At 39.3% G+C, this 288,358-nt stretch overlaps 2 protein-coding genes and 1 long non-coding RNA gene across 8 annotated transcripts; 1 reads left to right on the forward strand and 2 right to left on the reverse strand.

The window, feature by feature from the left end:
- Positions 1-14,218: 14,218 nt before the first annotated feature.
- LOC119540881 lies at positions 14,219-18,636 on the reverse strand. The gene is made up of 3 exons (XR_005218110.1): positions 18,505-18,636; positions 15,784-15,900; positions 14,219-15,044 (listed from the first exon to the last, which is right to left on the reverse strand). It is a non-coding gene; the product is annotated as an uncharacterized LOC119540881 (long non-coding RNA).
- A 3,914-nt stretch (positions 18,637-22,550) lies between these two features.
- On the forward strand, positions 22,551-96,208 carry SAMD3 (sterile alpha motif domain containing 3). Of its 3 annotated transcripts, XM_037844538.1 has the most exons (11): positions 22,551-22,651; positions 22,902-23,001; positions 23,655-23,844; positions 26,731-26,838; positions 54,979-55,164; positions 56,076-56,160; positions 62,891-63,058; positions 87,062-87,262; positions 93,700-93,871; positions 94,369-94,451; positions 94,679-96,208. In XM_037844538.1, the coding sequence occupies exons 2-11, from the start codon at positions 22,923-22,925 to the stop codon at positions 94,961-94,963; spliced, it is 1,557 nt and encodes a 518-aa protein (XP_037700466.1). In that variant the 5' UTR covers positions 22,551-22,651; positions 22,902-22,922; the 3' UTR covers positions 94,964-96,208. The 3 variants fall into 3 exon arrangements, with proteins under 3 accessions (XP_037700466.1, XP_037700468.1, XP_037700467.1); XM_037844540.1 differs by lacking the exon at positions 26,731-26,838; XM_037844539.1 differs by lacking the exon at positions 22,551-22,651 and having other exon boundaries at positions 22,663-23,001.
- A 4,110-nt stretch (positions 96,209-100,318) lies between these two features.
- On the reverse strand, positions 100,319-235,875 carry L3MBTL3 (L3MBTL histone methyl-lysine binding protein 3). 4 transcript variants are annotated; one of them, XM_037844218.1, is made up of 23 exons: positions 235,812-235,875; positions 232,221-232,297; positions 213,150-213,270; positions 206,479-206,590; positions 206,045-206,119; positions 204,462-204,621; positions 203,227-203,359; positions 201,115-201,199; positions 198,900-198,991; positions 196,927-197,031; positions 192,216-192,351; positions 190,610-190,701; positions 187,915-188,066; positions 166,247-166,323; positions 162,137-162,222; positions 159,428-159,538; positions 147,671-147,785; positions 146,147-146,249; positions 137,669-137,818; positions 127,070-127,155; positions 106,084-106,253; positions 105,811-105,873; positions 100,319-100,726 (listed from the first exon to the last, which is right to left on the reverse strand). In XM_037844218.1, the coding sequence occupies exons 3-23, from the start codon at positions 213,249-213,251 to the stop codon at positions 100,583-100,585; spliced, it is 2,349 nt and encodes a 782-aa protein (XP_037700146.1). In that variant the 5' UTR covers positions 213,252-213,270; positions 232,221-232,297; positions 235,812-235,875; the 3' UTR covers positions 100,319-100,582. The 4 variants fall into 4 exon arrangements, with proteins under 4 accessions (XP_037700146.1, XP_037700148.1, XP_037700147.1 ...); XM_037844220.1 differs by lacking the exon at positions 235,812-235,875 and adding an exon at positions 235,732-235,750; XM_037844219.1 differs by lacking the exon at positions 235,812-235,875 and adding an exon at positions 233,830-234,003.
- Between the last annotated feature and the right edge of the window lie 52,483 nt (positions 235,876-288,358).

Raw genomic sequence — 288,358 nt, forward strand, 5'->3', positions numbered from 1 at the left:
TGGCAGCAGAAATGCCTTTCAACCACCATTCAAATCATTTTAGCACATTATGCATAAACTTAGATTTTATAGAAGCATGCTAAGTCTTAGACTGTAATTCATAATGTTCTGTGGAACATTTTCTTGGGGATATTCATAGACATACATGCAAAGTATTCAAAATTCAAATGAATTTGGGAACTGCTACAGAGAGGTCAATCTTTTTGGGAATTCATATAGCCCATGAGCATGTCAGAGCATTTCAGCCAACAATCCTAGTTTCCAAGCATCTATCTTAATATGCTTCTTATTAGTATTACCCAAGCACATTGCTTGGAAGTCAAAATAGCTGACATATACTGAGGACTTCCTCCTTGCCAGGCACAGTTCTAGAGCCTTGTAATCACCACCTCAGTTAATCACCACAATCCTATAAACAATCCTATAAAATTGGCGCTAAAATTGTGCTATTTTACAGGTGAAAAAAATGAAGGCAAAGAGACATTAGATTCCATAGCTAGTAGGCAAAGGAGCCAGGAATCAAATCCAATCACTGACTTTTGAGTCAATTCTTTACCATTACGCTTGCTGCCTTCCCATGGGAAAATGCTGCTAGAGAACCATCTCATTCATTTATATGCTTTTCTGACACATCTTATAAGGTTAGTGAGTCTACACATTGTCTGTTATACAGAAGTTTTATTTGTCTTTGTCAAAGGCATGAAATAGTCTCCTCTGAATCAAATCATCCAATAAAATTAAATTATGCAGCCCAATTAAAATATGCTTCCAGCTTCCAAGGAACAAATTGAACAGTCCCATAATATTGAAGAAGAGCCATTATTTGAAATCTATCTTCTGCTTCATATTTGCAAACTGATTAAAATTTTGTTTGCAAAATTTGCTGGTATCTGATAAGAATTCAGTGGTTGCCACTTTTTTTTTTAATTCAGTTCTATTGAGATATATTCACATACTGTACAATCATCCATGGTGTACAATCAGTTGTTCACAGTACCATCATATAGTTGTGCATTCATCACCCCAATCTATGTTTGAACATTTTCCTTATACCAGAAAGAATCAGAATAAGAATAAAAAAGAAAAAGAAAAAAGAACACCCAAATCATCTCCCCCATCCCACCCTATTTTCCAATTAGGTTTTGTCCCCATTTATCTACTCATCCATCCATACACTGGATAAAGGGAGTGTGATCCACAAGGTTTTCACAATCATACTGTCACCCCCTGTAATCTACATTGTTATACAATTGTCTCCAAGAGTCAAGGCTACTGGGTTGGAGTTTGGTAGTTTCAGGTATTTCCTTCTAGCTATTCCAATACAATAAAACCTAAAAAGTGATATCTGTATAGTGCGTAAGAATGTCCACCACAGTGACCTCTTGACTCCATTTGAAATCTCTCAGCCACTGAAGCTTTATTTCATTTCATTTTGCATCCCCCTTTTGGCCAAGAAGATGTTCTCAATCCCCTGATGCTGGGTCCAGATTTATCCCTGGGAGTTATATCCTGTGTTGCCAGGGAGATTTACACCCCTGGGAGCCGGGTCCCACATAGGGGGGAGGGCAGTGAGATCACCTGCCAAGGTGGTGCCACTTTTTTTAATGAATTAATTTTTGACTTAAATCAGAAGCTGAAGTGCTTTTGTTTTTTTAACCTCCTAAGTTTGGAATTGAACCTTTACTGAGTAAATATTTTAAACACATAATTTGTGCATTCCTCTGAATGAGCACTTTCACAAACATTAAATTATTTAATCCTCACAACTAATAAACTAATATGAAATATCACCTGAATCAATGCTTTTGTGGTTGCATTTACTGTTTTGAGACAGCGCCTTATTGGGATCAGATAGACTTGGAATCAAATCTTAGTTAAGACATTCATTAGTTGTTTGAGTTGGGTGGTCTACCTTGGAGCCTCACTTCCCTTGTCTACACCATTTATTTCAATGGATAGGGGTGCAGTGTCAATGCATGGATGTATGAAGTGTCTGGAAGTCAATAATGACCACTGTTATTGTTTAGCTATTAATCATTTTTAAAGCCATAAAAATGCCTGACCCTTATCAAAATACTTTGGTATCATTTCTAGATCTTGTACTGTCATTGGGATGCAGCTTTGAGTAAAAGTAAACAATTCAAGACAGTTCAAAAGTTGAGATCAATTCAGAATTTACCATGTACTAAAAGCCAAGTTTTTTTGCAAAACATTAGCATCACTGGAAAGAGAAAGTGCTAGGAAAGAACTCTACACAGGGGTTTATGAAAGGCAGAGACCAGAGAAGCACTCTAAAACTTACATGAACAGATATATCCAAAAGTAATTTCAATAAGAATACAAGCTAACATTAATTGAGACATAATTTGTGTCAGACTGAGTAGTAGACCCTTTGCATTATTTTATTTTAGAACGACCACCCAGATCTCTTGACCTTCAGTCTTCAACAAACCATAACACAACAGGTCACTGCTGAGCTGCTGGGGAGAGAAACATTTCTTAAGAAATCATTACAAAAAGAATCAATACAACTTTTTTTTTATTTAATAGTGTATATGTTAGTCATTGATTATGATAAAGAGAAATCATTATGCCATTGATTTCATTATTATATCAATAATAGTAAAATTAAGAATGATGAATTGTTTTTTAATTTTAAATGTGAGCTTATTTGCTTTCCCTTATTAGCAGGATTGGATAAAATCAGACAATATTTTATTGATTGCAGTGTAAATCAAATGGCTGAATCGTCTCTTAGTTTCTTGTTTGTGAATTATCAAATTAACACAAGGGAAAAATTTTTCAAAATATTAAGCCTACAACCAAAATAAAAGTTATCAATCTAAACAAAAAATATGTTAAAAGTAACAGGCTAAAATGATTGATTATACAAATGATACAATGCCAATATTTTCATCTAATGAAAGACTGATTTCGTTTGGTAAACTAGCCATCATCGTAACCTGGGCAATTTTTAAAGTCAATCATTTTCCTGTTTTCATCTTAAATGTAATTTCTTCGGGTGTGGAAGAGACCTGGGGTCTAACTTCTGCTTGTATAGCTTTTCAACAGATTCCCTGTCTTTGGCTCCATCCGCCACTTTTGCTTTCCAAGAGCAACTCCAGCTCCAGAGCCTTGCTGCATTCTGCAGGGTCCAGCTCTGGCCCCATGCTGCCCCCAAGCTTCAACAGGCAAAACCTGCAGACACTTGCTTTCCGATTTCTCCCCTTGCCAAAGTCAGTTAAGGTTAACGATTGGTTTCCATTCTTCAAAACTTGCAGACATCCTTTGTCCACTGCTGCCTGTTTTTCTGTTCTTTTTTTTCCCTCATGAGATTAAACCTTTTCCTTCATTTACTGTTATTTTTAGGGCTTTCAAAAAGAAGCAGAGTTTAACACAGTTGTGAAAGCCACCATATTTACATAATTGAAAGTTCCACAGCATGACTTTTAAACTAAACTGTTGAGTGTTTTGCTAGTAAGTAAAATTCATAAATATTTTGGGAAAGACTGGGAAAAGTAAAATCAGTGCATTCATTATGAAAATCTGTAATAAATATATCTAATCACTAGTTTTGTACATTTTGAAAGTATAATTAAAATCCAAAAATTGTAATCATTGTTTTAAGTTTTGGGTATTAGAGTTTGACCTAATACCCAAAACTAAAAACCAGCAACTTTACTTATTGGCTGTTAAGTTAAATGTGGTTGAATCTCTACACCTCAACTACAAATTGAACATAGTACTACTACTACCACAAAGATGATTAAATGAGATAATGCCTATAAATCACTTTGCACAGTTCCTGGAACACAGAAATTGCTCAGCAAATGTTGCCCTTGTTTCTGCTATCATTCTTAAATATAAACTGAAAAAATCAGCTTCTACTATATAATTTGAACTTTAACCAAATACTATATTTACTTGTGTTTCAGACATTCTCAAATACTAAGTTAATTATTTTATTCTTTAATTTTTAAAGAAGCAACTGACTTAGACTTAAATCAAATATCTTTTTCCTGTTTGGGAATCTAAAAGCATAGAGTTTTGGTAGTCTACTTTGCAAACCTCAAGCCATGCTCCAGGTGGAAAATCTTCCTTTTAATTGTTTTGACTGCTGATATTTTGTGTTCGATCTAACAATAACCTTATACTTAAAAGATCTAGATTTCAGATCGATAAATAGAAATTTAAGAGAAAAATTACATCATTTAAGAAGCCACTATTAAATTTAAAACTCACCACAGCGTTCAAGTGCAAAAGGAAATCAAATTATTGTTTTCAAACTCAGTTCAAAGACTCAGAATTGGTTTATAAAAAGCACTTGTATAACTAATAATCCTATATGAGGGCTGAGTGTTTAGAGCACTCCACAATATGATTTTGCTTGGCTGCTAGACAATATGATTACATGTAGGCAAACTATAGTGCTTGCCTAAAAATTGCATTTCATGGTATCATACATAATCTTGCTAGGAATAAATGTATATGCTTTTGACATCAGTAACTTTTTAAACTTATCAGAGAAAAACTTAGATGTTTTCATATTTATTCTACTAAAACCAGAATAGAAATTAAATTTGTTAATTTGAACAGCTACTATTTCTCCATTTCCTTTTGAAATTCATTGCTATTTCATATGGTTTAGAAAAATACATAAGGATTATAACTGAAAGAAAAATGTGCTTTTAATCTCTTACATGACAATTAGTGAATATTGATGCTTGAGCCACCGAATCACTGTCAGTAGGATGGGAGAACTTACAGCAGGGTAGACTCCAAGCAGTGTTTTCTGTGTGTTCTAGGCCAACCATCTTAAGCCAAGTTTGTTAGGCAGATTTGATACTAATTAGAGGATGCAAAACTTTTAGGGTGATGGAAATACTCATTAGCTTGATTATGGTGATGGTTTCATGGAGATTATGTGTATACAAATATATGTGTCAAAACTTACCAAATTGTGTCCTTTAAATATGTGCAGTTTATTGTACATCAATTATACCTTAATCAAGCTGTTTAAAAAGGAACCAAAAACATTTTTGATGTTTGGAAGAAATAGTCAAACAACTTAAGGAAATATAAACTTCACATAAAAATAAATGCAGAGACTGGTGAGCTGTATGTTTTAGTTACTCCTCCAGGAAAGTAGGTAAAAAGCCAGGAACTGCGTGGACTGGACACCACAGAGCAATCTGTCTTTGGGCATACTTCATACAACACTCATGAAAACGTGGAACTGCTGAGATCAGCGAAATCTATAGACTGAGGCCAGACACCAGAGACTCTGAGAGCAGCCAGCCCAGCAGAGAGGAGACGGGCATAGAAGGAAAACAACACGAGAAGCTCCAAAGTAAAAGCAGAGGATTTTTGGAGTTCTGGTGAACACAGAAAGGGGAAGGGCGGAGATCAGGCCTTGAGGCGCATATGCAAATCCCGAAGCAAGGCTGATCTCTCTGCCCTGGGCACCTTTCCTTAATGGCCCTGGTTGCTTTGTCTATTAGCATTTCAATAACCCATTAGATCTCTGAGGAGGGCCGTTTTTTTTTTTTTTTTTTTTTTTTTTTTTTTAAATCCTTTTTGCTTTTTCTAAAACAATTACTCTAAGAAGCTCAATACAGAAAGCTTCAAAGAATTGAAATTTGGGCACGTCAAGTCAAGAGCAGAACTAAGAGAGCTCTGAGACAAAAGGCAATAATCCAGTGGCTGAGAAAATTCACTAAACAACACAACTTCCCAAGAAAAGGGGGGTGTCCGCTCACAGCCACCATCCTGGTGGACAGGAAACACTCCTGCCCATCGCCAGCCCCATAGCCCAGAGCTGCCCCAGACAACCCAGTGTGACGGAAGTGCTTCAAATAACAGGCACACACCACAAAACTGGGCGTGGACATTAGCCTTCCCTGCAACCTCAGCTGAATGTCCCAGAGCTGGGAAGGGGGAGCAGTGTGAATTAACAGAGCCCCATTCAGCCATCATTTGAGCAGACTGGGAGCCTCCCAACACAGCCCAGCAGCCCAGAACTGCCCTGGGGGGACGGCACTCACCTGTGACATAGCACAGTCATCCCTCAACAGAGGACCCGGGGTGCACAGCCTGGAAGAGGGGCCCACTTGCAAGTCTCAGGAGCCATACGCCAATACCAAAGACTTGTGGGTCAGTGGCAGAGACAAACTGTGGCAGGACTGAACTGAAGGATTAGACTATTGCAGTAGCTTTAAAACTCTAGGATCATCAGGGAGATTTGATTGTTAGGGCCACCCCCCCTCCCCGACTGCCCAGAAACACGCCCCACATACAGGGCAGGCAACACCAACTACACACGCAAGCTTGGGACACCAATTGGGCCCCACAAGACTCACTCCCCCACTCACCAAAAAGGCTAAGCAGGGGAGATCTGGCTTGTGGAGAACAGGTGGCTCGTGGACGCCACCTGCTGGTTAGTTAGAGAAAGTGTACTCCACGAAGCTGTAGATCTGATAAATTAGAGATAAGGACTTCAACTGGTCTACAAACCCTAAAAGAACCCTATCAAGGTCAGCAAATGCCACGAGGCCAAAAACAACAGAAAATTATAAAGCATATGAAAAAACCAGACGATATGGATAACCCAAGCCCAAGCACCCAAATCAAAAGACCAGAAGAGACACACCTAGAGCAGCTACTCAAAGAACTAAAGATGAACAATGAGACCCTAGTACGGGATATGAAGGAAATCAAGAAGACCCTAGAAGAGCATAAAGAAGACATTGCAAGACTAAATAAAAAAATGGATGATCTTATGGAAATTAAAGAAACTGTTGACCAAATTAAAAAGATTCTGGACACTCATAGTACAAGACTAGAGGAAGTTGAACAACGAATCAGTGACCTGGAAGATGACGAATGGAAAATGAAAGCATAAAAGAAAGAATGGGGAAAAAAATTGAAAAACTCGAAATGGACCTCAGGGATATGATAGATAATATGAAACGTCCGAATATAAGACTCATTGGTGTCCCAGAAGGGGAAGAAAAGGGTAAAGGTCTAGGAAGAGTATTCAAAGAAATTGTTGGGGAAAACTTCCCAAATCTTCTAAACAACATAAATACACAAATCATAAATGCTCAGCGAACTCCAAATAGAATAAATCCAAAAAAACCCACTCCGAGACATATACTGATCACACTGTCAAACATAGAAGAGAAGGAGCAAGTTCTGAAAGCAGCAAGAGAAAAGCAATTCACCACATACAAAGGAAACAGCATAAGACTAAGTAGTGACTACTCAGCAGCCACCATGGAGGCGAGAAGGCAGTGGCACGATATATTTAAAATTCTGAGAGAGAGGAATTTCCAGCCAAGAATACTTTATCCAGCAAAGCTCTCCTTCAAATTTGAGGGAGAGCTTAAATTTTTCACAGACAAAGAAATGCTGAGAGAATTTGCTAACAAGAGACCTGCCCTACTGGAGATACTAAAGGGAGCCCTACAGACAGAGAAACAAAGACAGGACAGAGAGACTTGGAGAAAGGTTCAGTACTAAAGAGATTCGGTATGGGTACAATAAAGGATATTAATAGAGAGAGGGAAAAATATGGCAAACATAATCCAAAGGATAAGATGGCCGATTCAAGAAATGCCTTCACGGTTTTAACGTTGAATGTAAATGGATTAAACTCCCCAATTAAAAGATATAGATTCGCAGAATGGATCAAAAAAAATGAACCATCAATATGTTGCATACAAGAGACTCATCTTAGACACAGGGACACAAAGAAATTGAAAGTGAAAGGATGGAAAAAAATATTTCATGCAAGCTACAGCCAAAAGAAAGCAGGTGTAGCAATATTAATCTCAGATAAAATAGACTTCAAATGCAGGGATGTTTTGAGAGACAAAGAAGGCCACTACATACTAATAAAAGGGGCAATTCAGCAAGAAGAAATAACAATCGTAAATGTCTATGCACCCAATCAAGGTGCCACAAAATACATGAGAGAAACATTGGCAAAACTAAAGGAAGCAATTGATGTTTCCACAATAATTGTGGGAGACTTCAACACATCACTCTCTCCTATAGATAGATCAACCAGACAGAAGACCAATAAGGAAATTGAAAACCTAAACAATCTGATAAATGAATTAGATTTAACAGACATCTACAGGACATTACATCCCAAATCACCAGGATACACATACTTTTCTAGTGCTCACGGAACTTTCTCCAGAATAGATCATATGCTGGGACATAAAACAAGCCTCAATAAATTTAAAAAGATTGAAATTATTCAAAGCACATTCTCTGACCACAATGGAATACAATTAGAAGTCAATAACCATCAGAGACTTAGAAAATTCACAAATACCTGGAGGTTAAACAACACACTCCTAAACAATCAGTGGGTTAAAGAAGAAATAGCAAGAGAAATTGCTAAATATATAGAGACGAATGAAAATGAGAACACAACATACCAAAACCTATGGGATGCAGCAAAAGCAGTGCTAAGGGGGAAATTTATAGCACTAAACGCATATATTAAAAAGGAAGAAAGAGCCAAAATCAAAGAACTAATGGATCAACTGAAGAAGCTAGAAAATGAACAGCAAACCAATCCTAAACCAAGTAGAAGAAAAGAAATCACAAGGATTAAAGCAGAAATAAATGACATAGAGAACAAAAAAACAATAGAAAGGATAAATATCACCAAAAGTTGGTTCTTTGAGAAGATCAACAAGATTGACAAGCCCCTAGCTAGACTGACAAAATCAAAAAGAGAGAAGACCCATATAAACAAAATAATGAATGAAAAAGGTGACATAACTGCAGATCCTGAAGAAATTAAAAAAATTATAAGAGGATATTATGAACAACTGTATGGCAACAAACTGGATAATGTAGAAGAAATGGACAATTTCCTGGAAACATATGAACAACCTAGACTGACCAGAGAAGAAATAGAAGACCTCAACCAACCCATCACAAGCAAAGAGATCCAATCAGTCATCAAAAATCTTCCCACAAATAAATGCCCAGGGCCAGATGGCTTCACAGGGGAATTCTACCAAACTTTCCAGAAAGAACTGACACCAATCTTACTCAAACTCTTTCAAAACATTGAAAAAAATGGAACACTACCTAACTCATTTTATGAAGCTAACATCAATCTAATACCAAAACCAGGCAAAGATGCTACAAAAAAGGAAAACTACCGGCCAATCTCCCTAATGAATATAGATGCAAAAATCCTCAACAAAATACTTGCAAATCGAATCCAAAGACACATTAAAAAAATCATACACCATGACCAAGTGGGGTTCATTCCAGGCATGCAAGGATGGTTCAACATAAGAAAAACAATCAATGTATTACAACACATTAAAAACTCGAAAGGGAAAAATCAATTGATCATCTCAATAGATGCTGAAAAAGCATTTGACAAATCCAACATCCCTTTTTGATAAAAACACTTCAAAAGGTAGGAATTGAAGGAAACTTCCTCAGCATGATAAAGAGCATATATGAAAAACCCACAGCCAGCATAGTACTCAATGGTGAGAGACTGAAAGCCTTCCCTCTAAGATCAGGAACAAGACAAGGATGCCCGCTGTCACCACTGTTATTCAACATTGTGCTGGAAGTGCTAGCCAGGGCAATCCGGCAAGACAAAGAAATAAAAGGCATCCAAATTGGAAAAGAAGAAGTAAAACTGTCATTGTTTGCAGATGATATGATCTTATATCTAGAAAACCCTGAGAAATCGACGATACACCTACTAGAGCTAATAAACAAATTTAGCAAAGTAGCGGGATACAAGATTAATGCACATAAGTCAGTAATGTTTCTATATGCTAGAAATGAACAAACTGAAGAGACACTCAAGAAAAAGATACCATTTTCAATAGCAACTAAAAAAATCAAGTACCTAGGAATCAACTTAACCAAAGATGTAAAAGACCTATACAAAGAAAACTACATAACTCTACTAAAAGAAATAGAAGGGGACCTTAAAAGATGGAAAAATATTCCATGTTCATGGATAGGAAGGCTAAATGTCATTAAGATGTCAATTCTACCCAAACTCATCTACAGATTCAATGCAATCCCAATCAAAATTCCAACAACCTACTTTGCAGACTTGGAAAAGCTAGTTATCAAATTTATTTGGAAAGGGAAGATGCCTCGAATTGCTAAAGACACTCTAAAAAAGAAAAACGAAGTGGGAGGACTTACACTCCCTGACTTTGAAGCTTATTATAAAGCCACAGTTGCCAAAACAGCATGGTACTGGCACAAAGATAGACATATAGATCAATGGAATCGAATTGAGAATTCAGAGATAGACCCTCAGATCTATGGCCGACTGATCTTTGATAAGGCCCCCAAAGTCACCGAACTGAGCCATAATGGTCTTTTCAACAAATGGGGCTGGGAGAGTTGGATATCCATATCCAAAAGAATGAAAGAGGACCCCTACCTCACCCCCTACACAAAAATTAACTCAAAATGGACCAAAGATCTCAATATAAAAGAAAGTACCATAAAACTCCTAGAAGATAATGTAGGAAAACATCTTCAAGACCTTGTATTAGGAGGCCACTTCCTAGACTTTACACCCAAAGCACAAGCAACAAAAGAGAAAATAGATAAATGGGAACTCCTCAAGCTTAGAAGTTTCTGCACCTCAAAGGAATTTCTCAAAAAGGTAAAGAGGCAGCCAACTCAATGGGAAAAATTTTTGGAAACCATGTATCTGACAAAAGACTGATATCTTGCATATACAAAGAAATCCTACAACTCAATGACAATAGTACAGACAGCCCAATTATAAAATGGGCAAAAGATATGAAAAGACAGTTCTCTGAAGAGGAAATACAAATGGCCAAGAAACACATGAAAAAATGTTCAGCTTCACTAGCTATTAGAGAGATGCAAATTAAGACCACAATGAGATACCATCTAACACCGGTTAGAATGGCTGCCATTAAACAAACAGGAAACTACAAATGCTGGAGGGGATGTGGAGAAATTGGAACTCTTATTCATTGTTGGTGGGACTGTATAATGGTTCAGCCACTCTGGAAGTCAGTCTGGCAGTTCCTTAGAAAACTAGATATAGAGCTACCATTCGATCCAGCGATTGCACTCCTCGGTATATACCCGGAAGATCGGAAAGCAGTGACACGAACAGATATCTGCACGTCAATGTTCATAGCAGCATTATTCACAATTGCCAAGAGATGGAAACAACCCAAATGTCCTTCAACAGATGAGTGGATAAATAAAATGTGGTATATACACACGATGGAATACTACGCGGCAGTAAGAAGGAACGATCTGGTGAAACATATGACAACATAGATGAACCTTGAAGACATAATGCTGAGCGAAATAAGCCAGGCACAAAAAGAGAAATATTATATGCTACCACTAATGTGAACTTTGAAAAATGTAAAACAAATGGTTTATAATGTAGAATGTAGGGGAACTAGCAGTAGAGAGCAATTAAGGAAGGGGGAACAATAATCCAAGAAGAACAGATAAGCTATTTAACGTTCTGGGGATGCCCAGAAATGACTATGGTCTGTTAATTTCTGATGGTTGTAGTAGGAACAAGTTCACTGAAATGTTGCTATATTATGTAACTTTCTTGGGGTAAAGTAGGAACATGTTGGAAGTTAAGCAGTTATCTTAGGTTAGTTGTCTTTTTCTTACTCCCTTGCTATGGTCTCTTTGAAATGCTCTTTTATTGTATGTTTGTTTTCTTTTTAACTTTTTTTTTCATACAGGTGATTTGAAAAAAGAAGGGAAATTTAAAAAAAAAAAAAAAGAAAAGAAAAAAGACAAGGGGAAAAAAAAAAAAAAAAGATGTAGTGCCCCCTTGAGGAGCCTGTGGAGAATGCAGGGGTATTCACCTACCCCACCTCCATGGTTGCTAACATGACCACAGACATAGGGGACTGGTGGTTTGATGGGTTGAGCCCTCTACCATAAGTTTTACCCTTGGGAAGACGGTTGCTGCAAAGGAGAGGCTAGGCCTCCCTGTATTTGTGCCTAAGAGTCTCCTCCTGAATGCCTCTTTGTTGCTCAGATGTGGCCCTCTCTCTCTGGCTAAGCCAACTTGAAAGGTGAAATCACTGCCCTCCCCCCTACGTGGGATCAGACACCCAGGGAAGTGAATCTCCCTGGCAACGTGGAATATGACTCCCAGGGAGGAATGTAGACCTGGCACCGTGGGACGGAGAACATCTTCTTGACCAAAAGGGGGATGTGAAAGGAAATGAAATAAGCTTCAGTGGCAGAGAGATTCCAAAAGGAGCCGAGAGGTCACTCTGGTGGGCACTCTTATGCACACTTTAGACAACCCTTTTTAGGTTCTAAAGAATTGGGGTAGCTGGTGGTGGATACCTGAAACTATCAAACTACAACCCAGAACCCATGAATCTCGAAGACAGTTGTATAAAAATGTAGCTTATGAGGGGTGACAATGGGATTGGGAAAGCCATAAGGACCAAACACCACTTTGTCTAGTTTATGGATGGATGTGTAGAAAAGTAGGGGAAGGAAACAAACAGACAAAGGTACCCAGTGTTCTTTTTTACTTCAATTGCTCTTTTTCACTCTAATTATTATTCTTGTTATTTTTGTGTGTGTGCTAATGAAGGTGTCAGGGATTGATTTAGGTGATGAATGTACAACTATGTAATAGTACTGTAAACAATCGAAAGTACAATTTGTTTTGTATGACTGCGTGGTATGTGAATATATCTCAATAAAATGATGATTAAAAAAAAAAATAAATGCAAATAGTTCTTGAACTTATGAAGGGATGATTAACTTTACACATAAGAGAAATGAAAATTAATCCTCAACTAACTACATAAGAGTGTCAAAAATCCCCTAGTTTGGCAACACATGATGACATCAAGGTGGAGTGGGAGCAGAAAACCACTCATGCATTGTTAGTAAGAATGAAAAAAAATAGTAAATTTCCTTTGGTGGTAGATTTGGCAATTGCTATTAAAGTTCTGCCAAAATGTCAAATGCATTCAACTTTTGATCCCGCAGTAATTCTCTGGGGAATATATTACACTGATTCCTGGACTTGCAGTAAATTATGTATACATACATAGTAAATGACCCTATGTAGCATTGTTTCTATTAGTAAAAGATTGGAAACAAGCTATGTAGGTTACTAGAAGGCTGGCAAGTGAAGGAACAATTCAAATTTCATGTAATTGCAATGGCTGTTTAAAGTTTTCTTTCTAAGGATACCCTAGGAATTTGAGTAGTTTGAGGAGTGTACCTGTAATAATATCCACATGCAATTAAACAACAAAAGTTAGTGCCCAAAAAATCCTATAGAACAATACAAGGTTGACCTAATAAATACATGGAACCCCATGTAGAGGTGCATGAAAAGACTACCCACAAACTCTGCTCTTTAAAAGGAAATGATTTGGTCTTAACTGCAGAAGCAATTAGCTGATATTAGAGAGTAATATGCCATAAAATTATTTTTAAAATAAAGTTGATTTTTACATCTCAAGTACTAAATTAATCTTAAATTCAGCAATTTTGCTTCCATGATGATAGAAATCAAGTGATTCCACTTCTGGCCTTGTATGTACAATATGGATTTCATTTCCTTCAGGGCATATTCATGCAGTAATTGTACATACTTCTATGTGTTGGAATATTTACTCAATAACCTTTGAGGATCTACTACATGCTGCACAGCTGCACGTGGGGAATACAAAAAAGAAAGACAGTCTTTTTATCATGAAATAGCTTCTGCTTTATATTAGGATGAAAGTGACCCATAGGCTGGTATCGCTATGTACAAATCATTTTATTTACTTCCCTGGGCCTAGTAAAAACCCCACTCAACTAGCTGTGTGTCCTTGGGCAGTCACTTTGCATTTCTGAAATTCTTTCCCCATCTAGGAAACCAGAGAATTTTGTCAGATATGGAAGATCCATTTAAGTCTTGGTGTAGTAGAAAAATCAGTGTGCTGAGTGCTCCTCTGACTTTATAACCATTCAAAATCAGATTACTATGTTTGTCTGGTGTTCTTCATTTTGTGAAAATCCTTGGAAATATAATATGACTTAAATTCTATTGACATATACATAATTATTTTTATAAAGTGCTATGAAAATTTTTCAATGGTATAATTCATGCATAATGACATTTTGGAGATGGTTTGAGAATTTTGATCTTTTAGACCCTATAAATTGGAAATAAATCTTAATGAATCTTTCAATTGTTTCTCAAGCTTTGCTGATCCTAAGAATCATTGGAAATGATTTAAAAATATTTATTTGGGGACGTACCCCAAGCCTCCTGAATCCAAATTTTCTGGGAAAGGAGTTGGGAATCCACATTTTCATGCAGTAGCCCCAGGTCTAAGTTTGCCTGGCTGCTATGACAAATACATGCAGTGGATTGGCTTAAACAACTGCAACAGCTTCAGAGGCTTGAAGGTTTGCTTCCTCTGGGGTTGGTAGCATTCGGGTGCTGGATTGCAGCAATTCTTGGCTTGAATCTCTTCTCTCCTTTCCAGTCCAGTTCCCACTGATTCCCTGCTTCAGGCTCCTCCCTGTGGCTTTCTCCTTCTAAGGCCTCCAAAAATCCAGAGTAAAGCCCACCTGGTTCAGTTGGGCTGCAACTTAACTAAAAATAACACCTTCAAGAAGTCCTATTTACAGTGGGTTCACACCCACAGGAATGTGGATTAAGTTGAAAATGTGTAAATTGGAGTACATAATTCAAGCTACCACATACCAGATGATTCTTTTCATTTGGTAAATTGGGAAATATCCTTTTCAATCAAATTCTGAGTTCTGAGTTCATCCAAGTGAGAAGAAAGGAATCAGCAGCGCTGCTGATGACCTGACACTTCAACACCTCTTATCTCTCCCAACCTTGGTCTGCCCACCAGACCCCATCAGCAACTGTAGGATGACAGCCTCCACTACGGCCTGTTCCTGGAAAGCTGACGCTGTCCCACATTACTGCAAATATTGATGCAACAGTGGGTGGAAAACCGTACCAGGAAGAGAGCCTGATGGGGATAAAAAGAGAAATGTGATTAGTGCCCAAGGAAGTCAGGATGAGGTCAAGGGCAAGCTGACCACTTAATTCTCTTAAGTGCCCCTCCGCTTAGCATTTCACCAGGAACACATGCCCAGACAAGCATTTTCCATGCTGTGCTGGATATGCTGAAGAGCTTGAAATGACAAGGTAGTTGTAGGCCTGGTTGCGGAAATACTATATTTTTTCCTCTTCTTCCAAACTACTTTCACCTTTTCCTTGAAGGCTACTTTGTTCCTAAATGTAATCGAAGAATGGTTAGGATAAGAGTTACAACTGAAATGTAGAGATCTTATAAAATTTGTTCACTATGAAACATGTTAAAAGGAAAGATGTATTTCATTACTTCCTTAGAGACTTTCTTTCCAAATATTTATCTTAAAATTTGTCACCTTTCATGATAACCTTTTTCTCTCCTTCCTCTCTTCCCCATGGGTTCTCTCCCTCTCTCTCTCTCTCTCTCTCTCTCTCTCTCTCTCTCTCTCTCTCACACACACACACACACACACACACACACAAATTCAAAAACACACACACTTAGACTTAACAATCGGTTATATACTACTAACTGGTACTAATTTTACTTTTTTGGCCAATTATAAAAATAGTAGTCAGTATCGATACAAAGTTTGAAGACCATGGCCTGTGGTCAAAGGAACCAGGGGGACTCCGTCTGGGCTGACAGACAAGTGTGAGCAGCTGTCACTCACCCTGTCCCATTCTGTAGCAAAACTACAGGATCTCATGACTTTTTCATCCCATACCTCCTATCTGTGGGACAAGTAACAGTGTGTTGAGAAAGTCCACCACCTCACATCCTCTTCTTCCTGGAAGTAGACACGCAAATTCAGACCAACACTTGTAACCAATTCAGCTTGGAGAGCTGAGCACTACAGGAGTGTGCAGAAACCAGCTGTCGTTCATTCTAACTGATGAGTGTCTCCAAAGAAACAGTCTAATAACTGTAATATTTTAATAACCTAAGTTCTTGCCACCATTCCAAGCTACAAAATAAGCAATTCTCACTCGCACAGTCACGTGCACATTGATGCACAGGAAAGGCACTAAGCCAGTGCCTATGCTAAATAAATCGTCATGAAGGGCCATGCATTTTCATTCAAAGATGTGGTTGCCAAGGCCACGAATGCCCAGCACACTCACTCCTGAGACACAAAGCTTTGAGTCGCGGACGTTTTATTCAACACCCACATTCAAATACACTTATTATCATCTCTGCCTTTAGGTTGCTATGGCAAATGTTTTTCTGGTGGTATTATTTTCTCTGAGAGTTAAAAAAAAAGTAATAAAGAAATAAGTGTATTCAAAAATCTATTATTAGGCATATACACATATGGACATCCATTGGTATATATCATACCTCTCAAAACCTTCTCCCTTCAGGAGGTGACAAATGTCAGCCCAACCTGCTTCAAGCTGACTTCATGCTCTCTGTCATCCCCCAGGGTGCCCCCAAAAGAGAATCTTGCTCTTCGTTCAAGGGGCAGCTACTACTTACTTGGTTTGTTGCTATTCAGAAGGAAAAAAAATGCCAGTTCTCAAGCTGGCTGATCATAAGAAGCACTGGAATGATTTAAAATACTTATTATGGAGACTTATCCCAAGCCTAGAACTTCCAATTTTTCACGAGAAAACTAATTTCTTAAAGTTTAAATAGTCTGGAGATCTAACTCAAAACACATCCAGAGGCCAAATTGGGAATTTTAGGTTACCTTCTATTTTTAAAACTATTACTTCCCTGATAATAAAAGTAAAAATCTCTCATTGAGAAATTTTTGAGAGGAGTAAATTAGAAAACAAAGTGCATTAATTCCACCAGAGATAACCTCTATCACCTTGCAGTACGTGTTTTAACAGTCTTTGGGTTACACATGCATTTTGTTCTATTTTTACTTTATTATTTCCACAAAATTGAATCGTATTTTTTTAAAACCTATTTCCACTTAAGTATATTTCTTGAGTGTTTCTGCATATTGTTATTATTCTAAAGCACAAATTTTAGTAGCTGCGTAGCACTCTATTTTCTATATGAATCACCATAATTCATTAGCCTATTGCTACTGCTGAAATTTAGTCTCTTATCAATTTCTTTGCTATTCCAACTTTTGCTATCACACACGTTGATGTGCTTCTTTTCATTAATTTCTTTAGGATAAATTTTTAGAAATGTTATTTGGGGATGAAAGTGTAGGAATATTTTGATGGTTGTTGATTTATATTAGTAGCCTAATGTTGGATAATTGGGGTTCAAAATCCACTCTTCCCCTTATAGGATAAGAGTCCTTGGGCAAATTTCCTCTAGAAACTTCAGGGATTTCATCTATAAAATGGGGATAATATGACAAAAAAAAAGTTGTACCAATTATACTTCCTTTAGCAATGTGAGAGAGAACATGAGACTCCAGTCTCTTGCCAATCTGCTTTTTTCCCTTAATTTCCACCTTTTCCCCATAGAGTAAATGAAAATGGCATTTAATTTCACTCCTATTTTTATTACAAATAATGTATGTTTTCATTATTTCATATATTTCCTTATTGTTTACATTTTTGTGCATGAATTGCACATTCCTGTTTTTCTACTGGTATACTTTTCCTTTTATTGGTTTTAAGAAATATATTATTTCCAGTCAAACATACAAATCTTTTATTTTTATTTTATAATTTAATTTTATATGATTAAAAGGACAGCTTACCCCCAAACCACACAGATTATTTAAATTCTTTTCCATATCATTTTTCATATTTAATTCATCTGAGGAATTTTATTTTTAAGTGATTTTAAGTATTGTCCCAACAAAATTTGTTGAATAGAATTCCTTCTCTCGCTACCAATTTGAAATACATTTTAAATACTTCAATCTGTATATTTCTGTTCTAGGTTTCTATTCTCTTTCAATGAGCTGCTCTCTTTGGCTCCAGAATTTTATAAATTAATACTTTTCAACACCTGGGAGTACAAGTCTATTTCCTAAGCATTTCTAGCTTTTTTAGCCTATTTAGCCTTCCAGATGAACAATAAAACCACGGTAAGTAAAATATATAACCACATTTGAATATTAATTGGAGTTGTATTAATTGAGAGAATTGACATTTTCAAACTATCAAGCTTCCCAGTCACACATTCAAGCTTTTGATAAAATTTAGCAGCATATTTTACAGTTACCACCTCTGGCAAGAACCCAGAAGGCTGGAGTCTGTTCTGCTGACCCGTGAGCTTTGGCAGCAGGTAGGAGCAAGGATGAAGCACATTGACTCAAACACCCAAAGCCCTGGGCTACCGATGGGACTCTGGCTTATTGCTACTTTTTGCTATTAATTTAATTAAACCTCCCAGATATATTGCTCTCTAGTTGCTTTGTATGTAAAAATATAAAAGTTTATTTAATATTGTTATGCTCCCCACCTCTCCTTACCTTCAAATTTCTTGAGGATGATGTGATTATAGATAATTCTAAAACATTTTGCTGAAGAAAACTAACAGAACTTAGTAGTAGTCAAAATCAAGACTTTAATCAACAATTTCAACCAGATGAACTTCCTGATCGTAGGCTCACACATCACAAAAATGGCAATTTCATGATTCAGCTTAATGTGTACTGACAGCCCCTTCTGGTATTTTTCACTTGTTCAGTGTCAGCTAGCTTTGTAGATCTGTTCCTGTTTCTGTTTGCTAGAGCTGCTGTTATGCAAAATACAAGAAATGGATTGGCTATTAAAAACGGGATTTATTAAGTTACAAATTTACAGTTCTAAGACCATAAAAGTGTCCAAACTAAGGCATCAACAGGAAGATACCTTCCCAGAGGAATGGCCAATGGTGTTCAGAACACACCTGTCAGCTGGGAAGGCACATGGCTGGCGACTGCTGGTTCTTTGCTCCTGGGTTGTGTTTCCAAATGGCTTTCTCCAAAATGTCTCTGGGCTTCTGTCCACTTAGCATCTCCAAATGTCCTGCCAGCATCTCCAAACATCTCTAAGCATCTGGATTTTGGCTTAGCATATCCTGGGATGTTTTCTTCTCTCCACTCTCTGTGTGCACTCCCTTTTAAGGACTCCAGTAAACTAATTAAGACCTATCCTGGATGGGCGGGGTCAAATCTTCATGGACAAATTCAATCAAGAAGTCACACCCTAATCAAAAAGATTAATAAATCTGCCCCCACAAGATTGCATTAAAGAATATGGCTTTTGGGGGGGACATGATATATAAAAATCGGCACAGTTCCCTTTCTCATTATGATGTACGGAAAAAAATGAAAAGGTTTATTTCCATGAGTGTATAAGGAATTGCATAATTTCTAGACTCCAATCACTGAGGAGATTTTTAGAGATCTTGTTTAACTACATAATTTTATAGGCCACAAAACTGACACAAATACATGAAAATGAATAGCTGACACAGACATAAAATTGTGTAAAATTGTAAACATACAAGCAGAAAACAAGTGTTTAAGAGATGACTATAAACATCTATGTTTTCTAAAATGAAGGAAAATGGATGCATAATGAATGCTTAGTAAAGGCTAGACCCATGCTTCTCATATACATCTTACTTAAAGATAGAACTCTCTCCTGTAATTGACCTGACTCAGCTGCCTGAATAATCTTTTTAAAGCATCGAACATGCTTTCATTTCCACGACTCTCCCATGCCTTCCCCTTCAGGATATGTATAACCTCAGCCCAATTTCCCAAGCTCTCCACTGATCTTCCAGATTCTGCTCCCTATTATTCCATAGCACTTGTTTCCCTTTCCTGGCAGTGTGGTCCACTTTCGGTCCCAAAACATGACTCTTCATTTCTGACTTTTTACCTTTACTTTGTGATATCGATCCCACTTCTCCCAGTCCTTCACTCACTATCTACATGATACCTATCACTGAGAGCAACAGCCATTCCTTTCCAGGAGCCTGGGAAAACCCAGTCCCACTGTGCTTTCTGAAGCACCACATCCTATTTGGCTCTATATGGTCTTCTGCTTATCTGTGTGTCTTGTCTTCCATAAGGCTTCTAACTTCTTTAACATATTGCCATTCACCAGCTCTGGGCTTTGCAAGCAGTAACATTTTGACGATTAAAGCATGCCAGGCATTTTGGTGAGCTAGTCCAGTTTTCATTCCACCTGCCCTGGGGAGGTTGGAATGGAGTACCGAGATGCCATAGCATCCTGTCCTAGCAAGGCTGCTCCCCACATTGCCCAGACATTGCTGTGTGTGACAGCTATATCGTTACTTTTGGACCTCAATTTTCCTTCTTTTTCCCCAACAGAACTTGATTTTTACTAAATGGCTCACCCCTTCTGAAAGGAGACACTCCTTCCCGGGGCATGATAAGGCATTGATCCAGGACAGGGCGTATGCCGCCAGCAGAGCTTTTAGGAATTTTTTTTTTTGTCTTGGCTTTTGCTTTTATCTGGAAAATAAAAAAAAAAAAAAAAAATGCCAGTGGAAAGAAAACCAACAATAGTGTCTCCATATTTTATTTACAAGTGTCTATTTCTGATTGAGGACCACATTCATAGCCCAATCACAACAGTTTGTATTATTACCCTCCTTTAGAGTTTTAATAAAACTTGCCCATATTAGGTTGCTTTAGCTAAAGTCTTATTAGATAATACTCTTTAATATTTAACACCAATTTCTTTTATTGAAGTATACTTTAATCATATCACAAGAATGTCTCTGACTGGAGTAGTCATACAATGTTGTTAACTCTTCGTGTTTTATCTAAAAATACTTAGGGATAATACTTTCCCTCATATTTTGAAACCTCAGCTGTTTCTGACACTCAGGATAAAACTGCTGGATGCATTTTTTTCCTCATTTGATGCATTCTGTTTGTTCCTTTATGGAGTAGAAGATCCTAAATAATGTATCCATTATTTATCTGAGAGGAAGTTCTAAGGTTGCTCCTAGCTTTAAAGATATTGTGTTGTCTAGAGATGGGTCTTATTTTATTTTCTTAAATACTCAGAAAAACTAATGGGCAAATGCTCTCTCACTTTCTTATTTTATTATGTTTTTAAGAGGTTATTTTTCCTGGCTATAGAGTTGGGACAAAAATCTGGAAATTTAAAAATATGTGAGGATTTCCAAGTGCTCATTTTGTTTTCAAATTTCCCTTTACCCATTGCTGGCTGCTCTGCATACCTTTTAATCTTGGAGTTTAGAGAATTGTTTTCTTTCTTTTCTATTTTCTTCTATGTCCTACTCTTCACAAGGAAGCCAGAAGTGTGACAGGAAGGTGTGATTTTTAATTTACACCAGAGCCTTGCAAATAATGACTTTTCACACCCTGCTATTGCTGCTTAGCCTAGGGGAGGAGTTTTGTGGTTACTGTTGTGTAGCAAATTAAATCCACTGCTCTAATTCAGAAAAAAAAAACGGTCTTCTATATTTAACCCTTGTTTTCAATTTTTCAGCTTGGTGTTTGTGAATACTTATGAGAATGTGGGTTATTCTTTTGAACTGTACTTATTACTTTGAAGTGTACCTGTTAGAAGATTTCTAGGAAATGATTTTTTGAAGGCTGTTATCTTTTTGTATTGCCAAGTATGAAATGGTAAACATGTTTTCGTTTTCCATCATTCTAACCATGATGTTGGAAACTGAAACTTATTTAAAAATACAGAGATGAAAAATACATTAATATTGATTTTTAGAACGTCTAGCAATAAACTTTAAATAAATGCTCTAATAAGTATTTTTCTTTTTCCTATGAACTCACTTATCCAAGCGTAGATTTTTCCTCCATCTTTATAAAAGTAGTGTTTTGCTGTACAAGTGAACATCTATCATTTAGATCATGGGATGAAATTGAAAAGTAATGTTAAAAGATTTTAAAACTCTACATTTTTAGCTCCACCACCACCCCACCACCCCACCCCTGCTGAAGAAACCTTCTAAAAACAAGTGATGAGCTAGCTGCCTAGAGAACCAGAAAAAAATATTATTGAATTTGATATTATTGTTTGAAGTTTTCTAAGTGGATGCAGAATAGTGGAATGCAAAAATAACTGAACAGTTAAAGAATATACCTTGCAAATGCTGTATATACTGTTTTCATTTAGACAATCATTCCATTTTGACTCTCCCCAGCTGAATTAAAAAAAGTTTTCAATCAATGTGCTAGCTTTTCCTAGTTATCAATCATAATAATGTTCAATAAAAGTCTAGAACTGAGTGGAATATGGAAGAGAGGCAAGAAATATTCAGATACGCCTGAAAAAAAAATTACCTCCTATTTCCTCCTCTTGCTAAACTGAAGCCACGACTAGCAGGTACCAGCTTTTCTCCCAGCTGGGGGATACCAAGGGTTAATCAGCCTCGGTTTACTAAGTGTCTCCATCAGGCTTTTATCTGATCCTTCCTCCCTTCCTCCCCTGCCCACCCCTTTTGTAAATGTCAACCACTTCCTGATGAGCTTGGTAGTGGTGAATTTCACACCTTTCTTTCTTTCTGAAGAAACCTGGGTGTTAATGGTTGAGGATTGGATACCATTGTACATCCGTGGCTGTCTGTTAGTACAGCTGAGAGATGCCTTGGGAAAAAAGTAGGAGAAGGTGAAGAAACTTGAGAAATGAGAGGAGGAAATAGGCTAAAATTGGTCTTATTTTTTAAATGAGTATTTGTGTTATTAACTAGCAACTCTGTGTATTGTACAAATAGTCATTTTAAAGACAACTGCTGAGAGTCTGAAGGAATCTGGTAAAGGAGGGAACTGAGATTAGAGAGCTGATTGTTAGGGAAAATAAAAGAACAATAATCTGAAAGAACACCTGAACACTCCTTCTCTGACCTTTTGTTCCACAGGTGTACTTACAGGATATCACAATGGAAACTTGGTCAGTTGATCAAGTCTGCAGTTGGTTGGTGGAGAATAATTTAGGGGAGCTAGTTCATAGGTTTCAAGGTGAGTTATTTACACTTACAAAAAATTTTTTATTGAGCAGCCTGGATATTCTGAGTGTTCTCCGTTATTGAAAATTGTTTTCGTTGCCTCATGTCTGTATACTTGTGTATTTAGTTGTGGAGATGTTACAGTGGGACACTTCCATTTCTTTATTGACTGTAGCAGGAGTTTCAATTTGTCCTCACCTCCACAGGAGAATATAATCTTTCAAGAACTCAAATAAATTCTGAAGAGTTATATAAAATACACGTGGTAAATGCATTTTGTATTGCTTTTCTCCTTTCATAATGCAGCGCTTAATTTTTTTGTGCAATATTGGGTTTGCTGTTGGATTCATACTATTAAGAATAATTTCCCAAGATTTTCCTCAGGAAAAAAATAATGCCTGTTAAGAAGAATCAGAAGAAAGGAAGGCAGTTAAGTGGAAGTGAAGTTTTTATTGTGACTCTATGTTCTGGTACTTACTTAGCAGACATATATTTGAAAGTAAGCAATCAGAGTTTGATCTATAAATTATAACTGTAGAGGAGAAGTCCAGATGAGCTTTTTGAAACCGGAGATGATTTTGCCTGTTCAGAGTGCTTGTGTTTTGCTGTGCTTTACCCGGATGCCAGGTAGAAATAAATATGTTTTTTTTTTTCCCTTTTTCCCAGAGGAAGAAGTAAGCGGGGCTGCTCTGCTAGCCCTTAATGATCGGATGGTTCAGCAACTGGTAAAGAAAATTGGGCACCAGGCTGTTCTAATGGATCTAATTGATAAATATAAGCAGAACAGTCAAGGACTGAAGTGCCCCGGAAGCCCTGGAGAACCAGCGCGGATGATGCCAGCCCGAGCAGCCCCGGAGTAAGTGCACGCGTTGGGGTCGCATCCGGGGGCTGAGCTCTCCCAAGGGTGGCTGCCCCGAGCGATATGTTTGGGTTTAAACCCCTCGGACACCTGTGACCATTTGCAGCTGGATTGTGTGTACAGTATCTCTAATATTTATTAGCTTGAGCAATGTCTTATGAATAAGGTACAGTTTGTAGTTTGATTGATGAGGGATTTTTTTTTTTTTTTTTTAATTCATCACTCTTTCAAAACTGACTCCCACTTCTGTTGCCCCATAAATAGGCAGCTCTTATATACACTGCTGTAGAACAAGCAGTTGGAATATACATATAACTGAAGCAGAAGTGGCCCCTGCAGGATAGATTTTACAACCAGGGGTTGGAAAAGGCATTTTTGGCGGCTTCTTTGCTTTTCCCCAAACTATTTATTTATTTATTTAATAAATAATTTGTTGTTGGTTGCCAAGGATTCCTGATGGTAAGTTATTTATATTCTCCTCTAGAGACCTTCACAATGTAATTTGCTAAACCTTCTTGCCACAATGGGTTTTCAATTTCTTAACAGTATCCTTGGAATACTAAACACCATGACAGCATCCCCAAAAAATCATGTTGAAAAATTTGTAGCGGCAGATAAAAGCTTTGAGGTTTGGAGGTGTTTTTGTTTGTTGGCTTTCTTTCATTGATTTCTACAATGAAAAAGAGTGATAACAGGAAATATAAAAGAAAAAAAATTTGAACTTTACAAATTCTATGCCCCAAGATCATTTTAAGCATTCTGCAGGCATTCTAAGGTTTCATGATTGTTATAGACAACTACCTTAAAAATAATATTTGAGGTTTGATGAAATCCATTCTATGGTTTTCTTTTAAATTTTTAAGATTATATCTGTAGTAATGTATATTTTTTCTCTTTTTCTTTGGTAAGGAATACAATGTTGGAAACCTGGTTTAAGTAATTTGATTTCTAGAATACTTGGATATTGAGGATATGGAGGTGGACAGGTAGACTAGAAAGGTGGATTGGAAATGAGTGAATTTCTTTTTCTAGCATCTGATTCATTTGAAAGATTTCTCCTACACTCTGTTTTGGCATATCTACATATGCCAAACTCTTCAACATGAGGCTTTTGATGAAGTTCCTACTGCATGCTTTCACCCCTTTCCAGCAAAGGAAGGATGTGAGCTTCAAAGGGAACTCAGAGTAATTTCCCAGCATTCTTGGATGAGTAGGACTTTTGAGCTGGAAGTTCCCTTCAGCTGCCTGGAATCTTGATATTGCCCTAGGCACAGCTTGGAAGCAAACTGGCAGGCTTGCTTCCACTACAAATCAGTTTATAATGTTCCTTCCTAAATGAGAACTGCCCTGACTGCCAGGAAATCTGGGCTTCATTCCTGGTTCTACCACTGATGTGGATTGATTATATTAAATACCAGTAGTCCTGTTTCTTCATCTGCAGGTTGTGAAAAGTGATACAATAACTTTAGTAATACAACAATAACAAAAGCAATACAATAATTAACTCCAGGTTAATTCACACTGCTGCTAGGAGTATCACAATCTTTGAACAAATCTCTCCTTCCTCTCCCAGAACAAAATAGTCCTGTGTCAAATACTAAGCTTTGTTTACCTAGTTAAGAAAGCCTGTTTCAAACCTAGCCACAACTTGGAAAGCTGGTTGCCCAGGGATTTATGTGTAGGGGCTTTTATATCCTTCCCAGTGAGTAGATGAATCACTATAAGGATTATGTTGTCATGTGTTTAGATGAAATTATGATGGTGCAAATCCACAACTCATGTGGGATGAGAATGCTTATGGATTATATTTGGGTGTTAGAGTCTATCATTAAGTGGGAATCATGACCTTTAGAAAGAGGCAGGAGAATATGCTACTTAATTAAGCCCTTTCAGAAAACACTTAATATAGAGAGGAAAATTGGCATAGAAGAAAGAACCCTGGACCCAAGTATCAAAATGATTGACTTTAAATGTCTATTCTGCCATTAGCTACTTATGTACCCTTGGAGATTTTGCTTGACTTTTCATAACTTCTCAACTGTAAAATGAGGTAGGTAGACTAAATGATACATAAGGCCCCTTCTCCAGTCTATACTAGAATTCTAGATCAGAGATGGCAGATGGGTTTCAACTTGACTGCAAATTCCACTTAATGGCTAATGGTTGCCTGGTAAGTTATTTTGAAAAGGATTTGTTGGCAAATTCTGGGCAGGATATTTGGCTTCCTATTCAGACTTAGGCAAATGATAGGAATAGGCAATAGCTGGGAGTGTTTGCACTTGCTTTTTTCAGTTGCTCTTGTTGAAGCTTGTAGAAAAATCACTGGACAGGATGTTGGGAAAACTGAAGTCAGATCCTAGCACTGCTACCAAGCAACTTATGGCCTTGAGCATGTTGGTTTCCCTTCTAGGTCTCAGAAAATGAAGGCTTTAGTGGAGTGTGTTTCAAAGACCATGAGATTTCATAGATAATAAATTGTCCACAAACACAAAAATGGTAGGGAATGGAAGCAGGTCTGAGGTAGGGTTGACCGTTTTATTACATAACAATATTAACCCCCCCAAAGTTAATATTGTCTGTTCTATTGTCACCAACATTTCATAAAGGAAGGGATAATCTTCACACAACAAAAATAGGACAGACTGGGGATAACAGCATTCTAAACTGCCCCCTGATATATGGAGATCACTGAGTGAGATCACCCCAGAGGTCTCAGAATTGAGTCCAATGTCGAAGTGAACACAGATCTTATGGTTTGCTGTGGGCCCGCTGCTGCCCTCAGCTGCCATGATGGGTAGTTTTGGCCCCTGTTGAATAGTCCTTAACTTACCCCCCAGAGCTGAGAGGGCATGACTGACCAGGGTCCTTCTTTCTTGGCCACAGGGTTGAACAGTCCTCCAGTCCTGTCAGCCGTGGGGAGCAGATGCCATCTTTCTCTCCAGCTGAAAACCTTGATAATGGACTAATTGACCAAAGAGTCCTCAAACAGAGGTGGGGGTGCCAAATCTAAAATATTTTAAAGCCAAATGATAATACTCATCTTGATTTTCAATGAAATTTCTTGTCTTTAAAAGTATTTCTAGACGGAAACTTTTTGTTTTCCTGGAAGGCATTTTTTAAATCAAGTAATGAAGATAATGTGGTAATAAATGAAGGTTAAGCTTTCTGATCTTTGTGTTGGGAAAGCAAAGTTTTGAAATGATATTCCATATCATTCAATTATATGTTCTTAAGGAAAAGTTGGATTTCTCTGTCCAGGGTGATTGGCAATAGCCACAAACATTGAATTTATTCAGTCAAAGATGTCCTACAGAATTTGCCTTGGTGTCATCTTTGTTTTTGTTTGTGAATTTTGCAGTTATTGTTTTAACTTGACTCTTCCTGATAGAGACAACATGTTAGTAAACTTTTCCTTAATGTTCCTGCAGTGGATTTTACATGGTGCTGTACGTGGGTTGCATTGAAACAAAGGAAAACTATAGACTTGGAGACACAAACCTAGCAAGGTTGAGCTCAAAGTCCCCAGGCCCTTGTAGCTCTGAAGTGAGCCAGGAGCCTCTGCAACCTCCTGAGCATTTCCAGGTCACATACCTGTGCGCTCTCTGAATTCTGTGCTCACTGAATTGCTAGAACAGTGTACTGTCTTCAGTCCCTGCCCAGCAGATGCTATTCCTCAAAAGTACTATCCTTGAAAGGAGAGATGTCAGCAGGGGTGGGAGAGCCCTCTGGCAATAGCCAAGCAAGTGTGTTGTCCTGATCCTTTCCATTCACATCTGTCTCCCTGAGACCAAGGAGTTCAGGGTTTTTATGGATTTAAACAAGAAGAGATGGAGTTGCTGCCATTACAATATCAAGTGCACACAGGACTGAGGCTAGGCTAGAATAACCATCACAATAGTAAATATAAACAAGGGTGAGATTAGTTGAGTTTCAGTAAATTCAGGTATTAATTTCTGCCTATTCTACAATAGAGAAAGAAAAACCTCCATATAATGATTCAGTCATCATAATCATTTGTTAATTCTTAACTTCTCCTTTATAAGTAGGGCCCATCTGCCTTCATGCTGTTGGTTTCTATTTGGGAGGCAAGCAAGAAAGTGCAGTGGGGTATCTGTCCCTCTTCGTTCTTCATCTTAGGTGGAAAATCGGTCCCTATGGTCTGAACTCTGGTTCACTCTATTTTTTATGGCAGCTTCACTCCCCTCCTTTCTGTCTCCCAGTGCTTGTGGATTTCTAGTACTTCTCTTTGACGTGGCTCCAGGTGTTGGGGTGAGCCTCTACGTCTCCACCACCTCTTCCAATGCAGAGCTTCTGAGTGCAGCTCGTCCCTCTGTGACCACGACAGGGAGAAGGACGCCCTTGTGATCATTATAAATGGGCAATGCCTGCCCAGTGCTAAGCACAATGGGGGTCCCTGGAAGGCCCTTCCCACAGCATTCCTCCAGGCAGAAGGCCCACCTCCCTTTGCCCACCCAACTGCTGCCAGTGGGTGATGAGGACACATTCTTCTCTCTAGTCAGGTCTCTTTCTCTTCCAAGTCTTCAGATGACGTTAGAACCTCACAATTGTCCCGTGATATTGTTGGGGCAAGATTGTCATCCTCATTTTCTAGATCAGATTACTAAGGAGCTGATCAGAGGAGCAGCCTTGGGCTTCATGGACCTTCTCATTCTTCATGGGACTGAGCCAAGGAGGGAGAGAGAAGACAGGAATGGCTTTAGAAATGGAGAGAACTGGGAGGGTTGAGGAACCACAACCCTGAGGCAGTGGCCCGGAACTGTCTCGTGCCTTTCTGTCACATACTCTCTCCTAAGCCCTGGGCTGGGGGATTGGACCATCTGCTGCTCATTGCTGGGCATTAGATCTCAGAGTTAGCGTGTCTGCCCTAAACTCCTCTCCCTGCTTAGTACACACTTAGGTATAAGAAACTCAGACCCACTGGAACTAACATAAGACAATGGGAGTTTATTTTAAGAGAAGCATTTTACAACACCCAAGGGCAGAATCTGTAAGTTCCATGGGGCAGAAAGGAACCGGTGATGGAAAGACAGCAGGTGAAGATCTCCCTCCTTTGCTGGTGGACCCCATGGTTGTCATCTCTGCTTTCCTCTGTCTGCCTCACTCCCTTGCTTTCCCATGTGAGGATGAACTTATCCCACTACTCATGGCTTCTCTGCTCCCCTCGGACCAGCTGGCACATGACTGCCTTGTCATAGCACCGACTCCAAAGGAAATTCTCCGAGAAAACAGCTTGAGGCCTCCCAGCCAAGTGACTCAGTCTTGGTGTTGCTCAGTTCAGTTACACAGGAAAGAGAACCTCAGGCCCAGCATGGATCAGGAGTCCATCCCCTGGCAATCAAGCTGCATGTAAGAAAGAGCAGATTTGGGCAGGGGTACTTATTTCTGCCATTTCTCCACAGGCTGTGCCCTTTATCCAGGACTGAGGATTGGAGTGGGAAAGGAGAAGATTCTCTTTCCCCCAGTGTCCTATCTCAGATGTGGCTCTGTCTTCCAGCCATGTGAACTGAAATCTTTGGAGTGGCCCTTGATCCCTTGCTCCTGTCCCTCTGCCTAGAGCATGATTCGTTCAGTGATTGTTGATTAAAAGCCTGGCTTAATTAGGAGCATGGCTTTGGGGTCAGGCAGTGCTGCTCCCTTGCTTCACCTGCTGAAGTCTGCTCATCCTTTAAGATTCTGCTTAAAAAAAATCTCTAGAAAGCTTCCACTGGCTTTTCAGGCCAGGCTGGGGCCTTTCAATATGTAGTACCCTGTGCACATCTCTTGCTCTACCCAGAAACTAGCTGTTGGAATCAATCACTTTAAAGTCTGTGTCCCCCTTAGACTGTAAATACCTCAAGGACGGACACCGTGCCTTTGTTGTCATTTTAAACCCAGCATTTGGCACAGTCCCTTGCCCATAGAGGCTCCGTAGGGGGTTTTAAATTAAAATGAGGATTCATGAGCCAATAAAAGACAATATATTTTCATGGAGTAGAGTAAATATTTTGATGGTATCAATTTCCTTTCAGATATTCTGATACAATTGAACCTAAATATAACAATTTTTCAAATAGAGTCAAATTAAGGGCTTTTCAAACCACTCCACAGAGCAGGCTAGGACGCCAAAGGTGTTTGGCCACAGGACTTTCAAGAAGTCACCTGCTGTCAAGTACAGGAAGGGAGGGGTGCTGGAAGAAGCTCAGGTTTTGGGGATCCACACACCTGAGTTGATTTCCTGTTCCTCCACTTGCCAGCCAAGTGATCTCTGTACCATGGGGTGTGGGGATGCCCACCTTGATAGGCTGTCCATGAGGCCCAAATGAGATCACATGACAAAGTACTTGGTGGCTTTAACCACATTCAAATATATAATTTAGTGCTGTTAAATACATTCACAATGTTGTGTCACCATTGCCAACATCCATTTCCAAAACTTTTCCATCAACCCAAATAGAAACTCTGGGTAATTTAAGCTGTAACTCTCTATTCCTCAGCCTTCCCCAGCCCCTGGTAACCTGTATTCTTAGCTTCTGTCTCTTGTCAATTTGCTTATTCTAATTATTTCATACCAGTGAGTCATAAAATGTTTGTCCTTTTGTGTCTGACTTATTTCACTCAACATGATGTCCTCAAGGTTCATCCATGTTGGTGCATGTATGAGAACTTCATTTCTTTTTACAATTGAATAATACCCCATTGTATGTTTATACCACATTTGTTGATCCAGTCATCACTTTATGGACACTTGGGTTGCTTGACAGAGGGATCATTAAGTTCCATCCTCAAGGTGTGCTGGAGATCCCTAGGGAGGGCTTTTATTTGCTTGCAATTCTTTGTTTTCCATCTACACTACTTGAAACCGTTCACTTCTCATTTAGTACCTAATAAGGCATGAAATCAGATAAACAGGCAGAGGTTTCCTGAATGTTACTTTAAAAATACTTCACTAGAACTTTAAATCTACATATGCAGTTGTTTTGCTTCTGCCTTTGGATGTAATTATAAATTAGTCATGGTTGCATGCATATTTAAAAATTATCTTAATGATGAAAAATTTTTCTTCGTCTGGCTACCACTATGAAATGTTGCGGAACTATCTGACCCTTCTGCCTTTGCTCAGTAGACAAGGCAAATTTCAGTGGGTCAGTCTTCACCATACATGTGTTGTTTGCAAGCACTGTAACACGCATAACTCAGATAAGGTGACAATTGTGTCTTATCTTAGAACACAATAAAGGGAAGATTCTGTGAAGTGTGCCAATCTAGTTACAGGTCCATTAGTACAAGTTCCAGTAAAATGTGTGAATACCCTTCTCACTTCCTATATGTCTGAGTCCTCATAGTCTTAAGAGCTCTAGGGGGTGTTGGAGACCATCTTATCCACCTTAGAAGTGCCTGACACAGAATAGATGGTCAACAAGTGCTCATTAAATGAAAGAAAAGATGTATTAAGCATTTTCTGTGGTCTCATATCATAACCAAATCAAATATATGTGACCTTATTAGAGAATGAAAAACCCTTGTTGGATGCTGGGGTGACATGGAATATCTTGAGATCCATGCCATAACATGAGTGCTTAATCACAGCTATATAAGGCAGAGGGGTGGGAGAGGGGTAAGTAGAAATATTAGACCCGAAGCCCAGCCCTACTAATGGTCAGGGTTGGTGAGCCTTCAGTGACAGGATAAGCAAGGAGTTAAAATTAGTTTTAAACCCTAGCTCTTCGGTTTACCATCTGAGTGACCTTGGGTGAGTTACATGACCTCATTATCCTTAATTTTATCATCTGTAAAATAAATCAAAGAATGAATTACTACTTATACAATGCTTAGATCAGGGTGCGGCACATAGTAGAAGCTTAAAAATTTTAGCTTTTCTTTTTACTATCAGGCCAGTCACCAAGGCACAGGGTCCAAAGAGGCCTGGAAAGTTCTGGTCTCAGTTCCACTAAATGGCTCCAAATTGGTAGTCGCAGGGCTTACCCCAGGAAGCACAAGGAAGCCCGTGTTGTCCAGAAGCCTTCCCAGGGGCTCAAGGCTTCAGGCATGAGGAAATTACACAACAGTCCTCCCAGAAGTCCCAGGATGGCAGGGTGATGGCTGCCATAGACACCAAAGTGGAAATAAGTCCTGTTTTCAAGTTTGCTAATGCTGCCATTTTGCAAAACACCAGAAATGGATTGGCTTTTATAAAAGGGGTTTATTTGGTTACAAAGTTACAGTCTTAAGGCCATAAAGTGTCCAAGGTAACACATCAACAATCGGGTACCTTCACTGGAGGATGGTCAGTGGTGTCTGGAAAACCTCTGTTAGCTGGGAAGGCCTGTGGCTGGCGTCTGCTCCAGAGTTCTGGTTTCAAAATGGCTTTCTCCCAGGACGTTCGTCTCTAGGCAGCAGCTCCTCTTCAAAATGTCACTCTCAGTTGCTCTTTTGGTGTTTGTCCTCTTTTAGCTTCTCAGGAGCCAAAGACTGCTTTCAAAGGCCATCTCCAAAATGTCTCTGTAAGCTGCAGCTCCTCTCTCAGCTCCTGTGCATTCTTCAAAGTTTCCCTCTTGGCTGTAGCAAGCTTGTTCCTTCTGTCTGAGCTTATATATTGCTCCAGTAAACTAATCAAGGCCCATGCTGAATGGGTGGGGCCACACCTCCATGGAAATTATCTAATCAGAGTTATCACCTACAGTTGTGTGGGTTGCATCTCCATGGAAACACTCAATCAAAGAATTACAGTCTAATCAACACTGATACGTCTCCCCACACAAGACTGCATCAAAGATAATGCATTTTGGGGGACATAATACATTCAAACTGGCACAGGTACCTTCACTGAAGGATGGCCAGTGGTGTCTGGAAAACCTCTGTCATCTGGGAAGGCACACGGCTGGTGTCTGCATTGGGGTTCTGGTTAAAAATGTCCAAATCAAGACATCAACAATAGGGTACCTTCACTGAAGGAAAGGCAATGGCATCCAGAAACCCTCTGTTAGCTGGGAAGGCACATGTCTGGCGTCTGCTTGCTCCCTGGTTGCATTTTAAAATTGCATTCTCCAGATGTCAGCATCAGCTTTCAATGGCCATTTTCAGTGTTTCTCTCAGCTGCAGCTGCTATGTGGTCCCTCTGCTTGTGAGGTTTTATAGGGCTCTAGGAAACTAATTAAGATCCAGGTTGAATGGGCAGGGCCACACCTCCATGGAAATAATCTAATCAAAGGTATTACCCACAGTTGGGTGGGTCACATCTCCATGGAAACAACCTAATCCAAAGATTCCAACCTAATCAACACTAATACATCTGCCCCCACAAGATTGCATTAAAGAACATGGCGTTTTGGGGGCATAATGCATCCAAACTGGCACAGTACATATCAAGGTTAATAATGTGTTTTGAGGAGGTATAGAATTCAATCTACCACACACACTAACTCCATTCCCTGATGAGAGAGTCCCATGTGTGTACATGGGAAAGGCTATGAGGGGTCCTAAAATGAGAAAACCTGTTTAACCTTGTTTAACCCACAACTCTTTCTTTGGATAACATCTATTAACATTACTGGAAACACCTTAGAAATACTGACTTCAAGATTTCTTACCTAAATCAGGGTCTGTTCATTCACTCAATATGTAAATACTATTCAATATGTGGGGCTTACTCTGTAGGACCCGAGGGCCCAGCAATGAGCAGAACAGAAAGAGTCTCTGCCTCTCAGAACTCACATTCTAACAGGGAGAAAAGTAAAAAGTAAATGTGACATTACGTTATAAATTGGCTCAAGTGCTATGAAGACAAATAACACACAAAAAAGGGGGGCTGGAGAGTGAGTGGGGTGTGTGTGCCAATGTGCATTCTATATCAGATGGTGTTTGGGTTTGCTAAAGCTGCTAGAATGTAATATACCAGAAATAGGTTGGCTTTTACAGTGGGGATTTATTAGCTTACAAGTTTTCAGTCTGAGGCTGTGAAAAATGCCCAAATCAAGGCATCAACAGGATGATACCTTCTCTGAAGACGAGTTACTGGTGAGCTTGGACTCCTCTGTCAGGTAGCAAGGCACATAGTGACATCTGCTGGTCCTTCTTTCCTGCATTTCATTGCTCCCAGCTTCTGGCTTCAGAGGCTTCCTCTCTTCAGCTTCTCTGGGGCATTTTTCTGTGAGCTTCTCTTAATTTCATCTCTCGGCTTCCATATGTTTTATCTTCTTACAAAGGAATCCAGTAAGAGGATTAAGACCCACCTTGAATGAGGTGAGTCACATCTCAATTGAAGTAACCTAATCAGAAGGTCCCATCTACAATAGGGCTACACCCATAGGAATGGGTTAAAAGAACATGGTCTTTTCTGGGGTACAGAACAACTTCCAGCTACCACAGAGGTTTCAGGGAAGTCCTTCAACTTCAATTAGGTGGCATTTGAGCCAAGACCCAAATGCAGTGAGGAACATTGGCCACTGAACTAGAACTGAAACTTCTTTCAATGTAGGCTATCTGTGAAGCCAGACAAAGAAGCATTGGAGGATCAGGGGAAATTGGATTTATGCTGATGTGCCTGATAAAGAACTCTCTGACTCCTGGCTGTTCCCATTAGCTCTAATAGCTGAGTATCATTGGAGTCTTTAAAGAGGTCAGAAGTAGGCTTGATTTTCAACTTATGGTTCCCTTTCAGTCAGTCCAACAGTAACTGAATCTACACTCTGAGCCAGGGATTATATTAGATGCTGGGTGTGCCAGTTTGAATGTATTAGGTCCCCCCAAACGCCATTATCTTTGATGTAATCTTGTGTCAGCAGACCTATCAGTGTTAATTAGACTGTAATTCTTTGAGTGTTTCCGTGGCGATGCGCCCCACCCAACTGTGGGTGATGACTCTGATTGGATAATTTCCATGGAGGTGTTGGCCCGCCCATTCAGGGTGGGTCTAAATTAATCACTGGAGCCATATAAATGAGCTGACAAACAGAAGGAACTCAGTGCAGCTGAGAGTGACATTTTGAAGAGGAGCTACAGCCAAGAGGGACACTTTGTAGAAAGCACAGGAGCTGCAGATGAGAGACAGTTTGAAAATGGCCGTTGAAAGCAGACTCTTGCTCCGGAGAAGCTGAGAGAGGACAAATATCCCAAGTGCAACTAAGAGTGACATTTTTGAGGAACAGCAGCCTAGAGAGGAACGTCCTCGGAGAAAGCCATTTTGAAACCAGAACTTTGGAGCAGACGCCAGCCACATGCCTTCCCAGCTAACAGAGGTTTTCCAGACACCATTGGCCATCCTCCAGTGAAGGTACCCGATTGCTGATGTGTTACCTTGGACACTTTATGGCCTTAAGACTGTAACTTTGTAACCTTTTATAAAAGCCAATCCATCTCTGGTGTTTTGCATTCTGGCAGCATTAGCAAACTAGAACACTGGGCATGGGGAAGGACGGTTTAGTCCTTGCCTTGAGGAACTCACATTCTAGGAGATGAGACAGATATGTAAGGAAATAATTACAATATTGAGAAAAACACACAGAAATGGAAATGCATGGAGTACAGAGTTAGCCCAGAGGGAGGGAGAAATCAGACTTTCAGAGAAGTGAGAGTGGAGGTGGTATCTGGGGGAAGGCTTCACAGATACTGAGGGAGGATTTTGAAAGATGGTTAGAATTCATCTGAAGGAAGATTGCAGGGAGAGGAAATGGACATTCATAGCAGAGGAAATGGCATTTGCAAAGGTACAAATACCTGGAACAGCACGGGGGATTCAAGGAAGTGGGAGTAAGTAAGGTTTGGGGGAACAGGACAGACAGAGGCAGAGAGAATGGAGTTGCTGGAAACAGGGAGAGAATCAATAGAGAGGGGAGGAGGGAACTTCATGCTGTGCTCATGAGTTTAACCTGCATCCGCAAGGTAGCACCTCTTAAACCTGACTGAGCATTAGCTTTACCTGGGAGACTTAACCCAAAATACCAAAGCTGTAAACTTTGATGTACTTAAAATTCACCTGGGAGAAGCTGCCCCAGTTAAGATGGCAGAATAAGAAGCTTTAGGGCTCTGTCCCCCTCATAGAAACTTTGAACAACCAGCAAGAATTGGCTCCAGAAAACATTTTAAGGATTGCAGTAAGAGGGCAAGTGCTGAATCAATAAAAATGTCACTTAAAAGCCATAGGAGGGAGGCAGGGCAAGATGGCGGACTGGTGAGCTGTATGTTTTAGTTACTCCTCCAGCAAAGTAGGTAGAAAGCCAGGAACTGCGTGGACTGGACACCACAGAGGAATCTGACTTTGGGCATACTTCATACAACACTCATGAAAATGTGGAACTGCTGATATCAGCAAAATCTGTTTTTGTGGCCAGGGGACCCACACCCCTCCCTGCCAGGCTCAGTCCCATGGGAGGAGGGGCTGTCAGCTCGGGGAAGGAGAAGGGAGAACTGCAGTGGCAGCCCTTATCGGACACTCATTCTACTGATCCAAACTCCAACCATAGATAGACTGAGACCAGACACCAGAGAATCTGAGAGCAGTCAGTCCAGCAGAGAGGAGACAGGCATAGAAAAAAACAGCACGAAAAACTCCAAAATAAAAGCGGAGGGTGTTTGGAGTTCTGGTGAACATAGAAAGGGGAAGGGCAGAGCTCAGGCCCTGAGGCTCATATGCAAATCCCGAAGAAAAGCTGATCTCTCTGCCCTGTGGACCTTTCCTTAATGGCCCTAATTGCTTTGTCTCTTAGCATTTCAATAACCCATTAGATCTGTGAGGAGGGCCCTTTTTTTTTTTTTTTTAATCCTTTTTTCTTTTTCTAAAACAATTACTCTAAGAAGCCCAATACAGAAAGCTTCAAAGACTTGCAATTTGGGCAGGTCAAGACAAGAGCAGAACTAAGAGAGCTCTGAGACAAAAGGCAATAATCCATTGGCTGAGAAAATTCACTAAACACCACAACTTCCCAAGAAAAGGGGGGTGTCCACTCACAGCCATCATCCTGGTGGACAGGAAACACTCCTGCCCATCGCCAGCCCCATAGCCCAGAGCTGCCCCAGACAACCCAGTGTGACGGAAGTGCTTCAAATAACAGGCACACACCACAAAACTGGGCGTGGACATTAGCCTTCCCTGCAACCTCAGCTGATTGTCCCAGACTTGGGAAGGTGGAGCAGTGTGAATTAACAAAGCCCCATTCAGCCATCATTTCAGCAGACTGGGAGCCTCCCTACACAGCCCAGCAGCCCAGAACTGCCCTGGGGGGACGGCACTCACCTGTGACATAGCACAGTCATCCCTCAACAGAGGACCAGGGGGCGCACAGCCTGGAAGAGGGGCCCACTTGCAAGTCTCAGGAGCCATACGCCAATACCAAGGACTTGTGGATCAGTGGCAGAGACAAACTGTGGCAGGACTGAACTGAAGGATTAGACTATTGCAGCAGCTTTAAAACTCCAGGATCACCAGGGAGATTTGATTGTTAGAGCCACCCCCCATCCCTGACTGCCCAGAAACATGCCCCATATACAGGGCGGGCAACACCAACTACACACGCAAGCTTGGTACACCAATTGGACCCCACAAGACTCACTCCGCCACTCACCAAAAAGGCTAAGCAGGGGAGAACTGGCTTGTGGAGAAAAGGTGGCTTGTGGACGCCACCTGCTGGTTAGTTAGAGAAAGTGTACTCCACGAAGCTGTAGATCTGATAAATTAGAGATAAGGACTTCAATTGGTCTACAAATCCTAAAAGAACCCTATCAAGTTCAGCAAATGCCAAGAGGCCAAAAACAGCAGAAAATTATAAAGCATATGAAAAAACCAGACGATATGGATAACCCAAGCCCAAGCACCCAAATCAAAAGATCAGAAGAGACAGCACCTAGAGCAGCTACTCAAAGAACTAAAGATGAACAATGAGACAACAGTACGGGATACAAAGGATACCAAGAAGACCCTAGAAGAGCATAAAGAAGACATTGCAAGATTAAATAAAAAAATAGATGATCTTATGGAAATTAAAGAAACTGTTGACCAAATTAAAAAGATTCTGGACACTCATAGTACAAGACTAGAGGAAGTTGAACAATGAATCAGTGACCTGGAAGATGACAGAATGGAAAATGAAAGCATAAAAGAAAGAATGGGGAAAAAGATTGAAAAAATCGAAACGGACCTCAGGGATATGATAGATAATATAATACGTCCGAATATAAGACTCATTGGTGTTCCAGAAGGGGAAGAAAAGGGTAAAGGTCTAGGAAGAGTATTCAAAGAAATTGTTGGGAAAAACTTCCCAAATCTTCTAAACAACATAAATACACAAATCATAAATGCTCAGCGAACTCCAAATAGAATAAATCCAAATAACCCCACTCCGAGACATATTCTGATCACACTGTCAAACACGGAAGAGAAGGAGCAAGTTCTGAAAGCAGCAAGAGAAAAGCAATTTGCCACATAGAAAGGAAACAGCATAAGACTAAATAGTGACTACTCAGCAGCCACCATGGAGTCAAGAAGGCAGTGGAGTGGCATGATATATTTAAAATTCTGAGTGAGAAAAATTTCCAGCCAAGAATACTTTATCCAGCAAAGTTCTCCTTCAAATTTGAGGGAGAGCTTAAATTTTTCACAGACAAACAAATGCTGAGAAAATTTGCTAACAAGAGACCTGCCCTACTGGAGTTACTAAAGGGAGCCCTACAGACAGAGAAACAAAGAAAGGACAGAGAGACTTGGAGAAAGGTTCAGTACTAAAGAGATTCGGTATGGGTACAATAAAGGATATTAATAGAGAGAGGGGAAAAATATATATGACAAACATAAACCAAAGGATAAGATGGCTGATTCAAGAAATGCCTTCACGGTTATAGCGTTGAATGTAAATGGATTAAACTCCCCAATTAAAAGATATAGAGTCACAGAATGGATCAAAAAAAAATGAACCATCAGTATGTTGCATACAAGAGACTCATCTTAGACACAGGGACACAAAGAAATGGAAAGTGAAAGGATGGAAAAAAATATTTCATGCAAGCTACAGCCAAAAGAAAGCAGGTGTAGCAATATTAATCTTAGATAAAATAGACTTTAAATGCAGAGATGTTTTGAGAGACAAAGAAGGCCACTACATACTAATAAAAGGGGCAATTCAACAAGAAGAATTAACAATCGTAAATGTCTATGCACCCAATCAAGGTGCCACAAAATACATGAGAGAAACACTGGCAAAACTAAAGGAAGCAATTGATGTTTCCACAATAATTGTGGGAGACTTCAACACATCACTCTCTCCTATAGCTAGATCAACCAGACAGAGGACCAATAAGGAAACTGAAAACCTAAACAATCTGATAAATGAATTGGATTTAACAGACATATACAGAACATTACATCCCAAATCACCAGGATACACATACTTTTCTAGTGCTCACGGAACTTTCTCCAGAATAGATCATATGCTGGGACATAAAACAAGCCTCAATAAATTTAAAAAGACTGAAATTATTCAAAGCACATTCTCTGACCACAATGGAATACAATTAGAAGTCAATGAACATCAGAGACTTAGGAAATTCACAAATACCTGGAGGTTAAACAACACACTCCTAGACAATCAGTGGGTTAAAGAAGAAATAGCAAGAGAAATTGCTAAATGTATAGAGATGAATGAAAATGAGAACACAACATACCAAAACCTATGGGGTGCAGTAAAAGTATCTGAAAGCTTTCCACGTGGAACCTATGAAGAGATTTATACGTAGATTTTTCTAGAGGTTTACATTTTCCTTGGATTAACATGACATCCGTTATCACACGTCTTACGTCTAGGGAAGATCCGCACATCAAATGCAATAAAATCATTACAGGCTGGTTTTCTATGCTTAAAAAAAAAAATTAAGTTTCAGTGGCTAAGAGATTTCAAATGGAGTTGAGAGGTCACTCTGGAGGGTATTCTTATGTGATATATAGATATCCCTTTTTAGTTTTTAGTGTATTGTAATAGCTAGAAGGAAATACCTGAAACTGTCAAACTCCAACCCAGTAGCCTTGATTCTTGAAGACTGTATAACTATGTAGCTTACACAGTGTGGTGTGACCATGTGATTGTGAAAACCTTGTGGCTCACACTCCCTTTATCCAGGTATGGACAGATGGGTAGAAAAATGGGGACAAAAATTAAATGAAAAAATAGGGTGGGATGTGGGAGGATGGAATGTTTTAGGTGTTCTTTTTTACTTTTATTTTTATTGTTTTTATTCTTTTTATTTGGAGTAAGGAAAATATTCAAAAAGTGATTGTGGTGATGTATGCACAACTGTATGATGGTACTGTGAACAACTGATTGTATACTGTGGATGACTGTATGGAATGTGAATACATCTCAGTAAAAACTGAATTTTGAAAAAACATAAAAAAAAAAAAAAGCCATAGGATCTCCTGGCACTCTGACTGATCTCCTCCCCCCACCCCTCACCAGCTCAGCTTGGAGCCACTGTGTGCTCCTAAGACAGGGGCCTGGTTCAGGTTCCAGAGGGAGCAGGGTAACCTTTCATGCACATCCTGGGAGCATGTATGTCTGGCCCAATCTGCCTGAAGGTTGCGTGAGGGACTCACTGTCTCAGTCTCTCAGAACTTGCCCTCTGCTTAGAAGCAGTTTACAGAGCTCACCTTCAGAAAGAATGCTGTGGGAGAGCAGTAAAGTGGCTGCCTGGGCAATGGATTGCTGTCTGTGGGACATAGAATGTGGTGCCTGGGACCATGAGAAAACTCTTCTAGGGAAGAGGGGATATTTGTACCCATATGAACAGGGGAATTCCTAGGACCAAACACACATGCCCATGACAAGACTCATGTGCAGGAAGGATGTGGAAAGGATCAGGAAGGCCCCTACTCTGTGACCTGTTACTAGTGTCTAAACTCATTGTATGGATAAGCCCTGAAGGAGATCTCTCTCACAGGTCAGTCTGCATAGACTGGGAAAGGTGTTTCTTCTTTTTTTTTTGTTTGCACCTGGCATTTAAGGAAAGCTGTTATAATATACTAGCTGCATACAAACTTAAGGAACAGTTGCTTAGCAATAACACATTAAGATATCAAAATGTCCAAGTGTTCTAGTTTGCTAATGCTGCTGGAATGTAAAACACCAGAGATGGATTGGCTTTTATAAAGGGGGTTTATTTGGTTACAAACTTACAGTCTTAAGGCCATAAACTGTCCAAGGTAAGTCATCAACAATCAGGTACCTTCACTGGAGGATGGCCATTGGTGTCCAGAAAACCTCTGTTAGCTGGGAAGGCACATGGCTGGCAACTGCTCCAGAGTTCTGGTTTCAAAATGGCTTTCTCACAGGATGTTCCTCTCTAGGCTGGGGATTCTTCTCATGACTTTACAATCAAAAGTCTGCAACCCAATCAACACCAATACGTTTCCTGCCCATACAAGACTGCATCAAAGATAATGGCATTTTGGGGCATATAATACATCCAAACCAGCACATCAAGTTTCAACAAAAGACTACAAAACATACAAAGAAATGGGAAGTGATGACCCAGGAAAAGGAGAAGCATAAAGCATCAGAAACTGTCAGTGAGAAGGATCAGACCTGGACATTCCCAGACAGAGACTTATAAAAAATGGCCCTAAATATGCTCAAAGAGCTAAAGGAAAACATGATCAAGAAAAGTTAGTAGAAAAATAGATAAATGCAAGGAGAGTATCAACAGAAAGATTAAAATTATGAAAAGGAACAAACAGAGCTGAAGACCACAGTAACAGAAATTTAAAATTCCCAAGAAGGGTTCAACAGCAGATTGGAGCAGGCAGAAGAAAGAACTAGTGAACTTGAAGGTAAAACATTGAAATCATCTAGTCTGAGGGACAGAAAGAGGAAAGAATAAGGAAAAGTGAACAAAGCCTGAGGAACCTGTGGAACTCCATCACGCATACCAATATATACATGGTGGGAGTCCTAGAAAGAGAAGAAAGAAAGAAAGGGGCAGAGAGACTAGTCAAAGAAATAATGGCTGGAAACTTCCCAAATTTAATGAAGACATGAATGGACACAACCAAGATGTTCAATGAACTCCAAACAGGATAAACCCAAACAGAGGCACACCATGCCATGTTGTAATCAAACTGTCAAATGCCAACAAAAAAGAGAATTCTGAAAGCTGTGCAAGAGAGTTAACGTGCCATCTATAAGGAAACATCAATAAGATAAATCCCAGTTTCTCATTGGAAACCATGAGGCAAGAAGGCAGTGAGAAGACATATTTAAAGTGCTGAAAGCAAAAAATTAACAACCAGGAATTCTATAGCTGGCATAACTATCTTTCAAAAATGAAGGAGGAATTAAGACATTCCCAGTTATACAAAAGCTAAGGAGTTGGTCACCACTAGACTGGGCCTGTGCCAGTTTGAGACTGTTATGGACCCCAGAAGAACCATGATTATGTAACCCAATCTTGCTGGGTGGAAACATTTGGTTGAGTTTTCCCATGGAGATGTGACTCACCCAACGTGATTGATACCTCTGATTGAATTATTTCCATGAAAGTGTGGACCCGCCCATTCAGGGTTGGCCTTGATTAGTTCACTGAACTACTTAAGAGAGCTCCAAGCTGACCCTGCTGCTTGCTGACACTTAGAGATGCTTGGAGATGCGGACAGAAGGATGTCTGGAGATGCTAAGAGATGAAGCCCAGAGTTTGCCCTGGAGAAGCTTAAGAGAGGACCCCCAGATGCTTAGAGAGAAACTTCCTAGGAGAAAGAGGCAAGGATGCAGATGAGCTGAGAGAGAGGAGCTAAGAAAGACACCGAGAGATATTTTGGAGAAAGCCGTTTTGAAACACAACCTGGGAGTAAAGGACCAACAGATACCAGCCATGTGCCTTCCCAGCCAACAGGTGTTCTGGACTCCATCAGCTGTTCTTCAGCAAAGTTATCTTCTTGTCAGTGCCTTAGTTTGGACACTTTTAGGGCCTTAGGACTGTACATTTGAAATCCAAACAAACCTCCTTTATAAAACCCAATCCATTTCTGGTATTTTCATTCTGGTAGCATTAGCAAACCGTAACAAGTGCTATAGGAAATGTTAAAGGGAATTCTGCAGTTTGAAAGGAAAGGATGCTAGACAATAGACTGAGCCACATGAAGAAATAAAGAACTCCAGTAAAGGTAGTGACATGAGTAAATGTAAATACCAGTACTATTTTATTTTTTGATTTGTAGCTCCACTTTTTACTTCTTACAGGATCTAAAAGGCAAATGTATAAAATGTAATGATAAATCAATGGTTTGGGACTCACAATGTATATGTAATTTGTGAATAAGAACAACATAACTATGGGGTGATGAAAGGGTACAGGAACATAGTTCGTGTATGCTTTTGAAGTTGTTACGATGATGTTCCAGTTTACTAAAGCTGTCAGAATGCAAAATGCCAGAAATGGATTGGCTTTTATAAAGGGGCTTTATTAGGTTACAAATTTCCAGTTCTAAAGCCATAAAAGTGTCCAAACTAAGGCATCAGCAAGAAGATACCTTCACTGAAGAAAGGACAGTGGCATCTGGGGTTCCTCTGTCACATGGGAAGGCACATGGTAACATTAGCTGGTTCTTCTCTCCTGGACTCCGGTTTCAAAATCGCTTTCTCTAAAATGTCTCCGGGCATTTTTTCTCTAAGCGTCTTTCTGCTCTCTTTAAAATGTCTCTGCCTTTTTATCCTCTCATAGAGAACACCCGTAAACTAATTAAGACCCACCTTGAATGGGTGGGGCTACATCTCCATGGAAATAATCTAATCAAAAGGTCCCACCCTCAATTGGGTGGTTCATAGCTCCATAGAAACAACCTAATCAAAAGGTCCCATCCACAATAAGTCTGCCCCCACAAGATTGCATTAAAAGAATGTGGTTTTTCATGGGGAACATAACAGATTCAAACCAGCACAGACGGATGGTATCAAAGCAAGTGAGGTAAGTATAGCTTTAACATGTTAAATTTAAGCCCTATGGTAACCACAAAGAAAATATCAGAGAATATGTAAACTAACAGAGACAGAAAGTAGTGTACAGGCTATCAGGGGTGGGGGGGCAAGGGTAATGAGGAGTTAATGCAAAATGAGTGTAGGGTTTCTCTTTGGGGTGAAGGGAATGTTCTGGTAATGTATGGTGGTGATGGGGAATGCAATGTTGTGAATTGATTAACCCCACTAAATAATGTGCTTGGGAGGGGTTGGGATGGGAAGATTTCTGTTATATGTATGTATTTCCACAATTTAAAAAAAGAAAGATAAGCTAAAGAGATAGTAACAATTAAATACAATACATGATACTGGATGGGATCTAAGAATGAAGGAGAAAAGGCTCAAAAGACATTATTGGGACATAAGAAAAATTTGGAACTTGCAATGTAAGCTTTACATCAATGTTAAATTTCTTGAACTTGATAACTGCACTGAAGGATAAGTGACTATCCTTGTCCATGGGAAATGTACAGGGAAGCATTATGTGTTCAAGGAGAATGATGTCAGCAACCTTCTCTCAAATGTTCAGAAGATAGATAGATAGATAGATAGATAGATAGATAGATAGATAGATAGATAATAGAGTGATAGATATGGCAAAAGTGGCAAAATGTTAAAATTGATGGATCTGGGTATCTAGCAGTGTGTAAGGTTATGCTGGAATTCTCTGTATATGGTTTATATTATTTTTGCAACTATCCTATAAGTTTGAAATTATTTCAAAATAAAAAGTTAAGAAAAAGTCACCTAGTTATCTAGTTAAATTGAAGATTCTGGTATAGCAGGTCAGAAGTGGGGCCTGAGATTCTGCATTTCTCATAAGCCCCCAAGTAATGCCAGTGGTGTTTTAGGACCTCTCTTTGAGTTGGAAGGCACTAAACTAAGAAGATTCTCTGGGAGTAGGACCTAATGTATAATGAGAGCCATGAACAACTGCTGTAGGTTATGGGGAATAGTCAAAGAGTGTCAAGCAATGAAGTGATTTGATCAGATGTACATTTTTGTCTACAGATCACTGAGTGGTAGTGAGGTAGGGAATGGGTTGCATAAAAATAAGAGGAAGAAGACCCATCAGGATGCCATCGTAAAATTCAAGTGAGAGAGGATGAACCCCCAATTAGGGTAGACAGTGTTAATGGGCATGAAAAGGACATTTAAATATAAAACCAACAGGGCTTGGTGTTCAACTAATGAGGAAGGGGAGGGTCTTGCTGGATGGTAAGTTTCCTCTTGTATTCTGACTTAAGTGGCTGGGTGAGAACAGCAGGGTGCAATGAGTTGATGCTCAGCAACTTATTCAGTAGAACTGAGTCAAATGCGGGGAGTGGGGAAGAGTTTCTGATGAAGCTGGGGATTCTTCTCATCACTTTACATATTAACATTCTACATGCTTAAATGCCCAGCAGGAGGCAGCCTGAATGACAGTTAATAACACAGTCTCTCAAGGAGGGAGCCTCACCATCGTTGTTCAAAGACCCAGTTTTCTACATTTGTCAATGATCCACTGAATGTCCTTCCCATTGTCATAGTTGGTGGTAAATCAGTTTGCTTAAATACCTTCAAATGGAAGACTTTGGTTTTTATCAAATTACATTGTGAGGGCTGTCCAGCCACAGCCTCTGGTGATAAAGGGCTGGTAAAAGACCATGGCAAGGGCGGTTTTGCCCCACGAAGCACCAAAACCAATACTCTGGACCAGGCTTGAGAAGTCACTTTTTTACCCTAAAAAAAAGAATGAAAAACAAACAAACAAAAAAAACAAACGAAAAAGGGCTCTGTTTATGATGTACACTGTTCTCTGTGAAGTCAGGACCCAGAAGCCTGGACCATCAGAGTTTGATGCCTCTGAACTACAAAATAGTAGTAACTGAACCGTTTTGCACTGAGTAGGTGATTTCTCACTGCTTTTGCTGACTAATGTGAATGAAGTAGGAAAAAGGAGAAAGAAAGAGTTGCTCTCAGACAGGACAGCTCACTACCAACAAGACCTGTTTACAGGATTGTCATATGAGTGAGTGTAAATCTGGAAGGTAAAGACTGCATTTTTGTATCTTTGCATTTCTGTAACTATTAAGAGGATTGGGGAATGGGAGGATATGAATGACTTGTTTTTGATGATTTTTTTTTCTTGATTACTCGGGACCCCAAAAGTTCCTGGGTCCTTGCATCTTACCCTGGCAGCCAAGGGCACCGAGGGTTTGAGAAGCGTCTGTCTGTCTGTGCCAGAGCACAGTGTTTGATGCCCATACACAACTCTGGCCCTTCCCTGTGCTTGATGATGTGTTCACGCATGTTCCACACATGTTTTAGAAGCCAAAGTCCTCTGTGAGTCTCATAGATGCATTGGAAGATATGAAAGCTGGCATTTATGAAAAGCAAACATCAAAATGCTGCGATATGGAGCAAATATTTTGAGTTAGTGGTACGCACTAACAGTTGCAGCAATAAAACAACACTTTCTTCATTGTCCATGTGTGCCTGGTAATGAGATTGTCTAGTGCTTTCAGAGATGGCATCTCGCCTTGCTCATTGGCATGTGTCTCTATATTGGGCTTTTCAAGACTTCTTGTTTGCTTTGTTTCTTAGTGGGAACTCTTGCCAAGGTAAGGAAAAGCAGGTAGCTCTCCAGGTCACTGGAACAGTAAACACAGAAACAATGTTTCTGCCTGACTTGTAGTTTGGTGAAGTTTAGCCCACATTTTAAAGATATGTATCATAACATCCTTTCCAATCTTAAGGCAAGATGACAGCAAGGTCTTTAAGTAGATTTCTAAACCTCCTCTGGTTCTTCTTTTTCTATGTTTCTATGTTAGATGTTGCTTTTTCTATGTTCTATGTTAGATGTTTCTATGTTAGATGTTTATGTAGATAAAGCCATTTAGTTTCAGAGTTGTTAATATAAAACTGGACATCCTAATCTGTCTATTCTCAGCTTTGAAATCTGCAAGCCTAGATGTGGAGAAGAATAAAATGAAAATGTGACCACAAAATAGGGTAGCTTGTAGGACAGAATATCTTAGTTCCTTCCTGGAGAGCTTGGTATTTCTCATCCACTGGTGGGAGTACTGCCCCTGGTGGTACATCATCTGAAGACCAGGTTTTGTACTTAGAATAGTTGTCCCTCACAGCAAAGTGCTCCACTTGCCCCTTGCTATTCTCCCTGGAGGACCAGAAAGTGATACCATTTTATAAGACTAGAAAGATATCACAGTCCCACAAGGACTCTAAAAGATTACCCCTTGAGAAAGGTGTCATACATGCCCCAAAGTTCAGGAAGGCAGGGATGATTCATGAGCTGACTCTCACTCCAGAAGTCAACGAGGGTTCAGTTGAGTGTGGCTTGGACTCTCCTTGGTCCCATAAGGAAGACCAGTAAGGAAGACACACAGAATGCACCTGAAGCCAGTTGAGATGCTGAGAAGATGCCTTTGGGAGATTTTTTTCCTTGTGATGTTTCATCTTATTGTAATTCTTCAGCTACAGTCTTAATTCTTATATATCTTTTGTGTGCCCAGAATATCTCACTCCAGCCCCCCAGATCTGCCTTGCTAGCATTCATATCCCATTGGCTTTTGTATCTCAGACTTAAGGGCTTATTGATCTGGCTGTTCTTTATGTTGGTGTCTTGGTTGGGTGTCTTGCTAGCCAGTGGTTCCTTTGTCATGGGTAGGGTGTTAATATAATCCAACTCTCCTTTTTGAAAGGTGTCATTTCTGTGACTGAAAACACAGATTTATGGAACTAAAACTGTCTTTATTTACCGGCTAAGCACGTGACATTTGATATTTTATATCTTTCTCAAACATTCCTAAACCTTTGTACAATATTTTTGTCATAAACTGTTCCACTCGACAAGGACATAGAGAATCAAAACTGATAACAGCCAGCAAGTATTTATTTGAGTGCCCTTAGAGCCAGCATTGGACGAGGCAGTGTGGGGAATTCAGACAAAGAAGAAAACAAGAGGGCCAGGAGACTGGGGGAAGAATTCATGAAGAAGAGAGGGCTTAGGAGAGCCTGGGAGAGTGAGACATTCTGGGTGAGACAGAAACTGCTGACACACACATCTTATGTTTTAGGGATTTAGTAAAGCTTGTGTCTTGACCGGATCTGAGAAGTCACTGGTCATAAGATAGCACACAGGATTGGACCATAGTGTGAATTACCCTAATTATCAAATTCGAGGAGTTCAAATTTGGGATGTTAAGGGGTAACCCTCATTGGATTTTAATATTTTCGTAGAACCGAAAAATCCTGTTATCAGCTTTTTTGTGTGGTGATAAGTAAAGGGAGAATGAAAAAATTCCTTTGAATTTTATAGTCAACTAGATCTGAAACAACAGTTTTGCACTTTTAAGATTCCTCTGATCCATAAACAAACACTAACGCTTGTGGTTCAGAGTTTTACTAGTTTACTTTCTCCCTAGAGCAAGATCAACTACTTTCATGAGGATAAAATGATCTTCAACATTCAAAAGCTCCAAATGGGGTTGTAATACCGAGAATAGAGCCAGGTTTTTCCTTCAAAATGTGAATTTTACATTCAAGTATGTTAACAAAGCATACCTGAGCAGCTGGAATTAAAGGATGAGCCTGTCTCAGAGCTTTCTTTGGATATAGGACGTGGTTGCTCTGCTCTTAGGGAGACCAGATATAAAATATGCTTTTGGTCAAAGAGATGAACACAATGCAGTATCCCAAATGACTTGCCCACCATGTTCATTGCCCAGTGTCTGATTCCTGTGGATAAGAGAATTCTGAAACACCCAAAGTCACTCAATGTGTGAGCTCACATTGTTGGTAAACAGGAAGATGATAATGTCCATGACAATTGGAATAAGGATGAAATTGACATGAAAATACAAAAGGCAGAGGTCTTGTAATTTGTAATTTTGATCAAGTATTGAATAGGAAGTTGTAGCTCTCTCTTACCCTTGCTCTTTAAACTATGGGACTTTCAAATTTGAAGTTAAATATCCAAATTGGCTCCTGCATAATCCTAGCATTCTTCCTGCACCTGAGAAAACATTTGAAATTCTTTAACAGACTGGGAATCGTTGCCAAAATGCTGGATTCTTGGATATTTGAGTTGGAAATGGATCATACATGAGATACAGATGTGCGATCACCATAGCCTAGAGACAGCTCAGCTTCTCCGTAGATGCTAGTTACAGGAGCCAAGGCAGACACAGACTGGCAAACAGTGAGTGTGGCCTTTCCATAGAAACTGCTTCAAAAAGCCGCAGTTGAAGTGATAGTTCAGGTGTTCTTGCAATCAGGGAAAAGTTTATTACATTTTCAGGGTAAATGTAGGAGGCCAGCTCCATGGGATAGTCTGCCAGCTTGGTATGGCCTTTGTACTTCCTGCTTGTCTTTTTATTGGAGACAGTTATATGATGGGTATTTTTCCTGGGCAACCGTTGCCTAATCATCACAGCTTCACAGGCCCAGGAAGAGCTTCCTCCACAGGAATCTGAGAGGCTGGCAACTCACAGTAAGATTTTCCTTCCTGCTGAACAGCATTGTTGACAACTTTCTTAACCTGCCCCAACTTTATGATAAACAGCACTGAGCTGGCACAGTTTGCCATGGTCACTCCGTTGGACCAGGAGTTATGGGCCCAGCTCTTGAATTTGCTTCTTTCTCTTAGGCAAAGTGATGGTATAAAACGAGGTCATCCTCATGAACTGGGACCCTGGTTACGCCTTGGACCAAAGAGCCTGGGAAGCCATGGGCCACCTCCACCTGGCCCTTCAGCTGACTGACATGATGAAAACAGTTTTATGTGAAATAAAATCAAATAGGAGAAGGTTTCAGGGGCTTTAGAGGGAAATAAGGCATGAGAACCTGGAATTAGAAAAATTAACTATTACCCTATTTTTAAAATTCTCTTTTCTCTTAGTTTTAAAGTTTGGATCATTTCTTATTGATCTGTCTTCAAGTTCACTGGTCCTTTCCTCTTTCATATCCATTGTCTTGTTAATCCCATCCAGTACATTTTTAAATTTCATATTCTCTTATAAAATTTCTGCTTGGTTAACTTTAATAATTTCCATTTCTGAGATTTAGAAATGCTAAGATTTCCTAACATTTCAGTCATTCTGCGGTATTTTCTTTAAAGTCACTGAGCACTGTTATAGTAGCTGCTGTAAAATCTTTGCCTACTAATTCCAATAACTGGATAATTTCAATGTCAGCTCTGTTGATTTCTTTTCTCTTAAGACTGGGTCACATTTTCCTGTTTCTTTATATGCCAACTAACTTTCTGTTGTATACTGGACATTGTGGATGTTATAATGTGGAGACTTGATTCTGTTACAGTCATATGGAGAATGTTGATTGATTGTTTTAGTAAGTAACTAACTTGGTTGGACTCAAACTGTAAATGCTGTTTCTTTGATGTCAACTTAAATTTCAGTTCAGCTATTTTATCTTTAGTTGGTGTTTTGGTTTGCTAAAGCTTCCGGAATGCAATATACCGGAAATGGATTTTCTTTTACAATGGGGGTTTATTAGTTCACACATTTACAGTTCTAAGGCCATGAAAATGTCCCAATTAAAGCATCAACAGGACGATACCTTCTCTGAAGAAAGGCCGATATCATCCATGGTTCCTCTGTCACATGGGAAGGCACATGGCTGGCTCTGCTGATCCTTCTCTCCTGGGTTTTACTTCTGGTTTCTGTGGCTTTCTTCAAAATGTCTCAGCTTCTCTGTGGGACCTTCTTGCTTCCCCTGCGGTGTTTTCTTTCTAAGCATCTCTGAGCTCTCTTCAAAATGTCTCTGCCTTTTATCCTTTTATAGAGGACTCCAGCAAGGGGATTAAGACCCACCTTGCATGGGTGGGGTCACATCTCCTTGGAAACAACCTAATCAAAAGTTCTGCCTCCACAAGATTGGATTAAAAGAACATAGGCTTTTCTGGAGTACATAACAGGTTCAAATCAGCACAGTGGGGTTACTTATAGTCTTCTCTGCCCATGTGTGGTTCAGGTTCAGCTAGAGATTTAGACTATTTATACACAGAATTTGTAGTTCCTCTCCTTTCTGAGCTTCCCCTTTCACTTTTTGGTAGTTGTGGTTGCTTCAACATCTGTCCACTGTTTCTCTAGTCCAGAAAGATTGCAAGTTTTCTACTGGTGTTTTAACAGGACTGACCAAGGCCAAGGCCTTGGGCTAAAAACCATGAAAAGAGACAGTCACCCCATGTTGTTGTCTTCTTTGGAGTATAGACTCCTCTTCAGAATGCCTGCTTTTGTCTACTTCTGTATCTTCAGTTAATTTTTTTTGTATTTTGTCTGATGTTTATAGTTATTAACTATGGGATGGTTGGTCCAGTATGAGCTTAGTTGGCTATTTTAGAAGCAGAGCTCTGCTAGTAGACCATTGAGGTGGTCCATGTTTGAGTGGTGAATGCCTGGATTAGTGTAGTAGTGTGGACTGTGGGGAGAAAAATACAAGAAATAAGGTGTGAGGAAATTTTTGTGACTCTTGGGTGTGGGAAATGAAGTAAGATGGAGGAAAGTTGAGGTGCAAAGCCTGAGTTGCTAAGAGTATGCAGCAGAGTCAAAGAAACCAGGAAATTACAATGGGATCCCAGTTTTAAAAAACAAAAATTAAGAATTAGTTTGGACATTTGAGTATGAGATAAACAGTGTACACGTTATTGTTGGAGATCTTGGACAAGAGCATGGGAAAGAGATTATTGATGATGGATTTGTACTCCAACATACAGCTCAGAGCTGAGACCATGGGGTTTGATGAGTTCTCTGAGGGAGAAAGCATAGATCAATGCAGAGGATTAAGTGGGCAAGGACCTAGCCATGTGTAAACTCTCCCAGAAGGGGATAAAGGAATAAGTCAACAAAACAAACAAGTAGTCAGAGAGATACGGAAAGGCAGGAAAGTAAAATTTTTGTCAAGAAAGAAGTGGTCAGTAGTGCCAAATGCAATTAGAAAGTCATGGAAAAGGTCAGGACTTTGTAAATGAGGAAGTCATTATTGACTTTTAAGGAAGATATTTCAGGGCTGTATCAGGAAGAGATTCAGTGCAAGAATTTAAGGAAAAGCTGGAAGGGAGTGAAATGAGGGACATGTTTGCAGCATAAATAAAGAGTTGAATTTACCAGGGTAATGAATGCTCATGAACTGCTGAAATGTTTAAAACTTTGCCCAGAGCAAATTGAATTCAGCCTTGCTCAGATTACTACTCCTTCCAGCTGACTCTGTTCTTTTTTTTTTTTTTTGTCAACGAAAGTCATTGTGCATCAACTCTACTAAGCAATGTTCTATACACTGGGGATAAAACATAACCCCTGCCCTCATGTAGCATCTACTTCTCTTCTGGTCCCCACTAAGGCTCAACGTCTGTTCTTCTGCATGTTGAAGCTCTGCTTACAGAGCTAGAGTTCAGCTGGGCCTATTCTTGACAGGGTCATTTTCCTCACTCCAGGAGAGCCCCATCAGACCATACTAGGTGCTCTTTGGGAACAGGAGGAGAATTAGAGTATTTTCCACTCTTACTAAAGTTAGACAGAGTTACACAGTCAATGAGCCTTTCCATTAGAACCCCCGTCTCATAATTTTTAAAAACTAATGCATAGTGCAATCATGATATTGCTACTTATCAAATGAGTCACCTTAAGCCGCAGATTCTCATTCGGTTAGTCTGAGGTCAGTCTTAAGTAGTAACATATTTTAAAAGCTTTCCAGTTGATTATTCTGTGCCTCCAGAACTGGGATCCATTGAATTAGAGGTTTATTGTTTTGGGGGTGGTGGTTTTATTGAAGACTGTTGGCTCTGAAATGGGAACAGAAATGTTAGTGTCTTCTAAGTCTGTGAGTGCTTTCTGCTCCTTATATCTACGTTAGGGTGACTTCTGTTGGTTTTCTGCCCAACTCTAGTTTATTGAAGATATTATGAATAATCTCAACCTCACAGCAAAGATTTTTAAAATCCAATCCAATTTAATCCAATGCAAATACCATTTTATAGATGAGAAGTGGTTATGCCTGCATTTAACTTCATCCAAATTAGAATGTATTTGAAATTTCTGATGAGTAATTTTTCTTGCGTAGTATTACTTTTCATTTGTTTTAGTTGGCATAGCTTGGGTTCTAGTCACTTCCAGAATACCTTGCTGAATTTTTTTAATGCATATGATGGGAAATTGGATTCCTCTGATTTTTCCTAAAGACTCTATTAGGAGCAAGATGGGGCATTTCGCTCCGATAAAGCATGGATAGTTCTTCCAATATCTGGGGTATTTGGTAAAATAAAACCTGGATATATAGTCCCTACTCTGACATTGCTGGGAAGAGACTTATAGAAAAAATATCTTGTCAGGCACAGACAAGAAAGTAAAATTGTACCAAACCCTATTTTATAGCAATGGGATACTGACGTTACCTATTGGTGTAGGACCAAGTAAGAGAGGGCAAACTCAAAAGCCTAGGCTTACAGCTAATTTAACTACTTGAGACTCACAGGGAAAAGGAGATCAGTGCTAAGCTGTTGTACTGAAACCTCCCTCAGCACCTGCCCCATTATAGCACCTTTTACAACCCTCCACACCCCACACACAAACCCCCAACCCCCACCCCATCCCACCCCGCCACCCCGCCCGCCCCAGTCTGAGCAGATAAGGGAGCGCTAATTTGACCATGAATGACAGAAACAAGATAATAGAATATGGAGGGAGCTGGGGATTGTAGGAGGGTAACTGGCACACAGTAGAGCCCAATAAATAATGAATGAATGAATGAAGTGAAATGAGAGAAAAGCATACTGGAAAATGGTTTGGACTGAAGCAGAGATTTATGTCTAGGAAATGTCTGTTGCTGTATTGTATCAAGTATTAAATTATTTGTGTACTTATTTTTACCACTGATACATGACTGCCAAACTGGGGAAAATGGAGAGGGAGCTTATCATAAAAAAAGAAGAGAGTGTTTTCTCCTGCTTTCTTTGTTCTCTGTATTCATTATAGCTCATGAATTCTTACAAGTATGACCTAAAATTCTAAAAGAGGTTTGGCCTTTCAAAACTCCTGAATTTTATTTAGAACACTGTGAATTCCATGGTTGTACAGAGAATAAACCTACTGAGGCTAATTTAGGACATTTTTGTGTTCTTTGTCTTCTACTCTGGCTTGCCTCGATTCTGTAACTTACATTGCAATCTATTCTGTTAATGTAATGCGTTGACTGCTGCCCAGTGCCTCTGATTAACGGTTGCTTGGAAATTTAATTACAGAGTCTTCTTTTTACATACTGAATAATCAGTCACTAACTTGAAGGTCTTAAAGTGACTCATTCTTAATTTTTTAAACAGCCTTACTGAGGTATAATTTACAGAACATAAAATTCACTCATTTAATATATACAGCTCAATCAATTTTGGTGAATTTATACATTTGGCAGCCATCACCACAATCCTTTTGGAACACTTCCATACTCCAAAAGCGTTTTCTCTTGCTTCTTTATGTCAGTCTCCACTCTTATCCCAACCCCAGGCAACCACTGAGCTGCTTTTGTTAGCTACAGTTTACCATATCCTTTTCTAGAAATTTCATCTGAATAGCATCATGGAGTATCTGATACTTATTTTAAATTTAGAAACTACATTTACCTTACTAAAATAGCCAAAGATAAATTAGGTGGATCTCATATTTCATTATGAAGAGTAGCAGGATAAAGCATTTAAAAGAAGAATTTTCTTGACCAAGCGTAAGTCTTTATAATGTGCCTCATTTGTATTGCTGAATTGCAACTTTTTTTTTTTTTTTTTTTTTGGAAGATATCTTGTCCAATTGTGAGCTATGCATTATAAGTCACCTCTTCAAAGTCAGGCAAATTATTATTTTTTCCAACTTCAGGCTTTGTTCTAAAGTCTATATTATCCCACATTCCACACACACACCCCAGAATTAAATGTAATTATATGTGTGCAAAGGAAAAGCAAATGGACACATGATAGGCCCTCAAACATTTGTGGATAGATGAATGGATGGAAGATGGATTGATGATTCCAAGTATTTGAAGTCTCAAGGAAGTGGTTCATATCATAAGGTCTCAGAGTGTAGAGAAGTAATCAGTTGCTTACATTTGGAATAGAATTCACTCTTTGTGTGCTTTTATTTAACAGAAGGAATGCGAAACATGTTCTAGCAAGGGATAAAGCATTACAGTGGACCAGGTCCTATGTCCTACCAGAGTTTCCTTATGATGTCAAGTGCATGCTGGCAGAGCAGAAGTGTCCTGACCACAGCATGAGGATCAGAATCATTGAGTTCCTACAGGCTGACATGACCAAGTACCTCAATGGCTCATTGTGAGTATAGCAGGGCAGACTTTCTGCTTTGGGAGAGGGTTAGTTTGCAGAGTAGAGTAGTGTTCCAGTTTGCTAATGCTGCCATTTTGCCAAACACCAGATATGGATTGGCTTTTATACAGGGGGTTTATTTGGTTACAAAGTTACAGTCTTAAGGCCATAAAGTGTCCAATGTAAGGCATCAACAATAGGGTACCTTCAATGGAGAAAGGCCATTGGCATCCAGGAAACCCTTATTAGCTGGGAAGGCACATGGCTGGTGTCTTCTTCCTTGCTCCCTGATTGTGTTTCAAAATGGCTTTCTCCCAGGACATTTCTCTAGGCATCTGGGGATGTTCTCTCAGTTTCTCCCAGGAAAACTCTGGAGTAGCAAAAGTCTACTTTCAATGGCTGTCTTCAAAATGTTTCGCTTGGCTGCAGCCAACATCAGAGGTCCATACTCCAAGCATGTCTGAGCTAAGCCAGCAAGCATCTGGGCCTGTGTGGCTCTTTTTAAAGTACTCCAGTAAAACTAATCAAGACCCATGCTGAATGGGTGGGGCCACACCTCCATGGAAATAGTCTAATCAATGTTATTACCCACAGTGGGGTGGGTCACATCTCCATGGAAACGACCTAATTCAAAGATTCCAACCTAATCAACGCTAATACATCTGTCCCTACTAGACTGCATTAAAAAATATGGTTTTTTTCTGGGTGACATAATATATACAAACCAGCACAAGTTGATGCCCTTTGGAATGGGCTCTCTTCAGGGTTTGGATGACATATGTCTAGTAAGTCCCACATCGCCCACTATTGAATGTTATGGAGAAAGATTTGGAGAAAAGTGGGTGTAATTTGCACTCAACTGAAGGGAAGCAACGTGGGCCATTTGCAGTGAAATGCATCCTCCTCCTTGCGGTGAACAGGTACCCCAGCACCCAGCTGTACAACGACGTGGTCAACTCCCTGCTGCAGACGCACCCTTTCCTGGATGAGGACGGCTGTGGCTTTGTAAGTGACTGCAGGGCCCCATCCCACTCGCCTCAGCCCAGCTTGACATGATGGTCTTGGGTGGCCCAGCGATTTTATGCCTCATCCCTTTCTCTTTAGGTTTCCTATCTCTCCCTTTTTTGTTCTGTCTGTCCATCTGGTCTACCTGTTTCTCTGCCTTTTCCTCTGATTCTGCCTCGGATTCTCTTCCTGTGGCTCAGTGTCTTTCTGTTTCTGTATCAGCCTCTGCCTCTCTCTCTGCTTTAGTGTCTGACTCTCTCTGGCTCTGCTCTTTTGATCCCTTCTCTGTTTATCTCCGTCCCCCTGCCTGGTGTTTCCTTGTCTCTGATTTCTCTCTTTCTGCCGTCTTTGTCTTTCTGTCTCTCTCTCAAAGCTGTTTGGAAGCTCATGTATAATGATGGGTCTCTTGGAAGGGCTTTAGGAGATGTGATACAGAGAAACGAAAGGGTGTGACAGCTGCTGAATCGGTGCTGTCATTGGAGGAATGTCCATTGCCTTCCGATTAGACCCAGTGGAGATGTGTCTGGCTTGGAGACCTTGATCCCCAGACTCACCTGGCCTTCTCATGCCTACTCTGCTGTTCTGATTAAAACAAACAAAAAAAAAATGGCCCTGGGGATCTTCTGGGGCAGCAGTTTTCAACTCTATGTGTACATTAATATCTTCAGAGATCTGGTTTAATTGGCCTGAGGATGGGGATTAGTATTTTTAAAAGGTCCTAAGATGATCCAGTGTGAAACTAGGGTTGAGAACCAGTGCTCCAGAGGTTTCAAATCAAACTGCTTTGTCTGGAGCTGCCTGCCCCCTTGGATTAGAAGCCTGGAGTCCCCACATTGACAGGCAGGCTGATGTGGCCGAAAAAATGCTCCTCAGAATTCCTTTTACACTGAAGAGCTGATATCTGTCATCTAATTGGTGTTACCCATGTTTGTGGTTTTTAAAAAATAATTTAAATTTACTGTTTGAACATGTTACACATTCACATAGTTCAAAATTCAGAAATGACAAAAGTATCCCCTTTCGTGGAAAAATTTCTCTCCCACTCCTGCCCTCCAGCCACCAAATTATCCTCCCCAGAAGTAACCAATGTTATTATAGATTCCTTCCCAGGAGTCTTGGCTTAGGTAAGGAAATACGTGTCTATCCAATTACATTTTGACCTTTAGTTTCATGGTTTTCAAAGTGAGACAAACAGAAAATAACGAATACTGCTTGCCCTGGTCTCATGTGCATTTTGGCCACATCTATTCCCAGTGGCTTAAATTAAAGATGGTTAGTTAGCTGATAAAGTACAAAATTGCTTAGCAGATTATGGGCAACTTTTGTGCAAAAAGAGTGCAAGAGGGGCCGAGAGGTCACTCTGGTGGGCACTCTGACACACCATATAGACAACCCTTTTTAGGTTCTAATGAATTGGAATGGCTAGCAGTAAATGCCTGAAACTATTAAACTGCAACCCAGAACCCATGAATCTTGAAGATGATTGTATAAAGATGTAGCTTATGAGGGGTGACAATGTGATTGGGAAAGCCAAATGGACCACACTCCCCTTTTTCCAGTGTATGGAAGGATGAGTAGAAAAATGGGGGCAAAAAAAGAAAACAAAAAGGCACCCAGTGTTCTTTTTTACTTTAATTGTTCTTTTTCACTTTAATTTTTATTCTTATTATTTTTGTGTGTGGTAATGAAAACGTTTGAATGCACAACTATATAATGGTACTGTGAACAACTGAATGTATGCTTTGTATCACTGTATGGTATGTGAATATATCTCAATAAAATTGAACTAGAAAAAAAAAGAGTCCAAGAGAAAACTCCGGTGCACAGACACGTTTACCGAAATTCCCTTCCTCTCACTGTGTGTGTGAGGTTGTGTTTCTAATGTTATAGTGGAGGTTCATAGAAAGTTTCTGAGAACATTAATGTCCATGTCTAGGAGTTTTGTTGTTTTAATGCTGATTTTATTCTCAAGTTTTTATTTTGAAAAATTGCAAATCTACACAGAAGTTGAAAAAATGCTCACATGAATACCCATTTAGATCAGCTTTCTCATCTGGGGCAGTATCAGTATTTTGTCCAGAAAATTCTTTAATGTGAGGGGCAGTTCTGGGCAGTGTGGGCTATTGAGCAGAATCCCTGGGCTCTACCCATTAGATGCCAATTGCACTCCCCACAGAGCTGACAACCAAAAACATCTCCAGACATTGCTAAATGTCCCCAGAGGAGCAAAATCAACCCCCTGTTGAGAATCACTGATCTAGATTGACCAGATATTAACCTTTTGCCACAGTCATTTTCCTCTCTCATATATATTCATTTGTTCGTTTTGGCTGATCATCTGAAACAAGTTGCAGATGTCATCCCAAAATACCTCAGCATGTATCCTATAAGGATAAGGACCGTCTCCTACATAACCACAATACCATTTTTATATCTAAGAAAATTACTGTGATTCCATAATATCATATATGGCACATATTCACATTTCTCTAATTATTCAAAAAAGATTTTAAAAACTGATTTTTCGGCATAAAATTTCATCAAGGATCATGTGTTGAATGTGTTTGTTATATCCCTTTGGTCTGTCTTTTTTTTTTTTAAGTTTATATATTTTATTTGGGTTTCTGGTTAAAAAAAAAAAAAACCTCTATTACTTAAAAAAAACTGTATATAAGAATTTAATCTATGGATTTTCCAGAGTTGGCAAGCATTATGCTATTATTTTTGGTAGCAACAAAGAAGAACAAGGTCTCTGTCCTGACCTCAAAAAGCCAATCTTTCTTCTTCCAATCTTTTTTCATTGTTTAGCTGTCAGGGATTAAACTAAGCAGGAATCCTGGTCAGATACCTGTTCATGAGGCAAAAGAGACAAAACTAGAGATAGATCATGATCACCAAGGAAAGCAGATCACGTTCTCCTGCTGTGTTCCCAAGAGCAGGCAATAGAATTTTTTGTTGGGGCTTCACAGTGCTGCCCTTCATTTCCTAGCTGTGCCTGCTCTCTGTGTTCCCATAAAGCCTGAGCATAGATCCTGCAGGCGTGTGTGTGTGTGTGTGTGTGTGTGTGTGTGTGTGTGTGTATAATCTTCTGCAATAGGCTGAGCTTTGTGAAGTCAGGAGCAAGAGACCAAAAGGCTCACAAAAAAGCTCACTTTTTGTGAGCCTTTTGTCTCTTTTAATCTAGGAAGGTCTCCCTGCCCTTTTTTGATTTTCCTACTTACTGATGACTCTAGTCTGGTGCCTGGAAGGATGGTCTCCATTCTGGGTTTGTCTGAATGTTTCCTAATGATTTTGTTTAGCTTAAAAATGTTGGGCAAGGGTACCACTGGGGAGGCCATATGCTGCTTCCTACATCAGGAGTACCACTTTTGAGGGCTATTTTTTATTTCTGAGTGATAGGAGAAGAGCTGTATCCTTGTAGAACTTTCTACACTCCCTCCAGCAGAGGGAGTATGGAGAAGGGGGATTATTCTTTGATGCCACAAATGTTTTCTACAGAGCCTGCCTACCTGAGGGCTCGTGGTGCCAGGTCGACAGCAGAGGCTCGGTAAATACTTGTTGATTGAATACTCATGTGGAAGATTGCATTTGATTTGTCCTTTTTCTGTTCCTATCAGATGGTTCATAGAGAAGGGAAAGGCTGGAAAGAAGAAATTGGCAATTTAAAATTGTCCTAGCAGATGATTGCTATAATACCTCCCACCAGGTTCAATGGGTTTACAGGACTGTCAGAGCTGTAGAAAGCAAGAGGGAAAAAAGGGTGTTTGCACTAGTTCGTATTTTGGAGCCAAGAAAAATAGAAACCAGCCTTTATATCTGGGCTGTTGTAAAACAGCAATGGCGGACTCCAGGCCCACAGGCCGGTGGGAGGTGATGAAGCTTCTCTGACTCTTGCATCCCAGGAGCTTAATCAGTGCCCAAGCTCTCTATTCCCAAACTCAACCCACTGCACTCCTCACCGCCGGCCCTAGAGTTTCATGAATAGCATTTTCCTTTATATACATATCTTCCATGAATACCTACTCATTTGAATCTCTCCAAAACCCAGTGTGGTTGATAGGACAGATGTTATTATTCCATTTCATAGTTGGAGAAACTAAAGCTGAGGGGGCTACTTGTTTAAGTGAGTTGGCTAATGTAGAGCGAGTATCAGACCCTGAGTCTTCCCAACATAGGTGACTGTGCTCTGAAGGGAAGGAAACATCCTTACTGGGACTCAAGCCAGGTAACAAGAGTGGTGTAGTGGTCAAGGAGCAAAATCTAAGGGCCACACACTCGACACTTAGCAAATGTTCCCTCAGAGCCATTCTGAGCAGACAGGGCTCAGAAAATGTGCCCAAAGTCACCAGCTGCTTACCAACCTCTCGTGTGGTCAGAGCTGGGGGCAAACACTGTACCTGTTTGGTGGCAAAGACATTCTGTTCTGGCATTACCCTGCGGTCTATTCAAGCACAGGGCATTCCAGGCTGGAAGAAGTTTTGGGGTAAGACACACACACAGTCACTTGCCAAACAAGGCCTAAGACTCGGAGTCCAACTGCTAATTAGCTCCTTTCTATCTGTTATTTGGACCCTTAGTCCCTCTGCTTCATGGAGGATTGTCACGAGTCAGCAGATGTTTATAGTTTCACTGTGTATCAAACGCTGAGCTGGCTTGGTGAGCAAAGCTTGGAAGGAAGGAAGGAAGGAAGGCAGGAAGGAAGGAAGGGAGGGAGGGAGGAAGGGAAGGAGGGAGGAAGGAAGGAGGGAAAGAGGCAGGAAGGGAAGGCAGGGAGGGAGAAAGAGAAGACACATCCTATAGAGGAGGATAAATGCCAATGTGGTAAGTACCATGAAGGAAGGTGAGAACGGATGACCTCGGGAAATGAGCTGTCCAGGAGGCCACAGAGCTTCCAGGAGGGAGCTGTGGCTGAAGTCTGGGGCAGTGCAAGGGTTAATTGGATGAGATCAGGGTCAGAGATTCCCAGGCCAACAACCAGAGGCTCCTGAGGGAAGGAGACCCAGAGTGATGTCCTGTGGAGAAAAGAAGCCCAGGTGTGTCCCGGGGCTGTTGTCCACCTCTCTGGTCTCCCAAACACTCCACACACCAGACAGATTCTTCCAGAACACAAATCTAACCATTTTCTCTCCCAACTCACCATGGCCCAGCAGGGTCTCCTAACCTGGCTCTGCAGCCGATTATCTATAAAGTTTAAAAACAAAACAAAACAAAACAAAAAACCACACGGCACCTGGACTCCACGCAGACCTCCTGAATCAGAACCTTAGCCTCAGGACCTGCGGCTTCAGCATGAGCTGGGAACTTGCTACTAACAAAAACTCTCAGCTCCGCCCTGCATGGCAGAATCAGAGGCCCTGGGGGTGGGGCCCAGCTATCCGAGTTTTAACAAGCCCTCCAGGGATTGGGTTGCAGGCCCAAGTTTGAGACCGATCCTTTAGAGGAAGGACCAAGGGCCAAAGTTCTCTATGAGATTCCGATGTAGCCTGTCCCCAGAGAGGAGGTGGAGAAGATCTGACTGCGAATCACACTGAGGTGCCTTGAGGGGTGTCTTGGTGGCCTGGGGCTCCTGTAACAAAGCACCACAAATGTGATGATATAAAATAACAGAAATTTATGGTCTCACTGTTCTAGAGGCCAGAAGTCCAAATCAAGGAGGCAAACGCTGATTAGGGCCCACCTGCTCCTGTGTGCCCTCATCTGAACTAATAGCATCTGCAACAAACCTGTTTCCAAATAAGGACCCATTCTGAGGTACTAGAGGTTGGACATGAACCTGTCTTCATGGAGGACACAGTTTAACTCCTAACAGTAGGGTAGCAGTGGCCCTTTGGGTGTGGCTGACATCTCTCTCCAGCCTTATGGCTTACCTTCTCTGCTACCATTCTTGGATCTTCAGCTCTGAGCTCCAGGCATGCAGAACCTTGGCAGTCCCCCGATGGCACTGACACTGTTCCTCCATCGCCCATGTTCCTTCTGCTTGGAAACCTGTCCACCCACCCAGCATCCCCCAATCCTACCTCCACCCCCCAGAGTGACCTGACCCTAAGACGAGGCCTCAACTCAGATGCACCTCCTACAGGAAGGCTTCCGTGATCTAGCAAGACAAAAGATAGTGCACTCTCTTCCCTTCTTTGTTGAAATTCCTTGTCCTGCTAGACTGAAAGTGAGGCCTGCCTGTTCCCCTCCCTCCTGGAGCAGGAACCAGGCCTTTGTGTCTGAAGCAGTAGATGCTGTGCAATATTTGGGCAATGAATGCCAAAAGTATTCACCAAAGTGAGTTTCAAGGGATGACAGAAAAAAATTTTTTAAAGGAAATGCATTAATCCACATATCTAGTTCTTGCCCTCATGAATCAGTGTCAGTTTATTCTAGAGTCCACTGGAAGCATGGAATGTGCTGGGGCAGCAAGTGTGGTGGAAAGTAAACAGGCTTGGGAATTAGAAAATCAAGGTTCAAGAGCCAGCACATTTACTCCATGGCTTTGTGACATTGAGAAAATATTTTAATTTCTCTAATTCTTAATTTCCTCATCTATATTTAGGGATTATAATGCTTACAGCCATCTCACAAGATTGCCGTGAAGATAAATGAAAGGATACATATATTATTTCTGTTACTATGCTGTGAAAATAATTTCAAGCCCAAGGGTGATAGACAATGGTTTTATTGTTTATATAGGATTATTCCAATCTCCTTGAAGATTAACCAGCTGCTTGGTTATTTTATGCAGTTTTTATGGAAACGAGCCCTCAAAGATCGCTTTAAATATGTCCGAAGACCCATAGAAGATGATGAACAAGTGATGAGAAATAAGTGCAAATTTGGGCACCGAAGAGGCCAGAGAAGGAAATCTCTTACTGATTTGAGATGTGATGAAATTCAAATTGTCCAGATAAAAGTAAGTTTGCATCTTTAAATGTTCTGACAACTTATTGGTTGACTGATTAAGGGACAGTAAATAGTAGCATTTATTAAAACAAAATAGGATACCCTTTTCAAAATTTGAGGACTGGTAAGAAGTCAGTAAATCTGTGCTTTACATGGCTTATAATGTGGATGATAATGTATACAAATATGTTTTTTGGTGTTCTGTTTTTTAAAAACATTTAATGTGATCAAAAATATATAGCAAAGTTTGCCATTTTAACCATTTTTAAGTGTACAGTTCCGTGGCATTAATAATATTCCAAATGTTGAGTATCCATCACTACCTTCTATTTCCAAAATGTTTTCATCACTTTGAAGAGAAATGCTGCACCCATTAAGCAATAATTTCCCATCTCCCCCCATACCCATAACCACAAATTTACTTTCTTTTTCAATGAATTTGTCTATTATTTATATTTCAGGTAAATAGAATGATAAAATATTTGCCCCTTTATGTCTGCTCACTTCACTTAGCATAGTGTTTTCAGGGTTTATCTGTGTACCGGGATGTATCAGAACTTCATTCCTTTTTATGGCTGACTAATGTTCCATTGTTTATATACCACATTTTGTTTATCCATTCATCTGTCAATGGACATTTGGGTTTTTTCCACCTCTGGTGATCTTAAATGATGCTACAACTAACATTGGCGTACAAGTATCTGAGTCCTTGTCTTCAATTCTTTTAGGTATATGCCTAGCAGTAGAATTGCCTGATTATATGCTGATTGTTTAACTTCTTGAGGAAATGCCAAACTGTTTTCCAAGCTGCTGCTCCAGTTTGCATTCCCACCACCAGTGCACAAAGGTTCTAATTCTTCTGTATCCTCAAAAATGCTTGTTATAGTCTGTGCTTTCAATAGTAACCATCCAAGTGGGTGTGAAGTGGTATCTCACTGACTGACAGTATTTTAAGAGAGGTTTGCAAAAACTGTTTGAGCATTTCATGTTTATTTTTCTCAGTCTTTAAAAAACCTGGTGAAACCCATGAGTTCCAGGCCCTTGAATAATTCCTCTTCCTCTCATCCTAAAATGTGTCTTGAGCTCTTGCTGTTTCTATTGCTACAAAAGGTTTTTTTTTTTTTTTTTTTTTTTTGGGAAAACTAAGGCTTGCAGGACGAATCCATCCTGCTGCCTGTTTTTGTAAATATAGTTTTGTTGGAACACACACATGCCCATTGGTTTACACACAGTCTATAGCTGCTTTTGTTACAAAGACAAAGGTGAACATTACAAACAGATACTTAAGGCCCACAAAGTCTCTATTTACTATCTGGTCCCTTTACAAAACGTTTGCTAACCCCTGACTTAAGAGTGTTACTAGAATCAGTGGGCAAGATGATGGATTGGTGAGGTATATGTTTTAGTTACTCCTCCCGGGAAGTAGGTAGAAAGCCAGGAACTGTGTAGACTGGACACTGCAGAGCAATCTGACTTTGGGCATACTTCATACAACACTCATGAAAACATGGAACTGCTGATATCAGTGAAATCTGTAAGTTTCTGTGGCCAGGGGGCCCACTCCCCTCCCCGCCAGGCTCAGTCCCGTGGGAAGAGGGGCCGTCAGCGCTGGGAAGGAGAAGGGAGAACTGCAGTGGCAGCCCTTATCGGAAACTCATTCTACTGATCCAAACTCCAACCATAGATAGACTGAGACCGGACACCAGAGAATCTGAAAGCAGCCAGCCCAGCAGAGAGGAGATAGGCATAGCAAAAAGCAGCAAGAAAAACTCAAAAATAAAAGCGGAGGCTTTTTGGAATTCTGGTGAACATAGAAACGGGAAGGGAAGAGCTCAGGCCCTGAGGCTCATTTGCAAATCCCAAAGAAAAACTGATCTCTCTGCCCCCTGGATCTTTCCTTAATGGCCCTAATTGCTTTGTCCCTTAGCATTTCAATAACCCGTTAGATCTGCCAGGAGGGCCCCTTTTTCTTTTTTATATTTTTTTATTTTTCTAAAACAATTACTCTAAGAAGCCCAATACAGAAAGCCTCAAAGACTTGCAATTTGGGCAGGTCAAGGTAGGAGCAGAACTAAGAGAGCTCTGAGACAAAAGGCAATAATCCAGTGGCTGAGAAAATTCACTGAACACCACAACTTCCCAAGAAAAGGGGGGCATCCGCTCACAGCCATCATCCTGGTGGACAGGAAACACTCCTGCCCATCGTCAGCCCCATAGCCCAGAGCTGCCCCAGACAACCCAGTGTGACGGAAGTGCTTCAAATAACACACACACACCATAAAACTGGGTGTGGACATTAGCCTTCCCTGCACCCTCAGCTGGTTGTCCCAGAGTTGGGAAGGTGGAGCAGTGGAAATTAACAAGCCCCATTCAGACATTATTTCAGCAGACTGGGAGCCTCCCTACACAGACCGGCAGCTCAGAACTGCTCTGGGGGGACAGCACTCACCTGTGACATAGCACAGTCATCCCTCAACAGAGGACCAGGGGGTGCAAGGCCTGGAAGAGGGACCCAACCACAAGTCTCAGGGGCCACACTCCAATACCAGGGACTTGTGGGTCAGTGGCAGAGACAAACTGTGGCAGGACTGAACTTAAGGATTAGACTATTGCAGCAGCTTTAAAACTCCAGGAACACCAGGGAGATTTGACTGTTAGAGTTGCTCCCCCTCCCTGACAGCCCAGACACACGCCCCTTACACAGGGTGGGCAACACCAACTACACACACAAGCTTGGTACACAATTTGGACCCCACAAGACTTACTCCCTCACTCACAACAGAGGCAAAACAGGGGAGAACTGGCTTGAGGGGAACAGGTGGCTCATGGATACCACCTACTGGTTAGTCAGAGAAAGTGTACTCCATGAAGCTGTAGATCTGACAAATTAGAGATAAGGATTTCAATTGGTCTACAAATCCTAAAAGAAACCTATCAAGTTAAGCAAATGCCAAGAGGCAAAAAATAACAGAAAATTTTAAAGCATATGAAAAAACCAGACGATATGGATAACCCAAGCCTAAGCACCCAAATAAAAAAATCAGAAGAGACCCAGTACCTAGAGCAACTAATCAAAGAACTAAAGATGAACGATGAGACCATGGCATGGGATATAAAGGACATCAAGAAGAGCATGGAACAGGATATAAAGGACATCAAGAAGACCCTAGAAGAGCATAAAGAAGACATTGCAAGAGTAAATAAAAAAATAGATGATCTTATGGAAATTAAAGAAACTGTTGACCAAATTAAAAAGATTCTGGACACTCATAGTACAAGATTAGAGGAAGCTGAACAATGAATCAGTGACCTGGAAGATGACAGAATGGAAAATGAAAGCACAAAAGAAAGAATGGGGAAAAAAATCGAAAAAATTGAAATGGACCTCAGGGATATGATAGATAATATGAAACGTCCAAATATAAGACTCATTGGTGTCCCAGAAGGGGAAGAAAAGGGTAAATGTCTAGGAAGAGTATTCAAAGAAATTGTTGGAGAAATCTTCCCAAATCTTCTAAACACCATAAATACACAAATTATAAATGCCCAGCAAACTCCAAATAGAATAAATCCAAATAAACCCACTCCAAGACATATTCTGATCACACTGTCAAGTACGGAAGAGAAGAAGCAAGTTCTGAAAGCAGCAAGAGAAAAGCAATTCATCACATACAAAGGAAACAGTGTAAGACTAAGTAGTGACTACTCAGCAGCCACCATGGAGGTGAGAAGGCAGTGGCATGACATATTTAAAATTCTGAGTGAGAAAAATTTCCAACCAAGAATACTTTATCCAGCAAAACTCTCCTTCAAATTTGAGGGAGAGCTTAAATTTTTCACAGACAAACAAATGCTGAGAGAATTTGCTAACAAGAGACCTGCCCTACTGGAGATACTAAAGGGAGCCCTACAGACAGAGAAACAAAGAAAGGAGAGAGAGACATGGAGAAAGGATCAGTACTAAAGAGATTTGGTATGGGTACATTAAAGGATATTAATAGAGAGAGGGAAAAATATATACGACAAACATAAAAGGATAAGATGGCTGATTCAAGAAATGCCTTCACGATTATAACGTTGAATGTAAATGGATTAAACTCACCAATTAAAAGATATAGATTCGCAGAATGGATCAAAAAAAAAAGAACCATCAATATGCTGCATACAAGAGACTCATCTTAGACACAGGGACACAAAGAAATTGAAAGTGAAAGGATGGAAAAAAATATTTCATGCAAGCTACAGCCAAAAGAAAGCAGGTGTAGCAATGTTAATCTCAGATAAAATAGACTTTCAATGCAGGGATGTTTTGAGAGACAAAGGAGGCCACTACATCCTAATAAAAGGGGCAATTCAACAAGAAGAAATAACAATCATAAATGTCTATGCACCCAATCAAGGTGCCACAAAATACATGAGAGAAACACTGGCAAAACTAAAGGAAGCAATTGATGTTTCCACAATAATTGTGGGAGACTTCAACACATCACTCTCTCCTATAGCTAGATCAAACAGACAGAAGACCAATAAGGAAATTGAAAACCTAAACAATCTGATAAATGAATTAGATTTAATGGACATATATAGAACATTACATCCCAAATCACCAGGATACACATACTTTTCTAGTGCTCACGGAACTTTCTCCAGAATAGATCATATGCTGGGACATAAAACAAGCCTCAATAAATTTAAAAAGACTGAAATTATTCAAAGCACATTCTCTGACCACAGTGGAATACAATTAGAAGTCAATAACCATCAGAGACTTAGAAAATTCACAAATACCTGGAGATTAAACAACACACTCCTAAACAATCAGTGGGTTAAAGAAGAAACAGCAAGAGAAATTGCTAAATATATAGAGACAAATGAAAATGAGAACACAACATACCAAAACCTATGGGATGCAGCAAAAGTAGTACTGAGGGGGAAATTTATAGCACTAAAGGCATATATTAAAAAGGAAGAAAGAGCCAAAATCAAAGAACTAATGGATCAACTGAAGAAGCTAGAAAATGAATAGCAAACCAATCCTAAACCAAGTAGAAGAAAAGAAATAACAAGGATTAAAGGAGAAAGAAATGACATAGAGAACAAAAAAACAATAGAGAGGAAAATATCACCAAAAGTTGGTTCTTTGAGAAGATCAACAAGATAGACAATCCCCTAGCTAGAATGACAAAATCAAAAAGAAAGAAGACCCATATAAACAAAATAATGAATGAGAAATGTGACATTACTGCAGATGCTGAGGAAATTAAAAAAATATATAAGAGGATATTATGAACAACTGTATGGCAACAAACTGGATGATGTAGACGAAATGGACAATTTCCTGGAAACATATGAACAACCTAGATTGACCAGAGAAGAAACAGAAGACCTCAACCAACCCATCACAAGCAAAGAGATCCAATCAGTCATCAAAAATCTTCCCACAAATAAATGCCCAGGGCCAGATGGCTTCACAGGGGAATTCTACCAAACTTTCCAAAAAGAACTGACACCAATCTTACTTAAACTCTTTCAAAACATTGAGAAAATGGAACACCACCTAACTTACTTTATGAAGCTAACATCAATCTGATACCAAAACCAGGCAAAGATGCTACAAAAAAGGAAAACTACCGGCCAATCTCCCTAATGAATATAGATGCAAAAATCCTCAACAAAATACTTGCAAATTGAATCCAAAGACACATTAAAAAAATCATACACCATGACCAAATGGGGTTCATTCCAGGCATGCAAGGATGGTTCAACATAAGAAAATCAGTCAATGTATTACAACACATTAACAAATCAAAAGGGAAAAATCAAATGATCATCTCAATAGATGCTGAAAAAGCATTCGACAAAATTCAACATCCCTTTTTGATAAAAACACTTCAAAAGGTAGGAATTGAAGGAAACTTCCTCAATATGATAAAGAGTATATATGGAAAACCCACAGCTAGCATAGTACTCAATGGTGAGAGACTGAAAGGCTTCCCTCTAAGATCAGGAACAAGACAAGGATGCCCGCTATCACCACTGTTATTCAACATTGTGCTGGAAGTGCTAGCCAGGGCAATCCGTCAAGACAAAGAAATAAAAGGCATCCAAATTGGAAAAGAAGAAGTAAAACTGTCATTGTTTGCAGATGATATGATCTTATATCTGGAAAACTACAAGAAATCGACGATGCAGCTACTAGAGCTAAATAAACAAATTTAGCAAAGTAGTGGAATACAAGATTAATACACATAAGTCAGTAATGTTTCTATATGCTAGAAATGAACAAACTGAAGAGACACTCAAGAAAAAGATACCATTTTCAATAGCAACTAAAAAAATCAAGTACCTAGGAATAAACTTAACTAAATGTGTAAAAGACCTATACAAAGAAAACTACATAACTCTATTAAAAGAAATAGAAGGGGACCTTAAAAGATGGAAAAATATTCCATGATAAGGCCCCCAAAGTCACTGAACAGGGTCATAATGGTCTTTTCAACAAATGGGGCAGGGAGAGTTGGATATCCATGTCCAAAAGAATGAAGGAGGACCCCTACCTCACACCCTACACAAAAATTAACTCAAAATGGACCAAAGATCTCAATATAAAAGAAAGTACCATAAAACTCCTAGAAGATAATGTAAGGAAACATCTTCAAGACCTTGTATTAGGCGGCCACTTCCTAGACTTTACACCCAAAGCGCAAGCAACAAAAGAAAAAATAGATAAACAGGAACTCCTCAAGCTTAAGTTTCTGTACCTCAAAGGAATTTCTCAAAAAGGTAAAGAGGCAGCCAACTCAGTGGGAAAAAATTTTCAGAAACCATGTATCTGACAAAAGACTGATATCTTGCATATATAAAGAAATCCTACAACTCAATGACAATAGTACAGACAGCCCAATTATAAAATGGGCAAAAGATATGAAAAGACAGTTCTCTGAAGAGGAAATACAAATGGCCAAGAAATACATGAAAAAATGTTCAGCTTCACTAGCTATTTAGAGAGATGCAAATTAAGACCACAATGAGATACCATCTCACACCGATTAGAATAGCTACCATTTAACAAACAGGAAATTACAAATGCTGGAGGGGATGTGGAGAAATTGGAACTCTTATTCATTGTTGGTGGGACTGTATAATGGTTCAGCCACTCTGGAAGTCAGTCTGGCAGTTCCTTTGAAAACTAGGTATAGAGATACCCTTCAATCCAGAGATTGCACTTCTCAGTATATACCCGGAAGATCGGAAAGCAGTGACACGAACAGATATCTGCTCGCCAATGTTCATAGCAGCATTATTCACAATTGCCAAGAGATGGAAACAACCCAAATGTCCTTCAACAGATGAGTGGATAAATAAAATGTGGTATATACACACGATGGAATACTACACGGCAGTAAGAAGGAACGATGTCATGAAACACATGACAACATGGATGAACCTTGAAGACATAATGCTGAGCGAAATAAGCCAGGCACAAAAAGAGAAATATTGTATGCTACCACTAATGTGAACTTTGAAAAATGTAAAACAAATGGTTTATAACGTAGAATGTAGGGGAACTAGCAATAGAGAGCAATTAAGGAAGGGGGAACAATAATCCAAGAAGAACAGATAAGCTATCATGGGTAAATTTAACGTTCTGGGAATGCCCAGGGATGACTATAGTCTGTTAATTTCTGATGGGTATAGTGGTAACAAGTTCACAGAAATGTTGCTGTATTAGGTTACTTTCTTGAGGTAGAGTAGGAACATGTTGGAAGTAAAGTAGTTAGCTTAGGTTAGTTGTCTTTTTCTTACTCCCTTGTTATGGTCTCTCTGAAATGTTCTTTTATTGTATGTTGTTTTTTTTTTTTTTAATTTTTTTAGTTTTCATACAGTTGATTTAGAAAAAAAAAAAAGTTTTAAAAAAACAAGGAAAAAAATATGCAGAGCCCCCTTGAGGAGCTGGTGGAGAATCCAGGGGTATTGGCCTGCCCTACCTCAAGGGTTGCTAACATGACCACAGACATAGGGGACTGGTGGTTTGATGGATTGAGCCCTCTACCATGGGATTTACCCTTGGGAAGACTGTTGCTGCAAAGGAGAGGCTAGGCCTCCCTATAATTGTGCCTTAGAGCCTCCTCCCGAATGCCTCTTTGTTGCTCAGATGTGGCCCTCTCTCTCTAGCTAAGCCAACTTGAAAGGTGAAATCACTGCCCTCCCCCCTACGTGGGATCAGTCACCCAAGGTAGTTAATCTCCCTGGCAATGTGGAATATGACTCCTGGGGAGGAATGTAGACCCGGCATCGTGGGATGGAGAACATCTTCTTGACCAAAAGGGGGATGTGAAAGGCAATGAAATAAGCTTCAGTGGCAGAGAGATTCCAAAAGGAGCTGAGACGTCACTCTGGTGGGCACTTTTATGCACAATATAGACAACCCTTTTTAGGTTCTAATGAATTGGGGTAGCTGGTGGTGGATACCTGAAACTATCAAACTGCAACCCAGAACCCATGAATCTTGAAGACAGTTGTATAAAGATGTGGCTTATAAGGGGGGACAGTGGGATTGGGGGGGCCATGGGGATCACACTCCCCTTTGTCTAGTTTGTGGATGGATGAGTGGAAAGTGGGGGAAGGAAACAAACAAACAAACAAACAAGGGCGCTGTTTTAGTTTGCTAATGCTGCAGAATGCAAAACACCAGAGATGGATAGGCTTTTATAAAACGGGGGTTTATTTCGCTACACAGTTACAGTCTTAAGGCCACAAAGCGTCCAACGTAACACCTCAGCAGTCGGGTACCTTCACCAGAGGATGGCCAACAGCGTCTGGAAAACCTCTGTTAGCTAGGAAGGCAGCTGGCGTCTGCTCCAAAGTTCCAGCCTCAAAACGGCTTTCTCCCAGGACGTTCCTCTCTAGCAAGCTTGCTCCTCTTCAAAACATCACTCCCAGCTGCACTCAGTTTTCTCCCCTGGAGTTAGCTCATTTACATAGCCCCACCAATCAAGGCCCACCCCGAATGGGCGGGGCCACGCCTCCATGGGAACATCTCATCAGAGTCCTCACCCACAGCTGGGTGGGGCACATTCCAAGCAAATCCAACCAGCACCAAAAATGTCTGTCCCACAAGACTACAAAGATAATGGCATTTGGGGGACACAACACATTCAAACCGGCACAGGCGCCCAGTGTTCTTTTTTACTTTAGTTGCTCCTTTTCACTTTAATTATTATTCTGGTTATTTCTGTGTGTGTGGTAATGAGGGTGTCGGGGATTGATTTTGGTGATGAATGTACAACTATGTAATGGTACTGTGAACAAATGTACGCTTTGTTTTGTATGACTGCATGGTATGTGAATGTATCTCAATAAAATGAATATTAAAAAAAAAAGTGTTGCTAGACTCTTTGTGCCTTCAAAGAGCACTATTAATAAACTCTGGTATTAACTTACAGTGAATACAAGCTACAGAAGGTTTTTAATACATTGAGTACTTGCAGCCTCTAGCGTCAAGGTCTTGGGGAGGAAGGCAGTCCACACACATGGATTCAGAACTCCGCACTGCCCTTCCAGAAGGCTCCCCCTGCCAACCCAGGAGGGTTGTGATGCACTTGTGGCCCCGGGAACAGCCTGGAGATTCCTCCCTGAGCAGACCTGGGTTCCACCACCCATAAATGTCCGCCTGGGTCCTCCTTATCTCAGATCCTATAAATATTCTTTAGCCACTTCAGAGCCCAAATATATTTAGAAACAGGCCCCACCCCCCACCCCCACCCCTGCTAATAAAATATGTAGAACTGCTTAGGAAGGAGGAACAAACTACCAAGTATAGAAGCTTGGTGCTTGGTGTAAATATTCTATTTCCTTTTTCAGCAGGTATATTCATTTGATATTAATAGAGAAGCTTATGTGTTCCCTTCAATGTTATTAGTACTAGTTATAAGCTCTAGGGCACAGGAATATTTTTAACATATTTTGTAAGCCATTCACCCCGAGCAACATGCATAATACAAAATTTGGATATATTTTAAGTGCGTATTTAAGGTGTGTATTTTTAAATATCTTAGTGTAACATTTAATGAGATTTTCAATTCATGTCAGTTATTTTTTTAAAAAACTTTCAGAACACATGTGTATATAGCACATACAGTTACAATAATATAATTCTATGTCTGCTCTTTGACTAAAAAGTAGAAAGACAAATGAAGGCTGCCCTCAAATTTTAGTGGTACAGTGTTTTAGAAACTTTGACTATAAAATTCCAATTAAAAATTAAAATCATGATAAAGTAGAATTTTATTTATTTTTAAATCTTCTATGTTCTTAAAATTAAAAGCCATTTTTGTAAAGGAATATAGCTACATTATGCATAAATTGATTTTGTTTTCAAAATTTAATTTTTGGTATACTGAAAATGGAGTTCCTTTATAAAAGAATTGAAATTTTATGAATTCGGTTTCCCTTTTTTTTCCTGCGGTGTGTGTTCCACCAAAATTCATTGGAATTGATGAATGGTGTCTTAGTTTGCTGGAGCTGCTATGACAAATACCACTCAATGGTTTGGCTTGAACAACAGGAATTTATTGTCTCATAGGTTTGGAAGCTGTAAGTCCAAATCAGTGACCATGCTCTGTGTAGTCTGTAGCATTCTGGTGTTGGCTTGCTGTGATCTTTTGGGATTCTTTCTCCTGTAGGTTAATCTCTGCTTCTGTCACATGGAGATCTGTCTCCTTGGTCTCCTCCTGTGGCTTTCTCTGACTGACTGTGTCCAATTTTTCTTTGCCTTTCTAAGGACTCCAATTATGTGGATCAAGCCCCACCCTGATTCAATTTGGTCTCATCTAAATAAAATCTTTGCAGATGCTAATCATAAATGAGTCCACAGATTAACTAATAATAACATCTTCAAAGGTCCTCTTTACAAATGGGTTCACACCCACAGGACCTGGGGTTAGGACTCGAATGTAAGTCCTTTGTGGGTGACATGATTCAGTCCCCAATAAGTGGTAAAATTGGACAATTAACAATTGTCCCCAGCACTGGAACTCATTGGTAGGTCCAGGGATGGGAATCTGAGGAACGTAAGGCTAAATTGCAGCTCCTCTCTTGGGCTGATGCATCATCTTTGGGCCAGTTTGTGCTCTCCGAAGCCCCTCCATTCCTCGTGTGTCTCTGTCCTTTGGGGATCCTTTCCATTCACCCCCTAGACATTCCTAAATCATCTGGTAAATCTGGCTAAGGCCCATGCCAGGGGCTTCGGTACAAAAAAAAAACAAAAAACAAAAAACAAAAAAACCACACTCAGAAACAAAAACAGGGATTTGAATGTTCCAGGTCCTGAGATGAATTATGTAAATTGTAACAGAATTTAGTTTTGAACTTCCTGCCAGCTGGGACAAAAAAGGATTATCAAGTGGTCATTGTTCTCTTCTACAGAGACCACATTTTTCCTAGCATACAAATCTAATTGGTGAGGATTTACTTTCCTATCTCTTAAAAATGTAGCTGCACATTGCTGATCCTTTAAAGACTGTAGCACCCCCATTTGTGATCCAGTGTTCTGGAAGGCCAAGAGCATTAAAGGATCAGGACAACTTACACTAGAATATCTCAGAGACAATGTGTTTCTGTATTTTGTATCCTCCGTGGTAGTTGAGCAGACATAAAAACATTAAAAAGAGTGGGTGGACAGAATGCATTGAATATACTCCTTACGTCATGAATTTTATCCTATGGACTAATAAATTATTTCTAATCTCCTTTTTGAAGTTCTGAAAATTAAAGATATTTGTATTGAGGCACACTTTGGTACCTGAATCAGTCAGGGTTCTCCAGAAAACAGAACCAATAGAGTCTTTATATATAAAATCTCTTTATATATATTTATTTCGAGGAATTGGCTCACGTGACGGAGAGCTGGCAAGTATGAAACCTGTAGAGCAGGCCAGCAGGCTGGAAACTCAGGCAGGAGGTGATGCTGTAGTCTTGAGGCAGAATTTCTTCTTCTCTGGGAAGAGATTTTTCTCTTAAGGCCCTTCAACCGATTGAGTGACGCCCACCCACATTTTTGAGGGTAATCTCCTTTACTTCAAGTCAGCTGACTGTAGATGTTAACCACATCTACAAAACGTCTTCACGGCAACACATAGATCAGAGTTTGATTCAATAACTTGGAACTAAGCCTGGCCATGTGGACACATAATACAACCATCACCGTATCTCCCACAACTTTTAAAATTTTAGACATACTGTTTCCATAATATAGAAAATTAAGTCCCAGGCTTCAGAGATGGCCAGAAGCCAGGGTTGGCCCATTCCCTTGAAGGCACGTTGGTGGGTTTGGCTAACCGGAGGAAGAGCTTGGGGAGACACAAAGGAGGGAGAGAGATTTTCTTGTGGCCGTGGCTGTTTTCCTTTGGAGGTTGGAAAGACCTTACTAAAGACCTGATGGCAGATGCCTCAGCGAAGGAAGGGAGATTTCTTAGTCCCATCACGCGGCTTTCGCAGGTCACCCAGGCTTCTGCAGAACTTGTGGGGTCTAAGAGGAGGCTGCAGACCTTTGTCCTTTACCCTCCTCCCACCCACTCTCCTGTGCCAGCTTAGCAGCGTTTCAACTTTGCTTTCTTTGGCTATAAAACCAGCAGCAGCAGTAACGGACACCATCTACCTGGATGTTAACACACCTGGACTCCTTGTCGTCTGGGGCTAAAGAGACTTTTCAGGTTATACGGACAGCTATACTTAGCAGAAACCCAGACTACGTACCCAGATCAAGTCCCAGAAAATGCTAGATATTCTGCAATGTTTAAAAATGACTTTCCATCCTTGAGCCCTCAAGTTTCCACCTGTGGGGCCAACTCAGTCGCAGCAGCTGTGCTATTGCTTCTCGGGCATCTAAGTTTTGGGTTTAGGTCTAAATAATTTGTAACCCTTGAATTGATAAATCTGTTTTCTTTTCTTAATTGTTTTTATTATGCTTCTACTCCTCTTTATTAACAGACATTTGATTAGATTCTCAAACAGATTTAACCAATTTAGCAAATTGCTGACAACATTATACTATTTTAAATCAGACGCAGTGATTGACAAAAATACTGGCTTTAAAAGCTTATAGGAATTGTACAGAACTGCATGGTAGTGTGCTGGAATTATGTTAATGCTTTATCTTTTATTATTTTTATTATTATAGTTTATTATACTATTTATACTTTTTTATTAGACTATCTTTTTTTAAATCTTGGGTGCTAATAAAAGTTGAGCTGATCAAACTCTTCATTTCATGGCATATATTATAATTGCCTTATGCAAGGCCTTTCTCTCACTTTATTCCTTTCTTCTTATCCCCATTCCCTATTCTTAGTTCCCCTCCTCCTCACCTCTGCCCATGGGCCACCATATGCCCATGGGCTACCTCTGCCCATGGGCCACCATGTATCTTTTTGTTTCTAAAGAGTGTTCCAAAATGTGCACTGTCATTTTGGGTTAATAGGTATTTGACTGATTTGACTGATGTACATGGTTTGCCAAGTGTCTCATTCCTGTCTCACTTTGTCCACGGATACTGTTTTTAAGACCCATTCATGTTGCTATGTGACTACTGACTCTAATTACTGTGACCACCCCTTGTCTCCACAAACTGCACCGGGGAAGAACGCCACTACATCTGCATGGTATGGACCTGCAGACCTGTCTTGGGACCATGCACCCACGGGTGGATCCGCCAGTGCACAGGGTGTCAGGTACTTCATTTGACCAATTTCTCTCCAGATTCACTTAGCTTTTCTCACTCCCACAGAGGTGCACATCGCTGTGTTCCCACCAACCCCGGGCATTCTCCAGCCTGCTTTAAATTTTGCCAAGTCTAATAGGTATAAAGTGCCACCTCATTCTTGTGATTTGCATTTCTCTGAATAACTAATGAGTGTGAGCATCTCTTCACATGCTTGTTAGCCTTTTGGGTTTCTTCTTCCATAAAATTACTTTTTTACTGGAATGGCATGATTTTCCTGTTAATCTGTGGGAGGCAGTCCTTCTCATTCCCTAAAACACAAAAGTATTCTCCTGTGCTTTCTTCTATTAATTTTCTAGTTTTGGCTTTCAGACATACATCTTAAGTCATCTGGAGTCCATCTTTGTGTGTGAGTAAGCAGGGACCCAGTTTTATTTTTCTCCATATTGTGAGCCACTTTATCCACACCAACTACTAATCCACCCTTTTCTCATTGATTTAGTGGTGCTACTTTCTTTGTGTATTACGTTCCCAAATATACTTGGGTGAGTTCTGAGTACTCTCGTCTTCCTTTGGCCTATCAGTCTGTTCTGATGCCTTGACCACATTGTGTTTGATTACTTAGTGCTTATTACTTAATATCCTTGAGCACTTATTATAAAGTTTTTTACATTGGTAGATAATTTTTTTTTATTTTAAATTCAGTTTTATTGAGATATATTCACATACCATGCAATCATCCCTGGTGTACAATCAACTGTTCACAGTTGTGCATTCATATAGAGATATTTTTTGTTGCCAGTGTAGCGAGCTCTGGGTCAGGGAAGCCCCCAGAGGAGAGGATTTGAGGTTGGTTCATCTGTACCCCCAGAATAAGGGGAAGGACAAGGAGACCCTCTTCTCAAGAAATGGCCCCTGGATCCCTTTGTAACATCTGACCTCTGACAGGTGACTAGAGTCTGGGCCAGGGGGACTGGGTTCAGGTGGGAAAGTTGGGCCAATAGAAGGTCCTGAACAACTTCCAGTGCAAGGAACACCAGGACGAGCTCCGTCTGCCTCTTGTGGATAGAGTTGCCTGATGGGGGGGATCCTGCTCTGTCATCCTGACCCTGGTGAGGGTGGGGCATCTGGTCTACAAGGGGCTCCGGGCCCAGGATCCCCACACTTTCGCAGCCTGATGCTCTTCCTTCCTTGGAGCTCTGATCATTGGTGGGATTCCCTGGTGGTCTTGTTGGACCTCTGTGAAATGTCCAGATTTGTGCTATCAGGGCATAGGGATACTTTTCAAATGCTGAAATTTTTCCTTAATACTTTTTTGACTAATACTTTTTGACTAATTTTCTTTTCTAAAGTTATTGAGGTTTCTTTCAGCCAGTAGAGCTCTCAACCCATTATCATAAACTTTTCTCTCCTGGGAAATAGGCTGATTTTGGTAACAACCAGTGTTCTTTCAATGTTTTCTGAAAGAAGTTTAGCTTGTACATTCCTGCTGCCCAGCTCTTCACATGCCTGGCTGATCTTTTCATCTGCTTTGAAAAGATTCTTCTGTATTTTTATGAGGTAAAGACACACTAAATTGGATTATTTGGTGAAAATTTCTTCTATGTTCTTCGTACAGTACAGGAAGGAGTTGAAGTTTCTGCTGGGGCTTTTGCTTCTCTCCTTCTGTGTTTTTCTAACTACAGTGAAGTTTTCTCATTGTGGAGACTTTTCTTTGTGGTTACTTATCTGGAACTGTCTACTTTCTCCTTCATTTTTGAAGGATAGTCTTGCTGGCTATAGAATTCATTTAGGAAACTTTTCTGGTTTGGCAGTTGGATGTTCTGGTGTCTCAGTTAATATGTTTTTGGCAGTAGGTAATGGAAAATCCTGTCTTGGATTGGCTAATCCTATAGGAGAAGCTACGCTGCCACCTAACAAGCATACCAGTGGGTGGGCGAGTGTGGATATTTCTGCTGCTCACAAGTTAAACCGGTTCTTCTCTGGCCACCCAGCAGGGCTGCATTTCACTTCATGAGATGGGCTTTGACCAGGGAAATGTGAGCAGAAGTGACACGGGCACTGGTGATCATGTACGCAGGCCCCCATCAGCCCCTTCTCCTTGCATTGGTGCCCGAAGGTGTTCTAGATGGTGGGACCAGGTCCTCAATAAGGAGATGAGAAGCAGGGCTCCAGGTTAGACATGTCACAGGAGCAACAAATAAATTTCTGTTGATTTAGGCCTTGGAGCTTGGGGCTCATTGGGTACAGCAGCATAAATCTTGCTATCCCTAGAAACAGCCAGGACCTCCAAGCACAGTATGGCAGGCTCTGCAACTATTTCTCTTACTCTCCTGTCCCTGCATGGGCTTTGTTACCTGATGGAGGCATTGTTTGTCCTAGCTTATAAAAAAATTTCTTATATTTGTACAATTAACCACCATCATCATCCACTCTAGGTTTCGCTAAGTTACATAGTCCCAGTTTTTATCCTCTAGCTTTTCTTCTGGTGGCATACACAACCCTAGCCTGCTTCTTTCAACTGTCTCCGCACTCAGCTTAGTTCATTATACTTACAGTATTTTGCCACCATCACACAGTATTGTGCTACCTATTTCTGGTCCTTTACAATCAACCTGCTGTCCTCCCCAGGGATTTCAAAGTCTGCACTTACATTGTACCCAGGCTGGGGTTGCCATGAAAAGAGTTACCAAGAATTACCATATGTTGGAATAAAAAAGCTTGAAACAGGGAATTCATTTTGCTTTAGAATAAAATACCTAGTTTCCTTTTCTTTTTTTTTTTTTAAGGTGATTAATTTGGAGATTCTTTCCAGGTCCTCCATACTAGGAATAGATTATCTTCAGTGTGACCTTAGTTTTATTAATACTTCTTAGAGTTTGAACCATGCAGGAAATGAGACTAAAAGTTTGCCACACTCTGATGTGAAACAACATGTTAAACCTAGGCTGGGAATGCCATGGGAGTGTCTGTAGGGAGATTATCTTGTGCTTCCTTTGTAAACTCCATGGTGCCTAGGACGGTGACACGGGGATCTAATGAACACTTGTCAAGTGTCCTTGTGTCCCAAAACCTTTCAAATATTGCTGAATAAATAAATCAATTAACTACTGTGAGTTCAATTGCTAACACTCTTCTTATGATTCATTTCTTGCTTTTCAAACATTTTCTTTTCCTACTTCTTGGGTATACACATACACTATAGCTTTGAAATACCTGAAATTGTTTTGTCTGTTAGCTTTCTTTGGCTTAATAAAATGGAACTGAAAGTTAAGCAACAACTGCCTAGATGTCAAATGCTGAGACTATTTACTAAGTTCCTTTGGATTTCTCTTATGGCATTAACTGTTTGCTTCTCAGGGTACCCTATACATAATGCTTAATTTTATAAATACTAATCATTTTCATGGCCTTTCCCACAGATGTTTTTCTCATGGTGCAAAACTGAAGAAGACAGCAAGAACTGAAAAAAATGCTGACAGTTAATTGTGTTCTGGCTATAATGCAGTTACTACCATCAGCAGGCGGCAAATTTACTAAGACTGAGAAGTTTTACAAAGCAGCTGAGCACTTGGGGGCACATTGCACTCTTGCATGGGTGAAAACTTTCACTGCTGACTGAATGAAACGTGCCTGAATGCTAAGCTCAGAGGCTGCTTAGGTTACACGGGGGAAACATCATTTCCAAAATCTATTTGATGACAATAAAATTAAAAACAGAGATAGTAGTATTGTCCAACTGAAATATACTACAACCCATATATGTAATTTTAAATCTTCTGGTAGTCACATTAAAAGACAAAAGGTAAAAAGAAGAAGGCAGAATTAAAGTTAATAATGTATTTCATTTAACCCAGTATTTTCAAATATTATCATTTCAACCTATAATCATTGTAAAAAAATTAATGAGATGTTTTACATCTTTTTGTTGTAGTTGTTCAAATGAAATCTTTGATATCCCATGTGTATTTCATACTTCCAGTACATTTCAATTTGGACTAGCTTGGGTGCTCAGGAGCCAGGGTGGCTAGAGGCTTCCGAAGTGGGTGGCTCAAATAACACGCTCTTAGGGGATATTAGAAAGCAAGTGAGGTGGGTGACACTCCATGGAAAGCACCATGGTTAGCAGGGGACATGACCCACTGTTTGCAGTTGATGTGCCCTTGGGTGTGGGACCTTTACATAGTGCCTTTAAAGTAGATTTTCAACTTAGTGCTTAAAGAATTATTAGATTTTTATAGCAAGAGAAGTTTATTTGTAAATTTATTCAGATTGCACGATGTAGGTCAAAATTATGTTTTGAGAAAGTCAAGGTGAATTTTTATTTCTGGGGGAAAAAGTTGAATGGTACATTTCAAGCTGTGCTGTGTCTTACTACTTCAAAAGCAGTTTCAATTCTCTGTTAAAATCTAACATAGGAATAGTCTGCCTTGTTTCTGTTCCAGCTATGAGCATAGACTAAAAAGTTGGCTAGAACTGAGCTATCTGCTCTCCCACCCAAGTCTCAAGGAGCAGTGGGTCCCTTATGGTGTGGGAGTAGGGGGTCTGCTTTCTGCTACTCATACTGGCGTGGCAAAGGTTGCAGGGCATAAGCTCTTTATCCAGTTTGCTTGAATCCAACTCGAGTGAATGCTTCTGGCTAGTTTATGCTGATTCTTTTGAAGTCACAAATCCCTCTGGTGGCTCCCAGGCTTCCCTTCAATGTGTTCATTTCTTGGAATTCCTCAGCTAGCAGTGACCTCTTTCCTGCAATTGTGCCTGCTTCTATTGATTCCTCCTCCACCACTCTCCCCACTAGTTTTGCCTGCTGGGATGGACACTGAGCAGCCAGCTCGCAGCTCCTGATCTCTCCGATTCAGACCTTCCTCCTCCTCTGGTTTCCTCATCTCATTGTGCATTGCTAAGGAAACCAGCCTGTTGGAACAAGGCCATCCATCTCCTGGGAGGAGCGAAGGGCTAAGACAGGGATCCCCTCCTTAGCCTCAGCCTCCAACTTCCTCTGTCTCTGGGAAAGCCCTTTCCCCACTCTCATGTTCCCCTAGTAAATTTGACTATCCTGAATGAATACCCACTCTCCGTGTGTGTGTGTGTGTGTGTGTGTGTGTGTGTGTGTGTGTGTGTAAAGTAAGTCTTGATAAACCCCCATCACTGCCTCATGATTATTTTTTCAGAGTGCCCTGGTATTCTTAAGATTTTTAATCTTTTCCTGTGAATTTTAGAATCAGATCAAGTTCTTAAAAAAACAGTCTTGGAATTGGATAGAAACTTTATTGAAACTATAGCTCTATGTTGAGAGAGCTGACTTCTTTATGATATAGAAACTTTCTAATCATACACGTGGTAGACCTATCCATTTATTTAGGTCTTATTGATGTTTTCCATTAATTTTATAATTTTCTTCACAAAATTATTCCTTGGTACCTTATAGTTTTTTGTGGAATTGCATTATTGTTATTATTTTCAAAAGATATTAATAGTGTATTTTAACCCAACATACCAAAAAATAGAATTGCTTCAACATGTAATCAATACAAATTGCATTGCTTTAAAGCTTACATTTTCCTATATTAAGTTACTCTGCAAACTCTCTCCTTAATTCTAATAATTTTTGTTTACATAATTTTCAATTTTCCCTGTAAATAATCACATCATCTATGAACAATAACAGTCTGTTTATGCCTTTTCAATTTTTTTTTTTTTTTTTTACCTTTTATTTCATTTTCTCTTTTTAGTAATCTGGCTAGGATCACCAGTATAAGGCTGACTATAAGGTGTTTTAGTTTCCTTGGCAGTTCAAAGAAACACCATGCAATGGATTGGTGTAAACAATTGGAATTTATTAACTGACAGTTTTGAGGCTATGAAAAAGTCCAAATCAAATCATCATCAAGGTGATGCTTTCTTCCCCAAGACTGGCATTCTGGGGCTGGCTGCCGCTGATCCTTGGTCCTGGGCTTCTCTGTCACATGGCAATGCACCTGGCAGCCTCGTGGCCTCTCCCTTCTCTTCCAGATTCCATTGATTTCAGCTTCTGGCTTCCTATGGCTTTCTTTCCTCTGTCTGAATTTCATTCTGCTTATAAAGGACTCTAGTAGTAGGATTAAGACCCCTCCTGAATGAGGTGGGTCACACCTTAACTGGAGTAACCTCATCAAAAGGTCCTATTTACAATGGGTTCATACCCACAGGAAAGGATTAAGTTTAAGAGCATGTTTTTCTGGGCTACGTAGACCTCCAAACCACCACATAGGTGTATGTTAGAGGATTTGTGTCTTGTTTCTGATTTTAAAGAGAATTCTTCAAGGATTTCACCATTAAAAATGAGGTTAGCTCTAGGCTTTTGGTATTTTCTGTTGCTATTTTTTATCAGCTTTTTTTTTCTATTAGAGAAGTTGTAGGTTTATCCAAAAAGTCTTGCAGAAAATAGAGTTCTCATACCCTTCTCTCACACATATGCAGTTCTCTCTACCATTATTAACACTTTGCATTATTGTGGAAGCTTTGCTAAAATTAATGAAACAGCATTACAATTACAGTATTAAGGAGAGTTCACATTAGGGTTCATGTCTGTGCCATATAGTCCTACTTTTTAAAAAGCTTTACTCTAGTGACATTTATAAAAAACTTCCCCTTCTAACCGCATTCAAGTATACCACTCATTGGTGGCAATCACATTCAGAGCGCCAAACCACAGTCATTAGCTTCCACCACCCAAACCCCTCCATCACCCCAAACAGAAACTCTGCACCAGTAAGTGTCAGCTCCCCATTCCTCACCCCCATTCGAACCCCTGACAACCTCACTCCAGGCTCCAACTCTGTGAATTTGCTTATTCTAATTATTTCATACCCATGAGCTCATACATTATTGGACCTTTTGTGTCTGGCTTATTTCATTCAACGTTATACCTTCAAGGTTCATCCGTGTTGTCTCATGTATCGGGACTTTGTTACCTTTTACAGCTGAATAATATTCCATTGTAGGTATATACTTCATTTGGTTTAACCACTCATCTGTTGATAGAGACTTGGGTTGCTTCTGTTTTTTGGTGATTGTGAATAATGCCACTATGAACATCAATATGCAAATATCTGTTTGAGTCCCTGCTTTCAATTCTTTTGTGTATATGGCTGGAAGTGGGATTCTGGGTCATACGGTATTTCTATACTTAACTTTCTGAGGAACCACCAAGCTATTTTCCACAGTGGCTGCACCATTTTATATTCCCACCAACAATGAATGAATGTTCTCACATCCTCTCTAATCCTTATTTTCCAGTTTTTAAAATAGTAGCCTCTCTAGTGGGTGTGAAATGGTTTCTCATTATGATTTTGATTTGTAGTTCCCTAATGGCTGATGATGTTGAGCACTTTTTTCATGTGCCTATTGCCATTTGTATATCCTTTTTGGAGAAATGACTTTCAAGTCTTTTGTCCATTTTTTAATTGGGTTATTTGTCTTTTTGCTGTTGAGTTGTAGGATTTCTTTATATGTTCTGGGTATTAAATTTCATTGGATATGTGGTTTGCAAATATTTTCTCCCATTCTGTAGGTTGTCTTTTTACCTTTACAATGAAGTCCTTGGATGCACAAAAGTTTTCACTTTTGATGAAGTCCCATTTATCTATTTTTTTTTCTTTTGTTGCTCATGCTTTTGATACAAAGTCTAAGAGACCATTGCCTAACACAAGGTCCTGAATATATTTTCCTATGTTTCCTATATGTTTTCTTCTAAGAGTTTTATAATTTGGGTTCTTATATTTAGGTCTTTGATTCATTTTGAATTAATATTTTTATGTGTTGTAAGGTAGCGGTTTACCTTCATTCTTTTTTTTTTTAACATCAATACATTTTTAAATATAGATAACATGAAATGAATAAATTCTCAGAAAAATACAACTTGCCAAAAGTGGCTCATGCAGAAATAAAGAATCTGAATAATCCTGTGTATTAGTTAGGGTTCTCTAGGGAAACTGAATTAATGAGAGGTGTCTCTGATTATCAAATTGTAAAAGTGACTCACGCAACTGTGGGTATGCACAAGTCCAAATTCCGTAGAGCCGTCAACAAACTGTCAACTCCAAGGAAGATGTCCGATGACCTCCTCAGGAAACGAACTGGCAACTTCGACAAACTCCTCTGGAAATGAACTGGGATCTTCGACGAATACCTTCATTCTTTTACATACTGATATCCAGATTTCCCGGCACCCATTGTTGAAGAGACTATTCTTTCCTTGTTGAGTGGATCTGGTGCCTTTGTAAAAACTTGATTGGCCATTAGATGTGTGGGTCTATTCCTATTTTGACAACCAGTTTTTCTTTAATCACAAAGGAATGTTAAATTTTATCAAAGGTCTTTTTCTGCATTTTTTGAAACGATCATCTGTTTTTCTCCTGTAATTGTTAATTCAATATATGATATTTACATGTAGGTAGATAATCCAGGGAGATTAAAGAACCATTAATATGCCATGTTTCTCAAAACTACTTCTTTTCTGCTCCAAATATTTCCATAGCAGTGACTCAAAATTCAGATTCCAGTGTGAAAGTATATAAAATTTAATGAGTTTATCAATGATATTTCTCTTTAGTTTACAAAGTTCTCTTACTAATATCAAACCACATTTGCATTCTGAGATAAACCCAAGTTAATCATTCCTTGTCCCCAAAATTTGTGAATAATAAGTGGAATGGACCTACAATTTTCCTTCTTTCATATGTGGGGATCAATGTCATAGAGGTTTCATAGAATGGGTTGGAGAGTATTCCTTTGTTTTTCAATTCTCTGGAACAATTTGTATAAATTCAGAATGCTCTCTGTTGTGACTGTTTAGTAGATTTTGGTAGGGTCTTTGTAGAAAGATTTTGATCTTCTAATTACATTTATGTAAGATTACAGGACTTTATTTTTAGTTGTTTGGGATAAGTTATATATTTTTAGGGATTTGTTTTTGGTGTACATCTTGCCAGTCATCCTGTGTTCACAGAGGTGCATCTACTTGCAGCTTTCTTAATGTGCTTGTAAAAGCCTTGATGTGGGGGCATTTTCAATTTCTTCTCATCTTTTTCATCTTTTACAGGGAACATCTGTGCACATTCTGGTCAGCTAGACAGTTTGCCAACTCTTGTAGTTCAAGTGAAGTCCAGCTGAGTGCCCTCTCAACAGATTTTTCTAGAAAGATATTTTTCCATGTGTTCTCGAAGCTGAGCGTGTCTTTGATCATTAACTTTCTTTAACTAGAGTATGTAGAGTATTTCTTGGTTGTCCCCACTCCATGCAAATGTATCTGTCTTAATTTGCCAGGGCTGCTATGGCAAATGCAACCTAATGGGTTGGCTGACACAATGGGAATTTATTGGCTCACAGTTTTTGAGGCTAGAAACCCAACATTGAGGTACTGGTAGGATTTGCTTTCTCTGGGAGTCTGTAGCGTTCCAGCAGATCTCCACCACATGCCCATCTCTCTCTCCTTGCATCTGCTTCTCTAGCTTCCCCTGACTTCTGGCTTCTTCTCCCAAGCCCAATTGCCTTTGCTTATGAAGACTTCAACCACATTGGAGTAAGCTCCTGTCATTCAGTTTACCACAGTGGAGCTAAATAATATCTTCAAAGGTCTATTTACAAATGGGTTCCTGCCCACAGGAACGTGGATTAAGACTTGGACATGTCTTTTGTGGGGGACATGATTCAATTCCCAATAGTATCTGAATGTATAGTGATTCTGAGCAAGAGTTCGATGAGTTAGCATTGCAGAATGCCCACTTTTATTGTTTTGAATTTGAATTGTATGGCATAGTACTGCAGCTGTAAAAAGGCAATTTAAAAAAACAAAAATTCTAAGTCTGTGTTAGATCTTGGCTGTGCACTGGTACTTTGGGGAAAGAGACAAACAGTAACAACAACAAAATCTTAATTAAAAAACTTTTTATCTCTTCCTAACATTTGTCTTCTAAAATATAAACGCCTAGCATTAAACAATATTCCTGTTAAATTTGAACATTCTGGATAATCTAGGTTTCTGTGTAAAAGGGTGTGTATGCAATAAAGTAACTCTTTTAGATCTGACAGGAAAACTATATAATTCCATAGTAAGCGATTAACTATCTAGTTTGTTTGCAGCATTAAAGACTGCCCCTTTTTTTTCACCCTGCTCAAAGCCAAGTGTAATTACACATGGCAGTGTTTGCTTTATGAGTGCATTAATAACAGGCTGTGATTAAGGTTTTCATGAAATGTCAAACTGCCACTTAGAAACATGGTATATATTGATATTTTGAAAATATTTTTCAGGAAGAAGCTGTTTGTTTAGATGCTGAGATGGATGAACATATTAACTGGTTGCAGCAAGAATATGTGAAAACAGAAAAGAACTGGAGAGAAATTGACAACAGGATGAGCCAGACTTTGGAAATAAGAAGAAAGTTGATTGACAGCAGAACTCCTCGGAAGGACATTCTTAAAATGTTTCCCTTCTTAAAGTGCCCTTATCAGGTATCTTTATGCACGTACAATGCTCTCTGATTATATTGCCCAGTTGATTTTTCCCATTTTCCCCTTGGAGTGGTAATGGGGTAATGCAGGAAGACAGTGGGTTTGAATCTCAGAAGGGTGTGTGAGATCCAAGGGGCTATTACTAGGACTATTTGGTAGGGATTCCAGGAAATATATTCTGATAACATGCACTAAAGATGGATGTCTTCCTTCAGAATTAAAGGTGGAGGCTGTGGGACCACTATTTAGGGGGACTTTGAGAATGTGAAACATTTTCCCCTTGTGTGCATTTAGACAATCAAAGTAGTTTATGGAATTGTTAAGATGCTATGCTACTCCAAATCTATTTCCTTTACAATCCCAAATCTTTAAGAGTAGTCTTAAAAATACATGAATTGTAATGGGTAAAACAAATACTCTTCCATGTAATTTATTTACAGTGGCCATTAAAGGTTCTTATTGCAGTTTCAATGTAATTTCAGCTGTAGTATGTAGTATCTAATGAAAGATTAAAGTTTTACCTGAACATGCATGTCATGGAAGAATTCTATGGATCCAATCAACCAAATTGAAAATGAAAAGTTCTGCCTAGCTTTTTCTCAAAAATATTTGAAATAAGAATTCGCACCCATGTTTTATTTTAATAATAATGTCAGTAGCAAACACATGAGTGCTTGCTATGTGGCAGACTTGTTCTCAGTGCTTTACATGGATTAATTTATTTAATCCTCGAAGCAACCCTACCTTGGTTATCACTTCTTTTCTTTTAGTCATTGGGTTTTGTCAATTTCTGGACACAGTTATAGCTAGTAGCCTCTGGCTATTAGAAAAAGGATGTCAGAGGGATATACCTACAAGGTGGAGTTTTAAACAAATTGATAGTCTACCTCTTTATATTTAGGAATCATGTTTAAACATAGTAGTAGTTCCCAAAATGCCTTGCAGATTACCGTGGGTGAAACCAAGTGCAGTATTGAATTGTCGAGGGCTGAATTAGTTGGTGAATGGCTGGTAAGCTCCCCTGCTCACTGGTGATGTAGCCTTAGGGTCTTCATTGGGATGCAGCCTAAACAGTTTGAGACTTAAAACAGATGATTTATGGCTAAGTGACCTTTCAAAGAACAGTAGATGATAGTAACTCTGAGGTCCATTGTGGTCTGAGTGAGTAGAGAGGAAACCTCACATCTAAGACTGTATCTTTTGCATTTCCTGTGCTTTGACTCAGTCTCCCTGTGTAGCATCTGTAGGTCCTTCCCCCCATTCCTTTCAGTTATGTTGCCCTGGAGATCCAAAATATGAACTGGAGTATACTTACAGAAGTGAGTTGTGTGTTTGTTGTTTTAAACAAGAAAATTAATCATTTTCTATTTCTCTTGGAAGTATAACTCCCTATCTCTGCCCTTTGTAGCTGGGATTTACAATCTATAAACTCTTTTTGAGATTCCTAAAATAAAAGCAGGCTTGACCTTACTTAAAAATACCCAAAGAACAAACAATTCCTGTGGTAGAACAGCTGCCCCTGCTCCAAACCACCCACACCACTTATTGCAACCACCGTTGTGGAAAGCACCAGAGCCCTTAGGGAGCTGCTGCAGGAGAGAAGCGGCAGGTGTGGGAAACTGGAGCTGGCAGTCGACACGGCTCCTCCATCAACTCCTGCACTCGTTTACCCCTTTCCAGGAACCCCCAAAGCTTTCCTTCAACAAAGAATTTAAAAATTAAGAAAATTTTAAATCACTTTATGAAGATACATAAATTATCAATTAGGGATTCATCACTGGATCTGTTGGATGTGGTGTAAGGCAAGTAGGAGGGGGGGTGAAGAGAGACAAGGAGGAAAATGCCAAACACCAGTTCAAAAAACTTCAAAAGTTTTCCAATGAATCCTTGAGACACTATAATTTCCACCTTACTGAGAAACTCAACAGCCTTCTCTTAAAACTTAAGTGAAGTACATAAGAATCACCAGTTAGTACAGTCTTAAAAAAACATAAAAGAATCTGATTTCTGCTTTTGGCCATGATGGAGTAGCTGCTAGTGGACTTGACTTTGCATCATTAACATGCATAAAATTGGAAGACAAAAAGTAAGACACCTGCTCTCAGGCATTGGACAATAGGACTCTTATCCTTGAGAAAAGAAAAACACTTGAGTCTCACAATGGCCCCAGCTTTGGGGTTACTTTCTAGATCATGGCACAGAAAGATGGGAGCCAACCAAAATATGGCAGTCTCAATGAGCTGAATAGGCAGAAATTGGAATTTGAGGATAATGAGGCAGATGGTTTCTGCAGGGCCGAGTATTGGAGAAAACGGGGAGCATACTTTGTAAGGGTTCCCCAGGGGTCCTTGGAGGATAGCTGAAATGTGCAAACTGTGCATTTGCAGTCTAGACTCCTCAATGCCTTAAAGAAAGAGGGTCCTGCAGGACTGAGAGCTGATATCAGAGGTCACACAGCATTGAGGAGTTTTTGCCCAGCCAGAATGTCCACACTTTACGGGTGAGTAGGGTATGAGTCATACCCTAGGACTAAGGAAAAAAATATATATATCTTCCTTTAACAAATGATAGAATCAAGTCTAACAGGACCAGTGTTATGGAATGAATCACATCTACCCAAAGACATGTGTGAGTCCTAACTCCCGGTCCTATGGATGTGAACTCATTTGTAAACAGGAACTTCAAAGACCTTATTAAGATGAGCCAAACTGAATCAAGGTGGGCCTTAATCCAATATGAGTGAAGCCCTTACAAGCTGAGGGAGTTTGTACACTGTCAGGAGGAGACAGAAGGAGACAGATTGCCACAGATGGGGGCAGAGGTTAAGTGTTGGATTGTCAGCAAGCCACTGCCGGAACGCTACAGACTTCGGAGAAAACCTGGCCTACCAATCCCTTGATGTTAACTTCTAGCCTCCAAAATTGTGTGACAATAAATTCCTGTTTTTTGAGCCAACTAGTCTGCAGTTATTTGTTAAAACAGCTCTGGAAAACTAAGACAACAAGGATCCCAGTAATTTAGTTGCCTGCCAGGTCAAAATTTAACACCCTTGAGTGGAACACAATTTAATCCAGTCTCCTTACATCTATTATCACTATGGGGAATCTCATCAAAGAAATGGAAAATATGTGAAAAAAGAACCCAGTGAAAATTCAGAACTGAAGAGAATTAATTTAACTGACATGAAAATATCACTGGACAGGCTTAATAGCTGATTGGAAAATGCAGAAGAAAGTGTTAGTGAACTTGATGATAGATCAATAGAGATAATAGAATCTGAATAACACAGAGAAAAAGGATGAAAATTAATGACTGGTGGGACAATATTGAGCCATCTAATGTGTGTGTAATTGGAGTCCCAGAAGGAGGGGAAAGGAGAAAAGGGAAGAAAGAGAGGAGAGGAGAGAGAGAGAGAATGGGATAGAAAAAAATTGTGAAGATATAACTGGCTGAAAATTTCTGAAATTTTGTGTAAAATGCCAAACTCTGTATCACAAAAGCTCAGCAAACCTCTTGTAGAATAAACACCAAGAAAACCACACTTGAGCTCAACATGGTCAATGGGTGGAAAATCAAAGATAATGAGATTATCTGGAAAGCAGCCAGAGGAAAAGGGGAATATCAACATGATTTATCATCACAAACACAGAGGCCAGAAGGCAATGAAACCATATCTTTAAAGAGCTGAAAGAAAAAAAAGTTGTCAACCAAGTATTTTATGTCCATTGACATTATCCCTTAAAAATGAGGTTAAATAAAGCAAAATACATTTTTGGTAACAAAAGCTGAAAGAATCTGTTGCCAGCAGAACTCATCTACAGGAATGCTAAAGCAAGTTCTTCAGGCTCAAGGGAAATGGTAGCAGACAAAAGTGAGCACACACGTACTGGAAGTCATGAAGAAGACCAGAAGTGGTAAATGTTGTGGGTAAATAGGAAAGAGTAGCTTTTTCATCTCTTAGTTTCTTTAAAAAGACAACTAACTGTTGAAAGCCAAGTAGTAACATTATATAGTGGAGATTATAATGTGTGTTGAAAGAAAACATATGGCAATAAAACAAAGAACAAGTGGGAGAGGGCAGTGGGCCCAGGGCTATGCTTTTTCAATGGTCTTCTCTCCTTCCTTCCTCCTTTCTCTCTCTTGGGACCAAGCTTACAGCCAGTGCATCCAGTAGAGGGGAGGGGACGGGATGAAGGGTGGGCACGGGAATGCCCCAGGGTGGGGAGAGATGTGTCAGAGGCCCAGCATTGAGGGGGTTTGTCTCTGATTAACTTTTCACCACTGGGAGTTTGGCTACGTGGGCCTGGGGGAGGCCTGAGCAAATAAATAAGTACATTGAGGATCATGGGAGGTAAATTTCTCACTGTGGTAGGGAGTTAGAAATATGGAAAGGGGGATGGCTAGACCAAGCCTGTGGTGTTGGATTGAAATTGAAGGTCCCAGTGACCTTCAATTGAAAACTCATGGTTTTTACATTTATATAGAAATATACAGACACATATAAATGTCTGTATGTCTGAGTGTGCGTGTTTATGGATATACAGATACATATTTCCTAGTTTTGTTCTGTGAGAAAGCCTAGGGCAATAACACCCCGAAGGCTGAAACCTTAGTTTCCAGACACCTTTGTTCACTAAAAGGAAGCAGAGCTCTCTGGGAAATAGCTGCCTCCAAGGCTGGGGCAGAGCAAATACAAGATGAGCCTGAACTCTTGTGTAGCACCAGAAAGTAAAAAAGTCCTCAGTGATTGATGGAACATGTCAAGAGGACACGGGAGTCAGCTTGAAGTGGCTCCCAGTTGCCAAATCTGGACAATTTGAGCTTCGATATAAATAATGAAAGGATTACCCATTGAGTAACACAAGAATCTATTAGCCCACGTGTTGTAAATAGATGAAAAAGTAAATAAATGTGGGAGAAGAGAAAGTTCTACATTACAGTAAAATGCCAACCTAAATAAATTTAGAAGGGATGATGGCATTAGAAAATCACCATTTGGCACCTATTATAATAATTCTGGATTCAGGCAAGAATCACCAATGGCTGATAAATCTGTTGAAGGTGGGTTTGATGAGGTATAAGATATTTACATAGGCTCAAAGCATCTCCCCATAAAATACTTAGTAACTATACATTAATTAGTACAATATATGTATTAATCAGCTTGGCAGTGGTGAAAGCTGGCAGTCCATCTCCAGCAAGTGATAAACGTTAATTCCTCCATTAATGGAACAAACTCTGACCCTGGGCTCCCTATGCAGTAGAAAGTGCCAGCACTAATTCTGTAATTTCTTCCAAAAATGCATCAATCATGAGGAAACATTAGAGAAACACAGACTGAGGGTTGTCTACAGAGGAACTGGCATTTACACTTCAAACCTTCCTCAAGGAATATAAGAAGTCTGAAGGAGACCAAAGAGGTGTAATCTCTAAATCTCTCGTGGGATTCTGGATGAGATCCTGAATCTATAAAGGACGTTTTTGGAACAACTGACGAGTTAGGATGGAGTCTGTGGACTAGGTCTCCCTGATTTTGATGTTCAAGCTGTGGTAACATAGGTGAGAATCCTTCTGTCCAGGAAATACACAATCAAGGACTAGGAGGTAATGGGCATCGTGTCTGTTGCTTGTTTTCATACAGATCAGAAGTGGTAGCATTGGAGGGCGAGGCTTCATGAAGGCTATTTGAAAACTCTGTTGACTGTTCCTGCAATTTTAATGTAAAATTGAAATTAGTTCAAAATAAATATTAAAAAAAAATTCCTAAGCTATGCACCCAGGAAAGCAAAGTGGTGCTCACTTGCTCGATGCTTCACGTCTCCCTGCCAAGAGAAGCCCTTTTCTAAGGGCATCAGTCTGGATCAGTGGTTCACTGAGGCTGCCTGATAACAGAACCACCTTGCTTTTATGAGAACATGTATTCCAGCTTTCCAGTATCTTACCATTTGGACCTAATTTGGAGGCAATTTATGAGCTCCAAAAATGCTTAAAACCATGAGACTCAGTGGGTAGCATGTGCATGTCCTTTCCAGACAATTTTAAGGGAAAATCTCTGCTTGTTGGAGACTCCCAGAAAATAATGATGTCATTTACGTAAACTAATGTTCCCAGCTTATTTGCTTGGTAACCTCAATAGCCAAGTTGTGCATATATACTTTGGAACCCTCATTGAGTTGTCTACATCCAAAGTTTGAATTCCATGGGCTTAAAATTCCTCCATGTCCATTATTTATCTTTTCCCATTCATTTCAGGCTTTCATTCTTTTCTCCTCCCCCAGCCGAAATCTTTACTTCTCCACTAAAGTTACTAAAAGTATGTAGTAGATATTTTAAACTAATATTCAAGGCTTAATGTAAATAGTTATTTACTTCTTTACATAATATGTATTAGCTTGTTTCCTTGCAATCTGATTATATATTTTTTCATCTTTTATCAGATGTTCAAAGAATTCCAACTTCTTACAAGAACAGATATATATAAGAAAACAAGGCACATTTTGGAATCCTATTCAGAAAATATACTGACTTCTTTTTCAGTGGTGGATAACCCAATCAATATTGCTTTGAGAGAAAAAATGAATCAGTACACAGATGAAGACATGTTAAAATGTTAGTAAACCAGGGGTGGGGGGACCTGCTCTCAGCCACCTGTGTAATTCAGGGTCATTGGCGAGTCTGTGTGTCAGCATTCAGTAAAATTCAGTGAAAGAGCTGGTGGGTAAGAAAAAAATAATTTCTCAGATATGGGGAGGGGTATAGGTATAGATTGAGAAAGCATACTCGGTATTGCAAAATTATATTTAGGAAACAAGTAATCTGTTATTTCATAATGCAAATCTTAAGGTAAAGTGCTAAATCATCCTAGCTGATAGGACAGAATGCATACAACTCTTCTGTCAGTGATTTGGAGGCAGATTGTGGGTTTTCAACGTTTATTAGAAGGGGATGTTGGTTAAAGACGGTTGAGTAACACTGATCTAAGAAGGCTGGTTTGTTCTCTATAGAAGCTCACGATATAGTGAAAAAAAATGCAGTCATTTTAATACTGGCTTTACTTTGGTAAAAGCTTATTTTTACTTGAACTCTGAACATATTTGCTTTGACAGATATGAAGATGACGGCCACATGTCTGCTCCTACCAGACGTTTTTGGGGATGACCCTAGCCTTTTTGTTGTTATGAATGAGAAGGTATGCTGTGTGTATGTCATTGAACACTGGTTTGCTATCTCATTTTCATAGGACTATTTAAAAGCAGGATGTGGTCTGTTTTAAAATACGTTTTGCCATGATTATAAATAAGCTACTAGGTTGCAGCAAACTCATTTATTGTAACATCAGAGTTGAGTTTAAGTGTGTGTTAGTATGTGTCTATTTTACATATTACTGGGTGGTGACTTCATTATCTTTTATTTCAGGTGCAGGTGTCAACGCCCGTGTTAGAAGTTAAAAACCCTTTCAACATCAATGTCTGTGAATTTTCTTTGTATTTAGAAAAAGAAAGGCTCACCAAGGTGGATGATTGTGTCACGGCTTTGGCTGCTCTCATAGCTGCCTTTCATGTTTTTAGGATCAAATGTCCAAGAAGACTGTCCCAAACTCTCAATTTCCTAGAGACACTGATTTTTGATATGCATAATCCCTATTTTTCCTCTGTGAAAGAAAAGGAAAAGAAAGTAGGACTTCGACACCCAGTCATTTAATGGCATTCAAAATGTATCAGAATTATTTTTGGGACATTGGAAACATAAAAATTGCTTTGATTTAGGGTAGTGGCAGAGGTAGGTATTAGAAAATCATCTTGTATTGAAGATGCTAATGAATTTCAGTGCTTTTTATCTTTATATTTAGATCCTTAAGTTCTTTGTGAAATTCAGTAATAAAAATACCCCTTAAGAAAGAACTGCTTATTTTGCTTTGAGTTCTAAGAAATTCCATGGCCAAAATTATACTTTCAAGGATGCACTAGTTTTGAAAAGATCTACACTTCAGATTTACTCAAAGTTTTGGCAGTGGTATTTATTTCCATCTCTTCAACATGCCCATTCTTGAAAGATTTAATCCCAGGAATTGCAAACTTTTGGCTTCTTTGGGCTGCCTCTTTGGTCTGAACATTGCTTGGAAACATTTTGAGTTTGAACATTATAAGAAGGGGCACATTCTCCAGTTTGCCATTCTTCCCAAGTCCTGCCTGGCCCAGGCATTTTGGTTTTGTTCAATCAAGCTTGTTGACAACAAGGGCTGCTTCGTTCTGGAGGAGGCCTTGCTGCTGGCTGACCCTGCATGGCATGGGCTCTGGTCATCAGTGAGACTTGCCTCCTCGACTGATTCAGAAACTCACCTGGTTCTCGTCTCCCCCACCCAGTTTCTGGTTTCCACGCATGAAGACCTCCAGTGATCCTGTCTGCCCTGTTTGCTACTTGGGTATGGGCTAATGTGTGAAAGAAGGGAACCGACTCCGTCTCTCTGTTCCTGCAAGAAGTTCTTTATTGGCTTTTTAGCACAGGATTATATAGCATAAGCATTCTTTGGGCTATGTAATTGTTTTCCTGTTTCCCCAGACAACTACGTTTGTTCTAAAATCACAAGACTAGCATGTTTACAATCTTCGGGTGCAAGCTTGAGGACATAGTAACCTCAGGGAACGATCTCTTCTGAATCAGGTGGGAAAGCAGGGGTGCAGAAGGAGCCCAGCATCATTCTCTAACTTAATTGCCTGCCGTCAGGTGCACAAAGCCTCGGTGCCTGCATTCAGGCACACAATGCTTAGGAGGCGGCCTCCCTAACTTGCCAAGCCAGGGAAACTTCTGTGCCTCCACACTAATGGGCTTCTTTTTCTGTTGAAATTTTATTGTGGCCAAATATATGTAACATACAATTTGCCATTTTAACAATTTATATATATATACATTCAGTGGCATTAATCACATTTATAATGTTGCACAACCATCACCACCATCCATTTCCAAAACCTTTTCATCGAACAGAAGCTCTGTATCCATTAAGCAATAACTCCCTCTTGCCCCTCCATCTACTTTCTGTGTCTATGGATTTGCATATTCTAGGTATTTCACAAAAGTGGAATCATATGATATTCGTCCTTTGGTGTCTGCTCTATATTGCACAATATAATGTTTTCAGGGTTCATCCATGTTATAAGCATTTATCAGAATTTCATTCCTTTTTATTGCTGAGTAATATTCCATCACACCACATTTTGTTCATCCATTCATCTGATGATGACACTTGGGCTGTTCCCACCTTTGGGCTGTTGGTGGGCTTGTTTGGTCTGAAACACTGACCTGGCTCTTTGCTCCCACGGCCATTTGGGCACCAGCTTCTAGCTTTCTGTTGGGCCCTTTCTTTGCTCCCATGGCCATTTGGGCAACAGCGTCTAGCTTTCTGTTATGCCCTTTCCTGGACCTGACTGCAGCTCTCTCAGGGTCCCAGTCCCAGTGCCTCATCCAGCATGCACAGCTGGTCCTGCATGCACAGTTGGTGCTATGCCACCTGTTTTGCTCATAACAATGGCTGCATAGGTATTGTTTGTGTCTAACAAGACTCAGTGCACTTTTATTCTTCTCCAAGTATTTCCACATGGGAAAAACTACATTTTTAAGGTTTGCCTTGATGTCATCATCAGATATCAACTACTGTCAGTTTTGAAAGATAGAACAGGTTGGTTTGGGGACTGAAAAAAGATTTAAATGTGTTAATACCTGCCTCACAATGTGATGAGCATTTTCTGGGTTGCTTCAGCAACGTAAATTTAAAAGAAAGTTTAAGAAGAAAAGTGTTCATGTGATTTACTGAAGAAATATTTCTAGAGCATACATCTTTAGAAATAGCACAAAATGGCTTACTCTGCCATTGAGGTCACTACAGCCTACTAGAGAATACCTTTGCTCTCTGAAAGGATGGCTGAGTCATTAAAATGTTTAAGAGGGTGAGATAAAAATAAAAGGTCAGCTGCCCATCTCTACAATGATTATTCGTTAACTACTTACACCAAAATGAACAGGCAGAGTAAATAACAATTTGGCACGTGCCGTTTTTGCATGAACTAAACCTTATCCCAGTGTCTCCATTTCTGTGGAACGACCTCCTAGTTTCTTAGAAACTTTTTCTTATTTTCCCACATTATCTCTCTTTCTTCATTTAACTCCACAATCTTCTTGGACTTCTCCTCCCAAATGAATTTCCCAAGTTCTTAAGGATTCCTTTCCTTAGGGGGTACGTGGTCCCTCCCCATGTCTGAACTTGGACTGACAGTGATGGGGTGGGGCTCCGGGGACCTACAGAGGCTTCATTGTCTTTGGTAAATACTCAATAGGGCTTCACTATTTTCCCAAGAGGTTGAGTCCATCGAATCTAGAAGTTGCAAACTGGCAGCCTGGGGACATAGTTCCACCTGCCGACAGGTTGCATTTGGCTTGCATAGTGCTTACAATTTTTTTTTTTTTTTTTTTTTGAGTGCTTTAAGATGGGAGGGGCCTTGTCCAGTTCCACACTCCCTCCTCCCTTTGGTCCCACCCAAAGTCTGCTGCTCTCCTTTCAGAGACCTCTCTGCCATCATGGCTTCCCATTTCCTCTGTTAAAACTTAGCCTCTGTTCCGGGGATGGAGTAGTGAAAAGGTTTCCCCTTTCTGGAGGATCGTGAAATCCTCTGCCACTGTAAGGATGTGCAATGCCTTGTCTCTACCACATTATGACTTGCTGCTTAGAATGAGTGGATGTTTTGAAGATTTTAAAGTGGCTTTCTGCGGGACACTGATTACGTGCTTCAACTTGGCGGGCCTGGGCTGGGGGACCTGATCAGCCCCTGGGGAGGGTGGTGGGCACGGGCGACAGCGCCCTCCGCAGCCCCCCGGGCCTGGGAAAGTGAGGCCGGAGGCAGGCCCCATTTCCTCACCCAAAATAACACTGTTAGGGGAGGCTTGCCGGAGGGAACCGCCTTTTCCCCACCCCCTTATCTTGCCCGGACACTCCCCGTTGCCAGTGCAACTCCCATTACCACCAGTGCGCATACATTGTTGCCAGACACCGTTACCGGAGCAACTCTCGCCCCTTTTCAATCAACCTCCGCGCCCTCTCAGAACCAATCCAAGCCTTTAACCTCTACAGCTACCCCGCCCTCTAAACGCCCGATATAAGCTTGTACTCTCCCCTAATAAACTCTCTCTCTCTTGGTTTCTTCACCCTAAAAAGAAACGTGTCCCGCCTGTTCCTTTCTCGCCGCCCTCCATACTTTGCACGCCACCCTGCCGGGGACCTGGCCAAGTCCCCCGCCTCGCCCTCGCCTCCGGGAAAGAGCCCCCGCCGCCAGTACCCTCCAAGCAATCCTGAGAGCCTAGGATTTAGCAACCGGCCGCCACCCCCCCCCCCCCGACGAATCAACTGCGACCGCAGCTTTCATTTTAGCACATACTTTAAACTAAAAAAGTGTAATCCTCAATGGGGATGAATCCACTTCGACCTAACAATATACTTCTGGAACTTTTGTTCACTCTTCTCATCACCTGGAACACAGTTTAACAAACAATTCGGAATCCTACAGAGTCATGACATAGCCACGTAATAATACCCATTGGCTCTCTTTCCCCTCTTCTACTGACAATTTTACTTAAAAATCATACAGATGTGAAAAAGCATCTCCAATTAAGACTTTATTTCATTCATATCAGACATAACAAGTGCAACTTGAATGTACAAAGTCTGAACACATGTAAAAAAGGGGGGAAAAAAACAACGGAAAACTTTAAGCATTCATGCAAAGAAATGAATGGGACATTGCCGATGTCACTCACCCTGTTTTACCTTGATTTATGGCGAATGCAAAGGACACTAGTAGATTTCCAGTGGGAATCCAGACCGTGGGGATATCAGAAAAAGTAAGAGCAACCAAGGAGAGAGATGGAACTTGCCCCAGAATTCAGATAGCATGGTACAAACTTACTTTCTAGTTTTAAGATAGTCCTTGAATAAATTTCCAATCCTGGCATTAGAACCTACATCAAAGGCTGATAAAATAATTTTCCTTTTTCCTAGGAAATGCATTCCTACAAAATAAACACTCCCGGCTATCAGCTTCTAAGAAATCAAGGGTTTTCATTTAAAGTGCATCTGTACGCTTATATATAGAGGCAAAGTGTTCTACAGAAAAAGGAATCCTTCCACAATGGGGGTACTGGAATAACTGCTTTGGAAAACCGCCTCCCTGACCTGTGAGCACTCAGCATCTTTGTATCTACTGGTGTTGCACTTTGCCTTTTCAGTAAAATCTACACACACTCTCTTCAGCCAACCCTGAAGAAGCCCTTTGGGTCTGGAGGACACTGTACGATCTGAGACAGAGCTCTTTACAGAGGAGCTTTGCTATCAACAGAACAAGCCCTTTGTCTCTGTAAAGCACCACAGTTACTTCAATGACAATTAGAGAAAAGCTCAAGGTAATAAATAGTTCAAGATCCTTACAAACATTGCCCCCAAATGTAACTGTATATTCCTTTTGATACCATCTGACTCTCGTAAATACAGGGCACCACAATGTATGAGATGATGCCATTCATATACGTTACCTTATTTATGTTTATATATTTTATTTTTTCAATTTCATTCTTTTATATACATGTTTTTGGTAATTGTAGTAAAGATGCTGGTGAAAAAGGAATTTGCTTGACAATTCGTGCAAAAGTAAAAAACACTGATTTAAAAGAAAAGTAATTTTTACAACTATTCAGCCCCAACAAGTTATGACAAGCAGTTAGGCAATATCATGACTTGCAAAGTTATATATACTTAGCGTAATGTAGCAATTCAAAATATGGCACAAAATAAACAATACAGATAACAGTCTCAACTGGCTGACTTTAGCCAGGTTTTGACTAATTTGGTTTAAGTTAAACTTGGATTATATAAAAAGTTTCCTGCAAGTATTGAAAAAGAAACAGTGTACATGAAAGAGAATTCAACAATGTTTACAAAATGCCAAAAGTTCTTATTCTGCGCCTCCCCTTACCATAAATAATTAATGAAGTTCCCCCCCACCTCCCCCACCCCCAGCCTCAAAAAGATTTACAAAGATAAATTTAGCTCAGTGAACAGAACCAAAAGATGACTGTTGTTAAGACAGTGCCTGGTTAAAAGCTCAAGCGATTTCATAAGAATTCATATATATTGTCTCTTGAGGAATATAAATAATCCGATAGCATTGCTCTTTGAGTTTTGAAGACTTCTCACGTAAGAGTTACAATCGTCCTTGTGCTTTGAATAAAACATGAGCTTTAAAGCAGAAAGCTGATGGTACATGGAATTCACCATCTTCAGAGTTCATTGTGAGAGTTCTTCTCCGCAGCTTTGAACATCAGGATGGAATTGAAAATTTTGAGAGCAGGGCCCAGCTTAATGCTCATGATTTTAACAATGTCCGTCTGGGTCATAAGCAGAAATGCTTCTCCGTCAATTTGCTGAAATGCAGAGAAAAATAGAAGAATGTGAATTAACCTAATGTAGTGCTGTGGGAAATAAGGTTAAATTATCAGCTGTGTCTTACCTGGCAACATCAACACAGTGCACATCAGAGTTCAGGGGTTGCAACAATTTTTCCTGATAAGTGGACTTCCCTAATCTGTAACAGCACGATTGTACACACCCAAACATGGACTGGGAGCAACGTAAAACTCACTGGTCTGAAAAATCAGCCCACAGGGAAAAGCGAGGTGCCCACGCCTTCTTGTCATTACCATGACTTGGGTTCTAAGCAAGAAGAATACAGAAGAATATAGGGTGTCCCAAGTCCAGGTCATATCACAGTAAGTGTTTAAATTAGAGAAGACAGTAGGTACACAAATCTTTGTGGACATAAGCAAAAGAATTTAGGCAAACCTAGTCACATGCCAATCATTTTAAAAAAAAATTAGCCTTTTACCATAAAGAACAAAAAGTTAGTGGGAACACTTTTTAGAGAGGCAACAATCTATTTTCACAGGCAGAAGAAAAGCAGTTGTTAACAACAGCAATCCAAAGGGGAGCTGCAAGAGCTGAGATGTGTTAAATGTTCCAGTCTACAATGTTGGTTTTACTAATTTCTAAGAGAAAGACCCTTCCTCTCCCTCTTCTAAGACTGAAAGCTTATACTTCCTCTGAGTAGGGCATTTTGAGTTCCCCTATCAAGATGATGGCCGTTTGGTTTAGTGGGCAGAGCACAGCAGCAACGTTTTTATTTTTGGTTGGTTTTTTGTTTGGTATGACTTTCAGCTCTTGGAGAGTTGTACCACCTTAAAAAATTTAATTCACTTCTCTTTCAGTTTTCTCACTCTGAACCGAAAAGTAAAACACCCTCTTGCTCTCTGCCTCAGAGTACATCAGAAACCTTCACAGCAATGTGTTCTAAATTCTGCAAACAGTTCACTAAATAAAGGCTAATATAATTAAAAACAAAACAAAACCCTATAAATCTAAATTGCTGTGCACTTAAAGAGTAAATACCTAGAGTCATCTTATAAAACAGTTCTGTGAAATGAGTTTGCTAGTTTTCAGCAAGAAAAAACATTCTCTTGTCACAAACATAAAAGGAGACATTGCAGTATTAATCCCCGAGTCTAATGCCAGTTGAGTGGCAGGCATGAGAAGAAATGCTCTACTCTTTTTTTTTTTTTTTAAATTAAATTCAGTTTTATTGAGATATTCACATACAATACAATCATCTATGGTGTACAATCAACTGTTCACAATACCATCACCCCAATCTATTTTTGAACATTTTCCTTACACCAGAAAGAATGAGAATAAGAATAAAAAATAACAGTAAAAAAGAACACCCAAATCACCCCCACCCCCATCCCATCCACTCTATTCGGGAAATGTTTGCTCTTGCCTCGTTTGCTTGTGCTATTACAACCCAAGGCCAGCCAGAAAAGCACATCTATTAATTAACACTCCACTCAACTAAGGCAGAGCTTAGTAGAACGGACAGTCTGATCAAGATCTTCCAAGCCATTAATGAACTTGTCAACTGACACGCCAGCCCAAGGAGCTCACGACAAAGACTGATTAGGTTATTACAACCCTGACTACTGAAGCCTTCAACTGCCACCCAGTCGCCTCAAAGACTATGTCAGAGTTTAACGCGACAGATGACCTAGCAAAGGGGGTCTCCAGAGTGTGGAGAGGCTGGGATTTGAAAGTCAGGAGTGAGAGGAAAGGATAAGCTTTGGTAGATTATTATTTATAAGGCGACACTAGAAAGAAAAAAAACTTGAGGCTAGTGCCAAACTCAGCATGTGTGCAGGCTCCTCTGATGCATGGCCATGGGGAGAAGCCTCATGGTTAAGGAAGCTGAACTAAGAAAGTGCCTTCTAAGAACACTGGTGACCTCTGTATTGTATTGCTGAGTTTATCCTTTGTCTGTTATTGTAATGCGTAGAAACTAGTTAAACTCCTGGAGAAATTCAGAGCTCCAGAGCCTGTCTTGCTAATGGCCCCACACTAGGAAGCAGGGGCTCTAATCTAGCCTTACACCTCTTGTTCTTTCCACTATGCCCTTCTGGTTCCCTTCTGATCCTTTGATTCTGTGGATCACAGTGACATTCTGTTTGTCTGAATTAAGTCTTTCTCAGGTTATAAAGGTATGTGTATACACACTCAAAAAAATCTATTGTCTTTATACTCCAGATATTCTTTTAGGGCCTGGGCATTCAGCAGAACATAAAACAGGTAAAAAACCTAAAACAACCACAAAACCCCAGTTCCTTCTGGATATACATTCTAGTGGGGGGAGACAGACTGTAAACAATAAACATAATAAGTAAATTAATTAGTAGGTTAGAAGGTGATTAGTGCCATGAAAAAAACAGCTGGATGGGGAGATGGGGGGGCGGCAGGAGGGCACTTCAAGAGGATGCTCGGGGCAGGCCCTGGGGAGGCAGCATCTGGATAGAGGGCAGGAGCCAGGGGAACGTGGGGGGAGGACACACCAGGCAGAGAGAAGAGCCAAGGAGGACAGTCTGGCTGGAACAGTGTAAGCAAGGGGGCAAAGGGCAGAGCTGTGAAAGGTCAGGAGGCCAGAAAGGCCCTTGGAAGGAGACAAGAAGCTACCGGAAGGATCTGAGCAGAGGAAAGGCAAGGCTGTGTGGGGAACAGATTGTGGGGGAGCAAGAACAGAAGCAGGGACGCTGGTTAGAAGGCCGCTGCCTGAGTCCAGGGGTGTTGGTGTGGAACAGGTGGCAGCAGAGGAGGTAGAGAGAAGTAGTCACAGTCCCAATATATTTTCAAAATACAGGATTCCTACAGACTAGACCTGGGTGTGTAGGAGGAGATAAGTCAAGGATGGTTTCGGGTAATAGCCCATCCTCATCCTCATACTGTGCCTTTAGAAACGACTCACAAGGCTTTTGCTAGATCTGCGTTACAGTTCACCCCCTAGGTCTGAAAGCCAATGCCTGCCGAGGTTGTAAGCTGCTTAAGAGCAAGGGTCACATCCTCTTATCTCTGAATCATCCTTCTCTCCAGGGCACAGTGCAGAGTAACTCATGGTAGGAATCTATCACATGTTCACAGGATGAATGAACAAACGAACAAATGAGCACAGGAATGACACATATGGACAGGGAAAGCTCACTGTTTCACCCCTCAAAGGAAGGACCTAGCTTTGAGGATATTTGGTGTTTGAGAAGTATCTCCAAAAATAATAGGCCACGAATTAAAAAACATATATATATTCAAAGAAATAACATAATTTTGAATTTGAACTTGAATCTTATTTACTTAAACTAAATAACAGAGTGAAACTATATGGATTCTCTAAGTATTGACAAAACCAAAAATATAATTTATAGAATAGATGTGGTGGTTTGGAGCTGTATCCATCCCTGTGGATGTGAATCCATTGTGAGTAGGTCTTTTTGATGAGGTTATCTCAGTTAAGGATGGGTCTTAATCCTATTACTGGAGTCCTTTATAAGCAGAGTGAAATTCTGACAGTGAGCAAGAAAGCCATAGAAGGAGCAGCCAGAAGCTGAAATCAATGGAATCTGGAAGAGACCAGAGAGGCCAGGAGGCCGCCATGTGCATTGCCATGTGACAGAAAAGCAAAGGAACAAGGCTCACCAGCAGCCAGCCCCAGAAAGCCAGTCTTTAGGAAGAAAGCATCGCCTTGATGACCCCTTGATTTGGACTTTCTCTTAGCCTCAAAGCCATGAGCAAATAAATTCCCACTGTTTAAGCTGAACCACTGCATGGTACTCGCTTGAGCAGCCAAGGAAACTAAAACAGATGTAATGTTAATTTATTTTCAAAAATGTTTTATCATTTTACAAAGGTAATGATGACACATATTTCAAAGAAAAGAGCACCGGCACCCTTTGACTATCTAACAGCCTGTTCAGGGATAGAAAATTACCTGAGTGGTACACAAAGACACTCGAGATTTAGAAGTTAGGGCAAGAAAACTCAAAATCTGAATAATTGTCAAAGATCAACTAGAAAGAAGGTCAACATTTCTGAAATAAGAACTTAAATCAGAAAGAGGATGCTCGCAGAGTAAAGTGCATTTTCCCAGGCAGATGTCTAAGTGAAATCTAATAGCATGAGGATGCCAACTACCTGTGGCTGGACTCTTAGCTGACCCTATCCTCGTGCCGTGCTCATAATCGACAGTCTGCTGTTCTTAACAGTCACAGCTGGAACACAGGGCAGACAAGGCGCACATGTGCATCACTGTGGACAGCAGACGTTGGGAAAACCCTTCTGAGATGAGTCAACTTCTGCCTTCCAGCAGCATTCCACACGGCCAAGTTCACAGCCCTACCTGACTGCCCTGCGTGATGGTGGCAGGCAAGTGCCTTATTCTGAAGGCCTAGGGGAGCTTCTCCCACTGCCTCTTGATCCCATTATGTCTAGTGAGTTAGAACTCACATTCCTTTTTACTCTAATGCTCAACAGAGGGGACATCATTATTAACCATCCCTTATTTAGAAGCTCCGGAGAACTAGCTGAAAACAACCCATAAAATAATCTTCCAAAAGCAGACTGTAACAAATATCAGTTATTATGAACATTACTGAAAGATATGCAAGGTCTAAGGGACTGTTTTAGCAATCACAGTAATACTATTTATTATAAGTGCCAAATGGAGATTTTGGTGTTGCTAAAATGGTGGGTGAAAAAAAAGAAAACTATTTCACTTTATTAAAAAAAATAAAATGCTGCTTGTTTATTGCCTTGGTTTCTTTCTGTGCTATAAACTATATAAATGCATGCTGTTAAGTTTTTTCTTCGTTTTTTTTTTTTTAAATATAATGAGTTTAGTCCTGCTGCTGCAGAGCACCATAAAATGGTGCTTACAAGCATTTCCTTAGCTTCACTTCTTATTCAAAGACATTTTTATATAACTGATTCATGCTGCTTGTTAGACAGCTAAATATCAATTTGTCAATTTCCACATAACCCATCTCCTCCCACCTCTGCGAACACTTCAACACATTTCACTGTTCACTGCATTTTAAGGCTTTGATCCCATTAGGAACACGGTGCAATTTAACAGAACACTTACTTCATCTTTAAACACCTTTCCATGTTCTTCACACCCAGGGAGACTCTGTATGAATTCTGACACCTGCCAAAAACAATACCAAAATTCCCAGTTAAGAAGAAATCCAGTCTCTGAATGCCACAGGTTTAAAATATTTAACCCACATGTTTTAGCAGCTTCTCTCTGAATACTCTCGTCTATTTCAGGACAGAAGACCAAACTCAAAACACGTTCACGGTGTCCATTCCTTAACTCAGTATTCCCACATCTGCTCCCCGACAAAATAAAACATACCTCGTCAGTACTCCATTTGGAAACTTTACTGGCAGGGATTCCAGCTACAGTTGGGAGAAGTTTGCTCTGCTGCTCCCAGCGCAAGGGCAGACATGGAATCGGGGACTTGAAGGACAGAAAGACGGCCGACCGGCGCTGTGCCTGCTGGACGGCAGGTTCTTCCCGGGTACCTGGTCAATTGAAACAAATGGGCAATCACTCAATAAAGCCTCGAATGCCATGCTTCCTTCCAGATGAGGAGACTGGGGGTGGGGGTAAGTACAGCACGGACTCCTTTAGCATTATAGTCACTAACTACTCAGTCCTCTGGCTTTACTGAAGATGACTAGAAAAAACAGGCTGCAAATCCAACTCACATGTTTGCTACAGCAGCCAGTGTTGTAGGCCTGTTTCATGATGTCCTAATGCTTCAGAGAAGAAATTTGCATCAGAGTTTTAGTAGCGAGGAGAAAAACCTCTTGCCCTAAGAAAGTGGACTGGTTTCCATTTCCGCTTTGGAAATCAGAAAGCTCAGAGCCAGCTGTATACTCCAGTCCAGTAACTGTGTTTACCATTTTAGTCACTGTACTTGCTCTCTCCTTTCATCCCAGCCCCTGTTCTTTCAATTTCTATTCGCTAATTGTATTGACTTTTAATAGCAACTTAACCGTTTTTTTGAAAGAAGGGCATATGAAATTTTTTCACTGAAAATAAACTACCAGTAAGGCAAATGCTTTGGTCATTCTTCATTTATGCAGCTCAAAATGAAAACCACAGCTCTCTATTTGTTGGATCTACCAATCCAAGGCTAGTTGTATTGCTGCTCTCTTACAATAGCCATTCTCTAGCAAATGATTCATGTCCATAGGCTCTGGATTTAGGAGTCTGTCAGTAATTATCCTCTTATGACTTGCAGAACAGAAATCTTCTGTGGAAACTACTTCCTCAAAGCACCTCAGGAGAAAGGCACTAGACTTCATTTATTCTCCCCTCACACACCGGCCCGGCTACCATGTTACTTCAATTCCACCACAACCTCCTTGCCAAATAGTGACCTCGTTCAGGTTTTCAGACCTTTAAGGATTTTTTTCAAGTCAACTCCTTATAATTGAAGAAAAAGATTTACAGAAAAGTATACAAATCATACAAATCATTAAGTATACAGCTCAAAGAATTTACTCAAACTGGACACATCCACGTAACTAACACCCTGATCAGGAAACAGACCGTGGCCAGCACACCCAGAACTGCCCAGTTTGTGCCCAGTTCCAGGCACACCCAACCCATCAAGGGAAGACGGTTCCCTGACTTCTCACACCATAGATTTGTTTAACCTGCTTGTGAACTGTATTTAAATGGAATCTTTTGTGTCCAGATTCTTTTCTCTCATCATATTTATGAGGAAAACAAAACAACAACAACACAAACCTACAAAAAACACTGTGTTTGTGAGATTCATCCACACTGTTGTGTGTAGCTGTAGTTCACCTGTTCTTTGTTGTCTGGTGTTCCATATTGTGCCTAGCCCACCATTAATTCATTCATTTGATGCTGATGGACCTTTGAGTTGTTTTTAAGTTTTGGCTACTACCAACATGACTACTGCTATGTATTGCTATGATTATTCTTGTACACAATTTTAATGAACATATTCTGTATTTCTGTTGCATTTATACTTAAGAGTAAAACTTTAAGGTTATAGTTTAAAATAGATATTTGGCTTCAGCAAAATCTGCCAGTTTCCCAAAATGGTTGTACAATATATATACTACCCACCAACAGCCTATGAGAGTTACAACTGTTCCACACCCTCACCAACACTTAGTATTGTCTGTGTTGTTCATTTTAACCATACTCGCAGGTACACAGTAGGAGCACAGTGTGGTTTAATTGTCTCATAACAAATGAAGTTGAAAACCTTTTCCTATGTCTATTGGCCATATGGAATTTTATGAAATGTTTATTCATGTTTTATGGCCATTGTGTTAGTTTCCTAGGCTGCTCAAATGGTTCAGCTCGAACAACGGGAATTTATTTGGCTAACAGTTTTGAGGCTGAGAAAATCGAACTCAAGGCATCATCAAGATAATGCTTTCTTCCCATAGACTAGCGGCCGGCGATCCTTTGCTCCTCTGCCACATGGAAGGCACATGGTGTGTCTGCTGGCTTCTTCCTCCTCTCCCAGGTTCTGCTGCCTTCAGCTTCTTGCTTCCATGGCTTTCTCTCTCTCTCCCTCTCTGTATTCATGGCATTTAGAAAGAACTCCAGTCAGAGGATTAAGATCCACCCTGAATGAGGTGGGTCACACTTTAACTGAAGTAACCTCATCACAAGATCCTACTTACAATGGGTCCACACTCACAGGAATGGACTAAATTTAAGAACATTTTTTCTAGGGTAGAAACAGCTTTAACCCATTTTTTCATTGCATTGTCTTGCTGTCTTGTCTTTTCCTTACTGATTTGTAGAAGCTGTTTTGTACATATTCTGGGGAGGAATCCTTTGTTGGAAATATGTATTACAAACACCTGCTCCCACTCAGGGTCTTCTTTTTTACTCTCTTACTGTAAGAGTCTTTTTATAAACAGAAGTTCTTAATTGTAATAAAGTACAACTTACTAACTTTTCCCTTATGTATATGAGCCAGTTTGAATATATTATGTCCCCCAAAACGCCATTATCTTTGATGTAATCTTGTGTGGGCAGATGTGTCAGTGTTGATTAGATTGTAATTCTTTGAGTGTTTACATGGAGATGTGCCCCACCCAACTGTGGGTGATGCCTCTGACTGGATAGTTTCCGTGGAGGTGTGGCCCCACCCATTCAGCATGGGCCTTGATTAGTTTACTGGAGCACTATATAAGCTCAGATAGAAGGAGCGAACTTGCTACCGCCATGAGGGACACTTTAAAGAATGCACAGAAGCTGAGAGAGTAGCTGCAGATGAGAGTTTGAAGACAGTCTTGCTCTGGAGAAGCCAAGAGAGGACAAACACCCCAAGAACAATTAAGAGTGACATTTTTGAGGAACTGCAGCCTAGAGAGGAACATCCTGGGAGAAAGCCATTTTGAAACCAGGACTTGGAGCAGATGCCAGCCACGCGCCTTCCCAGCTAACAGAAGTTTTCCAGACACCACTGGCCATTCTCCAGTGAAGGTACCCTTTGTTGATGGACACTTTATGGCTTTAAGACTGTAAATGTGTAACCAAATAAACCCCCTTTATAAAAACCAATCCTTTTCTGGTGTTTTGCATTCCGGCAGCATTAGCAAACTGGAACAGTATATTTACTGAAGAAATCTTTGCTTACTCCAAGGTCTTGCTTTCCTCTACAATTTTCTACTGTACTGCAGTGAGAGCTTTATCATTAAACTGTATTTTTATAAAAATACAAATGTGATGTGTTCGCAGATTCTCTCTTCTGTTCCACTGGTCTGTTTGCACCGATGCACAGGCTTTAATTAGAGTTAGCTGTACAAGGGTACTGATTGTCTGTGACCTGGTACTCCAGCTTTGTTCTTCAAGACTGCCTTGACCATCCTCATCCTTTTGCATTTCCATATACATTTTAGAATCAGCTTATTTTAAAAAATGCTAGGACTCAGGCTGGGATTGCCACTGATTACAGATCAATTTGGTGAGAAAGGACATCTTTCCAATATTGAGTCTTCCAACCCGTGAACAAGGTATATCCTTCCATTTATGTGGGTCTTCTCTAATATTGCTCATTAATGTTTTGCAATTTTCATGTACAGGTCTTGCACATCTTTTAAAAAATTTATTTCTAAGTATCTGATGTTTTCTGATGCTATTATAAGTGGTATAGCTCTTTAAAATTTATTTCCCAGTGTTTAGTTGTGGTTCTCTAATAACTCGTCACAAACTCACCTAATCTACATTTTGAATTGCTCTGAATGTTAGAAAGTCACAATGCTGAGTCAAAATCTACCTTAACTGGAGCCCACACACACTGGTTTCAAAATAGTTTTACCCTACTGAGCTCATGCAGAAAAATGACAGTATCTGATCCATGAACTATTTCAATTCTTCACATATTTTTTAAAAAGCCACCATGGTTCCTCTTTCTACATTTCATTCAATCATTCTCACAAAACTGGCTTTAGGTTCTCATCATATTTTACTGAGTAACTATTACGTGCCAAGTAGTATTAACCAGTATCAATTTCTCTTCTTTTTAAGTTTCCCAGAGTTTCAGACATTTTTGTTTAACACAAATATGGGGTAACTTAAAAACATTCCCTTAATCTCAGATAATCCTAAGAGTTTAGCAATTATGTGAAATATGGTATTGGTAAATCTTTCATGAGATGGGCCTATATGAAATTTAAGATTTCTGATTCCACAATAGAGGAAAATTATAGGGCCCACTTTATAATTTGTACTCAGACTGCTCTTGTCCCACAACAGATGTCAGTTATCATATAACCATTTGTATTATATAATCGAACCGTTCACACCATCACTGTAGCTTCATTCTATTTTATTTTTTACCTGCTAAAGCTGTATTATCCACAGTATATTTTTAAAGCTTTACCTTATTCTTTAGAAAAATAATCAAGATATCCTAAAGAAATAACTAACAAAAAAATCCTATATTTGTGGTAGCTTTTGTGTGTCTTTGAACCTAATGTCATAAATAGACTTAAACACACATTACCGAATTCTAATGAATACCCAATTTTGTTCCCTTCATTTTAAGACTTTCCTCTCTTTTTCTGATCCTTCTGTGATGATTTCCTAGAACCTGGTATTATTTTTCTGACAAATGGGGCAACTGTAATGTTTAACAGCCACTGAAAATGCCAGCTCCTTGGAAACCTAATCATGGTATGTTTCCAATCCGAAATCATAAAGAAACAACTTCATTTAAGTGAATTTTGTATTTGCGTCCTTGAATTATAAAGAAAAACGACTCCAGGTTTTTTTTAAACATATGATGTGGACTGAAATAAATGCAAACAGACTGGCTCAAGTAGCTGGCTCAGTGCCAAGGGTAAGGAAGAGCAGGTGTGATGGACAATGTGCTATTTCAGGAAACACGGCCTTTGTTCTGGAAGACAGTTTGAGACCCTCCTCTCAAACTATCCACCTGCATGAAAAACTACTTTTGAAAGGAGTTTTCTCTATTTTTTGAAGTTCCCTGAAATCAAACTTTACCAGAGGTGTATCGTCCAACTGTTTTCTGGCCTGGCCTGCTGGGTTTCCAACTTTGTCCCTTCACGGCTATGATAGTTTGGATGTATTATGTCCCCCAAAATGCCATTGATGCAATCTTCCGTGGGCAGACGCATCAGTGTTGATTAGACTGTAATTCTTTGAGTGTCTCCATGGAGACGCAACCCACTCAACTGTAGGTGATAATTCTGACTGGAGAATTTCCATGGAGGTGTGGCCCCGCCCATTCAGCATGGGCCTTGACTAGTTTACTAGAGCACTATATAACCTCAGACAGAAGGAGTGAGCTTGCTACAGCCAAGAGGGACACTTTGAAAAATGTACAGGAGCTGAGAGAGGAGCTGCAGCTTACAGAAGCATTCTGGAGACGACCTTTGAAAGCAGACTTTTGCTGCGGAGAAGCTACGAGAGGACAAATGCCCCAGGATCGACTAAGAATGACATTTTTGAGAAGCTGCAGTCTAGAGAGGAACATCCTGGGAGAAAGCCATTTTGAAACCAGAACTCTGGAGCAGACGCCAGCCACGTGCCTTCCCAGCTAACACAGGTTTTCTGGACACCATTTGCCATCCTCCAGTGCAGGTACCCAATTGCTGATGTGTTATCTTGGACAACTTTATGGCCTTAAGACTGTAACCGTGTAACCAAATAAACCCCTTTTAAAAAAGTCAATCCATTTCTAGTGTTTTGCATTCCGGCAGCCTTAGCAAACCGGAACAACAGGACTTCCATTCTACTCAACTCCATTCAATTCTGTATTGCAGGATGCAGAACTGACCAGGGGTGATTTCTAGGTCTAGTTCTCACTAATCCTTGAAAAGGTCATACACTATCTTTTTTTTTTTTTTATTTTTTATTTTTTTAATCATCATTTTATTGAGATATAGTCACATACCACGCAGTCATACAAAACAAATCGTACTTTCGATTGTTTACAGTACCATTACATAGTTGCACATTCATCACCTAAATCAATCCCTGACACCTTCATTAGCACACACACAAAAATAACAAGAATAATAATTAGAGTGAAAAAGAGCAATTGAAGTAAAAAAGAACACTGGGTACCTTTGTCTGTTTGTTTCCTTCCCCTATTTTTCTACTCATCCATCCATAAACTAGACAAAGTGGAGTGTGGTCCTTATGGCTTTCCCAATCCCATTGTCACCCCTCATCAGCTACATTTTTATACAACTGTCTTCGAGATTCATGGGTTCTGGGTTGTAGTTTGATAGTTTCAGGTATCCACCACCAGCTACCCCAATTCTTTAGAACCTAAAAAGGGTTGTCTAAAGTGTGTGTAAGAGTGCCCTCCAGAGTGACCTCTCGGCTCCTTTTGGAATCTCTCTGCCACTGAAGCTTATTTCATTTCCTTTCACATCCCCCTTTTGGTCAAGAAGATGTTCTCCGTCCCACGATGCTGGGTCTACATTCCTCCCCGGGAGTCATATTCTACATTGCCAGGGAGATTCACTCCCCTGGGTGTCTGATCCCACATAGTGGGGAGGGCAGTGATTTCACCTTTCAAGTTGGCTTAGCCAGAGAGAGAGGGACACATCTGAGCAACAAAGAGGCATTCAGCAGGACACTCTTAGGCACAAATATAGGGAGGCCTAACCTCTCCTTTGCAGCAACCGTCTTCCCAAGGGTAAAACTTATGGTAGAGGGCTCAACCCATCAAACCACCAGTCCCCTATGTCTGTGGTCATGTTAGCAACCATGGAGGTGGGTTAGGCGAATACCCCTGCACTCTCCACAGGCTCCTCAAGGGGGCACTACATCTTTTTTTTTTCCCTTGTTTTTCTTTCCTTTTTTTTTTTTTTAACTTTCCCTTCTTTTTTAAATCAACTGTATGAAAAAAAAGTTAAAAAGAAAACAAGCATACAATAAAAGAACATTTCAAAGAGACCATAACAAGGGAGTAAGAAAAAGACAACTAACCTAAGATAACTGCTTAACTTCCAACATGTTCCTACTTTACCCCAAGAAAGTTACATAATATAGCAACATTTCTGTGAACTTGTTCCTACTATATCCATCAGAATTTAACAGACCATAGTCATTTCTGGGCATCCCCAGAACGTTAAATAGCTTATCTGTTCTTCTTGGATTATTGTTCCCCCTTCCTTAACTGCTCTCTACTGCTAGTTCCCCTACATTCTACGTTGTATACCATTTGTTTTACATTTTTCAAAGTTCACATTAGTGGTAGCATATAATATTTCTCTTTTTGTGCCTGGCTTATTTCGCTCAGCATTATGTCTTCAAGGTTCATCCATGTTGTCATATGTTTCACGAGATTGTTCCTTCTTACTGCCGTGTAGTATTCCATCGTGTGTATATACCACATTTTATTTATCCACTCATCTGTTGAAGGACATTTGGGTTGTTTCCATCTCTTGGCAACTGTGAATAATGCTGCTATGAACATTGGCGTGCAGATATCTGTTCGTGTCACTGCTTTCCGATCTTCCGGGTATATACCGAGAAGTGCAATCGCTGGATCGAATGGTAGCTCTATATCTAGTTTTCTAAGGAACTGCCAGACTGACTTCCAGAGTGGCTGAACCATTATACAGTCCCACAAACAATGAATAAGAGTTCCAATTTCTCCACATCCCCTCCAGCATTTGTAGTTTCCTGTTTGTTTAATGGCAGCCATTCTAACCGGTGTTAGATGGTATCTCATTGTGGTTTTAATTTGCATCTCTCTAATAGCTAGTGAAGCTGAACATTTTTTCATGTGTTTCTTGGCCATTTGTATTTCCTCTTCAGAGAACTGTCTTTTCATATCTTTTGCTCATTTTATAATTGGGCTGTCTGTACTATTGTCATTGAGTTGTAGGATTTCTTTGTATATGCAAGATATCAGTCTTTTGTCAGATACATGGTTTCCAAAAATTTTTCCCATTGAGTTGGCTGCCTCTTTACCTTTTTGAGAAATTCCTTTGAGGTGCAGAAACTTCTAAGCTTGAGGAGTTCCCATTTATCTATTTTCTCTTTTGTTGCTTGTGCTTTGGGTGTAAAGTCTAGGAAGTGGCCACCTAATACAAGGTCTAGAAGATGTTTTCCTACATTATCTTCTAGGAGTTTTATGGTACTTTCTTTTATATTGAGATCTTTGGTCCATTTTGAGTTAATTTTTGTGTAGGGTGTGAGGTAGGGGTCCTCTTTCATTCTTTTGGATATGGATATCCAACTCTCCCAGCCCCATTTGTTGAAAAGACCATTATGACTCAGTTCAGTGACTTTGGGGGCCTTATCAAAGATCAGTCGGCCATAGATCTGAGGGTCTATCTCTGAATTCTCAACTCGATTCCATTGATCTATATGTCTATCTTTGTGCCAGTACCATGCTGTTTTGGCAACTGTGGCTTTATAATAAGCTTCAAAGTCAGGGAGTGTAAGTCCTCCCACTTCGTTTTTCTTTTTTAGAGTGTCTTTAGCAATTCGAGGCATCTTCCCTTTCCAAATAAATTTGATAACTAGCTTTTCCAAGTCTGCAAAGTAGGTTGTTGGAATTTTGATTGGGATTGCATTGAATCTGTAGATGAGTTTGGGTAGAATTGACATCTTAATGACATTTAGCCTTCCTATCCATGAACATGGAATATTTTTCCATCTTTTAAGGTCCCCTTCTATTTCTTTTAGTAGAGTTATGTAGTTTTCTTTGTATAGGTCTTTTACATCTTTGGTTAAGTTTATTCCTAGGTACTTGATTTTTTTAGTTGCTATTGAAAATGGTATCTTTTTCTTGAGTGTCTCTTCAGTTTGTTCATTTCTAGCATATAGAAACATTACTGACTTATGTGCATTAATCTTGTATCCCGCTACTTTGCTAAATTTGTTTATTAGCTCTAGTAGCTGTATCGTCGATTTCTCAGGGTTTTCTAGATATAAGATCATATCATCTGCAAACAATGACAGTTTTACTTCTTCTTTTCCAATTTGGATGCCTTTTGTTTCTTTGTCTTGCCGGATTGCCCTGGCTAGCACTTCCAGCACAATGTTGAATAACAGTGGTGACAGCGGGCATCCTTGTCTTGTTCCTGATCTTAGAGGGAAGGCTTTCAGTCTCTCACCATTGAGTACTATGCTGGCTGTGGGTTTTTCATATATGCTCTTTATCATGTTGAGGAATTTTCCTTCAATTCCTACCTTTTGAAGTGTTTTTATCAAAAAGGGATGTTGGATTTTGTCAAATGCTTTTTCAGCATCTATTGAGATGATCAATTGATTTTTCCCTTTCGAGTTTTTAATGTGTTGTAATACATTGATTGTTTTTCTTATGTTGAACCATCCTTGCATGCCTGGAATGAACCCCACTTGGTCATGGTGTATGATTTTTTTAATGTGTCTTTGGATTCGATTTGCAAGTATTTTGTTGAGGATTTTTGCATCTATATTCATTAGGGAGATTGGCCGGTAGTTTTCCTTTTTTGTAGCATCTTTGCCTGGTTTTGGTATTAGATTGATGTTAGCTTCATAAAATGAGTTAGGTAGTGTTCCATTTTCTTCAATGTTTTGAAAGAGTTTGAGTAAGATTGGTGTCAGTTCTTTCCGGAAAGTTTGGTAGAATTCCCCTGTGAAGCCATCTGGCCCTGGGCATTTATTTGTGGGAAGATTTTTGATGACTGATTGGATCTCTTTGCTTGTGATGGGTTGGCTGAGGTCTTCTATTTCTTCTCTGGTCAGTCTAGGTTGTTCATATGTTTCCAGGAAATTGTCCATTTCTTCTACATTGTCCAGTTTGTTGCCATACAGTTGTTCATAATATCCTCTTATAATTTTTTTAATTTCTTCAGGATCTGCAGTTATGTCACCTTTTTCATTCATTATTTTGTTTATATGGGTCTTCTCTCTTTTTGATTTTGTCAGTCTAGCTAGGGGCTTGTCAATCTTGTTGATCTTCTGAAAGAACCAACTTTTGGTGATATTTATCCTCTCTACTGTTTTTTTGTTCTCTATGTCATTTATTTCTGCTTTAATCCTTGTTATTTCTTTTCTTCTACTTGGTTTAGGATTGGTTTGCTCTTCATTTTCTAGCTTCTTCAGTTGATCCATTAGTTCTTTGATTTTGGCTCTTTCTTCCTTTTTAATATATGCGTTTAGTGCTATAAATTTCCCCCTTAGCACTGCTTTTGCTCCATCCCATAGATTTTGGTATGTTGTGTTCTCATTTTCATTCGTCTCTATATATTTAGCAATTTCTCTTGCTATTTCTTCTTTAACCCACTGATTGTTTAGCAGTGTGTTGTTTAACCTCCAGGTATTTGTGAATTTTCTAAGTCTCTGATGGTTATTGACTTCTAATTGTATTCCATTGTGGTCAGAGAATGTGCTTTGAATAATTTCAATCTTTTTAAATTTATTGAGGCTTGTTTTATGTCCCAGCATATGATCTATTCTGGAGAAAGTTCCGTGAGCACTAGAAAAGTATGTGTATCCTGGTGATTTGGGATGTAATGTCCTGTATATGTCTGTTAAATCTAATTCATTTATCAGATTGTTTAGGTTTTCAGTTTCCTTATTGGTCTTCTGTCTGGTTGATCTATCTATAGGAGAGAGTGATGTGTTGAAGTCTCCCACAATTATTGTGGAAACATCAATTGCTTCCTTTAGTTTTGCCAGTGTTTCTCTCATGTATTTTGTGGCACCTTGATTGGGTGCATAGACATTTACGATTGTTATTTCTTCTTGTTGAATTGCCCCTTTTATTAGTATGTAGTGGCCTTCTTTGTCTCTCAAAACATCCCTGCATTTGAAGTCTATTTTATCTGAGATTAATATTGCTACACCTGCTTTCTTTTGGCTGTAGCTTGCATGAAATATTTTTTTCCATTCTTTCACTTTCAGTTTCTTTGTGTCCCTGTGTCTAAGATGAGTCTCTTGTATGCAACATATTGATGGTTCATTTTTTTTGATCCATTCTGCGAATCTATATCTTTTAATTGGGGAGTTTAATCCATTTACATTCAACGTTATAACCGTGAAGGCATTTCTTGAATCGGCCATCTTATCCTTTGGTTCATGTTTGCCATATTTTTCCCTCTATTAATATCCTTATTGTACCCATAACGAATCTCTTTAGTACTGAACCTTTCTCCAAGTCTCTCTGTCCTGTCTTTGTTTCTCTGTCTGTAGGGCTCCCTTTAGTATCTCCAGTAGGGCAGGTCTCTTGTTAGCAAATTCTCTCAGCATTTGTTTGTCTGTGAAAAATTTAAGCTCTCCCTCAAATTTGAAGGAGAGCTTTGCTGGATAAAGTATTCTTGGCTGGAAATTTTTCTCACTCAGAATTTTAAATATATCGTGCCACTGTTTTCTCGCCTCCATGGTGGCTGCTGAGTAGTCACTACTTAGTCTTATGCTGTTTCCTTTGTATGTGGTGAATTGCTTTTCTCTTGCTGCTTTCAGAACTTGCTCCTTCTCTTCTGTGTTTGACAGTGTGATCAGTATATGTCTCGGAGTGGGTTTATTTGGATTTATTCTATTTGGAGTTCGCTGAGCATTTATGATTTGTGTATTTATGTTGTTTAGAAGATTTGTGAAGTTTTCCCCAAGAATTTCTTTGAATACTCTTCCTAGACCTTTACCCTTTTCTTCCCCTTCTGGGACACCAATGAGTCTTATATTTGGACGTTTCATATTATCTATCATATCCCTGAGGTCCCTTTCGATTTTTTCAATTTTTTTTCCCCATTCTTTCTTTTATGCTTTCATTTTCCATTCTGTCATCTTCCAGGTCACTGATTCGTTGTTCAACTTCCTCTAGTCTTGTACTATGAGTGTCCAGAGTCTTTTTAATTTGGTCAACAGTTTCTTTAATTTCCATAAGATCATCCATTTTTTTATTTAGTCTTGCAATGTCTTCTTTATGGTCTTTTAGAGTCTTCTTGATTTCCTTTATATCCCGTACTATGGTCTCACTGTTCATCTTTAGTTCTTTGAGTAGCTGCTCTAGGTGCTGTGTCTCTTCTGGTGTTTTGATTTGGGTGCTTGGGCTTGGGTTATCCATATCGTCTGGTTTTTTCATATGCTTTATAATTTTCTGGTGTTTTTGGCCTCGTGGCATTTGCTGAACTTGATAGGGTTCTTTTAGGGTTTGTAGACCTATTGAAGTCCTTATCTCTAATTTATCAGATCTACAGCTTTGTGGAGTACACTTTCTCTAACTAACCAGCAGGTGGCGTCCACGAGCCACCTGTTCTCCACAAGCCAGTTCTCCCCTGCTTAGCCTTTTTGGTGACTGGGGGAATGAGTCTTGTGGGGCCCAATCGGTGTACCAAGCTTGCGTGTGTAGTTGGTGTTGCCTGCCCTGTATGTGGGGCGTGTTTCTGGGCAGTCGGGGAGGCGGGGTGGCCCTAACAATCAAATCTCCCTGGTGATCCTAGAGTTTTAAAGCTGCTGCAATAGTCTAATCCTTCAGTTCAGTCCTGCCACAGTTTGTCTCTGCCACTGACCCACAAGTCCTTGGTATTGGCGTATGGCTCCTGAGACTTGCAAGTGGGCCCCTCTTCCAGGCTGTGCACCCCGGGTCCTCTGTTGAGGGATGACTGTGCTATGTCACAGGTGAGTGCCGTCCCCCCAGGGCAGTTCTGGGCTGCTGGGCTGTGTAGGGAGGCTCCCAGTCTGCTCAAATGATGGCTGAGTGGGGCTTTGTTAATTCACACTGCTCCACCTTCCCAACTCTGGGACAATCAGCCGAGGTTGCAGGGAAGGCTAATGTCCACGCCCAGTTTTGTGGTGTGTGCCTGTTATTTGAAGCACTTCCGTCACATTGGGTTGTCTGGGGCAGCTCTGGGCTATGGGACTGGCGATGGGCAGGAGTGTTTCCTGTCCACCATGATGGTGGCTGTGAGCGGACACCCCCCTTTTCTTGGGAAGTTGTGGTGTTTAGTGAATTTTCTCAGCCACTGGATTATTGCCTTTTGTCTCAGAGCTCTCTTAGTTCTGCTCTTGACTTGACGTGCCCAAATTGAAAGTCTTTGAAGCTTTCTGTATTGGGCTTCTTAGAGTAATTGTTTTAGAAAAAGAAAAAAGGATTAAAAAAAAAAAAAAAAAAAAAAGGGCCCTCCTGAGAGATCTAATGGGTTATTGAAATGCTAAGAGACAAAGCAATTAGGGCCATTAAGGAAAGGTCCACAGGGCAGAGAGATCAGCTTTTCTTCGGGATTTGCATATGCGCCTCAAGGCCTGAGCTCCACGGTTCCCGTTTCTGTGTTCACCAGAACTCCGAAAATCCTCTGCTTTTATTTTGGAGTTTTTCGTGTTGGTTTTTTTTTTTTCTATGCCTGTCTCCTCTCTACTGGGCTGGCTGCTCTCAGATTCTCTGGTGTCTGGTCTCAGTCTATCTATGGTTGGAGTTTGGATCAGTAGAATGAGTTTCCGATAAGGGCTGCCACTGCAGTTATCCCTTCTCCTTCCCGGAGCTGACAGCCCCTCCTCCCACGGGACTGAGCCTGGCAGGGAGGGGCGCGGGTCCCCTGGCCGCAAAAACTTACAGATTTCACTGATCTCAGCAGTTCGACATTTTCATGAGTGTTGTATGAAGTATGCCCAAAGACAGATTGCTCTGTGGTGTCCAGTCCACGCAGTTCCTGGCTTTCTACCTACTTTCCTGGAGGAGTAACTAAAACATACAGCTCACCAGTCTGCCATCTTGCCCCCTACACTATCTTTTCAAAACAGATTATGTTGCCTAAAAATGTCTGAATGACTTTTAATGGTTGACAAATGTCAGAGATACATGATTCTGGGGTAATCTGAGGTATGTTCTACCTATAGATCAGACCAGGCCAGCTGAAAAATCACAGAACACAACCTCCTCAAAGATCCTGGGTCTATTAGCCAGGGAAGATACTGCAGAGAAGCCAGATGTATGGATCAGATCTTTTTTACATTCAAATTTTAAGCATTTGTTCCCCAGGAGACTACCAGCAGGGGTGACCAGAAGGCTCTCTGGATGGATCCAATGACAGCTCTGCCTAAGGAAAAGGATGTTTCCCCTGCACCGCTTCCTCACCTGCTGGTATGCTAAAGAAACCACAAAACCACTCAAACGAAGCAGCTGTGTGTAAAAGCCTTTTCTCAAACTTGGAACAGGTTCCCTAGGAGATGGCACCATGACCAAGAGTGGGGCAGACTGTTGCTAAATATACGGCATTCAATCCAATTTCAATAATGAAAACTCCCTTGGTAGGAACTACTCCTGATGTATCAAGGCTCACCTAAGAGAAATATTTATAGAAGACTACATGATGGATATGGTGTCCAGCCATTTCCTTCTTCTTTGGTTTTCTTCCCTACCTGGCCATCAAAAATCATGTGCACCCCAAACCCCCAACACTTTACCAAGCTCTGACATCATGACCTCCCACTCCCCCCACCACTTACCCCTGGGGTACAGTGAGGATACGGCTGAGTTACCTGCGTCCTTCTCTCTCCCACCCTCCCTGGAGGCCCTCGTGGTAACACTGATCACACATCCTCACTGAACGATGGAACGCTATGCCGGATGTGTACCCTCCTCCCTGGAGCCCCTCGTGGTAACACTGATCACACATCCCCACTGAACGATGGAACGCTATGCCGGATGTGTACCCTCCCTTTGCACATGTGCAGAAACTTGTGGACTACTTCTGTTTACTAACATTTCCTGGCTTCATGTGAATTTTCCTTACTTCTTATTTTCCTACTCAGCTTTATTAAATTAGAAGAAACACCCTGTGCATACGTAGGTCTTCAAAGCCGACAAAAATAATTTTAGAATAAATGAAGCAACAATAGGTTTTTGTAATATAAATTCTCATACGATGTCTCTTGAATGTCCTGTTATCTAATTAGGATGGAAAATATAATTGCTACATCTAATGAGCAGAAGACTCATTAGATACACAAAACTAGACACAGATTTCCTATTATTTAATTTTGAGTTGCTTTTTCCTCCATAACCAGAAGGGCATTGAGGAAGGGAGTACATCTGATCCCTCGCTCCACCTTACCTACTTAAATGACTCGGGAAGTCATTTTACCTCTTCTGACTGGGTTCTCTCTAAGAAAGAGAGAAAGAGAGGGAGAAGGAGAGGGAGAAAGAGAGGGAGAGAAAGGAAGAGAGAAGGAGAGAGAGGGAGAGGGAGAGGGAGAAGGAGAGAGAATGAGAGAAAGAAAGAGAGAATGAAAGAATGAAAGAAAATCATAAAGATCTCTTGGGGAACAATGAAGAGGAAGATGCTATGTAAATTAAAAAAAATGAAAGATAAGTGCTTACTAGTTATAAGCAAATTTGCAACTGACTAATAAATGTGTGCTTTCAGTAGAATCTTTAATCTATAATTTCTATAGTCTAGGAAAAACTCTGCCACAAACTTCAGAGACCAACGTCTGCAAAGCCACTCCTTTCAGGCTATGTCCACAGCAAATACGTTTCACTGTGGCATTAAGCATCTGAAGATGTTGTCATCTGATATCTGAAAAGGGGGCAGAGGAGAAGTCCTTACTACTATTGGCCATGGCACACAAGCTTCTAGAATATGCTGCACTGAAGCTTTATTGAAGGTTTATGGTCCTTGGCTAATTCAAACCAGGGTCTATAAAAATATAAATGACCATGTTCTAGGGGTAAGAAGCAACCTTGACTTTATTGAATCCTGAATAAAGAATCACAAGGCAAAAAATTAATAAGTAACGAATAAAAGGCTTGCTGACATTACTGAATAATACTTTTAATAAGCATTTGAAAATAAAACCATGCCAAGCCTTTTGGTATCACTTCATTAAAAATAGATCTAATGACTGACAAATAAGTACTAGAGCTTATTATTCTCCACCAGGATGAATCTAGCCAGGATCTTTTCAAATACTCTTATTTTTCAAATTAGTGCCAAAGAACATGCAAACTAAAACAGTGTACCATTTTGCTTCATTCGAAATCATAAAAATTAGATCAAGCCAACCACAGATAATACCCTATATACTGGTAATACTAAGGGAAAAATGGGTCTCCTAATTTTTAATAGGAATGCAAATTGGCCCCCAAATTCTGGAAAATTCCTTGGCAATGAATAACAAAATGGTTTTTAAAAAAGTTACTTTCTTTGACTCAGCAATTCCAAGTCTAGAAGTACATCTTAAAGAAATAAGTAAGCCTGCATGCTGACAATAATCTATGAGATAACTGGACTGTGGGTCTCTGCCAGGCACAAAAATCACACACAGAATGAAGATTACATTCTCTCTTGAAGTTAGCAGTGGCCACCTGACTACGTTCTGCTAATGGGAGATAAGCAGAAGTGTTCCTAAAGGGTGCTAGCATGCTCACCACCACTCCCCTGTCATCCCTGTTCCTGCTGTGGAGAACAGATTCTTAAGGGTTAAACTGCCAACAACCATCTCCAGCCATAATGTGGCTTTGGGTACAGAGTCTGCAAGGTGGAGCAGCAAGACTGGTGGAACCTGACTTCCTAATCCTACTGAGTACGATCTAAACCCTGGAACACCTATCTCTAAGCTTCCTTTATGTGAGAGAGAAATAAACGTTAAAACCTTACGTGTATGCATTTCATGTCACACATACCCAAATCTAATCCTAAGGACTACTAAAGTTTACTGCACTATTGTAATAGTGACAGATATAAAACAAGTAGCCTGGAAGCCCAACAATAGAGGATTAGTTACTTAAATGACCTTGCAGCCACCCATAGAGGGGAACATTTAATAATTATGTTGCAAGAAGTACACAGTATTTGTATAAGAAGTACAAGTACTGACATGAAAATGGTCACAATATTACTCAATTAAACAATCACAAGTTACAAAATAGTTTACAGAACATTTCAGATATAAAAATTCTAAAAATAGGTATCAAAATTCAGTAGCATGACAGGAATCATCAAAAAAAAAAAAAAAAAAAAAGCTCATAATTACACCCAGTGCATAAATTTAACTGGAAAAATGAGAAGGAAGATTTTTATTCTCTTTTTATTCAATCAAGTTGCTCCAAGACCCCAAACAAAAGGTTACAAGGGCCTACTGTGTCTTAAATCCTATTGGCGTCATAAAGAAATTTAGGACCACTTCTCAGTGCCTCCCTCAAGTCAAGTATCTCCCTCACTGCAAGGTGCCTCTTCTCCCACCCCCTGTGACAGCCCAGATGGGCTGGACTTGGGAGGGGCTGCTTCTGCCACTGGGGGAATGGAATTGGGGGTGAACACCCATTAGGCTCAAGAAAGTGAGCTCTGAGTGCAGCATACAGACCTGACCATCAGCCTCAGATTTGAGAGATGAATTTTGCCGGGGCCCAAATAAGAGCATTAGAGGGTGCCTGAATGTTCTTCACAAAAGACCTGCATCAAATTCATCTAGACTCCAAAACGACAAAATAAAAAACAGTTGCCCAGAGACCTCTGATAAAAAGTTCTGCAAAACAACAGAAGAGGAGCATTGATTTATCAATAAAAGAGTTTTATGATTTTTAGCAAGGCACAAGGGGACATGACCTCTGTAAAACAAAAACAGGCTAGGAAATTACAGAAAAATATAAAGCACTGCTGAGTTAAAACCCAGAGTAAATGGCAATAAATAGAAGACTTGACAGAGGAAGATGCTGAGTAAGATATTTCAACTAAAGAAACTTGTCTGGAACATCGAAAAATCAGTTGGTACTAGTCACCACCCAACCGCCCCCTCAGGGACTTTCTCATGACCCAACAACTAAGGTAAGTCCTGGTGGAGCAGGGGCCTTTGGGGTGCTGCCCCAGCACTCACGAGCAGTGTTTGTTCTAACTGTCCTGTTCTTGTCAGCTGCCAAGCCAGTTAAATACTTTTCATATCATCCCTAGATCTAGTCCAAGAATGTATTACCAGGAAAGAGAACAAACGGAACAGAAGTAATAATCAAAACTATAACTGAAGGAAGCTTTCTGGATCTAAGGAAGACCTGGGTCTTAAAATTCAAGGAGGCTCATGGCACTCCAGGCAAAAATAATGAAAGGAGACTGAACTCAGGAGTCAGGTCATGGCTCAAAACCAAAGGAATGGACTAACTGGGTGGCCTAATGCCACACATGTGAAAAGATTTTGTTTGTTTTTTTCTCATTTGTTTTCTTTTCTTTTTAAGGAAAATCAGAGAACAGCCAACTGGCTGGACGTACAGGTCAATATGGTATGCCACCCTAAATCGTCCTTCAGGACTGACGCATTCATTCTTCTTCCCCTGGCTGCTGATGGCTCAGAGCTGCCTCCCGCTTCACAAACTAAGCCAAAGAGAGCTTCCTTGACCAAGGATACACACCCCTCCCAGCCCACATCCAAGGGCTGGTCCATGGAGAGGTACAAAAGTCTAGACTCCTAGCCTCAATTCAGGACAACTTGAGCCATCAAACCCCTCATGAGACTGAGGTCTCTGCTGTAATGACCTCACAGGGCAACTTCTCTTTCTGTCCAATCCAGCTTCTTCCACTCCCCTATCGGTATTGGTCCTCAGAGCACCCCCTAACAAACTTCCCGCACACAACACTCTCCGAATCTGCTTCTAGCCAATCTAAGACACTTGGCCACAGCTCTAAGAGGGTGTGGGTGTAGAGAGGGAGGAGGAAGAGAGAGCTTAGCACAGCTACCCACTGACGAGGACCTGGGAGATCCCCAGGACCAGTGGGAAGGGGCCTGCAGAGCCCACCCTAAGACCTGGCTGCGGACCGACCATCTGTGAGGTCTAGGTGAATATAACAATAAACTACTAAATGGAAGTCAAGACGGTGAAATCCAAATCTCCATACAAAAATGAGTCTGAAAATGAAAATTTCAAAAAGCTAATGGAAATCTAAGGCTAAGAAAGATGTTAAATGAAATTCAACAATCATAATGTGATTTCACTACAGATAAAATTAATTTTATGAAAGCCTTATCCAAAATGTTTAAAAAAATCTACGAAAGAGGGAATGTTATCAAACTCATTTTAGGAATTGGATGAGATATTAAAGAAGAAAATTACAGGCCAATTGCATTTAGGAACATATGCAAAAATTCTCAGAAGAACTTATTTTATGAGGCTCTCTCTCATTAATAAAAAAATAAGTAAAAAAATGCATAGTCAACTACAGTTTTTACATGCAAGAAAAAAAAAATGACTTGGAAAACCACAAAACTAAGAGTTAAAAGTTAATCCAAGCAGTGTTTTTTTGGCAAGAATAATAAAACAGAAAATCTCAGGCAGTTCAAATCAAGAAAAATAGAAAAAGAAAACATACAAAATTAGAAAGGATGTAAAACTACCAACAACAACAACAAAAAAAGAATACTATTCACATCATATGGTAACAAACCTGAAACTCTCCATTAATGGGAATTAAAATTACCAATATTGGCTCAGCAAATAAAATGAAAAGTTAATAGACCACCAAATTAGGAAGAAACTGAAAATATCAAATTACTCCCTCAAACGTTTCAGAGCCCGGAAGATTTTATTATGAATCGAGCTGAACTTTCAATGATCAGTTAATTCCATGCAATCATACTACCACTAACTATTATGACTATGACAACTGGCTAAGACTTCAGCCACTAATTTATAGAATTCACGCAGTAACTGAATGATACAGCTACTACCACTATGTCCATTTTACACAGGGGAAACAAAGGCACAGAGAGGTTAAACACTTCGCCCAGAGCCAACCACACAGCTGGAAGGGGTGAAGCTGTGATATGAATGAAGGCTGTGGGTTTCACCTCCCCACCAAGAGAGGAGGAGAACCCAATATAACACTGATGACAAGGCCTTTCTCCGTTAAGTATTTTTCTTTCTTTGTAAATGACCAGAAAACTTTTAAATTATCAAAGACTTATAGAGCACTTCAGGCAAGCCACCAGCGTGGCCTCCTTTAGAACATCTACAACACTTTGAGGGTATCACCATCATCACCCTTCTGGGTAGAGAAGGAAAATGGAAACACTGAGAGGGGTGGAGTGATGTGACCCCGGCAGAGCTGGGATTCAAACCCAGGCTTCAGACCCTGTGCTCTTAACTACGACGGGATGCTACGCTAAACTCCGAGACAGTCAAGAATGTAACTTTTAAATGCATCATAAATCACTGCTTTACTAAAACCAGATACAGAAACCAAAACATCACTTATGAAATAGGCCATTACAGGCAAACAGCCATTAGGTACTATTCTTGAACTTTCTATAACAATGCACTGGAAAAGCAAAGTCCCCAGGGACAAGCATTTAAATCATAATCAGGCTAACATTTTCTTACAGCAAATAAATAATAATTATGTACTTATGTGTGAAAGATAAGAGCAATCTACACCATGGCTAATAACCATTAGGTCTTCCTGCTTAATTAAACCACTGTAATGTCTTTCTAACAAAGATGTAAGAAAAATCACTTTCTCCAATACAGCTTAAAACATTTGTTCAAGAGATTTTCTTTTCATTTTGCAGTATTAGATTAAGACCAAATTAATTCTATTTGGATTTCAACCCACAAGAAAATTCTGCTTGAGTTTTAAACATATGCAGCAAATGACCTCAAAAATATCAAAGAAAATGTGTGACAAGACCAAATAGAAAGTCTTCCTGAACTTTAGATGCACTATTATATGTGAAAGACACTACGGTATAGGCCACAGCTGAATCTATAGTTACGAATTTCATAAGGCATTTATCATGAACAATAAACTTCCATTGCCTGTTATAAGGGAGAAGCCAACCAAGTGCAATTTAACCTTAATATAAAAGTGCTCCAGTTAAGTTTTTGATTGTTGCACATTAACGGAAACATCCATCAATAACATGAGAATCTTATATCTACCTCTGGTTTCATGTGAGGTCCTCATTTCACTTTCTGTTCTCTCTTCAAACTCTTCTTTGACAGGGACATCATCAGCATGCTGATCTCTGAGAAAAACAGGTGTTTCAATATTTATTAAGGGTAGCATTTTAAAAGATGGTTCAGAACTGCATCTCAACAACTGATTCTCTTAATTTAAGAACAAACAGTACCTCTAAATCATTAGAAAGGATATGTAGTTACACTAAGAAGGCATATCATACTAGCATTTATAAATGCACATTTTCCTCAGTATCAATTTTTGTTTACTATGCATGAAGAAGATTTTAAAGCCTAGTATAATAAGAGTAAGATGAACTATTCTGGAAATGCAGTAGTGAATAATTTACCTAGAATTGGGACATATATTCATAAGGAATTTTACTCATACTGTTTGGTAAGACTTCAGCTTAAAGGAGGAAATGGTTCGAAAGGGTACAACATTTACCTAAGTCACTATACACTGTTCAGCTCTGGGTGTTTCACCCAGGGGAAATCCATCCCAAGTCTAGGAAGCTTCTCCTTGCTTATTCAAGCCAAACCCAAGGGTGAACTGATTCCACATCTTTCTGATCAGGGCTGACCTAATGCTAAATGAAACATGCAACTGATGCTCTAAAATGGAAAAGACCCATTATGGACTGAATTCCGAGCTTTACCCTTAAGCTAGGGACAGAAATGGCTTTAAAGAGAACTCAAGCACAGGCAACTTATATTTTCTTTAAATCCGGATTTCTGGGATTTACAATTTCATAACCTAATCTACAAAACATAAAAGAACTTCCATAGATTTAATTATAAAGGCATTAACTTATTCTCCACTCAAATGTAATAATCTAACACAGTGAGCATGCAATAAATAAAAGCTCACTGATTTCTTAGAAAGAGCATTTCCAAGGGCAAATGTGCAATTTCATTTGAACCTGAGCTTCTTGGCTTAGTTCACACTGAAAACAACTGTCCCAACGGGTAAAGAATACTTGCTTGTTTAAGAATGGGAAAGAACTATGATGTTATGTAAAAAATGTATTTTTCCAAGAGAAATCAATTAAATGGCTATGGAGGTTCTTATTTCACTGGAAATGGGGGAAACAAAACTATAGTAAAACAAATACAAGAAAATCACTGATAACTGGAGAAATGATATTAATTGAGGTGATGACAGAAAATGTCTTCACTGTAAAAAAAAAATGCTGAAGTTGTATTTGGTAATCATAAAATGTAAGAGCCAGCTTATTGTGCTAACATTAGCTTGTATCATCTTCCAAACTTGTTTTACATTAAATTGGAAATAATATTCGTTTAGATCACAAATTTTATCCCATTAAATACTGTTACTGATGGGAAAAAGTGGTCTGTAGCCAGCTACATTAATATTTATTAGAAATAATCCTGCATTACAGTGATATAACTTAAAATTGGCATTTCCCAGAGTCAAAGATAATAAATTTCTTAGTTATTGTGAATTTCCTAGCAGCCTTGATGAATGGTTGGTCAAAAAAACAAAACAAAAAAAACAAACCTAGACTAATGGCTAAAATTAAGCCTTAGAATTTTCTGTATATTTCAGTTTTCCTGATTAGAGTTACTGATCTCACCACTGATTGTCATGAGTTAGACTTCTATGGTTTTAGCAAAGCATAGTATTCCTTTCAATAAAGTAAGCTTTGTTATATAATAAAGGTATCAGACTTAACTATGAAACAAGTTCTCTATATTCTTCAGGCCCAAATACAATGCCAACTACCTAATTTCTGAAATGCAAGTTAAAGACCATTTTCTTTCTGGGAGGGAACAGACAGAAAAGGAAAAGAAAACCTTTGCCCTCAAAGGTTTATTCATGCCCAGATCTGTCAAACTCCATCACAAAAGAGAAGCAAGCAAAGGAGAGGCTAGGCCTCCTTATGGTTGTGCCTAAGAGCCTCCTCCCGAATGCCTCTTTGTTGCTCAGATGTGGCCCTCTCTCTCTGGCTAAGCCAACTTGAAAGGTGAAATCACTGCCCTCCCCCCTACGTGGGATCAGACACCCAGGGGAGTGAATCTCCCTGGCAACGTGGAATATGACTCCCGGGGAGGAATGCAGACCTGGCATCGTGGGACGGAGAACATCTTCTTGACCAAAAGGGGGATGTGAAAGGAAATGAAATAAGCTTCAGTGGCAGAGAGAATCCAAAAGGAGCCGAGAGGTCACTCTGGTGGGCACTCTTACGCACACTTTAGACAACCCTTTTTAGGTTCTAAAGAATTGGGGTAGCTGGTGGTGGATACCTGAAACTATCAAACTACAACCCAGAACCCATGAATCTCGAAGACAATTGTATAAAAATGTAGCTTATGAGCGGTGACAATGGGATTGGGAAAGCCATAAGGACCACACTCCACTTTGTCTAGTTTATGGATGGATGAGTAGAAAAATAGGGGAAGGAAACAAACAAACAGACAAAGGTACCCAGTGTTCTTTTTTACTTCAATTGCTCTTTTTCACTCTAATTATTATTCTTGTTATTTTTGTGTGTGTGCTAATGAAGGTGTCAGGGATTGATTTTGGTGATGAATGTACAACTATGTAATGGTACTGTGAACAATCGAAAGTACGACTTGTTTTGTATGACTGCGTGGTATATGAATATATCTCAATAAAATGAAGATAAAAAAAAAAAAGAGAAGCAAAATGGATGCTACTTGCTCTTATATTATTCACACTACTTCATCATAGAGGATGTTTAGTTTTCATTTTCCCTATTTTAACTCCTAATGTCTCATTAATTTGCACCCATATAAACTTGGGAATACATGAACATGGATTTTATCTTTATCAAACACAATTCAGATAAAGGATTCCACAAGAAGTGTTTGAAGGCTTTGTTTCCAATTAATGTACTGATTCTACTAATTCCTTAAAATTAAAAGTGACTAAGCCCAATAGTTCTGCAGGCTGTTCCCTTGAGCTGGAAAGTTGGGGGCAGGGGAGAAGTAGAGGAGCCATTCTGCACAGGCATTAGGAAACGGGTAAAAAGAACTCTGCAGTCAAAAGAATCCTACCCAAGCACATTCAGAAATGTGGAAATACTTAACATTTAATAAGAAAAGTTAACATTCTTAAAAACATACTACGAGCCAAACACTGGCTGAACTCTTTCCATGTCTTATATTTTCATAACAATCCTTGGGGGAAGGTGCTGTTATTATACCCACAGAAACTTAAAGAAGTAAGTAACTTGCTGAAGGTCACGGTAAGTTTAGCACCAGGTCTTCATGACACCAAAATCCATACTTAGACTGAATTACTCTATGGTTTTAACACTTGGTTGTTTTTTTTTTTTTTGCTTGTTTTTTGAGAACAAAGTACATATCCTTATTATATGAAGTTAAAGGGACCATGCCTTTTTACACCAAAATCTTATTTTCACATTGTCTTTTATTGATAAGGTCAGAAATGAAAAAAAATCTGATTTATCACATTCTTATTTGTTTTGTATTTTATTGAAAAGAAAAACTGTTTTCTCAACTGGGCAACCATGTTTCTCCCTCCTATAAGTTTAGGAATTTCATTATACTAATTCTGATTAAATAGGTACTGTAATAAATTTCTTTCACTGGGCAAAAATGAAATTCTTGTTGAAGAATTTTGACTTCATAGGCAGAAAGTTAGCCTACCTATATAGTCTTCCAATTACAGACAAAATGTGATTATATCAGAATGTCAAAACTGTGATAATATTACAATACACTTTGGAACACAGTACAACTTATGCTCCTTGATTTTTTTTTTAATGACAACTAGAAATGTTTTGTGCTATATTTTAATATTACAATTCTCTCAATAAAATCTCCTTCAAGTGCTCTCCCTGATCAAAAGTTTTCATTACCAACAATGTCATTTAGGAAGGAGCACAACCTAAACAGCACAGGATGAGCGAATCCTAACTTGGAGAAAGCAGCCCAGCACAGCACTTACACACATGGTCTTTGGAAGTGTACAGAGCTGGCTCAAATTTCAGCTCTGCTACTATAACTAGTTCTACATGACCTTCAGCAAGTTATTGAACTTCCCTAATTCTCAGCTGCATCATCTGTAAAACAGGGATAATAAATAGATTTTGTACCTCACAGGGCACTCTGAGGACTTATGAAAATAATTTACAGCAAGTACATAGCAGACCTTTAAGAAGCCTGTTACTGCAAAGAAGCTAGGCCTGATTATAATTGTGCCTAAGAGTCTCCCCTTGAGTCCCCCATTGTTGCTCAGATGTGGCCCTTTCTCTCTAGCTAAGCCACCAGGGCAGGTGAACTCACTGACCTCCCCACTACGTGGGACCTGGCTCCCAGGGGTGTAAATCTCCCTGGCAACACAGGATATGTCTCCTGGGGATGAACATGGACCCGCCTTCGTGGGATTGAGAAAATATTCTTGACCAAAAGGGAGATGTGAAATGAAATGAAATAAAGTTTCAGTGGCTGAAAGATTTCAAATGGAGTCGAGAGGTCACTCTGATGGACATTCTTATACACTAATTATATAGATAGCACCTCTTAGGTTTTAATGTATTGGAAGAGCTAGAGGTAAATACCTGAAACTATCAAACTCCAATCCACTGGACTTGATTCTCGAAGACAATTGTATGACAATGTAGCTTAGAAGGGGTGACAGTGTGATTTTGAAAACCTTGTGGATCGCACTCTCTTTATCCAGTATGGATGGATGAGTAGAAAAATGGGGGCAAAAAACTAAAGGAAAAATAGAGTGGGGGGGATGGTTTGGGTGTTCTTTTTTACTTTTTTTTTTTTTTTAATTCCTATTTTCACTTTTTCTGGTACAAGGAAAATGTTAAAAAAAATAGATCGGGGTGATGAATGAACAACTATATGATGGTAATGTGATCAACTTGACTGTATATTTTAGATGATTGTATGGTGTATGAATAAATCTTAATAAATAAATATATAACAACAACAACAAAAGTACATAGCAGAATGCCAGGCATGTAATATGTAAGAGTATGATCAATGGAAACTATTACTATTTAAGACTTGCTAATGTTTTAGAACAAATAATGACACCTATTTTTTTTTAAGTAAATTGTTTTCTTCAAGTATTAAAACAGCTTTTAGAGTAAAGAAGGGCACAGATGCTGCAGCTGCTACTCACCATCTGTGGGACCTGTCAGTGAGAGAGGCACCCATGTTTCCTTCTCTGCAGAATGGGAGTCACACAGGTAAAGCACCTACACCACGTAAGGTACTTGGGAAGGACCCACAAGGTAGTGGAGGTCAAAGCACCTAGGATAGTGCCTGGCACATGACAATTTCTCTTGGAATTTTAGAATTTTCAAGGACCAAGTTTACTTCAACATTTCTTTAGCCTGAATTGAAACAGAATCACAGCTAAGTCTTTTCCAAGAATACTCTTCAGGCATCTAAGATATAGTGGAATCCACTCCAATGGGAAAATGAGTCAGTGTTCTCTTTTTCTCTCTAATTATGTGCCACATGTGTTTTGGATGTCTTACTAACTTATGCTAATTATGCCCTTGGTAAATATTAGTGGAACATTAAAAGAGTAAACACACAGGAACATGATGGCATTTAAATGCATTCAGTTGTGTTTATTCAAGTTTGTTTCTTTTTTCATTTAAACAATGAGGTTTCACCCAGTCCCAGTCTGTCAAAAATAATGTTTTAGAACTATGAAACAATAAATTGTTTTTCCTCAAATCAGGGATATACTGATTTCATCCACCTAAGTCCAGCATGAAAGGAGGAAGTCGAATATGAACGGTAGGTAGAAATACGTCCCATACAGGGTAGGGAGTGTGGCTGATAATATTGTGGACCCAGCACCAGGATCTGGCTTTACTCACTGCAGCTTGAATATAAAAGGTAGTTTAGAATAACTGATTTCAGTCTCAGAGGGCGCTTGTCATGGCTGAAAAGCACCCGTACCTCCAGGAAAAGCTGAGGGGCACAGGAATGCTAATGAGAGTTACAAAACACAGAGATTTTACTCTTCTAAGCTAAACGTCAAAAGGATGTCCGTCTGCTGGCATGCCCCCAGCACTTTTTTTTTTCTTTTTAACACTTCTGGGTTGAGGTCACTACAGATAAGAGATTAGAGAATGGGGACCTCAGGGTTTAAACCTTAAAGGAACTTTAAAAGAGTACTTGAAGTTCTCAATGCCTCCTACAAAGTGAATAAGAGGCTGTGCTCAAAAAACTTTACAAAACACTTATAAGTGATTAACTTGTAATTTAGTATAAGAAACCTATGTCAGTGAAGAAACGGGATATAATGAATAAATACTGTGTTATCAAAATACCAAAGCAAACTCCTCCAAGCAAATAATGAATGAATCAATCCTGTTATGAAATGAAAGGCCCTATTCCATAAAGTGTGAGATTTGGGAAATAAAGATCATATAAAAGAAGAGTGAGACTGCCTCACTTTTGGGCTGTAGAAAAGAGAACCAGGCGTCTTTGCTCTTTCACTATGTAAAAAGGAGACCCCTGAGTTGGGAATCAGGGTTATTCGAGGAGATAAAATAAGATCTTGTTAGAATATTGTTCCAACAACTTCACAGGCATCTAACAATAACACAATCATCCTTTCCTTAAACTTTGAGTGGTTGCCTTGGTGTCACAGCAATTGGCATGAGAACTGTGTGTATTTTAACTAAAACTGAGATTCTCTCTGCTACACACAAACAACTGCACAGTTTTGACTCAGATTCCCAAGAGCTGGAATATTTAAAGACTTCCACAGCCCCTATTCATACCTGGCTTATCACTAGCAGGTGGCCTGTGAACTGGCTCTTAAAATGATGTTTCATGGTATGAAAAAGATGTACATGTTCCTTGCATTGTGAACTGATTCCTGCCCTTTGTAACAGCCATATTACATCAGGTCCTGGATCAAAGTAATGCCAGCAGGTCACACATGCTGGTGACTGTCCGGCATCCGAAGCAGGTGGGTGGGAGGGGGCAGCAGACTCTATCAGTGTGAGTCCCTGACCAGCCGACCAGAGACATCCACCTTCTACACCTGCTCTGCTTTCCTGCTACACCTGCCCTGCTTTCCTGCTACACCTGCTCTGCTTTCCTGCTACACCTGCCCTGCTTTCCTGCTACACCTGCCCTGCTTTCCTGCGGGAGTTCCCAGGGGTCCAGCAGCTCAGACTGCGGCACAGCAGGGCAGATGGGGTTTAGAAAGCTCTACTCCCTCAAGCTCCAGCTGGGATAACTCTGAGGTACGTGTTTTACAAGGTCACCCAGAGTCTTTCCAGCAGAGTCACACACTTGCTCTCCGTGGCAGTGACTGGCTGGAAACTCAGCTTTCACTGGCTCTTTCCTTCCCTGTTTCTCACTTCCTCGCTCCCCTACTGCTGCCTTTTTCGCCTCCTAGGTAAACTATGTGCAAAGGAATCCTTGCTCCAGGATCCACATCTGGGGGTGCAAACTGTCTCTTGCTGTGCCAAAGCACATTTTTAAAAAACAGTAAAACTGGGCAACCATATTTTGATAAATTATTAAAAACAAGGCAAGGGAAATTTTTTAAAACATGAGTGGGAAATTACATCCAGGTGAGCAGTGATTATGGAAAAAGACAAGAGAACATAATTTGATATTATGGGAATCATTTTGGCTAAACACCCAGTTCAAAGTTTACCCTGGACCTATCAAAGAAATGGGTTAGCCATTATTTTGCTCTTCAGGAATAAAAGAAATATGCATGAAACAATTAGGTACCCTTTTCTTCTTCAATAACAATAATAAAACAAGTATGTATTGAGGACTTATCATTTCCTAGCCACGGTTCTAAGATTCTAAAGTGAATCAGGATGGAAGACGAGAGCTTTTAGTATGGAGACAAAACGGCTGGGAAGTTCTGAGACCAGCCCTGCCTCACAGGTCAACAATAAGGAACCACGGACACCTTCACTACTCACAAGCTGATTCAGCTCTTTTCATTTCCTTCTGGTCTCCTGCACCAGGAAAGAGGGGAAGGAGCAGTGGAAGAGGCTCCACAGACAAAAGTACTGCTCTGTGTGCATTTGGTGAAACAGAGGAGAGGCATAAATTTCATTTTTACTTTAGACACTAGAATTGAAAGTTTGAATTGATCAATTCAGGACCTCAGCAGGTAAAGGTTTTGGCTGCACCCACACAGAGAGGATGGGTACTTTCAAACTCACCCACTCTAGCAGAAAACCTACAAAAAGTGAAAGAAAAATAAACCTATCACTGCCTAGCTCAAGATTTCACTAAGTGCAGATGAAGGAAAATCAGTATTCAGAGTAAGGTTATGTTTATTTTTTAAATGAAAAAATTGAAGTATTAAATATGCTTGTATGAAGTCATTTACAACTGAAAAGCCATGACTTATACCCAGTTGTCTCTCCCACAACTCAGTCAACCACGAGCCATAAGATATTTCTCTTTGTTAACAACTTTCCTTACATGTTTTAACATTTGCTAAGTTGCCACCCCATGCTCATTTATACCTAAAATACCATGTGTCATTTTGATTGTTGCAAGCACCACAAGCCTATTTTAAAAGAGTAAGTAAATCTGTTATTTTGGCTATTTTGGAAAATGTTATTTTTAAGGTAGGCATAATGAAATATTTAGGTTGGAATATCATGATGTCTATAATTATTTCTTAAAAATACTTGAGCATAAAAAAATAAAGTGAGAAAAAAATCTTGATCAAAAATGTTCGCCTTAAAATTTTAGGGTTCCTTTGGGTTGTCTCCCTTATGTTCCCTTTGACTGATGCAACTAATACAACCCCTCAGGTTACAAAAATAAATCATTAAGTAAACAAAAAAATAGATAAAATATTAAATCTGGAAAGATGAAGATGAGGAAATCTGAACAAAATCTTTAAAGCCATGAGTACTGTAACACTCAGTTACCAAATCTGGGTACCCCAAAATGAGGGCATATCACCTGAAATTTAATTTTAATACAAACAAATGTAATAATTCATATAGTAGTAATTACAAGTATAGAATTTATTATGCAATTATATGTATAACTTTAGAAGCTATTTAGATATGAAACATGCAATGGGACAGTACAGAGAACTTAAAATGACTAAGCTTGTCTCGTCAATGAAGGCTGCGAACCTGAAGAAGCACAGCTCACCCAGAAGAAGACAGGACCTTTGAAACTGTTAGATCCACTATAAAAATTACCCTGTTCCGACATGGATTTAGAGCTAAAAAGAACCCAAGAAGTCATCCCAACCTATCACCTTTTTCTGCTGTGAGGAGACTGACCCAGAAGCCCAGACACTTAACGAAGTCCTGTGAGATGGAGTATTCTGTTGATACTTTAAATGAAATCGTGGCTTTTGAAATGTAAACTCTAGGTCTTCTTACTACCTCTACCCTTGTCAATCAATGACTTCTGTACCTGTAATTACTACTATGTGAATTATTACTTACTTATATTTGTCTTAAAGTTAAATGTCTTCAAATGATACACCCTCATTTTAGGGTGCTGGAATTTGGTAAATGAGCTTATGTTAGTCATGTTTTTAATGGGGAAAAACATCAATGTTGTTATTAACTGTAAAGTTATTGTTTTTTCTTCTTACCCAATAAGGGAAAATTGCTTTTCTATAAGGATACTTGATACTTAAAAAGCCATTACTCCAATAACATTGCTGTGAACTTAGAATCATACTGATTAACTGAAATATCTGCTTGATTCACCCGAAATAATGGAAGTTACAAAATATGAAAATAAAAAAGAACTATACTTGAGGGAAAACTAACATAAAATAATGGCTGCTTGGGAGTAGAAAGCTGACTCCAGGTAATTGGAGTGTTGATAGTTATCATTTTTCATTGCATATGTCGGTGTACTTTTTCCCCCATAGATATTTAACAATTAGGAAAAAAACAAACAACAATGCTACTTTAGGTTTTAAAATACTCCAGAAAAGAACCTTCCACATCTAAAGATTAAGGAACATCTTTCTATTAATCTCATCTTTCTTTCAGTACTATCCTTGGCTAATGTAAGTGCACAGACCTATTTACTTAAACATATAGCAAACAAAACTCTGTTCTTTACTTAATCAACCACTAAAGTTAAAACAGTCCATCTCAACTCTACAAATGCAATCCAAACAAAATGGATGCTCTTATAGAGAAATTAACATTTTAATAGTTAAATGAAATAACGTATATGAAAGTACTTGGGATATAATGAGCACTAAAAAAATAATGCCCATTCTTCACAAAGAGTCTGCCATCTTTTTTTATAAAGCATAGCTCCCATTAAATATTGATCAATTCATTCAGAAATATGAACTGGCATGCAGTAAAATAACTGGAATTTCCCAATCTCTGATACGAAGCAAGTTCAAATAAAAGGAGAACAAGTAAGAGGAAATCCTGCTCTGTTGGACATGGTTTTATGTCCAAAGTGTTTTTAAAAACCCAAGTACTGATCCCCACAATAATGTTACATTAAATCTGGCATATTTTCAACAACTTATGAGAAAGCATTCCCACAGCACATAAAACCTCTTTCAGCCAGAATCCTACTAAACAACATGAACACTTCAATTACCTGATCTCAGGAGAGGAAGAACTTTCATTTGCGTCTGTCCTTTTACTCCTTGGAAATGATGGACTAGCTGGGGGCATCTCGCCACTTAAACGATCTGGGAAAACGCGGTCTTTATTCAAATTGATTTCTGAATAGGGACAGTTGGCAGCACTAAAAGATTAAAAGAAAGAGAAAAGAACATTCCTGTTAGAACAGATGTACTTCTCTCAATTAAAAACGACAGGCTAGAATATAAAATTCCCAAATTTAACTGAATATATACTATATATACACACATATATATATAATGAGCATATATGAGTAAATACAGTATGAAAAACCAAATCTTTAAAACACAATTGAAGTATATTCTGATAGAAAGTATGTCTTTACACTAGATTTTAAGGTGTAATCTGGTGCGGTCTTTGGAACTGAGCAAGTCACTGAAGTTTCCTTCTGTATTGTCTAAGAGCTTGTGCCTATGTCTGGGAACAACGGGCCCCAATTGAGAAATGCTTAAGGCATGGCGGGAGGCTGGTGATCCAGGTGGGGGCAGAGGAGAGAGAGGAGAAAGAGAGGGAGCTGATCTGCCCTCTCTGGTGACCCTCTGGGCTCAGGGCAGCCACAGGCATTTTCGTTTCCTTTATGCCAGGGGCTGCCTCCAAAGAAAAGAGGTTCCCCCACGGGACCAGATCCGGGCCAGATGTACACCCGATATCCTGGGAAAGTCGTGCATCAATCTGTAGTCAACCCTGTTCCCTAATATGTGAGGAGACCAGAGGCCAACTTGGGTAACAGCCCATTGAACTCACTTCCCTTCATCTCTGCCCATGACGGTCTCTCATGTCCCATCTGGTGATCATTCCTGGATCGAGGTAGAGGAAATCTGGGTCACTAACGGTCAGTGCAGCATTCAAGGGGCTCCCTCCTGTGGCCTGGCCTCTGGCATTCTGGGCTCCCGCTGTGTACACATCAGACCCTCCAACTGATGGCCTATCTTGCCTCTCCCTCTTTACGAAGCCCCCTTAAGTTTGGAAATAGCTTGGTCCTGAAGTAAATTATATGAATGTCTTACGGGCTCTTCCTCAATGAAGGGAAAAATGGGAATGCTGAAAATCACACAGGGAAATTTTTTAAACAGTGCGTGTCTACTCTCCAGCAAGAGAATCTGATACACCTTCCTGGAAGAAGGAAGGAAGACTGTGAAAATGTTCACAGGTGATTCTGATAAAGGCCTATAAAATTTATCACAGGTTATCTCATAAAAAATTTAAGCTTTATTGCCTTTAATTACATACTAGTCTCCACTGATTATTAATACAAAACCAAAAAAGAACATTTGGTCATGTGTTGACGTAATTCTGCAAAATGCTAATCCAACAGTAAGAAAAACCAATACCCAGTAATACTGATTGAGCATTTAGGACTCACCAGGCATTGAGCCGATTGCTTTACTTCATCATCACAAACACCCCATGAGGAAGGTTTTGCAGATGACAAAACTATGGCTTAAAAGGTTATAGAACTTAATTCTTTAATCATTTCTTTCATTTGTTCCACAAGGACTGATTACGCGATAACTACCTTTCTAGGCACTGGAGGCCCCGTAGTCAATAAAGACAAGGTCTCTACTCTCATAGAGCTGAGGACAATACACAGTTACACAAATAAACTAGCTAGATGATGTCCCTCGTGATACACGTCATGGAGTAAATAAAGCAGCGTTCTGGAAGGAGAGCGTGAAGGCTACCGCTGGTGGTGAGGAGGGCCCCGACGCAGCATTAGAGCAGCGGCCTAAAGTTCAGGGAGGAGGCCCTCCACAGACACCTGTGGGAAGAGCACTCCTGGAAATGGGAAGGAAAGTGCAAACCCAGAAAAGCTTGGCATGGCTGAGCAAAAAAAAGAGCAGCGTGGCAGTGAGCTGGGGAGCAAGACGAAGCAAAAGTAGGCAGGAGACAGAGGGAGTGAGAGGTGACTGCTAAGGTGCATAGGGCTTTTCTTTTTTGGAGTAATCAAAATGTTCTAAACTGGACTGTGGTGACGAAGGCACAACTCTATGACTGTATTAAAAGCCATTCATTGTACACCTTGAATAGATTGTATGATATGTGAATATATCACAATAAAACTGCTTTAAAAAAAAAAAGGAAGGTGGGGAGATACTACATAGGACCTTGTAGGCCTTGAGGAGTTTCCATTTCTATTTTAAGTTTGATTTGCAGACACTGGGACTGATAGGATATGACTTATATTTTTAAAAGATCATTCACAATGCTTGCAGAAAACAGATTTCAAGTGGCCAGAATTGAAGGAAGAGGAGTTATTTAAGAGAAAAGCTTATTTAAGACGGGGGCTTGGATTTGCATGGTAAAAATGAGATAAAGATGACAGCCAGGGGGATTGACTGGCGTTGAGAAATGACAGAAGGGAAGGACCAAGCCTGGCCTTGAGGTTTTTGGCTTGAAGAACTGGGAGCTTAGAGGACGGCTCCCCACCCCCCAGGATAAGAGTGACTAGAGAGAAGCAAAATCAGCACTTATGGAACTGTTTATTAGACATCCTAGTGGGAAGGCTGACTGCCCAAGTCAGACCTGAGAAAGCAAAGTGAGCATGCTATTTTATTTCATTTTACTCATTTAGCAGGAATGCAAAGGAACCTCCATTTCCAATCTTGCTCTCTCGCTCTCTCCTTTGAACTCCAGCCCTCCAAATATTTATGAGATATTTGTATTCATGAGAATTCTTGTACACTAGCAACAAAAACTAATTCTGGTTAACTGAGCAGGAAAAAACAGACCATAAAGGCATCTGATTGCTCAATGGGAGGATGGAACGTCAGGTTTGGGCAGGGAGCAGGGCACACTCAGAAATGGACTGCAGTGGGTGAGGCTACTGGTGAGGCGGCGGCTGCACCACTGTCTCCACCCCCAGAGTCACCGAGGCTGCCAACGCCTCTCTCCCCACCTGCCTTCACATCACTGCTCAGTGGCAAAGCCCTGACGCAGCACCTGGCTGGCTACCTTTAGGCCATCTGCCCACAGTCCTACCTGTCAGAGGCCAGGGAAGGGGCAGACGGAGCTCCCTGAGCCTCCCTTGATGGAGGGGGCGCTTTGGCTACCGCTTACCGTGACAGGCAAACTACCAATACCCATTGAAACATTTCTACTCAAGTTTCCTGGAGTGACCTTTTAACAAACATGTTTAAAACCAAATCTGTCATCTTCTAGGACCCCATCTCCACCCCCGACATACACAAGTAAATGATCGTGCATCCTCCTGCTGCTCCTGACTCTCGGTTTGTAATAAAAGGAAAGATATTACCCAAGTCTCAATCTGGGGGTCATTTATGACTCCACTCTGCTCTCGTCTTTGTATTTCCCTCATCATTAAACACCTGGCTTTACAATTACTGAATAATCACATGCACATTTACCTTGAAACTTTATCAGATACAAAGAAAGGAAAGGAAACGAGTGGGTTCTCTTTCTCACCCCACCCATCGCCTCCAACATGGGACGACTCGCAGGATTCTGAGATGTGCTGGGTCCCCAACAAAGCAAGACAGTGAATGTTATGGTCTAGAAAACTTATCAGATTATAAGCTCCCTGAGGGTAGCACCTGGCAGAGGAAGTGCTCAACAAATACTTGTTGAATAAATGAAGGAAGAAAACGTCCCTCTGGGACCCTTTAGGTAAACTTGACCACTCGGAGAGGCCAGACGGTGGGGCCCCAGAGGACACTCACTGTCTCAAATCCCCTTCTTAGGAACACAGGCTGTCAGAGCCAGAGAGGAACTCAAAGTCTCAACCTAAAAGAGGGAAAACAATCATGGGCCTCGAAGCAGGGACTTTCTAATGACACCAAGAAGATGAGCTGCAGATTTTATTCCAACCCCTCTCTTCTTCTGAACCCTGAGAGAAGCCGAGTGGGTCTACACACCTCCCATTCTCACTTCTCCTGCGGGAGTAGAGAGGAAGTGGGCGGGGACCATGAAACTGTGCCTGGAAATGCTCCCTGCTGCCACCACCACCTCTACCCTTTGGATGGCACTCCCATTTATTTAAATACTTAGGCACCGTCTTTAGTCTTCTAAGCACTCACGTGATCATTCTCACACTCTGTAAGGACAAAAACAAGAACACCAGGCAGGCGTTATGCTGCCACTGGCTCTGCACGGCAGCCTGCAGTCGGGGCCACCCAGGCCTGGGTGAACCCTGGTCCGACCACACAAGGTCTTGGGCACGTACTGAACCTCCTAAGCCCGTTTCCTCATCTGTCCAACGGCGATGAGAGCAGGGCCTGCTCCCCGGGGGTGCCATGAGGACTAAATGAGAGAATCATGGAAGTGCTTAGGATGGTGCCCAGAACACAGAAAGACAAACACATGCCACCCATTATTATTACATAGAAGGCAAACTGTAACCACTCAACCCCTAAGAACACACCAGACACTGCACCAAAGAACATCAACAAAAATAAACAATAAAACAGGGGCTCAAACAGATGCTTGTATGCCCACATTCATGGCAACATTATTAACAACGACCAAAAAGTGGAAACAAACCAAGTGTCCACCGACAGATGAATGGATAAACAAAATTTGGCACATACACATAATGGAATATTATATGAAAAGGAATGCCGTTCTGATACATCCTACAATGTGGAAGAACCTCAGAAACATACCAAGTGAAACAAGCCAGACGCAAAAGGATAAACTCAACTCCACTTGCATGAAATACCTGGAATAAGGAGATCTGCAGAGAGAGAAAGCAGATCAGAGGTTCCCAGGGACTGAGGGGAGGAGGGATGGGGAGTTATTGTTTAATGTGCACAGCGTTTCTGTTTAGGGTGATAAAAAAGATTTGATAATGGATGACTGCACAATACCATGAATATAGTTAATGCTACAGAAGTGTATGCATAAAAATGGTTAAAATGGCAAATTTTGTTATATATATGTTACTACAATAAAATAAAAAAGAAATGGGTATAGGAGGTTTATAAATGAAATTTAATGAAAATAACCAAGCGAGAGCAATACAATCTCCATGCTACTCCTAGTTTATGAAGACTCTGCCCCCATCGGAAAAAGCTGATGCTGCTGAGTGACACTCCATCCAGCTCTCCAGTCACACCTATGAAAATCTGTTTGCATCAGACTGTGGTCTCCATAGAAGCTGACACCCTCTCCCCTCTGCCCCTGCCCCCTAACGTGCCACAGAGCAGGCACTCAACCAATGTTGGTTTGATGGATGGATGCTTAATTAAACGGGGCTTACATTCTTGCAGGTATTCATCCAGTTACTAAAATTTTAAAAACATTACATGGAATTTATAAACATCCTTCAGAGGCTGTTCAAAATACTCTATTTTTCTTTTCTTGCTTAATTTCTCTAAGACCAAGTCTCACATAGAAAAGATTTATTTCTGATAGCACTAGATATGCAAAGGATCTGCTTCGACATCATCGTAGCTCTCCTTGAATCCCTCCCCATTCCGGGACCTCTCTGCATGCCCAAAGAATGACCTGACAAAGGGACACGCCATGGTACAACTGATATTAACACTTGCTGGCTAAAGAAATAAAACTGAGCAATCTGGACTGATTATTCCCAGAGATCAGAATACCACATCCAACCCTCTCATCGATCAATCCTATTTCAACATTAAACAACAACAAAAAAAATCATGTTCTCAAATCGCATCTTTGAGACACATGTTCTTTTCTAGCACTTCTTACATCAAATTCAACTACTGTGTTCAGAGAAGCCAACCACAAAAGCTAGTCAAAACATAGCCTTTTGCTTACATGTTCACAAAATTGATTACTCTGGCTACAAGAGCAACTTTCCTTGTTATCTCAGCAAAGAATGCATGCTTTGATTTCTGCTGTTTCTCAGTAAATTAATCCAAAGAGAATTTTTTCATTATGTTTTTCTAAACGCAGCATTCTCAGCAAGGATAAAATGAGTGCTGGTGAAATGAACCCCACAAAGAATCTCCATGATGCAGTAGCCATTTCACAAGTCTACTAATGAAATGGAAAAGGGGCAGAGCCTGTGGGGGTGGGGGGTTTACTATCTTGTCAGAAAAAGGGCTCTGAACGTTGTGAATAGGAAAGCATAAGCAGGGACACTAAGAAAGCCCACATCAAAGTCGAGGAGAAGGGGAGGCAGCCTGCAGGCAGGAGACGGCACCTGCCTTGAGTTCTCTGAGCTGCGTCCCTTGTTCCTGAGGTCCTAGGGAACCAGCTGCTGGCCAAACCTTACGTACAACAAGGAAATGAAAGGAGCTCCTTTATCACTGCATGTCTTTGAAGCCATGTGCTCTACTTCTGCCTCTCGTTCCAGGAAAATGAGTAAGTCTCTATTACGGTTCCAGTGATACTAGAAGAAGTTTCTTTACCATGATTCTCCCCATAGTTTCTCCCCTCTCTTAACAAACACAATACGGCATCCATGAAGAAACACTACCCTGAAGAGAATCACTGAAACTCTGTGAAATGGGTGCAGCTTTGTGTACTTGACAACTGGCCGAGCCATCGGTGGGGGAGAGAACAATGTCCCCTCACAGAGCTGCTGGGACAGGCAGGCCTCTCTGCCTGCCTAAAAGCATTCTGAAGAGAGGCTATGGACATCACCATAACATGCCTTCCGGAAAACCAAAATATGTTTCACATCCCCAATTGCACCCCAACAACATATTGTCAGTATTTACCCATTCCTTATTTCTGTGTTCTAGTCTTCACAGTTTGAACAAACTTCCTTTAATCCAATGAATGTGTTGAGATTGCACAGTGGAAAGGTATGTCTGCCAAAGTTCCAATATTAGCTTTTATTTTGTGTTTTATACCCTATTTAAGACATGTACAGCTATTATAATTCCACCAAAGGTTGGGTCTGTGAGTTTATGGGGCGGTACCTTGGAAGGGAGTTAGAGGGGAGTGGTCGAGAGAACACACTCTCAGCTAGACTGGGCTCCATTCCTGGTCCCCACTCATCAGTTGTTAGGAAGGCCCATTATTTAACCTGACTGGTGCCACAGTGGTTTCACTGAAAATTGGGGCAAAATAATTGTTCCTATATCAGAAGGCTGTTCTGAAGGTTATCCAACACACGTAAGGCAATGAGAGCCATCCCTAGCATGAGTAAATACAAGCTCAAAAATGTTAGTTGCTACTATTAAAAAACTGCTGCTTAAAAATATTTTTTGAACAAAAGAATTTTTGAATATATAATGGACATTAAGCATCCTGACAAATTATTTCCAGCACTTAGATATATGAAAAATAACCTGGTTGTCTTTACGAGCCAATATTTAGTAACATCTAAGTTACAGGGTTTTAAACTTAGTTTAAATTAATTAAATAACTTTCAGTTTGCAGCCAGAGCAGCCAAAGGATTTTTAAAATGGATTATCTGCAAATGTAATCACCATCCTTTCTATGCTCAGAGTTTTTTTACTCTGAAACATACTGAACCTCAAACAAAACTAGGGAGAAGTATCGCAAAGGGAGGAAAGGCAGAATTCGAGGTCACAAAGATAAAAGAAAAAGGAAACTATATCCACATGAAATTAAGTATATCCATTTTACAATGTAGGTTAACTGTTACAGCAAAAAGTAGGGTAATCTTCAGATTTTTTAAATGACCTTGATTTACAACCTGTACTAACTAGATAAACAAAGGATCATTTTTCTTACTGAGCAATCCGATGCATATGCAGTTAGGACACTAACACTGCCAAATGACTATTTTTTAAAAGTTTGGGGTGTTAGGCTTATATACCTAAATAGGTGACACTTTTATTCCTTAAAAGTTCCAGTTAAATTACAGGAATTTCTTAGTAGTATTTCTGTAATATTTTAAAATTTCTACAAAGACTCTCAACTTGTCTAAACAATAGATCCAATTTCAAATGTAGAAATTTGCTTTGTTTCATAAGTTACTTAGGGATAAGAGAAAAATATTGAAAAACACTTATAAGTTACTTAGGAGACAAAGGATGTATTGAAAAATACTAAATTCTCATATATTTGACTATTTATATTAGTGGTTTTGCAATTTTTGCTGCTAATTTGGAATAGCCTACCTCCCATTATTCAAATTCTGGAGTTACCTGATCACATCATATTCTTCTAAACAATTTTGACAGGGCTTGCCTTCTTCTCAAAGAAGAATGACTGTTCTTCTATGACTATTTCAGAATCTAAGCATAGTCATAACTAGTCAGGTTGCCAAAAAGAGGCCAAATAGGTAGAGTAAGTCTATTTTAGGAGCTGTGAAGGCATTTTCTCCTACGAAGGTTTAACTGCAGATACACTCTTCATTTTCACATGATCACCATGGTAACCATATTACATAAGGATGTGAATTTAAAAGCAAGTTCACATACATTTATCATGCGTGGAAAGCACTGCCTGATGCATATGTACGACAGACCCCTCTCCTGCGCCAAGTTAAGAAATCCTCCCGCGGGTGGCACCCCGCACTTACCTGGGAGGACCCACATGCCGTGCTTTCTTAAAATGGCCAATCCCTTTACATCCTGGAGTTGAGCATCCACCGTGTTCTGAAGCTTCCATTAATTCTAAGGGGTCTATGACAAAGCAAAAAAGAGGAAAAGGGAGCAAAAAGTTTACTGGAAGCCTGCAAGCACTGAATGGCTAGGATCAGAGAAGGGAAGGGAAAAATCCTTAAAAATCCAATTTTTGAATCAGCATATATAAATAGAAAGAGAAATAAATCCTCTAAAATAAAATCCGAAAAAGCTCTACTTTTTGAGGTTCTTTCCCCCTTTGAGTTTGTTCACACTATTAATTTATTTTTCTTCAACAGTGAAATGACAAACTTTGATCTGATCCTTTTTCAAATTGTCACAAATCCCAGTGTTACCTAAATCTGAATTAATGAGAAGATTCTGAACAATTTTTAGCAAGTAAATAACATAATCACTTCAAACAATACAGGAGAATACAGAGTTACACATTACAGACCCCTGCATGCCCCACCCTCTGCATATTTTACTACCCTCCCTAGACCTGACCACTGATTTTAGTGCATGCCCTTCTATAGGCTAGGCATTTAAGATGCATAGGCATTTAAGAGACATATGTACATCTGTGTACATACATGCATCAACTGGTAGGTTTTGTTTTGCCACAAAAAGGAGTAATATAGATATGTACCATTCTGAAGCATTCTTCTGTTGTTTTTAACTTCAGAATGTCTTTTAAGTCTTTCCATCTCAATGTCAGTATTTTTCTGTCTGTTGCACAGTATGTATAATATGACTGTACCATAATTTATTCAATCGATACTTGTTTCTAAGTTGTTATTTTAAACATCCTGCAATGCACAGAGCACCTTCTCCACATCTTTGTGCAGTCTGAATGTGAAGTGAAGCTGTTAGATTAAGAAGGCACATTAAATTTTTTTTAAACTCCAATTTATTATTTTCCTATATATATATATATATATATTTTTTTTTATACTCTATATTTAATTTTCTCCAAATTTGAGATCATGGTATGTAAAGTTCTTGAGCACTTCTTTTTTAATTGACATGGAAATTTCCAACTGAAAAATTTATTGAGATAATTATAGATTCATATGCAGTTTTAAGAAATAATACAGAGAGACCCTTGTACACTTCATCCAGTTTCCCTGATAATATTTTACAAAACTCCAGAATAATATACAATCAGGATACTGATATTGATATATTAAATTGTGAAAGAGTCTGCCAAATCATTATCCAAAACACAGTACTAATTTTAAAAAGTAATATTTCTAAATAAAAGTAGATTGCTTAAGCACACAACTTGTTCAGGCATTAACATTTTTTTTCTTTTATATTTTTGTGACTACAAGATAAGTATAATAAAAGGAAAATAATTACAAAAAGAAGAAAATGAACAGTAGAGAGAAAAGTGGAGACACAGAGAAGGGGACAAGGAAATATTAACCATGCTATATGAGGAAATGCAAACATTTAAATTATCCTTGAGTTTCTCTTACTCAAAGGAGGCTGAAGAGGATGCCCGGTTTTTGAACACCAGCCCACGGGGTGAATATCAGGGGAATCTGCATCTATCCAGTAATCATAGCAACTACTCCAGCCATCAAAGTGAACCTGTAGCGCAAAAGAAAATTAACACCACCATTCGGATCAAAAACATTCCTACAGAAAAATTTCTGCCCACAGTAACCATTTTCATTCTCGTCTAACTTATTTAGTAGTCTTAAAACCTAATAAATTATTTTAACTATTTAAAATACTTTATTCACAGAATAGTGAGAACAAAGGTGCACTTGACCCATCATCAACCTATTATCTAATCATCAGTAAAAGATCATCTGGGCAACAGTTCCACAGATAATATCACGTTATCTCTCCCCACACTATGAGCAACTTGAGTACAAGGACTGTCTTGTAACATCTACATGTGATTAACACCAAACATGCAATAAATATGACTGAGTTAACAGACAAACAGGGAAGGGAGACCAGGAGGGGACAGTGTGGAAGTAGGAGAGGGAAGGAGACCTTTTCATTGGAAAGGTCAAGTCAACTACAATGAGCAGAAGACTTTTTTTTTTTTTTAATTCTTTGATGCTTTACCAGAAACATGTTCAATTTACAAAATATCCCTTCACCAAATGCATTTTTAAATATCATGGCTTTTCTAGTAAATAATTATAATACCTCTCAAAGAGGCTTTATAGAGAGGTCAGGGCTACAAACTTGATCGGCAACACTGTCTAATAGCCAGGCTATTAGACATGGTGGCTAAGGAGTGGCTACTAACTTATATTTTAGGATAAAAGGATACATTAATAATGCTATACATATTTTTACCCTTTAATCAAGTTTTCCAGTTAGATTTCTTTCTTTAAGCCTGAGTATCACTCCTTATAAGACAATAGATGTCAGATGGATAAAAAATTGAAACATAAAAGTTCTAAAAGACTGCAGGAATGAATTTATTTGTAATCTAAGCCTAGGCTAGCCTTTGTAAGCCAGAAATAAAACTCAAGTCATAAAAGGAAAGACTGATCAATTTGACTACATGAAAATTAAAAATGTCAGAGTGGCAAATTATATAGTAAGCAGAGGGAAGACCCCCCAAGAAACTCAAAATACACATTTGCTACACATATGACAAGATACTGTTACTTAATTTAGAAAACCCTTATATATCAATATGAAAAAGATGAAAAACTGAATAAAAAAAGATGAGAAATAGATACAAATAAATCATAAACAAGAAAATACATATAAATGATTAATAAACATATGAAAAGATCATTTCATTCATAATTTTAAAATTACAAATTAAAACCATAAGATACAATTTTTCTCACATTCAATTGCCAAAAACGTTCATGCGCTGGTGATTTCTGAAACCATCAAACTACAACCCAGAACCCATGAATCTTGAAGACGATTGTATAAAAATGTAGCTTATGAGGGATGACGATGTGACTGGGAAAACCCTGTGGACCACACTCCCCTTTGTCTAGTTTGTGGATGCATGAATAGAAAAATAGGGGAAGGAAACAAACAAACAAACAAACAAAGGTACCCAGTGTTCTTTTTTACTTTAATTGCCCCTTTTCACTTTAATTATTATTCTTGTTATTTTTGTGTGTGAGGTAATGAAGGTGTCAGGGATTGATTTTGGTAATGAATGCCCAACTATGTAATGGTACTGTGAACAACAGAATGTACGATTTGTTTTGTATGACTGCATGGTATGTGAATATATCTCAATAAAATGAATTAAAAAAAAAAAAGTACCTGCATATGGGCTGATGGGCAGAAATACTTTTTGCGGAAATAACTGTAAGTAGTTCTCTTTGGAGAAGTTGATAGAGGGTGGGAAATATTTCATTCTGTATCTTTCTATACTGTTTAAATTTTCTAACTATATATGCAGTGCATGTAATCTTTAAAAACAGGTTAACAGTGGAGAATAAGAGCTATTTTTTCTTACATTCCTTATTTTTAGTTCTCTGTATCAAAAGATTTTAATTTAAAAGTCTATTAATACAAAAATTAATAAATAAATTACCCCTTACCCTCTCAGTATTTCCAGTGGCTTTCTGAGCACCTATCAATGAAACTCCCATTCTTGCTACCACACTTATCAAGATTATCGAGATAATTTTCTTTTGCAATTAATCTACTTTCTTAGATCTAACAATTACTTAGAAAGCAATTGTCTTATAATAAAAAATTTTGGAATCAAACCCCAGAGAATTCTATGCCTGGAAGAAATTATGGATATTAACTTAAAGAGGAGAAGAGACCCTGACAGCCACACAGTTAGTTAGGAGAATTAGGACTAGAATTCAAGAATCTGAAATAAAATTGTTTATCGCTCACATACATTGAATGTCAAAGCAGCAGTTCAATGTATTCAACTCAAAACAACTCTTTAACATTCTCTGGTTAAAGAAAAATGTCCAAATAAAATTGAGAATGAAATTCATATTTTTTAAAAATTTCAATTTATATCAATACCAGTAATAAAGGAGTAGTCATAATTTATAGTTTCATGGTAAGCTTTAAACATTCTAATTCTTATTAATCATAAAATGATTATTTTACTAGAAACATGAAACTCCGCTATTTTTTATCCTATTACATTTCTTCTACAGTGCAATCAATTGTTCCCATAACTCATGTTTTATTTGTTGTAGATAAAAAACAACATTTTATAAAATTTAGCTATCTGCCAATAGCGAATGAACCCACCCTTACAGCAAATGGTTCTCCACATTGGATACGCATCAGAATTACTTGTGAGTATTTAAAAAAAAAAAAAAAAAAAAAAAAAAAAAAGCTAAACCTAAACCCATCCGAGAAGATTCTGAATTCATGGGTCTGGCATGGACTCTGAACATTCATATATTGTTTACCAAACTTTCTGAGGATATCTGATTTACACTCAAAATTGACACCCACTGATAGTAAAGAGGACATTATAACTGACATAACAGTTTGGCAAATTAAGAGCAATTTATTTAGGACTCCTATACCTTATATGTTGTAGAAAAAGCTAATATCCCCTACAAGCTAGACTGGTTGGCAATCTGGACATTTTTAAGAGTGTAAGGATTAGATATCATGAAAAAAAATTTACTTTATATATTATGAATGGAAGTTAAGAATAAAATTCTCTCCGATAACTAACAAATGCATTTAAAATATTTTATTTCCACTCAAACTCTCCAGTCAAAAGGCAGAGATTGGCAAAATGGATAAAAAAGTATGACTGTTTTCAAGAGGCTCACCTTAAACTCAAAGATAAGTAGGCAGAAAGTAAAAGGATGGAAAAAATGTTCCATGCAAACAGTAACCAAAGGAGAGCTGGAGTTGCCATATAATATCAGATAAAATAGACTTCAAGTAAAAAATTGTTACCAGGGACAATGAATGACACTTTGTACCAATAAAGGGTAATTCAACAAGAAGACATAACATTTATAAATATACATACATGCATGTAAAGGCAGAGGCCCCAAAATACATGAAGCAAATATATACAGATTTAAAGGGAGAAACAGACTATTCTACATTAATAGTAGGATACTTTAATATACTGCTTTCAATAACGAACATCTAGACAGAAGATCAATAAGGAAACAGAAGACTGAACGATAGTATAAACCAACTAGACCTAAGAGACAGATAGAGAGCACTTCACCTAACAATAGCAGAATACACATTCTTCTCTAATGCACATGGACCATTCTCCAGAATAGACCATAAGCTAAGTCACAAAACAAGTGTCAATAAATTCAAAAATATTGAAATCATACAATGTATCTTTTCTAACCACAATGGAATGAAACTAGGTATCAATAATAGAGGTAGAGGTGGAAATTAAACAATGCATTCTTAAATAACCAATGGGTTAAAGAAGAAATCACAAGGGAAAATAGGAAGTATATGGAGGAGAATGAAAATGAAAACACAACACACCAAAACTTACAGGATGGAGCAAAAGTGTGCTGAGAGGGAAATTTATACCTGTAAATGCTAACATTAGAAAAGAAGAAAGATTTCAAATCAGAGACTTAATGTCACAAGTGGTGGATGTAGAAAGTGAATAGCAAACTACACCAAAAGCCAGCAGAAAACAGGAAAAAAAGATTAGAGCAGAGATAAATTAAATAGAGAATAATGAAACAGAGAGAAAATCAATGAAACCAAAGGACAGTTCTTTGAAAAGATCAAGAAAATTGGCAAATCTTTAGCTAGACAAAGAAAAAGAGAGTATGCAAATAATTAAAACCAGAAACAAAAAGGGAGACATTGCTACTGACCCAACAAGAGTAAAAAGGATTATAGAGGATACTATGAACAATTGTACACCAACATATTAGATAACCAAGATGAAACAAACTCCCACAAATACACAAACCACCTACACTGACTCAAGAAGAAACAGTAGATCTCAGCAGACCGATAACAAGTATTGACACTGAATCAGTAATCAAAAACCTCCCAACTACGAAGGGTCCAGAACCAGGTGACTTCACTGGTGAATTTTATCAAAAATTCCAAGAAAAATTACCCCCAATCCTGTTCAAACACTTCCCAAAAAACTGAAGAGGAGGAATACTCCCTAACTCACTCTATGAGGCCAACATCACCTCATACCAGACCTAGATAAAGATACTACAAGACAAGAAAATTACAGACAAGAATCTGTTTTGAATACAGATGCAAAAATCCTCAACAAAACACTAGCAAACTGAATCCAACAGCACATTAAAAGAATTTCATACCAAGACTAAGTGGGATTTACCCCTGTATGCAAGGATGGTTCAACATAAGAAAATCAATTAATGTAATATACCACATTAACAGAACGAGAGACAAAAAAACACATTATCATCTCATTGATGTAGAAAAGGCATTTGACAATATCCAGCACCCTCTTGATAAAACCACTTAGAAATCTAGGAATAGAAGGAAAATTTCTCAACATGATAAAGGGCATATATGAAAAATCCATAACTAATATCACACTCAGTAGTGAAAGAATAAAAGCTCTCTAAGATTAGGAACAATACAAGGATGCCCACTGTCACCACTGTTATTCAACATTGTTCTGGAAGTTCTAGCCAGAGCAATTAGGCAAGAAAAAGAAATAAAAGGCATCCAAATAGGAAAGGAAGAAGCAGAACTTTCCCCATTTGCAGATGACATGACTCTCTCTCTATAGAAAATCCTGAAAAATCCACTACAAAGCCTCTAGAACTAATAAATGAATTCAGCAAAGTGATGGAATATAAGATGAACAAGCAAAAATCAAGTGTTTCTATATACTAGTAATGAATAATCTGAAGCGGAAATCAAGAAAAGAGATCCATTTACAATGGCAGCTACAAGAATCAAATGTCTAGGAATAAATTCAACCAAGGATGAGAGTTACACATGGAAAACCACAAAACAATGCCAAAATTAAAGAAGCTCTAAATGAACAGAAGAATAGTTCATGTTTATGGACTGGAAGACCCAATATTGCTGAGATATCAACAGTACTCAAAGCGGTTTACAGATTCCACATAATCCCAATCAAAATGCCAATAGCTTCTTTGCAGAAATGGAAAAGCCAAACATCAAATTTATACGGAAAGGTAAGGGGCCCTCAATAGCCAAAACAATCTTAAAAAAGAAGAACAAAGCTGGAGGACCCACATTTCCCGATCTTAAAACTTATTACAAAGCCACAGTAATCAAAACAACATGGTACTGGCCCAAGGACAGACATAGAGACCAATGGAATCTGAGAGTTCAGACATCAACCCTCATATTTATGGCCAGGTGATTTTTGACAAGGGTGCCAAATCCACCTAATGGGGAAACAATAGTCTATTAAAAAAAAATGGTGCTGGTAAAGATGGATGTCCATACGCAAAAGAATGAGGGTGGACCCTTACCTTACACCATACATAAAATTCAATTCAAAATGCATCACAGACCTAAATATAAGAATCAGAACTATAAAATTCCTTGAAGAAAATGTAGGGAAACATTTTCAGGAACTTATGTTAGGCAATGGTTTCTTAATACTTTACACCCAAAGCACAAGCAACAAAAGAAAAATAGGACCTCATCAAAATTTAAAACTTTCATGCATGGAAAGCTTTTATCATGAAAGTAAAAAGACAACCTACTCAACGGGAGAAAATATTTGGAAACCACATAATGGTCAGGGTTTACTATCCAGAAAACATAAACAAATCCTACAACTCAATAACAAAAAGACAAACAACCCAACGTAAAAATGGGCAGAAGACTTGAAAAGACATTTCTCCAAAGAAGATATACAAAAAGCCAAAAAGGACATGGACAGATGCTCAATATCATTAGCCATTAAGGAAACACAAATCAAAACCACGATGAGATACCATTTCATGCATAGTAGAATGGCAATTATTAAAAGAGCTGAAAAGAACATGTACTGGACGATGTGGAGAAACAGGAACACTTGTTCATTGTTGGTGGGGAATGAAAAATGGTGCAGGTGTTGTGGAGGAGTTTTGAGGTTCCTCAGAAAGTTAAGTATACAATTACCATATGACCCAGCAATCCCACTGCTAGGTATATACCCAAAAGAACTGAAAAGAGTAACTCAAACAGATTATTTTCACAGCGATGTTCATTGCATCATTATTCACAGCTGTTAAAAACTGGAAGCAACTCAAGTGCCATCAACAGATGACTAGTTAAACCAAATGAAGTATATAAATAAAATGGAATAATATTCAGCCATAAAAAGTAATGAAGTAATGACAGAGTCTGTGAACAAGATACCTGCTCTACAGGAAACACTAAAGGAAGCACTCCAGACAGAGAAGAACAGACAGGAGTGAGAGATCTGGAACACAGTTTTGGATGATGGTAGCACAGCAATGTAAGTACACTTAACAAAGACGACTGTGAGTATGGTTGAAGGAGGGAGGTTGGGACCATGTGGGACATCAGAACATAAGACAAAGGATAAAGACTGGGACTGTGTAACTCAGGGAAACCTAGGGTGATCAACAATTGTGATAAAAGGTACAAATATGGTTTTTACGTGAGATAGAAAAAAATGCTTCCAGTTTTTGACAATTGTGAATAATGATGCTATGAACATCGCTGTGAAAATAATCTGTTCGATTTACTCTTTTCAGTTCTTTTGGGTATATACCTAGTAGTGGGATTGCTGTGTCATATGGTAATTGTATACTTAACTTTCTGAGGAGCGTCAAAACTCTCCTCTGCGGGACACTGATTACGTGCTTCGACTTGGCGGGCCTGGGCTGGGGGACCTGATCAGCCCCTGGGGAGGGTGGTGGGCACGGGCGACAGCGCCCTCCACAGCCCCCCAGGCCTGAGAAAGTGAGGCCGGAGGCAGGCCCCATTTCCTCACCCAAAATAACACTGTTAGGGGAGGCTTGCCGGAGGGAACCGCCTTTTCCCCACCCCCTTATCTTGCCCGGACACTCCCCGTTGCCAGTGCAACTCCCATTACCACCAGTGCGCATACATTGTTGCCAGACACCGTTACCGGAGCAACTCTCGCCCCTTTTCAATCAACCTCCGCGCCCTCTCAGAACCAATCCAAGCCTTTAACCTCTACAGCTACCCCGCCCTCTAAACGCCCAATATAAGCTTGTACTCTCCCCTAATAAACTCTCTTGGCTTCTTCACCCAAAAAGAACCGTGTCCCGCCTGTTCCTTTCTCGCCGCCCTCCACACTTTGCACGCCTACGCCGGGGACCGGGCCCAGTCCCCCGCCTCGCCCTCGCCTCCGGGAAAGAGCCCTCGCCGCCGGTACCCTCCAAGCAATCCTGAGAGCCTAGGATTTGGCAACCGGCCGTCACCTCCCCCCCCCCCCCCAGACGAGTCAACTGCGACCGCACTCCTCTACAGCACCTGCACCATTTACATTCCCCACCAACAATGAACAACATTGTAAGGTGTTAAAAATAGGGTGAGATTGGGGGAAAAATACAATCAATGCAAACTAGAGACTATAATTAACAGAAACATGTATTCTGCTTCATTTATTATAACCAAGGCAATACACTGAAGCTAAAGGCACATGGGGGAGGTGGTGGAGGAAGGGTATGGGACTCTTGGCATTGGTGATGTTGTCTGACTCTTTATTCTACCTTAGTTTAATGCTATCTTTCCTTTTGGTGCTCCCTAGCTGTTAAGTTTTTGTTTTTTTTTTTCCCCTCTTTCTTTTTTCTTTCTCTTTTGTCTCTCTGCCTTCTTTGACTCTTCTTCCTTGTTTGTGGAAGAAATGGAGATATCCTTATACAGATAGTGGCAATGGTGCTGAATATATAAATACATGACTATAAAGGGAACCAATGATTGTTTACTTAGGGGAGAATGTATGGTGTGTGAACAAACCATCTTAAAAAAAAATGGGTTGATGAAGAAACTGAGTGAAATAAGACAGACACATAAGGACAAATATTGTAGGGTCTCACTGATATGGACTAATTATAATATGTAAACTCAAAGACATGAAATATAAGCTACCAGGATATAGAACAAGACTAAAGAATGGGGAGCGGTTGCTTATTATGAGCAGAATATTCAACTAGGGTGAACTTAAGCATTTGGAAATGGACAGAGGTGATGGTAGAGCATTGTGAGAATAACAGTGCTGAATAGTGTGTGAATGTGATGGAAAGGGTAAGCTCAGAGTCACGTATGTCACTGGAAGGAAAGTTGGAGGTTAAAAGATGGCAATGTATAAAACAGTGAATCTTGTGGAGGACAATGTCCATGATTAACTGTACAAATATTAGAAATCTCTCTCATGAACTAGAACAAATGTATGACACTATAACTAGAAGTTAATAATTGAGGGGCATATAGGAAAAAAATATACCTATTGCAACCTATATACTACAGTTAGTAGTATTTTAATGTTCTTTCATCAACAGTAACAAATGTACTATACCAATACTATGAATCAATAATGGAGGGAGGGTGGTTAGGGATATGGGAGGATTTGAATTTCCTTTTTTTTTGTCTTTATTTCTTTTTTTGAGCAATGAAAATGTTCTGAAAATTGAAAAAAAATTAATTGTGGTGATGGATGCACAACTGTATGATGGTACCATGGGCAACTGATTGTACACTTCGGATCTTTCGATAATTGTATGGCTTCTGAACAATCTCAATTTAAAAAAAAAAAAAGTAATGAAGTTCTGACAGCTTGGTATGCTGAGCCCTGTATCTTGGGGCTTGGCCTTATGAAGTTCATTACTGCAAAGGAGATGCTAAAACCGCTTATAATTGTGCCTAGGAGTCTCCTCTTGAGTGCCTCTTTGTTGCTTAGATGTGACCCTCTCTCTCTAGCTAAGCCAACTTGGCGGGTGTTCTCACTGCCCTCCCAACTACGTGGGACCTGACTCCTAGGGCTGTAAATCTCCCTGGCAATGCAGGATATGACTCCCAAGTATGAATCTGCACCTGGCATCGTGGGATTGAGAACATCTTCTTGACCAAAAGGGGGTTGTGAAATGAAACGAAGTAAAGTTTCAGTGGCTGAGAGATTTCAAATGGAGTCGAGAGGTCACTCGAGTGGACATTCTTATGCACTACACAGATAACACTGTTTTAGGTTTTAATGTATTAGAATAGCTAGAAGTAAATACCTGAAACTATCAAACTCCAACTCAGTAGCCTTGACTCTTGAAGACAACTGTATAACAATGTAGCTTACAAGGGGTGACAATGTGATTGTGAAAATCCTGTGGATCGCACTCCCTTTATCCAGCGTATGGATGGATGAGTAGAAAAAATGGGGAAAAAACCTAAATGAAAACTAGGGTGGAATGGGGGGGATGATTTGGGTGTTCTTTTTTATTTTTTATTCTTATTCTGATTCTTTCTGGTATAAGGAAAATGTTCAAAAATAGATTGGGGTGATGGATGAGTAACTGTATGATGGTACTAAGAACAGTTGATTGTGCACCATGCATGACTGTATGGTATGTGAATATATCTCTATGAAACTGAATTTAATTTAAAAAAAAAGTAATGCTAAGTCCTGATATATGTGACAACATGGATGAACCTTGAAGACATCATTTTGAATGAAATAAGCCAGACATATAAGGACAAATGTTGTATAATCTCCCGGATATGAAATCATTAAAATAAACAAATTCATAGTGTTAAAAGCTAGAATACAGGCTACCAGGCTGGCGCTGGAGTAGGAAATTAGGAGTTAATGCTTAATTGGTACAAAGTTTCTATTTGGGGTGATGGAAATTTTGTTAATGGATGGTTCCAGTGGTAGCACAACACTGTGAATGTAATTAACAACAGTGAATTATGTATTTGTGGTTATAAGGGAAAATTTTAAATTGTATACGTGTCACTAGAATAAAAAATTAAAAAAAAAAAGCATAGGACAGTACAGTACAACACAATGAACCCTAAGGTAAAGCATGGACTATAATATAATTATAGTGATATTTTTTCATCAATTATGACAAAGGTACCACACTAATGCAAAGTGTTAACAATAGGGAAAACTGTGTATGTGAGGGGGTCTATGGGAACTCTGTATTTTCTGTATGAGTTTTCTGTAAAATTACATCTCTAATTAAAAAAATAGATAAAATTTTTAAAAGGCTAACAGGCCTTGCATTACTTAAAAAAAAAATCTAAAATGTTACATGATTACATAATCTAAAACTAGGTAATGAAACATTTAAAATTCCCATTCTACAACACCAGCACATCTTTACAGGTTTTTCATTATTATTTTATAATTTATTTGCTCATATATCATCTCATTAGAGATAGCTGAGGATATGATTTATTCTTTGTAAAAAGATCTTAAACTTAGATCTACAGCTTAGGACTGAGACTTAGTTTTGCCACTGCCGGAAATTAGTAAGTAATCTTTCTGAGCTATAGCCTCATTAATAAAAAAGTGGGAATTACATAAATCTCCCATACAATTTCTACATATATCAAATAATGTGAGAATACTATCACTCTGTAAAATACTATGTAACTCTAACATCTCGCTGTTATTAGGACTATTATTATCCCTAACAAATTATAAACAATCTTAGGAAGTAAGTAGAATGAGTATTGTTCTGATTTGAGAGTGAAGTTAAGGCCGATGCCAAAAACGGAGATGAGGCCTCTGGAATTTTTCCCATGTTTTACTTTATCATGTGTGAACATAAATAAAGTGGACCCATCATCCTAAACATTTCCTCATTCTATGAAATATCTGACTTGTTAAAATCCAACTCTAATTAAAATCTAATTTTTTATATAAAATTATTGATCTTTGCTTTACTTAAAAGACAGATTATTCTGAAATGTCTACATCTAACAAATTTCATTTTAAATATTAACCTTTTTTTAAAAAGACAATACTATTAGAGAATCAAGCACTGTGATTTTTCTTTATGAAATATTAATTTACTGTGCTATGCCTCCTTTCTTTCTCCAAATATACTCAAGGTACTAAAAGTCAATCATAATTAAAGAGAAAACTTCTTACACAGATTAGAGAAAAAGGCTGGATGAATCCTGACTTACAAAAATGCACAGCAACTTAATTTATCTTTCTACGGTTTTACTAATTATAGGGTTGCTATAAATTACACACGAATATTATAGGTAGTGCCATAAATTACATGTAAAATCTGCTGAAGTTTCCATGCAAGATGTCTTGTAACAGAAGACAAAACAAAACCATGACAGAGAACACTTACTTTTATTCGGTGATCATCAGTGTCAGCAACGGTTGCTACTCTAATAAACACAGGATTTCTTTTGTCTACAACTTCAAGCTTCATTTTTTTCTGGAATCCATGAGGAGGTTTCTGCCGTAACAGAAAGTTTGAGGAAGTGAGATTAAGAGGAAGAAACAGTGGAACAGGTGGACTCAATGTTACAAAGATAGAATACTAAAAAAAAGATGAGTTATTTAGAGAACCTGCTTTTACCAACTCTCAAGTTTGCAGAGTGGCACTGGGCTTCACCCTCCGTATCAAAAAACACAATCCCAAATCACATGTGCCAGCCCTGAGGCAGCTGTAACAGCCCAAGCTCCTAGTGATATGAACAAACAAGAGAGGATAAAGCAAAGACTTTAGATGAAATTCGAAACATGCAGTTATTTGATTAGCCACAGGGAAGACATCTTTCTCATTAATTTTGTCTTTGCAAAAATCAACAAGCATGAAAATTATTTTGAAAAAGGGAGAGGAAAAACAAGGCACAAAGATTAGAATTGGTAATGAGGACAAAAAGCAATAGATGTCTGAAAAAAAGAGAATTAGCATTAAACTGACAGATGGAGCAGCTGTTATAGGAACAGTAATAGAAAACAGTTACCTACACCTCAAGATTCATCAGAATTCTTTAAACCACTGAAAAAGTTACAGGCAGTGAGAGGCAGGATATTGACTGTTTAGTACAATGTTAGGTGAATTATTTAGGTTATCTAAGCTTTAGGACCCTCTTTTGTAAACTGGGGGATAATGAAAGGGTTGCACTGAAAATTGAGCTGAAAATCAAGTAAAGGACCAGGAACAACACAGGTCAAGTATCTAAAAGAGGCTGAACAAGGGAAATCTTAGTTTTCTCTTGGTATCAATGTGATACTAGATCTGATATAACTTTACCCAGTTCAAAGCAAACTGCAATGCAGCTCTGCTTGTCTTTGAGGTAAGTTAATCAGCATCAGATAAAAGCTCAAGAAGGGATGTGACCTGGTCTCAGCTCAGGGTGCCTTAGTATCTGAAAGTGCAGCCCCAAGTTTTACAGACTCCAAAACTTGATGATGTTATCATACTCAGAACAGACCAGGCTCTTGAAGTCTGACTTGCTATCCAAACTGACAATAATTGATTAGATATTTCTAGTGGCCAAATCCACCACAGCATCCCCTTTCCCATTGATAATACACTTGGGAGGCCACGTTAATAATTCAAACCTTCCTTTGTGAGCAAGAGATCCAACAGAGGGAAAGGGAGATACATGGTCTAGTCAGGGATGAGCCTGAATTATCTCCATCCCTTAAAAATGAGTCAACCTCTCTGAGGATGTTTATCCATGTCCACTTATTTTTCCTCTGGACAATGCTTGATAAACACCAACAAATTTTTCTTCTTTGGACTCTGTTATTATACTTTTTATACAGAACATTCTCATCCTGCTAATACTCTTTCTTCACAGATTCATACAACACAATAGGTTATAGTGATCAGGTTTTCCTAACTATACCCATTAGCACATTGTTCTCAGCCACACATTTATAGGACATCTCATCCCTATGACTGTGCTACTTTTAGGGATGGTGGGCTCTGTCCTTTACGAATTGATTCCTCCCTGTTTACAGTCAGTATGACTTTATTCTGAGTTACAGGGGCATTTCAAGTCTCCCCTATGGATTGACTCAATCATTACTCAATCCTTGAATAAAACTTCTTCATTCAATCCCAGAGAATAACCTGCTTTATGGCCCAGCTATTTGTGAAATGATTTCTGTAATAATACTTCATAAATATGGCATAATTCTAAATATTATTCCTTTTTCAATGCTCAATTTACTACCAGAAGGAATTACACACATTCTTTGATATGGCTTTTCTTCCTATGATTTTTCTCTTAATTGTCTCTGATGTTCCTTTTTTCTAAATTTGGGCCGATGCATATTAATTATTAATTCTATCACTTAATAACCCAACAATTTATACCCAAAAGTTTCTCTTAATGAAAAGTGTTGTTTCTGAGAGACTAAGCATGCCATATGAAAAAGAAACTTAGATGTTTAATATATTTTTCTTTCCTTTAAATACATGAGAAAGTGTAAATTATAAAGCCAGCTATTTGAGATGAAATAAATTAATTAAAAATACATATTTTATTTCTGATTCTTCTCTTGCATAGGAATGCAGTTTACTTTGAATCATAATAAGTTATATGCAAGAAGCAATGACCCTGGTTAGAAAGATACTGTAATAAAAGCAGATAGTCTTGAATTTTGGTAATTAATGACACTGATTTAGAGCAAAATAAGAGGAAACAATATCTCAGCTTGCTATAAATAAACCTAGAGGAATTAACAAATATAATTATCATTAAAAAAATTCTCCTGTCCTGTTTTGATCTTCTAGAATATCTAAGTTGGAAAAAGAGAACAAGAACATACCCCAGACTGTCTCAAGCAGAATTATTTTCCAAGAATACTTTAAAATTCAAAATGAGAGTATTTTTCAGATGTCATTAACAAAAACCACAGCAGCAATTTTGTTTTTCAAAATTGTAAAAATTCAAAAGCATTTTATTTGGTCTTCTGTTCGCCTCCCATTCCTATTTTAGTTCTCCAGTGCCACTGCTTTGTGTTCCCACATTTCAAAGAATGAATGAAAACCTCAACACAAATTAATCAAATAGTGTAAAATGCACTATCTTACCACTTTGAATGCCCTTGCAGGAGCAGGTAAAGAATTGGTTTCTTCTAAATATTTATCCCAAGAAAAATGTTTTACATTTGGATAACCTAAAAACAAAAGAGAAAAGTCACTCCTAAGAGCTTTAACCAAAATGACACTGAGAACCACAAAGTAACCTACACAAACTTATTGTTACCACTATACATAATCTAGGATACTGCACATAAGCTATACAAACACTACAAAGGATACTTCACATAACTTTTAACTAGTTATACATTCAAAACTATTTGTAATAATGAAATTGTTTTCATCTTGATCATGATTTATTAATTTTTAAATGAAAATTTAAGATTTATATATATATAAATACAAATACATACTATATATATATACACACACACACACATACATACACATATTTAGTACGGATGATCTTACAAAACAAGACAAAAAACAAAAAAAAACCCAGATCCCTTTTAATCTAGCAATTTTACTTCTACTAATCTAGATAACTCTCAATTACATGTGCAGAGACAATCACCACTGTTTGTAAATGTGAACTTGTAGCAAGTTAAATGACAATTCATACAGATAGGTGCAAAAAAATGTATTTTACATCTGAATTGGAGTTAAGGGTGTAAACTTCTGGTTTTCAGTGTATAGAGAAAGATAAAGAAATAAGTACAAATGTACATGTGTGTACATATATTTCCCAGTTCCACTGAGAGGGCTGGAGGCAGCAATGCTCCAGTAGCAACATGGACACCTAGTGCTCAGATCTTGGTTTATAAATTATCATCCTCCACTAAAGCACCGTGGATCCTTAGCGAACTGCCTGACGAGAGGGCTGACGTCAGGGAAAGACCAAGATAAGGCCTGGTTGTGCCAGAAAGTGGGAAGTTCTCAAAAACTGGTGAGAACATGTAAAAAGTACAAAGAAACCAGTTTACAGTGGTTCCCGCTGTCCAAATCTGAAAAATCTACACATAAAAATACATAATGCTAGTAATCAATGAAAGGATTCTATGAGTCCAAGCTGACATAAATAAATTAACTGAATGAATAAATGGGAAGAATGTCAACTAATAAATGTAGAAGGAACGCCGGAATTAGAAAAATTACCATTTTTCAGAGTAATAATTAATTCACACATGAAACATCAATAGATACTAAACACAGTGAGTTAAATTGGGATGAGGTATGGGATATTTATACAATTTCACAGTACTGCTCCAAAAAATAGTTATTAATCACAGAGAAAAAAACTCCAAACTATATAGTGGAGAAACATGGCAAATATCACCCTGATCAACCAGAAAAAATCAATCAGTAAAGAGATAAACTGATACCATGTTCCACCTGAGAGGATGCAGTGAGGACACAGCACTGATTCTGGGATATTTATCAATCCTACCAAATTGAGTAACAGTCTACAAAATGACTAGTCTGTAATCTTCAAAAATCCTGAGGTCATGAAAGCCAGGAAAGGTCTAACTGCAGCAGCAAGGGGGCCACGATAGCTGAGCCAGTGTTTGATCCTGGACCAGATTCCTTTGCTATAAATGACATCACTGGGACAACTGACACAACTTGAAAAGGTCTCTGGGTCAAGGGTATAGAGGAGTTTTGTACCATTTCTGAAACTTTTCTGTACATTTTACACTGTTTCAAAATCAACTTTTTCCGAAAGTAAACAGGCAAACGTATATCCATGTCTACAAACATTTTACGACCTATTCTTTAGGAACCTAATCTGTGCAATTTAAGTAATTTAAACCAAAACATTCTACTAAATAAAACTGATTGTGTAAGCATGTATGTGTGTATACCTAGATGCTAATGGTTTTTTTCTGGAAAGACACAATGACAAACTATTACACTATTAATAGGGATAATAGTGGTTATCTCTACTTTCACTCTAGGCTTTTAAAAACAATCCTGCATTGATGAATAATGTGGATAATTCAAAATAAAACTAATTCTAAAAGACATGTAAGCATTTTGATGTGCTGTGGGTTTAGTGAGAAAATGAGGATGGTGGTGGCCAGTGGGGCTGCTCCAGGGCTGGCCCAGGAAGTGGTGGTTGCGAGAAGGGCGGACGCCGAGGGAGACTGGGTGATTAGGATCCCTTCTTTTCGGACAGGAGACGAGAGATCGAGCCAGGAATCTGCCCGTAGTGGACAGAGAACAGGAGCCAAGAACAAGGAGCCATGTGAGGGAACCAGACAAAGGCATCTTTCTCCTCATGGAGCCAAGAAAACACACCAGCACGGCCCAGCTCATCAGCCCCATTACTTGGCACTTTTTATCATGCAATTTTATATTTTTTTTAATTTGTCAAAAAGCTATGTGTTTTCCCTTCTTTTGAATCATAAAAATCCACGATAGAAGACAGATGATTCGGTTGGACTGTCTCACGTTAAGTCAGCAATAACGCCTCACCCCACCCTTCCCGGGTATCTAACGTGGTACGGTGAAGACATAACCAGGAATCTGCTGTTCACTGGTTTCTTTGTGGATTCACCAGATCTCTGGTTATGGCCAAAAATGCGGCTAAGGGGAAAAAAGGATCATTATCAAATTGAGAAATCTATCGGGATCCTCACAGCAGCTGAGATGGTGAAAATGGCAGACGGAACTATGCAAGAGGGAGCTATGCACTCCGCACTCACTGCCTTGGGCTCTGGGGGAGCCTCAGGAAGCAGGTGGGCAGAGCACTGGAAATCAGGCCCCTTGCCCTGGGTGCAGCACCCACACCCCACAAAACCATTAACAACGATGTGTTGCCTTTGCTTAGTCCGGAATGGCTTACGGAAATGCTCTTGGGTCTCCAACACAGCGCTGTTAGTTAGTCAAGACAGATGTTTTTCTCTCTTTAACCTACCAGAAAACTCAGAAAGGGGAACAGACTTAGCCAAGCCCACAGAGGAATGGGTGGTCCTCTGAGTAGGTAAAAAATGCTGCACTCTAACCCAAACACTGTAGCAGAGAACTGGGGGACCAGCCTATGCACAGAACCAGCTGTTAGAATGGAATGCAAAAAGTATTTGAAGCTCCAACACACTGCAGGCTACATCCACAAGACAACTCTTAGTAAATCAAGGAGTGAGGAGCTTAAATCTCTTGTCCTTTTCCTGTGATAAATAGTCTTCATTACTCAACATTAAGCATCCCCTGAGCAACCACCTACAATGCAGTGATGCTTTATGCTAGCTGGTGACCTTGCCCTTTCATATCGGTAGTAGTCATGGCACCCTAAGTAGTGATAAGCTCAAAAAGACAATGTATGGATTATGATGGAGCCACAGAATCTGTCTGTTCTCCAGCACTTGAGAATCATCAAAATGGCAGAAAACAAAGAGACGATCAGCAGTTATACTGTTCCCTGTCAAAGAGAGAGTGAACAAGCTGAAAAGGCTCTAGGGCTGGGGACAGGTAGCTGAAGTGCCTACGAACTTCAGAGAACACAGAGGTACTAGAACACAAAGGTACAACATCTATTTTGGAACCAAGAATCACAACAGAAGAAGGGAAAGAGAATGTATGAGTTTTAGTGGAGATGAAAAATTTAAAGCTTCAAGTTCTCAAGTTCTCACTTGTGAACACCATTGATTTTTGCCAGAACTAGTCTTAGCACATGTAGTCAATGTTCCATCCACAAATACTGTCTCCTGTAATACCCATTGTTCTAAACAGGTCAAAGATTTGGACAATGCACTTCTTTGGTCATGCAATACATGTAAACGTACACCAGTTAAGACTATAAAATGAATTTGAAGTTGAGAAATGAAAGACTCTTGTAACTTCTTATTCCAAAGAAGGCAAAATTGGAGGCTCTGTTATGGACTCAGCCAGTACCTCATAAAATTTAAGGCACAGAAGGGTTCAGGAAACTACAGAGTATGAGCCAGCCACCAGTTTTCTAAACAGTTTTAATGGAACACAGCTATGCTCGTTCATTTACGCGGTTCTCTATGGCTGCTTTAGCACTATAATTACTGAGCGGAGTAGGTGCAACAAAGACGTTAGGGCCTGCGCAGCCTAAAATCTTTTCTATCTGGTCCTTTACAGAAGAAGTTTGCTGACTCCCAAGTATTTGATAATATTAGACACATAAGAAACACAAACCTGGTGGAGTAATAAGGGTTCTTCTATGTTCTTTACACCAACCAACTGGATGAATATGTGGACTAGATGCTTCACACCTGTAGATTAAATAAATTAAAAATTTCTAATTATCAGGAAAACTCTAATGCTAATAAAGGTAAAAGAGATTAATTAGAGATGGTGAACATCTTATACAAAGTTGCTTATTACAATCAGTCTCATTTGGAAAAAAAAAATTGCCAAAACATCACTGAACTAAAGGATCTTCCATTCATCTAATGTTAATGCAAAGCCAATTTTTATTAAGTAAATGTCATAAGGGGTTGGCACCAGGCAACCCCCAAAATATTTTGTACTTTATAAATATATTTCTTTCCCCCCAAAATATTTTATGTTCTGTAAATTTAAATACGCAAAATTCAAACACCATTAAAATGCAGGATCTACCTGCATAGAAAGACATAGAAAAATAAACTATTTACACAGGCAAGCTAAAATGATTTCAGCAAAGCACAGATGTGCAAAAGCGGAAAACAAACATATTATGTTTATCACCCATCAGAAGGCAAAGGCCAGGTATTAAGTGGAAGTTCTTTTCTTCCTCACCTCCTTCTTATCTCTGTCATCTTTATTTCAGTCAACCATGTATTTTTCCAGCATGAGTATCTGATAAGCATCTGGTGCTCTACTCCTCACCAAACTTGCTCTAAGTATTCCCCATCTCAATATACCACATGTTCCATTCATTCATTCATTCATTCATCCATTCATTCAAATACTGAGTGCCTATGATGTGCCAGGCCCTGGGATATGCAGAGGATAGAGGAGCAAATAAAGCATATGCACAGTTTCTGCCTTTGTGAACTTACATTCAGTGGGAAGATACAGGCAATAAATAAACAAACAAACAAAACGGCATAATGCTATGCAGATAAATGAAGCAGAACAAAGGAGTTAAGGGAGAGGGGGCACCACTTCATACAGCTGAGTAAAGATGGTCTTTCAGATAAGGGTAAGTTTGAGCAGAGACCTGATGTGAATAAAGTGATGAAATGAGCCACGCAGATACATGAGGGGAAACCAGCCCAGGCAGAGCGGACAGCAAGTGTGAACGTAATGAGGTGGGAGCATAGTAGGACCACGTCAGGAATAAGAAGGTATAGACTGAGTGAAGCAAACAACAACAGGAAATGCTGTGGGAAAGGAAGGGCCTTGAGGGCAGAGTAAAATTCTAGATTTCCCTCAGAGTGAACTAGAACATTACTGTGGAGAGTTCTAGGCAGAGAAGTGACATAATCTGACAGATGTTTTAAAGGATTCGTCTGACTGTTATGCAGACAATAAACCATACTGGGAGCAAGAGAAGGAGTCGGTAGAAGGCTAATGCAATAGTTAAAGAGGTTTAGATATAGATTTTGAAAGCAGAGCCAACAGGATTTACTCTAGATTTGAAATAGAGCATAAGTGAAAGTAAAGAAGTTAAGGATAATCCAAAATTTGAAGAATGGGGTTGCCATTTTCTGAGAAGGCATAGACTATGGGGTTTCAAGTGGTGAATTAAGAGTTTTGTTAACTTCATTATGTTTAATAGTTAAACGTGTCAAATAGATAATGAGATATAAAAATCTGGAGTTCAGGGGTGAAATCAGGGCTGACAAAACATATTTGGGAGTCAACAGCATTTGAAATGTGTTTAAAGCCATGGGAAGAGTGAGAGAGAGGAGAAAGAGAACAGAAGAAGTAGGAGGCAAAGAAGTCCAAGAAGGAATGACAAGTGAGTTAAGAGAAAAAAAAAAGAAAGAAAGAAATGGAGTCAAATGCAGCAGAGAGGTCAAATGCAAGAAGGAATAAGAACTGATCCTTGGATTCATCAATGTGAAGACCACCGATATCTGTGACAAGAACTATTTTGGTGAAGTTGGGGATTAAGGAGGGGGTTAAGTGTGAATGGCACTCCCTTTACCCAGTGTTATTGATGGATGAGTAGAAAAATGGGGACAGGGACTAAATGAAGACTGGGGTAGGATGGGGAGGATGATTTGGGTGTTCTTTTTTACTTTTGTTTTTTATTCTTATTTTTATTCTTTATGGTGTAAAGAAAATGTTCAAAAATGGATTGGGGTGATGAAGGCACAACTATATGATGGTACTGTGAACAGCTGATTTGTACACCATGGATGATTGTATGGTATGTGCATAACTCAATAAAACAATTAAATTTTCTTTATGTCTAGAATTAGTTCAAAATAAAAGGTTGAAAAAGGTGGGAAACATTATCTCATTTATTCAAGAAAGATATGCTGAGAAGCTGCCACATGCAGGGCAGTGTTCTCAGCACTTGGGATACAACAGGAATCAAACAAACAAAACTCCCTTCTCACTTCTGTTTGCTTGTAGGAGTGATTCAACAGACAGAGAAGACTGGCTGATGCAGAAGAGAGCACTGCATCGATGGGAGGGCTTGGGATCCAGTGCATGAGAGAGCAGGGCTCCCTAGGGCAGGAGCAGGGGCAGCTTCAGTTTCAGAGAAGATGCTGCCCATGGCCCAGATCAGGACGGTGGGGTCAGCATGCCCAAGTCTCTTCTAACGCCTCCCCCTACCCCACTGAAACAGGAAGCAGGATAGTCAGCTGAGTGGGAGGCTGGGAATAGTATGAGATGTTTGAGAAAAAGGGGCAGTGTGAAATCTGGTGGCCTGCAAGAACAGACCAGGAGACGGTAGTAGGATCATGGAGCAGGACTGAGCACCCACTGGAGGTGAGAAGTCACGGAGGTGAAGCTGGCTGAGCCAGCGTGCTGTGCATCTTTCCTCAGCAATAGTCAACTACTTGAGTACAGGCAGAGTAGGCACTGGAATCAACACGAGGTTGAGATTTTGCCAAGTAAGCACAACAGAAGGAAGTGGATGCTGTAGTTATAAGACAGTAGTTATAATGGTATTTTGAAATATATAGACACCTAGAGATAGACCATATAATTAAAATCTTAAAACAACAACAACAAAAAAAGTTGACTTTAGAGCATTTCCCAATCTATGTACCCCAGGGTAACAGCATGCTGAAGTTAAAAAAAAAAAAACAAGTTCTATAATCAAAAAATTTCAGGAAAACACAGCTTACTATACCTTATCATACACATCAATAATACATCAAAGACTGTTAAGTTATACTGAAATCCCACCATATTCAAATTATTTAATCTAGCCTTTCCTAAAGATATTTGATTATGAAACGTTGTTTTGGTAGGAAAACTATTACCACCATGTGGGATACCAGTGCTCTGTAGAACACATTTTGGGAGATGGTGGCCTTCTAGAAGAGGCTGACAAATCGAGTCTTACTCTACTAAGCACGTCTGTTGAGTCTCTCCTGGGAGATCAGGAAATCTCATCACAGCTGTCTAGATGGGAAATTAAAAGGCAGGAAGCCCAGAAGGTAACTGTGGTTGGAGTTTCTGGTGAATAAAGAAGTCTTATGAGTAGTGAAAAACAAAGAACTTTCCAAGAAATGTGTAAGTGAATGAGAGTCACCACTTTCTAAACCAACCTTTCAAAGTCAGCAGCTCTACAGAGTAACACACAGTGAGCTGATGTAACTTCATTTTAATGCTGATTTTCTCAGAACTTATTTCAGCAAAAAAAAATACCTTTAACTTTAGAGTTAAAGGTTTTGCTCTTTATTCCTTTAATTGCTTGTTATCTCCTACCCACTCTTCCCTACACTATTTTTTTCCCTTAATCTATATTAGGGTTGTGTGTGTAAGGCATTATTTTAGAAACACTGAAAGGAATCCAAACATGAGTAGGTCAATGCTAACTTCAAACAGCAATCAGCACATTGTTTACAACATATATTTTCATAAAATGTATTTTAGTACACAATTACTTAAGATGCATTCTGTTATAAATTGTATAATGGAGCTGGGTGGCTCTATTTCCAGGTATACGAAGCTTTTCTTAGATCATCATTTTGGTTACAGACTATTACTAATGATGCATTGCCTTTATTTTAGGGAAAAGGGTTAATCCATATAGAATGTCATTAAAAGAGAAAAAAATAGCAAATAGGTAACATTTGTTTGAATTTTTTTTTATCCTCCATCTAATAAAACCATGGAGTAGCTTTTAAATTATTTGCCAGACTCCCATAAATTGCCATTAAAGAAAATATTGTGACATAGAATGGACACTCATTCTGAACCTTCTGATTCTTGTATAAGGTTTTAATCATTTCTAAATATTGATAAAAGCCACTACTGAAAATAAACAATGAAGCCATCTCAATAGAGAAGATAAATATACGGGGGAAACTCTCTAACAAGCAAACAACATTTCATGGAAAAGCCGGAAGGCTGTGAAATCCTTTCTGCTACTAGTATAAAACAAGTCATCTCTTAGTCCCACCTAGTGTTCAAAAGCAGAAATGTAACCCAAAAGAAATAAGAACAACTAATGGCGACAATTTTGGTGAAAAGCTAATCACAGTACTTCTCTGTTTCCTTCTTTTGGGCTTGTCTGTGCATCTGGAAAGAAGCCGATCTCACAAGTTAGAGAAAATTATTCATGAAGGCAACTAAGATCAAATCAGAGCACCAGACTGTCAGAAACCAAAGAAATAACACACAGAAAAAAGCATGCTTACGATAAAAGCACAGAGTGAGCAACATCAGGATCCTCATTTTTTATGAAATTAGGAAGAGGTTAAGTGATTTCACCAAGCCCAAGGCTCAACAAAGCCAATGCCCAGCAGCTGGCCTCTGTAGAAGGAGGCAGTCTCAGATGAGGATGTTTCAGGAAGTTTACTTAAGGAAAACATCAGTCTGTTCATTCCAAGTAGTGAAGATTCGGGTTCTTTAAGGAAATAGGGGTCCGGCCCTGCTCCCCACACCTTGCTCACTCCTCAGGGCTCCACACTGAAGCCCAAGCCTTCTTCACCCCTGGTTCATTTCCAAGCCATTCCCCACAATAGCTGTTAATTTTAATAATTTGCCTTATACCTAAAACCTGATTTTCACTAACTCACTGTCTACTGGGAGAAGATAAAGGTGATGCCACCTCATTACCTAAGTGTCAATTTTTCCTTTTCTCCAGGCTGAGAAAGAAGTAAGCTTATTCCTTCTCCCAAGGCTATCCCATCCTGTGGGATCACGAGTTAGCAGTTATCCACTGTCTTAGATCAGATATGAACCCCCCTCCACCCCAACCCTCAGTGGCCCTTTTAGGCAATAAACAAGCTTCAAACAGCTCCAAACCCCTCCAGGAGCAGGAAACCCTCTTTAGAAGTTGTCTCCCCTTCAGGCAAGAATCCCCTTTGCCCCTTTAGGCCAAACTTCTCTGAATGCAGTCTCTTCACTGATTTCTTCAGCCTTTTGTGAATTTTTTCTGCTAATAAAACTGTCCTATTTTCATCCTCAGGACAGGACACCCTCGGAGATAGGTATTATTACTAATCCCTTTTGCAAATTCAGGACACTTAAGTCTTTTGCTCAATACACTGGCTGCCATTCCCCCGCCCCCCCACCCCCCATTCTTACCCCATGGATCTAAGCACAAGCAAGGGCTCTCTGTGACCAGGAATGTTCCACCCCAACCTCTCTGTAAGTTCTCCTTCCTCCTGTCCTTCCCAGTCCAGGTCAAATCCCACATCCTCTATGAATAAACACCAGTCCTTCCCTCTTGTGGGCTGCCATAGATGAAGGTGGCAAATGGCTGGCTCTAACAATCAAGCTCCCATCATCTTCCAGCCTGCAGCCAAGACACAGATGACCGCATTTCTCTCCCCCCTCCAGCCCACAAGCCCTTCGGGGTGAGGCACAGGGCTGAGGGGCCTAGAAAATCTCTTAACCCTCCCACCCGGCTCAGCACCAAATTTCCAAATATAACCTGATGATGACAAACTGTTAACAATGACACTGTTCTAATAAATTGAAAATACGTTACAAACTTTTGAACATTATGTTTGAGAGATACATAAAATAATTAGTGAGACTTGATTTATAAATGTAAATGAAATCTACCTCTAAAAACTAAAGTTTGCAGTCCATATAAAGACAACTGGGAAAAGGTCCCAGTCCTATGTTTTTTCCTATTCATAACATAATGCTTCTCTGTTTCATGGATCTCTGTTACTGATTCTTGCCCTGACTCACCGGGACACCAGACTGAACAGGAGTCAAATACAGCTGAAGTGGCAACCGCACTTCGCTAAGTCCTGTTGTGATGTCCTCTGGGTTTCCATGAAAATAAGAAAATAACATTTCTTAAAAGAAAGATTCTGGCCCAGTGCCTGGGGTGGGGGTGACTGGCTGTCATTATGTGGCTGTGGGCAGCCAAACCTCAGAAGCAGGAAGACGGTGGTAGTGGTGGTGGTGGTTGTGGGGGGGGACGTGCCCTGCTCTGGGAGGGGAGCAGGGCCCTAAGGGTGCATGCCTTCATCCCTGGGTCTGCAAAGGCATGTCTAGTTCTAACATTCTGTGATGTTTAGGATTATTTCTGAGTCCAATGACCATCGAAGGGATGGGATTAAACACAGTTATCAATGACTGGCAATGACAACACAAGAGGGGAAAGCAATTTTTTTCCAATATATGCTATTTTTCTTTCATTAAAAAACTACTTCAATTCTACATAAATTCTCACAATATTCTTCTTTGGAAGGAAGAAATGTTTTATTGCAATGAAATGTAGTAACCACAAATGTACAAATAAATATATTTGTTTTATAATTCCCACTGATGTTAAAGGAGATTTAAGATTGCTATCTAAATTCAGAGGGAAAAAATCCCATTTGGAAATGATTTTAAATTGGGAAAAGCAATCCAATTTGTAACTCAATTACATACCTAGGTTAAGTAATTGATGTAGCTAAAAATAATTCCAGAATTCAAAGATCAAAGAATAAAATATTTAATAACACTGGAGAAATTCCAGGGTACTTAAAGCAATTTCCAATGTGCCTTAATTGCATGTTGAGGAAGGGAACACATTGTATTTTAATTCACAATTGAGAAATTATGATTTCATGTTAATAAAAGAACAAGTAAATCCTCTAAGCACATTACACTCCATCATACAAATAATTACAATTTGTGCTTATTAAGGGGCAAAAGCAGGGATGAAAGTTGTTTTGTTTTGGTTTTTGTATGTTTGTTTTTCTTCTCTTTTGGGTCCTCCTGAAAAAGGATTATGGGAAGATGATGAAGTAGGAAGCTCCAGGAATCAGTCCCTCCACCAGAACAACTATTACATAGGCGGGAACTGTCTGAAACAACTTTTTCAAAACTCAGGTTCTAGTAGGACACCGTATAGCATCCAGGGAAGCACGGGAGGAAGAGGCCAGAATATTATAGCAAATACCACTACACTTCTCCCCGTACGCAGTGGTTACTGTCGCTCAGTCCCCACCCGAGGCAAGTAACAGTGGGGCCCGGAACCCGGCACAGCTTGCTGGTGCCAGAAAGGGTCATAAAATTCCACTGCAACGCAAACCAGAGTGGGCACGGGCTGTTCGCTGATCAGGCTTTTAATTATCTACTTTGGATCAATGGGGACCCGGCTCTGACAGCAGTCGATGTTCCAACCTGCCCCATGGAAGAGCTGCAGTGGTCAGCTGAAAGGCCACATTTGCTGAGCAGATCAAGAAGGCGCAGCTTTGGGGAGCCATGGGGGAAACTCCTGGTACCCTTCTTGGTACCCCTCCCATCCTTCCCCAAGACAGTGTGGAGCCAGCCAGCCAGCAATCCCTTTGGAGGTCCCTGGGTTTTTTCCCGGTAGGAAAGACTGACTTGGGAAACTCCTCTCGAGCATGCCACCCCTTCAAGAAGGTGCTCACCGGGGAAAAGCAGCTTACAACAATGAAAGAAGTGCAAGAAACAGCTGAGGGGGGTGGCCTGGGGTGAAGGTTTACGGGCTTTAAGTCCAGCTGTGGAACACCCAGGAAGGGGAGAAGGTCTACTCCTGGGAAGTACATGGGGCATTCAAACTCCTGTAAACAGGGGATCTTCTAAGGCTATTAGAAAGCACAAGACCCAGATAAGACACAGATCCAGAAAAGACAGACCCTGAACTTGGCATTCATCTTGGGTTGATCATCCTGACTGGACAATCAAGGAAGAGATTCAAGGCAATCTCTGACCTATCACCATGCTACAAACTTAAGACAGAGACAGCCTACAGAATAAACCCCATAGTTAACATTTTAAAATATTAAAATGTACAGTGTGCAAAAAAGATTACAAGACTAACAAAGAAATAGGAATGATGGCCCATCCAAAAGGAGAGGACAAAATCCAGAAAACATCAACGAAGAAGACCAGACTGTAAACATATCAGATAAACACATTAAAAAATGATCTATAATATCCTCAAGGAGATGCAGGAAAACACAAAGAACTGACAGATATCAGGAAAACAATGAATAAACAATATGAGAATCTAACTAAAGAGGCAGAAATTTTAAAAAGGAACCAAACAGAACTACTGGAGCTGAAGACCACAATAACTGAAATGAAAAATGCCCAGGAGGGTTTTAAGAGCAGACTGGAGCTGGGAGAAGAAAGAATCAGTGAACTTGAACACAAGACTCTTGAAATGAGTCAGGCTGAGGAGGAGAAAGAAAAAAGAATTATTAAAACAATATAGGGGTCCCAGAGACAAAGAAAGTGAGAAAGGGGCACAAGGAATATTCTAAGAAATAATGACATAAAACTTCCCAAACTTAGCAAAAGAAATGAATAAGCATATCCGAGAAAACAAGAGAACACCAAACTGGATAAAATTAAAGAAAAATATGCAAACATTGATCAAACTGTTTAATGCAAAGGACAAGGAGAAAAATCTGAAAGCTGCAGGAAAAAAGCAACTTGTTATGTACAAGGAAGTCCCAATTAAATTAAGTGCTGATTTATCAGAAACCATGGTGGCAAGAGGGCAGGCAGTGTGCCGAAATACTAAAGTGCTGAGAGAAAACAATTGCCAACCAAGAATTTTATATCTAGGGAAATTTTCTTTCAAAAAAATGAAGGCGAGATTAAGATATTCCCAGATAAACAAAAGCTGAGGGAGTTCATCACCACTAGACCTCCCTACAAGCTAAAGAGAGTTCTTTAGACTGAAAGGAAAGGACACTAGAGGGGATCAAAATAGCAAAAAGAAATAAAGACCTCTGGCAATGGTATCCATTTGGGCAATTATAAATAACAATACTATTATATTAATTTTTTGTATGTCACTCCACTTCTTACTCCCTACAGATGCTAAAGTGCAAATGTATAAAAAGTAATGATAAACCTACGGTTTTGGACATGCAATATACAAAATATAATTTGTAACAAGTACAAAAATGTCTGGGGGACAGAAGGATATATGGAGTCAACCTGGTTTCAAACCAGTTATGATTGTCCTATATTTAGGATGTTAACTTTTAGCCCCATGGTAACCGCAAGGTAAATATATGACAAATATATCCAGATAAAAATGAGAAGGCACTCAATATGGTACAATCCAAAAAATCAAACAAATATGAAAGTAGGCATTAATGGAAGAATTGAGAGACCAACAGGTGTTAAGACGTACACAGACTAAATAGCAAAATGGAAGAAGAAAGTCTTGTACTATTAATAGTGACCTTAAATGTAAATGGAATAAATTTTCATGTCAAAAGGCAGAGATTGGCAGAATGGATTAAAAAAAAAAACAAAAACAAACAAAAAAAACATGAACCAAGTATATGCTGTCTACAAGAGAGTCACCTCAAATTCAAAGACATAAGTAGGCTGAAAGAGAAAGGATGAAAAATAAATACCACTGAAATAGTAAACAAAAGAGAGCTGGGGTAGCTATACCAGTATCAGATAAAATAGACTTTAAGTAAAAAAAAACAGTTGTAAGGAACAAAGATGATCACTACATACTACTAAAGGGATCAATTCAACAACAAGATGTAATAATTATTAATATATAGGCAACAGCAGAGCCCCAAAATATATAAGGCAAATACTGATGGATTTGAAGGGAGAAATTGATGGTTTAACATTACTAGTAGGAGACTTTAATATATCACTTTCCATAATGTATAAAACATCTAGGGAGAAGATCAACAAGGAAATAGAAGACTTGGATGATACTCAAAACCAACTAAACCTAACAGACATGTAGAACACTTCAGCCAGAAATAAGAGAACACACATTCTACTCAAGTGCACATGGATCATTCTCCAGAATCATTCTCCAGGATCATATCTTAGGTCATAAAAAAGTCTCAATAAATTTAAAAACATTAAAATAATACAATGAAATAAAGCTAGATATCAATAAACAGAGGAAAAGATAGAAAATTCCAAAAATGTGGAAATTAAACAACATGCTCTTAAACAACCAATGGGTTAGAGCAAATCACTAGGGAAATTAGGAAATATCACCAGGCAAAAGAAAATGGAAATACAACATAACAAAACTAATGAGATGCAGCAAAGGCAGTGCTGAGAGGGAAATTTGTAACTCTAAATGCTTATATTAAAAAAAAAAAAAGATTTCAAATCAGAAGCCTAACTTCAAAACTGGAAGAACTAAAAAAAGAAGAGCAAACTAAAAGCAAGCAGAAGAAGGAAATAAAGATAAAGAGGGGATTATAAAGGAAATAGAAACCAAAAGCTGATTCTTTGAAAAGATCAATAAAATTAGCAAACCTTTACCTAAAATGACAAAGAAAAAGAGGGAGAGGACACAAATGACTAAAATCACAAATGAAAACGGGAACATTACCACCAACCTCACTGAAATAAAAAGCACCATGAACAACTGTACACCAACAGAATAGATAACCTAAATGAAATGGACAAATTCCTAGAAACTCACAAACTAACTACACTGACTCAAGAAGAAATAGAAGAGCTCAATAAACCAATTACCAGTAAGGAGACTGAATCAGTACTCAAAAACTTGACAGCAAAGAAAAGCTTGGGAACAGGTAGCTTCACAGGGGGATTTTATCAAGCATTCCAAGAAGAATTGACACAAATCCTGCTCAAAATTTCAAAAAACTGAGGACAACACTCCCTAATTCATTCTATGAGGCCAAAATCACCCTCATACCAAAGTCAGATAGAGATACCACGAGAAAAGAAAATTATAGACAAGTATCTCTTATGAATATAGATGCAAATATCCTCTACAAAATATTAGGAAACTGAATCCAATGGCACATTACAAAAATTATACACCATGATAAACTGTGATTAAATGAGGTATACAGGGTGGTTCAACATAAGAAAATCAATTAATGTAATACACCACATTAGCAGAATGAAAGGGAAAAACACACGATTTTTTGATGCAGAAAAGGCATTTGATAATATCCAGCAACTTTTCTTGATAAAAACACTTAGAAGCTTAGGAATAGAAGAAAACTTCCCAACATGACAAAGCACGTTTATGAAAAACCCACAGCTAACATCATATTTAATGGTGAAAGATAAAGCTTTCTCACTAGGATCAGGAAAAGATGAGGCTAAATAGCCAGGAACAACTAATAAAGAGTGTGGAACAACTGCTGGGGGACAGCCATGACTGTCCACACATTGTACACCAGCCTGGAATTGGTGGAGTGGCTAAGATCACAGCATAAAAGCTGTAAGTAAAAACTGCAGAACTGTGCCAGGAGCCCCGTCCCCCCACGGCAGGCTGAGCTGCAAAACCCCGCTCTATGAGAAACCAGCAGTCCCTGCAGGGAGCAAGCAAATATAGCTCAACCTAGCTCCAACTGGGGTTTTAATTAATAACAAATGTGGACTGCTGAATACAAGCTTCAAACCCAGACAAATCCCTAACAAGCAGCAAAGTTCCCTGAGGTTGCTCCTGGTGGAGAAGACGTGGGACTGATGGAGGAAAGACAGCAGAGCTCTTGGAGACGGCTGTGCTTGGAGAGTTGCAGGTAGCCTGTGTCCCATGAGGGGGAGTGCAGAAGACCGGGTGCTGTCTCTGGCCAACAGGCAAAACTGGGTGGGGCCAGGACTGGCTCTGAAAAGGGGCTTTCTTTCCCCTTTTTTTCTCTCTCAATCTGAGTGGCTCAGTGGAGAAAGCCCCAGCCATTTTCAGTTTTCAGTGCTCTGTCCCAGGCATGGGTGGTTAACAGGGTCAGAGAGGCAAAGGAGAAATTCAAGTGCAGAAGATAACTCCCTAGGGGGTGTCTCTTCCCCAAGAGGAGGGAGGTGGGGCCCAGCCCAAGTGCCTGCCCTACCTTTAGAACTCAGACCCAAAGGCCTGGGAGAAAACAAACAATCAAACCAGAAATGATTTAAACTGAGAATTAAAGGGACTGCACCTCTTTATACCAGTGGGGAGTGACAGGCTGACAGGTGCCACCTGCTGGGCAGGTTAGGAAAAGGACAGTGGCTAGAGGCCTCACAAGAAAGTCTGTCAATCTTCTAAGATACACCCTCAGGGAAACCTGATTCTGAATATACCCCCTTTTGAGACCTGAGCCTGTTCTGGTCTGGGAAAATCTGATTGGGATAATCAAGGAGACCAGATGCCTAGACAACAGAAAACTATAAATCACACCAGGAAAAACGAAGGTATGGCCCAGTCAAAGGAATAAACTTACACTTAAACTGAGATACAGGAATTGAAACAACTAATTAAAGATCTTCAAACAAGTATGCTAAATCAATTCAATGAGTTCAGGGAAGATATGGCAAAAGAGATGAAGGAGATAAAGAAAACATCAGGCAAACACAAGGAAGAACTCAAAAGTTTGAAAAAAACACCTGGCAGAAACTATGGAAATGAAAGGCACAACACAAGAGATGAAAAACACAATGGAGACATACAACAGCAGATTTCAAGAGGCAGAAGAAAACATTCAGCAATTGGAAAACAAGACACCTTTGAAATCTGACATGCAAAAGAACAGATACGGAAAAGAATGGAAACATATGAGCAACATCGCAGGGAACTGAATGACAACATGAAGCACATGAATGTACATGTCATAGGTGTCCCAGAAAGAGATGAGAAGGCAAAAGGGGCAGAAGCAATAATGGAAGAAATAATGACTGAAAATTTCTCATCTCTTATGAAACACATAAAATCACAGACCCAAGAAGCACAGTGTACCCCAAACAAAACAGATCTACACCAAGATACTAACAATCAGATTATCAAACGTCAAAGACAAAGAGAATCCTGAAAGCAGCAAGAGAAAAGCGATCCATCACATACAAGGGAAGCGTGATAAGACTATGTGTGGATTTCTCAGTAGAAACCATGGAGGCAAGAAGGCAGTGGTGTGATATACTTAAGATACTGAAAGAGAAAAACCACAAACCAAGAATTTTATATCTGGCAAAACTGTCCTTCAAAATATGAGGGAGAGTTTAAAATATTCTCTGACAAACCGACAATGAGAGAGTTTGTGAACAAGATACCTGCTCTACAGGAAATACTAAAGGGAGCACTACAGACAGATAGGAAAAGACAGGAATGAGAGGTTCAGAGCACAATTTTGGGTGATGGCAGCACAACAATGTAAGTACACTGAACAAAAATGACTGTGAGTATGGTTGAAAGAGGAAGGTTAGGGGCATGTGGGTCATTAGAAGGAAAGAGGGAAGATAAATACTGGGACTGTATAACTTAATGAAACCTAGAGTGGTCAACGATTGTGATAAAATGTACAAATGTTTTTACATGCGGGAGAAAAAAGGAATGTCAACTTTGCAAGGTGTTAAAAATGGGGTGGTATTGGGGAAAACATACAATCAAAGCAATCTAGAGTCTATAGTTAACAGAAACATTGTATTATGCTTCCTTTAATGTAATAAAAGCAATATACCAAAGCTAAATGCCTGTAAGAGAGAGATATAAGAGAGGGGTATTGGATTCTTGCCATTGGTGATGTTGTCTGACACTTTTATTGTGCTTTATCTTTTCTGTTGTTGCTTTTTAGCTGTCACTTTCTTTCTTTCTTTTTCTTTTGCCTCTCTACCTTTTTTGACTCTTCCTCTTACTTTGTGGAAGAAATGGAAATATCCTTATATAGATAGCAGTGGTGGTGGTGAATGCATAATCACATGATTATACAGGGAACCACTGGTTGTTTACTTAGGATGGAATGTACGGCGCATGAACAAAACCATCTTCAGAAAAAAAATGGTTTGATGGATGATCCTTGAGGACATTGTATTGAATGCGGTAGGTCAGACACAGGAGGACAAGTACTGTATGATCACATGGATAGGACCTAATTATAATATGCAAATTCACAGACATGAAATATAGGTTACCAGGATACAGAATGAGACCAAAGAATGGGGAGTGGTTACTTATCATGAGCAGAATGTTTAACTAGGTTGAACTAAGTGTTTGGAAATGGACAGAGATTATGGTAGCACGTTATTGTGAAAATAACTAACGGTGCTGAATGGTGTGTGAATGTGGTGGAAGGGTGGAAGTTGAGAGTCACATATGTCACTAGAAGGAAAGTTGGAGGTTGAAACAAGGGAATGTATAATGCAGTGAATCTTGTGGTAGACAATGTCCATGATTAACTGTACAAATATTAGAAATTTCTTTCATGAACTAGAATAAATGTATGACACTATAACTCGTAGTTAATAATAGAGGGGTATATAGGGAAAAAATGTACCTATCACAAACTATGTACTACAGTTAGTAGTATTTTAACATTCTTTCATCAACAGTAACAAATGTTCTATACCAATACTATGAGTCAATAACAGAGGGGGGGTTAGGGGTATGGGAGGATTTGAGTTTTGTTTTTATTTCTTTTCTGGAGTAATGAAAATGTTCTAATATTGAAAAAAATTAATTGTGGTGATGAATGCACAACTATATAATGGTACCATGAACAAATGACTGTACACTTCGGATGCCTATATGGTATGTGAATAATCTCAACAAAATTTAATAAAAAAAAAAAAGCAAGGCTGCTCACTCTCACCATTGCTAGTCAACATTTGAAATGGAAGTTCTAGCCAAAACAGGCAACAAAAAAGAAAGAAAAGGCATCCAAAATCATGAAAAATCTAAAACAAAGTCCCTAGAACTAATGAGTGAATTCAGTAAAGTAATGGGGTACAAGATCAACACCCCAAAATCAGCAGTGTTTCTATACACTAGTAAAGAACAACTGAAAGAAAAAATCAAGGAAAAAAATCCATTTGCATCAGCAACTAAAAGAATCAAATATTTAGCAAAAAATTTAACCAAGGATGTAAAAGACTTGTACACAGAAACTACAAAAGATTGCTAAAATAAATCAGTGAAGACCTAAATAAATAGAAGAACATTCTGTGTTCATGAATTGGGAGACAAATATTGTTAAGATGTCAATTCTTCCCAAAGCATTTTGTAGTCAATGCAATCCCAATCAAAACTCCAAAAAACTTCTTTGCAGAAATGGAAAAGCTAATCATCACATTTATATTAAAGTGTAAGAGGCTTGGAATACCCAGAGACATCTTGAAAAGGAAGAACAAATTTGAAGGACTCACACTTCCCCATCTTAAAACTTACTGCAAAGCCATAGTAATCAAAACAGCATGGTGCTGGCAAAAGACATATAGACCAATGGAATCAAATGCACAGTTCAGAAATCAACCCTCACATTTATAGCCAACTGATTTTTGACAAGGGGGCAAAGAGCACTCATCGGCTGATGGGCAACTGGGTTGCTTCCATCTTTCGGCAACTGTGAATAATGCTGCTATAAACACTGCATTATTCACAGTTCTTTCAGTTCTTTTGGGTATATACCTAGTGAGATTCCTGGGTCATATGGAAGTTCTATACTTAGCTTTCTGAGGAACCACCTTATGTCTTCCAGAGTGGCTGTACCATTTTACATCGCCACCAGCAATGAATGAGTGTTCCTATTTCTCCACATCCTCTCCAACACTTGTTATTTTCCATTTGTTTTTTTTTTTAACTAGCAGCCATTCTTCCTGGACATTTTATTCTTTTAGTTGCCATTGTGAATGGGATATTTTTCTTGATTTCTTCTTCTGATTGTTCACTGTTTGTGTATAGAAACTCCACTGATTTGGGGGTGTTGGTCTTTGTTTTGGTTTGCTAAAGCTGACAAAATGCAATATAACAGAAATGGATTGGCTTTTAACAATGGGGAGTTACTGGCTTACAAGTTACAATTCTAAGGCTGTGAAAATAGCCAAATTAAGGCATCAACAGGACAATACCTTCTCTGAAGACCAGTTACTGGTGAACTTGGGCTCCCTATCAGATAGCAGGGCACATGGTGATGTCTGCTGGTCCTTCTCTCCTGGGTTTCACTGCTTCCTGCTGCTGGTTTCAGCGGCTTCCTCTCAGCTTCTGTGGGTGCGTCCTTGTTCTCAGCTTCTCCGGAGCTTTCTTCTGTGAGCTTCTCTCAATTTCACCTCTCTTAGCTTCTGTATGTGTTTTATCCTCTTATAACAGACTCCAGTAGAGGACTGGGGCCCACCTTGAATGAGGTGGGTTACCTCTCAATTGAAACAACCTAATCAAAACGTCCCACCCACAACAGGTCTGCACCCACAGAGATGGATTAAAAGAACATGGCCTTTTCCGGTGTTCATAACAGCTTCAAACTACCACAGTCTTGTACACTGCCACTTCGCTGAATTTATTTGTTATCTCTGGAAGCTTTGTTGTGGATTTTTTTTAGGATTTTCTGTAAATAGGATCATATCATCTAGAAATAGGGAAGGTTTTACTCCTTCCTTTCTAACTTGGATGCCTTTTATTTCCTTTTCTTGCCTAACTGCTCTTCTAGTGTAATGCTAAGCAATAGTGGTGATAGTATCCTTGTCTTGTTCCTGATCTTAGAAGGAAAGCTTTTAGTTTTTCACCATTAAGTAGAACGTTAGCTGTGGGCTTTTCATTTATGCCCTTTACCATGCTGACAAAGTTTACTTGTATTCTTAGCACCATAAGTATTCTTATCAAGAAAGGGAGCTATATTTTGTTAAATGTCTTTTCTGCATCAATTGAGATAACAATGTAATTTTTTTCCTTCATTCTGTTAATGTGCTGTATTACATTACTTGATTTTCTAATGTTGAACCACCCTTGCCTACCAGGGATAAATCCCACTTGGAGTATAAGTATTTTAATATGCTGTTGGATTCAGTTTGCCAGTATTTTGTTGAGGATTTCTGCATCTATTTCTATAAGAGATATTAGTCTGTAATTTTCTTTTCTTGTGTTATCTTTATCCAGTTTTAGTATGAGGGTGATGTTGGCCTCATAAAATGAGTTACAGAGTATTCCCTCCTCTTCTTTGACTATTCCTTCTGCCCCTTTCTCTCTTTCTTTTCCTTTTGGGTCTCTCATAACGTGTATAATGGTGCACTTAATTTTGTCCCATAGCTGTTTTAGGTTATTTTCACTTCTAATATTTCATTTTTCTTTCTGCTTCTCAACCTGACTCATTTTTTTATCCCTCTCTCCACATTTTCTCCAGCACTTGTATCCCTCTGTTTATTTACTTAATTTTTTTTAAATTGAGATTGTTCAGATACCATACAACTATCCAAAGATCCAAAGTGTACAATCAATTGCCCATGGCACCACCATACAGCTGTGCATCCATCAACACAATTATTTTTTTTCAATTTTTAGAACATTTTCACTACTCCAGAAAAGAAACAAAGACACAAAAAAGGAAACTCACATCCTCCCATACCCCTAACCACACCCCGCCCCCCCCCATTATTGATTCATAGTTTTGGTATAGTACATTTGTTACTGTTGATGAAAGAATGTTAAAGTACTACTAACTGTAGTATATAGTTCGCAATAGGTACATATTTTTTCCCTATATGCCTCTCTATTATTAACCTCTAGTTATAGTGACATACATTTGTTCTAGTTCGTGAGAGAGATTTCTAATATTTGTATAGTTAATCATGGACATTGTCCACCACAAGATTCACTGTTTTATACATTCTCATCTTTTAACTTCCAACTTTCCTTCTGGTGACACGCGTGACTCTGAGCTTACACCTTCACACACCTTTTAGCACTAGTCGTTATTCCCATTACATGCTACCATCACTCCTGTCCATTTCTAAATATTTAAGTTCACCCTAGTTGAACATTCTGCTCATGATAAGCAACTGCTCCCCATTCTTTAGCCTCATTCTATATCCTGGCAACTTATATTTCATGTCTATGAGTTTACATATTATAATTAGTTCATATCAGTGAAACCCTGAAATATTTGCCTTTATGTGTCTGCCTTATTTCACTCAATATAGTGCCCTCAAGATTTCTTTATCAACCCATTTCTTTTGAGATGGTTTTGTTCAAACACTACACATTCCGTCCTAAGTAAACAATCATTGGTTCCCCGTACAGTCACATCTTTATGTATTGAGCACCATCACCACTCTCTATATAAGGACATTTCTTGCACAAAGACAGAGGAAGAGTCAAAGAAGGCAGAGAGGCAAAATGAAAAGGCAAGAGAAAGAGAGAAAAACAAACAAACAAAAAAACTTGATAGCTAGAAAGTGACAAAAGGAAAGACAGCATTAACCTAAAGTAGAATAAAGAGTCAGACATCACCAATGCCTGGAGTCCCATATCCTTCCCCTATTCCCCACCCCCTCAAATGCATTTAGCTTTGGTATATTGCTTTTGTTACATTAAAGGAAGCATAATACAAGGTTTCTGTTAATTCTAGCCTCTAGTTTGCATTGACTGTATTTTCCCCCCAATCCCCAACCTATTTTTAACACCTTGCAGTGTTGACATTCATTTGTTCTACCTCATGTAAAAACATATTTGTACCTTTTATTACAATCGTTGAGCATCCTAGGTTTCCCTGAGTTACACAGTCCCAGTCTTTATTGTTCATCTTTTGTTCTGGTGTCCCACATGATCCCAGCCTTCCTCTTTCAACCATATTCTCAGTCATCTTTGTTCAGTGTACTTACATTGCTGTGCTACTATCTCTCAAAACTGTTTTCCAAACCTCTCACTCCTGTCTTTTCCTTTCTGTCTGCAGTGCTTCCTTTAGTGTTTCCTGTAGAGCAGGTATCTTGTTCACAAACTCAGTCATTGTCTGTTTGTCAGAGAATATTTTAAGCTTTCCCTCATATCTGAAGGATAGTTTTGCCAGATATAGGATTCTTGGTTGGTGGTTTTTCTCTTTCAGTATCTTAAATATATCACCCCATTTCCTTCTTGCCTCCATGGTTTCTATTGAGAAATCCACACATAGTCTTATCAAGCTTCCTTTGTATGTGATAGATCACTTCTCTATGTCTTTCATAAGAGAAGGGAAATTTTCATTGATTATTTCCTCTATTATTGCTTCTGCCCCTTTTCCCTTCTCTTCTCCTTCTGGGACACTGATGACACATAAATTCTTGCTTTTCGTTTTGTCTTTTTAAGTTCCCAGAGACGATGCTCGTATTTTTCCATTCTTTTCTCATCTGTTCTTTTGTGTGTAGGCTTTCAGGTGCCTTGTTCTCCAGTTCCTGAGTGTTTTCTTCTGCCTCTTGAGAACCGCTGTTGTATGTTTCCAATGTCTTTCATCTCTTGTGTAGTGCCTTTCATTTCCATAGATTCCACCAGTTGGTTTTTTGAACTTTCAATTTCTACCTTACGTACGTCCTGTGTTTTCATTATATGGTTCATCTCTTTTGCCATATCTTCCCTAAACTTTTTGAATTCAGTTATTATTAGTTGTTTCAATTCCTGCATCACAGCTGAAGTGCAAGTTTGTTCCCCTGACCAGGCCATAACCTCATTTTTCTTGGTGTAGGTTGTAGTTTTCTGTTGTCTAGGCATGGTTTCCTTGGTTACCCCAATCAGGCCTCCCCAGACCAGAATGGGCTAAGGTCCCAGAAGGAAGAAATATTCAGTATCTGGTTTCCCTGAGGGTGTGTCTTAGAAAATTGGTGCACCCTCTGATGCCTCTGGTCACTGTGCTTTTCTGCCCAGCAGGTGGCGCCTGTCAGCCCGTAATTCTTGACTGGTGTAAGGAGGTGTGGCTGTTTTTCCCCAAGTTCTGAATCAAAGGTACTTAGTAGAGCTGGGCCCCACCCCTTTCCTCTTAGAGAAGATAGATGCCCTAGGGAGAGGTCATTAGCATTTCAATGGTCTCTCTCTGCCTGTGCTATACCCTTGTCCGCGTCACAGAACTAGGAACTGAAAATGGCTGAGGCTTTCTCCACTGAGTCGAAAAAGGAACAGAGCTAGTCCGAGGCGACCCTCCAGCTCTCCAAGGTCAGTCATCACCCAAAGCCTCTGTCTGCTTGTTGGGGATTCGTACCTCACAGTGAGCAGTTCACACTCACTAATTAAAACCCCAGTCGGAGCTCAGCTGAGCTATATTCGCTTGCTGGGAGAAAGCCTCTCTCTGGCACCACGAGGCTTTGTAGCTCGGGCTGTGGGGGAGGGGTCTCCCGATTTGAATGCGCAGTTTTTACTTACAGATTTTATGCTGTGATCTCGGGCATTCCTCCCAATTCAGGTTGGTGTATGATGAGTGGACGGTCACGTTTGTTCCCCTGCAGTTATTCTGGATTATTTACTAGTTGTTTCTGCTATTTTTAGTTGTTCCAGGGGGACTACTTAGCTTCCACTCCTCTCTATGCCGCCATCTTAGATCCTCCAACCTGACTCATTTTCAAGCATCTTGTCTTCAAGTCCAAAGTCTTTTTTCTGCCAGCTCCAATCTGCTCTTGAAACCCTCCTCCTGGGCATTTTTCACTTCCGTTATTGTGGTCTTCAACTCCAGTAGTTCTGTTTGGTTCCTTTTAAAAAATTTTCTCATATTGTTCATTCATTGTCTTCCTGATATCCTTTAAGTTCTTTGTTTGTACTTTCCTTCAACTCTTTGAGTACATTTAAGATCATTTTTTTAAAGGCTTTGTTTAGTATGTCCACATCCCCCTCTTTTTCATTGGTGTTTTCTATAACTTTATCCTCTTCCTTTGGATGGGCCATCATTTTTGTTTCTTTGTTTGCCTTGTACTCTTTTGTTGCATACTTTATATTTTAATATTTTAAAATGTTAATTCTGAATTACTCCCTGGGATGTCTGTTTCACCAGGAAACTGAATTACAGCAATCACTGAACATGCTTTGGTATGGAAAACCATTATTTAAAATGTGTAATCAAAAAGAGATGACTTAAATTATTATAAATTATTTTATCATTTTATTACATAATTTTATAATATGTTGCTTCTACCACTTTATGCATTCTATCTAAAAACTGGAAGGATTAAAAACAATATTTCTCAATTGATATATTTGTATGTAGCTACTATAAAAGCTACGGGGCATGAAAATAGGAAAAGAAGATTAAAATAATTTCCTAGAAAATAATAAAAAGGCATCCCCCCAAGATGACAGGGAAAATGTGAGTCTGCCTGTGTACGTGTGCATGGGCATATGTTAGGAGAGTAGAGTGTGTAAGAATTAAACCTCACTTCCATAGCAGGAAGTCAATTAAAATACAAATCACAAAGAACCATTGAAGCATTTAGACATATTCTCCATGTGGAATAGGTTAAGTTAAAAACCTGGTGTATATATATATATATATAAACATATACATAGTTACAGGCTTTGCATTATCATTGCTTTTAAATCATCTACCTGGTTTACTTAGGTAAACATTAAATTAAAAAGCATACTCCAATGGAAAATGTCTCACCAATAGTCATAGCTCTCATCCCAGTTGTCAAAATGTACCAGGAAACGATTGTCCACCATATCTGTTACCGTAGCAACACAGATGAAAGCAGGATTCTTTTTGTCTACAGCTTCCAGCTTCATTCCAACTCGGAAGCCTGATGGGATCACTGTCTATGCAAACACACAGATTTAATTAGAGATAAGCACACACTTAACAGCGAGACCTTCTCTCTCTCTGCCCCATTGTTCTAAGGCCCTGCATCCATCATTCTTTTCACTTAATTTAAAAACCACAGACCAGTTTCGCTGCTTGCTGCTTTCCAACAGGCAGGTATAAGAAAAAGTCCTCCTGCTACACCCAACGAACTAGCTAGCCTCAAAACTATAACGTCCACAGCCTCACTGAGTTTGAAATAATTAATTTTAATGTAAGGCTTTGTACCTTAGTTAGAAGACTATTTCTAGTCAAGCAAGTTTTATTCACCAGAGACTCCCCTTTTCCCTTTTTTCCCTTGATTACAGATTGAACAATGAAAATCATTACATACAAAGTATGCACTTAATCAAGTTAAAAATGTGCATGAGTCAGTACAAATCACTCCCACTTCGGAAACGATCTCTCAACAGAGAACTCTTCCGAAAGTAGGTCACCTTTGTAAAGGAAAGGCTGCAAATCATCACTGCTTTTACTTAACACTACAGATACTTTTATTCATAACAACAGCAAAAAACTGCCTGTTAATATGCAGAGCCATTTAAAATAATTTTTGTAACCCACAGATTATCAACTATCTGGGACATGAAACTAAAACAATACAAGTTCAGTAAGAGTTCATGCTTGAGACACCGTTAAATGTAAACTCCTTACAATGTTTTGTGAAGAAAAATATCCTAACCTCAGAGTAAGTGTACCTGGTAATTAATTATGCCAATCCCACTCTTTATTAAGTCATTACTACCATTCTTTTAAAAAAAAATCCTTCTGCTCAGACTGAGTATACAGATACTATTCTAAGCACCTCAAGCAAGAGATATTGCCTCTCTTGTCACTGTAATTGCACAGTTATGATTACAGAATTGTGGACAGCTGTGTATCTGAAAGTGTTAGACTACATCCTGTCTGAATTGCAGAGGCAAGACTAAGGACAGGCATCCTTACTATAAATTTAAGTCCCCAAATTATTTATCAGGGTTCTGACCAGAACTATTTGAGTCTTCTGAGGTAGAAGTATCTAGAAATAGGAAAATTAATTGCCTCCGGCATACCAAACACATGGCATAAGATTAAGTTGTATGTTAGTAAAGCACAGAATTTAAGAAGACAGTGCAAGGCAGATAATCAACCCCCGACTGAACTCATCAAAGAATCAGACAGGGATGAGGGAACCCGGAGCTGTGGCAGGAGGCTGCCTGACCTCCATGGGGTGAATCTTGACAGAGAATACCTACCGACAATGCAGGATTTCTATTCCAGCAATTAAGCTGTCCTCTCAAGTAAGAGACTAAAAAAACAATGTGGCTCATTATCTCTCTTGGTTTCCTAAATTAAGACATACACACCTCCTCTTCAGTTCTCTAATTCAGCCTGGCTCATGTTTAAATCGATCACAGAATACTCCAGCTGTTAACCTGCTGCTGTGAGGGCTCCATCTAACAGACATTCCCAATGGAGGGAATTTGGAGTGGAGGAGATAAGGTTTGTCTCCACTCCTGAAACTTATTTTCATTTGGAGGGAACCCCATTACTGGCCTCTCCACACTCTCTCCCTCACTGTCACCTGATTTCTGAATTTAGGAGGAGGACCAGGTCATACTCTTGAGGACAAGCCAGCCTACAGGGTACACGGTTTCCACTCTGCTCCTTTAGGGGCAAGCTCTGTCCCTGCAGGACGGCAGGTCCTCCTTGGCCCAGTGCCCCCTGTGTGGCATGAGTCGGGGGAAGAGGGTGGGCAGTTAATTGTTTTAATTCTAGAGATCAAAATCAAGACACTCACTGTCTGCATATACAGGCCGTATCCTCTGACCCAGCCCATCAGTTATAAGGATGAAATTTTGGCTTTCTGCCTGCTTGCTATCCTCTCTTCTTCTCAGTCAGATCAGAATGGAGATGGGGAAGAAGAGTGTAACTCACTGGCTACTTGTTATAGCAGCTCTAGCAAACTAAGACAGGCCCCTGAGAAAAGCCAAGAGAGGAACATGTATTTAAGAGTAGGAATGCAGGTCAAGAAATAGAAAATGCACACACTCCCAGACTTGCTTATGTTATACTGCAAATAAAGCTATAAGCTGGAGTGAAGGTAAATCATAAACTCCAGCTACCTCTTGCATGTAAATCTAAACAGGGCTATAGTCACTCACTATGTGAATCCATTTGAACAATCCTAAATAAGTGAGAATTACAATGAAGTATCACAGTTAATCTAAGCTACTGTTTATTCACCTTAATTGTAAACTAGATCTTTTACTTGAAGAGAAGACCTAGGTTTTGTACAATGTTGCCTTCTACCATTCAATTAAAAAGACAACCCTGATTTCATTATAGCATACATGTTATTAGACTGTAAGCTAATTTTAAAGTTTAATTAAGATAAGAGTACACTATTTACTAAAGCAATAAAATTTATTATAGTTCCCTGTTATCACTTGTAATTTATCCTACGAAACACTCTATAACCACCTCTTTTGAAAGGAAAAGTTATTTTCAATGTACTTACTATGTTCTGATTTTCAAATAATGACTTAGGAGCAGCTTGAGCTTTGCATGTCTTGAGATAGGTCTGCCAATTAAATTCTTCTTCTTTATATCCTACAGTAAGCACATATCAACAGAGAGTAAAATAACAAAATATTTCACACTTAAGTTTTCCCTTCCCACTTTTATTTGTAAATCCAACATGCCCCAATCAAACAATCAAATGATCTATTGAAAAAAAATCAAAGTTTAACTCATAAATTAGATTTGGCTATGTTTATTTTCAACAAATGGTATTATCTTTTCAATTCTGAATGAATGGTAATGGTTATAAGAAAAGGAACAAGGAAGTAAATATGCATTGTACCCAGATGGACTTGTTTTCATTACAGTGCTAATTCTATCAGTATATTGATAGAATTCCTCAGCAGTAGACTATTGAACTGTAGTAGTCAAATTCTTTATTTTTCCCTCATCTGTTCTATTTTGAGAGGCTAACTTGTGGCAACAATTGGGAAGTTTGAAAAACAAAAATTGCAACAAAACAGATAAAATCCTTTTTGTCCCTCACTGCAAGAATGACAATGCAAGGTTTATAAAGCAAGTACGTTTGCAAATTTCAATAAAGAAAACAATCTTCCCTTAATTTTCAGAATTGGATTAAAGCCAACACATTCTTTAAAAGGAAACTGAGCATTTTATGTCCTCTGCAAATGTGCCCTCTTCTACTTCCAGTAAAGTCCAGAAGGCAGCAACAAAAGCATAGCCAGGAATCCATCATGTATCAGGGCTCAATTTACATAAAGGTTTACAGCTTTCCTTTTTTACCCTCATCTTTTCTATGTTTTTGTTTCATCCTTAACCTTCTAAAAATACCATTCTGCCATTAATTTTTCACTTAAAACCAAGGATGACAAGTCCATTAAAAAAATAGTAACTCCAAGACACAGCAAAAAATATCAAACTAGTAACCTGGATTTACTGACATCAAGTAAATACTACTAAATGTAATAGCTGAAAAACAAGAAATCAATATATTATCAAACACATTAGGGATACATTGAAAAAGATAACATGTTAATCTTTGCCCTTCATGTAAACACGAAACAGGCAAATCACTGGCAGATTGTAAGAAAAGTAATTGCTACTAGTTCAACCCCCACCTAAACCAATTTTTAGTGTTACAGTCTCCTTTCCAATCTCCTCAATATTAAGAGCAATAATTTAAATGCATAACTTCTCAGGATTTTCTACATACTAAAAGTATCAGTAAATAAACTTAGTTGTGTAAACTGGCTAGAACTAATTTTTTAGATCAGTTTTTTCAAGGATATACAACCAATAATGGAAATCTGTAGCTATAAGTTATTTGTAGTCAAAGTTAGGTATGCTGCAAATGCAGTATTACATGGAAATAAGTATATGGACACAGTTAATTCTCCTAAGCAGGAACCTACTTTTTAAATTTCCTTCATTTTAGTAAATGTATTTTTCATCATGAACAATACGCTTTAAATTTGGGCCCATCTGAATGATCATAAAGTCTGAATTCTTAAAAATTCCAAATTAGCATGTAAGAAAATGCATTTCTCCTTAATTTAAAATAGGAAACAAAAATGTGACAACACCTTTGGGAGGATGGAGTTTGTGGCTGGTTTTCTCACACCATCCAACTGGGTGGATGTCCAGGGCGTCTGCGTTCACCCAGAAGTCATAGCAGTCAGAATACCCATCAAAGTGAAGCTTTATCCGGTACCCACAAACCTGGAGTAGGTAAAGCAGGTTGGCCAATTAAAAAAGCAAAACAGAATCTTCATATACATAGCCAAAAGTCAATTAACATGATATCAGCTTTGATAAAGACTATGTTAATCAAACCACCTTTCTTAACAGCAAGAAAAACCACCAAATTACAAAATCGCCAGGCAAAGGCTATTTACTGTATCAGGAAGAGCTGAGCTGCAGGGTTCTGGCAGCCTCCCCAGTCACATTAGAAACACGTGAATACAGATAAAGAATGGTTTTCCCAGGTAGCCACGTCCTCTCCCCAGTCCCTACACGGCACGAGCAGAGGCGCGGGAAGCGGGCAGGCCAGCACAGGGCACGAGGCTCCAGCAGCCCTGAGGGTGCTCCCGGGCACTGTCTGCAGCTGGCTCTCTCCTCTCTACACTCACCACACGGCGAGCTCCTCGTGCAGACACGGAGAAGCTAACGGATTCTCCTCTTCACCCGTAGCTGGGCTGGGAGGAAGACCAAACAGATGTCCCCAATTCACCCCTGGATGGGCCAGGCTCTCTGAAACACCAGGGAGAACTCTGAGGCCAAACAGCCCCAGGTCCAGCCTGGGGAGGCTGTGAGGGAAAAGGTCGATGGGTTTATGGGACTTGAGCTGGATCATGCTCTGCCCTCAGCTCTAGGGGAGAAGGCTTGGCCATGAGCACCTGCACCGCAGAAGCCTGAACGAGGAAGCTGTGACAAGCATGCAGGGCCAGGGCAACCAGTCCCAGTGTGACAAAGGAGCTGCAGAGTTACTGCCATGGGAAGTTCTAAAACATGTTGTTAAAATTCTAGCAACAGGACAAACTGTACAGGTGAGTGAGTCTATGAGAAAAAGGATACATGTGAGTTCATGTGTAAATATGTACATGCATATGTGTGTGCATATGCATGTGTGTATGTATGTGTGCACACATGCACTCATATATGTGAATTCACAGGAAGAAGTCTGGAAGGCTAAATGCCAAACTGTTAACAATGATTTCTTCTAGGAAGCAGGAGGGAGTTGGGAAAGGCAAAGGAAAACGATGGACTTTTTACATTTTCCCTTTTACGTTATTTTTTCAACTTGAATATAAGTATTATTTACATAACATTTACAAATGCTTTCAAAATTAAAAAAAAAAAAAAAAAGCTGACTCCCCTAGGTAGACTACAGCCTCTCTGAAGAACAGAGATTAGGGTGCCTGGGAGGTTAGATCTCTCAAGAAGGATAGGTGACTGCCCCCATGCTCCACACCCACCCCATGCTGACAAGGAGCTCTGATAATCCTTATCGCTGGCCAAACCTAGGTTTTACTCAGCTGTCCTTAGTCAATGCCTAAGAAATAAGCCCATTAGTAATTTAATCCCTCTAGTTCTCTCAAGGCATGCTGCTCTCACCCCACGGGGCAGCTCCAGGCCTCTGCTCTCCCAATGTGCCCTCGGAAGATCTGCCACAAGGCCCCCTCTCCCCTCATGATCCCACATGCTAACTTCCCAAATGTCCCCTCTCACTCAGTCAACCCAAAGCCCTGGCTAACTCCTCCTCTTCAGCCCGAGTAATTTCTCCATCATACGCCTCATTCAATACCCTGGCTTCTTTCCTCCCCTCTGTCCCCCCCGCTTCAAACACACACTCCCATGGATCTTGTCCCAGGGACCTCTTTGCCTCTTGAATAGTAAATAAAACATCTAACCCAATGAAAACATTCTCTTGTTCTTTCAGTTTGTTAACCAGTTGCTCCCAATACACCTCTTCCTCAACCTTATGGAAAACTCTGGTAGCTCACCTTGATCCTCCTACTTTCCCCCTAGCAGCCGCTTCCCTCAAGCCTCCCTCCCTTCCCTAGCAATCACTTAAAACATTTCTTGCCAATATCTTAAGATATTTGCCTCAATGTCCTCCTCAAAACATCTGCTTGGTAAAATTCCATTAACCCAGGTATCCCCTATTCTGCATGTACACATGGCCCGTGAGTGATGTAACTATGAACTGGGCTCTCCAGGCTGCACAGCAGTCCTCTAAATCGTCCACCTAGTTTCCCTTCTCCTTCTTCACAAATGCCTTTTCACATGCTCCCCTCTCCTTAAGCTTCCAATCTACCCCCTTCCACCCTCAGTCTCGGCCACTGGTTCATATTCTATGCCAGTGAAATTCCCTCAAATGTCTGCTTCCAAACTGACAAGCATCCTGCACCCACTCTAGCCCATCCATTCCCCCATCCCACCTGTTACAAGGCTACCAGGGGCTCCCGTCCTCCTGGCTAAGGCCTGTTCCTCCTCAAATACTCTGGTCCCTCCGTCTGCCATCCCCTCTGTATCAATTATCTGTTCTCTCTTACCTTTCCAATACTCTACTCCCTAGAGGTGACTTTAGAATTCAAACAGTCTCCAGCCTCTTCCCGTCTCAAGAAATAAAAAAGGAATGAAGGAAGAGAGAAAGGGAGGGAAGAAGAAAAAAGGAAAAAAGAGAAGTAAAGACTGTCTCTCAGGCTTGAGCCAACAAATTCTCAAATCCTCTGGGTGAGAATGAGACCTTTTTGGATGACATAGAAGCAACGTGCATCAAAAATTTAAATGTCTGTAACTTTTAACCAGGCAATTCTAGGAATGGAGCCTACAGACACACCTATGAAAAATATAGACATAAAAAAGTGTTCACTGCAAAAAAAAAATTCTCATTTTTGTATTAATTAGAAAGTGAAAAATAGTGAGTTGTTCATCAATATGAGAGCAGCTAAATGAATTACAGCAGTTCCATGAACTGGACCCAACAGTGAAAAAGGTATGCATATACAGTATAACACATAAGATATATTAAGTCACAAAAGCAGACTGCAGAATATTGTATATCATATGATACCATATATATGTAAAAAAGAGAAAAATATATACATGTAAACTTGTATATAAAGAGAAAACCATCAGGAGGAAACACAGCAAACTGTTAAGGGTAATTTTCTCTAGGATGCGGAGTGAGGAAAGAGGTATTGGAATAGAAGATGTCTTTTTTACAATACATATTCTTGAACTAGTTGAATTTTCCACAGTGAGCAAACATTACTTTTATAATAAAAAACTAGATAAACAAAAATAAATCTCCTTCAAAAATGAGAGTTGAATCATACACACACACACACACACACCTTTAAAAAGTCCCCTTCATTTTTTTTACAGCTAAGCTTCTCAAAAGCTCAGTCTACACTATCTGAATCTGCTACCTTGCAATGCTTTCATAAAACTCACTTCTACCCCAAACACTCAATGAAAACTGCTCTGGCCGAGGGCACCAACTACCTCATCTTACTTGAGGATGACCACAGCCTGGCCACAGCTGCTCCCTCCCTCCTAAAAGCCTCCTTTCCTCGGTTTATGTGGAAGGCCCCACTCTCCTGGCTTCCTTCTCTGTCTTCAGTCATTCCTGGTCAGTCTCCTTTTCTGGCTCTTTTTCTTTTGCCCAGCCCCTACATGCTGGTATTCTTGAGGATTAGCAACTCATTCTTCGTCCTTCCCTGGACAAACTCATCCGCCCCAAAGGACAAACACCAATTCTGATTCTCCCCTTCCAACTCAGGGCACCCAACAAGGACTTCCGAGTCTAAGACGGAGAAAGCACATCCTGTCTTACCAAGTCAGAGAGGCAGTGAGGATTCTCACACTCGAGGTAAAATGTGAAAACAAAGTTGCACACCAGTTTTCTGATAAGAATAAAAGAATCCAGCCATTTCCTTTTAATACCTATTACATTATTACAAGCTGCAAGTGACTTAACTTTTATGCTTCAGTTTTCTCATCTGGAAAATGGGGGAAATGGGCTCAAAAGGATACTTTAAGAACTAATATGAATATCTCAATAAAATGATGATAAAAAAAAAAAAATAACTAATATGAGCTAATACCATAAAGCCTTTAGTTTGGCACCTGGCATGTGCTATGTAAACGTATGTTATTTTTCACTTTGAATGTCATCACCCAGATGTTGCTAGGTTCTGTAGGAGCCAAGCTCCTTACAAATTATGTCACTGAAAGAATACAATGAAAAGCAAAACTAAGGCACAAGAGCATCTGAGTATTTGGGGGGCAATTTTATAACGAAACATTTCACTGTCTTAAGGGAGTGAGCAAGGAGGTTAACACAGAAGGGAAAAAAACAAAAAAACAAAAAACACTGAATTCTAAGAAACGCTCTTCATAACAGACTGTACTGACATGGACCTTTTTTTTCCTGAAAAATTTCAGTGCCATCTCAAAATATTAAAAAAATCCAAGTATCTGCTGGTCTGTTTCTTATGTTAAAGAACATCGTATGGCAAAGGCTCCAGAGTTTGACAGACCTGGGGTCCAATCGGCCCCCCTCTGTGAAGCTGTGTAGCCCAGCTTACATCATGTCACCTCTCTGAGCCCGTTTCCTCGTCTACAGAACAGAGGTAAAAAGCAGGACCCACACAGGGTTCTTGTGAAGATAAAACCAGTTTATGCACACAAAATACTAAGCACCGTGTCCGGCACGCAGTGAGAGCTCAGTATTAAAATTTCATAATTATCATTTTATTCTAAAAATAAACACAAGGCAAGGCTCACCTCAGCCACCGTGAGGATGCAGTACACTGACTGATGCTCTGGGTCCACACCTTCCAGCTTCATGCCAACCTTGAACCCATTTTTGTTATATGGAAATGACTGATACTGAAACACAAAAGGGAACAGCAGCCTTAGTATTTTCTCTTGTAGGTCCAGTTTACAAGTGTGAATAATTACCATTCTTAAAATAAAGACTATTTAACCAAATAGATAAATCACTCCTAAAAAGTCCAAAGAATCAACACAAATGCTATAATCACGTCACAGAAAGGGCAATTTTCAATGGATTTTATGAACTTGAAAAGATGCTCAACCTCATCCATAAAAATTATGCAAAGTAAAATTCCTATGAGATATATTTCACCTATCAGGCTGGTAAAGATGACAAAGTTGGGTAACATACATGGCGGGAAGGTCACAGGGAAACAGACCAGTGTGTGCATTGCTAGCAGGCATGTAAATCACCACAACGTCTAGCCGTTTCATAACACCTATTTAAAAATGGACATTTTCTTTGACTTACCACTTCAAATTCTAGGAAATTATGCAACAGAGATACTCATATACACAAAATGAAAGGTGCACAAAGTTAGTCCCTAAAACATTTATATAGCAAAAGATTTGGGAAAAATATAGATACATCTATATATCAATAGTAAATAGTTTACATTATTACAGAACAGAAAATACGGAATACTATACATTGGTATAAAAGAATGGCAAAGGGGTTTATGAACCGAGATGGACTAATCTCCAAACTGTCAAGTTAAACAAACAAGCAAAGTCCCAAACAGTATATGACATATCTTATCATTTGGCTTAAGATCAGAAAGGGGTAAACGTGTGGATACATTGCTTCAACGACACATAATTTTCCAGGAATACTGTATAAGATACTGGTAAATTGGTTGCTTTGGGGGAGGCAAACTTAGTGCCAACAGGGAGAGAAATAATTTCAAATTCTTTTAGTAACTTTAACATTTTGAACCACATAAATGTTTTACTGACTTAAGTAATTAGCTCTATTTAAACTTAAAAAGAAAGAAAAAAAGAGTGAAAAAGCCTATTCTGTAAAGGACTGAAATTCCAGAAAATAATTATATTATTCGAGTTCATCTATAAAACTTATTATGTTCAAATTAAACAGTCTTAATGTAGATGTCATCATCCCAACATTTACTATTCATCACTTCTTAAAAATTCCCTATGTATCATATATACATACATAAAGGTATCCAGGGAAGATTTATTACATATCATCATTAAATGTAATTTAATCATTTATGCCAGTGGTTGGCAACAGCCCATTGCCTGTCTTTGTAGGTCAATTTTACTGGCGCACAGCCATGCCCATTCTTTTTGTTCTGTCTCTGTTTGGTTTCTTGCTACAACTGCAGATCTCAGTAGTTGCAAAAAAGGCTGTATTCCCTGCAAAGCCTAAAATATTTAATAAAATATTTACTATCTGGCCCTTTACAGAAGTTTTCCAATCCGTCTGAATCCAGGTGCAGCAAGCTCCTACACAGAACTACACCTGATGCCCATGCTTTTAACTACTTATGATAAAATGTTTTTATTATTGTTAATAAAACTGTAGTGGCCCATTTTTAGATGTTTTGTTGTTATGCTATGTAAGCCTTAGTAACTCATTTTTATTCCCCCAGAGCCATGATACTGACGTGAAATTCCATGCCAGTTTTTCTTTACGTACTAGATGTTTTCAGTAGTAGTAGAAGCATCCCTGTGAAAATTAATGAGTGGACACCCCATAAATGTTCAGGAAAGGGGAGTGTGAGCATGGAGGTGCAACCATGTGTGAGGCACTGGGGGAAGGTGTGCACACATGAAGGCTAACTTTCCCTCACAGAAATATACATGTGAAAAACAATGTACTTGGGAAATCGTCTCAAGTCACATTTCCTAAGCAGACAATGGAAAGGACAACACAAGTTCCTGATCTGCAATGCTCTCACCTCCTTGAACAGCTTCGTTGGCACGGCCACAGCTTTTTCCTCCTCTAGGTAGGATGCCCAGCACCAGGCTTTCTTTCCCTTAGGAGGCAAACCTGAAAGGCAAAACCCAAAATAATATAATTTCAAACCTAAAAAATCAAATATATACTTTGTGAACTCTCATCACCCCGACCACTACTCTGCTTAGCTCCTTTCTTTCTACAGCTGGTCCTTCTCAGTCTTTTTTTCCTGATTCCTCTTCCAAAGAAAAGAGAGTTAAGTCAACTGTAGAACACATCCATAATTTCAAGGGAAGAAAGAAGCCCTTAGACTTACAGTAAATGAAAAAGAGCAGAAAACCAAAACAGAACAGTCCCAGGGAAGCCACAGGAAGTGAGAGCTTCTACAAGTAGAACTCTCAAAAAGTTTTTCTTAGGAGATCAAGAGGTTGAGAGATCAAGAGAAAAGGCCAGTGCTTTGAGTAATTAGGAAACGGGTGCTGATCTAGGAGAGAGGGGAAAAAAATGTCAACATGGCATGAGTCAGATTTTGAATTGTAAAAAAACACATAAGTGAAAAAGATATGGAGGCAGCTATTATTAATTTTATTAATTTTCTGGATGCAACTCTAGGCCCTTGGCTCCTCTGAAATTTCGTTCGTTCCACCATCTTATTCTTTTCTCGGTGTTATTGGGTTGAATAATTTTATTGTGGGTTAATCTGACATATAATGGGAATGAGGGAAAGAGAGTAATATAGCTTGAGGGGTAGCTGGGGGAAAGCTATTTTGGAAATGAGTTCTGCGTGGGAAAAAATGGAAAAAAAAAAATCTGAAAACGTAAGTGCATTCATTTCCTAAGGCTGCCACATAACAAATCACCACAAACCTGGCATTTCTGGGCTTGCAGCTACATCACTCCAATTTCTGCCCATCATCACATGGGCCTCTCTCACCAGCCTTTCTGTGTGTCTTCTCCTCTTCTTATAAGGACACCAGTTTGGATGTAGGGCCCACCCTAACCGAGTATGATCTTTTCTTAATTGATTAACTTAATTACAGCTGATCTGCAAAGACCCTATTTCTAAATAAGGTCACATTCTGAGGTTCCGGGTTGGACATGAATCTTTGGGAGACATGATTCAACCCAATAACACCGAGGGAAAAGAAGATGGTGGAAGGAATGAAATTTCAGAGGATCCAAGGGCCTGGAGTTGCATCCAGAGCAAAAACAAAGGGAAAAGGAGAGAAAGACTGAAGAAATAGACCTTTTGAGGCAGACTAAAGGCTTACTAAGGAATCTACTCTCTTTACTATCAGGGAGGTAACACAGAAGGTGATGTGCCAAAAGATGTAAAAGCCAGGCTGTGGGCTGGCGGCAGGTGGAAACATCCCAAACTCTTTTGGAGGCCTTAATAGATGAACATGTGAGAAACGAACACAAGCACTTAAGGGCATCCTTACCTCCATGGCACTGATATGTGGAGACAATATGGCCACTGTGGCCCTGATGTGTGGAGACAATATGGCCGCCGTGGTCTTGATGTGTGGAGACAATATGGCCGCCGTGGCCCTGATGTGTGGAGACAATATGGCCGCCGTGGCCCTGATGTGTGGAGACAATATGGCCGCCGTGGCCTTGATGTGTGGAGACAATATGGCCACCGTGGCCCTGATATGTGGAGACAATATGGCCGCCAGACAGGAGGGGGCCAAGCAAAGGGGAGTGACCTGCAGTGAAGGATTGTCCTAAGGCCTCCGTGGAAATGACCTAAAAGCCACACAGAGTGAGGCGGTGAGTTCTTCCAGCCAAACGTGAAGGACAGAGAAGGACCTGAGGAGGGGATTCCCCCGCACAGCAACGTCCTGCCTCAGGAACAATGAAAAGAAAAAAAGGTTGTGCTCTGAGAGGAAACATTAAGAAACCTAAAAATCTTAGGAAATGAAGCACAGGAAGAGAGGTTTTAGTAAAAGTCAGAAGAAAAGACACCTACTTGATAAAAAAGTAAGATGTTCCCATGCTTGTCTGAAACACTTGAAAGTTACTAATCTCTATTTTTCCTCTTTGTGGGCTTCTTCAAAATCCTAAATTTTATTGACCAAATTTAATCAAAGAAAAACCCAAAACAATACTTTCGCTGCCACGGTGTGCATTAGAATTAGACGCAAACATCTACCCGTGTGAAATTCCTCCCATTTCAGGAAGTTACAAATAAAACCTCACTTCCATCCACTCACCCTGCTTTAATACAGCTGAATCGCCTCGTCTTTTCCTTCGGGCTCTCTGTGAACCCCTCAAGATCCTTCCATCTTGTTTGTTCTCCTGAAATAAGAAAAGAAAATTCTGACTTTAAAAGTTCATGAAATTGGTGCCAATGAAAAGTTAAGAGAGCTGTCAGAATGTAGTATTTTTTTTTTTTGCACTTTCCTTCAATTTCACTTCATAACTCTTAAGGAAAGTAAGAATACAGGTCATTTGAGAACTGTGCGGGTTTTGGCCTGAGGGTACTATGAAGGCAGACCGTTTCCAAGAGTTACACTCTGGAGGAACAGAGAAGTGGCTCCTCCCCCTTGAAATATTTTCTTCTCTCAGCTCCACAACCACTCCACTCTGGTCCTTCTATTCCTCACTGGCTCCTCTGCCTCAGTCTCCCTTGCCGGGGTCTCCTCCAGCCCAGGTCCCCTTCTCTTTTCCATCCAACTATCCTTTGTAGGCTTTAAAGAACATCTCTATGCCAGATGCCTACCCCCATCGGCATCTCCAGCCCTGACCCCTTCCCTGACCGCCACTGTACCCAACTGCTCACTCGGTATCTTCACAGCTAACAAGCATCTTCAACTCGCAGAGGCCAAAAGGACTCCTCAGTCTCAACTCCTTCCTTTAGCCTCCTGTTCTCAATCCATGGCATAAGTCTCCAAGCAATCGTTCAAACCAAAAACCCTTCCCTCACACCCCTCCAATGTGCTGGTCCTGATGATCCTACTTCCTAGTAAATATCTCAAATCCACTAGCTGCTCCTCCATGGCCACATCATCTTCCTCTCTTGCCAAGTCTACCACAATAAACTCCTAAATGGTTTCCCTGAATCTACTCTTGCTCCCACATCGCAAAGCTACGTGAAGCATTTTAAAACATAATTCATAAAGTACTCCCTTGCCTCCAATTTTCAAATGGCTTCTCACTGGAAAAATGAAAATACCTAATTTTAGTTTATCATAAAGCACTACACAACTGCATCTTACCCCATACTTCTCCCAGCCCACAATGCTCAATCATCTATCCTTGAATTCCTCGAACAGAACATGATACATGTGTACCTTAGGACTTGTCCCCAGTGGCCCCCTTGCTTGGAAGCTCCTCATTCCTAACTGTACAGGGCTGACTCCTTCTTATTATTGAATTACACTGCTTGGGCCACTTCTCTGGGAGGCCTTCCCTGACAACCCAATTTCAAGTAGTCAGCCAATCCTAACTCCCCATTTTAGTCCTCAGCCTAGCACTTATTGCTAGCTGAAATTTCTCTCTGTATTTTGTTGGTCTATTATATGCCCACTCCCCCAACAAGAATTTAATGTCCCTGAGACCCTGTCCTTTCTGTCTTACTCATCCCTTTGTGCCCGGAATAGTGACAAACAAATGGTAGCTGCTCGATATTGATCTAAAGGGAAAGACCTCAGTATTCCAAAGTTACCTTTTTTATATAGAACCGTTAATTTATACTTTGGGGTTAAGATCATTATATTTAGGGGTGGGGTGTTGGTGGTTATATTTATTTATTTATTATGGTAAAAAAATATGTTACCATATGTAACATATTATATAACAAAATTTTATACATATATAACATAAAAATATTATATATATGTAACATAAAATTTATCACTTTAACAATTTTTAAGTGAAAAATTCAGTGGCATTAATTGAATTCCTATGTTTTAATTGGCACATTTTGAATCATTTCTCCCCATATACACCTGATATTTACCTGCTATTTTCTACTTACTCCCACAGTTTTATGAGCTCCATCTGCAATTTACCAAGATGGGATTGCTGTTTTGCTGTAAAGCGGAATTTAAGATTCTTCTGCAACACTAAAGATTTCATTGCTGCCTCTCTCACCCCAGCAATAAATTCCAGGTCATTCTGCTTTGTCACACCCCAAGGGAGGGTCCTATCATTCCCATTTTGCAGATGAGGACAGTGAGGCAGCGAGAGGCAAGGTAACTTGTGAGAGTCACGGAACCAGCATTTGAACTCCCGTACTGGCTCCAGAGCCAGTGCTCAGGGCTGTGACATGATCCATTCGCAGTACCCCCATGCTCACCGCAGGTCGCGTAAAAAATACTAACCACTTCTTCATCTCTCTCCTCTCCATCCTCCTTGGCATCAGCTTTCAGAGATAATTTTGGTTTTTTCTTCCGACTGCACTTTGAATCTTCTTCCTCGTTGTCTTCTCCTGTGTCCCTTTCTTCCTTCTGATCTCTATTGAGTTTACAAACCCAAAAAAGTGACAGGAAACAATACCTATCAACATTTACATGTTGATTATATCAGTGCAAAAATTATTTTTAAAAATCGCCCTCCAAAGGAAAACTATTTAACCACAAGAAGAAATTTGTAAGCATGAGCACACTATATACAAGGAGCCCTTAAAACCAGTATTACATATGACAGCTGTCAAGGTACAAAGTGGAAATTATCTTATATTAATTTCAAAAGGGGACCATCAATGTGAGTGAAATGAGTTCTAAGAAGTTTAAATTAATTGTCTTTCACATTTGCTACCATACTAATAAAAAAATCAACTATTTAGAGTTGTTTCAGTGTTCAGGGCAATTTTAAAGCAAGGATCTAGCAATTTTTAAGAATGACAAGTCCAATGGAAAAGGCCAAGTATAGCTTTGTAAAGCATCAGTTGGCCAACAAAAAGAGACAATTCCTAAGTCTTGGCTAATTAAAATATGTGGGATATTCCGCTAAAACATAAATGCAAAGTTATTTGTTGTATACCATTATATGCAAGAAATACACCTTCTTGGTGATAAGCTAGATTTGGTGAAATAGTCCCCAAATGGGAAGGCCACACATAACTGTCATTCACAACTGCTGTTCCTGAATCGTAACCCCCAGTCTGCACAGAGACCACAGTGACAAGGCTCCAGAATAGCCCCTCTCGTCAATGGGAGCTTTGTTCCAAATGTGGAGTTTTCACTAAGTTACCCAGGAACACCCAAAATGTAAACAAACTGTGTTTCCATAAAGATCAGAATCATCAAAAGGGTAACCCAGGAAATTCTAAATACTCTTCACTGGGAGCAATCCAATTACTATGAACAAAAGGCTGAAAACAGAGGCAGAGGTTGTATCTCAGGTGGAACGCTGACTCTGCAAGTCAGACCAGGTGTGACAAGTTGCTGGGACCTATCAATGGGATCAGGGTCCATGGTCTATAAAGGGAAAGTATCTAAAAAACAGGCATGACTGGACAACAGATGCCAGACAGCACAAAACCTCCGTGTTCCCAGGCACCTTGACCTTTGATTCTAAAGCCCATTTTTATGGATGGAATGGGGCAAAAACCTACTTGTCTTTGATATGGCGAGCACAATTCTGGCTGCAATAGTTTCCTCCAGAAAGACACTCATCTACATTGCCATACTGACAACAGTTCTCACAGAATTGAAGCCCTTCCACTTTCACTGGATCCTTCAACCTGAAGGGCACCCCAGTCTTCTCTGAAAAGACTAGAAGACGAAAAGAACAAAAAACCCAAATTAACATCATGACAAAAGGCTCCCCACAATACTTTTAGAATTCTTCTTCTAATAACTTTCCTAGCAACATAATTAAAGAATAATGTTTGTTGAATGAATGATCAAGCAATAACATTTGGGAGGCAGAAGGGCATGGGCCTGGCAGGAATCCCTAGAGACATTTACATACCAAAAAAATTATCCTGCAGTAAAGATAAACAAAAGCTTGTCCAAGAAATTTTCTGCAGAGTTCAAACTGAAAGAGAAATTTTCATGTCACTAAATTCAGAAGATGAAATTCTCAATCTGTACAATCCTATTCGAAAGGCATATCTTTGACAAAATTTTAAAAGGGTCATCTATATTGTTTCATGTCTATAACATTTGGATGAGTAATTTTGTTTTACTTAATTGGCTGAATCAACATCTCTATTTTGGTTTTAATGCCTGAATTACTTTGGTTTTATGCCTGAATCATAAATTAGCCAAACTGTTTAGGAACTCACATTTTCTTTTGCCTGAATCATCAGGCTAATCATTCATTCAGCAAACATTCGTTAGGCACCCATTTACACTAGACACTGATAATGACAGTAGAGACCTTGCCCAAGAGAGCACAGAGTCCAGAAGAGAAGATAGACCAAAAAAAAAAAAACAAAAAAAACAAAAAAAACCCAACATTTATAATAAAATGTGATACATGCAATAACAGAAGCATAAACAAGTTCTAGAAGGAGAACAGAGGAAGAAGTGATTCATCCCGCCTGGAGTGAGGTCAGGGAAGGATTTTGTGATATAAAGCCTCAAGAGGATTTTGAAAGCCAAAGAGGAATTGAGCAATCAGACAAAGAGAAACGGCATTCCAGCCAAAGGAAATAGCACGAGCAAAGGCAAAAGAAAGCACGAAACCACACAAGGTGCTTGGAGAATCACACCTAATTCAGGCTGCTGACGCTGCCGGGACACGACATACAAAGAACGGAACAGAGTGGGCAGAGACACAGAAGGCAGGAGGGGGGCACAGCGCCCGGACTTTTGCATGTTCTGCTAAAGAGGCAAAAAGAAAGGGCTGAAGTGTCAGAAGAGCAATCTACACAAGTGATTAAGAGACTTCTGCCATAGTTCAGGTGAGAGTTGGTGAGGACCGCACGAAGGCAGTGACAGTGAGAATAGGTAGAAAAGGCCAGATCGGAGACATATTTAGGAAATAAAAACCAAAAGGATCAAGTAAGTAACAGGATACAGGAATGGGGGAGAACAAGTTCAGGACAACTCCTAGATTTCTTGCTTGTTCACTGGGGGGATGGTTCTACCGTCAAGTGGAATACGGGATGCAGAAGAAAGAAGAGGTTTGGGGGAGGGGAGAGAGAAATAGAGAATGAGTGGCGTTTCAGACATGTGGAGTTTGAGGTACCTGTGGGACATCCGGGTGGAGATGGCCAGTAGGCAGGTGGAAATACGGGCCTGGAGCTCGGGGGAGAGGTCGGGGCTGGAGATACAGATTTAGGAGTCATCAGCATATAGGTGTTAGTTACAACCATCGGAGTAGATGAGAAAAAAGGGGCAGGCTTTTGGCTAAAGTCATCTGGGTAGGCTAGGATGACATGGGTTTACGCGATAATTTCCAATTAACCTTGCACTAAAACAGATCTGGCATCGGAAAGAAGACAGTTTGATGTTATTTTAAAATATAAACTCTGGCTCCATTTCAGTTTCATTATAGAAATTTATATAAGAACATGTGACATGGAAATCACCCAAGATTTGCAAAGTCCCATCCCATCATAAAACTGCAGTCTTAAGGCTTTCAAAAGAACAGAAATTTAAATGCAGATGGTCCTTTCTTACCTTCTTGAGCAGTTGGCACCATCCAAGTGGTCGTAGCGGTTGCTTTCTTAACATTTTCCATCTCACTTTCATCTGTAATCACTTCCAGGGCTCCAAACTCATTTACCCGAAACTAGTGACAACACGGCAGAAAGAGGGAAAATTTACAATTGTGCTCAGATGGCTGACACAGATAGTCTTCAAGAAAATTAATTATGTTTCAAAAACTAATTTAAACAATTATATCCGTGACTATTAGGACCTTTGTGTTTTATTAATTTTGGAATTCGGGGAAGGGGGAAAGAGAACAAAGCAGTGAGGTACCACGTAAGGATATAAAGGACCTTACACTGTCCCAGAGCTGCTAGCACTTACATGATATGCAATTCCAAACATTCTTCTTAATTTGCTAAGATCTTCTTTAAATTTCGTATTATTGCTTATGTGATAATCAAAGTTAGGAAAAGGAGAAACACTATATCCCCATGAATCAACTTGTCTAGCACAAGCTTAGCTAGCTCAAACAGACGAAATATCCCAGAAAAGATGATCTGTACATCCTAATCCTTAGATTCCAAGATGGGGCTGAAGAAGGCTGAAGCACAAACCCAGTGAGCCCAGCTCTACTCTACCTCTTTCTTTCACTGCTTTCTAGAACTGTCCATTAGAGTCATCTCCATCCTCCAAAGCAATCGGAACAGTTCTACTAGCTACAGACCAAATTTTTTTTTTTCTAAAATTTAAGAGCATTTTGATTTTATGGACATTTCAGTCCCAAATATTGAAAATTTCCTCTCAGTCTCATGGTAAGTTTCAAACAGAATATGTTTCTGCAATGGCCTGGTTCTACTGTGTGTGTCACATGCATACTTGCGTGCGTGTGTGTGTATGTGTGTCGAAGGCTTTACCATATCCATAACATATCTACGTGCAGGAACCTGGTCCTCTCTAAAATATCTAATTGTGAATTTCAAAAAAGTTTTCTGTATTCCTTCTGGGTTTTTTCCCCAAAACTTTAGGAATCCTGTTAAAATTACAGGTGATGGAGAACTAGAAAGTTCAAAATTCAAAAGGATAATTAAAAAGAGTAATTAAAGGACAAAAAAACTTTACTTTTTGGAAAAAGAAATGTTAAACTAAAAAAAAAAACAATTTTGAAATAGTCAAGCCTAAAAATTTTTAGTTCTTTCATACAAATATTTATGAGCATGCAGTTATATATATATATATAGATATATATATATATATGTATTTTATATATATATATATATATATATATATATATATATATATATATATAATTTAAATAAATCCATCTATTTCCCAACCTAAATCTATTTGGTCTACATGCCAACAGAATTATTTATTTTGCCTCTTTATATACAGCCAACAAATCCGAAAACTCTTAAGCAAAAGGTACCAATAATCAAATTACTCTCTCCACCAGGTGAAAACAGCACCTTAAACAATTTCACACACATAATTCACAATTAGTAAATGCATTCTAAACTGAATTAGTTGCAATAGTTAAGGGAAGTGAGAATGTTTTCTTCCAAAGACATTTTCTACACAAGTTCCCAAGCAACATGAGTGTGCCACAAACAGTGTGCACACTTAAAAATGCCACTCTAAGATGTGATAAAAAGTTAACTGGAAAAAAAATAGACTTAAAATAACTTCATTTTCAGGAAAAAGAAATTTTTAAAAAATCGATTTTAAAATGATCATGTCTGAAAACATGTTTCAAAAAAAGGCTGACAGTACCATCTACTGGGCAAGGGTAGAAAAAACAGGTTATTCTAATAATTATTAGTTAATAATATTAAAGAATGTGATTGAAAATCGATTCTGAATAAGGAAAAACAATAAGCACAGACTTGATAATTCACTCCAGGTAACTGATTTTTCTTTTATTATCTGTTAATAGTGAATATTTATGCTTCTTTTACCAATACAAAATGTGAGAAACAACAGCAAACATTTACATTAAACAGAAAGTCTCCTATGGTTTAAGTTTCCATACTGCTGCTAAAGTGCAAACCATCCACATTTCAAACACAGACAAACAGAACATTGAAAGGAATCTTCAAATAAAAAAGCTTTAGGCTCAAATACTATCAAAGTTGAAAGGTTATATTCCTACAATACAACATTTAGCCCCAGTCATCTTTTCCTTCTCCTAACATTAATTGCCAGTAACTGACCTACAGTCTAAGTACAAAATAAAGATGCAATGTCACTTAGGAATACAGTTAACTCCTCTAAGCCATGGGCCTTCAGGGGTTGATGAATATCCTAAAATTACGTGCAGAATGTTATTCTTTGGGGGCAGGGGTCATAGTTTCATCAAAGGCATCCTAAAACCCTGAAAAAATAAAGAACGTCTGCTCTATCCCAAGTGACTCGATTTCAAAACTTAAAAACTGAAAGCATATTCCAAGTATTCCATCATATGCAAAAAGATACGGGCATCAATTTTTTTTTCCTGGCTCCTCAATTCAGATTTGTTGTGTCTTCCATGGTATTACTGTTATTGTAGAAAATGTTAAACATAATCATGCAGTGATGCATTACTGAAGTTCCACAAACAGAATTCCAGAAAGACCAATCATTTCCTAACATTTTTTTGCCCCAATAAAACATTCAGGTTCTGAAATTGGTAATGTTTTACAGATGGCTTTGCAACTATGAGGATGCGTTATCTAATCACCTACATTTCTTTTTTTTAAAGTTATTAGTTCTTTTAACCCAGAGTGCTAAAAAGCAATCTAAAAATTTATCAGATGACTCCGTTCTTCAATCAAGAATATCAAAATTATACACGTTACAGAGGCGGTTATTAAGCAAAACTAACACATCAGTTGACACTGTAACTTTTTCAGTTTTTTTAGAAAACAATTATGTTTGAAACACATAAGGGATTACAAAGGTTTTATTTGTTTGTCTCGGCTTCAAATACCTTTGATTCAAATTCTCTTCTTTAGTTTTGCTTGTAGAGGAAAAGGATCTTTTGCTAGTTCATCTAAGTAAATGCTTTAAATAATAAATCATTAAGAGACACAGCTGAAGTGTTTAGTTCTACCAATCCGTTTCAAGGGCAAAGATGTTTGGAAACTAAACTCTTTAACGTTAATCAAGATGAGGCAAAACTGCCTCAAGGGTGAGGTGAGTTTTGCAGGGAGATTTCTGCATTCTTGCTGTAGGGTAGTCTTCTTGTTAGGTGACAACTATTCTTTCTAGACGGCTTTGCTCTCAGGAATGTATCTGCATTGTACTGAGGGACTCCTAATGCCTAAATTCTTTGGACCCAAAGGAATAGTTGTCGCTGGGTAAATTTCAGACACCATTTGAATTTCGGGTGGAGAAGGGGTTTAGGCACATGAAACCCCACTAGTCCCTGTCCACTCACTATCAGCTGCCTGCCTATTCTTATGGCTGGCCCTGAGACTTAACTGGGTTTTAAAAGAATCAATTAGACAGTGATTAAGTTTTTGAACCTTTCTTAAAACAAAAATGTCTTGTTGATGGCCACAATATTTTCAAGACAGCCTTATGGAGACCAGAGCTGTTGTTTTCCCTTTCCACTCTGCATTTTCTAGGCTATTCTCTCTTCTGGAAGCCCTTCTCTCTTCCTCCTCCGGTCCCCACCCCCCCACCCCCAAACTCTATGCATAAACTCCAACTTATTTTTCAGAAACATGAAGCTCAAATGGCATTTGCTTTTGATAGGCTATCATAATCCTTCCAGGTGAAATAAAACTTTACCCCCTCTAAATTCCGGGTAAAATTTCTTCACATCTCTTTGCTACGAAAACTTTTTCTCACTTCAGACAACAGCATTGCAGTGGAAAGAGCACCAATTTTAATATCAGCAAAGCCTGAGGCTCAGTTCTGTCAGTAACTAACTGTTTAACCTTGAGCAAATGACTTAACCAACCTTGGCCTTGGTTTCCCCATCTGTAAATCAGAGAAAATGACAGAAGCTACCTCAAGAGGGCAAAATAAAAGGGTTAAATAAAAAAGATGCAGGTAAAGTGCTTGTCATAGAGCAAGTTCTCTTTCTTTCCATTACTGCATCCAAAAAGGAGATATTTGAGTTCTGTTTTATCTAAGAGCTGGTTAGCCCAGTGTGGAGAGAGGAAGGGGGGGTTCCTGCAACAGGGAACAGGAAAAAAGGCCCAGGGTCTGAAGTCTTCAAGTAGCAGTCTGGGCTGAGCAGAAAACAGGGTGGCACTGAGGAGTGAAATGAAATGAGCCAGAGGGGAGAGTAGAGGACAGATTACCAAAAGAAGACAAACAAAACCACCACAACAAAAACCCCTGAGGGAAGCTAAGCAGCTTCAACTTTACCATGAAAGATATGGGCAACAGCTAAAGGATTTTAAGCAGAAAAAGCAGCATAACTCAATTGGCCAGCAATTGTGAGGCTTTTATAGAAAAAGCTCTTTCAAAATGGCAATACTAACTGAAACATATAAAAATCTGTTCCCATGATAAGACATTGCCTTCTATTTATTAACTGATTTCTTTATCTTATTTCAGCTGAATTCTCTTAGGATAACATGGTTGTTTGTTAGGAAATCCACATACCTATACCCATAAAAAAACAGAAGCCTCGACAGTGTAAATAAAATTGGGAAAGCATCAGGGGAGAGGGTCCATTTCATGATTTATTCAAACTTCTTTCTAGCATCTTAATTTTGTGAAAGATCTATTTCTCAATCGGATCTCTTAGAACTCAAATTTTAATGTAAGAAGCAAGTGAATTAGAAATCTTAAGCAAAATAATTTACTGGCTAGCCTCTGAATCTCAGATAAAAAGGGTTAAAAGGTAGAAAATAATTTTAAAAATCATTTAAAAAAACTGGTTGGGTTATCAAACTGTCTACAGTACATGAAGTGAACTGGATACAGAGCAATTACCTAGATAAGTAGATGAGTCTAAGAGTCATAGCGACTCAGATTATAACACCCACTAAATTGCTGAATTACCTTATTAACTTAATAAAAGTAAGAGGTGAATTCCTAAAATCCTTTGCTTAGAAAACCTTAAGGCAATCCAAGTTTCTTAGGGATGATACTTGACTATTATGTCAAAAATTTAAAACTTCATCATCCAGGTGGCATCAAAGAAAAAAGCCACTGAGAAGAAAAGGAATAAAAATATACGAGAAAAATAAAGGAGCAAAGCAATTAAAAAGGCAGTTTAAGTAACACATAGCTAAGCCAGAAAACGTATAATTTATTAAAAGCTTTTCATATATTATTTTTTAATCCTCATAACCACCTTATAAGATAGATTATATTATGCCCATTTTACAATAAATATGTCTAATCTTAGAGAATTTACGTAATATGACAAAACTCATTTAATTAATGTGTGGTAGACATTTTCAGAGTTTGAGAAATAGTTTCTTTCTCAAAAATCTGTCTGCATCATATATAATCCAAATGGACATTTGGAAAATGGTAGAGTAGGTGAAATCCTTAGTATTCCTTTATTTCCTCTTTTAAAGAAGAGGTAATTTGGCTGATGGAAACTAACTGACTTGATCAAGGTCACACAGAACTAAGATTAAAAACCAAATCTCCTCTCCAGGTTTCCCTAAGCCTTACTGCACTACTTTATTAAGCGAACTCAGAAAGATATTTTGGCACACTGCACTTAATTAAACCTAACCCAACTAAAAACTTTAAGATTTTTCCACTGACAGCCAGACTATCCAAATCTCACCACTGAGGATGAGCTTGGGCAGGCCTGGTGAAGATATTTGTGAAGCAGCCACTAAAAGGGGCCGGATTCCAAGAAGTCATTATTGAAGCAGGAATTTCCATTCAAGACAGCCCAGAACAGCATGCATTAGAGACGCAAGCCAAGTCAGAGCCTGCTAGTGAGAGTGGAAGTTCAAACACCTGATGACCAAGTACAAACACGAAGTCTAAAGGGACACAGACAGGTTCAAGGTCCCAGAGATAGGATCCCAGCAAAACCAAATTAGAAATAAGGGTGGGGGCAGCTGGCTCCCCAGGTAGGTGGTTGCATAATCCTGTTCCATGGGGCAGCTGATGTGCTTCTAGGCTGGATTCAGGGGGTCTGGAAAAAAGGCAGGGTGGAGCCAGAATTCTGAAGAGAGTTCTCATCTACAGGGCACTCTGACTTACACTAAAGACCTGCTTTTGAGGAACTGATTATGCAAAAATCCACATTTGTAGGATAAATAATAAGGGAGGGAAATAGTCATGTTTACTCAGTAGTTTAACACCATCCAGTTTTCAAATGAGAAAACAAAGACACAATGAGTGTGGTTATTCACTTACAGTTAAAGCCCATTCACAGAAAATATAGGAAGCTAGGTTTTCTAGGCATGCCATTTGCACATTTTATTAGCCATTGTGATACAGTCAAAACTGAGACGATCCTCCAAGCCCATAAATCAATTTCTGCAAAATGAGCACATATTGCGAAAACAGTCCTTAGTCCCAGATCCCAAGTGACAAAAGCTTCTACCAATGCCCCAGCATTTCAAATTATCTTGACAGTTTATTTTAGAGGTCTAAACATCATTAAAAACCTATAACACTATGCTTAATGCTTCTAAATCTTACTTCACATAAATATTTCAATTTATTTTAAGACAAACACCGGCAGAAATGCACACACAATATAATTATATATAATTTAGATAGCTTACCTTTAAATCACTTCCTGGTAAGGTGCCCACTCCATCTTTCCAGTCCATGACACTGAACACATCAAACTCTTGACCACTCGTGCTAGAAGCAGATTCAGTCATGATTTTTTTTTTTTTTAACCTGGAAGGAAAACAAAAAAGGCATATTACCAATAGCGCTCACACAAAGCCATTTTTATTTTAGTGGTCATTACTTCAGTTTCCCTTCATTACATAATTTTTTAAATCACAGTATCCTCATCCATAGATCTAAAACTGCTTCCAAAATATGATTAACACTTTTTTACAGTGCAATCCATAGTAAATTATAGGAGAAAAGAGTATTGATAAAATTGCTAAGTTTTAAAAACAAGGTACCACTCTTAAAAAGAAAAGGAATTCACTGTTTCATAGCATATTCACTTAAAACAAAAAAATCATGGTGCCATATGGAGAGAATTCCTTGCTCTTTAAGTAGCCTTTTTTCTGTTTTAAGACATTGATTAAAGTACTGATGTGGATAAAGGATAGACTATTATGCTGACAGTAAAACAAAAAAAAAAAAATCAAGAAAATTCAGTTCATTTTTTGGCTGTCATCTACACTAAATTTATCAACTGTTTGTTCTATCAATACAATGGTGTGACTGATTCTTTAGTTAATTGGTTTGTTCAGTTCAGTTAAAATTTATGCCATTCTGCTGTTCTGGGAAGTTGGAAGACAGTCTCAAAATTTATCATGAACACCAACAGCAGGGGCTATGTTAAGATAACCACTTTAGTTAGCTCAGCTGTGATAATGCTTTTAATTTTCTTTAAATTGCAAAATCTTAAACTGTTCTCCATAATCATATTGTGTGTGGTCATACTGACCTGATTATTCTGAGACTATTATCTGGGCAGTATGGGATAAAACAAACAAGCAATTATGTGGCCATCTTTGATAATCAATGTAAGATCCAAGGGTTCCAGAAGGATCAGTATGAATTCATGAGATAGTTTATCTTTTAAAAATCTGCCTATTTCCTACCTTCATCCACTGAAAAAGTCTAGAAATAATGACCAATCAATACTAATGAGCAGCCTGGTGCACAGACTGTGGTCTCTAACTCCCATTTTTCATTGGAAGAATCAGATCTCCCCAAAGAAAGAGCTGATTTCTGGTCAACGGAAGAAAATATGCAAGATGAGCCTGGGACAACTTGTCAAAACAGAAAGCAAAGATAGCAGAGGTCATGTCAAAAGATTTCAGGAGCCAGTCTCAAGAGCTCCTGCTGCCAAAGTAAGGATAACAGGTGCAGTGAATTCAAAACCTCAAATAAGTTAAAATCCATAAGTTCACAGAGTTCCAAACAAACAAAAAATGGTCAAACAAGCCAATGAACACTTCATTTATCACCTCTTGAGGATACAAGAGAAACAAATCATTATTTGGAAAAAAAGAAAAGAATGAAGGATTTACTCTGCCTTTCCTATTTGAACAGTATCTCAGGGTAACCAAATAGTTGCTGAGAGAAAGCTCCTTTTTAAAATGAAGTCTAGCTAATAAATGAGAAGGAAGAAGAGAACTAGAATGTTATCTATCATTTGCAACCCTTAAGGAGTTAATGGCTCTAGGCAATGATCATCAACAGCTAGTAAATATACAAACATAACACAATCTATGTAGTCTTGCCAGGAAAAAAACAAAAAAAAATCAAACCTAATTTGATCAAGTCTATTTACAGGAAATACCAGCGACAAAGGAACATGCTAAATACACTATAAAGATATAAAGAGCAAAATCCAAACTGTCAGAAACCGTATGGCAGCATTTCTCAAAGTGTGTTCCACAGACACTTGGGGGTCCCAGAGACCCTTCCAGAAGGTCCAAGAAGTCAAAACTATTTTCATAAAAATACTAACAGTTTATTTTCCTTCTTCACTGTGTTGATATTTGCACTGATGGTGCAAAAGCGATCATGGAGAAAACTGCTATCACAGCAGTGGCCCCAACTGTGGTAGCAGCTTGTATTCTTCTCCACTGTGTACTCAAAGTAAAAAATTGCCAGTTTCACTTAAGAACATCCTTGATGAAGTAAAAATAATACATCTTATTAAATCTCAACTCATACAGATTTTCACACTCTATGTGATGAAATAGCAAGTACACATAAAACACGTATGCATACCAAAGTACCATGGCTGTCTAAAGGAAAGCACATGCGATTTTTCTTTTCAGATCCAAGCTGAACAAGCTCCTTTTTCCACAAAATTATCATTTTTTATTTAACAAACTAGGACTATTTGGATGTGGATATTTGGCAGACATTTTGTCAAGGGTGAACGTAGCGAGCCGACCAGTTCAAAGAAAACACTGACGTTTATGTTGCTAATGATAAAATTTGAGCTTTCAAGGGAAAATCTGATTTTTGCACAACTTGTATCAACCACCAAAAGCTTGACAGCTTCCCAACAGAACAGCTAAAGGCTTCTCTAAGGAGATGGGTGGTGATAACTAAGGAATGTGATTTTTTTAAATATTGTATAATGAAATTTGTCAACATTTGGAAGAGCTGCATAACTCCATGGAGCCTTTTTTCCAAATGATCAAAGTATAATGTTAAAATTATGCTTGGGTAAAAGATCCATTCAAAGTGTAAAACAGACCAATGAATTTTAATGTAAAGAGTATGAAAGTTCACTGATAGGTATTCAAATTGCACACTGCAACTAATCTTTAAGAAACTGCCACTTGTCAAGTTCTGGTATCAAAGAATGGTATCAAAGAATGTCCACCATTATGTGAAAAGACTATTAAACCACTCCTCCCCTTTCAAACTCCATGTCTGCATGAAGTCAGATTTTCTTCATACACTTCAACCAAAACAACATATTGCAACAAACTGAATAAGATCAGATAAGAGATCAGCTGTCTTCTATTAAGCCAGACATTAAGATTAGCAAAAATGTATAACAATGTCACCCAAATGAATAATAAAATAATGACAAAAAATATATAAAATAGGGGGCATGGGGGGTATGGGATGGTTTGAGTGTTCTTTTCTATTTTTTTCTATTTTTTTTTTTTTTTTTTTGGAGTAACGAAAATGTTTGAAAATTAATTGTGGCAATGAATGCACAACTATATGATGATACTATGAGCCACTGACTGTATACTTTGGATGGATTATATGGTGTGTAAGTATATCTCAATAAAATTGCATTTAAAAAACAACTGGGAAAAAAACAATTACACCTCTTATATTTTCGTTTTGTTTTGGAAACTATGCTTCATAAAAATTATGCTTATGTTTACTAACATTTAATGGGTTAACTATTCTTATTTTAAACAAATAAATAACTAAATTGTTCATTTTAATTTCTAATACAGTTAATATTGATAGCTATAACTTATAAACAATAGCTCTTTGGAATTTTCAATAATTTTTAAGAATGTAAAGGAGATCTGAAAGCAAACGCCTGAGAGCCATTGCTGTACAAGATAAACAACTTGTTTTTTTCTCAAAAAATTTTTTTCAAGTAATTAAAAAAAGAGCGAGAAGAAATCTGAAATTTAGATGGAAAAATAAACTTAAGAGACATGTTAATCACACAATATCACAACTCATAAATCTTATTTGGACCCTGATTTAAACTGTGGCGTTTTTTAGGGGGGTGATGATTGCATGTACTTTACATACAAGTTCTCCCTCATATTTTAGAGACATATTCCAAAATTGGCAGATGAAATAATGTGAAGAATTTAAGTGGGGAAATGGCATGTGTCAGTCATTGTCAAGACTGCAATGGGCTGATGGAGGTTCATTATCCTATACTCTAGTTTTTTATATGCTTGGAAAATTCCATAATAAAAAGGTTTTTAAAAGTGCAGTCTCCTTGCATAAATACCCATTCATTTAAAAATAATCAAGAGAAAAGAGCTTGTGTTACTGTGAATTATAGCTATCTTCTGTTGAAATTTACTAGTCTTCAATATTCTTTCTTCCTTTTCTCCGCTTTAAATTGAGAAAACATGAAATATGAGACATATATTGACTATTTCTGATCATTTCAAAATTTATATAATTTGAAGACGCTTCAGATTTTACTGTTAAGACTTAGTCCTCAAAACTGGAGCTAGAATGTGAAGCCCTGAGGAAGAATTAATCTAAGAAATGGTGAAAATATGAAGTGAATTAGGACTTGTACTCAAGTTCTGTATGACTTCTACTTCACTAAACAGATCAAGACTAGCAATGAAATTATTTTCCTGTTAAGTGATATAGGAGTGGCAACTCTTTCATGTTAATTTTCCCCCTGGTGGATAAACTAGGTAAAATCTGAGTGAACCTTTAAAAGAAGAGTTTTACGTTCTTCCTGGTAAAATCTATAGATAATCAGAGTCTCCGTTCCAATGTTTTCTTTGGCAAGTGAACTTTAAGGAAATTTTCCAAAATCACTTTATAGTATAGAAATTCTCAACTGTGCCTTGTGTGACCATCCTGGTTGTTACAAGCTCTATAATTATAATAGATAACAGGTGCTCAACAGTTACTACATATCAGACATAATGCAAACACTTTTTTATTGATTCATTTGATCTTTTCCCTTTTCCCAGAAAAGGATTCTATGCAGTAGGCAATTTACATACATTATTTCGTTTCTTTCTTTCTCACAAAAAGATGGGTTACATTATCCCTCAGGTCTACACTGAAGAAAGTGAGGTGAAGAGAGGTTCAGTAACTGACCAAATCATAGTTAGTAGCAGAGTCAGGATTTGAACCTGGGTCAGTCTGATTCTAACCCTGAGCTGTTTTCCCCCAACCACCGTCTCATCCCTTTAGGGTCTTGTTTCCTCTGAGAATCTGGCAAAACATACTTTCCCCATTACTCCTTGCAACATGACACATTCAGAAACCAGTTTACAAGGGTTAAAGTTCTTGATTTCTGCATTTCAGTAAAACATATATTCTTTTAATAAAACAAAAATGTCACTAAATACATACACACAATACAAATTTTCAGTCACTTCTTACCTAAAAACAATAAATGTGTAAAATTCACAACAGCAAATATCCTGCCTGTGCCTAGAAGGAGGAGTAGAAAGTAGGAGAAATCTAAAAGTTCACACTATACAAAATCTGCAGTAACAGTTCATTACATGTTTTCTGAACTACTTAGAACATGCTTTCACTAGACAAAACATGGCTAACGAACATGGTGTACTCTGTCTATAATCACATTTTGAAAATAGATAAAACTGTTCACACCCATTGCTTCATTGAGGTTTGCAAACATTTTTTATAAAATAGTGTAGCATATAATTATCCACTCTGTAGTCTTTGCCATCACCTAATTTTGAAGGCCGTGGTTATTTTCACCATCACGAAGAGTGGCTACCACAGATTGGGTTTTTTCTGCCATCTATCAATCAGGTACAACCAACCAGCAGCCAATATGACTTTAACAGAAGCTGCTTTGTCGGAGACGTTGTAAGACTTTTCTCCCTAGTGTTTGTCTTCAGCAAGACTGCACGCTTTATACAAACATACAAAGTCTTTTCACTTCAACAAATCATGTTTCTAAGAGTTAAGCAATTTCTTTTACTACTTAGAAATGGTCTGTTCTGATTTGTTTTGTAGTTCCGTAATTATCACCTGGTACTATTCCATAATCCCACATGTAACCTGACTCCACAGCCACAAAAACCAGATGTGAAATAGAGTCACTCACAATACAAATCACAAGCAGTATTTTTCATTCGCAGAAAAAGCACATTCCAAATCTCTCAGTAACAGTGCTGAGATTTCCCAGGGAATTATCTTAAAGGGGCACCATGACCAGCCTTCTGTTCTACCAGACAAGGTCCACCACTTGCCTCTTAAATTCCTCCAAATTCTAATGGTCTTCAGCCATTGCTAATGTCCAAAGGGGAAGCATTTGGGTCCAGGGGTCCAACGAATGCACCAATACAGCTTTTAACTCCCACTAATATGGATGTCATGGCAGCCGATGGCTAAAATCAGGGGCACTGATGCCCCAGGCCCACTATGAATGTCTCATCAAGGAGCCAATGTCTTTGCTGTAGGCAGAAACCATTACCACTAGCACCCATGCAACTTTATCACACTCCTGAAGTCTCCCTTTTATGAAATAGTTTGCTTAGCTTTTATCACCTTTATTACAATGTTCTTGCCCTAAGCATCGAACAAAAGTGCTGGAGGGAGAGGAATGGGATGCTCTGGATGTTCTTTTTTATTTTAATTTTTATTTTTGGAGTAATGAGAATGTTCAAAGTTTGATTGTGGTGATGAAAGTATGACGATACTGTGAACTGTGAACAACTGATTGTGCACTTTGAAGGACTGTATTTTATGAGATCATATCTCAATAAAATTGCATTTTAAAAGAAAGTGCTGGAGGACAGACTAAATGACATAACACTGTCCTCAGAATTACTTCCTCATATCTCTCCTGCACCACTCCTTGACTCCAAACCAAAGGTGTACGATTTGATTTCCCTTGGGATCTTGCGTCTATGGGATGAACCTCTTCAATCCCTCTTAAATAAAGCCCTGGCAATCCCAACCTATCATGTACCGCTAATTAAAGAAACATTAAGTAATGGTGAAACTCATTGCTATCTCACATTCCAAATCCCAATGTTATGACAATATGGGGAAACAGGCCCTCTCATACATTGATGGTGACATTATAAATTGGAACCTCTTAGGAGATCAAGGAATTTATTCTATAGATTCATGAACATTATGTATAAAAGGACATATAGAATGGATATTCATTGACCAAGCATTGATTATAATATCGAAACCCTGGAAACAACCCAAATGCCCATCAACAGATGATAACTGTGGCATATTCATGCAATGATACATGTCACTGTAAAAAAACTATGAGGAAGCTCTTTACTTTCTGATATCGAACGAGCTCCAAGACACTATTAATACTTCTCATTTTATGCAAAGTATAAAAACCATGTACTTTACCATTTATTTTAAAAAGGGGGGGTATATATAAATACAGTTATTGCTTGTATAAGCATAAACTATCTCTGGAAGGATTCCTCAGAAACAAGTAACAATGGCTACCTCCAGGAATCAGCAATGTTTTGCTGAAGGTCAGGCCTGGGAGACAGCCTTCTCTTTGTACGCCCTTTTACTTGTTGAATGTTGTACCACGTGACTGCAGTAGTTTTTGTTAAAAATAAAAATTCAAAAGTGCAGAATATCTTCAAAAAGAAAAAACAAATAAAAAATGTGAATTTTTAAGTCTTGTTTCAAGTTTACTTAAAAGTCTATTTTATGAAAAGCATATCTCTCCATTAAAATACTGTTTATTATTGACGCCAACACATGACACCACTAGCCTTGAAGTGACTTTAGGGAAATCACCCTTTACAAAGCTCACGAGTAACTTAACTATCGGGTGTTGAACTCTCCTATGCAAATGTATCAGCTCAACAGGTGGAGGGGAGAGTCGTCCCTCCCCCCCCCCCCCCCCCCCCCCCCGCAACAACTCAGGTATCGGAAATATATGCTAGATCCTTGGCACTCACAGACTGAATATTCGTGGGCTCTAGCATTCCTCAGTGACCCTTGAAGTTCCCATGACATTTGGCAATTAGTCATTTTGCAGAGATATGAGTCTGAATCCCACACGCCATAAAGCTGAGGGTGGGAGCAAGTGGCCTGGCCCAGACAAGGTCCAGGTAAGCTCTTTTGTCATGTCTGCTAAGACCACTGTAAATAAAGTGACAAAAACTCTGCTTCTATTTAGGACACGAAACAAACAAAATTAACTGCTGGCTGAAGCTAGTGTTGATGCAAGAATGAGGGGAATATGGAAATGTTTATGAAACTGATAGGTCCTAGCCACAAAATAGAACTTTCGGATAAATTAAAGACTGAAATGTCAAATACAATGATGACTCAGACACACTGTGTGAACAAAACTACCAAATGCTCCAAAAGGAAAAAAGTAGACAAGATGTGTGAATCTGTTTCAATAAGTGCTCCAGACAGTACAAAAATTGCTCATCAAGCAAGATAAGTAGTTAAGAGTCTAGAGAGATCATTTAAATTTTTCAGTTATACTTTAGTAATTTTAAGGAAGAAATTATGTGCTACAATGATTTTCTCAAGTTGTGAATCTGCCGATCTGGGGGCACTTCCCTTATCAAGGTCCAGGATCCACTGCAACTCAATTTTGACTAGAGATAAACAGAGTTTGTGTGTCCTCCCTAATCCTCTCTTCTACAACTCCTTCTTCAACTCCAGCCTTGCGTACACAAAGCAGAAGCTCAGAGCCAGGAGCAAGGACTCCCTGGGGCCTGAGCTCCTGAGCATTATTAAAGGTGAAGAGCCTGCCTCGGGCTGAGATGAAGAGAGGAAACAATCCCCGGAAATAGAAGCAATCCAACCGAGGGTGTTCAAGCACTAAGTTGAAGAGGGGGCCTGTGCCTATAACTAAAAAATCTGGACCTACAGATAAGGGGAGAAGTAAGGATTCATGAGAAAGGGCTCTAACTGTACTGGCCGTTCCTGGTCAAACCACTGTTTTCAAAATACTATATTTAAAAGACCGGCTAGTTCGTGTACATTAAAGCCAGGTAAACAGTTCCAATAACTATGGTTGTATCTTATAATTTTATGCTTCACAGGTATGTTTTTAAAAAACAAGGTACAGAGATCATATGGTTATGAGTTGAGAGTGGTTATAAAATGGGGATGGACAATACCCCAAAAGCATCATTTGAGAATCAGATTAAAATTCTGTCATTCTGATGACATGACTGTCATACAACACCTCCTGTCAACGGACTAAATTTATCAGTTTTCAGTTAGGAGGGCAACCAATCTTTCATAAAGAGTGAGGCAGAAATACTAGCCCTAAAATCATAATTACGAACCAAGCAAAAATGCTAACTGTACAGAAGAGTAACATAGCAATGGGAAAAGACAACCTCCACTGTGGGATCTAATCACTTGTTGCTCTGTGATGTTCACTTTCCATCACCTTAAAGTAGCCATTTAGTTATTCTATAGAAATTATCAGTCCCTTTAACCAAATGCTATACTTGGCACATGGTGGTAATATTCAAAAGTCCTAAATGTCATTCTTTGGAAATATCTATACGGGCTCTTCCCACTGCTAATTCCCTTAATAATGTGGCCGACAAACTGCTCTGAATATCCCACCAGAGCCCACCCAGCTCCATCATCCTTCCACTGGGGCAAAGCAAGCACTTCATGGATTTTCCTCCAGACTTGCCCTTCTCTCAGAAATTCCTTTTTCCATCCCTTACCCTTTCCGAAACCACTTCCTTCCTTTCTTCCCTTTCATTTCACTCTCCCAAATTTGATAATTACCTATTCTATGACTTTGAGCAAACTAATCTCTCAAAGACTCAAATAAAATGTGGAGAGTAAAAGCACCCTTCCTCACTGGGCAGAGAGAGGATTAAATGAGAAGAATCAGATCATACAATAAGCACAGAACCTATCACAGAGTAGCAGCCAACAAAACGTTGATTTTTATTAGAATATCTGGTTTAACAATTAGTCTAGTCCATGCGGTCTCCTCAGTAACCTTGATTTTTTTTTAATTAGGCAGTGGCGCTTTTTTTGCATTTTATTTTATTTCAATAGTATTTCTTGGGGTAGACCCCTGAGTCCAAATATCCATCACAAGGTGTCAAGCACCCTAGATAAAAAAGGAGATATTTTATTAATCATCCCTCTTATTTACAGGGCTCCTGAGGGGGCTGCCAGCTTTCTTAAAAAAACAACACCTCCAAGTACTGGAGGAAGATCTGCCCTGTGGGAAGGCCGCTGGCCCTAAGCCCTGGCTCTCTTCCCACGGGGCGCTCGTCCCTGGGGGAGCCTTTCAAATGCTTCCCCACTCCCACACCGACCTGACTGCACACTGGAAACCAGACTAAGCCATTCAAACAAGCCTCGATAAAAGCCAGGGCAACAGTCCCCAAGTCTGCTCCCCAAAACACGGCTTTTAAGAGACCATGTGTTTGTGTCCCATGAAATAAAAGGTCTTGTGGCGAGAGAGATGTGACACACCCTGGTGACCTCTGGGAGACGGAAACACACACCAAAGGGCACCAATCTGCAAAGCACCGTCTCAGTCCAAGTTGCCCACACCTACTTCGCCTCATGACTCTACTTCTACAATATATCACATTCCATGGAATCCCCTTTTGGAAAACAGTGAGCTATGGAAAATAAATTCGGGACATACATGCAAGTAGGGAAGACAGTTTATTCAGGTTCAGGTTAGATTTCCGTAAAGGGCTGCTCCCTTCTGTCCTAGCTTCCAGCCTGCACCCATGTATGGAGGTTTTCTGTGCCTAATTGTGGAAATGTCCTCAGGACGTGAAGCCCTTTAAAATCAGACCCTAGAAAGGGATCCTGAGGAAGATATGGCCTCTGCCTCCTAAGGCCTGCCTACAGCTTTCAGATTTTCTCTCTACTCTCTACTTATATCCATATGACACCAGACTGCTTGCTGCACAGCCTTTACAGGGAGATTCACATATCCACAAATACACGGCCATACAGGAGTAACCAAACAAAGCCGATGGGCCTAAAACACATTAAAGGGAGAACTACACACTGCAACATGAGACTTTCTTCACTGCTTTATTTTAAAGGGATCTCACCCTCAGCAGTTGCTCCAACCCTCACAACTACCGCTTGAGACTGATCAGGATTCTTAGCCCTATTTTGCAGGTGAGAAAACTGAGATCACTTGGTTAAGAAACAGACTTTTACCTCCCAAGCCAGAGCCCTTCGACTAGGTCAGAGAACCTCACACTTTACATTTCAGTCACCAGGGAGGGCAATATAATATAATGGTGAAAAAGCACAGGATTCAGAGCCCGAGTCTGAAACCTGGCTTCACAATTTATTGGTTGTTCAATAACCTAGGCCAGGGCACATAACCTCTCTTGAGCCTTAGAACAAGGTTAAGACTCTGGGGTTTCGGGGACAAGTAAAATTTTAAAATCCACTTCGGAGGTAGAAGTAAGGTCAATAACTTTCAGCTTTGCCAATAAAGTCTTATGAAGAAAAGAACGTTTTAACAACCCAATGAGTAAAGTCATCATCTCTTAGTGACCGTGACCACCCAAGAACAGGTCATTGGCAACCTCACTCTGACAGTTCTGTGGAGGAGGTATAAAAGTTTCCTCACCAACCGTGGTTCACGGACAGACTTGCTTTCAAGAATGCTGCTACAGAGGCAAACAGAAAGCGACTGGAGCAAGATGCCAGGAGAAAGAGAAGCAAGCTAGGGATCTGCTCCAAAAGTGAGAGTGACTCAGTCCATCTTCCTCTGTGTGTGTGATGGAATGTGTGCAGGTGACATTGTAGAAGAGGGGCTGGGAAGACAGAAGCTATGCCTCGATTACAATACCAATTACACTGTATCATGACCGTCTGCTTACAGGAAGTTGTGGAGGACACGAACCTTGATTTATTCACTTCTTATCCCCTCTGAATATAGTAGAACCAACAAAATTTATCAAATAAAAAAGAGGGGGAAGATGCCCCAGACTAATTGCAGCGTGGACTGGAGAGAGGGGGGATCAGAGAAATCTCCCATTTTTTCCATTTCTCTCATGGTCTCCACTGAAAATTCTAACAATTATGCTGCTAAGAATTTATTTGCCTCTGTGGTAGAAACGTAACACTACAGCTCCAAGAAACTCTCCTTACTTAAGTGTCAGTGGAGACACATCAAAAGAAGTTAAATCCACACTTCTTAAACAGGCTTGTTCAATAAGGATAAGAGAAAAATCTAAACTTGCACTTGAAGCATCTCTCAACAAACACATACTGCCACAAAGAAAAATTTTCCTTTCATTTCAAGCATGTCAGATACTAGGTTTGATATTCCACTCACCCTGTCCAATAAGAACTCCGAATCCACACACATTGGAATTGAGAACTTTCACAGAGAGATGTGAAATTTTGCCCTGAGGGCCCAAGTTCATAGATTTTTTTCAGCTGGCAAAAGTCTAGATCATGTCAATTTGAGAACTGAAATCTTAGATTCACCAAGAATAGCATCCTTCAGAATCTGGGTCTTCTTTCACATCTATTCTTGAGTAGTATTTACCAGAGTGGCAACGAATCCATGCTTTGTTTAAATAGGAAATCGATTCTTTTAAATGTTCCCTTTTTTCTCAAAAACACTCCCCCTTTATCTCCTGATCATATTTTATTTTTTTCTTTTTTTTAAAATTCATTTTATTGAGATATATTCACATACCATGCAGTCATACAAAACAAATCGTACATTCGATTGTTCACAGTACCACTACATAGTTGTGCATTTATCCCCCAAATCAATCCCTGACACCTTCATTACCACACACACAAAAATAACAAGAATAATAAAGTGAAAAAGGGCAATTAAAGTAAAAAAGAGCACTGGGTGCCTTTTTTTGTTTTTTTTCCTTCCCCCATTTTTCTACTCATCCATTCATAAACTAGACAAAGGGGAATGTGGTCCATATGGCTTTCCAATCACACTGTTACCCCTCATAAGCTACATTTTTATACAATCGTTTTCAAGATTCATGGGTTCTGGGTCGCAGTTTGATAGTTTCAGGTATCTACTGCCAGCTACCTCAATTCATTGGAACCTAAAAAGGGTTGTCTATATTGTGCGTAAGAGTGCCCACCAGAGTGACCTCTCAGCTCCTTTTGGAATCTCTCTGCCACTGAAGCTTATTTCATTCCTTTCACTTTCCCCTTTAGGTCAAGTAGATGTTCTCCATCCCAGGAAGCCGGGTCTACATTCCTCCCCGGGAGTCATATTCCACATTGCCAGGGAGATTCACTCTCCTGGGTGTCTGATCCCAAGTAGGGGAGAGAGCAGTGATTTAAGTAAGTTGGCTTAGCTAGAGAGAGAGGGCCACATCTGAGCAACAAAGAGGCATTCGGGAGGAGGCTCTTAGGCACAATTATAGGGAGGCCTAGCCTCTCCTTTGCAGCAACCGTCTTCCCAAGGGCAAGTCCTGTGGTAGAGGGCTCAACCCACCTGATCTTATTTTAATAAGGACTACTCTATCATAACATGGCACTGGGTTCTCTGATTTGCTCTTTTTTCCTGCCATTGAGATTATATCCAAGGGGTTGGTCAACACAGGCAACCTTTGCAAAATCTCAACTTCCTGCCCTTCGTTTGTTCCTTTAAGAAGGAGGAATTATTTGAGATTCTGAGGCCTAACCTACTTACTTCCTCTAAAGGAGGAACGGAACATGAAAAACGTCTTTCAAGAAAAAAAATCTACATTAGAGAGCTTATAGAAAGTGAAATCACAAACCGACATTAATAAGTCTATAGCGTGTTTAATACACTCTCATCTAATGCTTTTATTTGAAGTTCACGTTCAATGGACAGACTGTAACATATCTCAATTTGAAGCGGAAATAGCCTTAAAAATGCCATCATATCATCAACATATCAGACTAAAAGAATAATAATCAAAATGTTACACCCATCAGAGAGATTCACAAGTACCTGTTTTAACACAGATATTTCCATGCTTGTGTTAAATGTACATGAACCCAATTTTTTTTAAAAGAGCTAGAAGTAGTATCTTGTTTTTTTCCTTATTTTCACTTCATATTTTTTAAATGTTAAAAACAATATCATATTCTTTTTTACTTTGCTTCATATTTTTATAGAACATAAAACTAAAATTAAAAGATTACACTCTTTTGCATGTAACAAATTAGATTTGACCAGATTTTTATTTCCCTCCCGGAAGTCAAGCCTACAGGCTTATTTTTGATAACCATTCGGACCTAGGCTCCTTATCAATGCATTGAACAGTTAAGCCTGAAGTTCACCAAAGAAGACCACAAACCCATATGGTGATCATTTAGTATCCAGACAAGACTAACTACATAAGAATTTCACTGTTAAATCAGTATAACAGACAGGGGAAAATGAACCAATTTAGGTACCTGAACAATCCTACTCAAAATATTCTTCTAGTAACTGAACTAATTTAATTCCATAAAATTACACATAATATAAAGAAATGGTCCAATCCTGAAAAGACCTGGCATATAGTAAGTGCGCAAGAATATGTTTATTAAATAATAGGGCTTCCGTAAAGAAGAAACCATCCATTACCCTATAATCAGTGTATGCAACAGGATCCTCGTTGCTGCCTGCTGTTCCACAACTCATATAAAAGAGATAACTCCCACTGCAACACAGAACTACCCAATGAGTTAAAAGAAAATCCTCACTTCATTTGCAAACATGGAGCATACCCTTCCAGTTAGAGAGTAAAACACCAGTAATTACAGCACTGTTGTGGATCATCCCCTTAGTCACATTCCCTGTTTCTGGTTTTTATTTTGTCTCTAGGACACACTTTCCCTTCTCCCTCCTCCCACCACTATCTCTATTCATCATTTCTTTTTTCCTTTTAGAATTCTGGCTTCATAGCAAATTCCATAATGTTTTGAGTCAGTAAATTTAGGCCCCATCCTATTCATTCATGTGTTCATTTTTCATTAATTCACTTTATTTATTTATTGACTAACTAACTCTATTGGTTTATCAGGTCTCTTCTACAAAGAGCAAATGAAATCTTTTATAAAAATATTTCATCTCCAAACCTAATCTGAGTAACATTTTTGTTAACAGTTTTTGATCATTTCAAGGCTATGGGCAAGGCCAAGGTGTTCTTTTCAGTATAACTCAATAACTGGTCTTCTCCCAGTTCCTGCTCAGAAAAGTGAAGAGTGAAGAGATAAAAGTTTTCCTCCCATAATTTTTTCTTATACCTTTTCATCGTAGCTTGTCTGCTAGCAAACCAAGGTACAGGAGCAAATACATTAATTTGGAAAAGTGTTTTCTCAGAAATATTCTAGGAATTACTATTTTGAAAATCAAAAACTTAAAAGGCCTAACAATCATAAGCCAGTATTATTTTCCCTGCTTCTGTACCTTTCAAACTGCTTATGATCTTAGACAAGTTACTAAGTATCTCTGAGCACAAGTTAACTTGGAGAAATTTATTAGAGAAATAATAATTCCAAGTACTCAAAGTTAGTAAAGTGTGAGAGATAATATCCAGTGCCTAGAACAGTAGCCGGAAATAAAGAAGGTAGCCAGTAAGTCTTTACTGGATAAATAAGTAAATAAATGAATATAAAGCATCTACCTTAATGACTGACATTCAGAAAGCACTCAACACACTCTTGCATCTAATAAAGGAGAAGGTACCTCATTGCCCTGTGTTTTGCCGAGGGGGGCCTATCCCCCAGGTCCCTATCACAGGAACACATTTTACCACCACATGCAGCTGTACCACCACAGTACCTACCACACTTATCTCTAAGGTTCACTCGCATTTAACCAGGACTTTGTCTCATTCATTAACACTGTACGTGTATGTCTCATCTCCCCAGCTAGATGATGAACACACGGAGGCCAAGGACAACTGTTTTATTTTCCTGTGGCCCCAACACATTCATTTACTCAAATCCATTCTAACTGTTGACTGGCAAACATCCCCAATATTTACACAAAATAGATGCTCAATAAATATTTGTTGACGGAATAGAAGAAAACACCAATTTAGCGTAAAAATGAGAGAAAGAAAAATAATGCAGAGGGTATTTGACATATTAGATATAATTCATGTGTACTCCCCACAATCACCCTCCAAGTCATTCATTACAAGTGCACTTCCAAGGAAGAAATCAGGGCTCATCAGAAAAAGTCTCTCACCCGAGATCACCCAGCTTCTTTCAAGTTCCTCTCAAAAGTCCTTGTTCTTCCCCCAAATGCCATCTCCTAAACAGGGATTTCCTCACAAATCTTTCCCAATTTGACTTCATAAGTCAAAAATAGTTATAATTTGAGGGATCCCTTGCCTGGCGTTTTGCTTTATACTCATCCACTTGCTACATAGCTGCTGCGATCAGTACAAATTAGTTCACAGATTGCCACAACCGACTCATACCACCAGCATGTGTCACTGAAATAATTTAGCCTGACAAAATGAACTTTTACAAAAAAAAAAAACTGCTCTGATCCCCTGAACATCGAGATATCATATATAAATGTACAGAATATACAAACATAGACATGAAATAGTTCTTTCTAGTACAGCATCTTCATCTATGCCATAACTCCAGAATCTTCTGAGGAATGAGTCCCTCAATAGCAGCAAGTAGCGTAAGTGGTAGAAGAGATCTTCACCAGAAAGTCACCTTGTGAACACACTAGCCATACAAGGAAAGAATCAGCTCAACTCTATCCCCACACTAGATATACAATTCAAGCATTCCTTGACAGTAAACAGCTTCTTATTCAATTCTGAAGGCTAAGCATTAAAAAAGGAACACAATGGGTTGTGCTGTATGTACACGGTTATATGTTACAGTTAACACCAAAACCTGTTTCTTTTCTACTGGTACAACATGCAACTGTTATACTATTATTAGCAAAGCCCAGAGTTGTGTGCACTCCTTGGTTAAGGATCTAGCAAACTCCTCAAGGGCAAAGATCTAGTCTTTTAGCGTTTGGCACTGTAGAACTCAATAAAATCTGGTTAAGTAACTAGCAGCAGCATTGCTGGAGGGATCACACTGGTTACCCATTCTTAGAGCCCCGAGGGTACCCATGTCCCACATCACATAAAGTAACTTCTCTTATAAATTTCCCATCCTATTTCATCTACTGTAAACAGGCTTGGTTGGAATATATAATTCTCAGAAATAAACTACCAAACAAACTAGTAGAAATTATTCAAGAACCAACTCTCAATTACTCAGGGACTAATTAAACTAATTAAACAAAGCATGTATTTCTTCTCTCTTCCACTATTGGAATTTTGGATTCTTAGAACATTGATCAGATAACCTAAAAGAGAAGCGAGATGAAATAAAACTAAAACTTGTAAGGATTTATTTGTCAGGTTTGGTATGATCAAATTGAAAATAAGGACAGACAGTATTCGTGATTGTTTTTCTCATTATAGGTTATAGATAGTTGCCTGTATTTAGAATAGAGTAGCAAATGACACTAGAAAAAGTAGGGTGGAAAAAGACCTATATGGGCCTTTCCCTAAACCCAGTCTTTTACTTCTTCTGTCTTCTATGGTTCAAATCCTTATTACTCCAGTTACCTATTTTTTGATCTCCCCACAGACTTAAGCAACTAAAATATTAATTATAGTATATGAATTCCCCTCACACCAATCCTTCTACTTTCCTCACTCTATCACTTCTACAATTAGATAGCATTGTTAATTTGAAGAATTTATTTCATTTGCTTCTTCTAACTTACTCAATGACTAGTTTGGAATAAATAAACTTAGGGTTTTGTATTCAGCACCATGTTAAAACCTGGTCCCTTCCCTCAAGAAGCCAATACTGTAAAAACAAACTACTTTTTCCTCAAGAAAAGAAATATTCCCTGAAAGTTATTTTGACAAGTCCATATAATATACACACCAGAAACCTATCCAACAATTTTGGCCAGGAATTAAATCACTGTGTTCCGCCTTTTGACAATCCACCTCCTGCCCACCATCAAACCTGGCTAGGGTAACATGATGAGATGACCGCCAAACATTTGAATAACTCTTTGTATTTCTTTTAATTGATGATACATTATTTTACTTGACCCTTTTAAGAAAGGAAGCAAGACAAGTCTTATTGCTCCCATCTTCCTGATAGGAAAATCTAAGCCGAAAGCAGTAAAATAACTTATACGAGGTAATATATTCAGTGACTAAATCCAGTCTTCTGATACCTATTCTAGCATTCTATCCACTTCCACAATGACTCCTCAAATGAAGAAAAATAACCATTGTCTTCAACTCAGCATGTCCAAACACAGAACTTGCCATCCTAGGAAATACGCTTTACTCTTTCCTTGAACTTTATTTCTGTCTGCCTGATGGTTCTTGTAGCTGTTCTTGTTTTGTTGTCTCTGCTGCAACATCTACAGGACCACATCAATTTAATTTGCTAAATACATTATTCAAAATGGTCCGTGAGTGGAAAATGACAATAAGCTCCTTTTAATAATCACTTTTATATCTGTAAACATTCAGTTGGGACTTCTAGGCCATGCCTTTCCTGGTTACCAGGTAGCCCAATCAGGATTATTAGTCCTGCTCACAAACTAAATCTAAATTTTCTGGTTTTTCCAAACAAGAATTAGCAGCCCCTTCAGAATGTAAGACAGATAAAGAAGAAAGGAAAACAAAAAGAGGCAGAAAAGAAGAGGGAAAGACAAAACAGAAACCAACCAACCAACCAACAAACAAAGCAAGCATGAACAGTAGAAAGCATGAGAGTGGTCCATATGGACTCAGATGTCCTACCCAAGATGTCTGTCCCTCTGTCTGAAAATGACCCTTGTCCCCAGAGTAAATCCTGGTTATTGGAGACAAGCCAGCACCCTCCAAGGTTACCAAAGGGATCTTAGGGGACAACAGCTTTATTCCCTGTAGAGATGCGTTCAAAAGTCGACAAGTCTATACAAACACATTGGAACCTCACTATAACACTATGGCATGATATTTGGCACAAGTCAGTCTGCCTTGGATTTAAACCATCTTAGTTAAGTTACTTAAAAGACCAGAAACTCACATTGGAAGTTACACCTACAAAATCTTACCACTGGGCCCCAAAAACATTTAAAGTTCCAGAATCTTCCATGATCTCACAGTATTCCTACTTAGCAGTTATACTGATTAACAATCGCCTTTGTTCTATGTTCTCCACTTTCTCAATTCCAAAGAATAAAACAATCTACTTTGCAGTAGAAAACAGGTGCAACTGAAATGCCATCTGAGAATCTGGCAAGTAAGCCAGCCCAAAGACTATCCAGGACAATCCTGCAACTTTTCCAAATGTTTTAGTCAAGCCTCAATCACTCTTAGCATCAATACTTTGATGCATTCAAAGGAAACCCCCCAAAATGACGTTTTACTGTCAACCCTGTCCCACAATTTCTTTCCTGGTTCCCAAATGCAGCCTTTAATATGTGCAAGCGTATCACACAATTTGTTTCAACAAGCGAATCTTACCTCGTGGCCGTGAAGAAAGGTAAAACTGTATGGAGGTCTTTACGACCGCTGTCCAAACCAAGACCTCTCCTGAAGGCCTAGCATTGATTTAAAGAGAGAAAAGATAAAATTGAAGCATTGGTGTCAAAAATAAACCTTCAGATCCACAATTCCCAACAACAATAAGCTTAAGTTCTGAATCACTGACATGCATAATCTCACCCCAAGCCACCCTGTGTATCAAAATAAAATAAACTGGTTTGAGATGAGGTGAAATGGGTTTTAATCATTCAAACTAGTTCCATATGCTATATACCTCCAATAAAGTGTCTCCCATTATGTGAAAAACAGGTGAAAGTTATAGGGGTCATGGGAATCAGCTTTAATTTCCCATATTGCTTTTATCTTTAAAATTAAAGATACTTCACACGCCACACTAGCAAAAGAACAGATATTATGTAAGCAGTTTTTGCCATATATTTAAGTGTTTCACAAATTATACAAAGTATTCCAAAATAATTTCTTAGTGAAACAAAATTACACTCTCAGAACTAAAAGGGGACTGCATATACTATAACTCTAACTGTACACACATAACTACACAGTTAAGAAATTCCATACTAACCCTAAATTATATTTATTAGAGAATAAAATGATCAACTCATATGAAAGGCAAATTTCAACTAAAGGTCTTTTTTCAGTTTTCAAGGTGTTTAAACCCATATTGCACTCTGTATTTTTATTAACATTCAAAATCAAATTTCCTGCCATGACTCGTGATGAAAAACTAATCAAGGACCTAGAGGACTATAACTAGAAAAGCAAACAATACCAATCCCCAACCCCAGAATGAAAGCAAAATGTTTTTTCCCCATATATGTAATGGCGGGTGGAAGTTATAGGGTCTGAGTCCTCAGGACTCAGCGCTCTCTGATTTACTAAACTTTCTATTCCCGATCAGCATCCTTTTACACAACATCTGGCTGCTCGCTCAGAGGTCATCTAACTACTTCCACGTCTGAATGGACTACGTAGCTACAAGTAAAGGCCAAACTTTGCTCCCGGCCTTCCGAACTTAAAGATGCGTTTAGCCACTAGAGGTCTCCCCTTGGCCAGTTTTGCACGTTCGCTATTTTGCTGCACTTGAAACTTTCCGGAGAAATGCTCTCTACTCGAGTCAGTGTTTTTCTAAAAACTTGCGCAAAAATCCACGCGACGGAGATAGCCAGTTCAGAGCCTCTCTCGGGCTTCCAAAACCAATGAAGACATCCCAATGCTTAAGGAAAAGCAAAATTTAAAATCGACGCACTCGCCCTAGCCGCACCGCCCCCCCCCATTCCCAATTCTTATCTCAGTTTCCCTCAACTTAGAACCATTAAAAATCTATTTTTGTTTCTGTACACTTTGAATGATCTTTAATGTCTTTTTTTCTGGCGCTGGCCTCGCGGTGGTAAAGGAGGAGGCAAGAGATGTAGGGAGAGGGAAGGGCCGAGATCACTGCGCCCGAGGAAGTTGCATAAGGATAGAGACTCCGTTTTTCGGGTCCCCTCGAAAAATCGGGGGGGAGGGGGAGGAAAAGGAAGCGGGGTGGGGGGGGCTGACTGAGAAGGGAAACCAAAGCGACGTTTACCTTCGTCTCCCCGTTGGAAGGGTGGGGTAAGTGCCACCGTCCTCGCGACCCCGGAGGGCGGCTCGTAAACCCCACCTCCCTCCGAGCGCAAATGGACAGACAGACACCCCTACCCCTCCGCTAGGAAGGCGGGGAGGAAACCGCCCGCTCTTAAACTTTCTCTCACGGTCGCGCTGTGGGCCGAGCTTTGACCAGAAAGGGGGAAAGAAAAAAAAAAATCATTGGGCCTTTTTTTTCTTTGAAGGTAATTAAAGTTTTACCACCAGCACAAAAGTTGCACCCTCCCCCGGCCCGTGTCAGCGTGAGGCCCCCCCTCGGGGGCTCTCAAGTTTTCCTCCCTCTCCCCCCCTCCACCACCACCTCCCCCCACCAGCTCGCGGGGCGCGCGGCGGATGCCTGGGCTGCTGCGCTTCCCGATCCCCACCCCCGCCGGCCTCTACTTCCCCCGCCCGCCTGGTCGCCGCGGCGCGGGGACGGCCCGCCGGGCCCAGGACACGAGTGTGCAAAGCCCAGGATCGCGGAATGGCACACGCACGCGGCGCGAGGCGGCCGGCGGCCCCGGCGCGGACCCCTCACCGCCTCCAGGCGATCAGGAAGGCGTAAACAAGTTGCAGGAACAGCAGCCCCGCGTTCCACCTCCCCCCTTTTATCCCCCTCCACAGCCCGCCGCCCCGGCGCGGCCGCCGCCAACGCCGCGGCCGCCACCTCCCGACACACGCCCGCAGCCCCCGGCGGCGCGGCGCGGCACGGCGCGGGGCGAAAGCCGCGACGGCACCGGCTCGGGCCCGGCCCGCGCCCTCCCGCGCCCTCCCCGCGCGCACGGCCGCCGCGGGCCCGCGCCGCCTCGCCTCCCCGGGCACTTTCCTGCCCCTGGCAGAAATAAACCGGAGGGTTTATTTTTGTGCAACTTTCCCAAAATGGCGGAAATTGGAGCTGCTCTCTATTAAATTCTCACACAGTCGGTCGGGAAGGGGGAGGCGGCGAGGAAGGAAACGCAAACTCTCGTCCGCCGGGCCGCGCCGCGCCGCGGGTCCGGGTTGTGTGTGCGTGCGTGTGAGTGTGCGTGTGCGCGGTGGGAGCCGGGCAGGCCTCGCCGCCGCGCACACCCAGCACACGCCGGCAGGCGCGCCTGCACATTCAACCAGTCCGTTCTCCGCAGCCCGAGTGCGGAGAAAGTGGCCCGGCCTCTTTTCCCACTGCCTCGGTCTCCCGTACTTGGACTTCTCGCGCTCGCCCGCCCGCGCCCCGGTGCGCGCCCGGCACAAAGGCCACACACGGGCGGAGGGGGCCGCAGGGGCGGGCGCGGGGCTCGCGCCTCCCGCCGCCCCGAGCCACGGCCCGGCCGCCCCCGCCCGCGCGCCCGCCTGCCCGCCCGCCTCGGCCGCCGCGCTCGCCGCCCCGGCTGCGGCTCCGCGGCACCCACCCGGCACGCACCCCCGCCCGCGCCCGGGTGTCATGAAAGGGACCAAAGTGACAAGCTCGCGGGGCGACGCGGGGAGGGGGCCCACACGCATCCCGCCGCCCGCGCGCCCGCAGAGCGCGACGCGGCCGCCTCGCCCGGCTCCCTTCCGCACGGCCCCCCACACCCTTCCCCGGGTGCGCGCAAAGAAAAAAATACAAGTCTCTCCTCCCCCCCATTTTTCCTTTCTCTTTTCTCGCTCTTTTGTTCCTCTTTCACACTCGCACTCACTACTTCAGAGTGAGATGCCCAGGGACTCCCCTTCCAGCCCTTTCCGAGTCACTTGCCCACTTTCTTTCCCCGGGATTAAGTTTTCTCCTCTTTCCCAGAGGCGGAGAGAAGTGGGGGAGAAACCCCTTCTGTCCTTTCCCCTCCCCTGGTCTGTTTCACAAGGGCAGGGTGCGCTTCCTTCCCTCTGTAGGTCTCTGAACTTTCATCCTCACCCAGAAAAATACATGAATGGCTTGGGCACGTACAAATCTTCAGATTAATGAGCGATTAGATCATATCAGCCGCTTCTTACCCCCAAATTTTCTCTTTTTTTTTCTCCGTCTCACGAGTAGTCCTGACAAATGGTCCAGGGCTGCGGGCGCAGTGCGCATGTGCGCGTAGAGTCAGGGCTGGGGAGAGGGGAAACTGCGCTGGTGCCGGTGCCGCCGCCGCCGCCGCCGCTGCCGGGGAGGCTCGCTCTGCTTCCCTGTTACTGCCGCTGCGCCTTCGCCGCTGGAAAGCAGCAATCGAGCCGGTTGGCGAATGCAGCTGCCCGCAGATACTGTTTCAGGTGCATCTTTTCAGTCTCCTTGTCACCGTCTCGGAGCCGCGTCAAGAGCGGTCAAAACCGATAGGGAAGACGGCGAAGGTTATAGATTTCTTTGTCTATTTTTCACTTTACTTTTTTTTAAGGCAGTTCTCAGAGCAGCTAATCCACCATGTGCTGCTCAAGGTATGCATTCAGCCATTAAAGAGTGGGCCTTCGTCTTACACAAACCCTACCCCAAGGCCAGATGCATGCTACAGGTCAGGAAAAATGAGAAATAAAAGTTTTAAGCTTTAACGGAGTACGACCTCCCCCTCTTTGGGGACTCGAAGGATGCATAATAAAGTGTGCATATTAAACTTGCGTGTTCTTTCCTCTTCTTCAGTGTGGACTGTCTTTATTGACAGTTTAAACTTGTTAGGCCTCTGCTGTGGGATTTGTGGAGATTCACAGATGGACTTAGAAATCAGCACTAAGGTTCCTTAGCAATAAGCAGGTTGAGGGCTCCCCTCTTAATGTATTCAGTCAAGATGGCTGAGCTATCCGAAATACCAAAACCTGTCTTTGTTAGCACATCAAAACCAGATGAAGAGAGGATGCGTTGGGTATTGACAGCTTTCCACTATTGACTGCAGGCCTCCTTTTGGATGGTTCAATCATTCTCCTTTTCTATTAGATACAAGTCCTTACACAGTCATTCAAGTAATTGAAGTTGGGATAAACATTTTCACATCAATATCTGAGTTTGCTGTGGGAGAAAAAAAGGATAGGCTGTGCGATTTCAGAAATGAGGGGAGCAAGTCATATTTTTGCAAGCTTGGGTAGATTAGGGGAAGGCCTGGTCCCCAGAGAGGACTATTTATTTTGCATCTAACTAAGGGTAGAAGAGGCTCTTTTCTGAAATTTGCTGCCTGAGGCCTAGAATTTAAATATATCACAGATGGAAATTCTTATTAAAAATCCTTCTCCAAAGTGTAAGGAATATTATTCTTGATTGAATTTTTCACTTAAGGAATGTTACTTGAACCAGTTTCAGAAAATAAATTGTTAAATTCTTTCCTTAGCACCATGAAATTACCCTAGAGAGGTAGACCACCCAACTCTTTCTTCTGTTGGTATAGTGGCTGAATTCTTAGAGCTCAAAATCAGGACATATAGCTTCACATGTACTTGGGGAAAAAGGAACAAGCCCTGGAAAGCTGAAATAAGCTTATAAAATATGCTTCCTCTGTTGGACAGCCCTTCCTATTAGGGGTGTGAAGTGAGAAGACTCAGTTAGCTGGAACTATGGACAAGCCCAAATCTCCCAAGTTAACTATTGATCTCACCCACCACAGCCAACCAGTTGCAGAGGGCTCCCAAACTGCCTACTGAACTGATCACAATTTCAGCTCCTCTCCCCTTCTCCCTCGTCCTTGAATAATGAACAGGGTAATGGCCAAAACCAAACTGCACAAGGAGAAGGAAAGCAAGGCCATGGACTATGTGCAAATCTAAGAACCTCCCCCAAAATAAACTGGAAATAATTTGAGTGTTCTCGTCCCAAAAGAAACTGCTTTAGATTCATTCTCTCTGGATAATTTCTAGATGATACGTCTATTGTACATGTATTTTCGGAGAGATCGGTTCAACATTCTGTAAACATATATTGGCAGTCTACCATGTGCTAAGGACACTGCAGTGTGCTTGGAATAAACAGATGATCGAAGCACTGCCCTGGCCGCAAGGAACTTGGTCTGCAAGAGAGATATCTAGTAAATCGGACAATGCATTATGGTACACTAAATGCTAGGGTAGCAGGCTGTAAAGCAAGCACAAGTCAGGAGCTTTTATGGCCATGAGAAAAGGCTTTCCAGAAGTGATGGCTAAGCTGATTCTGGAAGGACAGATGCCCATGGTTTATGGGCTCACCCTTCCCCCCAGAAGTTACCTGGGAGGGTGGACGTAATCAGAGAAAGCCTGAGTAAGGGCCCAAAGCTACGGAGAGCAAGGCTTGACTGAGAATTGTGCGCTTAACTGAGATTCACTAACAAAAATAAGTATGAGTTGAGGGTCTCCACCATATATTTTCTTCCTGCCTCCAAAAATCATCAGTAAAACCTGAAAAGATTTCATCTCAGTTGTTCCCGAGATGTTGTCATTCAGGAAGATAAAGATTTTGGAAGTTCTCACCTGTAAAAATAATGGCTTTAAAGGCTGCTGCTAAATTTTTTTTAAGAATCCTTTGGTGCCACCATCTGAGACAGGCCGAATGCCATATTTGAATCTAGATAACATTGTTTTAGTCTTCATATAAACAGATCCTTTTATGTCCTTTTACTCCTTTTATATCCTTTCTCCATCTATTCCCTAAATGGCAACATACTGTTAGAAGCTTCTTTGCCCTCTCTACTTTCCACCATTCAGTCATGGCTTAGTAACTCATGAAGAATCCCTTCTTTCTGGCATCACTTAATCTCATCATTCTCCACCACCCTCCCCTCTCCCCCTGCCACCCTGTCCAACCCTGCCACACCAGAATAACTAATCCATCCTTCAGAACCAGGTCTGTTGGTCTATAATCTCCCTGGCAGCCCAAACTAAAGTATTGGCTCACTCCTTTATTTTTCTTTATTTGTTACACCCAGACTTCCCCCAAAAATAATTTCAAGTTATTCCACTCCTAAATATTATACATGGAAAATGTTTTAAACAAGTCACTACCCTCTCTAGAGTCTTTTTGAGGCTTTCCTTCAGTCCCCCAGACAAAGGTCATTCAAAACCTCTTTCACCTCTCTCCATCTTGTAACCTCCACTCTGCATGAACTTCAATTTAGAAACCTAAGCTTACTTTTTCCTGACACTAAGTTTGTCCTGCCCTGATAGGACACACTCCTCCCACTTGCCCTCTGGCATGTACTCCTCCTATACTAGAACAAGGACAACCTCCTCCAGGAGCAGCCCCTCACAAACTGAAAGTGCCCCGGAGTGAAGTTCAAGAGATTTGCACTCTAATCCAGTCCTACCGCCACCCCCTGGGGACAATTAGGCAGGCCAACTCATGTTCCAGGCTTCAGTTCTCGCAATAGTTAGACAAAGAAAACAGAATAATTGATTTCCTAGGTCGCTGTGAACACCCTGTCCTGCCCCCCTCTTCCCACATAGGAGAACACCTTCATATTTGAGTACAAATAATATGGAACTGAGAAAGGAGTAATGAATGAGAACCCATCCATCTGCCAGGTATCAGAATGTTATCAATGAAGGGCTCATTCACTTGGTTGAAACCTAGTGCTAATGAGATGAAGGTCATGAATTCCATTCCCTAATGGCTAATTTTGATCTGTTTCATAGCCACAAACTGCTTCTCTAACCCCAGGCCCCCAAGTTGCAATGCGTGCTGTTGGTCACGAGTCTTAGGGTAAAATTGAATCTATCCATAGAGATTTTTCTAAATGAAGGATACTTGAAATCATCCTTTAACATATTATCTTTCTTTTTAAGTATGAGTCAAGTTACTGATTTTTTTTTAACCTACATAATTGTGTGTTCCATGTTTTTCCAAGTATCAAAATGATGTTACCATTGATTTGGCCAAGATTCTTATTGTTGACATTTTTCAGAGCTGAGTTTGATTTTCCTGTTAGTGTTCTAGATAACAGTAAAGTGTTCATATAGGTACTCTAATTTGAATACTGATTATTTTTCCTGGGACACAGCTGCATACATTCTTACAACAGAACTTGCGATAGCAAAATGTCATTGAAATGTTGAAAGCGAAGTAAAAGAATACATTACTTATCAGGTAAAGGAAAGACTCCTGATGTGTATCACATTTAAAACATCTTAAGGAAATTAAACATATGAAGAGCTCTGGGATAGATGTGAATATTTATTATCATTTAATTTAGGTACAAAGAAGGTATCAAATAAAGATAGACACAGTCAAAACAGTGGGATAATAATAGGATTGTAAACTGACTTCTAAATTAAAAAGCAAAAGGTAATTTATGTTAATTTCCCATAGCACACCTACTCATTTAAACCTAAATCCAGAAGCATTTTACTTAAAAACTAAGAGAGGGCGCAAGCCAAACTTCAGAACGTGTCTGTGCCAGTAGCTCCCCTCCCAACCCCCTACTTTAGAGCCCTGCTCTAGAAGGTTCCTTCCATTTGGCCCGTTCTTCTGGCCACAGATGATTGGCCCAGGGGTGAGTATTTGACCCAAGGACCAAATCAAGTGGCAGAGGTGGCCTGGAGTCTGCTTGGAGTGCTTCTCTGTGTGTACAAATGTGATGAAATGGGCCAATCATCTCCTCACACTTGACAATATGAACTGGACATTTGGCAGATAAGATTAGCTGTTAAGCTTTGCAAAAACCAAAAGATTCACGGGGAGAAAAAGGTAGAGCACAGTTGCCCTAATATTGCCCTGGCCACGAGGCATTAGAAACTACGCAGTTGAAACCATAAGTAGAAACCATAAGGTCAAGAACAGCAGAAGTCAGCTTACAGGAGGAGCAAAAGCTAAAGGTGATATTCCACAGGTACCAGAGCATCCCTGGACTGTGTGTGACCTTCTAGTCCCAAATGGCATTCTAGTCTTTGAGAGGCCTGGCCGCTCTGTGGCAGCCATGGGACTATCCGTGTAGCTAGATTTCCCATCTTTACTAGTATTTCTACAATAACTGCCCCCATCCCTTGTGACAATTGAGTAGATTGTCAAAAGACCCAGAGGAAGCAAAATGTAGGTAACTCCTCTTTTTGGCCTTGCAAAACTAAAGAGAGCCAAGTTAGTCAATTTTGTCAATCCAGTTCCCAGTTCTCAGTAGTGGAATATGGGGGTCAGGCAGCCAAGATTCAAATCCCACCACCACCACTTGCTAATGTGTGATCTTGGGCAAGTTGCCTTGGTTTCTACATGTGCAAAATGTGGATACTGACAGTATCTAGCCCATTGGGTTTTTTCCTATTTGTGCACTGCAATATTCCTAACACCCAGACCTGTGCCTGCACATAGAAGGGGTGCAATAAATATTTATTGTGTGATTAAAAGAAATAAATTTATTACGTCAAATATTACATTTGCACATTTTACTTGCCCCTTTCAGTGGCTGATTACTAAGCCATAGGTGTCATGTGGCAAACAAGTTCAGGTGCAACATCCTCCTAAAAGTTCCTAAAAGCATGTAAACAGAGAGTGCTAATGGAATTCAAAGGCCCTATTTCAAAGAAGCCTGCTGTTCAGAATATATTATCTTTATTTAGCATTTATATTACACTTTTACATTTTCAAAGCCCTTTTCAGTTTTTTTAACTAAATATTTGTTGTAACATTCCTATGTTATCTTCCTTAGGGGCAGTAACAGAGGCATGGTTCCAATCACTAATACCTATATCGGGGATTGAATTTGTCACATAAATACAGTAAGTGTAAGTGTATAAAAATCTGGAACATTACTTTGTTCATGTAGAATGTGGAATGGGATGTATGAGAAGAAGACAATCTGTTACATTAAATTATACTTACTAGCTGTGCCTTCAACTTGGTTCTATTTTGGAAACTAGAATCAATCGAAAAGGTTTTTAAACTGAGGTTTCTCAATGAGTTTGAAGTCTTTAAAGAATAAAATTTTTGAAATTCAGAATTGAAACATTCACTATTCCTTGGTAAATTCCCCATCTTTTTCCACCAAAATCTCATAGTGAAAGTAGTTCTTTTCCAGTGTCAGTCTGTTGGGGCTTCTGTCTGGATGCCTTTAAAATTTGTTGACAGTGAAGAATAAAAGGAGTAAAAATCAGCATGAGACTGAGGAAATCAGTTGAACATAATCTCACTTAAGGATCTATAAATGGGCTGAAGAGATTTGGTATATCCCCTAATCCAATCCGGTGTCTCTGTAGAATTTCGGCAAAGTCTGAAAATGTATTGGACAGAAAAGAGATATAAGAGTTTTGGTCACTATTCCAGCTGATTGGCTTCATTACAGATTTAAACCATCTTAACTCAGAGAGGTCCTAGATCAAGCTGGATAATACGTCCCTTTGAGCCTAGTTGGCTCCTGCTCCATAGCTCATACCAGCCAGTTTATTTCCCTTAAGGCCCGACTCCTCTCCTGGTTCCCTCAGCCTCAACTGTGTCCTCTTTATCCCAAAGCAAGCTCCTTCAGCCATTCCCTTCAACTTCCAAATCTCTTTCTTTTCCTTTCCCATCTGGGGACGGGGTGGGTGGGGAGGCAGAGAGGGGAGTATCCCTGCGTCTTCCCCAGGCCATCCCTTCTAAATGCACTTTTGAGCATTTAGAAATTTCCTCATTCTCCCAATATTTTCAGTCCATTACTCTCCACTGGCTTTTTCCTCACAGCCAAAAAAACATACTTATATCTCGCCAGTCCTAAAAAAGAAAACTTGCCTTCATTTCTACATCCCACCAAATACTATACCATAATTTTGAATTTGCTTTGCTGCCAAACTTCTTGGAAAAGAAGTTTATACTCACTTTCTTCATTTCCCTCCATCCCATTCATTCTTCAGTCCTCAGACACTGCTGTACATCCTTTCTTCTCTGTAATATCTCCAATGACCTCCTAAATGTCAAATTTAGTGGCCACAGTCCACTTCCTATTTAAGATTTTAGAAGTATTTGTCATTGTTGAGTGTCTTCTCTGGCAAACTCTTTGTCAGTTCACTGTTCTGTTTGTTCTCTTGTCCCTTGGACCACTGGTTCTCATTTTTCACCAGCCCCTCCTCCTCTTCCCTCTTTCTTCCTCCCTTCCTTACTCTCAGGCTGTGAGCCTTCTGGAATTAAGTTCTAGTCTTCTCTCTCTTCAGAGGATCTCCTGAGTGAACTCATGAATTCCCCTCAGCTTAACTTGAACTCATCTTTGTATAAGGAACTCCTAGACTATATGTTTACCCTTGAACTTCAGATTTGGATTTCCAACTTCTGCAAAAATAAATCCACATGGAAATTCTAATGTTTGAAGACAGTGGAATGGTGTGATGGTTAAAAGCTTGAACTCTGGGTTGGGGTCACTATTATACCACCAATTTGATACTAGTAACCAAATCTACCTAAACTGAAGTTTTTCCTCCCATATACAACAATGGCATTATCAGGATCAAATGGGATAATGCATGTGTTTTGGTTTGCTACTGCTGCTGTTTAGCAAACACCAGAAATGGATTGGCTTTTATAAAGAGAGTTTATTTGGTTACTAAGTTACAGTCTTAAGTACATAAAGTGTCCAAAGTAAGGCATCAACAATAGGGCACCTTCACTGGAGAAAGGCCATTAGCATACAGGAAACCTCCCTTAGCCGGGAAGGTTCGTGACTGGCGTCTGCTTGATTCCAGGTTGCGTTTTAAAATGGCATTCTCCAAAGGGTCAGCTTTTAACGGCGGCCATCAAGATGTCTGTCTCAGCTCCAGCAGCAAGCTCCTTCTGTCTGAGCTCTTATATAGGGCTCCAGTAAACTAATCAAGGCCATGCTGAATGGGCGGGGCCACACTTCCATGGAAATTATCTAATCAGAGTTATCACCTACAGTTGGGTGGGTCACATCTCCATGGAAACAACCTAATCCAAAGGTTCCAACCTAATCAACACTAATACCTCTGCCACCACAAGACTGCATCAAAGAACATGGTATTTTGGGGGACATAATACATCCAAACCAGGATAGCATGTGAAACACCCAGAATAAGACTGTTCAATAAGGTAACTATTGTTTTTGCCTGTTTCCTGCTTCTGCATTCTTCATCTCAGTTTATAATGTCACCATACTCTCAGGCACTTGTTCTTCAAGAACTTCCCCTTCCTGTTACCCACATCCAATTTATTGTTCCCCTATAATACCTTTCCACTACTTCTCCCTGCTCCTTTTACTGTTTCCTCTGCCCCTCTCCTACTTTGCCTTCTGCCAGGGTTCTTACCTTGCTTTCTAACCACCTTCCCTGACACTACAGTTATTTTCCTGGAGTGTAGAATTGGTAATGTCACTCTCTAGCCACAAGTCCCTAAATGGTTCCTCATACTTTTAGACAAAATTTTATCTCCTTGGTATGGCACTTACTGCCTTTCAAGTACTGAAACAAATTAACCTTTCCATCTTGAGCCAGTACACCTCACAAACCCACAAGTAAGCCATACCAACCATTTTCACCTGTCTTTGCTTTCGTTCATGCTATTTCCTGAAGCTTAAAATGGCCTCTCTCTGCCCCTTCTTGACCAACATTTCTAATTCATCTTTAGTTACATAAATTAAGTACCAGTTACTATGCTAGGCACTGGGCATGAAAAAAACAATTAAAAGGTTCCCTGTCCTAGAAGAACATATAATTGAGAAGGGCTCAAATTCTACCCCTACCTAGACACACATGGAATTTAAAGCTTTCTTTGGTCCCTGTATCTAAGATAGCACTAGTCACATCCTATTCTGTATCGTGTCTAGTCCTCATAAATGTTTGTCTCTTTTTTGAGATAATAAAGAATGCTGAGTTCAGGAGCTCAGTGTTATCTATTAATTCTCATATCTAATATAGCACTTAGTATAATTCATTGCACATGATGGGAGCTCAATAAATACTTGTGGAGTAGAACAGAATGGAATAGAAGTTATTAACTTCAGCCATGAACAATGCTCTGGGCTGGAAATAACACCACTTGATAGACAGGCCTTCCTAAGAAAGGGCGTACTGATCAAAAATTCAAAGATCAAGGCCTCAAAACCACAGCTACATCTCGCAATACCAGGTACCCACAGCTATTAAGATCCACAGTAAATATGACTATCAACTCTTATCTGAATTAATTTTCTAAATTTTTAAATTTAAAGCCATGGTTTAAACCCTTACATTTTTTTTGTGAAGAGATATAGCAACCAATAGACACCAACAAACTAGCTTTCCTCCTCGATTAACTGGAGTTTGAAAGAGTCCATTTCATGAGCAATACAAATAGCACTTAGGAATCCATAACCCCCTGTATTAGTTAGTGTACTCCAGAGAAGCAGAACCAACCATGATATATATAGAGAGGGGAGGGTGTGTGTGTGTGATATAGATTAGATACATAGAAGATTGATTGATTGTTGATAGGGAAAGAGATTTATTATAAGGAATTGGCTCATGTGACCATAGGGGCTGGCAAATCTGAATCCCACAAAACAGGCCTCAAGTTGGGAACTCTGATAAAGGAGATGTTGAAATCCTTAGTCTGAATTCCCCCTGGGAAGCTGGCTGGCTGGAAATTCAGGAAACAGCCAATGCTGAAGTTGAAACAGAAATTCTTCTGACTTCTGAAATCCTTAGTTCTGGCTTTTTACATCTCCACCTGACTGGAAAAGAAACTCCCCACAAATCTGAGAGCAATCTCCTTTGTTGATTATAGATGCAATCAACTAATTATAGTGAAAATGCCATCTACAAAATACCCATCGAGTAAGAAGCAGGACAGTGCTTGACCAAACAACTGGACACCATAACCTAGCCAAGTTGACACATGAAGTTAACCATCCCACTGTCTAAGCTCTCTTGGCCCTCTTCACCTACCTTGCAACAGGCACTTCAGCCTGTCTTCTTGAGTGTTAGGAAAGCTGCTCATTAAGATGAGGTTTCTCTCTTTTCATCTTTGGGAGCAGAGTTCTTTTTTCACTGTCTAGATGAGACTTAGGACCCTGATGCTTAAAAATTATGGTTAAAATTTACAGAGTGCTTTACTGTGGGTCGAGAACTATGCTAAGCACTTTACATGGATTGTGTCATGCCTTCTCCTTGCCAATCCTATGAGGTAGCAAACTGGATTTCTTTTGTGTATGCCTGTACCAAATCCCTTTCCTCTTCTTTCAGTAACAACACCACACTTTCCCTGTAGGGAACTCCCCTTCTTCATTCCATGTGGTCTTGGGAGCCTGTCGATTCTAAAGCTTCTTGACATTAAGGGATGGGAGGGTGACCTCGGTGAGGTCAGGAGAATCTGATTCATGGAACAAATGACAACGGTACGGTGGTTGAAGGTAGGTTATTTTAAAGTGCACAACCAAAAATTCCTGATATCCTCAGGGTAGCCGGGGTGCCTGTTATTCCCACAGCCCAATTAATTGCCACCTAAAAATCTTCCTGATAAGGTAATATATTCATTTACTATTGCTACATAACAAATTATCACAAATACAGTGACTTAAAACAACCCACATTTATTATCTCCGTTTCCATGGATCGGGGCTCTGGGCAAGGCTAAGCTGAGCCCTCTGTTCTGAGTCCTGGCTGCAGTAGAGAGGCTGGTTAGGGCTGAGGTCTCTTCTGAAGCTTGGAGTCCCCTCGCAAGCTTGCCTCACATGGTCATTGGCAGGATCCCTAGAGGAATCTCTCAGCTCCAAAAGCCCCCCTCAGTTCTTGCCACAGGACTCGACCAGTAGGCCTCTCATAACCTGGCAGTTTGCTTCTTTAGGGCCAGCAGGAGACTCTCTCCCTTCAGGGGAGGCCTGGACCTTCTTTTAAAGGGCTCACCTGATTAGGTCAGGCCCTTTTGATTCATTTAAAGTCAAAAGATTAGAGACCTTAGTTACTTCTGCAGAATTGTTTCACCTTTGTCATATAACGTAACCTAATCAGAGGAGTAAGATCCCTTCACAGGTCCCTCTCTCACTCAAGGAGAGGGGATTATGTACAGTGTACACCTGTTGGGGTTGGGGGGCTCTTGGGGACCACCTTAGAAGTCTGTTTACCACAGGTAGTCTTTATTACCCCCATTTTACAGATGTAGACTGTAAGGTTTAGAGAGGTTAAGTAATCTGCCCAAGATCACAAATTTCTAAGCATTCATGTCAAGATTTGAGCCAAGCCAGCCTGTCACCCCTGCTTTCACTAAGCTGTGGTATTCTTGAAATGAATTTTTATCCTCATCATCTAAATTATCTTGTCCTTACTACCTTTCTGTATTGTTAAGTGTTTGTCTAGCTCCCCTCCTGTTCTTAGTGCCCAATATCCCTCCTGGATATTGTTCTTTAAATGAGAGGAACGAACATTGGTGTTAAGAAGCATTCTCCTCTGGTTTTGTTACCCTTCACAATTAATTTTACCTGATACATAACATTTCCAAATAGATAATAGGGCGAGACCCTACAAAGATACCCAGGCATCCAATGACCACCCATGAAGCATCTGTGTACCTGAGTCACCATGCTAGATGACATGAGAAAAGCCAAGGTCAGTGTGCCGGTTTGGATGTATTATGTCCCCCAAAACGCCATGTTCTTTGATGCAATCTTTTGGAGGCAGATGTATTATGTTCCAGTGTTGGTTAGGTTGGAATCTTTTGATTGAGTGCTTCCATGGAAAGGTGATTCAATCAACTGTGGCTGACTGTTTGATTAAATTATTTATATGGACACCGCCCATTCAGGGTGGGTCTTGATTTAATCACTGAAGTCCTATAAAAGAGTTCACAAACAGAAGGACCTCAGAGCAGCTCAGAGGGACATTTTGGAGAGCAGCTGAGAGAGACATTTTGGAGACCGCCATTGAAAGCAGACTTTTGCAGACACTTTGGAGATGCTAGCCCAGTGTTTGCTCCAGAGAAGCTAAGAGAGGACAAAATGCCCCAAGAGCAATATTTTGAAGAATGCACAGGAGCTGAGAGAGGAGTGCAACACAACCCAGGATCAGCAGATGCCAGCCACATGTCTTCCCAGCTAACAGAGGTTTTCCGGGTGCCACTGGCCTTCCTTCGGTGAAGGTATACTCATGTTGATGCCTTAATTTGTACATTTTCATGGCTTTCAGACTGTAAATTTGTAAACAAATAAATCCCCTTTATGTAAGCCAATCCATTTGTATATTTTGTATAAAGGCAGCATTAGCAAACTGGAACAGTCAATCCCCCAAGAAGGCCATTGTCTATCTGAAGAGACCAGGTCAATAACATAGGTCTGAACATATATGGAAAAAAAATAAAGGGGCACATAGAGTAGGAAATAATTAATTCTGACTGAAATGAAAGGATGAGAGAAGTCTTCTTGAGGAAATGAGTAGCATTTTGCCTGACAGAAAAGTGAGAAGCTTGCAGAGAGCATAGCCAAAGAGCCTAGGTTGGCATATGGCAGTTTAGAAACCAAGGAAAGTAAATAAATGGTGGTCAAAATATAGACAAGTGACCTCATCCTTACCACTACCATCTAAAGCATGTTTTCACTGACCCATTATGTGTATAATATACCAGTTTATTGACTGTTACTTTTCTTATGTAATTTAGTCTATTGCTCCTTGGAGAATTCATTCATTCTCTTAGGCCCACATGCCACTGATGGCCAAGAAGGCAAATAGCACCAAGATCATCAGGGAAGGAAGAGAAAACAGAGTTGAAAATAGCATTCTACAGCATAACAAACCATAGTATGTCCACACCAGAAATAATAGGTATACTTGCATAGCTAGGCATTTTATATGAAACAGCAAAACAACTTATGTGAAAATACTGCCGTTTAAAATATTTGCGAGGAGATTTTTTTTTTTTTTTAAATTAAAATGCCCAGACATTCAGAGCCCATATTGCAGCTAAATATTTACTGAGTACCTACTATATTTCAAGGGTCTGGGAGCAAAGCATTGAATAAGACACATATCATCACTCTCTTTAGGATGTAAAATGTTGTGGGAATATTCTCAATATGCAGGCAAATTTACTCCATCATGATATATGCTATGATACAGGAAGTACAAAGAATGATGGGAAAAGGAAAGAAGTGTGTTGAATTTTAGGAATCGTGTGAGATTTTCTGGAGAAAGTTGATCTAAGTTGACATGTGAAGATAGAATGGGGGGTGTGGGTGGGGCACCTTGGAATGAGCAAAAGATCAATAAATGCCAAAAATATTTGTTATGGTTATCTGGAGAGTGGGGAAGAAACATTTGTTTTAATTTTTTTTAATTTTCAGAAGATTAAAAAAAAAAATCCATCTCCCCCACACAAAGATTCTTCATTGTGTCACCCATCATTCCATACCTGTGAGCTACAAGTACCTACCTGCAGCATCCAAGCAAGAACTCAAGAACCTGTCTTACTTTTCCATGACAGTGCTTACCTGGAGCTCTTCTCCACCTGGCTCTGAAACCTTGCCTCTGTAACGACAAGCACCAGCCCCTCCTCAGGCCACTATGGACTTGGAATTTACAAACGCAGACACCTTGTGTTCTCTGGTATAGCCACTAACAGCTGTTTCAGGGTTGTCTTAGTTTCCGAGGGCTCACCTAACAAAGTACCATCATCTGGATGACTGCAAACAACAGAAATGTGTTGGCTCACAGTTCTGAGGCTAGAGGTCCGAATTCTGTGGGGCAGAATCTTTGCTTGCCTCTTACTAGCTTCTGGTGGTTTGCCAGCAGCCCTTGAACTTCAATCCTCAGCCATCACATGGTGTTCTTCCCTGTGTCTGTGTCCAAATTTTTCCTTAGGTGGACACTGGTTGTACTGGCTTAGGGCCCACCCTAATCAACTTTGGCCTCATCTTCAAAGACCCTATTTCCAAACAGAGGTTAGGACTTGAACATATCTTTTGGGGGAGATACAGTTCAATCAACAACAAGGGGCTTCAGCAAAAGTTGCCAAATGGTCTCAACCATATACCAGACTACGGCCAAAAATGTATGACTCCTCCCAAATTATGTTCATGATATAGGATATTTATTGGCAATCAATAATACATATTATATATTACAATAGATTTCACAGTTATCTTAATTTTAATGTTTTTAAATTAATTTTTGTTCCCAAACATGTAAAATTGTGTAAATGTGTTTTGAGTGCATAGGTACCACCAGACCATGCTAGATTTATTTGAACACAACTATTTATGACATTCATGGGGACAATTTTTATAAAGCTGCAATAGTTTCCTTACCTAAAAAAAAGGCATGACCTTGGAAGTTTTGCAGCATCTTTCAAAATTACGAATGCACTTTATCTCTGACCCAGCATTTCTACTTCAATCATACAGACATTCCCACATACAGATGTCATGACATAAGGACAAGGTTATCCATGTATCATTGCCTGTAAGATCAAAATAAATTAAAAATTCATCAATATGGGACTGGTTTTAAAATTATGATATATTCTTACAAGGAGATAATATGTATCCATAAAAAAGATTAAGGACATTCTGTATGTACTGATATGGAACTATTTCCAAGACTTGTTTTTAAGTGAAGAAAGCAAGATACAAGATCAACGAATGCAGTATGTTTTGCATAAAAAAGGAGAATATATAAAGACTATACATATATATATCATATATATTTGTATATTATAAATAGAGAGAGTTTGTGTGTGTATAGTTTATTGTGTATAGACCAATCATTCTCCAATTTTTTATTCCCAGGACCCCTTTAAGTCTTAAAAATTATTGAAGATTTCAAAGAACTTTTGTTATATAGGTTATATCAATCAATTTTTACTATATAAAAATTGAATCTGAGAAAAATTTTAAATATTTACTTATTCCTTTCAAACTAACAATAATAAACCCATTACATGTTAATATAAATGACATTTATGAAAGGTAACTGGGTTTCCCCAGACAAAAAAAGTTGAGTGGCATATTTTTATATTGTTGCAAATCTTTTGAATATCTGCCTTAATAGAAGACATCCATATTCTCATATCAGCTTCTGCATTCAATCTGTTGTGATGCGTTGTTCCAGTTGAAGTATACACAGAAAATCTGGTCTCACACAGATGAGAGTATTTTTAAAGACTTTAGATAATTGTGGATAGTCTTTTTGATATTACACCAAAACTTGACAGCTAGTAGTTCCTTAATGATTGGTTGCAATATGGAATCTGAAACCCTATCAATGAGCTTTTCATACTCTGTTACGTTAAAATCCATTGGTCTGTCTATCACTTTGAATGGATCTATTAACCATGCATGATTTTATAAGAGTTTGCATTGGTCATTTTTAAAATATTGGTCCACTGATTTATGCAGATCTTCTAAATTGTTAGCACATTTTCATTAAAAATATAAAAAAAACCATATTTGTTACATCTCCACCAATTTCATCAAAAAATTCTTCAGGTATTGGGAAGCTGTCAAGCTCACAGTGGTGGACACACTTTCCAAAATTCAAATTTTTACTTAAAAGCTCAAATTTTATCATTTGCAACTCATATTGTCATTTGTTTTTCTTGAAGCAATAGGCTCATTTTGTTCATTTTCAAGAAAAAGTTTGGCAAATACTCAAGTCTGAAAAACCATAGTTTGTCATTCTTTCAAGTAAAAGCACTGTTCCATGAAAACAGCAGGTCGTTTACAATCACTACTCAACTCAATCACACAAGTGTTTTTCCTTGAGACAACCATAGTACATTTGTACTATGTGTGTAGCAGAAGGACTTTCTGTGTATTCCCATTTCATCAGATAGAATATTAAAGATATGTACTCAAGAGTCAAGACTTAATAAATTTATTCACTTTACAGCTTCATCAAGGACATTCTTAAGTAATGTTTTGATGTGTGAGTGCATGTCTGAGCAGAATGTGAATACTCCAACTACAGCCAGTTTCACCCCTTGATCACTACTTCTGCATCAACAGTGCAGAGAGCAATGCAGTGAAAATGGCAAATGATGGCTTTGCAATATTATGAAATAGTTTTGATCTCATCAATCCCCTAAAGGAATCTCAGGGAGCCACAGGGTCCCAAGATCACACTTTGAGAACCGTCGATATACACTATTTCTGGAGTAATATACTAGAGACTGGTAACACTGTTTGCCTTCAATGAAGAGCAGGAGTAATTGGGGGGCGGGGACGGGTGTGGGGAGGAAAAATATATACCCTTATTACTTTTGCAATTTGAACCAAAGGAATGCATTAGTCATTCCAAAATATATAAATTTCTAAAAATGAATATTTGAAGAGCATAAGAAATTTGAAAACTGGACCAAGGACAGTAGAAGACAACTTATATTCATAAAAGGCTAATACTCACCATGGTTGCAGAGTGGCAAAGTGGCTGACTGGTGCAGCACTCAGATGACTTGGAACCACAGCTCACAGGATGCTTAGCCTACAGTCATTTGTTAGGCACCCACACAAGCTGCTAATTAGCCCAGTAGCTTAGTTCAGGCCTGGGGAGTAAGCAGATATGCAATAAATCACATCACAATTTGATAATGAAACTCAGGGAGGAAAATCAGAGAGCTATATGTGACTGCAAATAACTAAGGACATCCAATAGACCCTGAGGACCACTGACTTTTCCCCCTGAAATGGTCTCATCCCTGCCACCAAGCAATAAACCTACAAAAGAAAGGTAAATTCTGGATACAAGGAAGGGATTGCCCCTTTCCGTAAACTGACCATCATGTTTGCATGCATCCTAACCTTGGCCTACTTGGACTCCTTGTCCCTCTGCCATCCAAAGCAATAGTCATAAACTCAGATGCCCAAAGTTTCCCGCCAAATGGTATCAATGAATAAAGCAGGCCAAGAGAAGGAAACCCCTAGTCCTCTCAGAGTATTTCCTTATTTCTGCTTATGGTAGCGGTTTCATAAAGGAAGTGTGATGCATTCCTCTTGACTCTACCATAATAAAAACAAAAGTACAGGTGTGATAATAAATGGAAACCGACAGCTGGCCTCTGTCCATGTCAGGAAGGTAATAATAAATAGTGAGGACCCTGGTGAACTGGAGGGGACAAACCCACGTCAAGAGGACACCTGCTCCTTGATATTCCTTAGCAGGTTTGGACCTAGTGTTGTGTTTTGAAATGTACGCTTGATGCTATCATCATATCTTTCATTGTAAAAGAAAAGATGGAGATCTGGATTTTTATGGCTGTTTCCCAATTTTTTAAAATGGGCAACTAATTTAAAAAAATTCTTTTAAAACTGTGCAATCTTTGCATGCAGGCAAACTCTATGTTGACCAAGGAATACATGCCTATGGGCTAATTTCAAGCCACAGGCTTATAGCCTGACATCACTGGTTTAAATTAACTTTCTAAATTCTTAGTGAATACCTTGTGATCCCAAAGAGGATTCCAGTGCAACTGACCTGTTTCTCTTCTCATCAAGACAGCTCAGTCTCACCAAAGCTAACTCATCATGTGGGAACAAGAGCTACCAAAAATTAAAGGCACCTTCATTGTACACCAAGTTAAAAGTGGCTCAGCATCCTGTGATAATCCCCATTCGAAGGCTGTGAGTAGCACAGGCACACTGGAAAACTCTGCTCACATCAGATGAAGGGAGCTATGTTTTGTTATCCATCACTAGTAAGAGAAGGGAACCCAAACAGCTAAGCACACATGCTGCTCCATAAAGCACGATACCAGCCCAGTACCAGAAATATTCCACTGCAAAAACTTTGCAATCTTTCAGACTCAGTCAGAGTTAAGTGAGGCAATCCAAGAGAAGTTGACCAGGTGGCTATCACCTAAATACACAGCATTTAGCCAGTCCAGGGCCACCTTAGGGTGGCCCCAAGTAGCACCATCCAGGGAAGGGAGGGAGATGTACTTAACCAAAACAACCAGATGTATGTCCTAGAAGGGGGTGCCCACCCACAAATGCTGCTCTTCTGCCATGCACTGGGATCCACTAAAAGGATTTAACATGGTCCTCTGGAATTTCTGGTAACTCTGTCTTTGGCAAATCTACATCCAGAACACAAACTCCCAACTCACATGCACAGAGGCTAAAGATAGATCTGAGCGTCCTCAAGAATTATTTCAAGCCTCCTGTTCCCCAGGCACTTCTGGAATTACATGACTATTGGACAATATTGTGTTGGAAGAAGTAGATGCCCTCACCAGAATGACATGTGTTTTCTCTGCTTGAAAGTTTCAAATGTTCTTTTATTTATCATATAAGTATTTTGGACTCCCCAGCCACTTCATCTAAACATTCAAGAAAGTTCAAACTCTTCTATCCATTTCTATCCATCTTTCTTTCTTTCTTTCTTTCTTTCTTTCTTTCTTTCTTTCTTTCTTTCTTTCTTTCTTTCTTTCTTTCTTTCTTTCTTTCTTTCTTTCTTTCTTTCTTTCTTTCTTTCTTTCTTTCTTTCTTCTCTCTCTCTCTCTTTCTTTCTTCCCTTCCTTCCTTCCTTCTTTCCTTTCCTTTCCTTTCTCTCTCTCTCTCTCTTCCTTCCTTCCTTCCTTCCTTCCTTCCTTTCTTTTCTTTCATCACAAATTACAGAACATTGGCCAGAAAGAAAGACTCTTGGAAAACTCATCTTCCTGACAACACATCTGATTGACCACAGAATTCACATACAATAACTTTTGACAAATCTATACCTTATCAACAATATTTTCTACTCCTAGTACTTCTTTACTTCACCATCTTTCCAAAAACTTTGAGTGCATGGAAACACTTCAAGCTACCAAGAAGAGCTACAGGACTTGCTTCAACCTGACAAGAAACAAAAAAGAAAGACAGAGGGCCTAGAAGGAAAAATCAGAATTAGAGATACCACCTGGCATTCTTCTTGATGCATTCACACCCCTTAGCTTCTCAAAGATCCTGGAAGATTGCTTCTCCAGGCTGCCAAAGTCATGAGAGCAGTAACTGTACCTCAAATTATGAAAAGAATAATGAGATAAGGAATGCTCAGCCCCAGGACTCATCCTGGTTCACTCATTGAACTTGAAAGTATAAAAGTGAATTTGTCCAGAATATCTAGGCAGAAAAACATATCACCTAAAATGGGTAAAAATAGATTGGTATCACATTTCTCTCCAGAGCATTATTCAATACCAGAAATAATGAAGAAATGCGAAAAGAATACTGACGGAAAGAAGGTAGAACCACAGAACATTTTACCCAGGAATGGTGTCATGTAAGTAAAAGCAAACATATGTAAATAGGAAAGAACTCACAGAATAAAACACATTTAGCTCTTCTTGTAAAGAAAATATATTGAATGACAAAAACCCAGCTTACTAAGAGGTGAATCAAAATTTAAAACTGAGGAATGGGAAAGTAGTATCAAAAAACATGTGGTGAGCAATTAATCCATTTCCATGTGGAATACTGAAAAATACCAACCAAATAAACTATCATAAATCTTGAGAGTATAAAAATAAAATAATTCAGAAACATGGCAAAATTGGGGGGAGAAGGTTATTAGAAGGAAGCTGATATCCTCATCTTTCATAGCAGTGAATCAGCTGATATTGCCTAAAAACAAAATATTTAGTTGAAACAAAAAGTAATAATTATTTCAACCTCTTATTTTTTTTAATAAACTCTTCTTTTAAACTTTAGAGAGGTTTTTAAAAAGAAATAATTTATTTTGTGGTGAGGAACCGTGCTTGAAGTCCAGCAATTCCTTTAAAATTTTCTTCTGTTAAATAAAATTTAAATTATTAATTTTATTTTTTAAATGAGACCATTTCAGCAAAAATCCACCCATCCAGCACAACACTGTGAATGTAATTAACAGCACTAAAATACAGGTGAATGCAGATAAAAGGGGAAATTTTAGATCATACATATGTTACCAGAATAAAAATTAAAAGAAAAAACATAGAACTGTACAACACAATGAATCATTGTAAATAATGGACTATAGCTAATAGTACAATTATAAAAATGTTTTATCATGAATTATTACAGATGTACCTCATTAATGCAGTGTTTTAATTATTGGGTAGTATATGGGAACTCTGTATTTTATATATTTTATGCATGATATTTCTGTAAACCTACAACTTCTCTAATGAAAAAAAATTATAATAAAAATTTTAAAGTCCATCCATTCATCCATACACTGTTTATCCATTCATCTATCCTCTATTGTCTATCTTTCTCATATGTTTTCCATATGAATACAGCCCCCCTGGAACTGTGCAATAAAGTAATCTTGATGATTCTATCCATATACATGTGTAGAAAGATGATGTCTTAGTTTCTTAGGGCTGCTTTAACAAATTACCACAAGTAAGGGACTTAAAGCTATTGAAATTAACAGCACACCAAAAGCATTATACACTGTGACCTAGTGGGATTGATCCATGTATGTATGCAAGGGTGGTTCAACATAAGAAAATCAATAAATGTAATACACTACCTTAACAGAACCAGTGTGAGGTGGGGGGACACATGATCATCCTAATTGATGCAGAAAAGGGATTTGTCAAAAAAAAATCCAGCACTCTATAAAAAATTTTTTTGGAAAACTAGGAATAGAAGGAAACTTCCTCAACATGATAAAAGGCATATATGAAAAACACACAATTAACCTTATACTGAATAGTGAAAGACTGAAAGCTTTCACTCCAAGATCAGGAGCAAGACAAGCATGCCCACTGTCACTTCTGTTCAACATTGTACTAGAAGTTCTAGCTAGAGCAATTAAGCAAGAGAAAGAAATTAAAAAAACATCCAAATTGTAAAGAAAAAAAAGTGAAACTTTCCCTGTTTGCAGATGGCATGATCCTATATAGAGAAAATCCTGAAAAAGTCCACACAAAGCTACCAGAACTAATAAACAAATTCAGAAAAATGGCAGGGTACAAGATCAACATACAAAAATTAGTAGTGTTTCTGTACACTAATAATGAACAACCAAAAAAAAAAGAAACCAAGAAAAAAAAAGTCCATTTACAATTGCAACTAAAAGAATGAACTATCTTGGAATAAATTTAACCAAAGATATAAAGGACTTGTAGACAGAAAACTGCAAAACATTACTAAATGAAATCAAAGAAGTCCTAAATAAATGAAGGGACATTCCATGTTCATGGACTGGAATATTAAATATTGTTAAGATGTCAATTCTACCCAAAGTGATTTAGAGATTCACTGTAATACCAATCAAAATTTAAAATAGCCTTATTTTCAGAAATGGAAAAGCCAATCATCAAATTTATTTGGAAGGTTAAGAGACCCCAAATAGCCAAAGCCATCTTGAAAAACAAAAGTGAAGTTGAAGGACTCCACTTCCCAATCTTAGAACTTATTACGAATCCACAATAATCAAAGGAGCATGATATTGGCACAAGGACAGACATATAGACAAGTGGAATCAAATTGAGAGTTCAGAATCAACCCTCACATTTATGGCCAACTGATTTTTGACAAGGGTGCCAAGTTCTCTCAATTGGGAAAGAATAACCTCTCTAACAAAGTGTTGGGAAAACTGAATGTCTACATGCAAAAATATGAGGGTGGACCCCTACCTCATATCATATACAAAAACCAACTCAAAATGGATCAAAGATCTAAATATACAAACCAGAACTATAAAACTCCTCGGAAAAAAACATAGGAAAGCATCTCAGGAACTTGTGTTAGGCAATGGTTTCTTAGACTTTACACCCCAAACTCAAGCAATGGAAGAAAAAATATATAAATGGGGCCTCATCAAAATTAAAAACTTTAGGCCATTAAAGGATTTTATCATGAAAATAAAAGGACAACGTAAACAATGGGAGAAAATGTTTGGAAACCACATATCCAATAGGGTTTAATATCTACCATATATATAAAAAAATCCTGCAATCAACAACAAAAAGAAAAATAACCCAATTTAAAAATGAGCAAAAGACTTGAATAGTGATTTCTCCAAAGAAGATATACAAATGGCCAAAAGCACATGAAAAGATGCTCAACATCATTAGCTAATAGGGAAATGTAAATCAAAACCATGAGATATCATTTCATACCCACTAGAATGGCTACTATTTAAAAAAAAAACAGAAAATTACAAGTGCTGAAGGGGTCATGGAGAAATAGGAACACATTCATTTTTGGTGATTATGTAAAATGGTATAGCCACTGTGGAAGCCAGTTTGGCAGATCCTCAGAAAGTTAAGCATAGAATTACCATATGAACTAGCAATCCCACTTCCAGGGATATACCCCAAAGAAAGCAGAGTCTCAAACAGATATTTGCACACAGATGTTCCTAACAGTATTATTCACAATTGCCAAAAGGTGGATGCAACACAAGTGTCATCATTAACAGATAAATGGATAAATAAAATAGAATATCCTTAGCCGACACAAAAGGACAAATATTGTATGATCTCACTGATGAGAAACACTTAGAATAAGCAAATTTACAAAGACTAGAATATACTTTACCAAGGACTGGGGTACGAGTAGGGAATGGGGAGTCAATGCTCAAACTGTACAGAGTTTCTATTTGGGATGACAGAAAAGTTTTGGTAATGGATGGTGGTGATGGTAGCACCACATTTTGAACTTAATTAACAGCACTTATTTATATATTTGAATGTGGTTAAATGGGAAATTTTAAGTCGTATATATGTTCCTAGAATAAAAACAAAAACAAACCCAGGACTGTACGACACAGTGAACCCTAGTATAAATGATGGACTATAGTTAATAGTTTGATTATAAAAATGTTCTTCCATGAATTGTAACAAATGTACCACACTAACGCAAGGTGTTAATACTAAGGTGGTAAATGGGAACTCTATTTTCTGTATACTTTTTCTGTAAATCTACAACATTTCTAATAAAACATTAAAAAACTGTTGAAATTGATTGTGCCAAGGTTCTGGAGAAGTCCAAAATCAAGGTGTCAAGAGAGTCATACTCTCTCTGACATCTGTAGGGAAGAGCCTGTCTCATGCCTGTGTCCTGCTTCTGGCAGTGGCTGCCCATCCTTGGCGTCCCTTGGCTTGCGGCAGCATCACTCTACTCTCTGCCTCTGTTTTCTCATGGGTTCTCCCCTGTGCTCTGTTTTCTTCTCCCTTCCTCCTAAGGACACCAGCCGTATTGGATAAGGGCCAACCCTAATCCATTTGGCCCCATCTTATCTTATTCCATTCTTCAAAGACCCTATTTCCCAGTAGGGTTACATTCTAGGGATCAGGGTTCAGGATGTGAACAGATCTTGGTAGGGGGATGCAAGTCTATCCATCACACATGGTTAGAATCACGCTCCCCTGATATTGGCTATTTCTGAGTAGAAGGATTTGAAGTGATTGTTGAAACAGTCTTCTTTGCATTTTCCAAAATTGCTTAAACTATTTTAATAAGCAACTACTCTTTTTACTGGATTTTTCTTTAAATAAAAACACAGTAGAATTTTAAATGAACAAATGAACGAACTCGGATACTTCTCCATGTATGAGGTTATCATCCAGAACCTATGCTTGTTTTCAACTTCTTTTGCTTTGATTCCATCTCCTTAGCTACAAAATCTTGACCCTGTGATTTTAACCTTGAGCCCCACCCCTGTGCTCTTAAATCCCAGTATTTGCAACCTAATTTTCCCCTCTGGACTCCTCTTTGTTCCCCCAGGTGTCCTGGAGGAATCCATGCTGAAGTTCTGCCCCCTAAAGATTTACAATACTGCCTTCCTTCTTTGAGTCTCATGTCATGGCAAGTAGGGAATATTATTTTACTCAGTAATTAAGAGTGCCCTAGGGTTTGTTTACAATTATATTTTGTGACCAATTAGAAATTACTTATTTATTCTGACTTTTTGCTTGGATTCCAAAATTTTAATTAATTTTACCATTTTAATAGTACTACATGTAATATTTAAACTTAGAAACCACATTTGTTCTTTTTATTGGCTATCCAGCCCCTTAACCCTTGCCTTTGGGGAATTTCCCAAGGTATGAGTCTTAGCTCCACATGTGCACAGATGCTGAAACATCCAGATGTGGGTTTTCGCAGGATCCCCACCTCATGCTCACCCATGTGGACCTAACCTTGTCCAGTCACTTGAGCCAGCCTGAGATTTGAATCTGGAGGGAGTGAAGCAAAGAAATATGATCAGCTGAGAATTCATTTTGCTGGCAGCAGCTGCAAGAGGAGCCAGCAGAAGCAGCCATGCCCTGTGCTGGTGGGGACAGGTGGGCGAGGTGCCTTCTCCATGGTTGGGTGTGCCCGTGATTCTAGCTGCTGCACTTCCTTTTGTTCCTGCCTATTTTCAAAGCCTGGTATTTTAGCCCTCCTGGTAATTCTGTGGGCTACCCAACAACCTTGCAATAAATTCCTTTTCTTTTTAAATCAGCCTGAATCAGTGTCTGTTGCTTGCAATTAAAAACCTTGACTGACACTATACTCACACTCCTTACACTGCAATTCTCTCTGTTTATACCTACCTGTATTTATTGGTGTGAAACCTCCAGCCTTAAACCCAAACTTTGACAATTGTCTGTAATCCTACCCATGCTTTTGACAACCTTATTTACTTAACAGTAGATTCCTCCATTTTCATTTTCTAGTAATTCATTCCACAAACATTTTTTTTGAACTGAGCATTGTGCTGGGATCTGGGAATAAAGAGAAAAACAAGGCACTTTCTGCCATCAAGGAGTTCACATTCTAGCAGGGAAAACAAACACAAAGATAACAAGGTGGAAAGTGGTACAATAGGGACGGGCACAAGGAGTTCTAGAGATAGAGAAGAAAAGGAGAGAAGAAGGGCACCTGAAAAGAGTCAGGACACTCCACCCCAAGAGCCGACCTGGAGGGATGAGTACAAGTTTGCCAAGTGGAAGGGCACAGGCCAAGAACACCCTAAAGGCTTGAAACAGTGTGCGACACTCGAGAAGACTCATGCAAGTTAGTGTTCCAGAGACACAAATGCAATGGGCAGGTCGGAGGGTCTAAGGGCCGTTTCCCAAACTCATGTGATCTTAAGAACAACCTCAGGCTTGTTACAGTTTGGATATCTAGGGCTCATCCTTCAGGGGCTTCGATTTTGTCTGTCTGGAGTCGGGCCCCAGGTGACTACCATAAAAGGGCAACGTTGGGAAATTTTGTCTGAATGAATGAGGCTGGAGGGCCTTGTATGCTAAGAAGTTTGCATTTTATTCTAGAGGCAAGGTGGTACCATTAAAGGTGTTTTAAGCTGAGTAGTGACAAGATGAGATTTACATTTCAGAAAGATTATTCAAGTAGCAGTAAAGAAGATGAATTGGAAGAAAAAAAGAGATTGGTATCAGAGACTAGGTGGGTTATTGGAACTATTTTGGTTGAGAGATAATAAGGATCTGAACTAAGGCTATAATCTGCAAGACAGAGAGAATCAACCAGAGAGAATAAAGTCACCAGAGTTGGTAACTGATTGGCGGTGGAGTTACCTAGAGTAGACGTGTCCAAGACGGTAGCTGGGCTTGGGGCTTGTATTCATGTGTGGATAAGGCTGCTATTCACTGGGATGAAATAGAGAAGAGAGAAAAGAAAAACAAAACATGAGTTCAATTTTGGCGATGTTGAATTTGGGGTGCATGTGGAATGACAGCCGAATGTCTTGTGGGATCTGAGTCTGGAGCTCAGAACTCGGAGCTGGAGATTAGTTAGAGACTGAGTGTCCTCAGATAGAGGCAGAAGTTGATGTCCTGGTGTCTTTCAGAGAACTGGAATGAACTCTGCGGTGACCTGGCCATTGAGGCCCACTCCAAGTTACATCCATGGCAATGAATTTTGACATTTCAAACACCTGGAGACTGCTAAAAAGCAAAAATTCCTGGAACCCACTTGTTGATATCTGAGGGAGGACCCAGAAATCTGTACTTGGAAAAAAATCTCCTTAAGAGACTTTGATGCATAACTAGGTTTAAAAACTGCAGTACAGGGTGGTTGTTCCAAACTTTGCTGCACATTAGAATCACCTGGTGACCTTTTGAAAATCCCAATGTCCAAGTCCCACCCTGTACCAGTTAAATCAGAATGCCTAGGGGGGGTGGGGGCCAGGAATCAGTATTTTTTTATGGTCACCAAGGGATTCCAATAAAACATGAGCACCATGGTTAGATGACTGATGACCGGCTTGGGCCAGGTGAGGTGTTTACTCACAACAGCTGACAGTAGAGCAAAGGAAAAGGCTTGAACAGAGTCAAAGAGCAGAGCCCAGTTCAGAGCTATAGCAGCACTGGGCATCAGATGGACAGAGGAAGAGGAGGCAGGTAGTTTTGACCTAGATGACCTTCTCAGAAATGAGTTATAGCCCAAAGCTCTAAGGATATTATAGGTGCAATGATGTTCTCCTGAATAGAAGCAGTGAAGTAGGTAAAAAGGTCCAAGTCCTCTTCTTTCTGGGGACTGATAGCTGAGAGATACTAAATAAGATTATTTGAGCAATCAGAGGGAGAAATGAAGAATGCTGAGGAAACCCTGAGCACATACATAGTCCTAAGAAGCGGGCAAAGGAAGAGACACCATTTAAGGAGAATGGAAACGCAAGTCAGAGAGGTAGGAGGAAAATGGCTAAAGAGTGGTACTATAGAAGTTAATGGCAGAGAGAATTTCAGGGAAGGAATAATCAGCAGTGTCATCTGCTGCAGAAAGGCGTGGTAAGAAACTACACTATGGCAACTAGACATACCTCTTCATATTAGATACTATTGGAGGGTGGGATGCCTTTTGTCTTGCAACCTGCTTGATCACCACTGTCCTAACTTCATTTGATTGCTGCATTATTGAGGCATGGAGAAGTAGTATTTGAACTGCAAAGCTCGTTAGCGTCATCCTTTTTCCAGTCCACATTGCACAAGAATGATAGCGTTTCTAACAGAGGCATCCGAAACAGGCCCCTAAAATAATCAAAAGGAAAGGAATAAAAGGCCGCCTGTGAGTTCTGACTAAAAGGAGTAAAATGCTCCAGTTTAGAGGTGAAGGCTGAGAGAGCTGTGATTGAAGCATCCAATTAGTCATCAAGTCTTCTCTATTCTACCTCGGCAACGTATCTGTATCTCATTTCCATTTGCTTTGTTCCTTCTCACCCCCACTGCCCCATCTAGTGCCCTCGGAACAAGTCCCTCCCTGGGCACTGTGCTTCCTGCCTCTGCTTCCCAGCAACAAGGAACTGGCGAAGGACCTGGGCTCTGAGTCAGATCATCTGGGTTTATGTCCTGCCTCTGCCGCTTACCTGTTGTGTGAACTGACCTGTTCATCATCACTCTGTGCCTTATTTCATCATCTGTGAGAGGGGTGATAACCGGGCTTGCTTCCCAGGACGTCATGAAAATTAAATGAGCTGAATATGAAAGGCGTCTGGTAACAGTTGTGTGGCGTCACTAGGCAATCTCAGATTCCTTGCTCACCTACAAAAATGCCTATGAAAAGCACATCTACCTCAGACTATTATGGAGATTAAATTAGAAAATTCACCAAAAATAAATCAGCACAGTGCGTGGTACACACTTGACACCAACCGATGGCGGTTGTATCCTTAATCAATCCTGAGTACAAGGGCATCTCTATCTGGAAGACTTTCCTAATCTCAGTTGAAATAAATCATTCCCACCTCCATGCTCTGCTCTTCATTTTAGCTTTACTATGGAAATTACCCCTCCCCCCTCCCTTTCTGTATTAGTGTCAGTTGTTTACATCTTCTTTCCCCCTCCAGATTATTAGATTGAGGACAGACAAGCAAACCCTATTTTATTAATCTCTCTAATTCTTATACAGTTTAGTATCATGCCATGATTCTTTATTCACACAGTAGATGCTTATTAACTGCTTATTAACTGGTAGTTGAATGACATTATCGATTTATATATTGAGCTTTTTTTTTTAAGTTTATATTGTAAATTTTAATGACAGTAAGGATGTTTTAAGAATGCAGGAAAACTGTAGCTTGGAATGTAAATTGGAGCAATTTTTTGGAGGAGATTATGACAGCCAGAGTTTTCAAAAATAGGAGACTGGTTAAATAAATTATATAGCATTTCTGACAAAATTCAAATATTCATTTGATGGAATAATATGAAACATTATCTTTCCATATTAAAAATGTATATATATATATATGCTGATATGGAAAGCTCTCTAAAATGTACCATAAGTACAAAAAAAGGTGTAAAGCAATGTAAATTGTATGCTCCTTTTCATGTAAAATTAAAATAAAGATGGATTGATGTAAATTAATGCAGATTTATGGTTTTTAAATTAGGAAGGATCACAAAAATTGTTCACTTAGGGGAGTGGTAGGAGAGAAAGAACAGGGAAGAGGGAACTGAGGCCTTTCACTTTCCATTTTGTAACTTTCTGTACTGTTTAAATTTTGTAACCTTAGATATTATTACTATTTATTAAAATGTTGATGGAAGGGGAGACTAAGACACACCATTTTTGATTGTTTTATTCTTTGCATCTCAATGTATTTTTAAAAAAATATTATTACCAAAATCTCCCCATAGGAAATCTTTTTAAAAATTGTATTTTAGTGGTTATAATATTCCAGTGTATGGCACCTATCACAGTTTATTAACCTTTACTGTGGGACATTTAAATTGTCTGCAGTGATTTGGCAGTCACAATACTGCCGTGAGTATTTGAGTATTCCTGTAGATACCTTTCTGGAAGTGGAATTGCTGAGGCAGTGGTAAGATTTTGCCATTGATAATCCTACTAAGAAGGGTAGATCTTAAAATATTCTCCTGGGTGCCTTGAATGCTTTAGTACGGAAATGTGGAATTAGAAATTTGGAAGAGCTGAATTGTTCTGCACACTAAAGAATTTTGAACCCCCAGAGGCAATGCATAATGAAAAGAGAGGGAAATAAGGTGTAAGACTTGTCTCCAAGGATGTGACCCCTCCCTGCGAGCAGATTACTTTTGGAGACTTGTGAAGAGTCTGAATTGTTGTGCAGAGAAACAGATAGCATTATCAACCCGAGGCTGATGACACCACAGAACCCAAACCTTGGAATTAGGAGAAACCATGGGGGGGGGGGAGGACTTGAGAGTCTCATCAACCAGGGAACTGGGGATGGAGTCAAATGGAACTCATTAGTTTCCATAGGGGCAGGACCTTGTCTTTTCAGGCTGCCCCCACCTCTGAGAACTTCTTGTTGGCATAATATGATCTTGTGATTTATGTTATCAGATTGCCTCCTGGAGAGGTGCACACATTTATGTTTTCACCAGCAGTGGGGAAAAAGGCCTGATCCACTCCACCATAACCAACAGTGGGGATGATAGTTTTTAAACCTTTGGCAATTTGATAGGAAAAAAAAAATGTCCTCGTTGTCTACTCATATGACTTTGGGTTTTAGGAAGGTTGGTGAATTTTTCACCTCATCCCATTCGTGGAGAAAACAGAAGACATCAAACAGGACCTTCTGTATCATTCCACCACAATTGAGTAATAACTGTTACCCATATGGCACTTCTTATGTGAACTCTTTGAAAAATTACAAAACAAACCTATGAGACAGGTAATACTCGTTCCCCATTTACAGATGGAGAAACTGAGGCCAAGGAAAACATAACTTGATCAAGGTAACAAATGGAAGAAGTTGAATTTGAGGCTGGTCCCATAATCGTGTGCCTGATCTTTCTACCATGCTGCACCTCCTTCCTCTCTCTGTAAACCTACCCGCACCATCACCAATCCACTGCTGTTAGCTTCTTGGAAATGTCCCTCCCCCTAACAAGGGCCAAGCCTTCCACTCTCCTTTGGGCTCCACCTTTTCTCACCTTCTGAGGTCTCTCCTCCATCGATTTTCTCCCTCTCTCTCATTCAACTTCAACTTCCCTTCAGTCCTAAGATTTCCCACTTTAAAACAACAACAAAATCACAATAAACAACAAACAAAGACCTGTCAAACCTATATTCCCTTCCAACTACCAGAACTTTTCTCTAAAATGTTGTCCACACACAGTCTACAATTTTTCATCCTCCATCACTTCTCAACCCATTCCAATCTGGCTGCCACTTAACCAGCCCACTAAACTGTGCTTCCAAGCACAGGTTTTCCAAATCCAATAGATCCTTCTCTCACTTTATTTCTCAGCTGTATTGGATACCATTGACCATTCCCTCTTCTTAGTGCACCACACTCTTCTGGTTTTCATTTCACCTCCCCAATCTCTTCTTAGTCTTCTTTGTTAGCTTCTCTTCCCATACTGCACCCTCTAAATCTCTTTTCTTCTCATTGTACACACTCTCAAGTTGACCTCGTACAGTCTCATGAACCATAATTTTCTGATTCGAATGATGATTCAGAATCCAAACTATTGTTCATTTACAAATCTAAGATTGATTAATAATGCACAGGCATAATTAGTGGAAGAAATAATACACACAGTAAATAAATTTGACAGTTAGGAACTTTAGATATTTTTGAGTCTCTAGTTGAAGGGAATCATAATTCAGGTGTCTTGTTATAGATGAGGAAACTAATGTTAGGTAATTTGTTTGTCCAATATGACACCAGTCTTGGCAGAGCTGGAGTAGTACTTTAGTGTCTTGTTACCTCATAGTCTTTCAAGATGTTGCAACATTGTGTATAGGTTCACTATACTTCATTTGTGTGTTTATATATATTGATTTATGCAATGAGTATCTATATCACTTACTGAAAACCTCTTAGATATTCCCCTACCCAGTTCCCCAACAGCATCCCTAGAGCCCAGAAAAAGTACCTGACACATAATGGTTAGTCAGTAAATATTGTTTATTGAGTGACCTACCTATTTTTAAACTTAGTACAAAACATGGTCATCATTTTTTTAAAACAACAGAGCAGTATGCATGGTGTAAGAATTATGAATGGGACAATAGGGTTGATGAGAGATTTGGAATTACACCTACTCTTAACTGTCTGGAACATGTGGGTCTCCTATGTAGTAAGAGAGCAAACATTACTCTCAAGTGTCCTCTCCGTGCTAGACACTTCACACACCCTGATTCATTTAATCCTTGCAGTCTAGCAAGACAGATATTAGAGCCATTTTACATATGAGCCAGAAGTTCTGAAAGAACACATGATTTGCCCAGTCATATAACAAAATAAGTATGAAAGCAGGGATTTAAATCAAGTGTGAAGACATAGCATAGGCTTTCCCCTCTTCTGTGAGATATATTTTCTAAAACAGTAAGAAGAAAGCCTTATTTTTCTCTTAATAGACTATTTACTTCAAATTAAATTTGAGTGGGGTGGGGGGAAGGAGGTGAGGAGTTATACCTATTTCTTTAAAAATACATAAAAATCTATATAGACCACAAGAACAAAGAAACTTTAGAGTTCATTAGGACCAAACTACCAAACTTTTTAAATGTTTTGTATCATCTTTATTGAGGAACAATTTACATAAAGTGAAATGCATCTATTTTACTTTTAGAGTTTAACAAGTTTGACTCATATACACCTATGTAAGCATCACCCCAGTCAAGAAATACAACATTTCCATCATATAAAAATCTCCATTACTTCCCACATCATGGCCCTGGGCAATCACTGATCTGCTTTCTTTCATTGAAGCTTAGTTTTGCTTATTCTAAAATTTTATATAAATGGAATCATATAGCATATACTCTTTTGTGTTTGATATATTTCTTTTAACTGAGCATAATGTTTTTGAATTTTATACATGTTGCAAGTTTTAGTAGTTTCACTCCTCTTTATTGCTCAGCAATATTATGTTTCAGGAATATACCATATGTTTCTTGTCCATTCATCTTGTTACAAACATTTGCATTATTTCAAGGTTTGGGGTATTATGAAGCTGCTGTGATCATTAATGTACAATTTTGTGTAGGCATTGCTTTCATTTCTCTTTGGTAAATACCTAGGAGTGCAATTGGTGGGTCATATAATAACTATATATTTAATTTTATAGGAAATTGTTATACTGTTTCTCAAAGTAGTTGCATCCTTTCATGTTAGCACCAGCAGTGTATAAGAGTTCCAATTATTTCTGTGCTTCTAAATACTTGGTTTGGGGAATCTTTATCATTTTAGCCATTCTGATGTATATGTATCTCATTGTGGTTTTAGTCTGTTTGTGCCTGATGACTAATGATAGTGAACAATTTTTCATATGTTTATTTGCCATCTATTTATTTTCTTTTTATTGTCTGGTGGTAATAAATTGCATGAACATATCATAATTTTTAATATATTCATATGTTTTAAGGTTCTATTATTAGGTGCATGCATATTTTTGCCTTTCTAACCAATTGTTCCTTCTATCATTATGAAATGTCTCTCTTTATCTCTGGTAATAATTTTTGTCTTAAAGATCATCTTATCTGATATTTATAGAACCATTTCAGCCTTTTTATGCTTATTCTTTGCATGGTATATATTTTTCCATCCATCTACTTTCAACCTAACTATGTTTTATATTTAAAGTATTTCTCCTATAGCCAACATATAATCAGGTCTTTTTTATCCAACCTGAAAATCTCTTTCTTTTTTGGGGTGTTTAGGACATTAACATTTAATATAATTATTGGATTATTGTTGGATTTAGTCAACCATTTTATTATTTGCTTTCTGGTTTTCCTTTTTCTTTTCTTTTTTTTTTTTTTTTTTGTCCCCCTGTTGTCCTTTTTCCACTTTATTTTGAACTTCAATTATTTTCTTTTTAGTATCCATTTTAATTTATATATTGACCTTTTTTTAAAATTTTATTTTGAAATAAATTCAAACTTACAGGAACAGTTGCAAAAACAATACAAAACCCATACACAGACCTCCAGCATACCCCGACACCCCTGCCCCAATAACCCGATCCACCAACTTTAACATCCTGTCACACCACCATTTCTTTCTTTCCCTCCCTCCCTCCCTCCCTCTCTATCATCCATCATCTATTGCTGTGTCTTCTGAACATATGAGAGCAAGCTGCACACACCCTTGAACAAACATATATATTGACTTTTAAATACACTTCTTTGTATTTATTTTTTAGGGACTTCTCTAGAGATTATAATATACATAGCTAAACTTTCACAGTCTACTTAAAGTTAATATTGTTCTCTTTCATGTAAAATATAAAAACTTTCAACCATATAGGTCACTTCCCTTCCTCCTGCTATCTTTTATGTTTCATATGTCGTATTATATTTATGAACACCAAAAATACCTGATAATATTGTAATTTTAGCTTTAGAAAGTAATATGTATCTAAGACGGAAAAGACTTTTACATTTAATCAAAAATTTATCATTACTGTTGTTTGATATTGTCCCATACCACTCAACCAACAATCACTGGCAGCCGGTCCCAGAATGCCACAGTCTTTGAGGAGGAGACAGTGCCTTTCTGACTCCTCAGTTTTGGACTTCTAGCCTCAAAACTGTGCGTTAATAAATTCCCATTGTCTAAGCCAACACACTGTATGCTACTTGTTTTATCAGCCAGGAAACTAAGACAGTCAATGTTCTGTACTTCTCTGGTCATGTCTTTGCTTTGATATCGGGGGGAATGCTGGACCCTTAATATGAGTTAAGATATTTCTTTCCTCTTCTATTTTCTGAGTTTGTGTAAAACTGTGTTATTTCTTCTTAAAATGTTTGATAGAATTCACCAGTGATGCCATCTTAGCCAGAAATTTTTGTGGGGAAATTTTAATGGCAAATTCTAGTTTCTTAACAGATAAAGGATATTTAGAATTCCTAGTTCTTCTGAGTCAGTTTTGGTCATTTACATCTTTCATGGAACTTGTTCATTTCATTTCATTTCATTTATTTATTTATTTTTAATCTTCATTTTATTGAGATATATTCACATACCATGCAGTCATACAAAACAAATCGCACTTTCGATTGTTCACAGTACCATTACATAGTTGTACATTCATCACCTAAATCAATCCCTGACACCTTCATTAGCACACACACAAAAATAACAAGAATAATAATTACAGTGAAAAACAGCAATTGAAGTAAAAAAAGAACACTGGGTACCTTTGTCTGTTTGTTTCCTTCCCCTATTTTTCTACTCATCCATCCATAAACTAGACAAAGTGGAGTGTGGTCCTTATGGCTTTCCCAATCCCATTGTCACCCCTCATAAGCTACATTTTTATACAACTGTCTTCGAGATTCATGGGTTCTGGGTTGTAGTTTGATAGTTTCAGGTATCCACCACCAGCTACCCCAATTCTTTAGAACCTAAAAAGGGTTGTCTAAAGTGTGCATAAGAGTGCCCACCAGAGTGACCTCTCGGCTCCTTTTGGAATGTCTCTGCCACTGAAGCTTATTTCATTTCCTTTCACATCCCCCTTTTGGTCAAGAAGATGTTCTCCATCCCACAATGCCGGGTCTACATTCCTCCCCGGGAGTCATATTCCACGTTGCCAGGGAGATTCACTCCCCTGGGTGTCTGATCCCACGTAGAGGGGAGGGCAGTGATTTCACTTTTCAAGTTGGCTTAGCTAGAGAGACAGGGCCACATCTGAGCAACAAAGAGGCATTCGGGAGGAGGCTCTTAGGCACAATTAGAGGGAGGCCTAGCCTCTCCTTTGCAGCAAACGTCTTCCCAAGTGTAAAACCTATGGTAGAGGGCTCAACCCATCAAACCACCAGTCCCCTATGTCTGTGGTCATGTTAGCAACCATCGAGGTGGGGTAGGCCAATACCCCTGCATTCTCCACAGGCTCCTCAAGGGGGCTCTACATCTTTTTTTCCTTGTTTTTCTTTTTTTTTTTAACTTTCCCTTCTTTTTTAAATCAACTGTATGAAAAAAAAGTTAAAAAGAAAACAAACATACAATAAAAGAACATTTCAAAGAGACCATAACAAGGGAGTAAGAAAAAGACAACTAACCTAAGATAACTGCTTAACTTCCAACGTGTTCCTACTTTACCCCAAGAAAGTTATCTAATATAGCAACATTTCTGTGAACTTGTTCCTACTATATCCATCAGAAATTAACAGACCATAGTCATTCCTGGGCATCCCCAGAACGTTAAACAGCTTATCTGTTCTTCTTGGATTATTGTTCCCCCTTCCTTAATTGCTCTCTGTTGCTAGTTCCCCTACATTCTACATTATAAACCATTTGTTTTACATTTTTCAAAGTTCACATTAGTGGTAGCATATAATATTTCTCTTTTTGTGCCTGGCTTATTTCGCTCAGCATTATGTCTTCAAGGTTCATCCATGTTGTCATATGTTTCACGAGATCGTTCCTTCTTACTGCCGTGTAGTATTCCATCGTGTGTATATACCACATTTTATTTATCCACTCATCTGTTGAAGGACATTTGGGTTGTTTCCATCTCTTGGCAATTGTGAATAATGCTGCTATGAACATTGGCGTGCAGATATCTGTTCGTGTCACTGCTTTCCGACCTTCCAGGTATATACCGAGAAGTGCAATCGCTGGATCGAACGGTAGCTCTATATCTAGTTTTCTAAGGAACTGCCAGACTGACTTCCAGAGTGGCTGAACTATTATACAGTCCCACCAACAATGAATAAGAGTTCCAATTTCTCCACATCCCCTCCAGCATTTGTAGTTTCCTGTTTGTTTAATGGCAGCCATTCTAACCGGTGTTAGATGGTATCTCATTGTGGTTTTAATTTGCATCTCTCTAATAGCTAGTGAAGCTGAACATTTTTTCATGTGTTTCTTGGCCATTTGTATTTGCTCTTCAGAGAACTGTCTTTTCATATCTTTTGTCCATTTTATAATTGGGCTGTCTGTACTATTGTCATTGAGTTGTAGGATTTCTTTATATATGCAAGATATCAGTCTTTTGTCAGATATATGGTTTCCAAAAATTTTTTCCCATTGAGTTGGCTGCCTCTTTACCTTTTTGAGAAATTCCTTTGAGGTACAGAAACTTCTAAGCTTGAGGAGTTCCCATTTATCTATTTTTTCTTTTGTTGCTTGTGCTTTGGGTGTAAAGTCTAGGAAGTGGCCGCCTAATACAAGGTCTTGAAGATGTTTTCCTAAATTATCTTCTAGGAGTTTTATGGTACTTTCTTTTATATTGAGATCTTTGGTCCATTTTGAGTTAATTTTTGTGTAGGGGGTGAGGTAGGGGTCCTCTGTCATTCTTTTGGATATGGATATCCAACTCTCCCAGCCCCATTTGTTGAAAAGACCATTATGACTCAGTTCAGTGACTTTGGGGGCCTTATCAAAGATCAGTTGGCCATAGATCTGAGGGTCTGTCTCTGAATTCTCAATTCGATTCCATTGATCTATATGTCTATCTTTGTGCCAGTACCAGGCTGTTTCGGCAACTGTGGCTTTAAAATAAGCTTCAAAGTCAGGGAGTGTAAGTCCTCCCACTTCGTTTTTCTTTTTTAGAGTGTCTTTAGCAATTCGAGGCATCTTCCCTTTCCAAATAAATTTGATAACTAGCTTTTCCAAGTCTGCAAAGTAGGTTGTTGGAATTTTGATTGGGATTGCATTGAATCTGTAGATGAGTTTGGGTAGAATTGACATCTTAATGACATTTAGCCTTCCTATCCATGAACATGGAATATTTTTCCATCTTTTAAGATCCCCTTCTATTTCTTTTAGTAGAGTTACGTAGTTTTCTTTGTATAGGTCTTTTACATCTTTGGTTAAGTTTATTCCTAGGTACTTGATTTTTTTAGTTGCTATTGAAAATGGTGTCTTTTTCTTGAGTGTCTCTTCAGTTTGTTCATTCCTAGCATATAGAAACATTACTGACTTATGTGCATTAATCTTGTATCCCGCTACTTTGCTAAATTTGTTTATTAGCTCTAGTAGCTGTATTGTCGATTTCTCAGGGTTTTCTAGATATAAGATCATATCATCTGCAAACAATGACAGTTTTACTTCTTCTTTTCTGATTTGGATGCCTTTTATTTCTTTGTCTTGACGGATTGCCCTGGCTAGCACTTCCAGCACAATGTTGAATAACAGTGGTGACAGCGGGCATCCTTGTCTTGTTCCTGATCTTAGAGGGAAGGCTTTCAGTCTGTCACCATTGAGTACTATGCTGGCTGTGGGTTTTTCATATATGCTCTTTATCATATTGAGGAAGTTTCCTTCAATTCCTGCCTTTTGAAGTGTTTTTATCAAAAAGGGATGTTGGATTTTGTCAAATGCTTTTTCAGCATCTATTGAGATGATCAATTGATTTTTCCCTTTTGACTTGTTAATGTGTTGTAATACACTGATTGATTTTCTTATGTTGAACCATCCTTGCATGCCTGGAATAAACCCCACTTGGTCATGGTGTATGATTTTTTTAATGTGTCTTTGGATTCGATTTGCAAGTATTTTGTGGGGGATTTTTGCATCTATATTCATTAGGGAGATTGGCTGACAGTTTTCCTTTTTTGTAGCATCTTTGCCTGGTTTTGGTATTAGATTGATGTTAGCTTCATAAAATGAGTTAGGTAGTGTTCCATTTTCTTCAATGTTTTGAAAGAGTTTGCGTAAGATTGGTGTCAGTTCTTTCTGGAAAGTTTGGTAGAATTCCCCTGTGAAGCCGTCTGGCCCTGGGCATTTATTTGTGGGAAGATTTTTGATGACTGATTGGATCTCTTTGCTTGTGATGGGTCGGTTGAGGTCTTCTATTTCTTCTCGGGTCAGTCTAGGTTGTTCATATGTTTCCAGGAAATTGTCCATTTCCTCTACATTATCCAGTTTGTTGCCATACAGTTGTTCATAGTATCCTCTTATAATATTTTTAATTTCTTCAGGTTCTGCAGTTATGTTACCTTTTTCATTCATTATTTTGTTTATATGGGTCTTCTCTCTTTTTGATTTTGTCAGTCTAGCTAGGGGCTTGTCAATCTTGTTGATCTTCTCAAAGAGCCAACTTTTGGTGACATTTATCCTCTCAATTGTTTTTTTGTTCTCTATGTCATTTATTTCTCCTTTAATCCTTGTTATTTCTTTTCTTCTACTTGGTTTAGGATTGGTTTGCTGTTCATTTTCTAGCTTCTTCAGTTGATCCATTAGTTCTTTGATTTTCGCTCTTTCTTCCTTTTTAATATATGCATTTAGTGCTATAAATTTCCCCCTTAGCACTGCTTTTGCTGCATCCCATAGGTTTTGGTATGTTGTGTTCTCATTTTCATTTGTCTCTATATATTTAGCAATTTCTCTTGCTATTTCTTCGTTAACCCACTGATTGTTTAGGAGTGTGTTGTTTAACCTCCAGTTATTTGTGAATTTTCTAAGTCTCTGATGGTTATTGACTTCTAATTGTATTCCATTGTGGTCAGAGAATGTGCTTTGAATAATTTCAATCTTTTTAAATTTATTGAGGCTTGTTTTATGTCCCAGCATATGATCTATTCTGGAGAAAGTTCCATGAGCACTAGAAAAGTATGCGTATCCTGGTGATTTGGGATGTAATGTCCTGTATATGTCTGTTAAATCTAATTCATTTATCAGATTGTTTAGGTTTTCAATTTCCGTATTGGTCTTCTGTCTGGTTGATCTATCTATAGGAGAGAGTGATGTGTTGAAGTCTCCCACAATTATTGTGGAAACATCAATTGCTTCCTTTAGTTTTGCCAGTGTTTGTCTCATGTATTTTGTGGCACCTTGGTTGGGTGCATAGACATTTATGATTGTTATTTCTTCTTGTTGAATTGCCCCTTTTATTAATATGTAGTGGCCTTCTTTGTCTCTCAAAACATCCCTGCATTTAAAGTCCATTTTATCTGAGATTAATATTGCTACACCTGCTTTCTTTTGGCTGTAGCTTGCATGAAATATTTTTTTCCATCCTTTCACTTTCAGTTTCTTTGTGTCCCTGTGTCTAAGATGAGTCTCTTGTATGCAACATATTGATGGTTCATTTTTTTTGATCCATTCTGCGAATCTATATCTTTTAATTGGGGAGTTTAATCCATTTACATTCAACGTTATAACCGTGAAGGCATTTCTTGAATCAGCCATCTTATCCTTTGGTTTATGTTTGTCATATATATTTTTCCCCTCTGTCTATTAATATCCTTTATTGCACCCATACCGAATATCTTTAGTAGTGAACCTTTCTCCAAGTCTCTCTGTCCTTTCTTTGTGTCTCTGTCTGTAGGGCTCTCTTTAGTATCTCCAGTAGTGCAGGTCTCTTGTTAGCAAATTCTCTCAGCATTTGTTTGTCTTTGAAAAATTTAAGCTCCCCCTCAAATTGGAAGGAGAGCTTTGCTGGATAAAGTATTCTTGGTTGGAAATTTTTCTCACTCAGAATTTTAAATATATCATGCCACTGCATTCTCACCTCCATGGTGGCTGCTGAGTAGTCACTACTTAGTCTTATGCTGTTTCCTTTGTATGTGGTGAATTGCTTTTCTCTTGCTGCTTTCAAAACTTGCTCCTTCTCTTCTGTGTTTGACAGTGTGATCAGAATATGTCTCAGAGTGGGGTTATTTGGATTTATTCTATTTGGAGTTCGCTGAGCATTTATGATTTGTGTATTTATGTTGTTTAGAAGATTTGGGAAGTTTTCCCCAACAATTTCTTTGAATACTCTTCCTAGACCTTTACCCTTTTCTTCCCCTTCTGGAACACCAATGAGTCTTATATTTGGATGTTTCATATTATCTATCATATCCCTGAGGTCCATTTCGATTTTTTTCAATTTTTTTCCCCATTCTTTCTTTTATGCTTTCATTTTCCATTCTGTCATCTTCCAGGTCACTGATTCGTTGTTCAACTTCCTCTAGTCTTGTACTATGAGTGTCCAGAATCTTTTTAATTTGGTCAAGAGTTTCTTTAATTTCCATGAGATATCCATTTTTTTATTTAGTCTTGCAATGTCTTCTTTATGCTCTTCTAGAGTCTTCTTGATTTCCTTCATATCCCGTACTATGGTCTCATTGTTCATCTTTAGTTCTTTGAGTAGCTGCTCTAGGTGCTGTGTCTCTTCTGGTCTTTTGATTTGGGTGCTTGGGCTTGGGTTATCCATATCGTCTGTTTTTTTCATATGCTTTATAATTTTCTGTTGTTTTTGGCCTCGTGGCATTTGCTGAACTTGATAGGGTTCTTTTAGGATTTGTAGACCAATTGAAGTCCTTATCTCTCATTTATCAGATCTACAGCTTCGTGGAGTACACTTTCTCTAACTAACCAGCAGGTGGCATCCACGAGCCACCTGTTCTCCACAAGCCAGTTCTCCCCTGCTTAGCCTTTTTGGTGAGTGGGGGAGTGAGTCTTGTGGGGTCCAATTGGTGTACCAAGCTTGTGTGTGTAGTTGGTGTTGCCTGCCCTGTATATGGGGCGTGTTTCTGGGCAGTTGGGGAGGGGGGGGTGGCTCTAACAATCAAATCTCCCTGGTGATCCTAGAGTTTTAAAGCTGCTGCAATAGTCTAATCCTTCAGTTCAGTCCTGCCACAGTTTGTCTCTGCCACTGACCCACAAGTCCTTGGTATTGGCATATGGCTCCTGAGACTTGCAAGTGGGTCCCTCTTCCAGGCTGTGCACCCCGGGTCCTCTGTTGAGGGATGACTGTGCTATGTTACAGGTGAGTGCAGTACCCCCCGGGCAGTTCTGGGCTGCTGGGCTATGTAGGGAGGCTCCCAGTCTGCTGAAATGATGGCTGAATGGGGCTTTGTTAATTCACACTGCTCCACCTTCCCAACTCTGGGACAATCAGCTGAGGTTGCAGGGAAGGCTAATGTCCACACCCAGTTTTGTGGTGTGTGCCTGTTATTTGAAGTGCTTCCATCACACTGAGTTGTCTGGGGCAGCTCTGGGCTATGGGGCTGGCGATGGGCAGGAGTGTTTCCTGTCCACCAGGATGATGGCTGTGAGCGGACACCCCCCTTTTCTTGGGAAGTTGTGGTGTTTAGTGAATTTTCTCAGCCACTTGATTATTGCCTTTTGTCTCAGAGCTCTCTTAGTTCTGCTTTTGTCTTGACCTGTCCAAACTGCAAGTCTTTGAAGCTTTCTGTATTGGACTTCTTAGAGTAATTGTTTTAGAAAAAGAAAAAAGTATTTAAAAAAGGGCCCTCCTCAGAGATCTAATGGGTTATTGAAATGCTAAGAGAGAAAGCAATTAGGGCCATTAAGGAAAGGTCCACAGGGCAGAGAGATCAGCTTTTCTTCAGGATTTGCATATGAGCCTCAGGGCCTGAGCTCTGCCCTTCCCCTTTCTATGTTCACCAGAACTCCAAAAATCCTCCGCTTTTATTTTGGAGTTTTTCGTGTTGTTTTTTTTCTATGCCTGTCTCCTCTCTGCTGGGCTGGCTGCTCTCAGATTCTCTGGTGTCTGGTCTCAGTCTATCTATGGTTGGAGTTTGGATCAGTAGAATGAGTTTCTGATAAGGGCTGCCACTGCAGTTCTCCCTTCTCCTTCCCGGAGCTGACAGCCCCTCCTCCCACGGGACTGAGCCTGGCAGGGAGGGGTGCGGGTCCCCTGGCCACAAAAACTTACAGATTTTGCTGATATCAGCAGTTCCACGTTTTCATGAGTGTTGTATGAAGTATGCCCAAAGTCAGATTGCTCTGTGGTGACCAGTCCACGCGGTTCCTGGCTTTCTACCTACTTTCCTGGAGGAGTAACTAAAACATACAGCTCACCAGTCCGCCATCTTGCCCCGCCCCCTGTTCATTTCATTTAATTCATCAAATCTATTCTGCTAAAGTTGTTAATAGTAGTTCCTTGTTATTCTTTTAGTACCTGTAGGATCTTGGTGATTTTTATCTCTTTTAGTCTTGATATTGATAATTTGTGTCTTGGGTTTTTCTTGCTCAGTTCAGATAGAGATTTATCAATTTTATACATATTTTCAAAAGATTAAGCTTTTTGTTTCACTTACTTTGTTTATTGTTTGACCATTTTCTATTTCATTAAGATCTGCTCTTATCTTTCACTATTTCATTCCTTCCAACTTAATTTTGATTTAATTGGCTCTTCTTTTTCCTAGTTGATTAATATGAAAGCTTAGTTAATTAATTTTAGGTCTTTTTCTTTCAAGCATGAGCTTGAAATAGTTATTTCTCTGTTTCTAAGCGTTGATCATATGTATCTTGTATGTTATGTTGTGTTTTCATTTTTATTCATTTAAAGAATATTAATTTCTCTTATAATGTCTTTTTTGACCATGGGTTATTTAGTAGTGTGTGTTTAATTTCTAGATAATTTAGAATTTTCCACACTGTTATATTATTTGTTTCTAATTTAATTTCATTGTTGCATGAGTGTTGTATGTATGTTTGCAATCTATTTCAATGTATTGACTCTTCTTCTTTGGCTCAATATATGCCCTGTTTTGGTGAATGTTCCATGTACATGGGAAAAGAATGCATATTTTGCCTTTCTTTGATATAAATATCAATTAGGTCAAGGTGGTTGATAGTGGTGTTCAGTTATTATATACCTGCTAATTTTCTCTCTACTTAATTTATCAATTATTAATAGAGGAGTATTAAAGTCTTCAACTTCCATGTATTTTTATATAGTTTTCCTTTCAGGTCTGTCAGTTTTTGTTTTCAAAAACTTGTTATAAGGTGCATACACATTTGGATTTGTGTGTATGTTTGGTGACCTGCTAATTTTATAATTTTGAAATGTCCTTCTTTATCTTTTGTAGTTGTATTAGTTAGGGCAGGCAGCAAACTGGTAACACCAATGAAGGTGTTCGATGAACTCCTCAGGAAGTGCTTCACTAGCTAGCTGAAGAAGTGAAGGTCCTTTCCTTCTGTTCCTTAAAAGTCTTCAGCTGATTGGATTAAATCTAGCTGAATGAATTCTCTCATTGCAGAAGACACGCCCTTTGTTGATATAATTAGTCACAGCTGCAGCCTTCTGGTTTATTAACCAGCCACAAATGTCCTTGCAGTAACAGGCCAGTGCTTGCTTGACCAGACACCTGGACACCATCACTTGGCCAAATTGACACATGAACCTAACCATCACAGTAGTATTTGTTGCCTCATGGTCTGCTTGTTCTGTTGTTGGTATAACTATTCCAACTTTCTTATGATTAGTGTTTATGTGGTATACATTTTAAATTGCAACCTAGCTGTGTCTTTATATATAAAGTGCTTTTTTAATAGACAGCATATAATTTGGTATTTCTTTTTTCATCTGGACTGACAGTTTCTGGTTTTAATTGGAGTGCTTACAGCATTTACATTTAATGTGATAAATAAAATAGTTGGATTTCATTTGACAATCTTGTTATTTCTTTTTTCTTCATTCCTTCTGTTCTTTTTTCATTTTTCCTCTTTTCCTGTCATCTTTTTAGATTTTTTTCATTATTCCATTTTTTCTCCACTATTGGCTTCTTAGCTATAATTCTTCACTTAATTTTAATTTGGTGGTTGTTCTATGGCTTACCATATGTATCCTTATTTTATCACAAACTTCTTTCAAGTAATATTAGACCACATCATCTTTAATATTATCTTAAAAGAGTACACTTCCATTTTGCACTCTATCCTTTTTACTATTATCACAAATTTAACTTTTGTCTATGTTAGAAACTTCACAATCAATTGTTATTATTTTGCCTTAACTGGTTAATTATCATTAAAAAATATTAAAAATGAGAAAAATATCCTTTAAATTTACTTACATATTTACACTTTCTGGTGCTCTTCATTCTTTTGTACAGATGTGAGTTTTCTCCAGGTGTCATTTTCTTTTAACCTGAGAACTTTATGTTCTTTTCATTCAGGTCTTTTCGTGACTAGTTCTTTCAGCTTTGGTTTATCTGAGGAAGCCTTCATTTTGTCTATATTTTTGAAAGATATTTTTGCTGGGTGTAGAATTTTAAGTCATTAACCCTTTATCTATCTCCTCTTCTAAATGAACTTCTCAAAATCCTTTGTCTATTTTAAAAAGTGGGCTGATTAACTTTTTATTATTAGTTTTTGGTTTTATTTATAGATGCTGAACACCAATCCTTTATATGCTTTGCAAATATTTTCTTCCATTGTGTGGCTTGCCTAGTTATTTTCTTAACAATGTCTTTTGATGAATAATAATTTTAAATTTTGGACAATTTTTTCTTTTATGCTTATTGCTTTCTATAACCCCTCTAAGAAACCTTTGTCTGCCATTAAGTCACAAAGATATTGTTACATGTTTATCTCCAAAAGCATTATGGAATTAGTTTTTGTTTAGTTCTATGATCCATGTTGAATTAATTTTGTATATGGTGTGAGGTAGGTATTTATTGAGTGTTAATTTTGCTTATTTATTATTTTATTTCTAAAAGTTCTGTTTGGTTCAAGTCTGAAACATATAGCTTTTTCTTCTTTACAGATATCTTCAAGCTTGTTTTATATCTTTAAACATGGTGAGCCTTGTTTTATATCTTCTGCCTGGTAATTCTAATGTCTGAAGTCTTTGTGCATCTGTCTCTGTTGTTTCTTGTTTCTGTTACATCTCATTCACAGAGTTTTATTTCCATAATTTGTCTCTTTATCATTCACTGTGTGCTGGACATTGTATTTGCAAAATTTGTGGAAATAACGTGAGACCAGTGATGAAGGCACTTTCCTCCACAGAGGATTTATATTTGCTTCCATCAGACACTTGGGGGCACTGCCAGACTAGAACTGTAGTAAGCCAACTCAAGCAACTTGAAGTTGGATTTTAATTCTACTTTAGAGTTCTGTTTTGTGTTTTCAACTTCTGATCCACCTTTACCTTACTTGTATAGCCCATTGGGATTCCAGCTTATTGTGGGAGAGACTCAAACTACTATCTTGGATGACTTATGGGCTTTGATTTCCTTTTCCCTCACCCTATGAATTGTCAAAACTAAGGTTCTACCTTTCAGGGAACAAAAAATTCTCTCAGGTCAAAGGTAGTTGTAAGTTAATTGAACTATATGGCTTCTTCTTTCACTTTCAGCTTAGATATTATTTTATTGTTGTATCATATCTTCTATGATGTTTGTCACATTTTGTCCAAGTTCTTTAGTTATTTCCAGCAGGAGTTAGCTGAGTTGATCTGAATAACCTAGTCTGCAATTGCCATGTAACAAATTTTTGTTTTTTCAAATGATTGACCGATTTGTTGAAAAATTTATCATTTCCACACCGATTTGAAATATCACAATATGTTTTGCTCAACAAATTACATTGGTTTGTTTCTGACCCTTCTCCCTGTTCTGTTCATTTTTCATTATTCCCAGTGGAAATTTATGGTTTGAAACTATTATAAGATGTCTACCTATCTTTACTTGCTTTCTTGGTCTTCTTTAGCTTATAGACTTGATTTTTCAGGTAATGGAAAAGTAGATTGGCTTAGGATACTCTCACCATTGCTGTTGGGAAGGCAAAATGGTACCACCTTTATGGAGGAGAATTCAGTTACATCTAAATAAGTATTTATGCTTTGACCCAGAAATACTATTTCTAGGAATTTACCCCAACTTTGCACTTCAAAAAATAAAAAAAATTTATATGTACAATATTATCTATTACAACATTGTCCATAATTTCAAAGTATTGAAACAACCTAAGTATACACACATAGGAAACTGACTGAATAAACTATCATACATTCACACAATGGAGAAATGTGAAGTTATAAAAAACAGTGAGGAAAATCTTTATGTACTTATGTAGATTTCTATGACACATAGTGTTCCAGTTTGCTAATGCTGCCATTACGCAAAATATCAGAAGTGGATTGGCTTTTATAAAGGGAGTTTATTTGGTTATAAAGTTACAGTCTTAAGTCCATAAAGTGTCCAAGGTCAGTCATTAACAATAGGCTACCTTCACTGGAGAAAGGCCATTGGAGTCTGGAAAACCTGTTAGCTGGGAAGGCACAGGGCTTGCGTCTGCTTTCTCCCAGGTTGCATTTCAAAATAGCGTTCTCCAAAATGTCAGCTTCAGCTTTCAACAGCTATCTTCAAAATGTCTCTCTAAGCTGCTCTCCAAAATGTCACTCACAGCTTCTCTGAGGTCCTTCTGTTTGTGAGCTCTTTTTATACGGCTCTAGTGATTAAATCAAGACCCACCCTGAAAGGACGGGGCCACATCTCCATGGAAATAATCCAGTCAGAGTTATCAACTACAGTTGGGTGGGTCATATCTCCATGAAAACAACCCAATCCAAATGTTCCAACCTAATCAAGATTAAATACCTCTGACCTGGCAAGATTGCATCAAAGAACATGGTATTGTGGGGGACATAATATATCTAAACTGGCACACATAGTTAAGTGAAAATGTAAAGTGCAAAAGATTTAAAATAGTATACTACCTTTTGTATAAGAAATAAAAGAAATAACATATACATATGTATCTGTTTATTTTTGCAAGAAACACAGGGAGAATAAGCTATAAACTTCCAAAATTCATTACCTCTAGGTGCTGGTGAGAATATGGCAAATCATTTAATGTTTTAAATATTCCAAATATAAAGTTAAATTTAACAGGTTAAAAAAGTAAACTGTTAACTTGAATATCAGCAGATACAGATAAACTTAAATATACATCAAAATAATGAAATAATTACATGGAAAAAGAAACAATTCAAGTAACTTTGAACACAGAACTCTGTATACCTCATGTATTTCATGATATTGACATTTTTTAAGAATAAAAGCCTGTCGTTTGTATAATCTGGATGGGTCTGGTGATTCTTAGTGTTAGCTTCAGGTTATGCATTTTAGGCAGAAATATCACAGCAATGATGTTCTGTCCTTTTCAGTGCCCCATATCATAAGGTGCAGGATGTCAGTTTGTCCCAATATTGGTGATACTAACTTCAATCCCTTAATTAAGGTGATATTTGTCAGTTTTACCATGTAAAATTACCATTTCCACCCTCTTTGTGATTAATAAGAAATGTTCAGGGGAAATTGTGGGGACTGGTTACATATTCTGTTCCTCACTTTCCCCAATGTCATTTTTGTATTCCCCTTCTCCCATAGTGAGAATTCTGGTTCTCAAGAACATCAATGTATTTACTCATTTACTCTGTCCTATAAATGCATACAATATAGTTTCAGAATTACTACACCAATGCCACTAACAAGACAGCAGCTTGTTGAAATAAGTAAAATTCAAGTTTTCTTAACATTTTTTTCCCTAGACTATATCCCACTGAGGCATACAGAGTACAATTTTGTATGTGTGGATATATACTGATTAGCAAATATGCTGATGTTCATGTTGCTTGCTGTGCCATAAGTAATAACACTCTTTGTCTCTGACCCAGGAGTCTTGTGTCTTCTGCCAGCATCCATGAAATGTGGCAGGCTAACTCATCAGATTGCAAGTAGGGTAAAATCTTAGACCCTTCACAGTTCCAGCCACTTTCAGCTACTAGGATGCAAAAGGAGAAGAGGCTAAAAATTGGATTTAATTGGGGGTTGGAGTTTTATCCTCTTAAATGCGTAAACTTAACATGTCCAAAATCAAAGTTTTACTCTACCAATCTCCTCCCCCCATCCCCTTCACAGTCCCTGCTTCTCTTACAGTTTTACCTATTTCAATAAAGGGTGACATTGTTTAATGGGGTGTACAGGCCAGCAAACTTAGAGTCATCCTTATTCTTTTTTACACATCCTTATATATAACCCATTAGAATATATCCAAAATCCAAGCATTTTTCATCTCTTCCCCCACTACTATCCTATACAAGCTTCCACTGGTCTTCTCTAGACCATTGCAATGTTCTTCAAACTTGCCCCTTGCTCTTTATTCTTCTCACAGTATTCACAGTACCCCAATTCCTCAATGATTTGCTACCACACACACAGAATAAAATCCTGAGTCCTTGCCATAGTTTTCAAGGATTTCCATAATTTGTGCCCCCCACTACCTCCCTGACCTCAACTCCAATTCCTCTCCCCCTCACTATGCTCCATCCACAGCAACTTCTTTTCCATTCATCAAACACTCCACGTGTGCTCCCTCCACAGAACATTTTCCTTATAGTTCCTTCTATGTGGAAGATCCTCTTCTGGTTACCTGCCTGGCTTGCTTTCTCACTTGCAGGTTTCTGCTCAAATGTCTCCTTGGTAGAAAGGCCTTCCTTAAACACCATATGCAAAAGTAGTATAACCTGTCCCTTACTCTCTATCCCCATAACCTGCTTTATTTTTCTTTATCATGCTTAGCACTGACATTATGTAGCTACTGAATTTCATCCACTCTGATATGCTGTCAGTTGAAGCATTTCCATTATTTTATATACCCACCAAGAATGAGAAAATTCTTCCAACTAAAATTGTCATTGTACTTTTTTTTATCAATTAGAACTTTTATACTTATTGGAAGGGCTCTTTTCTTACACTTTTTAAAATATGGTTTTTAAAAATCATATATCCTTTACATAAGCAAAATAAATCAATTATACCTAAAACATCTGTACATTCAGAGTTTAATCTGATTCACTCTTCAACTCTCAGTCATCAATGTCAGAGTTTTTCCACAAAATACCTCATTAACAAAATGCCACACAGCGTCATCTACTGGTGGGTATCATCCCTTCTTAGGTTCCTTAAAGCAAGATACAGGGAATTGTGATCATTCCTCGAATGATAGTGCTTATTTCTCTAATGTCAAATTTATATCCCATTGCTTTGTTTCTGAGCCTTTCTTTATGCATGGTGATTTTTATCTTCAAGCCACATAAGAATATGATCTTTTGAAGACGTTTTAAAACATATTCAAACTCTATGTGTACTACCAATAATGCACATAATTCAATCATATTTTTTGTTTTAAACAGCTATAACTAAGTTCACATAGGAAAACTACTCTATGACTGCTGTCAACCCACGTTAGTCATAAGATTCTAGTGACTTTAAGATATATTCCATTTGCAGAGGTCTAAAGTTGTGAAAAAATGCGTGCTTTCAAATTGAGGATAAGCATTTGTTTGTCTAGTCTATCAGAATATGATCATTGTGAGGGCAGGAAATTTGTTTGTCTTGTTCACTGACTATATTCCCATCATCTAAAAGAGTATGTGGAACATGGTAGAAGCTCAAGAAGTGTTTGCTGAATAAATGAATAGATGAGTTTTTGCTTGCATTACTAACAGTTGACTGCCTTTAGTAGTCTATACTTAAAATCACCAAAAGGATCCAACTGACTTAGTCAGTCACAATCCAGTACTGCTGCAGGGAAATCAGTTCCAGATACCTCACAGACTAATGACTAGATGAGTAGTCATTTACACATGTGTGTGGCCATCTTCGAAATGGGCATCCACCTCAGAACCTTGCCTGTGGTAATCACAGTTCTAGGGTAAACCTCGAAAAAGACAAACAAATTCAGCTCACAGAAACTCATGAGATTTTACTGCAACTGTGAAGTCTTCAAAGAGGGCTGAGGATGAGGCAGGTACTATGATCCCCCAAGGAAAAGGACAGAGGAACTTGGAAGCAACCTACGACAATCTTCTGAGGTAAAAATTCTTGTCAACATTTTAGAAATAAAATTAAATCAAGAAAACTCATAGGTCTCTTATTCAATTCCACACATACCAGTTTTCAATGCAGATTTTGTGTATTTCTACTATACTGTGCACCTCACAGGAGCCAAACTCTGGGCTATGGGATTCAATGGTGAGTAAAAGCAAGCAAGGATCCTGAGCTCATAGAACTAAGAGGCATTGATCAAAGGAAACTTGGTCCACACACTCAGTGAACAACAAACACCATGGTTCTCTAAATCTACTTAACCCTGACTCCGAGTATCTATTCTACTAGGGTTGGTTTAACTTTGGTACTTCTGTCCCTGACCACACACTCTCATACCGCAGAGTTTTGGGGCTCTTGGGTGATACCAAGACATTTGGAAGCCTTCAAATGGTTTTTGTTCAAGATGCTAATTATCCCTGTTTCAAAGGTCTCTTTCTGTCCCAAAGTTCTACTTTTATCATTGGGGGAAGTGCAGCCATTTTTGTGTAAGCCTAGAATCCCTCATCCCTGGGTATGTCACGCAGTCATCCCTTCTTCAGACTTTCACCTCCCCTGGAATGCTGCCTTCCTGGGACCCACAGGCCCCTCACTCCTTCAAAGTCTAGAAAACTTCCTGCCCTTCCCCTCGGCCTCTCAGAGGCACTCTCCTTTTCTCCTCCAGGCACACGGCAAAATCTCATCAATAAGTTAAGACTTTTACCAGAAATTTATTGACCTTCTGCCAAAATCCCTGAGCAAGCCTGGATATCTGCCTGAAATGGGGTGAGATAAGAATACAGGGAAACAAACATTTATCTCAGTATGTTATTCTCTCAGACTTCCCCATTCAGGAGCCCCCAAGAGGGTGGAACCCAGGTTCCTGTTCCGAAATGGGTTCTCTGCCCTCCCGTGCACAAAGCAGGACCTGGTTGGAGACTGAACACTTGCCTTTTTTCCTAGCTGCTCATATACCAGGCCTCCTCCATCCCATTGTTTTACTTTCCTAAGCAGTGTGGACATCCCCAGGTCCAGAGGTTTGTAATGAACTCAGAAATGGGAAGTTACAGGTGCAAGTATTACCTGACATTTCCTACATTTCTCAAATCTTAAATTATGCTTATGACCTATTTTAAGGCAGAAAAATGGCATGTATTTTAATTTGATTTCATTTCTATACTGCCTTATTCTAAAAGGAATTTAAGGCAGCTAAGGAATTTAAGGAAGATATTTAATAACAAGCATTGAAACAGAGAGGGGTTGCTGCTTAACCTGAAAATTCAATTTAGCAGAGTGGTTCATTCAAAAGGTTCCAGTTAAGCAAGATTTAATTATGTTTTGTGTTTGTATTTACTAATACAACATTCTGCCCTTACTCATACAGTGGAGAAAGTTCTTGAATAATTTGTCAAGCTAGACAGAAAGGGTTTTTTATTCTTGTTCTTTTGCAGTGAGATGATTAGTATTCTCCTGCTACTTTGCTCAATTGTCAATCATCTTATTAAGCCAAAACTACTATGGGCAGGGGGAGGCAGGCAATGAGAGTAACATGATTTAAAATATATTACCTGGATAAATTATGTTTTTAAGACAACATAAACTTATGCACTCTACTTCACGTAGTGAGAATGAGTGTTAACAAGTTAACAGGGTTTTAACAGTCTCGGTTTTGACTGAGGTAACAAAGATCAAGAACAAAACAGTGGTTTCCGAAACACTTGATGTTCTAAAGGGAGATACTAGACCACCACTAGAAAATCTGATTATGTGCACCCTTAGCCAGTTACCCACCTGGAGGCACACATGTATTGAAGTTAAAGATGCAGAGAGCCTGCAGGTTTCTTTGGAGAGTTTTGGAGCTCTTTGGGGTTTCTCTAATTGTACCTTGTGAGGAGTGAAGGTGGGGACTCATTGTTTTCCCCTTGGCCTTAAGCCAAACTGGGCATCATCGGCCACTCATAGAACTTGACCTGTGCTTCCTGAGGTTGGGGAACATGAAAACTGGGGGGAAATCTGTATCTAGAGCATACCAAGGTGACAGAGTAGGAGGGACAGAAAGGGCTGCATTGAGAACACATTGCTTTGCCACCAATGGGGAGACAAGGATGCATGAGTGGTTCTTGGTGGACTAGATTTAGGCCACATGGGAGAAAGCTGGCTTAGAGCCCTGTTGAACGAAGTTCAAGGGTACTGTCTGTGAGGGATCCCGGGGATGCCCAGGGGCTAAGGGACACGTGTATGTAGCCTTCAAGATTAGTGACTTTACTTATATCTAGGGAGCTGAAGAGGAGGCCTCCAGTGAGGAGGGTCTTCCAAGAATCCAGGAAATCACCCCATCAGAGGAAGGAACAGTGTCGGGAATCTGCACACCCATGGGTTCCATGGCCTGAGTACATCACTTGCAGTCCTACAGGATCTCCCCTTTCCCTCACATCTTCTCCATCTCCTCACTTCCAGCCTGTGGCTAATGGAGCAGCTTAGTAAGGGTGAAGCAAAGGAGAAGCAAGGCAAAGGATTGCAAGAAGCTTTCTAGGACCCTGAAGTTTCCACCCTGAAGCAGGCCCAGGCTGGGGGTATGAAAGAAGCTAGCTCTAGCTGTAAGCTTGGAAACTTATTACCTTGAACTGCACATTTTGCTTACTACACTGCATTTGTTCTGGTGGCTACACATGACTTGAGTTCATTAGAAGTGACAGAAAAAGCCAAGAACAGGTTTGAAGGAAGTGAGAATGGACAAACCTTGTTTTTTCTCCCACCCTGTGACTTTCCGCTTTGCAGTGCCTAAGGCTGTCGCCACAATATGAATCACGCAAGACCTAATTGGAGGAAACTTCAGGTTAACAGGAAAACATGTTCTCATCCCACTCTTTTTTCATTCATAACAGGATCCGACATTATCTCTTTGAAACAATGTCCTTTAGCCTTGAAAGAATATGTAACTGCATAGTTACTTTCCTTCGTCTGTTCTTTTTTCCAGTTAAGTGCTTTAAAATGCCTAGGCTTTTTCCTATGCTTATTTCTGTGCTTTCTGGCCCTCACTTGGACACCTTTTGCCACCAACAACCTAAAGTCTAGATAAATTTTTGTCACTTTAATTAAGTCTTCCACTGACAATTTCCCCTAAAATAAAACCCTCCCCAGCATTTGCATCCTCCACTATCCCCATTATTGGGCTGTCTTTTTCTTTGCAGTATTTATTACCAGATGACATTTATTTACCCTTTGCAAACCTTCCTAATTTTCTTATCTCACCCAGAGTACAAAATCCAAAGCTTTACTTTAGCCCATAAAACCATACATCAGAGGATCTAAAGTCCAAATTGCACATATGAAACA

This window comes from Choloepus didactylus, chromosome 7, assembly GCF_015220235.1.
Source record: "Choloepus didactylus isolate mChoDid1 chromosome 7, mChoDid1.pri, whole genome shotgun sequence".
NCBI classification, from domain to species: Eukaryota; Metazoa; Chordata; class Mammalia; order Pilosa; family Megalonychidae; genus Choloepus; species Choloepus didactylus.

What these genes read in the sequence shown, in the direction of transcription:
- SAMD3 (XM_037844538.1), top strand. Translation starts at nt 22,923, where the DNA reads ATGGAAACTTGGTCAGTTGATCAAGTCTGCAGTTGGTTGGTGGAGAAT. An exon ending in CAAAGAGTCCTCAAACAGAG is followed by an intron (nt 26,839 to 54,978) that starts GTGGGGGTGCCA and finishes TTTATTTAACAG; the next exon opens with AAGGAATGCGAAACATGTTC. An exon ending in AAGTACCTCAATGGCTCATT is followed by an intron (nt 55,165 to 56,075) that starts GTGAGTATAGCA and finishes TGCGGTGAACAG; the next exon opens with GTACCCCAGCACCCAGCTGT.
- L3MBTL3 (XM_037844218.1), bottom strand. Translation starts at nt 213,251, where the DNA reads ATGACTGAATCTGCTTCTAGCACGAGTGGTCAAGAGTTTGATGTGTTC. An exon ending in CAACGAAGCTGTTCAAGGAG is followed by an intron (nt 197,032 to 198,899) that starts GTGAGAGCATTG and finishes TTTGTGTTTCAG; the next exon opens with TATCAGTCATTTCCATATAA. An exon ending in GACCTCACATGAAACCAGAG is followed by an intron (nt 106,254 to 127,069) that starts GTAGATATAAGA and finishes TCAATTGACCAG; the next exon opens with GTACCCGGGAAGAACCTGCC.